We start from the raw sequence: 221,997 nt of genomic DNA on the forward strand, positions 1-221,997 counted from the left end.
TCCTCCGTCCCCTTACAGCTGGCCATTCTATCTTCACAGCCTGGCTTATGGTCCAGAAAATTTGACAATCCAAAAACAATCCTTTCCTGCCTTTCCTCCAGCGCATCCTAATACTGGCTCTTCGTAAAGCCATGATCCGCTCTGTCTGTTCAGGGGTAGTCCTGCTAAGCATCCAATGTGTGTTGCCAATTGTCTTCATTCTAAAAAAATTACCTGTTCCTTCCTCACAGCAAGAGCCAGAAACAGGTGTGCAAAGCCAATACGAAAAAGCTACCATACCATAATCGAAAATTTCACATGCATGTAAATATTTTGGATCCTCAGGCATAGGAATTCAAATTTAACATCATATATGTAGCCTTCATAAGTGACACATGATGTGAAAAGATCCAGCCTCTTCCGTCCCCTAACAGCTGACCATTCCATCTCCAGAGCCCGCCTAATGGTCCAAAAAATTTCACAATCCAAAAATAAGAATTAAAAAAGGGCTCTTTTTCCCTGGCATCAGGTAAAATATGACAAAAAAGGTCACATAACATGTGTATTCCATTTCTGAGCCACAAAATAGATGCTAGGAAAAAGAAATGTGCAGAGAAATGAGAAAAAAAGGTATCTGCCTACCTTTAAACCATCAGGTGGTCCGGAAGACCCGACAGTATAAAGTTCTTATATCCTCCAGCACGCCCTAATCCTCGCTCCACGATCCAATGGGTGAAGAAAAGCTCAGAAGCCATTCTGTCTATTCACGCTTAGTCCTACTAGGCATCTGTGTGTTGCCTGTTGTCTTCATTCTAACAGAAATGACCTGTTCCTTGCTCAAAGTGAGAGCCAGAAACAGGTGAGCAACACCAATACAAAAACCCAACCATTCCATAATTTAAAATTTCACATGAATGTAAATATTTTGGATCATCAGGCTTAGGACTTTCATTCTAACATCATATATGAAGCATTCATATCTGACACATGATGTTAAAAGATCCAGCCTCCTCCTTCCCCTTAAAGCTGGCCATTCCATCTCCAGAGCCCGCCTAAAGGTCCAAAAAATTTGACAATCCAAAAATAAGAATTAAAAAAAGGGTCTTCTTCCCTGGCATCAGGCAAAATGTTGTGACACAAAAAGGACACATGACATGTGTATTCCATTTCTGGGCCACAAAAGAGATGCCAGGAAAAAGAAATGTGCAGAGACATGAGAAATAAAAGGTTTCTGCCTACCTTTAAACCATCGGGTCGTCCAGGAAGCCCAAAAGTCTAAAGTGCGTATATCCTCCAGTGTGTCCTAATCCTCGCTCCACCACCAATGGGTGAAGAAAAGCTCACGATCCCTCCTGTCTTTTCACGTGTAGTCTTCTTAGGCATCCAACGTGTGTTGCCTATTGTCTTTATTGTAACAGAAATTACCTGTTCCTTGCTGAAAGTGAGAGCCAGAAACAGGTGAGCAACACCAATACAAAAACCCAACCATTCCATAATTTAAAATTTCACATGAATGTAAATATTTTGGATCATCAGGCTTAGGACTTTCAATCTAACATCATATATGAAGCCTTCATAGCTGACACATGATGTGAAAAGATCCAGCCTCCTCCTTCCCCTTAAAGCTGGCCATTCCATCTCCAGAGCCTGCCTAATGGTCCAAAAAATTTGACAATCCAAAAATAAGAATTAAAAAAGGGGTCTTCTTCCCTGGCATCAGGTAAAATGTTGTGACACAGAAAAGGACACATGACATGTGTATTCCATTTCTGGGCCACAAAAGAGATGCTAGGAAAAAGAAATGTGCAGAGACATGAGAAATAAAAGCTATCTGCCTACCTTTAAACCATTGGGTGGTCGGAAAGCCCAACAGTCTGAAGTGCGTATATCCTCCAGTGCGCCCTAATCCTCTCTCCACGATCCAATGGGTGAAGAAAAGCTCACGATCCCTCCTATTTTTTGACGCGTAGTCCTCTTACGCATCCAACATGTGTTGACTATTGTCTTTATACTAACAAAAATGACCTGTTCCGTGATCAAAGTGAGAGCCAGAAACAGGTGTGCAACACCAATACAAAAACCCAACCATTCCATAATTTAAAATTTCACATGCATGTAAATATTTTGGATCATCCGGCTTAGGATTTTCAATCTAACATCATATATAAAGCCTTTATAGCTGACACATGATATGAAAAGATCCAGCCTCCTCCTTCCCCTTAAAGCTGGCCATTCCATCTCCAGAGCCCGCCTAATGGTCCAAAAAATTTGACAATCCAAAAATAAGAATTAAAAAAGGGGTCTTCTTCCCTGGCATCAGGTAAAATGTTGTGACACAAAAAAGGACACATGACATGTGTATTCCATTTCTGGGCCACAAAAGAGATGCTAGGAAAAAGAAATGTGCAGAGACATGAGAAATAAAAGCTATCTGCCTACCTTTAAACCATCGGGTCGTCCGGAAGGCCCAATTGTCTGAAGTGCGTATATCCTCCAGTGCGCCCTAATCCTCTCTCCACGATCCAATGGGTGAAGAAAAGCTCACAATCCCTCCTGTTTTTTCATGCATAGTCCTCTTAGGCATCCAACGTGTGTTGCCTATTGTCTTTATTCTAACAGAAATGACCTGTTCCGTGCTCAAAGTGAGAGCCAGAAACAGGTGAGCAACACCAATACAAAAACCCAACCATTCCATAATTTAAAATTTCACATGAATGTAAATATTTTGGATCATCAGGCTTAGGACTTTCAATCTAACATAATATATGAAGCCTTCATAGCTGACACATGATGTGAAAAGATCCAGCCTCCTCCTTCCCCTTAAAGCTGGCCATTCCATCTCCAGAGCCTGCCTAATGGTCCAAAAAATTTGACAATCCAAAAATAAGAATTAAAAAAGGAGTCTTCTTCCCTGGCATCAGGTAAAATGTTGTGACACAAAAAAGGACACAGGACATGTGTATTCCATTTCTGGGCCACAAAAGAGATGCTAGGAAAAAGAAATGTGCAGAGACATGAGAAATAAAAGATATCTGCCTACCTTTAAACCATCGGGTTGTCCGGAAGGCCCAATTGTCTGAAGTGCGTATATCCTCCAGTGCGCCCTAATCCTCGCTCCACGATCCAATGGGTGAAGAAAAGCTCATGATCCCTCCTGTCTTTTCACGCGTAGTCCTCTTAGGCATCCAAAGTGTGTTGCCTATTGTCTTTATTCTAACAGAAATTACCTGTTCCGTGCTCAAAGTGAGAGCCAGAAACAGGTGAGCAACACCAATACAAAAACCCAAACATTCCATAATTTAAAATTTCACATGCATGTAAATATTTTGGATCATCCGGCTTAGGACTTTCAATCTAGCATCATATATGAAGCCTTCATAGCTGACACATGATGTGAAAAGATCCAGCCTCCTCCTTCCCCTTAAAGCTGGCCATTCCATCTCCAGAGCCCGCCTAATGGTCCAAAAAATTTGACAATCCAAAAATAAGAATTAAAAAAGGGGTCTTCTTCCCTGGCATCAGGTAAAATGTTGTGACACAAAAAGGACACATGACATGTGTATTCCATTTCTGGGCCACAAAAGAGATGCCAGGAAAAAGAAATGTGCAGAGACATGAGAAATAAAAGGTATCTGCCTACCTTTAAACCATTGGGTGGTAGGAAAGCCCAACAGTCTGAAGTGCGTATATCCTCCAGTGCGCCCTAATCCTCGCTCCACCACCAATGGGTGAAGAAAAGCTCACGATCCCTCCTGTCTTTTCACGAGTAGTCCTCTTAGGCATCCAACGTGTATTGCCTATTGTCCTTATTGTAACAGAAATTACCTGTTCCTTGCTGAAAGTGAGAGCCAGAAACAGGTGTGCAACACCAATACAAAAACCCTACCATACCATAAATTAAAATTTCACATGAATGTAAATATTTTGGATCATCCGGCTTAGGACTTTCAATCTAACATCATATATGAAGCCTTCATAGCTGACACATGATGTGAAAAGATCCAGCCTCCTCCTTCCCCTTAAAGCTGGCCATTCCATCTCCAGAGCCTGCCTAATGGTCCAAAAAATTTGACAATCCAAAAATAAGAATTAAAAAAGGAGTCTTCTTCCCTGGCATCAGGTAAAATGTTGTGACACAAAAAAGGACACATGACATGTGTATTCCATTTCTGGGCCACAAAAGAGATGCTAGGAAAAAGAAATGTGCAGGGACATGAGAAATAAAAGGTATCTGCCTACCTTTAAAGCATCGGGTCGTCCGGAAGGCCCAATAGTCTGAAGTGCGTATATCCTCCAGTGCGCCCTAATCCTCGCTCCACGATCCAATGGGTGAAGAAAAGCTCATGATCCCTCCTATTTTTTGACGCGTAGTCCTCTTAGGCATCCAACATGTGTTGACTATTGTCTTTATACTAACAAAAATGACCTGTTCCGTGATCAAAGTGAGAACCAGAAACAGGTGTGCCACGCCAATACAAAAACCCAACCATTCCATAATTTAAAATTTCACATGCATGTAAATATTTTGGATCATCAGGCTTAGGACTTTCAATCTAACATCATATATGAAGCCTTCATAGCTGACACATGATGTGAAAAGATCCAGCCTCCTCCTTCCCCTTAAAGCTGGCCATTCCATCTCCAGAGCCTGCCTAATGGTCCAAAAAATTTGACAATCCAAAAATAAGAATTAAAAAAGGGGTCTTCTTCCCTGGCATCAGGTAAAATGTTGTGACACAGAAAAGGACACATGACATGTGTATTCCATTTCTGGGCCACAAAAGAGATGCTAGGAAAAAGAAATGTGCAGAGACATGAGAAATAAAAGCTATCTGCCTACCTTTAAACCATTGGGTGGTAGGAAAGCCCAACAGTCTGAAGTGCGTATATCCTCCAGTGCGCCCTAATCCTCGCTCCACCACCAATGGGTGAAGAAAAGCTCACGATCCCTCCTGTCTTTTCACGAGTAGTCCTCTTAGGCATCCAACGTGTATTGCCTATTGTCCTTATTGTAACAGAAATTACCTGTTCCTTGCTGAAAGTGAGAGCCAGAAACAGGTGTGCAACACCAATACAAAAACCCTACCATACCATAAATTAAAATTTCACATGAATGTAAATATTTTGGATCATCCGGCTTAGGACTTTCAATCTAACATCATATATGAAGCCTTCATAGCTGACACATGATGTGAAAAGATCCAGCCTCCTCCTTCCCCTTAAAGCTGGCCATTCCATCTCCAGAGCCTGCCTAATGGTCCAAAAAATTTGACAATCCAAAAATAAGAATTAAAAAAGGAGTCTTCTTCCCTGGCATCAGGTAAAATGTTGTGACACAAAAAAGGACACATGACATGTGTATTCCATTTCTGGGCCACAAAAGAGATGCTAGGAAAAAGAAATGTGCAGGGACATGAGAAATAAAAGGTATCTGCCTACCTTTAAAGCATCGGGTCGTCCGGAAGGCCCAATAGTCTGAAGTGCGTATATCCTCCAGTGCGCCCTAATCCTCGCTCCACGATCCAATGGGTGAAGAAAAGCTCATGATCCCTCCTATTTTTTGACGCGTAGTCCTCTTAGGCATCCAACATGTGTTGACTATTGTCTTTATACTAACAAAAATGACCTGTTCCGTGATCAAAGTGAGAACCAGAAACAGGTGTGCCACGCCAATACAAAAACCCAACCATTCCATAATTTAAAATTTCACATGCATGTAAATATTTTGGATCATCCGGCTTAGGACTTTCAATCTAACATCATATATGAAGCCTTCATAGCTGCCACATGATGTGAAAAGATCCAGCCTCCTCCTTCCCCTTAAAGCTGGCCATTCCATCTCCAGAGCCCGCCTAATGGTCCAAAAAATTTGACAATCCAAAAATAAGAATTAAAAAAGGGGTCTTCTACCCTGGCATCAGGTAAAATGTTGTGACACAAAAAGGACACATGACATGTGTATTCCATTTCTGGGCCACAAAAGAGATGCTAGGAAAAAGAAATGTGCAGAGACATGAGAAATAAAAGCTATCTGCCTACCTTTAAACCATCGGGTCGTCCGGAAGGCCCAATTGTCTGAAGTGCGTATATCCTCCAGTGCGCCCTAATCCTCGCTCCACGATCCAATGGGTGAAGAAAAGCTCACGATCCCTCCTGTTTTTTGACGTGTAGTCCTCTTAGGCATCCAACATGTGTTGACTATTGTCTTTATACTAACAAAAATGACCTGTTCTGTGCTCAAAGTGAGAGCCAGAAACAGGTGTGCAACACCAATACAAAAACCCAACCATTCCATAATTTAAAATTTCACATGAATGTAAATATTTTGGATCATCAGGCTTAGGACTTTCAATCTAACATCATATATGAAGCCTTCATAGCTGACTGATGATGTTAAAAGATCCAGCCTCCTCCTTCCCCTTAAAGCTGGCCATTCCATCTCCAGAGCCCGCCTAATGGTCCAAAAAATTTGACAATCCAAAAATAAGAATTAAAAAAGGGGTCTTCTTCCCTGGCATCAGGTAAAATGTTGTGACACAAAAAGGACACATGACATGTGTATTCCATTTCTGGGCCACAAAAGAGATGCTAGGAAAAAGAAATGTGCAGAGACATGAGAAATAAAAGGTTTCTGCCTACCTTTAAACCATCGGGTCGTCCGGGAAGCCCAATAGTCTAAAGTGCGTATATCCTCCAGTGCGCCCTAATCCTTGCTCCACGATCCAAAGGGTGAAGAAAAGCTCACGATCCATCCTGTCTTTTCACGCGTAGTCCTCTTAGGCATCCAACGTGTGTTGCCTATTGTCTTTATTGTAACAGAAATTACCTGTTCCTTGCTGAAAGTGAGAGCCAGAAACAGGTGTGCCACGCCAATACAAAAACCCTACCATACCATAAATTAAAATTTCACATGCATGTAAATATTTTGGATCATCAGGCTTAGGACTTTCAATCTAACATCATATATGTAGCCTTCATAGCTGACACATGATGTGAAAAGATCCAGCCTCCTCCTTCCCCTTAAAGCTGGCCATTCCATCTCCAGAGCCCGCCTAATGGTCCAAAAAATTTGACAATCCAAAAATAAGAATTAAAAAAGGGGTCTTCTTCCCTGGCATCAGGTAAAATGTTGTGACACATAAAGGACACATGACATGTGTATTCCATTTCTGGACCACAAAAGAGATGCCAGGAAAAAGAAATGTGTAGAGACATGAGAAATAAAAGCTATCTGCCTACCTTTAAACCATTGGGTGGTCGGAAAGCCCAACAGTCTGAAGTGCGTGTATCCTCCAGTGCGCCCTAATCCTCGCTCCAACCACCAATGGTTGAAGAAAAGCTCACGATCCAGCCTGTCTTTTCACGAGTAGTCCTCTTAGGCATCCAACGTGTATTGCCTATTGTCTTTATTTTAACAGAATTTACCAGTTCCTTGCTGAAAGTGAGAGCCAGAAACAGGTGTGCCACGCCAGTACAAAAACCCTACCATACCATAAATTAAAATTTCACATGAATGTAAATATTTTGGATCATCAGGCTTAGGACTTTCAATCTAACATCATATATGAAGCCTTCATAGCTGACACATGATGTTAAAAGATCCAGCCTCCTCCGTCCCCTTAAAGCTGGCCATTCCATCTCCAGAGCCCGCCTAATGGTCCAAAAAATTTGACAATCCAAAAATAAGAATAAAAAAAGGGGTCTTCTTCCCTGGCATCAGGTAAAATGTTGTGACACAAAAAGGACACATGACATGTGTATTCCATTTCTGGCCCACAAAAGAGATGCCAGGAAAAAGAAATGTGCAGAGACATGAGAAATAAAAGGTATCTGCCTACCTTTAAACCATTGGGTGGTCCGGAAGGCCCAACAGTTTGAAGTGCGTATATCCTCCAGTGCGCCCTAATCCTCGCTCCACGATCCAATGGGTGAAGAAAACCTCACGATCCCTCCTGTCTTTTCACGCGTAGTCCTCTTAGGCATCCAACGTGTGTTGCCTATTGTCTTTATTCTAACAGAAATTACCTGTTCCTTGCTCAATGTCAGAGCCAGCAACAGGTGTGCAACACCAATACAAAAACCCTATCATACCATAATTTAAAATTTCACATGCATGTAAATATTTTGGATCATCAGGCTTAGGACTTTCAATCTAACATCATATATGTAGCCTTCATAGCTGACACATGATGTGAAAAGATCCAGCCTCCTCCTTCCCCTTAAAGCTGGCCATTCCATCTCCAGAGCCCGCCTAATGGTCCAAAAAATTTGACAATCCAAAAATAAGAATTAAAAAAGGGGTCTTCTTCCCTGGCATCAGGTAAAATGATGTGACACAAAGATGGACACATGACATGTGTATTCCATTTCTGGGCCACAAAAGAGATGCCAGGAAAAAGAAATGTGCAGAGACATGAGAAATAAAAGGTATCTGCCTACCTTTAAACCATCGGGTCGTCCGGAAGGCCCAATAGTCTGAAGTGCGTATATCCTCCAGTGCGCCCTAATCCTCGCTCCACGATCCAATGGGTGAAGAAAAGCTCACGATTCCTCCTGTCTTTTCACATGTAGTCTTCCAAGGCATCCAACGTGTGTTGCCTATTGTCTTTATTCTAACAGAAATGACCTGTTCCTTGCTCAAAGTGAGAGCCAGAAACAGGTGTGCAACACCAATACAAAAACCCTTCCATACCAGAATTTGAATTTTCACATGCATGTAAATATTTTGGATCATCAGGCTTAGGACTTTCAATCTAACATCATATATGAAGCCTTCATTGCTGACACATGATGTTAAAAGATCCAGCCTCCTCCTTCCCCTTAAAGCTGACCATTCCATCTCCAGAGCATGCCTAATGGTCCAAAAAATTGACAATCCAAAAATAAGAATGAAAAAAGGGGTCTTCTTCCCTGGCATCAGGTAAAATTGTGGGACGCAAAGAAGGACACATGACATGTGTATTCCATTTTTTGGGCCACAAAAGAGATGCTAGGAAAAAGAAATGTGCAGAGACATGAGAAATAAAAGCTATCTGCCTACCTTTAAACCATCGGGTCGTCCGGAAGGCCCAATAGTCTGAAGTGCGTATATCCTCCAGTGCACCCTAATCCTCGCTCCACCACCAATGGGTGAAGAAAAGCTCAGGATCCCGCCTGTTTTATCACGCGTACTCCTCTTAGGCATCCAATGTGTATTGCCTATTGTCTTTATTCTAACAGAAATGACCAGTTCCTTGCTCAAAGTGAGAGCCAGAAACAGGTGTGGAACACCAATACAAAAACCCTACCATTCCATAATTTGAATTTTCACATGCATGTAAAAATTTTGGATCATCAGGCTTAGGACTTTCAATCTAACATCATATATGTAACCTTCATAGCTGACACATGATGTTAAAAGATCCAGCCTCCTCCTTCCCCTTAAAGCTGGCCATTCAATCTCCAGAGCCCGCTAATGGTCCAAAAAATTTAACAATCCAAAAATAAGAATTAAAAAAGGGGTCTTCTTTCCTGGCATCAAGTAAAATGCTGTGACACAGAAAAGGACACATGACATGTGTATTCCATTTCTGGGCCACAAAAGAGATGCTGGGAAAAAGAAATGTACAGAGACATGAGAAATAAAAAGTATCCGCCTACCTTTAAACCATCGGGTGATCCGGAAGGTTTAATATTTTGAAATGTGTATATCCTCCAGTGCGCCCTAATCCTTGTTCCACGATCCAATGGGTGACGAAAAGCTACGATCCCTCCTGTCTTTTCACGCGTAGTCCTCTTAGGCTTCCAACGTGTGTTGCCTATTGTCTTTATTCTAACAGAAATGACCTGTTCCTTGCTCAAAGTGAGAGCCAGAAACAGGTGTGCAACACCAATACAAAAACCCTACCAAACCATAATTTAAAATTTCACATGCATGTAAATATTTTGGATCATCCGGCTTAGGACTCTCAATCTAACATCATATATGTAGCCTTCATAGCTGACTGATGATGTTAAAAGATCCAGCCTCCTCCTTCCCCTTAAAGCTGGCCATTCCATCTCCAGAGCCCGCCTAATCATCCAAAAAATTTGACAATCCAAAAATAAGAATTAAAAAAGGCTTCTTCTTCTCTGGCATCAGGTAAAATGTTGTGACACAAAAAAGGACACATGACATGTGTATTCCATTTCTGGGCCACAAAAGAGATGCTAGGAAAAAGAAATGTACAGAGACATGAGAAATAAAAGGTATCTGCTTACCTTTAAACCATCGGTTCATCCGGAAGGCCCAATATTTTGAAATGCGTATATCCTCCAGTGCTCCCTAATACACGTTCAACAATCCAATGGGTGAGGAAAAGCTCACGATCCCTCCTGTCTTTTCACACGTAGTCCTCCTAGGCATCCAACGTGTGTTGCCTATTGTCTTTATTCTAACAGAGATTACCTGTTCCTTGCTCAAAGTGAGAGCCAGAAACAGGTGTGAAATGCCAGTACAAAAACCCTACCAAACCATAATTTAAAATTTCACATGCATGTAAATATTTTGGATCATCAGGCTAAGGACTTTCAATCTAACATAATATATGAAGCCTTCATAGCGGACACATGATGTGAAAAGATCCAGCCTCCTCCATCCCCTTAAAGCTGGCCATTCCATCTCCAGAGCCCGCCTAATGGTCCAAAAAATTTGACAATCCAAAAATAAGAATTAAAAAAGGGGTCTTCTTCCCTGGCATCAGGTAAAATGTTGTGACACAAAAAAGGACAAATGACATGTGTATTCCATTTCTGGGCCACAAAAGAGATGCTAGGAAAAAGAAAAGTAGAGACATGAGAAATAAAAAGTTTCTGCCTTCCTTTAAACCATCGGGTGGTCCGGAAGGCCCAATAGTCTGAAGTGCGTATATCCTCCAGTGCGCCCTAATCCTCGCTCTACGATCCAATGGGTGAAGAAAAGCTCACGATCCCTCCTGTCTTTTCACGTGTAGTCCTCTTAGGCATCCAACATGTGTTGCCTATTGTCTTTATTCTAACAGAAATGACCTGTTCCTTGCTCAAAGTGAGAGCCAGAAACAGGTGTGCAACACCAATACAAAAACCCTACCAAACCATAATTTAAAATTTCCCATGCATGTAAATATTTTGGATCATCAGGCTTAGTACTTTCAATCTAACATCATATATGAAGCCTTCATTGCTGACACATGATGTGAAAAGTTCCAGCCTCCTCCTTCCCCTAAAAGCTGGCCATTCCATTCCATCTCCAGAGCCTGCCTAAGGATCCAAAAAATTTCACAATCCAAAAATAAGAATTAAAAAAGGGGTCTTCTTCCCTGGCATCCCTGTCTTTTCACGCGTCGTCCTCCTAGACATCCAACGTCTGTTGCCTATTGTCTTTATTCCAACAGAAATTACTTGTTCCTTGCTCAAAGTGAGAGCCAGAAACAGGTGTGCAATGCCAATACAAAAACCCTAACATACCATAATTAGAAATTTCACATGCATGTAAATATTTTGGATCATAAGGCTTAGGACTTTTAAGCTAACATCATATATGAAGCCTTCATAGCTGACTGATGATGTTAAAAGATCCAGCTTCCTCCTTCCCCTTAAAGCTGGCCATTCCATCTCCAGAGCCCGCCTAATGGTCCAAAAAATTTGACAATCCAAATATAAGAATTATAAAGGGGTCTTCTTCCCTGGCATCAGGTAAAATGTTGTGACACAAAAAAAGGACACATGACATGTGTATTCCATTTCTGGGCCACAAAAGAGATGCTAGGAAAAAGAAAAGTAGAGACATGAGAAATAAAAAGTTTCTGCCTACCTTTAAACCATCGGGTGGTCCGGAAGGCCCAATAGTCTGAAGTGCGTATATCCTCCAGTGCGCCCTAATCCTCGCTCTACGATCCAATGGGTGAAGAAAAGCTCACGATCCCTCCTGTCTTTTCACGTGTAGTCCTCTTAGGCATCCAACATGTGTTGCCTATTGTCTTTATTCTAACAGAATTGACCTGTTCCTTGCTCAAATTGAGAGGCAGAAACAGGTGTGCCATGCCAATACAAAAACCCTACCATACCATAATTTTAAATTTCACATGCATGTAAATATTTTGGATCATCAGGCTTAGGACTTTCAATCTAACATCATATATGTAGCCTTCATAGCTGACTGATGATGTTAAAAGATCCAGCCTCCTCCTTCCCCTCAAAGCTGGCCATTCCATCTCCAGAGCCTGCCTAATGGTCCAAAAAATTTCACAATCCAAAAATAAGAATTAAAAAAGGGGTCTTCTGGGGGCGTGGCTGGACCCTGGAGCTAATGGCCGCACGCTAGAAGAGCTCTGCAATCCCGGTGCCCATTTCGCTAGGAAGGAGGGGAGCTACCCTGGCCCCCAAAGTTAAAAAAACCCCCAGAAGGGGAACGAAGACCCAAGGATCCCAGGATATCGCCCGGGCGGGCGAAACTTTACTCACCCGCTTCCTCCGCTCCACCGTCACTGTCGGCGCGGACCCGCGATCCAGCAGGAAAGCCGGTGGCCCGACGAAGACTCTGACACGGACCTCCGAGACGCTTCCCATGGCTCCCACACCAGCAGCGGGTAAGCGCGGTCCTCCGGCAACCGCCGCACCGCTCCCGCATGCCGGGCGCCACGATCCCGCCACGCTGCAGGCTGCGCCTGGACGCCATCTTGGCGCTCAGCCTAGCAAACAGCGAGGCTCCCCTGTGGCGCAGCAGCACCAAACTAAAGCAGCCTCCCCACAGACCCCAGACCAGGGACTTCAGCAGCGCCACAATGTAGGTGAGAATACTCACAGTGGCGCCTCACCTCAATCACAGCCCCCAGAGAAAGAGCCAAGCCCTATAGAAATGGGGCAGGAAGACAACGGAGGGCAGGGGCAACGTTCTAGGGGTCTCCCCCTAAGATCCCCCCAACTATCACAGCCAGGGGAATTTGTCCCTGGGGTCCCGTATATCCCCAGGTCACAACTACCTGAGGATGAGCTGAGTGCTACCCCCACCTTCACCTGCTATGCAGCGCCCTCCCCAGAGTGGGTACCATCACCTGAGCAATACAGTATGGACACTATAGCAGATAAGGGACCACCGACATCAGAATCATATTGGCGTGCCCATTTCCAGAACCTGCCTACTAAGGAGGACTTTAAGTCTTTAATCACTGAAGTCAAAGAGACTTTCAAATCTGAAATTTCAGAGGTTCGACGTGATATACAGTGTATGACGCAGAAAATTGATAACCTAGAAGCTGAGCAGGCAGACTCAAGGCGTCAGATATCGCAAACGCAACATGCCTTACATTCTCAATCTGTTACGCTACGAGAAATAGCCAGACACCTGGAAGACCTTGATAACAGAGGAAGACGTAACAATATTCGGGTGAGAGGCATATCTGAGGTGGAGGGTAAGGAAGAGGTTCGGGCTACACTACAAGCACTTTTCTCAACGCTACTTGGGGAGCCGGATACTCAGGTGAAGCTTGATAGAGCTAATAGAGCTTTGAAACCTAAGGCATCGGGAGGAAACCCACGGGACGTTATCTGTTGTGTGCATGACTTTGAGTTAAAAGAACGCCTCATGTCTGCTGCGAGGAAAAACAAGAATTTTAACTTCAATGGTGATGCTATACAGCTCTACCAGGATCTCTCTGGGATCACTCTGCAGAAGAGGCGGATATTACGACCGTTGCTAGATGTTCTACGTGAAAACGACACCGCTGGAACTTTCCTTTTGCCCTGTCTGCTACTAAGGATGGCATAACGGCAACGCTTTCTGTGATTGAGGAGCTACAGGAATTCTGTGAGATCTGGCACATCCCGACTCCACGACTGGACGATTTCGAAGGTTCTCCCCCTCCGTTGCGCCAGATGCAGAATAGGAGCCAACAGCAGCAAAAAAGGCGAAGACCACGAAGTAGAGCCCCATCCCAGGACTCATATGATTAGTGGAGAATGCCCGCCGGATGTATATCCTTTAAAGTTACTGTATTTGCTTGTTTGAAGGGAGTCTTATGTGTGCACGTATTCAGGGTTTCCTTCCCCTCTTTCGTAAACTAGATTGTAATGTGCACTATGGTACCGGGGTTAAGTTCTTGATAGTTTGTGGTATATCAATAGTACTCTACCTTGTGTAGTATTAAATTGGAAGTAATTTTCATTTTCTGTTTTAAAAAGAGGTTCCATTGCCACGTTATCCCTACTAGGTGGGTCTTTTCTGAATCCTGCCCTCTGACCCTGGCCTAGGGTTTCTACAGGAGGTGGTGAATTCAGGTCAGCCGACTATACTCCCCCACTTGAGGGGTAGACCGGCTGGACAGACCCGCACTAGGGTCAGGAGGTTTCCCCTTTCCCTGGTTATAGTATTAGGATTTTATCCTTGTTTTCTTCTTACTTTCTTGATTTTTCTTTTTACCTGTTGACTGTTTACCTTTATTGACTGTTTGTCTTGTTGTGTGCGAGTCTTGTCCCCCCCCCCTTTTTGTCATACTCCTTGTCCTTTATCCCTACTGTTCCTGTCGCCTTTGGGTCACATACGTTCCCTCCTCCCCACACCAGAGCTTGGTCGCAAAAACTGCATACAGTTCTCCCCCTCTCACCTCCCCCCCCCCCCCAGATTAGAAGCTACTTGGGCGCGCATCACGCAGGAGCGCACAGCACATCCTACCCAAGGTTATCAGTTAGTTAGCTCATCATGGTTCAGCTCCTAACATTGAACGTGAAGGGGCTTAATTCAGCTTGTAAGCGGTGACTTATGCTTAACGAACTGAAGAGAAGTAGGGCGGATGTGGTGTTTTTGCAGGAGACACATTATGACGCTACTGGGAATTTTAATTTTGCTAGACACCTTTATCCGGTTTCTTTCATGGCATCCACGGATAATAAGAAAGCGGGTGTGGCGATCCTGTTCTCAACCTCGTGCCCCATTGTGCCTGACTCTGTGACGTCAGACCCCATGGGTCGCTTTCTCCTTGTTCAAGGTAAAATGTTCGGCTCACCTGTACTCTTATGCAACATCTACGCCCCTAACACTTCCCAGGTTCGCTTTGTCACTAAAGTCCTGAATAAATTAACTAAATTTCCACCAGCACCCTTACTGATTGGAGGGGACTTCAATGTTATTTTCTCAGAAAACATGGACCGGCTAGCAATTGGCTCTAACCCCACCACTAGATCACAGAACACTATTTCAGCGGCTTTTCGTAGAGTCATAAGGAGATTTGCTTTGTACGACTTATGGAGAGTGGGTAACCCGGGTGACCGCTCGTTTACTTTTTACTCTGCCCCACATGGCACCCATACCCGTATTGACTACTGGTTTGGAGACATACAATTTTTGCAAATGGTGGGGGACATATCATGGTCAGACCCTGCACCAGTTTTTTTGAAGCTTAGAGAGGGCCCCTCTACAACTAGGGTATGTCACTGGCGCCTGAATGAATCCCTGCTTAAAAAGCCCCTGATCAAGGAAGAGCTGAATGGGGCATTAAAGGAATATTTTCAGCTAAACGCGGACTCCATTCCCTCTATCCCTATAATGTGGGAGGCGCATAAGGCGGTCTTTCGAGGTCATTGCATAGAGCAGGGAACTAGATTAAAAAGGAATAGGACCCACTTGGAAAAGGAATTGAGAAAGGAGATAGGTAAGCAAGAGGCAGCTTTGTTAGCTAAGCCAACTAGGAGGAGACTCCAACAGCTAATTGAGACTAGGGAACAGTTGCGAGAGGTCCAAACCCAAACGGTAGAGAAGCTATTAGTGTTTACTAGGCAAAGATATTACGAGCAGGCGAACAAACACCATTCCCTTCTAGCGAAACAACTGAGAGAGAAGAGGGACCATCAAACCCCCCATATTATACGGGATTCTGGGGGAAACATGCTTCATGACCCAAGGGAAATCGCCTCACGCTTCCAAGATTTCTACTCCAAATTGTATTCTCTACCAAACACCCTACCTTTGGATGAGGATCTTAGAAAAACATTGCTGGTAGATTTTTTGAACTCCTGCTCACTTCCCGGACTCCCTTCAGAAGCTATTGAGTCACTTAGCTCAGAATTAATGCTGGAAGAGATAGAGGAAGTGATAAAAGGGATGCCTACTGGGAAATCCCCGGGCCCAGATGGGCTAACATATCTATACTATCAAACCTTCTCCCCTGTGTTGTTGCCCTACATGACAAAAGTGTTTAATGCGTTCTTGCAAGGTGAACCTATGCCTACCACTTTTACTCATTCTTACATCACTCTTATCCCCAAGCCCGGGAAAGATGCAACTGATTGTGCCAACTATCGGCCGATTGCACTTTTGAATGCGGATTTAAAGATATTTACAAAACTGTTGGCCAACGGCCTGATCCAGTGGATCCCTCAGGTAATCCATAAGGACCAGGTGGGCTTTGTATCAGGTCGACAAGGTGGCGACAACACAAGGAGAACAATTGATCTTATAGACGTAGTTAACAAACAAAGTGACCAGGCCCTGATCCTCAGTTTAGATGCGGAAAAGGCGTTTGACCGCCTCAGCTGGCCTTTCATGTTTCAGGTGTTAGAACATATAGGAATAAAGGGTCCCTTTCTCCAGGCTTTGAGGGGGTTATATTCAAACCCCACAGCTGAAATCAAGCTCCCACATGCGTCTTCCCCACCTCTGCGGATAAGGAACGGTACGCGCCAGGGCTGCCCACTCTCTCCTCTCCTGTTTATACTTTGCATTGAACCTTTGGCCTCCATCATCCGGCAGGACCCTAATATTCGGGGTATTATGGTTAGAGATAAGGAATTTAAATTGTATTTATTCGCAGATGATATCCTACTCACTCTAACTCAGCCCCTAATCTCTTTACCCAATCTACAGGTGCGGTTACAACAGTATGGCCGCCTTTCTGGATACAAGGTGAACACTTCAAAGACTGAGGCCCTGCCTCTTAACCTTCCACAACCACTGGTAGACCAACTAAAAGCCACCTTCAAATACAACTGGAAAGCCGATGCCATTAAGTATCTAGGGATACTCCTAACCCCCTCATACAATACACTGTATGGGCAGAACTTCCCTAGTAGCTTTCGGGAAATAAGGACTCTACTCGATAACTGGAATAGTCTCCCCCTCTCCCTTTTTGGACGGATAGCAGCGGTTAAAATGACCATCCTGCCTAAGCTGCTATACCTTTTTGAAACGCTACCAGTGCCGGTGCCGTTGGGTGCTTTGAAGTCCCTACAAGCATCCATACTACATTTTATTTGGGCAAAAAAGAGGCACAGGATCTCTAAGACGGTCTTAATCTCCCACAAATCTAAGGGTGGACTTTCGGTGCCAGATATAACCAGGTACTACTGGGCAACTCATTTACGGCGTATTCCAGCATGGTCCACCTTGCTGGCATTTTCTAAGTGGATGGAGATAGAGAAGCTATGGTTGGCCCCTTTTCACCCTAACTCCTATCTCTGGCCTAAAGAGGCGCCCGCGTTGCCCAACCCTCAATTAGGCCCAATTTCTTTCACAATAAAAGTATGGTTCCCACTGGTATCTAAATGTTCTCCTATGCAATCTTTCTTACACACCCCATATATGCAGCTGGCTGGAGTTGGACAGGAAATCAAGCCCTGGCATGAAAAGGGATTATTTAGGTTTGCAGATATCGTAGACTACCGGGATAGGAAAATTTTGCCCTTTGCCACTTTACAAGATAAATTTCACCTCCCGCATACGGCCAATCTCCACTATATCCGCATTAGACACTTCTTACAATCCCTGGATAGTACTGAAACGGTCTCTATGCCCACCATGTTTGAGCATATATGTAAAACCGCTACCCACACTTCTGGCCTTATTTCAGATATCTATATGATACTATTGCACCCAAGCTCAGATGAGCCTATCGCACACCCGTACATGGCTAAGTGGGAGAGCATAGTGGGGGGACCAATAACACAGGATACATGGCAATTGATCTGGCATAGGGCGGCGAAAACCTCCTTATGTGCTACACATAAGGAGAATCAGTACAAGCTGATGTTGCAGTGGTATCATACCCCGTCCTTGTTGCAAAGGTTATTTCCAGAGACGCCGGACTTATGCTGGCGATGTGGCTCAGCTGGGGGAACCCTTCAACACATCTTTTGGACATGTCCACTTGTGTAGCCCTTTTGGCAGGAGGTGAAGGCTCTCCTCCGGGAGGTCGTAGCGGTGGATATTCCACTCTCTCCACTGTTTTATCTATTGAATATCTCTCCTCAGCCCATGGCTACTAAACTGAGCCTACACATCCTCACAGCTGCGAGGTGCTTGATAGCGCAATTCTGGAAAAGGCAAGCCCCCCCTTCCCGAATGGACCTTCTCTCTAGGGTAAGGGAAACCCGCAGTATGGAATATTTGACTGCCTCCTTGAACAATCGTATCCCATTATTTGATAAAACCTGAGAACGATGGGATCGCGTCTGGATAGAAGAACGGGCAGGAGAGGGAGAATGATGTGGTTACCCCCTTTTGTTTTTTACCTAAGTGTTAATTGTTGTCATGGTGAGTACGTTTGGGCGTCTTTTGTCTGTACCCCCCCCCACTCCCCTAGACCGAGTAGGCGTACTGTTGATGCCTCCCTTGTTTATTGTTTTAATATTATGTATACATCATACTGTCAGGCCTGGCCTCCTGGTATGCTAATGGAAAGTTTAATCTGTTAATACCCTACGGGGCAAACCTTGACTTACAGTTGTATTATTCCTGTAAAATTTTACTGCATAATATGTACCTGACATTTTCCTGTTATGTCTTTTTTGAAAAATAATAAAGGTAAAATGTTGTGACACAAAAAAGGACACATGACATGTGTATTCCATTTCTGGGCCACAAGAGAGATGATAGGAAAAAGAAATGTACAGAGACATAAGAAATAAAAGGTATCTGCCTACCTTTGAACCATCGGGTGGTCCGGAAGGCCCAATAGTCTGAAGTGCGTATATCCTCCAGTGCGGTGAAGATGGGTGAAGAAAAGCTCACGATCCCTCCTGTCTTTTCACGTGTAGTCCTCTTAGGCATCCAACATGTGTTGCCTATTGTCTTTATTCTAACAGAATTGACCTGTTCCTTGCTGAAAGTGAGAGCCAGAAACAGGTGTGCAACACCAATACAAAAACCCTACCAAACCATAATTTAAAATTTCCCATGCATGTAAATATTTTGGATCATCAGGCTTAGGACTTTCAATCTAACATCATATATGAAGCCTTCATAGCTGACACATGATGATGTTAAAAGATCCAGCCTCCTCCTTCCCCTAAAAGCTGGCCATTCCATCTCCAGAGCCCGCCTAATGGTCCAAAAAATTTGACAATCCAAAAATAAGAATTAAAAAAGGGGTCTTCTTCCCTGGCATCAGGTAAAATGTTGTGACACAAAAAAGGACACATGACATGTGTATTCCATTTATGGGCCACAAAAGAGATGCTAGGAAAGAGAAATGTACAGAGACATGAGAAATAAAAGGTATCTGCCTACCTTTAAACCATCGGGTGGTCCGGAAGTCCCAATAGTCTGAAGTGCGTATATCCTCCACTGCGCCCTAATCCTCGTTCCACGATCCAATGGGTGAAGAAAAGCTCAGATCCCTCCTGTCTTTTCACGCGTACTCCTTCTAGGCATCCAACGTGTGTTGTCTATTGTCTTTATTCTAACAGAGATTACCTGTTCCTTGCTCAAAGTGAGAGCCAGAAAAAGGTGTGCCACGCCATTACAAAAACCCTACCATGCCAGAATTTAAAATTTCCCATACATGTAAATATTTTGGATCATCAGGCTTAGGACTTTCAATCTAACATCATATATGAAGCCTTCATAGTTGACACATGATGTTAAAAGATCCAGCCTCCTCCTTCCCCTTAAAGCTGGCCATTCCATCTCCAGAGCCCGCCTAATGGTCCAAAAAATTTGACAATCCAAAAATAAGAATTAAAAAAGGGGTCTTCTTCCCTGGCATCCCTGTCTTTTCACGCGTAGTCCTCTTAGGCATCCAACATGTGTTGCCTATTTTCTTTGTTCTAACAGAAATGACCTGTTCTTTGCTCAAATTTAAAGCCAGAAACAGGTGTGCCACGCCAATACAAAAACCCTACCATACCAGAATTTTAAATTTCACATGCATGTACATTTTTTGGATCATCAGGCTTAGGACTTTCAATCTAACATCATATATGTAGCCTTCATAGCTGACTGATGATGTTAAAAGATCCAGCCTCCTCCGTCCCCTTAAAGCTGGCCATTCCATCTCCAGAGCCCGCCTAATGGTCCAAAAAATTTGATAACCCAAAAGTAAGAATTATAAAGGGGTCTTCTTCTCTGGCATCAGGTAAAATGTTGTGACACAAAAAGGACACTTGACATGTGTATTCCATTTCTGGGCCACAAAAGAGATGCTAGGAATAAAAAAAATGTGCAGAGACATGAGAAATAAAAGGTATCTGCCTACCTTTTAACCATTAGGTGGTCCAGAAGGCCCAATAGTCTGAAGTGCGTATGTCCTCCAGTGCGCCCTAATCCTCGCTCCACGATCCAATGGGTGAAGAAAAGCTCACGATCCCTCCTGTCTTTTCACGCGTAGTCCTCCTAGGCATCCAACGTGTGTTGCCTATTGTCTTTATTCTTACAGAAATTACCTGTTCCTTGCTCAAATTGAGAGCCAGAAACAGGTGTGCCACGCCAATACAAAAACCCTACCATACCAGAATTTTAAATTTCACATGCATGTAAATATTTTGGATCATCAGGCTTAGGACTTTCAATCTAACATCATATATGAAGCCTTCATAGCTGACTGATGATGTTAAAAGATCTAGCCTTCTCCTTCCCCTTAAAGCTGGCCATTTCATCTCCAGAGCCCGCCTAATGGTCCAAAAAATTTGACAATCCAAAAAAAAAGAATAAAAAAAGGGGTCTTCTTCCCTGACATCAGGTAAAATGTTTTGACACAAAAAAGGACACATGACATGTGTATTCCATTTCTGGGCCACAAATGAGATGCTAGGAAAAAGAAATGTGCAGAGACATGAGAAATAAAAGGTATCTGCCTACCTTTTAACCATTAGGTGGTCCAGAAGGCCCAATAATCTGAGGTGCGTATATCCTCCAGTGCGCCCTAATCCTCGCTCCACGATCCAATGGGTGAAGAAAAACTCAGATCCCTCCTGTTTTTCCGCACGTAGTCCTCCTAGGCATCCAACGTGTGTTGCCTATTGTCTTTATTTTAACAGAATTGACCTGTTCCTTGCTCAAAGTGAGAGCCAGAAACAGGTGTGCAACACCAATACAAAAACCCTACCATTCCATAATTTTAAATTTCACATGCATGTAAATATTTTGGATCATCAGGCTTAGGACTTTCAATCTAACATCATATATGAAGCCTTTATAGCTGACACATGATGATGTTAAAAGATCCAGCCTCCTCCTTCCCCTTAAAGCTGGTCATTCCATCTCCAGAGCCTGCCTAATGGTCCAAAAAATTTGACAATCCAAAAATAAAAATTAAAAAAGGGATCTTCTTCTCTGGCATCAGGTAAAATGTTGTGACACAAAAAAGGACACATGACATGTGTATTCCATTTCTGGGCCACAAATTAGATGCTAGGGAAAAGAAATGTTCAGAGACATGAGGAATAAAAGGTTTCTGTCTACCTTTAAACCATTGGGTGGTCCAGAAGGCCCAACAGCCTGAAATGTGTATATCCTCCAGTGCACCCTAATCCTCGTTCTACGATCCAATGGGTGAAGAAAAGCTCATGATCCCTCCTGTCTTTTCACGCGTAGTCCTCCTAGGCATCCAACGTGTGTTGCCTATTTTCATTACTCTAACTGAATTTACCTGTTCCTTGCTCAAATTGAGAGGCAGAAACAGGTGTGCCACGCCAATACAAAAACCCTACCATACCAGAATTTAAAATTTCCCATGCAAGTAAGTATTTTGGATCATCAGGCTTAGGACTTTCAATCTAACATCATATATGTAGCCTTCATAGCTGACTGATGATGTTAAAAGATTCAGCCTCCTCCGTCCCCTTAAATCTGGCCATTCCATCTCCAGAGCCCGCCTAATGGTCCAAAAAATTTGACAATCCGAAAATAAGAATTAAAAAAGGCGTCCTCTTCTCTGGCATCAGGTAAAATGTTGTGACACAAAAAAGGACACATGACATGTGTATTCCATTTCTGGGCCACAAAAGAGATGCTAGGAAAAAGAAATGTGCAGAGACATGAGAAACAAAAGGTATCTGCCTACCTTTAAACCATCGGGTGGTCCGGAAAACCCTATAGTCTGAAGTGCGTATATCCTCCAGTGCACCCTAATCCTCGTTCCACGATCCAATAGGTGAAGAAAAGCTCACAATCCCTCCTGTCTTTCCACGCGTAATCCTCTTAGGCATCCAAAGTGTGTTGTCTATTGTCTTTATTCTAACAGAAATGACCTGTTCCTTGCTCAAAGTGAGAGCCAGAAACAGGTGTGCAACACCAATACAAAAACCCTACCATACCATAATTGAAAAGTTCATATGCACATAAAAATTTTGGATCATCAGGCTTAGGACTTTCAATCTAACATCATATATGTAACCTTCATAGCTGACACATGATGTTAAAAGATCCAGCCTCCTCCTTCCCCTTAAAGCTGGCCATTCCATCTCCAGAGCCCGCTAATGGTCCAAAAAATTTAACAATCCAAAAATAAGAATTATAAAAAGGGGTCTTCTTTCCTGGCATCAAGTAAAATGCTGTGACACAGAAAAGGACACATGACATGTGTATTCCATTTCTGGGCCACAAAAGAGATGCTGGGAAAAAGAAATGTACAGAGACATGAGAAATAAAAGGTATCTGCCTACCTTTAAACCATCGGGTGATCCGGAAGGTTTAATATTTTGAAATGTGTATATCCTCCAGTGCGCCCTAATCCTTGTTCCACGATCCAATGGGTGACGAAAAGCTACGATCCCTCCTGTCTTTTCACGCGTAGTCCTCTTAGTCTTCCAACGTGTGTTGCCTATTGTCTTTATTCTAACAGAAATGACCTGTTCCTTGCTCAAAGTGAGAGCCAGAAACAGGTGTGCAACACCAATACAAAAACCCTACCAAAACATAATTTAAAATTTCACATGCATGTAAATATTTTGGATCATCCGGCTTAGGACTCTCAATCTAACATCATATATGTAGCCTTCATAGCTGACTGATGATGTTAAAAGATCCAGCCTCCTCCGTCCCCTTAAAGCTGGCCATTCCATCTCCAGAGCCCGCCTAATGGTCCAAAAAATTTGACAATCCGAAAATAAGAATTAAAAAAAGGGTCTTCTTCCCTGGCATCAGGTAAAATGTTGTGACACAAAAAAGGACACATGACATGTGTATTCCATTTCTGGGCCACAAAGGAGATGCTAGGAAAAAGAAATGTGCAGAGACATGAGAAACAAAAGGTATCTGACTAACTTTAAACCATAGTGTGGTCCGGAAGGCCCGATAGTCTGAAGTGTGTATATACTCCAGTGCGCCCTAATCCTCGTTCCACGATCCAATGGGTGACGAAAAGCTCATGATCCCTCCTGTCTTTTCACGTGCAGTCATCTTAGGCATCCAACGTGTGTTGCCTATTGTCTTTATTCTAACAGAAATGACCTGTTCCTTGCTCAAAGTGAGAGCCAGAAACAGGTGTGCAACACCAATACAAAAACCCTACCATACCATAATTTAAATTTTCCATGCATGTAAATATTTTGGATCAATCGGCTTAGGACTTTCAATCTAACATCATATATGTAGCCTTCATAGCTGACTGATGATGTTAAAAAATCCAGCCTCCGTCCCCTTAAAGCTGGCCATTCCATCTCCAGAGCCCGCCTAATGGTCCAAAAAATTTGACAATCCGAAAATAAGAATTAAAAAAGGCGTCTTCTTCCCTGGCATCAGGTAAAATGTTGTGACACAAAAAAGGACACATGACATGTGTATTCCATTTCTGGGCCACAAAAGAGATGCTAGGAAAAAGAAATATACAGAGACATGAGAAATAAAAGGTATCTGCTTACCTTTAAACCATCAGGTGATCCGGAAGGCCCAATATTTTGAAATGCGTATATCCTCCAGTGCGCCCTAATCCTCGTTCCACGATCCAATGGGAAAGGAAAAGCTCATGATCCCTCCTGTTTTTTCTTGTGTAGTCATCTTAGGCATCCAACGTGTGTTGCCTATTGTCTTTATTCTAACAGAAATGACCAGTTCCTTGCTCAAAGTGAGAGCCAGAAACAGGTGTGCAACACCAATACAAAAACCCTACCATACCATATTTTAAATTTTCCATGCATGTAAATATTTTGGATCAATCGGCTTAGGACTTTCAATCTAACATCATATATGTAGCCTTCATAGCTGACTGATGATGTTAAAAAATCCAGCCTCTCCGTCCCCTTAAAGCTGGCCATTCCATCTCCAGAGCCCGCCTAATGGTCCAAAAAATTTGACAATCCAAAAATAAGAATTAAAAAAAGCGTCTTCTTCCCTGGCATCAGGTAAAATGTTGTGACACAAAAAAGGACACATAACATGTGTATTTCATTTCTGGGCCACAAAAGAGATGCTAGGAAAAAGAAATGTACAGAGACATGAGAAATAAAAGGTTTCTGCCTACCTTTAAACCATCAGGTGATCCGGAAGGTCCAATATTTTGAAATGCGTATATCCTCCAGTGCTCCCTAATCCACGTTCAACAATCCAATGGGTGACGAAAAGCTCACGATCCCTTCTGTCTTTTCACACGTAGTCCTCCTAGGCATCCAACCTGTGTTGCCTATTGTCTTTATTCTAACAGAAGTGACCTGTTCCTTGCTTAAAGTGAGAGCCAGAAACAGGTGTGAAATGCCAGTACAAAAACCCAACCATTCCATAATTTAAAATTTCACATGCATGTAAATATTTTGGATCATCCGGCTTAGGACTTTCAATCTAACATCATATATGTAGCCTTCATAGCTGACTGATGATGTTAAAAGATCCAGCCTCCTCCGTCCCCTTAAAGCTGGCCATTCCATCTCCATAGCCCGCCTAATGGTCCAAAAAATTTGACAATCCAAAAATAAGAATTAAAAAAGGTGTTTTCTTCCCTGGCATCAGGTAAAATGTTGTGACACAAAAAAGGACACATGACATGTGTATTTCATTTCTGGGCCACAAAAGAGATGATAGGAAAAAGAAATGTGCAGAAACATGAGAAACAAAAGGTATCTGACTAACTTTAAACCATCGTGTGGTCCGGAAGGCCCGATTGTCTGAAGTGTGTATATCCTCCACTCCAGTGTGCCCTAATCCTCACTCCACGATCCAATGGGTGAAGAAAAGCTCACGATCGCTCCTGTCTTTTCAAGCGTAGTCCTCATAGACATCCGTGTGTTGCCTATTGTCTTTATTCTAACAGAAATCACCTGTTCCTTGCTGAAACTGAGAGCCAGAAACAGGTGTGCCACACCAATACAAAGACCATCCCAAACCATAATTAAAAATTTCACATGCATGTAAATATTTTGGATCATCAGGCTTAGGACTTTCAATCTAACATCATATATGAAGTCTTCATAGCTGACACATGATGTGAAAAGATCCAGCCTCCTCCTTCTCCTTAAAGCTGGCCATTCCATCTCCAGAGCCCGCCTAATGGTCCAAAAAATTTGACAATCCGAAAATAAGAACTACAAAAGGCGTCTTCTTCCCTGGCATCAGGTAAAATGTTTTGACACAAAAAAGGACACATGACATGTGTATTCCATTTCTGGGCCACAAAAGAGATGCGAGGGAAAAGAAATCTGCAGAGACATGAGAAATAAAAGGTATCTGCCTACCTTTAAACCATCGGGTGGTCCGGAAGGCCCAATAGACTGAAATGCGTATATCCTCCAGTGCGCCCTAATCCTCGTTCCACGATCCAATGGGTGAAGAAAAGCTCACGATCCCTCCTGTCTTTTCACGCGTAGTCCTGTTAGGCACCCAATGTGTGTTGCCTATTTTCTTTATTCTGACAGAAATTACCTGTTCCTTGCTCAAAGTGAGAGCCAGAAACAGGTGTGCCACGCCAATACAAAAACCCTACCATACCATAATTTAAAATTTCATATGCATGTAAATATTTTGGATCATCAGGCTTAGGACTTTCAATCTAACATCGTATATGTAGCCTTCATAGCTGACACATGATGTGAAAAGATCCAGCCTCCTCCTTCTCCTTAAAGCTGGCCATTCAATCTCAAGAGCACGCCTAATGGTCCAAAAAATTTGACAATTCAAAAATAAGATTTAAAAATAGGGGTCTTCTTCTCTGGCATCAGGTAAATTGTTGTGACACAAAAAAGGACACATGACATGTGTATTCCATTTCTGGGCCACAAAAGAGATGCTAGGAAAAAGAAATGTGCAGGGACATGAGAAACAAAAGGTATCTGACTAACTTTAAACCATCGTGTGGTCCGGAAGGCCCGATAGTCTGAAGTTCGTATATCCTCCTGTGCGCCCTAATCCTCGATCCACGATCCAATGGGTGAAGAAAAGCTCACGATCCCTCCTGTCTTTTCACATGTAGTCCTCTTAGGCATCGAACGTGTGTTGCCTATTTTCTTTATTCTGACAGAAATTACCTGTTCCTTGCTCAAAGTGAGAGCCAGAAACAGGTGTGCAACACCAATACAAAAACCCTACCAAACCATAATTTAAAATTTCACATGCATGTAAATATTCTGGATCATCAGGCTAAGGACTTTCAATCTAAAATCATATATGTAGCCTTCATAGCTGACTGATGATGTTAAAAGATCCAGCCTCCTCCGTCCCCTTAAAGCTGGCCATTCCATCTCCAGAGCCCGCCTAATGGTCCAAAAAATTTCACAATCCAAAAATAAGAATTAAAAAAGGGGTCTTCTTCTCTGGCATCAGGCAAAATTTTGTGACACAAAAAAGCACACATGACATGTGTATTCCATTTCTGGGCCACAAAAGAGATGCTAGGAAAAAGAAATGTGCAGAGACATGAGAAACAAAAGGTATCTGCCTACCTTTAAACCATCGGATGATCCGGAAGGCCCAATATTTTGAAATGCGTATATCCTCCAGTGCTCCCTAATCCTGGCTCCACGGTCCAATGGGTGACAAAAAGCTCACGATCTCTCCTGTCTTTTCACGCGTAGTCCTCCTAGGCATCTAACGTGTGTTGCCTATTGTCTTTATACTAACAGAAATTACCTGTTCTTTGCTCAAAGTGAGAGCCAGAAACAGGTGTGCAACACCAATACAAAAACCCTACCATACCATAATTTAAAATTTCACATGCATGTATTTATTTTGGATCATCAGGCTTAGGACTTTCAATCTAACATCATATGTGTAGCCTTCATAGCTGACACATGATGTTAAAAGATCCAGCCTCCTCCGTCCCCTTAAAGCTGGCCATTCCATCTCCAGAGCCTGCCTAATGGTTCAAAAAATTTCACAATCCAAAAATAAGAATTAAAAAAGGGGTCTTCTTCTCTGGCATCAGGTAAAATGTTGTGACACAAAAAAGGACACATGACATGTGTATTCCTTTTCTGGGCCACAAAAGAGATGCTAGGAAAAAGAAATGTAGAGACATGAGAAATAAACGTTATCTGCCCACCTTTAAACCATCGGGTGGTCCGGAAGGCCCAATATTCTGAAATGCGTATATCCTCCAGTCCGCCCTAATCCTCGTTCCACGAACCGATGGGTGACGAAAAGCTCACGATCCCTTCTGTCTTTCCACGCGTAGTCCTCTTAGGCATCCAATGTGTGTTGCCTATTGTCTTTATTCTAACAGAAATTACCTGTTCCTTGCTCAAAGTGAGAGCCAGAAACAGGTGTGCAAAACCAATACAAAAACCCTACCATTCCATAATTTAAAATTTCACATGCATGTAAATATTTTGGATCATCAGGCTTAGGACTTTCAATCTAACATCATATATGTAGCCTTCATAGCTGACTGATGATGTTAAAAGATCCAGCCTCCTCCGTCCCCTTAAAGCTGGCCATTCCATCTCCAGAGCCCGCCTAATGGTCCAAAATATTTGACAATCCGAAAATAAGAATTAAAAAAGGGGTCTTCTTCCCTGGCATCAGGTAAAATGTTGTGACACAAAAAGGACACATGACATGTGTATTCCATTTCTGGGCCACAAAAGAGATGCTAGGAAAATGAAATGTGCAGAGACATGAGAAATCAAAGCTATCTGCCTACCTTTAAACCATATTATGCTCCAGACGGTGTGACATTCTTACCAGAAATTACCTTTTCATTGGTTACAATGATAGCAAGAAACTGATGTGCAACGTTAATACGAAAATCACACATTACTACAATATTATTTTTAATGTTATAAATTTAACATTATGTTCGTTAGCTTGCAAGCTCTCATTTTGCCGTTTTTCCGCCATTTTTACTCAATTTTCAAGTACGCCTTGGCTGCACCTTTGTATGTATCATTGTTTCCCAGATGTTCCGTGTGACTTTTCACTTAGGTTTCAATTTTTAGCGCCATTATTGTGACTTTTTTGGCGCAAATCTGCATCTGGTCCAGGGCAGGTGCAAAGGAAGTTTTTTTTCATGGACCCTATTTTAACCTGTAAATTGGAATTATTTCACATGCTTTATATGTTTAAAATTTTGCACAGTAACCTCTTTTGTCAACATTTTGAAATTTTTGCATTTACATTTTTTTTTTAGTTTTGGTTTGGTTTTAGTTTGGTTTGGTTTTAGTATTGGTTACTTCGAAGTGTGAGTTCACACATAGCGGTTTAATTGCGTTTTTAATGCATTTTGAAACAGCTGAGGAGAGGTGATTTTTATAATTACATTTCTGTTAACATTTGCGTTTACAAAACGAAATATAAACGCCATGTTAATACATGTGTTAACATTGCGCTTACTATGAATTTTGCAAATTCAAATGTTAACAGTAATGTTATTAGGAAAATACCCTATCCTCAGCTGTTGTAATAGGTTTCAAAATGCATAAAAATGCAACATGTTAAATCCCAAATTAACAGTAGTGTCCACTCCTGTATATAACCCCCTCACATGGCTTGTGTCCACTCCTGTATATAACCCCCTCACATGGCTTGTATCCTCTCCTGTATATAATCCCCTCACGTGGCTTGTATCCTCTCCTGCATATAACCTCCTCACATGGCTTGTGTCCACTCCTGTATATAACCCCCTCACATGGCTTGTGTCCACTCCTGTATATAACCCCCTCACATGGCTTGTGTCCACTCCTGTATATAACCCCCTCACATGGCTTGTGTCCACTCCTGTATATAACCCCCTCACATGGCTTGTGTCCTCTCCTGTATATAACCTCCTCACATGGCTTGTGTCCTCTCCTGTATATAACCCCTCACATGGCTTGTATCCTCTCCTGTATATAACCCCCTCACATGGCTGGTATCCTCTCCTGTATATAACCCCCTCACATGGCTTGTATCCTCTCCTGTATATAACCCCCTCACATGGATTGTATCCTCTCCTGTATATAACCCCCTCACATGGCTTGTATCTTCTCCTGTATATAACCCCCTCACATGGCTTGTATCCTCTCCTGTATATAACCCCCTCACATGGCTGGTATCCTCTCCTGTATATAACCCCCTCACATGGCTTGTATCCTCTCCTGTATATAACCTCCTTACATGACGTGTGTCCACTCCTGTATATAACCCCCTCACATGGCTTGTATCCTCTCCTGTATATAACCCCTCACATGGCTTGTGTCCTCTCCTGTATATAACCCCTCACATGGCCTGTGTCCTCTCCTGTATATAACCCCTCACATGGCTTGTATCCTCTCCTGTATACAACCCCCTCACATGGCTTGTATCCTCTCCTGTATATAACCCCCTCACATGGCTTGTATCCTCTCCTGTATATAACCCCCTCACATGGCTTGTATCCTCTCCTGTATATAACCCCTTCACATGGCTTGTGTCCACTCCTGTATATAACCCCTCACATGGCTTGTGTCCTCTCCTGTATATAACCCCTCACATGGCTTGTATCCTCTCCTGTATATAACCCCTCACATGGCTTGTATCCTCTCCTGTATATAACCCCCTCACATGGATTGTGTCCACTCCTGTATATAACCCCCTCACATGGCTTGTATCATCTCCTGTATATAACCCCCTCACATGGCTTGTGTCCTCTCCTGTATATAACCCCCTCACATGGCTTGTATCCTCCCCTGTATATAACCCCCTCACATGGCTTGTGTCCACTCCTGCATATAACCCCCTCACATGGCTTGTATCCTCTCCTGTATATAACCCCCTCACATGGCTTGTGTCCTCTCCTGTATATAACCCCCTCACATGGCTTGTGTCCTCTCCTGTATATAACCCCTCACATGGCTTGTATCATCTCCTGTATATAACCCCCTCACATGGCTTGTATCCTCTCCTGTATATAACCCCCTCACATGGCTTGTGTCCTCTCCTGTATATAACCCCCTCACATGGCTTGTGTCCTCTCCTGTATATAACCCCTCACATGGCTTGTATTCACTCCTGTATATAACCCCTCACATGGCTTGTGTCAACTCCTGTATATAACCCCCTCACATGGCTTGTGTCAACTCCTGTATATAACCCCCTCACATGGCTTGTATCCTCTCCAGTATATAACCCCTCACATGGCTTGTGTCCTCTCCTGTATATAATCCCTCACATGGCTTGTGTCTTCTCCTGTATATAACCCCCTCACATGGCTTGTGTCCACTCCTGTATAAAACCCCCTCACATGGCTTGTGTCTTCTCCTGTATATAACCCCCTCACATGGCTTGTGTCCACTCCTGTATATAACCCCCTCACATGGCTTGTATCCTCTCCTGTATATAACCCCCTCACATGGCTTGTGTCCTCTCCTGTATATAACCCCCTCACATGGCTTGTGTCCTCTCCTGTATATAACCCCTCACATGGCTTGTATCCACTTAGGTATATAACCCCCTCACATGGCTTGTGTCCACTCCTGTATATAACCTCCTCACATGGCTTGTATCCTCTCCTGTATATAACCCCCTCACATGGCTTGTGTCCTCTCCTGTATATAACCTCCTCACATGGCTTGTATCCTCACCTGTATATAACCCCCTCACATGGCTTGTGTCAACTCCTGTATATAACCCCCTCACATGGCTTGTATCCTCTCCTGTATATAACCTCCTCACATGGCTTGTATCCTCTCCTGTATATAACCTCCTCACATGGCTTGTATCCTCTCCTGTATATAACCCCCTCACATGGCTTGTGTCAACTCCTGTATATAACCCCCTCACATGGCTTGTATCCTCTCCTGTATATAACCCCCTCACATGGCTTGTATCCTCTCCTGTATATAACCTCCTTACATGACTTGTGTCCACTCCTGTATATAACCCCCTCACATGGCTTGTGTCCACTCCTGTATATAACCCCCTCACATGGCTTGTGTCCACTCCTGTATATAACCCCCTCACATGGCTTGTATCCTCTCCTGTACATAACCCCTCACATGGCTTGTGTCCTCTCCTGTATATAACCCCCTCACATGGCTTGTATCCTCTCCAGTATATAACCCATCACGTGGCTTGTGCCCACTACTGTATATAACCCCTCACATGGCTTGTATCCTCTCCTGTATATACCCCCTCACATGGCTTGTATCCTCTCCTGTATATAACCCCCTCACATGGCTTGTATCCTCTCCTGCATATAACCCCCTCACATTGCTTGTATCCTCTCCTGTATGTAACCCCCTCACATTGCTTGTATCCTCTCCTGTATATAACCCCCTCACATGGCTTGTGTCCACTCCTGTATATAACCCCATCACATGGCTTGTATCCTCTCCTGTATATAACCCCATCACATGGCTTGTATCCTCTCCTGTATATAACCCCTCACATGGCTTGTATCCACTCCTGCATATAACCCCCTCAAATGGCTTGTGTCAACTCCTGTATATAACCCCCTCACATGGCTTGTGTCTTCTCCTGTATATAACCCCCTCACATGGCTTGTGTCCTCTACTGTATAAAACCTCCTTACATGACTTGTGTCCACTCCTGCATATAGCCCCCTCACATGGATGTGTCCATGTGGATTTGAGACATTTTCAACAAAAAGTCTCAAAAGGAAGCCAAACTTTGCACCTGCCAGGATAGGAAAAACTGAACATGTACATGTTCATGATGTACATGTACTGGACAGGATCATACATAAGGTGCAAAAAAGAGTCGCCAAATGTCTCTTAAATTCACCTCAGAGAGACAAAACTATGATACATGTGCCCCATTGTGTCTCCAGACTGTGAATAGTACACATTGGGGCTAATTTACTAAGGGCTCCGCGGCCGCACTTTCGTCAGGTTTCCCGACTTTTTCCTTTTTGCGCCGAATTCCGGCAGGATTTTGGCCCACGTGATTGGATTTTGCCGGCTTTCACGAGACAGAAATCGGGGGCGTGGCCGTCGGAAAACCTGACGGATTCGGAAAAAACGCGGAATTTAAAAAACCAATTATGTCGCAAAATCAAGCACTTACATGCAAAGGGGAGAAGATGGTGAACTCCAGCGGACCTCGGCGCAGCAGCGACACCTGCAGGAAGTTGGACACACGACCTTAGTGAATTGCCGGGAAGACCCGAATGCTTGTCGGAGAACGCGCTGCTGGATTTACTGGTAAGTAAATCTGCCCCAAAATCTAAAGACTAGGGAGAAGAATAAACAATACTAGAACCAGCCAAAAGTAAAAATATAGAACCCCCTAAGCAAGAAAATAATTCAATAAATAAACCTAAAATCCGACAAAATATTAATGTAGAACAATAAGAAAATAAGAGTACCTGTCACCCTCGAAAACGGCACTAGGAGCTTCTTACTAAAGCAAGCAGCTCCTAGTTCACTGCTAGCTTTATCGGAAATCTCCATAACGCTAACAAACTGTACACTGGAAACGCCGGACCGTTCTCAAAGCAGTCCGGCGTATTCATGAAGGGGTGGTTCGAGGCGCTACCTCTTCCCCGGACTGCCCCGCCCTCTCCATAGGCCAGAGGTGACTGTCGGTGACAGAGCAGAGGTGACTGCCGGTGACAGAGCGGTCCGGCGTTTCCAGTGTACAGCACAGCGGAGGTTTCAGATAACACTAGCATTCTAACACTGCTTCATTTGTTTTAGCACTAGGAGCTGCTTACTTTAGTAAACAGCTCCTAGTGCCGTTTTTGAGGGTGACAGGTTCTTTTTAACCCCTTCCCGACATTGGAAGTATTACATCACGGGCGGCAAGGCTGCCGAACAGTGCCGATGCCAGCAGCTGTGGGTGTCGGTTGTATACTATAGCCGACACCCGGCGCTAACATCCATGATCAGATGACTGCAGCAGGTAAGGGTCTTTTGCAAAAGAACGGATACCCCCCCCCCCTTGCGGCGCTTACCAGGGGGTCTAAAGCTACAATCGCAGCCGTGGGATCTGCCAGTGTCCCGGGGCTACGCAATCTTGTCCGGGAGCTGGGTTCTGCCTCCTCGCAGGACCGCGCTGTAACACACTGAGCACGCGCAGCATAACACATAATCTGTATTAGGCTATATTCACACGAACGTATGGGGGACGTATATACGGCCGACGTATATACGGCCGATATACGTCCCCCATACACTCCTATGGGCGCACGGCACCCTACGGGAGCGGTACGGTGCAGCACACGTGCGGCACCGTACCGTTCCGTACCCGGGAAAAAGATAGGACCTGTCCTATCTTTTCCCGTAATATGGGGCCGTGCGCCATAGGTTGCTATGGAGAGGGGCGGGGGTGAGCTGCGCTCACCTCCTCCTCCTCTCCCCGTACACTGCCGTTGCCCGCTACGGTACGGTACGGGCGGGCAACGGCAGTGTGAATATAGCCTTACACTGTGTTATAGGAATAAGAGCTTGAACATGTGATCAAAGCATGGCTTGTTCAAGACAACCAGTAAAAGTAAAAAAAAAAGTTTAAAACACTCAATAAACACATTTTGTAATAAAAAGAATTCATTAAAGGGAACATGTCACACTTGCGTTTTGCACGCACGTTTTCTGCGCATGCTTTTGACGCGCAGAACTTGCATTGCACTCTGACCTATTGTAACCAATGGGTCTTTTCAGACTTGTTTTTTTTTTCACGCACACACGCGCATTTTTTTAACGTGCGTTTAAATCTCGACATGCTCTACTTTTGCAAGTCACGCGCATGAAAAATGCACCATACAAGTCTATGGAGACACATCTAAAACGCATTGCTCTCTGAGACACTTGCAAGTGCAATGCAAATGCAATGCGTTTTTCACGCATCAATTGCCATAGAAAAGATAGACCTCAGTCCTGAGTCCATTTCACGCGCATTTTCTGCGTGTGAAAAAAGCATTGAAATTGCATTGAAAATGCGACTGAAAAACTGAGACACTGAACAAACTCTGACTGAAAACTGATTGCACTCTGATGCTAAATGTGCGTTTTTCACTGACCAAACCCTGATTGCACCCTGATCAGACTCTGATGTGATCTGCAACGCAAGTGTGGAAGGGGCCTAAGTTATAACACACAATTATATCGTAACGCAAATGCTTAGAAAAAGCAGAAAGGCAGATTTGCACTGCAGGTGTCATTGGCTTTTACAGTATGTCTTTAGTGAAAATGAAGTCCCTGGTGACAAGTTCCCTTTAAATAAAGTTAAAGGACACCTGTCATCAGCTCTCTGCCACTAGTCCTGTCACCTCTACCTGTTGGAGCAGCTCACAAGGATCCATTCCCAGCCTTTATGTAGTTATTTCATACATTATTCATTGTAAAATCATCTATTCTTTATCATGTAAATGAGGCTGGTCACATGGTCAGAGGCAGTGATGTCACCCCTGTTACCCCTCCCCTCCCCCTGCTCATGTCTGTGTAATGTATAGTAAAGCATGGCTAGTGTGAGTGCTGCATCTGCTGACATGCTGCATCCTCCTAATATACAGGTGAGAGACACAGACATCAGCTACACATGAATCTGACATGTTCTGCTGTAACATGGCTGCCTGGACCTGCTGTATCTCTCCTAAACACACACACACATGCACACACAGGCTGCAGGGAGCGCCAGCACCAGGAAGCACATCATTATACAGCCTCACACCATTATACAGGCTGTCAGTCATGCACTGGGGGTGTGGCTGTGCCTCCCACTCATGAATAGAGTGGACAGCTTGAATATGCTAATGCTTCATTGGACATTTCACAGGTCATTTGCATACAGCTTTAGGACCTCATTGCTTAGGTTTACAGGCATGTAGAGGGAGATGAAGGGATAGAGGCAATGCTCTCTAATGACAGTTTATGAAAATATATTTAGTTTAGGGGGGTTATTTTGCATGACGGGTTCTCTTTAAAGTCCCCTAGGCACCAAGATTCCCTATACCAGTGATGGCGAACCTTTTAGAGGCCGAGTGCCCAAAATGCAACCCAAACCCTTCTGACTTGAAGTGAAGTGCCAACACAAAAATTTAACTAGAATAACAAGGTTTTAATTGAGAAAACGAGCCATAGAGAGACGCCCCCCCCATATACGTAATATAGTATAAAATGCATACAGCTTGTCGTCATGTAGTATAAAATGCATAAAGCTTGTCGCCATGTAGTATAAAATGCATAAAGCTTGTCGCCATGTAGTATAAAATGCATACAGAATGCCGCCAAGTAGTATAAAATGCATACAGAATGTCGCCATGTAGTATAAAATGCATACAGAATGCCGCCAAGTAGTATAAAATGCATACAGAATGTCGCCATGTAGTATAAAATGCATACAGAATGCCGCCAAGTAGTATAAAATGCATACAGAATGTCGCCATGTAGTATAAAATGCATACAGAATGTCGCCATGTTGTATAAAATGCATACAGAATTTGCCATGTAGTATAAAATGCATACAGAATGCCGCCAAGTAGTATAAAATGCATACAGAATTTGCCATGTAGTATAAAATGCATACAGAATTTGCCATGTAGTATAAAATGCATACAGAATTTGCCATGTAGTATAAAATGCATACAGAATGCCGCCATGTATGATAAAATGCATACAGCTTATCGCCATGTAGTATAAAATACATACAGAATATATATATATATATATATATATATATATATATATATATATATATATATACACATATAAACACCTACATATACACATCACATACATATACACCCACATATGCACATCACATACATATACACATCACATACATACATATACACATACATATACTCATTACATACATATACATATTAATATACTCATTACATACATATACATATTACATACATATACACATACATATACTCATTACATACATATACACATACATATACTCATTACATACATATACATATTACATACATATACACAGATAAACTTACTTTATTTTCTTTTTTCTACAGGAAGGTTCTCCAGGAATGCATGCAGGTTACACTGTATGCATTCTCCACTCCCACCTGGAGCGGAGGAGAGGGGGGCTACGGAGCGGAGGAGAGGGGGCTACGGAGCGGAGGAGAGGGGGGCCACGGAGCGAAGGAGAGGGGGGCCACGGAGCGGAGGAGAGGGGGGCCACGGAGCGGAGGAGAGGGGGGCCACGGAGCGGAGGAGAGGGGGGCTACGGAACGGGACAGAGGGAGCAAAGCAGTGCGGAGCGGACCGGGACAGAGTAGAGCGGACAGGGAGGGAGCAGAGCAGAGCGGAGCGGCCCGGGATAATTAATGCGCATGCGCGGTTTCTATGGGAGCGACTGAAACTTTCAGCGCTTCCCAAGTTACCGCGCATGCGCAAAAACACTGCGGTTCTGTCTATGGAGCGGCGCGTAGTTCCGCCGCTCGCATAGACCAAATTTTTACGGGCAGAGGCTTACTGGCGACGGTACGCGTGCCAACAGAAACGGCTTCGCGTGCCGTCTGTGGCACGCGTGCCATAGGTTCGCCATCGCTGCCCTATACATACCTAATAAAGCACACAAAACACAAAATCATGATAAAATCCCACATATTTGGTATCGCCGCGTCTGTAACAATCTGAACAATAAATCAGTAACATTATTGGACCCGCTCTGTGAACGCCGTAAAAACAAAACCCGAAAAACTTGTAAAAAATGTACATTTTTCAAAAAATCCCTTCAGAAAAATGTTCCAAAAAGTGATCAAAAAAGTTATGTGGTACCACTGAAAAGGACAACTCAACACGTAAAAAATAAGCCCTAAACCATCTCAGTCAACCAAAAAATATAAAAGTTATGTCTCCAAAAAGATGGCGATACAAAAATAAATGAGATTTTCTCTAAATTAGTTTTACTTCAGTAAAATTATAATAAATAAATACAAAACAATATAAATGAGGTATCACCGTAACCGTAGTGATCCATAGAATAAAGATAATGGGGGTCATTTACTAAGGGCCCGATTCGTATTTTCCCGACGTGTTACCCGAATATTTCCGATTTGCGCCGATTTCCCCTGAATTGCCCCGGGATTTTGGCTTGTGGCGCATCGGCACCGGTATGCACGCGACGGAAATCGGGGGGCGTGGCCGAACGAAAACCCGACGGATTCGGAAAAACCGCCGCATTTAAAAAAGGAAATTGTGTTGCGGAGCTTGTACTCACCTTCATCCAGGATAGGATCGTGAACTTCAGTGCATTTCAGGGAACTTCAGCGCAGCAGCGCCACCTGGTGGACGTCGGAGGAACTACCTTGATGAATCCCGGCCGGGCCCGAATCCAGCGCAGAGAACGCGCCGCTGGATCGCGAACGGACCGGGTAAGTAAATCTGCCCCATTGGGGTCCAGCCGGGATTTAATAAGGTAGTTCCTCTGCTGTCCACCAGGTGGCGCTGCTGTGCTGAAAAGCATCTGAACGCCCCGGAGCTCATCGAGGCCGGCTGGGTGAAGGTAAGCGCGTCCCGAGCGCCACATTTTCCGTTTTTAAATGTGGCGGTTTTTCCGAATACGTCGGGTTTTCGTTCGGCCACGCCCCCCGATTTCCGTCGCGCGCATGTCGGCGCCGATGCGCCACAATCCGATTGCGTGCGCCAAAATCCCGGGGCAATTCAGGTACAATCCGCGCAGATCGGAAATATTTGGGTAACACGTCGGGAAACCGCGAATCGGGCCCTTAGTAAATGACCCCCAATATGTTAGTTTTATGGTATGGTGTGCAGCCCCCAAAAAAAAAAAGATGGAAACCAAAATTGATGATTTTCTTTCACTTTATACATTTAAGAGTTAATAAAATCTTATCAATAAGCTAATGACCAACTAATATGAAGTATTTGTAAAGTGCATTTCATGTCGCTGAAAATAAGCCCTTATTTGTCCAAATTGCCCAAAAAATTAAGATTGTATAGCCAATAAAAAGTGACAATGCATAATCTGCTCTGAACGGTGCTGCTTCCCTTCGATGCCCTGGCGTGTGCCCATACAGCAGGTTACCACCACATATGGGGGATTGTTATACGCGGGAGGGATTGGGTATCAAAGTTTGTGGAGCGATTTGGTATTTTATCCACTGAGAGTTTGTACATTTTTTTAAAAACAATTTCATTTAATCAAAAAAATTAAAATTTCAAAATTGCATACAATTTTTTTTTATCCCTTGTAAAACAATTAAAGGGTTAGCAAACTTCATAAAGGGGTGTCATTTCTATAATGGTGTAATTTATGGGGTTTTGTTTTTATTTAGGCCTCTTAAAGTGACTTGAAACCTGAGCAGGTCCCTCAATAGCAGGATTTAGCGTTTTTTATGAAAATGTGAAAAATTGCACCTAAAGTTCAAAGCCTCATAACATCCTACAAAAATAAGAGTATGCATAAAAAACCACGGAGGTGGTTAATGTTAGTTGTCAAGTTGTGGAAAAAGTAGAACATTTAGAATTTCAAAAAATCGAGAATTTTTCTGAATTTTTAATAATAATTCTTTATTTATATAGCGCACACAGATTACGCAGCGCTGCACAAAGCATGTCAAATTGGTCCCTGTCCCCATGGGGCTCACAATCTAAACAACCTAACAGTATGTTTTTGGAGGAAACTGGAGTACCCGGAGGAAACCCACGCAAACACGGAGAGAACATACAAACTCTTTGCAGATGTTGACCTGGGTGGGATTTGAACCCAGGACCCCAGTGCTGCAAGGCAGAAGTGCTACTCACTCAGCCACCATGCTGCCCCAAATATCTGTTTTTTACATAAATAAATGCAAAACATAACACTAATTTTTTTCAACTAACATGAAGTACAAAGTGTCACAAGAAAACGATTTCAAAATCACTTGGATATGTTAAAGCGTTGCAAAGTTATAACCACTTATGTGACACAGGGCAGATTTGAAAAAATGGGCCGTGTCAGGAAGGTGAAAAGTGGCTTTGGCGTTAAGGGGTTAAGACCCACAGTAGAGGACAAATAAGAACACATATCTAACACAGTATTGCACAGGCGACAAAATGGGATACAGACTCTATACACAATTACATATATGAAAAGTCACACACTATAACAATATTAGCACAATAATGCAAGACCAGATCCTAAAAAAGATTACATACCTAACACCAGAATGTAAAAAAAAAATTTCAGATCACATAATAACCAAGAATATGCACCCGGATTAAACAATAAATTAGTTATTGTCTTGTCTGACACAAGACAATAACTAATATTGCATGGCAGAGAAACCTAAAGAAAATAGCTCTCTGACCCCAACATAACTGTCTCCAGGCTAAGCAACCAAATATAAAGCTCACTTCAGACCATATAATATACAACACAACAGATTCCAGACCAGACACAGAAAAGCAAAATACACCAATACCAGACAACAAAAAAGAACAGACCCAGGAACATATGGAACATTACTGAAGATACTAACCTCAAACTAAAGGTCAAGTAAGATGACCATACCACAAAATAGAAAATAATGCAAGGCCCATCAGACTGAGTATAATATGAATTTAAAGGGGTACTCCAGGGAGAAGATTCAAATGGGTTATTAAAATATAAACTATTATTATTAATTTGTTGTGTCCATTGATTTTCTGCCAGTGGAGCAGACACAGGACTGAAGATGACATTTGGTTACCTGTACATATCACATATATATCATATATGTCCTGCACCTGCCTGGGGTATGTTTAAACCACATTTGAGTAAATGCAACATTGTATTTACATAGTGTTAACATTGCAATAATTTTATCGGTGCTTGCATAAACACAATGGGGCTCATTTACTAATAGTCAGACTTTGCACCGTTTTCAGGGCTAAAACGGCTTGCAAATGTATTTAAGAAGTGTGCACACTAGGATTGTGGAACACGCGACACTTTTTGTTGCGTAGCTGCGCTGCCTGCCATGCAACACAAATTAGCGGGCATGCTGTCGGACTGATATGGACTTAGAGCGGGATTTAACTTTCGAATTGTGACGCAAGCCCAAGCACTTAGATACACCACTAAAAAGATGGTGAACTCCAGCGGACCTGAGCGGGGAAGCGGCACATGCAGGATATCAGGCGCACGATTTTAGTGAATCGCCACACGGTGCATTATATACAGACAATGCACTTATGGTGAACTCCGGTGACCTGGTAAGTAAATGTGCCCCACTGTAAACACACTTTATTTACAGCACATGTCCGTAAATGGTTGTATCCAAGGACAACTATTTTGTTTCTAAGAGATACAATGGTGACATTTATAGGAAATTATTGAAGAAATGTCTATATATGGCAATGTGATTAGGTTTTTGAAGGAAAGCATTTTTTGATGTCCAAACCACGAGTGGAGAAAAAATAATAGGAGGAGCAGCATCAGCATTATATGTTCTCAGGGTGCTGTCACACGTCGCGTTTACTGCATGCGTTTAAAAACGCATTGCTACAGCTGAAGGGGTATTTCCCTAATTAAACAGCTGTTAACGCTTGCGTTTACAAAACGCAAGCGTTAACGCATTGTTAACGCATGCGTTAACATCGCGGTTAACGCATGCGGTTGTTAACGCATGCGTTAACCGCGATGTTAACTCATGCGTTTTTTAAACGCAAGCGTTAACAGCTGTTTAATTAGGGAAATACCCCTTCAGCTGTAGCAATGTGTTTTTAAACGCATGCAGTAAACGCGACGTGTAACAGCACCCTCACCCAATAGGATCCACACCTGCTACAAAACTGCATATGAAAACCACAATGTGCGAATGAAACCTTACAGTGATGTTATGTGTTTGGAAACACTTATGTTTCTCACTTAACTTACCAGAGCTGAATCCCTAACAAAATGTAGGAAAATTAATGAATTCTTGTGTATATCACAATGCTAATGATGCAGGTGTAGCCTGGCCTAGGCCACTTTAACTCCAGGTATAGTCTGGGCTGGGGGTAAACTCTTACACCATTGGGGACAAGGACTGATCTGGGAAGCTCTGTGCAGTGCTGCGGAATCTGCGTGCGCTATATATATATATATATGTAGAAATTATTGATTACCGTATTTTTCGGATTATAAGGCGCACTAAAAATCCTGTGATTTTCTCAGAAATCAAAGGTGCGCCTTATAGTCCAGTGCGCCTTATATATGAACCGTACTTACAGACAACAGCTGCCATGGACTGTGCACAGGTCTGTCACCTGCTGGTCATTCATCCTTATAATCAGGTGCGCCTTATATATGAACTCAGACGTTTTAGCAGGCATTTATTGATGGTGCGCCTTATACTTCGGTGCGCCTTATAGTCCGAAAAATACTGTGTTGTCAAAAACACAATTATATTGTAATACAAATACATAGAAAATGCAGAAAGACATCTTTGCAGGTTCCCTTTAAGTAAATAATATACAATGACAGAACAGCAAACATCACATCATTCTCTGACCAGACAAATAACAATGGACAATCCATACCATATAATATATTATACAATATCAAGCCAATGCCCCAGTGCAGAGGGCACAGCAAGTATTGGTGCGGAGGACTAACTTTTAGGTATGTCTGTTCAATGGTGGCCATCTTGAAAGCCACTATATTGGATCAACGGCAAGTTTTGTATTGGGAAGGTCATCGTGTAGCAGATCAACAAATACCAGAACTGGGTCAAATATTGATCAGATGTGGAGCCATTTAACATGTTGTCAATGGAGTCTAAAGGAAACTTGTCACCAGGGACCTCATTATCACTAAAGACAGGTTACAGAAGCCCATCACACCTGCAGTGCAAAAATGCCTCTCTCCCTTTTCTAAGCATTTGCATTACAATATAATTGTGTGTTATAATTTACTTGGCTTCCTTACAGCATTCTCTGTGTAGTCCCAGGGGTTTGGCTTTATTTCAAAAAACAACATGTGACTTGTGTGTGCTGCAGACTGTTCAGCTCTTAGCCCCCACCTTTCAACTCCTGTACAGGAAAAGAGCTCACAGTGAGGTGAGTTGATATGAGGGGAGGGAGCTGTACATGAGCAGAAAGATGGGGGCTGAGAGCTGATCATCACAGCATATATAGGAACACATAGATATTAACATACATGTAAGTACACAGATGAATGAGACATACTCACTTTTGTAGGTTTTTATTGAATGAAAAGGATACAGTCAGCATGCAGGGTTTATAGTAAATACCAGGTGAAGAGAGATGTTCGGCCTCATTCACATTACAGATTTTGTTCATATATAATGGGGGGGTCAGAAGGGCCCCAGTGCACGTTATTAATAGACTCCTATATACACTATAGACACCACTGTGACCAGCAGAGGGATATTTTGGCCTCTGCAATTTTTGTGAAACAACAGACTGCGCTCTTCTATCTCAGGGAGTACAGTGAAAATTAAAATTCCGTTCTTTAGCAGGGTAACAAGAATAGTGGACAATCACCTGTTTTATAGGTTCTCTGACCTTTATCTGGTCCATAGTTTGAATGTAACTAAGAGCGTAATGTGATCACAGCCTTAAAAAAGTGATGAGCAGCAGAAGTCCTGTAATACTTCCCCCCAGGAAAGGTGGTCCCAAGTGGGGGTCTCCTTATTTAGCAACAGGGGACAGGGGCTTCATAAAACATGTAAACCAATCAGAAAAAACAGCAGGCAATGCAAGCAGCTCAAATCAAAAATATAATTTTATTTAATGCAAATCAAAAACATCAAACAAAGAAACATAGAATAGATAGCATAATGCAGGGATGGTTACAGAAATGGCACACAAAAAGTTTTTCACATTTCATATGTTGACACTTTGTTTTATGTTTCTTTGTCTGATGTTTTTAATTTGTATTAAATAAAATTATATTATTATTATACATGTTGAGTCATGCACAGCATTACTTCCTAAGTTTTATTGGTTACATTTATTTGGATTAATGCCTATGTCTATTACACGGAATCACTGTTCTCCATAGTAAGAAATCACAATGCAGCTTTAATATTACCACTGAAGAGTAACAATGTGAGAAGGTGACTAGTTTCTAGGGCCGATAAAGGGACATTTTCAGGCAGATCATAAGAGGGAAGATTTAAAAACTAAAAGAGGGGGGGGGGGGGGAATTCTAAACGAACAAGGCTTTGTTGCCCAATAGCAAACGATGTCAGCTTACATGTAAAAAATGAATATAATTGTATGATTACATGAATTACACAAACTAAACATAATTCTGATGTAGCAGCTGGGGGGAAGCAGATAAAACCCTCAGGATGTCACAGCACAGCATATACAAGATCTTATTAACACCTCAATCCCCGGGATCCCTACACAACCGCTGGAGCAGCCATGAAACTGCTCCTAGCGGCCACTAGATGGCGCCTGCGCCATAAATATACAATCTTCATACCTGCAGTAAGAGTTCCCCAGATTTCTGGCTCTCCGGTCCTCTGTTCCAGGCTATAGCTCCTCCTCCTCGGTCTCTTCTCTTGTCTGTAGCTCCTCCACTAACTGCCAGGCACCTGCACATTCCGTTGGTGACGTCACAGTGCGCAGCGCGTGGGCGGGGCATGTACCTCAAGTCACGTGAGCTCCTTGGCGCGTGTGTATTGGCTGTCTGTAACAGTACACTAAATATTTGCAGGTTGTGTATAACACCATAGGATTGGATCATGTAAAATACTGTTTATGGTTTTTATATAACTCCACCCAAAAAATCAGCTGTATAAGGATAAGCTGTTGGGGAGCTACATGTTGATCTATAGGGGGACACTGGGTAATGTATGGTAATAACGTATGGTCTATGGGGGCACACTGCTGAGAGATGTATTAAACTATGGGGGTGGGGGTGGCTGCTTGATATTATATGGGACACACTGGGTACTATAATAACCGATGCATAATAATCTATAGGGGCACACTGAGTGCTATTTTAACCTATGGGGGCACATACTACAGTGGGGGAACAGTGGGTGCTGTAATAACTTAGGGGGCTGCATTATAATTTATGGGGGTACACTGTGGGTTATAATAACCTATGGTAAAGGGAATACATAATCATCTCTAGGGGAACACTAAGGGGCTTATTTACTAAGGGTCTACGGCCGCATTTTCATAGATTTTTCCGACGTTTTCGGATTTGCGCCGCTGGGACAGGTATTCAACTGGGGATTGTGTTGCACGCGATCGGATTTTGCCGCAGCTGCTCTGGCTTTCATGTGATTAAAGAATCTAATTGTGTCGCAAGATCAAGCACTTACATACGCCAGGAAGAAGAAAGTGAACTCTGTTGGACCTGAGCGAGGAAGCAACACATGCAGGTCGGACAATGGACTTTCGTGGAACTTCCTGGACCGGGTAAGTAAATGTGCCCCTGAGTGCTATTATAACCCATGGTGGGACTGCATGATAATATATGAGGGGGGCTACATATTCTTTTATATGAACATTATGCATTAAATAATAACCAACAGGTGCATAATCATCTATTGGGGGCACATTGGGAGATATGATAACCTATGAGTGTAGGGCTTCATAATAATCTATTTGAACACACTGAACCCTATAATAACCTATGGGTTGCTGTGTGATAATATATGGGGAACACTCGGTGCTATAATACCCTATGGAAAGGAGAGGACTACCTTATAATCTATCAGGGTATATTGGGTGCTTTAATAACATATGGGAAGGTGGACTGCAATCATCTATGGGGGCACAATGGACACTATAATAACTTATGAGGGGGCTGCATAATCATCTATTGGGGTACACTGGTTTCTGTAATAACCTATGGAAAAGAGAGGGCTTCTTAATAATTTATGGGAATAAATTGGGTTCTTTAATTATCTATTAGGGGGCTGCACATTAATCTCTGGGGCCACTCTATATGCTGTAATAACCTATGAGGGGGCTATATAAACATCTATGGGCAGGGGCGGACTGGGAATATAAAATGGCCCTGGAAAAAACTATAAAAGTGGCCCCATTTTATGGGCGGAGTCAAAACAAGTGGGTGTGGTCAGATAATGTGGGTGGGGTTACTACAGACAAATTGTTGGTAGATGGCCTTAATGCAAAACAAGAACATCTTTTGCTAGTAAGTGAATCTAATGCGCAAAGAATGTGACCTGTGGATCAGTAAATGATGCAAAAACACAACCCGATAAGCTTTAAATACCTTTCCCTGTGCCATACATGTACAATTCAAAGAAAGAATATATTGATACTGCCTCCTATGTTCAGGAATAATGCTACAAAAACACATTCAATCCTGTCTTCTATATACAAAATAAAACTACTACAATACCTTCTCCCATATACAAGCCAACTACTATAATACTGCCCCCTATGTACAAGAATATAACTACTATAATACTGCCCCCTATGTACAAGAATATAACTACTATAATACTGCCCCCTATGTACACGAATATAACTACTATAATACTGCACCTATGTACAAGAATATAACTACTATATTACTGCCCCCTATGTACAAGAATATAACTGCTATAATACTGCCCCCTATGTACAAGACTATAACTACTATAATACTGCCCCCTATGTACAAGAATATAACTACTATAATACTGCCCCCTATGTACAGGAATATAACTACTATAATACTGCCCCCTATGTACAAGAATATAACTACTATAATACTGCCCCCTATGTACAGGAATATAACTACTATAATACTGCCCCCTATGTACAAGAATATAACTACTATAATACTGCCCCCTGTGTACAAGAATATAACTACTATAATACTGCCCCCTATGTACAGGAATATAACTACTATAATACTGCCCCTATGTACAAGAATATAACTACTATAATACAGCCCCCTATGTACAGGAATATAACTACTATAATACTGCCCCCTATGTACAAGAATATAACTACTATAATACTGCCTCCTATGTACAGGAATATAACTACTATAATACTGCCCCGTATGTACAAGAATATAACTACTATAATACTGCCCCCTATGTACAAGAATATAACTACTATAATACTGCCCCCTATGTACAAGAATATAACTACTATAATACTGCCCCCTATGTACAAGAATATAACTACTATAATACTGTCCCCTATGTACAAGAATATAACTACTATAATACTGCCCCCTATGTAGAAGAATATAACTACTATAATACTGCCCCCAATGTACAAGAATGTAACTACTATAATACTGCCCCCTATGTACAGGAATATAACTACTATAATACTGCCCCTATGTACAGGAATATAACTACTATAATACTGCCCCCTATGTACAGGAATATAACTACTATAATACTGCCCCTATGTACAAGAATATAACTACTATAATACTGGACCCTATGTACAAGAATATAACTGCTATAATACTGCCCCCTATGTACAAGGATATAACTACTATAATACTGGACCCTATGTACAAGAATATAACTACTATAATACTGCCCCCTATGTACAAGAATATAACTACTATAACACTGCCCCTATGTACAAGAATATAACTACTATAATACTGGCCCTATGTACAAGAATATAACTACTATAATACTGCCCCCTATGTACAAGAATATAACTACTATAATACTGCCCCCTATGTACAGGAATATAACTACTATAACACTGCCCCTATGTACAAGAATATAACTACTATAATACAGCCCCCTATGTACAAGGATATAACTACTATAATACTGGACCCTATGTACAAGAATATAACTGCTATAACACTGCCCCTTATGTACAGGAATATAACTACTATAATACTGCCCCCTATGTACAAGGATATAACTACTATAATACAGCCCCCTATGTACAAGGATATAACTACTATAATACTGCCCCCTATGTACAAGAATATAACTACTATAATACTGCCCCCTATGTACAAGAATATAACTACTATAATACTGCCCCCTATGTACAAAAATATAACTACTATAATACTGCCCCCTATGTACAGGAATATAACTACTATAATACTACATATATACACAGAAGCGAACATGAAAAAAAAATCAGTATTTATCATATACAGCTACAGAAAACACATGAGATCCTCACCTATTGCATCCAGTGACATCAGGTGACGTCTCCCCGGATTGTGCTCGTTCCTCTTCTCCATTAGTTCCACCATCTCCTTGTCTCTTCCTCCAGGTACACAGCTTTCCTGCAGAGTTTACCACACAGACGTCTTATGTTCTGCACTTCCCATTGTCCCTTAACTGTCCCTTCTTCTGCTACCACCAATACTGTGCCCCAAATACTGTAATAGAGCCCCCTGAAATATTAGCACCACACAAATAGTGCCCCATAATGTAACATACTGTAATGGTAAGGATATTTTATTTCTTCTTTCTCTCCTTTAACCCCCCAGTATGGATAGAGCTCCTACTATGACCCTGATGTAATAATAATGGCCCCAGCCTACCCAAGACATAGAATTTATGCCCCCAGCCTACCCCAGACATAGAATTTATGCCCCCAGCCTACCCCAGACATAGAATTTATGCCCCCAGCCTACCCCAGACATAGAATTTATGCCCCCAGCCTACCCCAGACATTGAATTTATGCCCCCAGCCTATCCCAGACATCAAATTAATTGCCCCAGCCTACCGCAGAAATAGAATTAATGCCCCCTGCCTGCCCCAGACATAGAATAATGCCCCCCCAAGACATATAATAATGCCCCTAGCCAGCCCCAGATAAAGAATAATCCCCCCCCACCCCAGACATATAATAATGCCCCCTGCCAGCCCCAGATAAAGAATAATCCCCCCCCCCACCCCAGACATATAATAATGCCCCCTGCCAGCCCCAGATATAGAATAATCCCCCCCCGCCATATAATAATGCCCCTTGCCAGCCCCAGATATAGAATAATGCCCCCCCCCCGCCCCAGACATGTAATAATGCCCCCTGCCAGCCCCAGATATAGAATAATCCCCCCGCCATATAATAATGCTCCTTGCCAGCCCCAGATATAGAATAATCCCCCCCGCCATATAATAATGCCCCCTGCCAGCCCCAGATATAGAATAATCCCCCCCGCCATATAATAATGCCCCCTGCCAGCCCCAGATATAGAATAATGCCCCCTCCCCGCCCCAGACATATAATAATGCCCCCTGCCAGCCCCAAATATAGAATAATCCCCCCGCCATATAATAATGCCCCTTGCCAGCCCCAGATATACAATAATTCCCCCCCCCCCCCCCGCCATATAATAATGCCCCCTGCCTGCCCCGGATATAGAATAATGCCACCCCCGCCCCAGACATATAATAATGCCCCCTGCCAGCCCCAGATATAGAATAAACCCCCCCCCAACCATATAATAATGCCCCTTGCCAGCCCCAGATATACAATAATCCCCCCCCCGCCCGAGACATATAATAATGCCCCCTGCCTGCCCCAGATATAGAATAATCCCCCCCTTCCCCAGACATATAATAATAATAATTCCCCCCCTGCCAGCCCCAGATATAGAATAATCCCCCCCCCCGCCCCAGACATATAATAATGCCCCCTGCCAGCCCCAGATATACAATAATCCCCCCCCCCGCCCCAGACATATAATAATCCCCCCCCTGCCCCAGACATATAATAATAATAATAATCCCCCCCGCCCCAGACATATAATTATTGCCCCCTGCCCCAGATAGATAGAACAATGCAATCCCCCGCCCCAGGCATAACTAATGCTACCCATTCTATAATTAAAAAAAAAACAAAACAAACATAATACTCACCTCTGGCGCAGGTTTCTTCCGGTCTCCGGTCTTCTGTAGCTTGGTATAGAGGCGCGGGATAGTGACGTCACTGATCCGCGCCTCTTACACCAAGCCGCGGAGCTACGGAGGGCCGGAAAGCTGACAGCTGGTAAGTCAGCGCTCCTCCATGCTACACAGGTCGCGCACTGACGTCAGTTGCGCGACCTGTGTAGCTGCCTGTATACACAGACGCAGAAGCAGCGGTGCTGCGCTGCGTCTGTGTACTAATCAATAGTACCTGCATCGTATGATCGTACGATGCAGGTACTATACATTACATCAAAAATTGTAAGGAGGGAGTGCGGGCGGCTCGGATCAGCGCCGGACCGGCCCAGGACCGACCGGCCCACCGGGAAAATTCCCGGTGGGTACAATGGCCAGTCCGCCCCTGTCTATGGGGCACACTGGACGCTATAATAATGTGTAGTAAGATTTGATATGGTACTGTATCTATGTAGTTAGCTCTAATATGGTTCTGTATGTGTAGTTTCATAGGAGATAAGGTTGGAAATAGACACACGTCCATGAAGTCCAACCTATAGGTCAGTATGTAATAAGGTTGGTTCTGGTACTATACTTTGTGAAGTAAGCTTTGATCTGGTACTGAATCTGTGTATTTTACGATTAAATGTATCTATGTAGTAAAGTTGGTTCTGATACTGTTTATTTGAATTAAAGGAACTCTACCATCAAATTCAAGCATGATAAAGCAGGGACACTAACTCATAGATCCAGGCACATGGCTGTGGTAATGATATGATGCTAATGATCCTGAAGGGCTTTGGTGGGTGTTAGTAGAGCTTCTCACTGCTGTATCTTATTGATGGATCGTTTGTGATCGAACCAGCTTAGGAGTTGGCTCTTTCATGTGAATAACGGGTGTTGGCCATCCTCAGTGAGCCGATAGCTCACTTAACCCCACATCTAATTGGTGCACCACATCCCCTTTAACCCAATAAAATAGGGTTAAAAATGGTGAGAAATCGGGGGACTGGCTGGACTGACCCTCCCTATTATACATTTAATATGGAGCTGTTCATGAGCCAGAAGAGTCGACTCTTCTTAGTGAGTGAAGCTTTTAATGATCCGGCTCACTAAGAAGAGCCAGACTTCACATCACTACTGTATTTACACAGGCTGTTAAAATGTACAGTATGGCAGTATATGGGGATTTTCCTCCTCATTCATTACAATGTGCTAATAGCACATTGTAATGAATGGGTTAAAACGAGACAGCTTCGGGTCTTCGGAAGACCCAAGGCTGTCATGACGACTGACCGCCGCTCCCCGATGACGTCACGCATTGCCGGCGGCGATCGGCGGGAAAAAACTAGCACCGATCGCGGGTGTTACCGGTAAACATTTGCTGCAATACGCAACAAAGACTTACCGGCTATGGAGAGGGCTTGGCCAGTGAGCCCTCTCCATGCACCGGGACCCGGCTTGCACCTAAGTATATTTAAATATTGCCATATTTTTACACGACTCCCGTAGGCGCTAGGTAGGTAATCAGGCTGTGCCCACCTACTACTGGAAAACCAGCGCCCTCCCCCGCATTGTGGTCACAAGACGAGACCTGCTTCATCCTGCACAACCTTCTGTAATAGAAGCCGAGGAAATCGAAACCGAAAGTAAAAACAGCTAAGGACGTCCCCTCACACCCGGGGGAAGAGGCGGCAGCTGCAGCACGGAGGAGACCGACACAGACATGTCCTCCACCGCAGACACCGCCATGTCCCCGCCCGACACCTGCGCCTTCTGCAAAATGTCCGGAGAAATTGCCAACGTCGCCGGGGTCCTGGAGAGGTCGCCGGACGGGAGAGTGGTGGCGCACAAGAACTGCATGGTGAGAACAGGGCGCTAGCCGCGGGCAGATCATGGAGGGGCAGCTGGTCCTGTCCATCATCTGCCCTGTGTAGGGGGCGCTCACAGCACGGAGGGGGCTGCAGGGAGCTCGGCTTCTGCTATGGAAAGTCTGGTTGAATCGTTATAGCTGTCAGGTTATAGGGTGTGACGTATCATATATCACTGCGTGTAGCTGCACAGTGCTCCTAACTGGTGTGTGTGGCTCCTAACTGGTGTGTGTGGCTCCATCATCTAATCATCATATAGCTGCATCATCTAATCATCATATAGCTCTGTCATCTAATCATCATATAGCTCCGTCATCTAATCATCATATAGCTCCGTCATCTAATCATCATATAGCTCCGTCATCTAATCATCATATAGCTCCGTCATCTAATCATCATATAGCACTATTATGTGAGCAGTATATAGCTCCATCATCTGAGCATGATAATGTTCTGATATGTCATCCAGCATCCTATGGTTCTGTATTCTGGGCATCCTATGGTTCTGTTATCTGAGCCCTGTATGGCTTTATCATCTGTGCACTATAAGTTTCTGTTGAGCACTGTGTGACTAGATCATCTAAGCGCCATATACATATGTTATTGAATACTGTATGGCTTTAAATCTGAGCACCACATGGTTCTGTTACTGAGTTCGGTGTGGCTCTATCATCTGAGTACTATATGGTTCTGTTACTGAGTACTGTGTGGCTCTATCATCTGAGTACTATATGGTTCTGTTGCTGAGTTCAGTGTGGCTCTATCATCTGAGTACTATATGGTTCTGTTACTGAGTACTGTGTGGCTCTATCATCTGAGTACTATATGGTTCTGTTGCTGAGTACTGTGTGGCACTTTATGGTTCATTTAATGACTGCTTTGTGGCTCTATTATCTTGTCTATTATTGAGTACTGTGTAGCTCTATCATTTCAGTACTGTATGGTTCTGTTACTGAGTACTGTGTGGCTCTGTCATCTGAACACTGTATGGTACTGGGTGGCTCTATCAACACTATTATCAGTGAGACTTCACCTCTGTGGCATACATCTATTATGAGTGAGACTTCCCCTCTATAGCACACATCTACTATCAGTGAGACTCCCCCCCCCCCCTCTGTGGTATACATCTATTATCAGTGAGACTTCCCCTCTGTGGCACACATCTATTATCAGTGAGATTTCCCCCCTCTGTGGCACACATCTATTATCAGTGAGATTTCCCCCCTCTGTGGCACACATCTATTATCAGTGAGACTTCCCCTCTGTAGCACACATCTATTATCAGTGAGACTTCCCCTGTGTGGCACACATCTATTATCAGTGAGACTTCCCCTGTGTGGCACACATCTATTATCAGTGAGACTTCCCCTCTGTGGCACACATCTATTATGAGTGAGACTTTCCCTCTGTAGCACACATCTATTATCAGTGAGACTTCCCCTGTGTGGCATACATCTATTATCAGTGAGACTTTCCCTCTGTGGCACACATCTATTATCAGTCAGACTTTCCCTCTGTGGCACACATCTATTATCAGTCAGACTTCTCCTCTGTGGCACACATCTATTATCAGTCAGACTTCCCCTCTGTAGCACACATCTATTATCAGTGAGATTTCCCCCCTCTGTGGCACACATCTATTATCAGTGAGACTTTCCCTCTGTGGCACACATCTATTATCAGTGAGACTTTCCCTCTGTGGCATACATCTATTATCAGTGAGACTTCCCCTGTGTGGCATACATCTATTATCAGTGAGACTTCCCCTCTGTCGCACACAACTATTATCAGTGAGATTTCCCCCCTCTGTGGCACACATCTATTATCAGTGAGATTTCCCCCCTCTGTGGCACACATCTATTATCAGTGAGATTTCCCCCCTCTGTGGCACACATCTATTATCAGTGAGACTTTCCCTCTGTAGCACACATCTTTTATCAGTGAGACTTTCCCTCTGTGGTACACATCTATTATCAGTGAGACTTTCCCTCTCTGTGGCACACATCTATTTTCAGTGAGACTTCCCCTCTGTGGCACACATCTATTATCAGTGAGACTTCCCCTCTGTCGCACACATCTATTATCAGTGAGACTTCCCCTCTGTCGCACACATCTATTATCAGTGAGACTTCCCCTCTGTCGCACACATCTATTATCAGTGAGACTTTCCCTCTGTCGCACACATCTATTATCAGTGAGACTTTCCCTCTGTGGCACACATCTATTATCAGTGAGATTTCCCCCCTCTGTGGCACACATCTATTATCAGTGAGACTTTCCCTCTGTGGCACACATCTATTATCAGTGAGACTTTCCCTATGTGGCACACATCTATTATCAGTGAGACTTCCCCTCTGTAGCACACATCTATTATCAGTGAGATTTTCCCCCTCTGTGGCACACATCTATTATCAGTGAGACTTCCCCTCTGTGGCATACATCTATTATCAGTGAGACTTTCCCTCTGTGGCACACATCTATTATCAGTGAGACTTTCCCTCTGTAGCACACATCTTTTATCAGTGAGACTTTCCCTCTGTGGTACACATCTATTATCAGTGAGACTTTCCCTCTCTGTGGCACACATCTATTTTCAGTGAGACTTCCCCTCTGTGGCACACATCTATTATCAGTGAGACTTCCCCTCTGTCGCACACATCTATTATCAGTGAGACTTCCCCTCTGTCGCACACATCTATTATCAGTGAGACTTCCCCTCTGTCGCACACATCTATTATCAGTGAGACTTTCCCTCTGTCGCACACATCTATTATCAGTGAGACTTTCCCTCTGTGGCACACATCTATTATCAGTGAGATTTCCCCCCTCTGTGGCACACATCTATTATCAGTGAGACTTTCCCTCTGTGGCACACATCTATTATCAGTGAGACTTTCCCTATGTGGCACACATCTATTATCAGTGAGACTTCCCCTCTGTAGCACACATCTATTATCAGTGAGATTTTCCCCCTCTGTGGCACACATCTATTATCAGTGAGACTTCCCCTCTGTGGCATACATCTATTATCAGTGAGACTTTCCCTCTGTGGCACACATCTATTATCAGTGAGACTTCCCCTCTGTGGCACACATCTATTATCAGTGAGACTTCCCCTCTGTAGCACACATCTATTATCAGTGAGATTTCCCCCCTCTGTGGCACACATCTATTATCAGTGAGACTTTCCCTCTGTGGCATACATCTATTATCAGTGAGACTTTTCCTCTGTGGCATACATCTATTATCAGTGAGACTTTCCCTCTGTGGCACACATCTATTATCAGTGAGACTTCCCCTCTGTGGCACACATCTATTATCAGTGAGACTTCCCCTCTGTAGCACACATCTATTATCAGTGAGATTTCCCCCCTCTGTGGCACACATCTATTATCAGTGAGACTTTCCCTCTGTGGCATACATCTATTATCAGTGAGACTTTTCCTCTGTGGCACACATCTATTATCAGTGAGATTCCCCCCCCTCTGTAGCACACATCTATTATCAGTGAGATTTCCCCCCTCTGTGGCACACATCTATTATCAGTGAGACTTTCCCTCTGTGGCATACATCTATTATCAGTGAGACTTTTCCTCTGTGGCACACATCTATTATCAGTGAGATTCCCCCCCCTCTGTGGCACACATCTATTATCAGTGAGACTTTCTCTCTGTGGCATACATCTATTATCAGTGAGACTTTTCCTCTGTGGCACACATCTATTATCAGTGAGATTTCCCCCCTCTGTGGCACACATCTATTATCAGTGAGATTTCCCCCCTCTGTGGCACACATCTATTATCAGTGAGACTTTCCCTCTCTGTGGCACACATCTATTATCAGTGAGACTTCCCCTCTGTGGCACACCTCTATTATCAGTGAGACTTCCCCTCTGTGGCACACATCTATTATCAGTGAGACTTTCCCTCTGTGGCACACATCTATTATCAGTGAGATTTCCCCCCTCTGTGGCACACATCTATTATCAGTGAGACTTTCCCTCTGCGGCACACATCTATTACCAGTGAGATTTCCCCCCTCTGTGGCACACATCTATTATCAGTGAGACTTCCCCTCTGTAGCACACATCTATTATCAGTGAGATTTCCCCCCTCTGTGGCACACATCTATTATCAGTGAGACTTCCCCTCTGTAGCACACATCTATTATCAGTGAGATTTCCCCCCTCTGTGGCACACATCTATTATCAGTGAGACTTTCCCTCTGTGGCATACATCTATTATCAGTGAGACTTTTCCTCTGTGGCACACATCTATTATCAGTGAGACTTCCCCTCTGTGGCACACATCTATTATCAGTGAGACTTCCCCTCTGTAGCACACATCTATTATCAGTGAGATTTCCCCCCTCTGTGGCACACATCTATTATCAGTGAGACTTTCCCTCTGTGGCATACATCTATTATCAGTGAGACTTTCCCTCTGTGGCATACATCTATTATCAGTGAGACTTTTCCTCTGTGGCACACATCTATTATCAGTGAGACTTCCCCTCTGTAGCACACATCTATTATCAGTGAGATTTCCCCCCTCTGTGGCACACATCTATTATCAGTGAGACTTTCCCTCTGTGGCATACATCTATTATCAGTGAGACTTTTCCTCTGTGGCATACATCTATTATCAGTGAGACTTTTCCTCTGTGGCACACATCTATTATCAGTGAGATTTCCCCCCTCTGTGGCACACATCTATTATCAGTGAGACTTTCCCTCTCTGTGGCACACATCTATTATCAGTGAGACTTTCCCTCTGTAGCACACATCTATTATCAGTGAGATTTCCCCCCTCTGTGGCACACATCTATTATCAGTGAGATTTCCCCCCTCTGTGGCACACATCTATTATCAGTGAGATTTCCCCCCTCTGTGGCACACATCTATTATCAGTGAGACTTCCCCTCTGTAGCACACATCTATTATCAGTGAGATTTCCCCCCTCTGTGGCACACATCTATTATCAGTGAGACTTCCCCTCTGTAGCACACATCTATTATCAGTGAGATTTCCCCCCTCTGTGGCACACATCTATTATCAGTGAGACTTTCCCTCTGTGGCATACATCTATTATCAGTGAGACTTTTCCTCTGTGGCACACATCTATTATCAGTGAGACTTCCCCTCTGTGGCACACATCTATTATCAGTGAGACTTCCCCTCTGTAGCACACATCTATTATCAGTGAGATTTCCCCCCTCTGTGGCACACATCTATTATCAGTGAGACTTTCCCTCTGTGGCATACATCTATTATCAGTGAGACTTTTCCTCTGTGGCACACATCTATTATCAGTGAGACTTCCCCTCTGTAGCACACATCTATTATCAGTGAGATTTCCCCCCTCTGTGGCACACATCTATTATCAGTGAGACTTTCCCTCTGTGGCATACATCTATTATCAGTGAGACTTTTCCTCTGTGGCATACATCTATTATCAGTGAGACTTTTCCTCTGTGGCACACATCTATTATCAGTGAGATTTCCCCCCTCTGTGGCACACATCTATTATCAGTGAGACTTTCCCTCTCTGTGGCACACATCTATTATCAGTGAGACTTTCCCTCTCTGTGGCACACATCTATTATCAGTGAGACTTCCCCTCTGTGGCACACCTCTATTATCAGTGAGACTTCCCCTCTGTGGCACACATCTATTATCAGTGAGACTTCCCCTCTGTGGCACACATCTATTATCAGTGAGACTTTCCCTCTGTGGCACACATCTATTATCAGTGAGACTTTCCCTCTCTGTGGGCACTTCTATTATCAGGACTGTGGAGTCGTAGTTGTGATAAAATGACCCGACTTCCTCTCCGAAACATATAATAAATTATCGAAATTCTGACATTTCCTTTAATTGTCTGTTCTATTCCTGATCAAAGGATTTAGGCCAGGGGTGAACAAAGTTTATTGGTCCAAGGGCCATACTGTCATACTGCTCAACTTTAAAGGGGCCGCATCGGTAACCAGCACTCTACGTACACCAACAACTACAATGCAGCACAAAATGCAGACCCCAGAGTAGATAATAATAGTACTGGAGACCCCCAATAAAATAATAAATAAAATAATTCCTCTCCTTTTATGACTCTTCTTCTCCTCCCTGAACCACCCTGCAGTTTCTTCTCCCCTTTATGTGCCGCTCTCATCTTTGTCCTGCTCTTGTTGTATGCAGCATCAGGACCCGAAGCAGTGCTGCACCAGGTGCGGCAGAAGACCTGGGGATAGTACAGCTACAGTACTTGCCACTTCTGGGTCCTCTCCTGCGGGTGCTCTGCTCTGGGTCCTGATGCATACAACCAGTGTCAGGAGTCAGGACGCAGAACGTAGAGCAACTGGAGAGGACCCAGGAGCAGTGAGGACTCGCCGAGACACCAATGAACGCTTCCATCAGTTATGTTACCTCAGCTATAGAAGTGCTCATTGGAGACAATGTGCACCCTTTTCTAGGGAGTTAGTTGAGACGAATGTGTGCTGCACTTTATGTACATGCTCAGGAGTGAAGCTGTGCTATAGATTAGAGGAATAAGGTACCGGGAAGGAAATCCTGCATTTATCTCAGCACTGTTAGAGCAACCAGGAATACAGCACTGAGGAGTCTGAGTCGGTGACCATATTGATGGAGCTGGAGTTAGAGTCGAAGATCGGAAAATTGAGGAGTCGGAGTTAGAGGTTTAGCTTACTGAATCCACAGCCCTGTCTATTATCGGTGAAACTTTCCCCTTCTGTGGCACATTCCCCCTCTGTTGCACACATATGTGATCATTAACACTTTCCTTTTCTATATCATACATTTATCATCAGTGACACTTACCTGATCTGTGTGATCCATATTAATTGACAAAATATTTTAAGTTCAATAGCGGCTTTATTAAAACAAATGGTAACATCGGGTATAAGTACAATAGCACATTAGGATGCTTACATTGATGACAAAATATTTTTTTATCTGTGGTACTTAGGGTGTAAGGGGAAACTGATTTACTATGTCCTGTTTGCCTCAGTAGTAAATTATAGCTCTGTCTTTAATAGCCTGTTCTATCTTGACCCCCCCTTCCAATAAAGATATTATAAAACCACATTAGGAGTGATTTTGGTATTTTTGATTGACCTGTGTTACAAAAAGGCTGCATTTACCCAAACATGTACCCGCCCGGCTATGGCCATACATATTTCCCCCACACGTTTATGTAAATTCAGCCTAAGTGGAAATTATGTAATAAAAATTTTTACTAACGTAACATTTTTTCTTTCTTTAGCTGTATTCCCCAAAGGTCATAATGAAAGACCCTCGAGAATGTGGAAAGTTTAGGTACGATATTGAATCCGTGGTATCGGAAATAAAGAGAGGAAAAGAACTGGTAAGATTATTTTAATGCAATAATAACCTCTACAAATAATAAATATTGCAGGGATGTATGACTGTATACCTTTTATCCAAGGCATCTTGTAATTACAGGACATTGGTGACTCAGTAGATAGCCTCAGGGTGTAATAATAGTGTGCAGGCCTAGGCTCTGTTAAATTAACGCAAAACACCGGCGGCTCGTTCCCGATCACAGGCGTAGAAACGCCGATGCGATCGGGCCAAGGCCCGCCCCGGTGGGCGCGACTTTGTCTGCGTGTGCGTTTGCAAGCGCAGACAAAGCGCCCTGTGTGGCGCCGGCCTAAGGCCCCTTCCACACTTGCGTTGCAGATAACGTCAGAGTTTGATCAGGGTGCGAACAGGGTTTGGTCAGTGAAAAACACGCATTTTGCATCAGAGTGCAATCAGTTTTCAGTCAGAGTTCGTTCAGTGTCTCAGTTATTCACGCGCGTTTTCAATGCAATTTCAATGCGTTTTTCACACACAGATAATGCGCGTGAAATGGACTCAGGACTGAGCTCTATCTTTTCTATGGCAATTGCTGCGTGAAAAACGTGTCTCATTGTGTAATGCGTTTTTGATGCATCTCCATAGACTTGTATGGTGCGTTTTTCACGCAAAAGTAGAGCATGTCGAGATTTAAACGCGCGTTTAAAAAAACGTGCGTGTGTGCGTGAAAAAAAATGAGAGTCTGAAAAAGCCCATTGATTACAATTGGTCAGAGTGCAATGCAAGTTCTGCACGTCAAAAGCACGCGCAGAAAACGAGCGTGAAAAACGCAAATGTGGAAGGGGCCTAAGAGTAGTGACACACTTAGCAGCACCACTTTACAACTTTGTGTGTAGAACAGCATTTGGGGACACTGCGATACCTAACATTTTTGTTATCATATCTTTTTATTTGTGGGTTTGATTTGATTTTTACTAGGGGGTCTAATCACTTATAGCAGTAGTACTGTATGGGCAATTTGCTGCAGGTCTGTATAAGTCGGCAGACCATTGCAGAAACAGCTGAATGACAGTATGATTGCTATATTCTATTCCATCGTTGTGAAACATGGTTGTTAGCTGTGGGTGCTTGCTGCATTATGCAGCAAACACCCACCCTGTATGGAGAGGACTCAGCAGGCTGCAGTGATATATGATTTTGATCTTACTTGTTCCATAATTCTTGACAATTGTTTCTTTTCAGCCATGTAACCGTTGTAGAAAACGAGGAGCAACTGTCGGCTGTGATGTCAAAGAATGCAGGAGAACTTATCACTTTCCATGTGTGCAAGAAGCCAGGGGCTCTGTTAATCGAAGTAGATTTGTGTAATTCATATTTCTTTGTTTCAACTGCATGCCCGTATTTTTATAAAATGGTGACTGAAATCACTATTAAGGGGGTTGTCCAACTGGGCTGGGGAGGTAAATTTGAAAAAAATAAAGGTGTACTCACCTCCTCCGTCGTTTCCGGGATCCTGCGCCACCGTCTCGCTGCATGGGCATTCCTTAACTAGGTGGACTGTTGCAGGGCATTTCATTACTAGGGGGCTGCATGGGGCATTTCATTACTAGGGGGCTGCATGGGGCATTTCATTACTAGGGGGCTTCATGGGGCATTTCATTACCAGGGGATGTTGCATGTCATTGCTGAGGGTGGCTTTATGGGGTATGCCATTGCTGGGATCTCCATTGCATTACATTACTCAGGGAGGCTGTGACAAATGCATTTCCTACAATAGTCAATACGTTATTTGTGGTAAAATTAGGTACCTCTGCTTATACTCGGGTTGGCTTATACATGAGTATATACGGTAATTCTAAAAATAAGTTTAAAAAATAAAAAATCAGCCGCCCCTTAAAAAAACCAGTAAAACCAGACACATTTTGTAGTTCCATACCCATACCAACCCTAGCTAAAAACTATAGTAGTATTTATCACATACAACTCAAAACTTTTTTTAAAAAATGATGGCCAAATTGATATTTTTGAACATCTATCACACAAAAAATAATATTAAACCTGATCAAAAAGTACTACAGGTTATTATGCAAAAAAAAAGGCTTCACACGGTGACAATGACAAAACATTTCAAAAGTTATGGTGCTTGGAAGGTGATGATGGAAAAGTTTTTTTCCCAAAAAGGTTTTCACCATGTAAAGGAAGGTCATTAAATAACAAAAACCCTATACATTTGGCATCACTGTATTGTGCTAAAAAGCTCTTATGTTATTTAGTTTTCCACAATAAATGTTTATTAGAAAAAAGAAATGTCAGCTTTATACTCAAGTATAAGCCGACCCGAATATAAGACAAGGTACCTAATTTTACCACAAAAAACTGTGAAAACCTTTTGACTCAAGTATAAGCCTAGGATGGGAAATGCATTGGTCACAACCTCACCCCAGCGTATAGCCAGCCCTCTGCCCCCAGTATGTACACTCACCGGCCACTTTATTAGGTACACCATGCTAGTAACGGGTTGGACCCCCTTTTGCCTTCAGAACTGCCTCAATTCTTCGTGGCATAGATTCAACAAGGTGCTGGAAGCTCCTCAGAGATTTTGGTCCATATTGACATGATGGCATCACACAGTTGCTGCAGATTTGTCGGCTGCACATCCATGATGCGAATCTCCCGTTCCACCACATCCCAAAGATGCTCTATTGGATTGAGATCTGGTGACTGTGGAGGCCATTTGAGTACAGTGAACTCATTGTCATGTTCAAGAAACCAGTCTGAGATGATTCCAGCTCTATGACATGGCGCATTATCCTGCTGAAAGTAGCCATCAGATGTTGGGTTCATTGTGGTCATAAAGGGATGGACATAGTCAGCAACAATACTCAGGTAGGCTGTGGCGTTGCAACGATGCTCAATTGGTACCAAGGGGCCCAAAGAGTGCCAAGAAAATATTCCCCACACCATGACACCACCACCACCAGCCTGAACCGTTGATACAAGGCAGGATGGATCCATGCTTTCATATTGTTGCCGCCAAATTCTGACCCTACCATCCGAATGTCGCAGCAGAAAACGAGACTCATCAGACCAGGCAACGTTTTTCCAATCTTCTATTGTCCAATTTCGATGAGCTTGTGCAAATTGTAGCCTCAGTTTCCTGTTGTTAGCTGAAAGGAGTGGCACCCGGTGTGGTCTTCTGCTGCTGTAGCCCATCTGCCTCAAAGTTCGACGTACTGTGCGTTCAGAGATGCTCTTCTGCCTACCTTGGTTGTAACGGGTGGCGATTTGAGTCACTGTTGCCTTTCTATCAGCTCGAACCAGTCTGCCCATTCTCCTCTGACCTCTGGCATCAACAAGGCATTTCCGCCCACAGAACTGCCGCTCACTGGATGTTTTTTTTTTTTCGGACCATTCTCTGTAAATCCTAGAGATGGTTGTGCGTGAAAATCCCAGTAGATCAGCAGTTTCTGAAATACTCAGACCAGCCCTTCTGGCACCAACAACCATGCCACGTTCAAAGGCACTCAAATCACCTTTCTTCCCCATACTGATGCTCGGTTTGAACTGCAGGCGATTGTCTTGACCATGTCTACATGCCTAAATGCACTGAGTTGCCGCCATGTGATTGGCTGATTAGAAATAAAGTGTTAACGAGCAGTTGGACAGGTGTACCTAATAAAGTGGCCGGTGAGTGTAGTTAGCCAGCCTCCTGCCCCCAACATATAGTTAGCCAGCCCCTGACACAGTATATAGCCGGCCAGCCCATGCCCCCTAGTATATTGCCAGCCCATGCCCCCAGTATATTGCCAACCTGATGCCCCCTAGTATATAGAAAGCCCATGCCCCCAGTATATTGCTAACCCATGCTCCTTAGTAAGAAGAGGCCGGAGGAGAGCAGCGGAAAGGTGAGTTTTGACTTTATTATTTTTTTACCTGAGTATTAGTCATGTTTGAGTTTTTCAGCACATCTTTTTATACTGAAAACTCGGCTTAAACTCAAGTATTTGCGGTTCATTCTTTTAAAATATACTTCACAGAAACAGTTAATAAAAGTTCATTAGTATGAAATATCAAAACTAAATTTCGTCACGAAAAAAAACAAGACCTCATACAGCTGTGGTACAATAAAGAAATACAAATAAAAGTTATAATAAAGTAAAATGTTGTGCACCACTGTAGAAGATTGAGTTGATTTTGTTGAAAATAGACAGTGTTCACAGTGTCGTTTTGGCCACATAGGGCCTTTGTCAGACACACTGTAGATTGGGCTGAAAGTGTGTGGAACGTTCTGCAGAATATTGCGGACTACACGTGTGTATGGCTTTGAACGTGGCCGAAAAGTCACCGTGAAAACTGTCTATTTGCAATAAGATCAACTGCATCTTCTACAGTGGTGCATGAGCTGTTACTTTATTATACATTCGGGGGTAGGATCCCTAGGTCTGATGCACACCCCCACGAGTGGCAGTGCGAACTGTCTATATTTAAAAAAAAAAAAAAAAGTTATAGTTTGTAGAAGGCGTTGATAGAAAGAACAGAAAAATAGCCTGGGCATTAACCTGGAAAATAAGTGGTTAGAGTACATTAGTTCTAACTCGGACTCTACATCTTTTTTTTTTACAGTGTATTTTGTTTTGAACATAACAACAACAATGCAAATGGTAAGTGTAATGTTACAGTTTCTCTTCTTTTGTATTATTGCCATTTCTGTATAGTCTATTCACACTACTGTATATAAAATGTGTACATTCAGTACATATGAAAAGCACATATTAAAACTCAACCTTTTATTAGTGATACTTAAAATATACTTGCTTATACTTAAAGGGGTATTCCCACAAAGACAAGTTTCTTATATGTACTCAGGATAACCAAATAACACATTCTCTAATTCACTGTTATTAACAAAAATGCAGCATTTCACAGATACTGTATGTCTAACTTGTCTCTATCAGTCCCAGTGTACGCAATTATATATTAGAAATTGTAGAGTAGAAAAAAAGTTGTCACTCACTATTGGAGGCTTTAAAACATCTTATTTTTTATTTCATATTGTTTAAAAAGTAGACATGTAGACAGGGAGAGGAAGGACCCCAGGAGACCAAAGGGAGTGAGAGGGACGAGTCGTTTCGCACTGTCTTAGCGCTTCATCTTGCCAACATCACTAGGGGAATGAAATGTGAGAATTTTCTTTCGTGGGAAAACCCCTTTAAACGTATAATGACGTATATCTCTGTGTAGAGGACTCCCTCTATGGGGGAGAATTTACCTGCCGGCGTATGATGCAAGCCTCCCCCCCCCCCCCTGTTGCAGTGGTAACATCAAAAGACTTAGACCTGGTGTAGTTTTTACGTAAAAACCTAAATGGGGTGGAGGTGGAGTACTAGCAAGAATAATCGTAATTTCTTGCAGTGTGCAAGAAATTGTGATTATTTTAGTTCTTCTACGCCAGAAAACTGCTGTACAAGCACTAATAAATCTCCCCGTATGTATCATAAGATTAACCCTAGAACACTATGACCCTAGTGAACCCAGGGGTTGTTGTTTTTGGGACTAATCTGACTGGGCGGTCCGATTAGGATTAGGCAATCCGATTCAGATGAAGTAATTTCGGAAACATAAGGTGGCTCTGGTCTCTTGGTGTATTTGCATACGGCTGCCCCGGCAGACATATCTACGCCAGGTCCTGTCTGTCATAGAATTTCAATTTAACCTGCAAACTACCAGGCCTCAATGTTCACAGGTTTAGGCTAGTGCTCCGGCCTAATTAGCTGTTTGCCATGCCCCTCCATGCCCACTTGGCGTGGAGATGAAGTTTAGGTGGAAATAATCACTATTACTGGTGATTTACTAGTGATTGTGATTATTTTAAGGCATACAAGCCCTAAAAAATGCTCTCCCTTGTTTTTATCCTAAAATATCTCATTTGGTCATCACATCATTCTCCTATCCTAAACCCATATGATTTCTCCTATGTCTTGTTAGTAACATTATATGTGATAGGGAAAAGTCATATATTTGCTGCATTATGTGATTATGAAGAACCTTCAATACTTGCTGGGTGTTTATAGTAGATAAGGTGATGAGTGAGATGTGCACGCCATGTCTTTTTTCAGATGGCTACACCTGAATTCTTGTCTTACTTACTATTTTTTATTATCTGTTTTGTTATATCTGGTGAGAGCTGAACATTGTTTTATGTTCACATTTTTACAGGCCCAAAGAAAGGTCAGGTAAGTACTTCAATTTTACTATTACATTTTAAAAATTAACAAAGGGATTATAGCTTTTACAAAGAATGGGTGCTCATAAAAAAAAAAGGATTTTAAAATTATGGAAATGAACTTAAGGGAATCTGGGTTCCGTCAGGCTCATTTGCATAATCTGTAAGCCTTTTTTTCTTAAAAACAAGAAAATCATGCTGATGAGCCTGGAGGGGAGAGTCACTTCAGGTGCTCCTGTCCACAGTTACATAGCACTTGTAACTCTGCTTCTGGAGTGATTTTAAAAATGAGAATATCAGTTTTAAAACTCAGTGATTAGAGCAAATGGGGGACATTTATCATACGCTAGTGCTCGTGCGCCACTGCTGCATATTTGCAGTGGCATACATCAAGAAGCGGAAGCCTCTTGATGTATCGGGGCAGGAGACTTTGCCGCGTTTATTCTATGCTTCCGCGCGGCCGGCCACGCCCCATCCTTCACGCCCCACTGGCATGAAGGTGGCGGAGAGGGCTAAATAGTCGCAAGTGCTAGCAATAAGCTAGCTTTTGCGATTATTTCAGGGCCTCTGCGCCACTGACATCCTGATAAATATGCCCCAATATCTCCAGCTCTCCAAACCATTCTTATCTTGTGCTATAGAGCCCAAGAAAGCAGTGTCTGAAGTGACCCTGCGCCCTACAGATTCTCAGACTGACTCATTTGCATATAACTCTGGAGACAATTTTTTGTAGGTTAAAGGGTTTTATCCCACGCTATCAAGTTATCACATGTCCATAACTTTCTATCACTAAAACTACACTGAAAAGACATACTATACGTTAAAAAAAATTAATTTCGTTTAATCCAAATATAAATATTCTTTTTTCCCTTTGTTAGAAGAGCAGAAAGAGAAAAAGGTGTCAGAAACCATCTGATAATCTAAGGTAAAATTCTATATTAGTTAAAGGAAATCTACCACTCCCTTCCTGATTAACTTTTATCTACCTTATCAGGTTTTCCATTTTCAGTGCTTGTTTTCTGCAGGACAAAGTCTACTTTTGAGTTGCACCATTCAATATTCCATGCAATGTACTAGGAAGCTGGGAAAACATCCAGTTTTATTATTATTAGTTTTATTATTGGTTATTGTGGGCTTTCACTGTGCACTTCACATCCCCTTTATTCTTTCGGTCGGTACCATCTCTGATATATAAAATGTATTTAGTCACAGTGCACTCACATGGTAGCTAATAGTCACAGTGCACCCGCAACCCCACTGCCCCCCATTATGTATGTGCATGACTGTGAAGCCACCATGTCACCATAAGACATAACCATGTCTGCCAGCTCCACATGCAAGGGAAGAGAAGAAGACTGCTTTCGGGAGTGTGAAAAGGTGAGTATCGAGTTATTCTAGCCTCTATGCTTCTCTCCCAAATAGTGCACCATAGAGGCTGGGAGATGGGACACCCGTGCCCTTGGGTTAAAGTACCCTAAGGGGCATTAAATAAAGGAAAAAATGTTTCATGTGTAAAAGCTCTATCAAAATCTAACGTAGTAACGGGAAATAGTGTCCAAATGTCCAAATCGACTAAACAATATAAAATGATAGCAATACCACTCACTATGTAAGCGACTTCATTCACGTCCGTGTGTGGAGGCGCCAAAGGAGCATCGCAGCCACATTGTTAATCGGTAGACAATGGTAATCCAGCACAGCAATGCAATATGTACTCTTAAAATACTTCTGTATTGTATTCTTTTTAAACAATACAAGCAGCAATGGGGGTAAGCACTTATCAGTGAGGCAACATGCTTGTGTTTCGGCACTAAACCTTCATCATTGGCCCTGATGTCTGAATTGACACTTTTCCATAATTTTGCAACACTAAAAAATTTTAATAAAAAGTGATCAAAAGGTTGTACAGTCATGGGTTATAGGAGCCAGAAAATGGCTGCTCTAAAACGATGACGTTTTTTAAAAAAAAAAAAAAAATCTACTAAAAGATGAGAAAACCTATATAAATTTGGTATCTCTATGATTGTAACGACCAAAAGAATAAAGCCATTAAAACAGTGTGCCAAAAAAATGCTGCATATGTGTTTTTTTGTACCAGATTCCCAGCACTCCTAGTATACCTGGTGTGTCTATGTACTCCATGGATGGCCTCTCACCTAAAGGGGTATTGCAGTCATCTGGTAACAGCAAGTTATCACTGATTCACAGGATAGGGAGAGGGGCTTATATAAAATAACCATGAGGGGGCTGTTTGCTATGATATACTAGAGAACAGGAGACTTTTAGTTTTTGAATTCTTAAAGTTAATTCCTTTAAACATCTATTGTGTTACAGGAAGAAAATAAAGAAGCAAAACTGTAATAATGGTGAGATGTGGTTTAATGTATTATTTCTTTAAAAACAATTACCACAATGTACAACAACAGGAGAGATTACGTGCACATGAGCGTGTGATCACCCTGGCCGGAACCTGGGCATTGCAGTGGAGTGCAGAAAAGGAGAGATGAGTGATCCTTATCCATCCCCTCTCCATAGAAAGCCGATGCAAATCTAGCCAAAAATAGGACGTTTCATATATTTTCTGCTGCCCGGTGCAGCCAGATCCCGACCCCTAATACCATTATGTCCATGAGGACTAAAGGATTGTACCCATGACAGATTTCCGGACAGAAAATCTGTAGCAAAATCCCTTTCCCAGTGTAATTATTGGGAGGTTACAATGTCTTTTTTCTGTTTTATGCAAAAAGAAGCAATATGCCCTATATTCCAGGATGGAATTCAAGATATACTGCTAAAAATCTTTCTTGCAATGTCTGTAAAAGTATTTACTCTTTCAAATACCAGTTCAAATACTGCTGTGTGAATGTAACTCTATTGTAGTCAGCACGTTTGCTCCCAGTGTTAAAGGGGTTTTACAGGAATAAAAAAAAAAAACGGGACCGGGAATATTAAAACAATGAACCACTTATATTCACCTCTCTCAGTGCTCCATCATTCCCAGGCTTCTGTGTGTGTGCCTGCTACAGGCTAAAACTTAACTACAGCGGTAGCAGCCATAGAGACTGCTATGGGGCCCACATTGTTAGGGTGCCCCAGCATTTGACCTATCGCACTAAAGATTGGAGCATGTGCACCATTATATACATATTTTGCTACACTTTGTACACGTTGTATATATAACACTGCACATCTCTAATTCCTGATGCCTTCTTACCCTGGTCAGCAGCTACTGGGCTGCATGAAATTATATCTGTGACCTCTATGCTAGGCGACCTCTATACAGCCTGCTATGGGACCCTGTCTCTCCAAAATGTGCCCTTGAGCAGTGGTGTGGCTGTGGTCTGGATGGCACTGCCGGCCACTGTATACATGAAAAGACCCAGAAGTGATGGGCGGTGCTGCGGGTGAATGTGAGCATCAGAGGATGTGAGAATAAGGTGTAATATCATGTATTATTACTCTACAAGGGCCAAATAAGCCCCACACTCTAACTTCACATTATCATCAAATCTGGAATCATGTCACGATACCACTATGAAATAATACCTTCACACCATGACCACCTATAGTAGGTTTACTCATTAGCTTCAAATAGTGACAAATAGCAGCATTGTAAGGGTGTGTTCACACATTCAGTTTTTCAGATGCAGTTTTTGATGTCCAAACCTGGAATGGTGTAAAAGTAGGAGGAGCAGCACCTTTCAATTATTTTTCTCAACCCATTATCATCCACACCTGCTTTTGGCTTCAAAAACTGCATCTCAAAAACTGAACATGTGTACACATCCTGAGGGCGCGGTCACATGGTGCGTTTTGGTTGCGTTTTCATTGCGTTTTGAAACGCATTGCAACAGCAGAGATGAGGTGATTTGCCTAATTGCATTACTGTTAACATTTGTGTTTACAGTTATGTTAACACATGTGTTAACAAGGTGTTTGCGGTGTGCTAACTTTGTTAACACACGCGTTAATGTTGCATTTACACTGCGTTTTGTAAATGTAAATATTAATAGTAATGTAATTAGGCTAATCACCTCATCTCAGCTGTTGTAATGTGTTTCAAAACGCACTGAACACGCAACCAAAACGCACCGTGTGACTGGGACCTAAGGGTAGCAAACAAACATCCTAAAGAACTTGAGCTTTTTATGTGCACCTCTTTAAGATAACATTATTTATATGTAATATTTTTCAGGTGTTTTGCAGAATGTGCAAAATAATGAACAACCAGAAAGCAGCTTCATTATACCTAGTAATTCCACTGTGGACATAGAAGACAGAGAGGTGAGTTCTTTTCTGAAAGGCCTTTTTTCTAAATGACCCTCATACACCTTTAAATATTAACCCCTTCCCGCTCAGCGGCGGATAAAGCCGCCACTGAGATCATACTGGATCGGAGCCGAAACAGCATCAGCAAACACGGTGTGCTGGCTGTAACTAATAGCCGGCACCCCAGTGTAACACCCGCGATCGGAGTGGGCTCCGATCGCAGGTGTGTAACCTGTTAAATGCCGCGGTCAGCGCGACCGCGGCATCTAACATGCCACTAGGGGGTCTTTCCCCCACGATCGCCCACCCCCCCCCGAACCGTTTTCGGGTGGCGCCGATCACTGCTATGGCATCTCTGGGGTCCGATCGGGACCCCAGAGATACCTTCAGGCATTGCCAGTAAGATGGCGTCTGAGACAGTGCTAATAACCTGCAATACATCAGTATTGCAGAGTATAAGCATGAACAAGCAATCAGATGATTGCTTCTTCTTGTCCCATGCTGGAAACAGTGAAAAAGTTACAAAAAAAATGTTATTCAATAAAAAATAAAGTAATAAATCAATAAAAATGCCCATAAGCCCCATACCATATAAAGAGATATATAACCCCCCCAAAAAAAGTCTAAATCATAACAAAAACCCCACATATACAAAAAATGCAATAAAAAGTGATCAAAAAAACATATGTACTCCAGAATAATATTGGTGCAAAGTACAACATGTCCCGCAAAAAAACAAGCCATCAACCAGCTCTGTTCCTAAATTTTCAACAATAGGTGATACCAACCCCAAAATGGCAACACTGGAAAAAGCATCTCATTCTGCAAAAAAAAAATGCCATCACATGGCCCCAATAACGGAAAAGCGGAAATTTTATAGCCTACAAAAGGGGCCAATGAGGAAACTAAAATCCTGGCAGCTGCACGGTGCTCCTTCCCTTCTGCGCCTCGCTGTGCACCCATAAAACAAGTCACGGCCACATGTGGGGGGTCCCTGTAATCGGGAGAAATTGCAGAACAAATTGTATGGTGGGTTTTCTCTTTTTATCTTTTGGAAATGTGTACATTTTAGGGCTAAACGAAGGTATAAGCGGCACAATTTGACCATTCTAAATTTCACCTCCATTTTGATTTCATTACTATGAAGATCTCAAGGGGTTAACAATCTTCCTAAAAGCTGTTTCTGATAGTTTGAGGGGTGCAGATTTGAAAATGGGTTTGATATATGGGGGGTTTTGATGCCAAATATGTAAAATTTCATTCAAAATTGTATTTATCCCCAAAATGGTCAATTCTGAAAATCCGGAAAATCGCTATTCGATTTGTAAGCCACGTGACGTCAAAATAAATTATCCAGACATTTCAAAAATGATGAAAATGTAAAGTAGACATATGGGAAATGTGATTCAGCAATTTATTAAGGTGGTAAATCTATCTGCCTGAAAACGCGGTGATTTTGAATTTCGAAAATGGCAAATTTTTCAAAAAATTCATCATTTTTTCTTTTCTTTTTGTAAATAAACGCAAAACTTATCGTCCAACATTTACCACTTAAATGAAGTACAACATGTGAGGAAAAAACTATCTCAGAATCGTTTTGATAAGTAACAGTGTTCAAAAGTTATAACCATATAAAGAGACACAGGTCAGAATCCAAAAAATCAGGCTGAGCCTTAAGCTACAAAATGACTGCGTCCTTAAGGGGTTAATATAGGTAAGGATGGATCCCGACTTAAGGACACTTGACTCGCAGACGACCCCTAGTGAATCCTATTTTCACAGAAACGAAAAATAATTTTTGCCTGTAGCTACAATTATAAAATATACCTGTTCCAACTTAGATACAAATTCAACTTAAAGGAGTATTCCCGTCTGAGCAAACCTAAGGAACCTATCTTGTACGTGACTGGGGATTGCCTGTATATAACTCCCTCTATCTCACAGAGCAGGTGCAATTTTTTCCATTATAGCTGATGTCTGTGTAGTCTCCACCATAATAACTGATGCAAAATCTAATGAAATAAATGCAGATTTATTACCCTTTGCCCAGGATCAGATGCAAAACGAAGGCAAAGAGGAAACATCTGTTAAATATCCACTGCAGAATTACAGAAACCTGCAGCTCTGTCCACTGACATTGCAAAAGACCAATGCAAAAATGGCTGTGTCTCTTTACAGAGTATATGTGTCATAAATGGCATGTTTTTCCTTCATAGGTTGCTCAGCCGTCTACCTCTTGGCAATGGTAAGTTTTTGCATTTTCTATGTGCATAACGTGTAGGATAACTGTGCACAGAGCGTGACCCCCTCAGTAATACAGTAATAGCTACATCATTCATATCTGCTTTTATTTATGGAAATTGGAAAAACAAAATGCTATAATATTGTTGTATTTTTTTACATGCAGCATGAGATCAGGCTCAGTTTCAGAAGAAAGTGATTCTCTACTGAGTCCAAGGGAGAATACAGTGTTTTCCCTCGGTGAGTACTCCATTGGTGAGAGATTCTATGGGGAACATTTATGAAGGATTGTACAAGCTTTGAAATAGTCACAGTTCCTGGCCAGTGGCCAGGAATTGCCATTATTATCACCCTAACGCCACCTCCAGACTAAGTTGTGGTGCACTATGTGAATTCTGTTATAATGTTGATTGTCTACTAATACTAGGCACCCATGAAGGATGCCCCTTTCCTATACACCTCTATGTCATAGCTTTGAAGCCATTGGCAGACAAACTTTGGTGCCCACCTGGTGTTCGAGGGTTTACACTGGGGGGTGGGGTTATTCTTAGTTTGTACAGTGATGACACCCTGCTCTACCTGGAGGACTCAGGACCTTTCCTGACTGTGGTACTAGAGGTGATCACAGACTTTATTCAGGCCTCAGGTTTAAGTGGGCCAAATTGAACATTCTCCCTATTGCCCTTCTTGCCCCTACTGCTGAGGCTGGATGTCAACCTCTCATTGTGACCTCAGAGATTACCTATTATGGAGTGCTCCCCTTGCTGGGCCTCGTTCTTCAGCAAACACGGAGAGAACATACAAACTCTTTGCAGATGTTGACCCCGGGACTTGAACCCAGGACCTCAGCGCTGCAAGGCTGTAGTGCTAGTTAATGGTAATCATCTTTTATTTGTTATTCATGACCTCTTTCCCAACACACTTGTATCTGATTATTTAAAGGAAATCTACCATTAAATTTTTTGATGGTAGATTAAATTTAATAATTCTGTTTTAAGATTACATTATTTACACATAATATTTTTCAGGTGTTTTGCAGAATGAGCAAACAAATGAACAACCAGAAACCATCCTCTTTATACCTATTCACTCCACTGTGGAAATAGAAGACAGTGAGGTCAGTTCATTTCTAAATGACCTCTTCCATTAACACATATATAACATAACAGAACAGATACACCTGGAAATATAGACATGCAACTCTCACTGCCAGAGCAGGTGCAAATCTTTCTGCTATACCTGTGTAGTCTCCACCATAATAACTGATGCCAAAACTAATGAAATAACTGAGACAGGGACTGGCCGGACTGGAAATATGGAACCAGAACTTGGGGCATTAAAAACAGACAACTTCTTTAGTTTGGAGTCACACAATTTTTTTTGTCAAAGGTGAAAGTTTCTTTGTAACAAGTTAGCCAACGGTTAGATTTTATGCACTAAAAAGGTTGATTGCAAGCTTTCAAGACTGTTAGGTCTCTTCGTCATAACACAATGGCCCACATTTATTAAAAACAGTGCAAACTGCACCAGCTGGAGTTTGCCTGTGGAGTGTGCACAGGGGGTTAATACTCAATGATGTCAAAGCACAGGGGGTTAATACACAATGATGTCACAGCACAGGGGGTTAATACATAGACTGATATCACAGCACATGTGGGTAAATGCACACACTGATGTCACAGCACAGGGGGTCAATACACACAGTGATGTCACAGCATAGGGGGTTAATACCCAATGATGTCACAGCATAGGTGGTTAATACACAGACTGTCACAGCACAAGGGGTTAATGCACACACTGACGTCACAGCATAGCGGGTTACTACATACATATTGTCACAACACACGGGTTAATACACTTACTGATATATTCACCATTACATGGTGTCCTCAGGTGGTATAGGGGCTGAACACCCCCTGAGGATGCCATATAATGGCGAAACATGTTGGGGGGGCTTTTCAGGTGTGTTAGATTTTAACTAAGCTGTGTAATAGAGTTTTAACTAGCAAGATTTCTAATCTAGCCGCAGCGTCCGCTAGACTTGCGACATAAGTATCAATAGAGTGAACTGTAGAGTAGACTGTGTGTGTTCTGCAATAATAGATATGGGATTCAACCATTATATTGTTACTGTACAATATAATATATCAGAGTAAAAATCGCACAGAAATCTGTAGCCAAAAAGTGAAAATCAACAATTGATAACAAAATACCACTACTCTTACCGTTTTTTATAATCTCACCTGTTGCATATAATCTCACCTATTGGGGCATATTTATCATATGCCAGAGCAATGCAACTTGTGGTGAATATAATAATGAATTTAGGCCTGGCCTAAGAGGTGGTCTATGAAATTTCTGATCTTTAATGTAGTACACTCACTGATGGCACAGCACAGGGGGTTAATACACACACACACTGATGTCACAGCAAAGGGGGTTAAAACACTCGCTGATGACACTACCTTCCTGACTCCATGTGTCAGCTCCTCGCCATCACTCTTGCGGAGGGGCAGAGTGATCAGAGTAAACATACCAAGCATTGATTGCTTTGGCTGGCAGGTAATTCAACCAACCAGTGCTAAGTATTCAGATAAGGAGGAAGATGTGTAGGGACTATCACACAGCACGGCAGCCTATGTGCAGATGCAAATCTCTCATAGATACAGACAGGGAGTCCCTGACTGCCAGCAAATCACTGCCGCAGCGCAATGCACTTGTGCCTCCATGCTGGTGGGGGCCCACTTATGAAAAAAGTGGTGGGGGCCCCAGGGCACGTGCCAATGGAGCACACCCTGTAATCCAGCCCTATGCAGAGTGTACCCATTGCCTTAGGTATACTGCAAGATTACATAAACCTGCAGCTCTGTTCACTGACATTGCAAAAGACCAATGCAAAAACTGTCTCTCTACAGAGTATATACGTCATAAATAACTTTTTTTTTATAGGAGGCTCAGCTGTCTACGTCTCCTCAATGGTAAGTTTTTGCAGGTTCTATGTGTATAATGTGTAGGGTGGCTGTGAGCATACTGTAGCCTAGGGACGCGGCAGCTTTTATACTTCTGTCTAGGAAGCTGCGATAAGATGTTTCAGTATTTGTGCCTGCTTATGTGAACTGTAAAAATGCTTTAATATTATGGATCTCTATTATATAGTTTTTATTTATTTATTATTTTTTAATTCCAGCATGAGACCAGACTCAAGTTCAGAAGAAAGTGATTCTTTACTGAGTCCAAGAGTGAAGACAAATTTTTCCCCTAGTGAGTACTCCACTGGTGATAGATCCAGGCACGCAGGCCAGTTTTGTGGCATCCAAGCCTCAAAACAATCGCATTTCCTTACACACAACCAGAATTTGTGATTATTTTCACCTTAACACCACCTATATGTCGATAAGGTATCGGGGTATTCCTTCCCTGCACACTAGCTATAGCGTCCTTTCCAAGCACAGGTTGGTAGCCCAATTCTATGTCAGAATTACCACACCCTAGATCTCAATTAATAGTATATTCCAGTTGTAATTCTTTATTCATTACGGTATAAAACATCTATCAAAATAAACACTGTCCGTTATCCTTATTTTCAGTTTATTTCCCTGCTTTGTTTTTTTTATCCTATTCATATGAGGGCCTGTTTTTGTGAGACAAATTATAATTCCCAATGGCACCATTTAATATAACACACACTGTACTAGGAAGATGGAAAACAATCAGGACAGAATGAAATTATTTTTCTTTTTGCGCTTTTTTCAGATTCCTGAACGGAATATTAAATGGTGCCACTAGAAAATACATGTTTTCACACAGAAAACAAGCCCCAAATGAAAACCAAAATTAAAAGATAAAAACACAGCTTTTGAACGGAGGTGATTAGGTCTGATTCTTGACTTTCACCATTCATTTCATGCTTGTTTTGCAAAGTGTAAGTTAAATTTTATATCCACACAAATTCCAAGACAAGCCTATAAAACATGAAAAATAAATGGCCAAATTTTTCAAGGAAGGAGAGCAATGGTCCTAGTTAGGTAAGCTTTGGGCCAGTTGCCCACAAGTGAGTTTATTCTGACAAACTCGCTCCGTGTGGTGCTGGATAGACCAGACCAGACCTAGAATCCCTAAATAAAACCTAGTATGTAGTTCTAGGTGTGGTCTGGTAAATCAGCCACGCGCAAGGTTTTTTTTTAGAACAAACACACTTGTGGGCAACTGGCCTTAGACATGCACTATGTGATATGGAAATAGAAATATATATGCTATGGATATTTAGAAAGATGACAAATTATTTGGAGAGATCTCACCAGCAGCAATTGAGTTAAAGGTGTTACCCGAGACCCTATGAAAAATGGATATGTGGCTGGAGCTGCTTAAACAAATATAGTTGTACTTACCTCTGCTGTCCCACGCCACTGTTTTCTGTACTGTGAACAGCTTCCGACCGCCCTAGGTGGTGTGGGATAATAGGAGGTACTGCGGAGGTAAGTACTAGTTTATTTTTTTTTAGTAGCCCCTCCCCCCCTTGGCCACATATATATTGTTCAGAGGGTCTCGGAACCTTCAATTCCCTTCAAAATGTGACTGGACTGCAATATTTTTGCTTGTGGCAAACACAAGGACATTACTTAATGCCTCACTAATGTGCATAGTAAGCCGGACTATTGAAGACCGGCAAACTCTGCATGCACCAATTTTTTCTAGTGCACTTAGTTTAACTGACGCAGCCAGTTTTACAAACTTAGCCCAAAATGTATGACCTTCTTACAATCACCTACATTTTCTAAAAATATTTTTATTTCAGGGTCACAGCAGAATCTAGATATAGAAATAAATGCAGCCGAGAAGAACGAAAATGTAAGTTTGATGTAAATAGCTTATGTGCACAGAACTGATAGTGCCGATAAAAAGGTGGAGGAGGGGAGCAGCATGAGGAGAGAGACAGAAAGTTTTGTAGAATCACAAACTGGGATGGAGGGACTGATAGGGAGCAGGGGAGATCTTGTACCTCACTAAGACTAAGGAGACATCTGTATCCAGTGTCGGACTGGCCCACCAGAGTACCAGAGGATCTTCCGCTGGGCCCTGGCTCAACCCAATACTGAACCCCAGAGGTCCATCAGAAAACATCACAATTTGGAGGCTGCTAGAGTTTATTTCCTGGGCGATTATGAAGAGTAGGCCCCCAAATTGATTTTCTCCGGTGGGCCTAAGTAAACCCAGTCCGACACTATCTGTATCCTAAAACTTGAACACATCCAGCTCTGGTTCATGCACAGAGTGCTCTGTCACATGACCTCCTCCTCTGTGAGCAGGGAGCTGCAGCCCCTCCCCTCCCAGGAGTCCATAGAGTTTGTTTATACTACGTACTCCAGGGCTTGTCAGCACAGGCAAAGCAAGCAGCTGCTGCAGCATTGAGGTAATCTGAGGGGGATAGCAAATAAACTTCTGAATTTAGCTAACAAATTTAGGTAGGCAAAGTTGTTTTACATGTAATGATTATTTTTTGTTTTATTAAAAAAAATAAGTTTTTGTTTTGTTTATGTTTTTTCATGCTTTCAGCAATACAAATTTGTGAGGACTTGTTTATTTGATACTTAGGTTGACATATTCATTGGTACCTATTCTTGTTTACGTGCAGCTGAAATGTTTCTAGGAACTGTCTAGGGACATGTCATGACCTACCTAATGGCAGCCTTGGAGAAAATTATTATGCTTGTATAATGTCTTAGGGCATACAAGATCCTGATGCGGTTGAATGTTGGAGCATTGTTTACAATGGCACATACAATGGCTTGACATTCTGCCACGTTTGGACCTTTTGTTTAGCCATGTCTTCAAGAGAAATCAGCAGCAAAATTTAATTTGCTGGTATACATATATAAAGGACCTGACCATATCAATAGTTATTGAACCAAAAATAAGACCTTCTCTTATTCCTTATAGCTCTTAAATCTCACCCGCTTGTGTCTTACAGGATCAAATGATCACAGAAGATGCAAATGACAGTGACGTCACTGAAAACTCCACAGACAGTTCTGATACAGATAGCACTCTCGATGGACAGACTGACGATATGCCGGTCAATGCACTAGATCGATCTAATGAAGAAAATCCTTTCCCAAGAGAACAACCTCTTAGTTCTCAAGATAACAAAATTTTGACGAATACTTCCAAAAGCCCAGCTCCCATAGACATTTTGGCTTCTAGACTTGGTATGAAAGCTCAGGCTCAGTTCTCAGAAAGTAATACAAGAAACCGATCATGTATGAGGACACCAGATACATCTTCACACTCAAGCAATGGCAAACCTATCCCTGAGACACAATCATCTGAAGTATCTAATGGTGTGATGCATTTTGTGTCGCCTGATACTGAGAATACGTTTAATGACATTAGTTCACCCAGTCATCTAATTCAATCTAGTAATACTAAAGCAAAGCTGGCCTCAGATCTTCATATTGTACCAGTAGCTGAGGACTTTGGATCTCAAGAAACTTCAGAAGTGGGTCCTGCAGGGTCTCCTGTGACAGAATATGAAGTGACTTCCTACACTCCGACTACCCAGGAGAAAGATGGGAACAGGGAAGAAGCGTATACTAGTGTCAGTGACAGGACTTCCCTGGAGATAATGCAGGATAGCACGTCAAAATCTCATTGCTATAATAGAGAAATCCTTGCAGTGGCAGGTACCAGTGGTGTCAAAACATTTCAAAATGAGAAAGGAGGGGAGAACAAAAGAAGTATTTCTAAAGAGGAGAACAAAAGAAGTATTTCTACTATTGTCAGCCCTCAACAGATAACAGCTATCTCAAGAAAACTTGTTAGAGGTATGTGACTTTCGTTTTACATACCCAAAATATGATCATCCAGTGGAGCAAGGCTCTGACATGTGAAAGTGAGCCCTCACAAAGTAATTCCTCAAAATAGCAAATCCATTTTGAGGTTATTGGATTGATGGTGGGCTCTCAGAATCATCCTCCTACAATCCACAATCTGTATTGGTCCATTCTGAGATAAGGTGTCAAATGGGAAGTTAGTCAATGAGGCAATAAAGTACCCACTTCTCAATACAATGGGGTAGATGTAGTAATGTGTCAGTCTTTAAACCTCTGCAGAATAGAACAAGTCTGCGCATGTGCAGTTCTTTTTATTCACTTTATCAGCAAGAACTTTCATAGAAGTAATGTAGGTGGAGAAATACATGTATGCGCATTTAAGATCATTTTTAATATTGTGTGGGGAGAAGTGTTGTAAACATTTTAATACACTTTATTAAGAAATTCTGCTTAGTTTTTAAAGAAACGGGCTGCAATATTACAGCAACACTCCAGCAGTGTAGTTTGTATCGAAGGGGGTTGATATGAGCTCACATCTAATCACCCTGTGTTTGTTTACACAGCTCTGAGCTGTGAGGATTAACTTCTTCACTTTCAGCTAAATATTTGAAAATGTTGTATCATGATACTCCTCCAGATATCATATAATGAGGGGCCCTGTGTGGGAGGCTGCTGCAGGGTGAAATGGGGGAGGGCTGCTGGGCATTTCATTAGTGGGGGAGGGCTGCTGGGCATTTCATTAGTGGGGGAGGGCTGCTGGGCATTTCATTAGTGGGGGAGGGCTGCTGGGCATTTCATTAAAGAGGGGAGGCTTCTGGGCATTTCATAAGTGATGGGAGGCTTCTGGGCATTTTATAAGTGAGGGGAGGTTATGACCAATGCATTTCCCATCCTAGGCTTATACTCGAGTCAATATGCTTTCTCAGTTTTTTGTGGTGAAATTAGGTGCCTCAGCTTATATTCATGTCGGCTTATAATCAAGTATACACTGTACTTATTTTTCCTATTTGTTCTGTTGCAGGGGATCTTTTTAATCAGTTTAAGGCAATTGTCCCACAGGTAAGAGTTACACTGTTAAATGGCTGTTCTCAAACTTTGAAACTTTCAAAGTTTAGATGTCGTGGTCTTTTTCTCAAGACCCCCATTGATGAGCGCAGTGAAGACTTTTAGATCAGGGGCGTTACTACAGCGGTAGCAGCTGCTTTGGGGCTGCAATGTCAGGGGGCCCCATCATCTGACCTGACACACTAAAGAATGGAGGATGTACCCCATGATATACATAACATGTGTGATGTTATATATGCTGTATATGCTATATATGTGTGTGTATATGTGATGTGTATGTACTGTATGTGTATATACTGTATGTGTGTATATATGTTGTATGTCTGTATATGGCATTGGATGTGTATATACTGTATGTGTGTATATATGCTGTATGTCTGTATATGGCATTGGATGTGTGTGTATATGTGATGTGTATATACTGTATGTGTGTATATATGCTGTATGTCTGTATATGGCATTGTATGTGTGTGTATATGTGATGTGTATATACTGTATGTGTGTATATATGTTGTATGTCTGTATATGGCATTGTATGTGTGTGTATATGAGATGTGTATATGCTCTGTTTGTGTTCATATATGTGTTTAAGAGTGTATTAATGTGTGTGTGTGTGTGTATGAGTAAAGAACTGTATGTGTAGTATGTATATGAGAAAGGGCCCCCATTCAGGTGTTTGCTATGTGTCCCTGCCTCTCCTAGTTACGCCCCTGATTTACATGACAGGTGTAGAAATGGTGCCACAAAACACTATTAAGCTGATGATTGTAGGTACAGTCTCATTGATCAGTAAAGTGATTTTTAGCTGAAGAAAATACATTTGCATAGAAAGGGATTCTTTTCTGTAACAGCAGTTAATGGTTGTACATAATACAATTTAAGTGGTCTGGATGACATTATGGGGACCAGTCTCTTGGGATAGGAGTGAATTCTAAAAAATGTTACTCGCCTTGTTGTGACTGCTTGTTCTCGTGTTGTGCTGCATGACCACGCTATATAACTGCAAAGCTCCTTTACGGGAGACTGCAAAATGAATATTGAAACTTGAAATTATGTAAAATATCTTTGACCACTCCTTCTTCTGTAGTAATAATATACTCTTATCTAATGTCAGTCACTTGCATCCATGCTCTGTAACTTTTGCTTTTTCTTTCTTTACATTCTACTAATATCAGTGTTTTATCAATTAGATACAAAGTGCTATAAATTCTCCAAAAGGATACAAAGCCAAGGAGGCAGAACATAGCAGAGATGGTAAATAATTTTAGTCAAATCCAAAAGTAGAGATCCCAACACTTTATTTAAAAGTACAGGCGGTCCCCTACTTAAGAACACCTGACTTACACACAACTCCTTGTTACATACGGACCTCTGGTAATTGGTAATATATTGTATTTAGCCCTGCCAAATGTCTCAAAAATTCACCACGGAGAGACAAAACTATGATATATGTCCCCCAATAAATCCAAACATCTAGTTGAAACTAAATAATAAATAAAACGTGATGTTCATATTGAAACCAATCTTTATTATAAGGCAAGGGAATTAAAAACATTTAAAACACTGCTTAACAATAATGTGCCTCCTCCCCCCACCACCATGTGCCCCAGGTCTGGTTACAAAATGAAAACTAAATATGAGCAGGAAATAATTGAGGAATAGTCAAATGAAACAAAGCAGCAAGTATAGCAATGGTAAATGTATATAAAGAGTAACATGCCCATATAGCCCTGTTACAATGGTACCACAAGAAAAACAGACATAGGCCCAGATATGTTAAACTGGCCCAGTTTTGTGTCTGACTTGAATGTATGAAATGTTTGCACCAGTTATCTGTCACGGCTACACTGTGCCCCAAACTTTAGAAAAATTTGCCCTTAAAGAGGCGTATTTTGCTTAAAGTTTGCAACACATTTATTACAACGACTCGACAGAATTGTGTTGACGCTGTATATAAAAGGTGCACCAAATAAATGGCGCACACTTCCCGAGCAGTACAGGGGGCGGCTGATAATTGAAGATACTATTCAGCAATGTGGCACACCCTGCACATTTATTCACTTTTTATAAATCTGGGCCATATAGTTAATAATTACATCAGTGGACATAAAGGAGAGCCAAACAAGGGGGAGGGCAACAATCTAGTCAGGAGAATCTAGTCAATATAGGGAGAAAAATTTAGTCAGGAAAGCTGATGGGACATCATATCTTTGTGTATATGAGGTAAGCTGCTGTGACATATCAGTTTCTCTATGAGGTAAGCTGCTGTGATATCATATCAGCTCTTCTATGAGGTAAGCTGCTGTGATATCATATCAGTTTCTCTATGAGGTAAGCTGCTGTGTCATCATATCAGTTTCTCTATGAGGTAAGCTGCTGTGATATCATATCAGTTTCTCTATGAGGTAAGCTGCTGTGTCATCATATCAGTTTCTCTATGAGGTAAGCTGCTGTGTCATCATATCAGTTTCTCTATGAGGTAAGCTGCTGTGTCATCATATCAGTTTCTCTATGAGGTAAGCTGCTGTGTCATCATATCAGTTTCTCTATGAGGTAAGCTGCTGTGATATCATATCAGTTTCTCTATGAGGTAAGCTGCTGTGACATCCTATTAGTTTTTCTCTGAGGTAAGCTGCTGTGATATCATGTCAGCTCTTCTATGAGGTAAGCTGCTATGACATATCAGTTTCTCTATATATGTCAGTTCTTCTATGAGGTGAGCTCTTGTGATATCATATCAGCTCTTCTATGAGGTAAGCTGCTGTGATATATCAGCTCTTCTATGAGGTAAGCTGCTGTGACATCATATCAGTTTCTCTAGGAGGTAAGCTGCTATGACATATCAGTTTCTCTATGAGGTAAGCTGCTGTGATATCATATCAGCTCTTCTATGAGGTAAGCTGCTGTGATATCATATCAGTTTCTCTATGAGGTAAGCTGCTATGACATATCAGTTTCTCTATGAGGTAAGCTGCTGTGACATCATATCAGTTTCTCTATGAGGTAAGCTGTTGTGACATCACAAGTGACTTTCAATCAGATAAGCCACTACTGTGATATTATTAAAAATGGGATCTGTAAGGAAACTTGTGAAACCTGTTATGTAAACTTTACTGATATGTCAAGTGAGTTTCAGTCAGATAAATACTGAGACATTGCAACTTTCCAGGGCCGCATTAAGGTTGGTGGGGGCCCCTGGGCACAAAATCTGGTGGGGCCCCCATTGAATGGAGTCTAGACAGGGTAGAGCAATCGCTATATACTGCCCCCCAGTAATTACTATATACAGCCCCTAGCAATCACTATATACAACCCCCCAGCAATCACTTTATACAGCCCCCCGGTAATCACTATGTACAGCTCCCCAGCAATCACTATGTGCAGCTCCCCAGCATTCACTATACACAGCCTCCCCAGAAATCACTATACACAGCCTCCCCAGAAATCACTGTATACAGCCCCTCCCAGCAATCACTTTATACAGCTCCCCCAGAAATCACTGTATACAGCACCAAGTAATCACTATAAACAGCACCCTAACAATAACTATATACAGCCCCCCAGCAATCAGTATATATAGCTCCCCCAGTAATCACTATATACAGCCCCCTAACAATAACTATATACAGCCCCCAGTAATCACTATATACAGCCCCAGCATTAACTATATACAGTCCCCCCCAAAATTACCTATATAGTCTCCCTATAACAACTATATACAAACTCCTATAATAACTATATACAGTCCCCCTATTATAGCTATATATACCTCCCCCCATAATAACTATATACAACCCCCCTATAAAACCTATATACAGTCCAGGGTAAAAAAATAAAATTGTACTTCACCTTCCTCCATTCACACGACGTGCCCCCCCCCCCTGTAATCCAGCCCTGCAACTTTCACAAGTGAGTATCAGACAGGAAAACTGCTCTGACATCACAATATTTTACATATTTTTGATACCCCTGCTGTTACCTGCTGACTTATATATGATGACACAACAACGCACCTTCCTGAAATGATTTGTTGATGGCATTGTAGTTTACCTGACCGAAAAATTTTTGTGACGTTGCAACTGAACATCTGACAGAAACACAGTAGTGAGGTCACAAATATCTGACAAATCCAATTTTGATGTGACATCAATTTACCTGACTGAAACTCGCTGTTTTTTTGTGATTGACTTGCTGGCTATTACACACATTTTCGAGTTAGAATTTTCTGTACAACTTGTGACCTGTCATAAGATTTTGCCCCTGTCTTCTCTCTGTTTATTGTCTTAAAGGGCTTGTCTAATATCAGACCGTCTGAACAGTAGGCCAAGCACCATACAATAGTCGTGCAGCTTTACATCTCAGTTATCATTAATAACAATAATAGTCTTTATTTCTATAGAGCCATTATATTCCATAGCGCTTTAGGGGACATATACAAATATAATAAGACATTACAGAGTACAAACAGTCATATGGAACAATAGGAGTGAGGGCCCTGATCACAAGAGCTTACAGACTATGAGGATGAGGGGCTGACACAAGAGGTATAAGCTTGTATAGTGGTCCAGCCATTCTTTATAAAGAAACACTATAAAGTAATTTAATAAATAAAAATTCTCAACCACCATCTTATATACAAATATACAAAGTCCAAGGTGAAAGTGACTGCGGGGAAGCCTGGAGCTTGTTATATATGTATATTATTCACTTTTATATATCCTCAAATGTTTTCTTGTAAGAAGCTACGGCTTATGATTTTGTTCACAATTTTCCATTTTTACACTTAAATTTCTGACAGATGATCCCATCCAAAAAATGGATCTGATGTGCAAGGAGAAAAGCAAGTCTCCTACCTCAAAGAGACAGCTATGCCATGAGCCCTTAACAACCACAAACCTCCAGCAGTAAGTATCGCCTAGTATTCTTTCTGCAAAATAATTATGTTTCCCCATCACCCCTCCATGACAATGCCCCTGTCAACGCACAACAAAATAATATTTTCTGTATAATGCTGAATCACAGAAGGGCATAATTGTGATCCTGGCACCTTCCTGGATGACCGGCTGCTGGTAGGTCTATCCTTATTAGCGCTTCCCTGTTCATTCAGATGCTTCTTATGAGCAGATGTGTGTAGCTCTACTAGCCTCTTAGGTCTTATCCATCAATATTATCTTCCATAGCTTTATTTTTATAATAATGGAGATAGATTATTTGGTAAAAGAGAAATCAGGACCAACATCTATAGTTTGGTTTCCTTCTTTTTAAAGCTATTGAAGAGACTTGAGATGCATTAGGTTAGTTGCATAAACTTAGTAGCTTAGTTAAAGCCACCACAAGCATAAAGTAGCAATCAGAATTTCACCTACGACATACGCTGCGGTTGAGAACAAAAAGTCATCAAAAGATTGTACAGGTCCCAAAGTATAAAAAAAAAGTAACAGGTATCTGAATATGAAGATATCCATGAAAACGTCAGCAGGGTTTGCAAGAAATGACACCTTACACAGGTCCATACACCAAAGTATAAAAATTCACAGGTGTCTAAATATCAAGATACAAAGACATTTTTTGAAGATTTTTTTTAAAGGCATTACCGGTAAATCATTAAAAACAATCTAAATATGGTTTCTCCATGATTGTTCGGACTAAAAGAAGAAAGGGGATGCGTAATTTGGTCCACAAAGTAAAAGCTGCAAAAACTAAGCCATTCGATAATAACCAACTAAGTTTGTACTACATACAGCATACAATATCAATATCCAACAGGTTAACACACCCATTAAATATTTAGTTGACATTAAAAAGTGCATTACCGGTCAGTTTCCAAAAAATCTTCTTTTTACCTTTAGGACTGAAGAAAACTTATCTGAACAACCAGAGATCCCTGAGGATTTAGATGAACACAGAGATGAGGAACTGCAGGAAGAGGCAGCGCCGCCAGGATCGGTACAGTGTGATTGGGCACCAGGGCACCAGTCTGGGCCTTCACCGCTGCACACAGCACATCACAGTCCCTTCTGCAGGAGTAAAAGTCTGTCAGGCTCTCAATATGGAGGAGCGGGAGAGCTGGATGATATTGATGCATTCGGCCGTGTAGTTGCAGGCCAGTGTCGGCTCCTGCCACAGGACAGACGAGCCAAATTCATGTCATACGTCTTCGCTTCTGCAGACTTATTTCGTTCACCCCCAGCCCTGCCTGAACTAGACATTTTAATAGCTAACCTCCGGCACTTATTGGAGAGATCTCAGCAGGCGACGTCCTACAGTGGTTGTGACTCATCGGTTTAATACACTTGTAATATTTTTTTAACAATGTTTTTAATATTATTTCATTATTGTAAAGAAAAAAAAAACAGGTTCCCTACTATTTTTATTTTCCTTTTTCTTTCTGGATACACGACTGGAATAGTGTAATCGAGCCATGTGACTCAGCGGTTAGTAAAAATCCAGGGGGCATATATAAACCAGCATCAGATCAATGTTCCCAATGAGTGTCGGTATCCACTAGTGCAATAAATATCCCACTCTTGGGCCTCCTGCACACATCTATTTCAATGGGTTCACACACGGCCCATACTGTAGTGATTATTGGACCCAATAAAGTTTGGGTAACAGTTGTTAACTTGTTAAATACCGTCAGCGGCATTTAAACCCCAACTGTGTGTGGGTGGTGCCATTTAAATCGTCAGTGCTCGTGATTTAATGGTGGCATTTAATACCCGCAATCAGTGCGGGACACGGACCCAAACTTCTGACTGGAACTCATCATGAACCCGAACTTTATAGTTTGGAACCGATAAACACTATACTCCGTCTATACTCGGTCTATTGAAAAGCCTACATTGTAGTAGATGGGTATATATATTACGGTAAAATAAATGATTCCTCTTATAACATTACTACTCTGCAACTTGTATACTCTTTTATTAAAGAAACTGTATGGGATAAGTTATAGTTTTGGCACATATAATGTATTAACTTTATTGTGGGTGGTTATAAATATTGGCCCAGATTTATCAAAAGTGAGGCAAAATGCAGTGTGCCTTACTAATCTGCAGATAATTGAATACAGGTGCACAGTTATCTGGGGCGCACTGCTTTGGAAATGTGCACCATCTATTTTTAGGTGCACCTTTAACCCCTTAACGACTTATTACACCTTTCGGACGCGACCCACTTTTTCAAATCTGACATGTGTCACTATAAGTGGTTATAACTTTGGAACCCTATAACATATTCCGGGGATTTTGAGAGCATTTCCTTGTGATACATTACATTTCAGTTCATGTTAGTTGTTTGATATGTTTTGGGTTCACTTAAGAAAAAAAATGGATATTTTGCGAAAATTCTGGATATTCAAAACTCTACTTTTCCGACATATAATCATAATAGCAAAATAATTTGATAACTAACATTTACCGAATATCCCAATATCTCCCAAGTATAACAATACCCCATATGTGGTGGTAACCTGCTGTATGTGCACACGCCAGGGCATTGAAGAGAAGGTGCGCCATTCAGAGCAGATTTGGATTGTCACTTTTTAACAGCTATACAATCTTTATATTTTTTGGGCAATTTGGACTTATAAGGGCTTATTTATCTGCAAGATTAGATGCACTTTACAAATACTTCATTTTAGTGGGTTGTTTGATGTTTATTGATGAGATTTTATCAATTTTAAAATGTATGGAGGAAAAGAAAATCATCAATTCTGGTTTCTCATTTTTTTAATGCTTTTTTTGGCTTTTTCTTGTACCATCATAATAATGTTATCTTTTATTCTATCGATCACTATCATTATGGTGATACCTTATTTATATAGTTTTTTATATATTTTTACAATTTCACTGAAGAAAAACTAATACGTACAAGATCGGTTCTTTATTTTTGTTCTTAAGTTGAATTTGTATGCAAGACAGAACAGATATATTTTATAATTGTAGCTCCAGACAAATTTTTTTTTTTGTTCCACTGACAATTGTATTTTCTAAATTTTTGGGTAAGGATTATCAATAAAACTTCATCACAGACACCTTACACCTGATCTTTGCAGCCTTGGACTAAAGTAACATCCAGAGAGCTTCACCAGAGGTCACAGTGGGCAGAGATGTCCGTCTGTAACTTGGGGTTGTCTGTAGGTCGGGTGTCCTTAGGTAGGGGATCATCTGTATAGAGACAGTTTAATATGTTTTAGTATCACCTCTTTTCTATTTTTTTTGCTAGTTGAGGGCTTATTTTTAAGTGAAGTGGTGTTCTTTTCAGTTTTACCATTTTGGCGGACATAACTTTTTTTGGTCACTTTTGTGCGGATTGTACTTTATTAGATGTGTTTAGGGGATTTATGTATTTACAGTATTTATTTATTTTTATTGAAGAACAAGGTATTAATTGTTTTAAAACTTTTCTTTTTTTACACCTTGGCTAAAACAAGAGACCCTCTGATTGCCTGTTCATGCTCTCATTGAGCTAAAAAATGTATAACAATGTGCTATGTGTCCATGCACAGGGCACTCTTTGGACCCCGAGGCTTCCATTGGAGGATCAGACCCCCCTTTCGTCGCATTCATGCGTGACCGTGGCGTGTAAGGGATTAACACCCACGATCAGAAGACTCCTCAGTCGTGGCTGTTACAGGCGGATGGCAGCTGTAATATAAGTTGACAGCTTCTGGCACTGGCTCCGCTTAGGACATAGTAATACAGTATGAGTCGGTAAGGGGTTAATATACAGTGTGTGACACAATTCTGTTGAGTCGCCTTAAATGTGTGACACAAACTCTGACTTGGCACTAACACGTCCCTTTAGGCGCTCATTTTTCTGTCTTGTCGGACACAGAGCAGCCGCAACACAAAACTGGCGCAGATACTATAAATACCTGTGCGAGCCGTTTGCAGTTTTTCTAGTACAACGTCAGACAGAAATAAAGTTTAATAAAGCTAAGACAATCCCCCTTGAACAGCCGTTCGAGGGGGAATACTGCTGTGTGGGGTGTGTGAAAATTGCTCATCTGGAAGCCCAGATTCTGGATCTAAATGAGCAAGTTTCAAGGCTGCGGGCAATTGATAATATGGAACGAAGTTTGCTGCTCCTGGAGCACAAACTCTCTGGGGAAGATGGGTGTGGGGAGGGAAGTATGGAGGTGCAGAGTGAGGGGGCAGCTAGTTGGGTAACATGTAGAAGGCGGGGTAGAGGGAAGAGTTGTAGAGAGTCTAGTCCTGATCTGGTGCACCCCAATAAGTTTGCCAGGCTGGAGGATGAGGGGGATATCAGCTCTGGGGTAGCAATGCTGCAGAAAGATGTGGCCGCTAGCAACCAGGGGAATGTGTGCTCCAGTAAGAAGGGTAATGGGAGCAGAGGCAAGGTCAGACAGGTGCTGGTAGTGGGAGATTCGATTATTAGGGGAACACACAGGGCAATCTGTCACAAAGACCGTGCATACCGAACAGTGTGTTGTTTGCCGGGTGCTCGGGTTCGGCATGTTGCGGATCGGGTTGATGGATTACTGGGAGGGGCTGGTGAGGAACCAGCGGTCATGGTCCACATTGGCACTAATGACAAAGTAACAGGTAGGTGGAAGGTCCTTAAAAATGATTTCAGAGATTTAGGCCATAAGCTCAGGGCAAGGACCTCAAAGGTAATTTTCTCCGAAATACTGCCTGTACCACGTGCCACACCAGAAAGGCAGCGGGAGATCAGGGAGGTAAATAAGTGGCTCAAAAGTTGGTGTAGAAAGGAGGGGTTTGGGTTCATGGATAACTGGGCTGACTTTTCTGTGGGCTACAGGCTCTACAGTAGGGATGGGCTGCACCTCAATGGGGAGGGGGCCGCTGTTTTAGGGGAAAAAATGGCTAGAAGGTTGGAGGAGTGTTTAAACTAGAGACCTGGGGGGAGGGCAACTACACTTGTGCAGGGCAAATAGACGGTGTACATAGAGAGCTGGGAAGAGCCATAGTCCATGGGGGAGGAAGGGGGGCTGGAATGAGATTGGGGAATAAGGACAAAAGGAATACGGACAGGGAAAACCATATAAAGTGTATGTACACAAATGCCAGAAGCCTCACAAACAAAATGGAGGAACTGGAACTCTTGATGTTGGAACGGAAATATGATATAGTGGGTATCAGCGAGACATGGCTGGACAGTAGCTATGACTGGGCTGTTACTATAGATGGTTATAGTCTTTTTAGAAAGGATCGTATAAATAAAAAAGGGGGAGGGGTTTGTTTATATGTGAATTCTTGCCTCAAGCCCGTCTTGCGAGATGACATCAGTAACGCAAATGTGGAGTCCCTATGGGTGGAGATAAGAGGAGGGAAAAATAAAAATAAAATATTACTAGGGGTTTGTTATAAGGCTCCAAATATAATGGAGGCAGCAGAGGAAATGCTGATAAGTGAAATGGATGCGGCTTCAAAGCATGGTGAAGTACTTATCATGGGGGACTTCAATTACCCAGATATTGACTGGGGGGCAGAAACCTGCAGGTCCTTCAAAGGTAGCAGGTTCTTGTCAACAACAAAAGACAATTACCTGTCGCAACTAGTCCTGGAGCCAACAAGAGGGGGGGCAGTGCTGGACCTTATCCTTACCAACAGACCTGATAGGGTATCAAAACTACAGGTTGGGGGGAACCTGGGATATAGTGATCATAATATCATTGATTTTGTATTACGCTTTACTAAGCACGTTAGTGAAGGGGCAACCAACACTCTAAACTTCAGGAGGGCAAATTTTCATCAACTAAGGGAAGACCTAAAAGGCATAGACTGGGATAATGCTCTCAAAGACAAAAGCCCCCCCCAAAAATGGGACTTTTTCTCATATATTCTGAAAAAGTCCTGTGAGAAACACATACCTTGTGGGAAAAAGCATAAAAGGAACAAGAAAAACCCTATGTGGCTAACTAGTCTTGTAAGGAAAGCAATAAGCGAGAAAGATAAAGCGTTTAAGGTGCTAAAACGTGAAGGTAGCGATGAGGCATTACAGGATTATAGAGAGAAAAATAAATCCTGTAAAAAACAGATAAAGGCCGCAAAAATAGAGACTGAAAGAAATATTGCCAGGGAGAGCAAAAATAATCCCAAATTATTTTTCAAGTATATAAATGATAAGAAACTAAAAACAGAGAGTGTGGGTCCCCTTAGAAATAACATGGGGGTCATGGTGGAAGGAGATGAGGAAAGGGCCAATCTACTGAATGTCGCCTTCTCAACTGTCTTTACCCAGGAAAATCCCCTGGTGGAAGACACAATGAGGAATAATGTAAATTCTTTTTATAATGTCAACAGTTTAACCCAGGAAGAGGTACGGCGCCGCCTCGCAACCACTAAGATAGATAAATCACCTGGGCCAGATGGCATACACCCCCGGGTTCTGCATGAATTATGTACGGTGATAGACAGACCGTTATTTTTAATATTTGAAGATTCACTGAGGACTGGTTATGTTCCACAGGAATGGCGCATGGCAAATGTGGTACCAATATACAAAAAAGGATCAAATAGCGATCCTGGAAACTACAGACCCGTAAGTCTAACTGCTGTGGTGGGGAAAATATTTGAGGGGTTTATTAGAGATGCTATCCTGGAGTATCTCACTGTGCACAACCTTATAACCCAGCGTCAGCATGGGTTTATGAGAGATCGGTCCTGTCAGACTAATCTGATTGGTTTCTACGAGGTGGTAAGTTCAAGACTGGATCTGGGGGACGCTGTGGATGTTGTATATCTGGACTTTTCAAAGGCATTTGACACCGTGCCACATAAAAGGTTGGTATATAAAATGAGACTGCTGGGAATAGGAGAAAATCTGTGTATCTGGGTAAGTAATTGGCTTAGTGATAGAAAACAGAGGGTGGTCATTAATGGCACATTCTCAGATTGGGTTGATGTTACCAGTGGAGTGCCACAGGGGTCAGTATTGGGGCCACTTCTTTTTAATATTTTTATTAATGACCTTGTAGTGGGTTTACACATTCAAGTTTCAATATTTGCAGATGATACTAAGCTGTGTAAAGTAATAAATACTGAGGTCGATAGTTTAGCATTACAGAGGGATTTGTGGAAGCTTGAGGGATGGGCAGAGAAATGGTTGATGAGGTTTAATGTAGATAAATGTAAAGTTATGCACTTGGGCCATGGAAACAAAAAGTATAATTATGTTCTAAACGGTCAATTACTTAGTAAAACTGAAGCTGAAAAGGACTTGGGCGTATTGGTGGATGGTAAACTTAATTTTAGTGACCAGAGCCAGGCGGCTGCTGCTAAAGCAAATAAAATAATGGGATGTATCAAGAGAGGAATAGATTCTCATGATAAAGACATAGTTCTGCCCTTATACAAATCCCTAGTCAGACCACACATGGAATATTGTGTACAGTTTTGGGCACCAGTATATAAAAAGGATATAGTAGAGCTGGAACGGGTGCAGAGGAGAGCAACCAGGATTATAAGGGGAATGGGGGGACTAGAATACAATGACAGATTACAAAATTTGGGATTATTCAGTTTAGAAAAAAGACGACTGAGGGGAGACCTCATTACAATGTACAAATACCTGAACGGACAGTACAAGGATCTCTCCAAAGATCTTTTTATACCTAGGCCTGTGACCAGGACAAGGGGGCATCCTCTACGCCTAGAGGAGAGGCTTTTCTACCATCACCATAGACAAAGGTTCTTTACTGTAAGAGCAGTGAGACTATGGAACTCTCTGCCACAGGAGGTTGTTATGGCCGACTCTATGTACATGTTCAAGAGAGGCCTGGATGACTTTCTGGAGAGAAAAAATATCACGGGTTATGGGGATAAAACATTTATTTAATTCTTGAAGGTTGGACTTGATGGACTTGCGTCTCCTTCCAGCCTTATATACTATGATACTATGATACTATGATACTATGATTAACTTTAATGTTGGGGGTTGTAAATACAGCAGATCTTAATATAAGTGATGTTTCTTTTGCCATGCGGTTTATTGTATAGTACCCCTACCTTTATTTTGTAGGTCCGTGTGATTAAAATTATACCAGAATTATATTACCTTTTATAAATTTTAGTACTGTTGCACAATAAAGGCACTTTGAGAAACACAATGCTGATATTTTCTACATGTGATATGTTTCTAGGTGCCACCATTCAGAACATATAAATGTTTGCAGTGGCCTACTATCTATGTGACCTCTATAAACATGCTATCTGCAAGGGGTATATACAATTAGTGTTTATAGCTGTAAGGCCGTAGTGAATGGGTTAAACACAATTATTGCATATATTTTCTACCTATAGTTAAGCCATTGATCATTGAAGTTGGTTTAAAACCTGGACATTTTATGCTACTTTGTACTATGTAATTTTGGACTATCTGGCTTAGTACTACAAATTTAACATTGAGTGTGTAGCCATCATAGCTTGCACACATGGGGGCTTATTTACTAAGGGTCCGCAGACGCACTTTCAGCGGACTTTCCGAAGTTTTTGGGTTTTGCACGGCTGTGAAAAATATTTAACGGGATTATGTTGCACGTGATCGGATTGTGGCACAGATGCACTGGCTTTCATGCGACAGAATTCGGGGGGTAGTCCCTCGGACGATCCAACTGATTCGGACTGAGTGCGGGATATAACTTTCAGATTGTGCCGCAAGATCAAGCACTTACATGCACTAGATTTTAGTGAATCTCGGCTGAGTGCATGATCTTAGGACGGGTAAGTAAATGTGCCCCATGCTGTTAAAAGACAAAGCCCCCTCTATCCCCTTAGAGCTGGCCATTCCATCTCCAGAACCTGTCTGATGTTGCAGAAAATACGACAACCCTTAATTAAAATTAAAAACAGTTGGCTCAGAAAAGGACACATGACATGTGTCTTCCAGTTCTGGGCCCCATGAGAGGAAAAAGCTATGAGTGTAGGCAAGGGAGAAAAATGTATCTGCCTAACATTTAACCATCTGATGGCCTGGAATGCTGTTGAGTCTGATAATATATTTATGTATGTATATAAAAATGATCCTATTGGGGGCTACATAATCCTTTACACACAGGGTTCTACAATAACCTACGAAAGGGGCTGCTTAATCATCTAAGGGGGGCACACTGGTGACTTTAAATACCTGGTGGGGGCTCCAAAGTTATCTATGGGGGAACACTAGGTGCAATAGTAACCTATGGTGTGGGCTACATAATCATTCAATAAAACCATACTAGAGACTAAGATGATATTAAAGATAGGTATGTAACAATAAAAAGTTCATTCAGTTACATAGTGTAAGCTATATATGTATACAAATACCGGATACTTTAAGGGCAATAAGGACAAGAAATAGGTGGCCAGCCCCTGACAGGAGCTTGGTGTCCGGTGTATGAGCGCCGTCTGCTTTTAGAAACACACTGTGGGGGGCTGGAATACAGCGTGTTTCTAAAAGTAGTGAGGATATACCTATACTGGTCAATGGCCACACATGTAGTGCTTGTATCATTGTTCCAGGGTCCCATAGGCCTGGATTACTACTTATTATTTGATACTGGAAACTTAGATTATTTGCTGTACCTTCATATAAGAAGTATAAGTTATCTTTGCTACTTTGTATTCAGTAGATAATGATTTTGTAAAGATGCATAGAAGTACCTCTAAGTCATGTGACATAGCTTTGATACAGTAACGGTATCCATTCTGTTAGGGTTATTTATCATTGGTGTTGCTGGGCTCTTTTTGTCGTAAAAAAGTTGCATTGAGGTTTTTGGGAGTTTTCACTGCTAAAAAGTCTCACAGGGAGATTTCCGCCACTTCATTAACCTGGCGTAAACATAGAACTACTGCTAGTGCAACGGGGTGCAAAGCCAGATTCGTGGTCTCATAGTTACTCCCAGCCCCTGCTGGTGTAAGTGCTGGAACTTTTTATGCATTGAAACTTTTCTGGGACTTTAAAAAAAAAATCCCACATACCAATTAGAGCAAATGAACATTTATTAAGGCCCCATGTCAGGTCCCCCTTTCTTACATGACCTCAGGTATTCTAGTAGTTTCCATAAGTTGCTGAGTGAGTTTAAAGCAATCACACCAAAATTTAAGTATGGTATAGAAATCTTCCTTTGCAGGATGTGGTACCGACCAAAGGAAGGAAGTAGTTCTGTGCTTTATTACCAATACATAACATTATATACAAACTACTTTTGGGAGGGGGACTTCACGGTTAGTAAGGAGACTACATAGATGATTGGTTGTCTCATCATCACATTGTCATCACAAAGTCTCGTAGCACTGTAGCATCATAGTCCGTATACGGCTGTGATAGGTTCCGATCCTGCTCAGTGGATCTATGATGTTGGTAGCAGAACTTCTTTGTAATTTCCAGGAACTGGCTGTGAACAAGATATCCATCTTCCTGAAATGTTTGATTATTGTCATTAAATATATTTTCATAATTTGTTTGATAACATTGATACTTCATTATATTCTCTGGATTCTTTCCAGTGTTTCATAAAGACCGCACAGCCGAAGCGTCACAGGTACTTTGATATTTGCCATGTTTAATAAAATAATCAGCAATATGAGGGGTATTTATTATACTGTGCAGATACTGGGGTGGGTACCATAGTTCTACAGCACCCTAATTAGAGTTATATCAATGTGGGATCTGGTACTATATACTGTATATACTTGAGTATAAGCCTAGACCCCTAATTTTAACACTAAAAGGTGGAAAAACTATTTACTCGAGTATAAGCCAAGGGTGGGAAATGCATTGGTCACAGCCCCCCCCCCCCCCAGTATATAGCCTGTCAGCCCCTGTAGTATATAGCCTGTCAGCCCCTGTAGTATATAGCCTGCCAGCCCCCTGTAGTATATAGTCTGCCAGCCCCCTGTAGTATATAGCCTGCCAGCCCCTGTAGTATATAGTCTGCCAGCCCCCTGTAGTATATAGCCTGCCAGGCCCCTGTAGTATAAAGCCTGCCAGGCCCCTGTAGTATAAAGCCTGCCAGCCCCCTGTAGTATAAAGCCTGCCCCCCGTAGCATATAGCCTGGCAGCCCCCTGTAGTATATAGCCTGGCAGTCCCCTGTAGTATATAGCCTGGCAGCCCCCTGTAGTATATAGCCTGGCAGCCCCCTCCAGTAGATGGCCTGGCAGCCCCCTCCAGTAGATGGCCTTGGCAGCCCCTGCCCCCAATATAATGCCTGTAGGAAAAAAAAAAGTGTACTCACCCTCCGACGCCCCCCGGCAGGTCCTCTTCAATACACTGCGGATCCAGCATTGGCTCCGTGTCACCGCGACATCCATCACTGGTACCATGACGGCGTACATATAAGAATATTAGCGAGCGGCCGACGTCACAATGCCTGCGATGGATGGATGCCAGAGCATCGCTGTATAGAAGAAGACCTGCTAGGGGGGTTGGAGTCGGAAGGTGAGTCCACTTTTTTTCTTGACTATAAGCCAAGTTAGGGTTTTTTAGCACTTTTTTATGCTGAAAAACTCAGCTTCTAGTCAAGTATCTATGGTAGGTGTGGTAATCTTTTGTGTTTTTATGTAACAAGTTTAGAATTGGAACTAATCAGAATCATAATTTTTTTTCTCTCATTTTGGCCCTTTTTTGTGGAAGTTATTGGAGCAGTTAACAGATTTGTCTCTATTTTGCAACTTTTTTGGGTGCAAGCAAAAGTCTGCGCCTTATCTGACACTGAATGCGACATTAAAAAAATACTTTAGCAGAGTTTTAAAAGGTAAAGTTTCATCATCTTTCCATTAAAATAGCCTCAAGTAAGTACTTTATCATTTTCTATAAGACGCCATATTTTTAAATAGGGTTAGTGTCAATCTTAATGTGCAAGCTCCATTTCCTATACATTATAATAAAAAAGGCAAAGCCTGAATTTTTTTAAGCCAAGGTACCTATTTTTGTCACAAAAAACTGAGAAATCGTATTGACTCACGTATAAGCATAGGGTGAGAAATGCAGCAACTACTCTCTAATAAAATTTCCAGTAGAAGCCTCCCCTTATCAATAAAAGGTCCAGCAGAGCCTTCCTTTAAAAAATGTCTAGCAGAGCCCTCCTTTAAGGAAATATCCAGCGGAGCCCTCCTATAAGGAAATGTCCAGCAGAGCCCTCCTATAAGGAAATGTCCAGCAGAGCCCTCCTATAAGGAAATGTCCAGCAGAGCCCTCCTATAAGGAAATGTCCAGCAGAGCCCTCCTATAAGGAAATGTCCAGCAAGTACTAAACCTAGTACTCACCTCTGGCGCTCACCCCTGGGGACAGAGTCGGAGGTGAGTACTACAAAAATTGTGCTGAAAAACTTGGCTTATACTCCAGTATATACGGTACTTTTTTGGGCAAAAATTAAGTTAGAACTATTCTATTACAACTTTTCTCAATCTAACTTCCTTTTTGGTCCCAAATGAGATCTACTCCATAGGGGAATAATTTGCGACAATTTAGGTGCAAAATTAGGGGAAAATGAATTGGCGATACGACAATTCAAAACGCATTTATTAAGGCAAAAGAACAACTAACATAAAATACAAGACAAGAAAAGGAACATACTACAGGAAACTGAGAGACACTAAGGGTACATTCACACGCGGTATGCCGTGCGGGCATACCGCCGTGTGCTGGAGAGGAGGAGGAGGTGGCCCCTCCTCCCTCCATAGAGAATAGCGGCACACGGCCGCACACACGCCGAAAGATAGAGCATGCTCTATCTTTTTGCGGTATGCTGCCCGGATCAGTATCGTACCTACTGTATGTACCCAAATTTGCAGCCGCATGTACGTCCCCGCAGACGGCCATGTGAATGAGCCCCCTTATATTTACAGTATATTGTAAGCTTAATTCAGGTACTATATCTATGTAATTGAGTGGTTCTGGTACTGGATCCATTTACTAAGTCTGAATCCGATGCTGTACTTATGATGTTCGCTTGGCTCTTAAAATTTATTTAGTTATATCTGTTCTGTATCTATGTAGTCTGCTTGGTTTTGGAACTGGATCTATGTATTAATTTTGTAACTACATGAAACTGCTTCAACTCTCTCTTTACTAACCCATCCTGTGTTCTCCTCCTGTCTGTTATTCACCAAACACCAGATACCAGGCTTCTCTGCAGTCTCATTGGACCTTGAACCTTGTATATAAGATGGAGGCTGATGGCTGGGCCAAGCGGCAATATTTTTATCTGTTAAATTATTTTTATTCCGTTCCCTTATAAAGAATGGCTGGACCGTTATACAATCTCTAATGCTCTTCTATATGTTTGGGAACTGTCCAAACGTACAACCCCTCTAGGGAACTTTTCTATATTGCCACCCCCCAAACTCTTCTGATTTGTGTGCTTGACTCAGTATCTGGTTATCCAGAAATTCATGTACCAAAGTAGGAAAATGAAGGATGCCACCCTTCCCAGATATAGGGAAATATTAACCATGAATACAGTTATCTATATGGAGAAGTAGGTTTGACTCATGGCTCCTGGTCACCATAGTTATTGCCCTTTCCCATCCTGATAATATCAGCCTACGGCCGCCCCAGGGTTTATCTGTCTGTATGTGGTCAGTTGCAGCATTGTACCCAAAATCTTCCCCGCACCCCTGGTGGCAATCAATACAACAGTAAAAGTAAGGAGGTTATTATTATCTTTTTTTTTTTACTGGATAACACTAAGCCATGTTGTTAGTACTTGGCGAAATCTATTAGAAAACACACAATTTAATTTAAAATAAAGGACACACAATTTTTAAAATAAGGCTAGCCAAGCACCTCCTTCCTCCATCGGAATCTAATGTATTCACGCCCCTTCTGTTTTCATCCCCCCATGTAGGCTGGCCGCAGGCACCCAGCTGTGCCAGCAAGGTAGCTACCCCGCATGAATGAGATTAGCAGATAGCCGGTTGACGCCACCGGTTGTCTGCTGTGCCTACGGCCAGCCTACATGGTGGGATGAAAACAGAAGGGGCGTGAAGAAATTAGAATCCGAGGGAGCCAGGAGGCACTTGGCTAGCTTAGATGTGAGTGCCTATGGCTCATTTGCATAAATTTTATACGTTGAAATTTCCTTATAGAAGATGGCCTAGAGCATGCCAGCAGGAGCCCCCATCACCCCTAAGGTAACGAGCATCTGTTTGGGGATAGTCTACCAGGCATAAGTATGGTGGTAAATGCCCTTTAATGATGTGTGAATCATTACTACGTCACTCGACGGCTGTGGGTGTTTGGAGAAGGCTCACAGGGTAAGCTCTCTCCATAGCGTTGAGCATTTGCTGCATATTGCAGCAAACACCCACCAGTAACACCCGCAGGTGTTAACCCTTTAATCTCCACCGGCAAATACTGTCATACTGTAGTTCCTCTTTAAATCTAGCCCTATTACCTATTCCCGCCCTATTACCCATTAAAAATCTCCTCTGAAGTAGGATGAAATGAGAAGAGTAATGTATTGCCTCAGATGATTCAAGTTTAGTGATTGAAGGGGTTAGAGGCTTTTGGTGTCATATTAAAGAAATAAATCAAATCTATCCAATTTCATCTGCGAGTTAAATAATCGTAGATACAGAATTAAAAAGGTAGTAATCGGATATTTATCTGCCTGAGGTGAACTGAAAGATTAGATGATTATCAATAGCACCAAATTACTTGTTGCTATTGAATTAAAAATAGGGTCTTTTGAAGTGACACTGCTCCATGCAGCCTCTAAACTTGACACATCTTAAGCAAAATATGACTCTTCTCTGCTCATTTTCACGCTGGAAGAGATTAATTTATAGGTAAACGAGTGTGATTTCCCATAAAAGAGGGAACTCTAGAAAAAAAATTTCATACACTACCTGAGGGGAACACCAGTTTAATGGAGTGAAAACTGGTGACAGTGGCTTCACCTTTATGACTACAAGAAGGAAAGTTACATACTGCCCGTCTCTTGCACAGATCAATGTTCATATTTACATAAAGCAGTTACTGACTCCACTTATACATTAAAATGATAACATAGGGCATGTCCAGAGGTCGCACTAACATTTTTACATAAGGGTACTAATACTCCTCTTACTATTTTTGGGGAGTATTTTTAGCCGAGGAGTGGTGTCAATTTTTTATGTAATACAAATATATAACTCCTAGCTGTATATAATGTTAACAGACGCTATTTATACATGAAAATCATTTTCACCGCACACTCACTGCACACAGCACTTACACTCACTACACACAGCACACTCACTGCACACACACCGCACACTCACTACACACAGCACAGTCACTGCACGCACACTTACTACTGACTGCACACTAGCTGCACACCACACGCACACAGCACACTCACTGCACACAGCATACACACCGCACGCACACTCACTATACTCACTACAAACACAGGACACTCCCTATACTCTCCGTGCTGGGCTATCTATCTACTGGGGTGCAGTGTGTGCTGGGCTACGTATCTACTGGAGGTGGGGCAGTGCGTTGCTGGCTAGCTATATACTGGGGGGGGGGCAGTGTGTGCTAGGCTATCTCCTGGAGGTAGGGCAGTGCGTGGCAGGCTAGCTATATTCCCGGGGGCTGGGCTACCTGTCTACTGGGGGGGGGGGGGGTAGCTGGAGGGCGGGGGGGTAGCTTGTGCTGGGCTACCTATCTCCTGGATGGGGGCGCTGTATGTGATGAGCTACCTATCTCCTGGAAGGGGGGAGGCAGTGTGTGCGGGGCTACCTATCTACTGGAGGCAGTGTGTGCTGGGCAGAGGTCGCATTAATGCCTCACCACGCGTCATAGACGCGTGATGAGGCGCAATTACCCCCTGTGGGGAATTGCTCTGGTAAATGACTGGTAGCAGTGCAGGAAGCAGTGACACACGCAGGTTTAAAAGTCCAACTTAAGTGTTTATTTACACTTGCAAAACAGAATACAAATTCAGCCTTGGCTTAGGCACATGCAAAAACATTACAAAAGTAATTCCTGCCCGGCTAGGCGCTGTCTAATACATTTTGAGGACCCTAGCTATCCGCGTACCAGGCTGCTTGGCACACGCTCTTGGCCAGCAGCAAGACAGGAGACCCTCAGTTACCTTTGCTGTGAGAATGCAATCTCGCTTTCAGCTCTCCAGGTAGGGCCTCTCCTACTGCTTCTGGCCTGTAGATTAAATCAGGCCCTAACGAGGCCTGAGACCCGCACCTGTGGGCAATTCACAAACCCAGGACCGAAGCCCGGGTGGAGTAGGAGTCCCACTACCAGCCTACCCCTACTCCATAATAAGCAGGCCCAGTACGGACATTACAAATGTGTCTGTGTTAGCTAGGCCAACACAGACAAAACAGACTATTCCTGCTTATCATGTCTGCATTAACCCTTGGGTTACTGCAGACAAACCCAGGGCTTTTACCACCAGCATTTCATCTGCCTGTAGGACAGATAGCGGTTTTCCCACACAATACCTCTTACTTTCTCACATACCCTCCCCCTCAGTTCAGACCCACGGGGGCGAACTCCTGACATTAAACAATGGGTTCGGGACAAGGCATCCGCATTGCCCTGTAGTTTCCCGGCTCTGTGCTCCACCGTAAAGCTGAAATTTTGGAGGGACAAGAACCACCTAGTGACCCTGGCATTCTTCTCCTTAGTTCTACTCATCCACGTGAGAGGAGAGTGGTCAGTTATGAGACGGAACTGTCGTCCCAGCAAGTAGTACCGTAGGGACTCTAATGCCCACTTTATCGCCAGACATTCCTTCTCTACGATACTGTAATTTTTCTCTGCTGGCGTGAGCTTCCTGCTCAGGTAGGTAATGGGGTGTTCTTCTCCATTCACCTCCTGAGACAGGACAGCTCCCAGTCCTACATCTGACGCATCCGTCTGCACAATAAACTCTCTCTTGAAGTTTGGCGTAATGAGGACGGGGGATCCACACAATGCAGACTTCAATGCCTGAAAAGCCCCTTCTACTCGTTCATTCCATTGCACCATGACAGGCCTTTTACCCTTCAGCAGGTCTGTCAAGGGAGCGGACATGGTGGCAAAGTTCGGTATAAACCGTCTGTAGTACCCGACAATGCCCAGGAACGCCCTGACTTGCTTTGTGCTCACTGGTTGAGGCCAACCCTGTATAGCGTCAATCTTGTTGACCTGAGGTTTAATTATACCTCGACCGATCACATACCCCAAATAGTGTGTCTCCTCCATTCCCAGCGCACACTTCTTGGGGTTTGCAGTCAGGCCCGCTACCCTTAGCGAGTTCACTACGGCCTGTACCTTGGCCAAGTGACTCTCCCAGTCTTGGCTGTAGATGATAATATCATCTAGATAGGCGGAGGCGTATCTCCTATGTGGCTTTAACACTATGTCCATTAACCGTTGAAAGGTAGCGGGGGCCCCATGAAGCCCAAACGGTAACACAACATAGTGAAAAAGGCCCTCAGGGGTAACAAAGGCTGTCTTTTCTTTAGCCCTATCTGTCAGGGGTACCTGCCAATATCCTTTAGTTAGATCCAGGGTGGTGAAGTACCGAGCACCCCCTAGTCTCTCAATAAGCTCGTCCACCCGGGGCATGGGATAGGCATCAAACTTAGACACCTCATTCAATTTTCTAAAATCGTTGCAAAATCGCAACGTCCCATCCGGTTTGGGAATTAGAACAATTGGACTGGCCCACTCACTTTTGGACTCCTCAATAACCCCTAGCTTCAGCATCTTCTGAACTTCTTCTGATATGGCTTGTCTACGAGCTTCAGGGACTCGGTACGGCCTTAATCTTACCTTTACCCCTGGCTCAGTGACAATATCATGTTTAATTACAGATGTGTAGCCTGGCAACTCTGAGAACACATCTGTATTTCTTGCTACAAACTCTCGAGCCTCTCGCTGTTGCTCTTTGGTAAGGGTATCGGCTATTCGCAGTTCTGCCTCCGGCACAGGCTTATCTGCAGCCTGTGAGGGTAGCGCAGGAGGTGGACTAGCCAGAACCATCTCTGTATGCAGACTCTCTCTGTCTTTCCAGGCCTTCAACAGATTTACATGATAAGTCTGCTCGGGTTTTCTCCGTCCGGGCTGACGTATCCTGTAGTTCACCTCTCCTATTTTCTCTATAACCTCATACGGTCCTTGCCATTTAGCGAGAAACTTACTTTCTACAGTGGGGACTAGCACCAACACACGATCACCGGGACTAAAGCTCCTTACTTTTGCTGACCTGTTATAAACCCGGCTTTGAGTTCTTTGTGCCTCCTCCATATGCTCTTTGACAATGGGCATGACGGCTGCCACCCTGTCCTGCATATCTGCGATATGGTCTATTACACTTTTGTGGGGGGTGGGCTCTTGTTCCCATGTCTCCTTGGCTATGTCCAGGAGACCCCTGGGATGTCTGCCATACACTAACTCAAACGGTGAGAACCCAGTAGAGGCTTGTGGGACCTCTCGGATGGCGAACATTAAATATGGCAATAGTACATCCCAGTCCTTCCCATCCTTGTTTACCACCTTTTTTAGCATACTCTTTAAAGTTTTGTTGAACCGTTCTACCAATCCATCAGTCTGAGGATGGTACACAGAGGTGCGTAACTGTTTAATATTAAAGAGCCGACATAGCTCCTTGGTGACTTTTGACATAAAAGGAGTCCCCTGATCTGTGAGGATCTCCTTGGGAAGTCCCACCCGGCAGAACATGGCAAACAACTCTTTAGCAATTAGTTTCGCAGAGGTGTGCCGCAGTGGGATGGCCTCAGGATATCGGGTAGCATAGTCCATGACTACCAGGATATGCTGATGCCCCCGAGCAGATTTAACTAAAGGACCGACCAAATCCATGGCGACCCTTTCAAAGGGTACCTCAATAATGGGCAGAGGTACCAACGGACTTCGAAAGTGTACCATGGGAGCATGCAATTGACAATCAGGGCAAGTTTCACAATACCTTTTTACCCTATCATATACTCCTGGCCAGTAAAAACGCTGCAAGATGCGTTCCAGAGTTTTTGTGGTACCTAGGTGCCCTCCCATCACATGCTTATGTGCAAGGTCTAACACCATCTGACGATATGGCTGAGGTACCATTAACTGCTCCCGGGTTTCACCGTGGACCTTATCAATGCGGTACAATAACTCCTGATTTACCACCACACGAGGGAACAACTTATCCGCACCTGGGTGCTGAGGTACGCCATTAATTTCTACCACATTTTCTCTGGCGCGGACCAGAGTGGGGTCCTGGAGTTGGGCAGTACCAAAGTTGTCACGGGATACCTCCAAATCAGACAACTGCGGTCCTGTCACTACCTCCTCAGTTTCGCCTGCCATAACATCTAGGGGAAACATTACACTTCCATCTTCTGTGGCGGTCACCCCTACGGCAGGAACTCCAGAGTCTGGGTCATCAGGCTCGGCTTCAGAGATCTGACCAGACAACACAGGAGAACAACCCCCCAACTCTTGGTTTCCCCGCCATAGAGTCCAGAACATGGGGAAGTCCCGTCCCAAGATAAGGTCATGGGGCAAGTTCTTGACAACCGCTGCCTCATGTAGTGTCTCTCCACAAGAGGTCTGGAAGTTAATAACTGTGGTGGGGTAGTCCTTTACGTCCCCATGGATGCACAGGACTCCAATTGTGCGCCCTGTGACCGCCTTGGGGTCTGTGAGGGACCCATTAATCAAGGTCACCCGACTGCCTGAGTCCAGCAGGGCCAACGCTGGATGCCCTGCCACAGTCACCCGGCACAGGTGGCGCTCATCAGCAGAGTCGGGGCTAGTAGCTGTGTAGACAGGGGCAGCATAGAGAGAAACCCTTCTGGCGGAACTGCAGTCCATGGGCTCTGAGGAATTGGGGCAATGGGCTGCAATATGACCTGGCTCATGGCATGTCCAACAGGTGGGAGCCTCCCCCCTCCTCCTCCCCTGGGGTACTTCCCGGACATTGGGCGTTGTCCTGCCCCGGGAATTTGTGGGTGACAAGACCTTCCGTGCCTTAAGGCCTGTCTTGGTATAATGGGCTTTCTTTGTTAGGGCCTGAGTGGCACAAAACCTCTCCACCAACCCCACCAGCGCATCGGCATCAGACGGGTCCCCGTGTCCCACCCATTGTTGGATCTCACCCGGCAAGGCCCTCAGGAAATGGTCCAAAACAACCTTCTCGACCATCTGGGCTGGGGTGGATGTCTCCGGCTGGAGCCACTTGCGGACCAAGTGAACAAGTTGGTGCATCTGCCCCCTCGGTGGTAGCGCCTCCTGGTATCTCCAGCTATTCACTCTTTGAGCGCGTAGATGCTGATCCACTCCTAGTCGGGCCAAGATCTCTGCCTTTACCTTGGAGAAGTCCCGGGCATCCTCCTCGCTCAGGTCATAGTATGCCTGCTGGGGATCAGCGACGAGGAAGGGGGCCAACACCTCTGCCCAGTGCTGCTGTGGCAACCTCTCTCGGGTGGCCACCCTCTCAAAGCCTGTCAGATAGGCCTCCACATCATCCTCGGCGGTCATCTTGGTTATAGCTTTGCGGACCTCTTTCCTGGCGTCCTTCACCGTCATTGCTGGGACAGTCCTTTGCTGAGCAGCGGTCAGGGCTGTTACCTGCTGGAGCAGCAATCTGTTTGTCTCTTGCTGCTGCACGTTGGACTGGACAAGCTGCTTGATTAACTCCTCCATGGCCGTGGCTTGCAGCTTCAGTGCTGTCCAGGACATGCACTAGTGTATACTTCACTGCACTTTGCCCGCTCCAATCCACCATGTGTGGGGAATTGCTCTGGTAAATGACTGGTAGCAGTGCAGGAAGCAGTGACACACGCAGGTTTAAAAGTCCAACTTAAGTGTTTATTTACACTTGCAAAACAGAATACAAATTCAGCCTTGGCTTAGGCACATGCAAAAACATTACAAAAGTAATTCCTGCCCGGCTAGGCACTGTCTAATACATTTGACGGACCCTAGCTATCCGGGTACCAGGCTGCCTGGCACACGCTCTTGGCCAGCAGCAAGACAGGAGACCCTCAGTTACCTTTGCTGTGAGAATGCAATCTCGCTTTCAGCTCTCCAGGTAGGGCCTCTCCTACTGCTTCTGGCCTGTAGATTAAATCAGGCCCTAACGAGGCCTGAGACCCGCACCTGTGGGCAATTCACAAACCCAGGACCGAAGCCCGGGTGGAGTAGGAGTCCCACTACCAGCCTACCCCTACTCCATAATAAGCAGGCCCAGTACGGACATTACAAATGTGTCTGTGTTAGCTAGGCCAACACAGACAAAACAGACTATTCCTGCTTATCATGTCTGCATTAACCCTTGGGTTACTGCAGACAAACCCAGGGCTTTTACCACCAGCATTTCATCTGCCTGTAGGACAGATAGCGGTTTTCCCACACAATACCTCTTACTTTCTCACACCCCCAAAATAATTGCCATGCGTAAAAGAACGCATGCCAATTATTCCCTGTAGCGCGCAGGCTGAGCGGCCCGGCGCGCGCTGCGAAAGAGGGAAATGTTAGTAGCGGGATTGCAGCGCGCCCCGGGCCGCTCAGTGTTCTGTGTCAGCAGCGCTCCGGAGAGACCCGGAGTGGGAGCGCAGGCCTCGGGAGACACGTGGACAGTGGGGCTGCGGCTCCTCGGCTGTAGGATCCCGGCAGGACCGGAGACCAGTGCCAGGTGAGTGCGAGGCCCACCTGTGGAGTGCACTGCGCTCACTGCACTCTGTGTAGTGAGTGTGCTCTGTGTGTGTGTGTGTAGTGAGTGTGCCCTGTGTGTGTGTGTAGTGAGTGTGCCCTGTGTGCGTAGTGAGCATGCCCTGTGTGTGTGTGCGTGTGTGTAGTGAGCGTGCTGCTGTGTGTGTGCGTTTGTGTAGTGAGCGTGCTGCTGTGTGTGTGCGTGTGTGTAGTGAGCGTGCTGCTGTGTGTGTGTAGTGAGCGTGCTGCTGTGTGTGTGTAGTGAGCGTGCGGCTGTGTGTGTGTAGTGAGCGTGCTGCTGTGTGTGTGCGCGTGTAGTGAGCGTGCTGCTGTGTGTGTGCGTGTGTGTAGTGAGCGTGCTGCTCTGTGTGTGCATGTAGTGAGCGTGCTGCTCTGTGTGTGTGTGTAGTGAGCGTGCTGCTCTGTGTGTGTGTGTAGTGAGCGTGCTGCTCTGTGTGTGTGTAGTGAGCGTGCTGCTCTGTGTGTGTGTGTAGTGCGCGTGCTGCTCTGTGTGTGTGTGTAGTGAGCGTGCTGCTCTGTGTGTGTGTGTAGTGAGCGTGCTGCTCTGTGTGTGTGTAGTGAGCGTGCTGCTCTGTGTAGTGAGCGTGCTGCTGTGTGTGTGTAGTGAGCGTGCTGCTGTGCGTGTGTAGTGAGCGTGCTGCTGTGCGTGTGTAGTGAGAGTGCTGCTGTGTGTAGTGATCGTGCTGCTCTCTGTGTGCGTGTGTAGTGAGCGTGCTGCTCTGTGTGTGCGTGTGTAGTGAGCGTGCTGCTCTGTGTGTGCGTGTGTAGTGAGCGTGCTGCTCTGTGTGTAGTGAGCGTGCTGCTCTGTGTGTGCGTGTGTAGTGAGCGTGCTGCTCTTTGTGTGCGTGTGTAGTGAGCGTGCTGCTGTGTGTAGTGAGCGTGCTGCTGTGTGTAGTGAGCGTGCTGCTGTGTGTAGTGAGCGTGCTGCTGTGTGAAGTGAGCGTGCTGCTGTGTGAAGTGAGCGTGCTGCTGTGTGTAGTGAGCGTGCTGCTGTGTGTAGTGAGCGTGCTGCTGTGTGTGTGCGTGTGTAGTGAGAGTGCTGCTGTGTGTAGTGATCGTGCTGCTCTCTGTGTGCGTGTGTAGTGAGCGTGCTGCTCTGTGTGTGCGTGTGTAGTGAGCGTGCTGCTCTGTGTGTGCGTGTGTAGTGAGCGTGCTGCTCTGTGTGTAGTGAGCGTGCTGCTCTGTGTGTGCGTGTGTAGTGAGCGTGCTGCTCTTTGTGTGCGTGTGTAGTGAGCGTGCTGCTGTGTGTAGTGAGCGTGCTGCTGTGTGTAGTGAGCGTGCTGCTGTGTGTAGTGAGCGTGCTGCTGTGTGAAGTGAGCGTGCTGCTGTGTGAAGTGAGCGTGCTGCTGTGTGTAGTGAGCGTGCTGCTGTGTGTAGTGAGCGTGCTGCTCTGTGTAGTGAGCGTGCTGCTGTGTGTAGTGAGCGTGCTGCTCTGTGTAGTGAGCGTGCTGCTCTGTGTAGTGAGCGTGCTGCTCTGTGTGTGCGTGTGTAGTGAGCGTGCTGCTCTGTGTGTGCGTGTGTAGTGAGCGTGCTGCTGTGTGTAGTGAGCGTGCTGCTGTGTGTAGTGAGCGTGCTGCTGTGTGAAGTGAGCGTGCTGCTGTGTGAAGTGAGCGTGCTGCTGTGTGTAGCGAGCGTGCTGCTGTGTGTAGCGAGCGTGCTGCTGTGTGTAGCGAGCGTGCTGCTGTGTGTAGCGAGCGTGCTGCTGTGTGTAGCGAGCGTGCTGCTGTGTGTAGCGAGCGTGCTGCTGTGTGTAGCGAGCGTGCTGCTGTGTGTAGCGAGCGTGCTGCTGTGTGTAGCGAGCGTGCTGCTCTGTGTAGCGAGCGTGCTGCTCTGTGTAGCGAGCATGCTGCTCTGTGTAGCGAGCGTGCTGCTCTGTGTAGTGAGCGTGCTGCTCTGTGTAGTGAGCGTGCTGCTCTGTGTGTGCGTGTGTAGTGAGCGTGCTGCTCTGTGTGTGCGTGTGTAGTGAGCGTGCTGCTCTGTGTGTGCGTGTGTAGTGAGCGTGCTGCTCTGTGTGTGCGTGTGTAGTGAGCGTGCTGCTCTGTGTATGTGTGTGTGTAGTGAGCGCGCGGTGAAGATGATTTTCATGTATAAATAGCGTCTGTTAACATTATATACAGCTAGAAGTTTTATATTTTTATTACAAAAAATTTAATACTCCTCCTCGGCTAAAAATACTCCCCAAAAATAGGAGGAGTATTATTACCCTTCTGTAAAAATCTTAGTGCGACCTCTGGTGCTGGGCTATCTATCTAATGGAAAGGGGCAGTGTGTGCCGGGTAACCTATCTACTGGAGGGAGGGCAGGGTGTGTCAGGTTACCTATCCACTGGAGGGGGGGAAGTGTGTTCTGGGCTACCTATGTTCTGAGGCGGTCAGTGTGTTCTGGGCTACCTATCTACTAACGGCAGTGTGTTCTAGGCTATCTATCTACTGGCAGCAGAGTGTGCTGGGCTACCTATCTACTGGAGGGGGGCAGTGTGTGGTGGGCTACCTATCTACTGGAGGGGGGCAGTGTGTGCTGGGCTACCTATCTACTGGAGGGGGGCAGTGTGTGCTGGGCTACCTATCTACTAAGTGCAGTGTGTTCTAGGCTACCTATCTACTGGCAGCAGTGTGTTCTGGGCTTTGGGGGCAGAAATCTTGTTAATCAGGGGCCCCAAAATTCCGCCCTGATTGCATCTAAATCTGCTCCTTAACCGTAACCTAGTGAGAGGGTCTGAAAGGCAGGGGCTGGGTTGGCACACAGGACCCTGTACCCACCTACCGCAGGGTAAAGCAGTGATTCCCCTGTCCGCCCAGTCCTATGGCTGCCGGGAGGGATCACAGGACGTGACATGTTTCAACATTAAGTAATAGAAACCGAGGGAAACGAAATCGAAACTAGACGCATCCACATCCAGCTCCGGGCGGAGAGTCCTCAGCCCCCCCCCCCCTCCTCAGCACAGAGAGGAGTCCTCAGCCCCCCGCACAGAGGGGAGTCCTCAGCCCCCCGCACAGAGGGGACTCCGCAGCCCCCCAGCACAGAGAGAAGTCCCCGCAATGTCCCTGCCGGACACCTGCGCCTTCTGCAAAACCTCTGAGGAAAATTATTATATCGGGAACCTGCAGAGGTCGCCGGACGGGAGAGTGGTGGCGCACAGGAACTGCATGGTGAGAACAGGGCGCTACCCGGGGTCCTGTATATCGTCTGCCTTCTGTAGGGGGCGCTCACAGCACCAGGGGACTGGGCTTGTGCTCTGGAAAGTCTGGCTATAGCTGTCAGGTTATATGATGTGGCCCTGCATGCAGCCAGTCCCCCAGTGCCCTGTGTGGTCCTACCGGAGTATGATATGGTACTGTCATCCTAAGACTCGTGTCACTCTATCATCACGGTACTGTGTGCTCTATCATCGAAGGATTATATGGGTCTGTCATCTGAGCCCTGTGTGGCTCTATCATCTGTGCTCTGTAAGGTTCTATCATTGAGTACTGTGTGGCTCTATTATCTCAGTACTTTATGGTTCTGTTACTGAGTACTGTGTGGCTCTATTATCTCAGTACTTTATGGTTCGGTTACTGAGTACTGTTTGGCTCTATCATCCGAGTACTATATGGTTCTGTTACTGAGTAATGTGTGGCTCTATCATCTGAGTACTATATGGTTCTGTTACTGAGTACTGTTTGGCTCTATCATCTGAGCATTGTATGGTTCTCTTGTCTAAGCTTTAATTATTCTACATTGTGAGCAAAATTAGTCACCATTCAGAGGTTAAGCGGGCCATGGCTTATTACTTACATGTATTTACAGTGTCAGAGCATTGTATGTATATTCCTTATAGAATGTTTTAATCCATTAGGATATGCTTTCACCCGGAAGTTCTAAATGTAATTGTTATCTCGTATGCATTGGATAGGAGACACATTCTGACTCATAGGAGTACAGAATGTGTTTAACCATACAATATTGCTTTATTGATCCCCTTGGGGGAGGGGGATTCTTTTGTACATAGTAATAATAATAATAATATAATTTATATGGCTCCATCATATTCCGTAGCGCTTTACAGATTCTGGGAAACATATACAAATAAAATAAGACATTACAAAGCGACAGTCTGCTCGCAAGAGCTTATCTTCTTTGTGAATGAGGGCATGACATAAGAGCTTACAGTCAATGAGGATGAGGGGGCGACACAAGAGCTTACAGTCTATGAGGATGAGGGGATGACATAAGAGCTTACAGTCAATGAGGATGAGGGTGTGACTCAAGAGCTTACAGTCTATGAGGATGAGGGGGTGACACAAAAGCTTACAGTCTATGAGGATGAGGGGGTGACACAAGAGCTTACAGTCAATGAGGATGAGGGGGTGACACAAAAGCTTACAGTCTATGAGGATGAGGGGGTGACACAAAAGCTTACAGTCTATGAGGATGAAGGGGTGACACAAGAGCTTACAGTCTATGAGGATGAGGGGGTGACACAAGAGCTTACAGTCTATGAGGATGAGAGGGTGACACAAGAGCTTACAGTCTATGAGGATGAGAGGGTGACACAAGAGCTTACAGTCTATGAGGATGAGGGGGTGACACAAGAGCTTACAGTCTATGAGGATGAGGGGGAGACACAAGAGCTTACAGTCTATGAGGATGAGGGGGTGACACAAGAGCTTACAGTCTATGAGGATGAGGGGGAGACACAAGAGCTTACAGTCTATGAGGATGAAGGAGGTGACACAAGAGCTTACATTCTATGAGGATGAGGGGGTGACACAAGAGCTTACAGTCTATGTGGATGAGGGGGTGACACAAGAGCTTACAGTCTATGTGGATGAGGGGGTGACACAAGAGCTTACAGTCTATGTGGATGAGGGGGTGACACAAGAGGAATAAGAGCTTGTATAATGGTCCAGCTATTTTTATAAGGGAATGGAATAAAAATAATTTGATAAATAAATACATGGGGGTCATTTACTAAGGGCCCAATTCGCGTTTTCCCGACGTGTTACCCGAATATTTCCGATTTGCGCCGATTGTACCTGAATTGCCCCGGGATTTTGGCGCACGCGATCGGATTGTGGCGCATCGGCGCCGGCATGCACGCTACGGAAATCGGGGGTGTGGCCGAACGAAAACCCCTATGTATTCGGAAAAACCGCCGCATTTAAAAACGGAATATGTGTCGCTCGGGATGCGCTTACCTGCACTCAGCCGGCCTCTGTGAATTCCGGCGCGTTCAGATGCTTTTCAGCGCAGCAGCGCCATCTGGATCACGAATGGATCGGGTAAGTAAATCTGCCCGATAGTGTTCCGGCAATTGATACACACAGTTAGAGATAGACTTTAATGTTACAATTACGTACAAACTCTCATTCTTACATGTTGCTTAGTGTAGCACTACATATTTCTGCATTAATGCAGCTTTCTACAAAAATTGGGCAATCCCTTACATTTTTATTTTTTTAAGTACCTATGTTCAAGGGCATCTGTGCGCCAGACATAACCCTAATGCTGCCATCCTCCTCTATAACAGTAAGGCTCTTTGTGCGGTGTCGCAGCTGCTCTGATCTGTCCTTTCGTCATGCCCTTCACCTGTCTATGCTAACCCTGCCATGAACAAATAATGGTAAAAGACTTGTTTGTTCAACTTTCCCTGCCTAACACTGACTCTATCCCTTCCTAATTTGTCTCTATGGCCCGTCACTCCGACCCCTAATATCAGAATCAGAATAACTCCCTGCATCAACAGGAACTATTAACACTATATGATATGATATTATTGCTCTCCAGAAAGGCATCCAGGTCTCTATTGAACGTGTACGCCATTACAACCTCCTGCGGCAGAGAGTTCCATAGTCTCGCTGCTATGGCGATGGTAGAACCGCGTCCCGTCCTACAGGATGCCCATTGTCCTGGCCACAGGACATAAAATTGTCTTTGGAGAACTTATGTAGCAAACATGGTGCAGGTCCCTTATCTATGTAACAATGTTATTTCTATGTAGAAATCCTGGTTTTGGTAACATACTGTATCTATACAGTAAGCTTAGTTCTGGTTCTGTATCTATGTGTAAATCTCACAAATCGCCCTGTCAGGTTCCCTTTAAAAGACATCTACCATTAGGATCAGTGATTGTAAGCCACGCACACTTACATGCTGGTGTGTGCCCCCTCTGGCAGAATCTGCTCTTCTTTTAGCTTATTATGCCGTTTTTTTTTACAAAAAAAGGCTTTTACAATTATGCAAATTAGTGTGAGAGGCTCTGGGCTCCATAGGTGTTAATGGAGCCTGGAGCCCCTAAAGCTCATTTGCATTAAAAGCCTTTTTGTTATTAAAAATAGGAGTATAAAAAGCTTAAAGAAGAGTGGATCCTGCCACAGGGGGCACACACCAGTATATAAGTGTTTAACCCCTTAAGGACGCAGCCTTTTTTCACTCATTTCCCGGGGCAATTCCCCACTCTCTCCCCGGGGCAATTCTGCGCAAAACAGAAATCGTCGGGAAACCCTCCGAAAATGTGTCCGACAGACCCTTAGTAAATGAGCCCCAATGTCTATGAAAAGAAAATAATGGTGTCGCCATCTTCTGACCCTAATAACTTTTTCATACTTTGTGTATGGAGTTGTGTGAGGAGTAATTTTTTGCAAGATGAGCCGACATTTTTATTTCTACCATTTTGAGGACTATGTGACCTTTTGATCACTTCTTATAAATTTTTGTATGTTATGTAAAATGATGTAAAAGTCATGTTTCGGAAATTTGGACGGTATTTTCCGTTACGTGGTTTACCCCCAGCACTAACCGTTTTTATAACTTACTAGATCGGGCATTTTGGGATGCGGCGATACCTATCATGATTGTGATTGTTACTGTTTATTTAGATTTATAATAGTTCTAGGGAAAGAAGGGTGATTTGAACTTTTAATATTTTATTATATATATATATATATTTTAACTTTAAATTTTTTTTAATTTTTTTTGCTATTTCTTAGACTCTCTAGGGTACTTTAACCCTAGATGGTCAGATCGTTCCTACCATATACTGCAATACTACAGTATTGCAGTATATGGCGTTTTTACAGAGGATTCATTACAATGAGCCACTTTATAAATGAGCCACGACTATCTATTATATCTTTGTATTACAGAAAATTTAATACTCCTCCTTGGCTAAAATACTCCTCAAAAATCTGTGACACTTCCCCCCTCTGTCGCACACATTTGTGATCATTGACAAAACAAAGGTGTCCTTGCCTGAGTCAGTGTTAATTAAGTCACTTTTAGTCCCTCCCCCCATAAAAATATTATGGGACCACATTAGAAAGGATTTTGATATTTTTATTTAATCTGTGTTACAAGTAAGCAGAATATACTTGAGTATAGGCCAACCCGAGTATAAGCCGAGACCCCTAATTTTGACACAAAAAAATGGGAAAACCTATTGACTTAATATAATATTGACTATACTTCTAGTATATAGCCTATTTTTTGTGTGTCTTATACTCCAGTATATACGGTATGTGATTAAATGTTGATTAAGTTCCCTTTATTTTTCCTTTCATTAGCTGTATTGCCCTCCGCTTATATCTCGAGGCTCTCAAGAAGAGACGGAAGGATTTGAATGTGATATTGAACTTGTGTTAGAGGAGATAGAGAGAGGGAAAAAGCTGGTAAGACCATTTACTTTATGCAATGATAACCTCTACAAATATATCAGAGTGTAGATGCATAATGCCATAAAATGTCTACATGCCCTTAGATCCAAGCATCTTGGATTCACACAACATTGGTGTCTTAATAGAGTAATAGGGTGTAATATTAGTGTGCACACAGGCTTTGGTTACCTGCACCCGACGTGTACAGCGTATATATGGTATGCAAACAACATTCCTGTGGATTTTTATCTACATCTCGTGTGTCATCCGTGGGTGAGCTTTGTTCACACAGCGATGGATTGAAAATGATGGACAAGGCGCAAACCCAAGCAGGAACCGGACCTGCTCTAACTTTTGCGTCTTGGGCAGTCGGCTTATACTCAGAGTCGTGAAATACACAGCCGTGTGTGTGTATGAGCCCATAGAAGAGAATTTAGCCGTGTCTTAGCTGTAGAAAAATCATGTAGCCTATGTCCTAAATTCTACGTTATGTGCAGGTAGCCTTAGGGTGTCGTCGCATGTACCGCTTTATACACTAAGAAGAAAAGAAGTGTGCTATTCCGGACCCAAAACTGATTTTCAATACAATTCAATCTTTATTAAATAATTCATGAAATACACAACTGCTAGTTTAAAATCAATTAAAAATATCAATAAGGACACAGGACAGAGTGGGTGCATCACCCTACTCCATCCACCACCCCTTGCCACAAGTGTATGGACGATAGGATAAGATGAAAAAGTGCCAAAGTATACAATATCTAAATAGCAAATAGGTTTCTGTGGCTAGGATAGGCAAGAAGGTGCAAACAATGCATAAAATATGTACATCCAGATAGCATATATATATATAAAGGTACGAACCATATAATGTAACCTGCCAAAAAACGATCAAATACTTACAAACCTATAAGGCATAACACATGAATACACATGTAGAAAGTGCAAGTGCCATATAATGGCTCCCTAAACAGTGACGATATGCGTGGGGAGCCTCCCACCCCTACCATTGTTCTGTGTATGCTGTGCATTGTGGCTTAGGTTTGTGGATGGGAACACCTGGGCGTTTGGCCAGGCCCAGGTCTACACGGTTTTGTCTATACTCCATTATTATATGGCACTTGCACTTTCTGCATGTGTATTCATGTGTTATGCCTTATAGGTTTGTAAGTATTTGATCGTTTTTTGGCAGGTTACATTATATGGTTCGTACCTTTATATATATATATATATATGCTATCTGGATGTACATATTTTATGCATTGTTTGCACCTTCTTGGCTATCCTAGCCACAGAAACCTATTTGTTATTTAGATATTGTATACTTTGGCACTTTTTCATCTTATCCTATCGTCCATACACTTGTGGTAAGGGGTGGTGGATGGAGTAGGGTGATGCACCCACTCTGTCCTGTGTCCTTATTGATATTTTTAATTGATTTTAAACTAGCAGTTGTGTATTTCATGAATTATTTAATAAAGATTGAATTGTATTGAAAATCAGTTTTGGGTCCGGAATAGCACACTTCTTTTCTTCTTAGTGTATATTGTCTCTTGTTGGTGTGCGGACCAGTCTATACTACAGCTGTGCACGCCCCATTCCGTTCTTTGTGGCGCATGTACCGCTTTGAAACGCATGCGATCGGTAACCAGTACCCGGTTGCTGGTAACTGTTTGTATGCGTTTCCACAGAAATGTATATGCGATCAGACTGTGGCACACCCCTATGCTCTGTGATTCTGCTTCTAATCAGAATCAAAGTGGTACGTGTGACTGCACCCTATGGCTCTGTTCACATCTGTGTGCACCACATGCCAATAATTCTTATGAACGCTTGTTCCTGAAGATAAGACGCCCTATAGAGTAGTGGAGTGCTTAAAGAGAACCTGTCACCAGGGACCTCATTTTCACTAAAGAAGGTTGCAGAAGCCTTTTACACCTGCAGTGCAAATATGTCTTCTGCCTTCTCTGTACATTTGCATTACAATATAATTGTGTTTTATAACTTATCTTGCACCTTGACAGAGTCCTCTGTGTAGTCCCAGGGGTTGGTCTTTGGTTTGGATGCATTTTAAAAAACAACATGTGACTTATCTGTGCTGCAGACTGTTCAGCTCTCAGCCCCCACCTTTGTGCTCCTATACAGCTCCTCCCTCCTACTCCATCACAGAGCTTACAGCCTGGTGAGATGACATCAGTGGAGAGGGAGGAGCTGTACAGGAGCACAAAGGTGGGGGCTGAGAGCTTAACAGTCAGTAGCACAGACAAGTCACATGTTGTTTTTTTAAAATGCATCCAAACCAAAGCCCAACCCCTGGGACTACATAGAGGATTCTGTCAGGAAGCCAGGTAAGTAATAACACAATTATATTGTAATGCAAATGCTATTACTTACCTGGCTTCCTGACAGAATCCTCTGTGTTGTCCCAGGGGTTGGTCTTTGGTTTGGATGCATTTCAAAAAACAACATGTGACTTGTCTGTGCTGCAGACTTCTCAGACCCCACCTTTGTGGTCCTGTACAGCTTTTCCCTCTCCACTGATGTCATCTCACCAGGCTGTTAGCTCTGTGATGGAGTAGGAGGGAGGAGCTGTACAGAAGCACAAAAGTGGGGGCTGAGAGCTGAGCAGTCTGTAGCACAGACAAGTCACATGTTGTTTTTTGAAATGCATCCAAACCAAAGCCCAACCCCTGGGACTACACAGAGGACTCTGTCAGGGTGCAAGGTAGCTTATAAAACACAACTATATTGTAATGCAAATGTACAGAGAAGGCAGAAGACATATTTGAAATGCAGCTGTAATGGGCTTCTTTAACCTGTCGCAAGTTGCAGCAAGATGTTGCATTTAAAAGTGAGGAATTACTGGAAACATTCTCCAGCCATTGTTGTCATTTAAGGAATTTTGGTCATATGAGGTAAGTCAATTCATAAAAGTTTTTTTGGTTCGTAAAAATGTCTGCACTGTCTGATTTTGTTCCTTACAAAATTGTATGATTTTGCTCTTACTTATTCTACAATACTTCACAATTGTTTTTCTTTTCAGCGATGTTTCTTTAACCGTTGTAGAAAACGAGGAGCAACTGTCGGCTGTGATGTCGAAGAATGCAGGAGAACTTATCACTTTCCATGTGTGGAAAAAGCCAAGGGCTCTCTTAATCAAGAACGTTTTATGTAATTTCCACTTCCCTGTTTTACCTGCATACCCATACTTTTACAAATCAATGGGTGTGGTGCCTTAATTAGGTTGTCCTCTGTCAGCAAATTGTGTAATGAAAAATTATACAATTTTCCAATATACTTTCTGTATCAATTCCTTGAGGTTTTTTAGATCTCTGCTTGCTGTCAATGTACAGGAGGGTTTATTGTTTACTTCATGTGGATATAAATCTGTCCCTGGTCATGTGGAGCCCTACACCTGTTGGACATCAAATGATCAGGGATATAAAAAGTCGTGCACCTGTGTGACATCACATGACCACAGGAAGTAAACAATGAAGCTTCCTATAGAAAGACAGCAAGGAGAGATCTATACATCCACGAGGAAAGTATATTGGGAAATTGTATAACTTTTCATTACACAAACAATATCAATTATTTATTGAGGAAAAATTTATTTTAAAGTGTATTTTGCAAAAACCCATTGCTGCATGTCTCTGGTACTTCCAGTCTTGTACACCAAGTCCATTTAAAAGTACTTGGGGGTCACAAGACTCTTCACTGAATAACCATTGACCTCCTTGGACCACAGGACGTCATTTGTGATGTAAGAGGAGTGGTCTATATAATCAGTATTTTCATTCTTTAAAGGACACCTGTCATCAGGTCTGTGTCACTTGTCCTGTCATCTCTACCTGTTGGAGCAGCTCACAAGGATCCCATCCCAGCCTTTATCTAGTTATTTCATACATTATTCATTGTAAAATCATCTATTCTTTATTATGTAAATGAGGCTGGTCACATGGTCAGAGGCAGTGATGTCACCCCTGTTACCCCTCCCCTCTCCTCCCCCTGCTCATGTCTGTGTGTAATGTATAGTAAAGCATTGCTAGTGTGTGTGCTGCATCTGCTGACATGCTGCATCCTCCTAATATACAGGTGAGAGGCACAGACATCAGCTACACATGAATATGACATGTTCTGCTGTAACATGGCTGCCTGGAGCTGTTGTATCTCTCCTATACACACACACACAGACTGCAGGGGCCGCCAGCACCAGGGAAGCACATCATTATACAGCCTCACATCATTATACAGGCTGTCAGTCATGCACTGGGGGTGTGGCTGTGCCTCCCACTCATGAATAGAGTGGACAGCTTGAATATGCTAATGCTTCATTGGACATTTCACAGGTCATTTGCATACAGCTTTAGGACCTCATTGCTTAGGTTTACAGGCCTGTAGAGGGACAATGAAGGGATAGAGGCAATGCTCTCTAATGGCAGTGTATGAAAATATATTTAGTTTAGGGGGGTTATTTTGCATGACGGGTTCTCTTTAAAGTGAATTAGTTCTAAATTACACTCTACATCTGTTTTGTAGAGTATTTTGTTTTGAACATAAAAGAAACCAAGCAAATGGTAAGTGTTATGTTGCAGTCTTTATTCTTTTGTAGTATTGACATTTGTGTATACTATATGTGTAAGAGTTTATTCACACTGTTTAAAATGTGTGCATTCAGCACATATGTTAGGAAAGAAAAATCCATACTCTGAGCATAACCCCCTGATGTATGGCAGATTAATACATGAGTTGTAAGTTACCAGGCAATAATTAAAAAAAAAAGAAGAGGCCCCTTTTTGGCATTCATCAGGTCTATTGGGAGTCTGTGCAGTCCATCAATTGTAGTTCCTTGAAAACCATTGTAAATATGTAAGGCTACATTCACACGACCGTATGGGGGACGTATATATGGCCGACGTATATACGGCCGATATACGTCCCCCATAGACGGCAATGGGCGCACGGCACCCTTCGGGAGCGGTACGGTGCAGCACACGTGCGACACCGTACCGCTCCGTACCCCAGAAAAAGATAGGACATGTCCTATTTTTCTCCGTAGTACGGCGCCGTGCGCCATAACTTCCTATGGAGCGGGGCGAGGGTGATCTGCGCTCATCTCCTCCTCCTCTCCCCGTGCACTGCCGTTGCCCGCTACGGTACGGTATGGGCGGGCAACGGCAGTGTGAATGTAGCCTAATTGTTCATAATTGTTGTGATATGGATTGTTGATATAAACAGGTGTTGATATTAAAAAGAAATATGAATCTGCCGTATATTTAATGCAATTGACATGTACATAGATTTTAGATCCTTGTGCTACACAAATGGCAATTTATGCATGCTACTAAACTACACTTGAATTGTACTAATGCTATTCTTTATCATTTATTACCTGTTTTGTTATATTTGGTGAACATTTTGTTGTGTTCTTATTTTTACAGACCCAGAGAAAAGTCAGGTAAAGTACTTACAATCTCACTGCAGTTCAACCTTTAAATAAGAAGATTATAGCTTTTACACATGTGTGCACATTATTAATTTCCTTAAAAATTAAAGGGGTTGCCATGAGCTAATATTAATGACCTGTCCACACAATGGACCATCAATATCAGTTGGCTCCATCACCGAAGATCTGCTCAGCTGGCCATTTAAGCTGTTTTTGTGCCCACAGGGTTTAGTATTCCAAAACTACATACTGTTAGTCCCCAAAAGGCGGTCCCTAGCATCTGAAGATCAGGGCTGCCATCGTGGGGGGGGTCTAGTGGGACTGTGCTCAAGCCCCCCCCCTGTTTTCCTTTCAAAAGGTGGGCCCCACTAAACCCCCCATTCCCGAGCCCTATATGAGAGGGGAAAAAAATCTGTACTCACCTTCCGGCTTCATCTTCTGTTCTTCCGGCCCGGTCACATCAGTATGACGCGGCGGTGTTGCCACCTCGTGACGTCATATTGTATGCGCCGCGCAGGCCCTTTCTTTATGATGCCCCGCTGCCGCGACACCGAAGCGTCTTAGTGGGCCAGTAGAGCAGAAGACGGAACCGCTAGGAGAAGATGGAACAGCGGGGCCGGGGAGAAGAAGCCAAAAGGTCAGTACATTAAAGGGGGGCAACTGGGGTGGACATTTAATTAAAGTGGGCATCTGGGTGGACATTTCATTAAAGGGGGCATCTGGCAGGACATTTCATTAAAGGTGGCATCTAGGGTGGACATTCATTAAAGGGGGGCATCTGCTGTGAACTGGGGGGGTGATTGTGGACCGGTGGGGCTATCTATATACTGAGGGGACATGTGCGGGGGCTATCTATATACTGAGGGGGCACGTGCAATGGCTATCTATATACTGAGTGCAGTCGAGTAGGGTCCTGTCTAGCTTGTCATGGCTCAAAAATGTTCTGGTAAAAAAAGAAAATTGTGTATAATGTTATGTATCAATATGGGAATGGACAACGAGGGGGTCAGGGGCCCCAAAATTCCTAGTGGTGGCCCTGGTGAGGATAATGCTTTGTGCCCATATCCACATTTTTAAAGCTCACCAAACCACATTTCTGATGAATTCTTATCATGTGCAAGAAAGCAGTGTCTGAAGTAATCTCAAACTTATTTTAGGCAAATTGTGACTTTAGGCAAATTGTGTGGCTCGTGCACCAGCGTATGATAGCCCCGCCGCTGCAAGTTCGCAGCCCGATACATCAAGAGGCTTCTGCCGCAAGTGCTGGCGTGAAGGTGGCGGATCGGGGCAAATAATCGCAAAAGCTAGCAATAAGCTAGCATTTGCGATTATTTCAGGGCCTCGGCGCCACTGGCGTTGCACAGAGGTCCTGATAAATATGCCCCAAAGTGACTATACTTATTTGTATGTGACTTGTTTCTAGATTAAAAGGTTTATCCCATTTATGAAGTTAATCAGTAAACAAGAATGATCAGCTCTCCAGAGAAATGGAATCCCATTCTTATTAATGTAGGAGCAGCAGGACAAGAGTGATCCTGCTGCTACATTCACTGACTCTAGGAGCGCTGTGCTCGGCTTTGTCCACCATTCCCATAAAATTTAATGAGGTCAGTTCATTTCTAAATTTATCACATAACGGATACACCTGTAAATATAAATATATAGCTTTCACAGAACATCTTTCTGTTATACTTGATCCATGGTGCAAAAACGAATGAAATTACGGAGACAGGAACTAGCCGTACTGGATAAAGGGGACCAGAACATGGGCATGAATTAAAAACCACTCTTTTAAGTTAAATTCACACTACAGGCAGTCCCCGGGTTACGTACAAGATAGGGACTGGGGGTTTGTTCTTAAGTTGAATTTGTATGTAAGTCGAAACTGTATATTTTATAATTGAAGTTCTAGACATTTTTTTTTTTTTTGCCCCGGTGACAATTGGAGTTTCAAAATTTTTGCTGTAATTGGACCAAGGATTATCAATAAAGCTTCATTACAGGCACCTTACAGCTGATCATTGCAGTCTGGGACTATAGTAAAGCATCCAGAGAGCTTCACCAGGGGTCATAGGGGGCAGAGGGGTCCGTCTGTAACTATGGGTTGTCTGTAAGTCGGGTGTCCTTAAGTAGGGGACCGCCTGTATTTTTTGTAAAAAGGTAAAGGATACTTTGTACTGTGTTCTTGTACTTTGTACTGAGTGCCATGGGTTAGAAAGATAAAAATTGAAAGTCCTCAGTTGGTGATGCATTTTATTGGCTAACGAAAAAGGTTTCTAACAATTGCAAGCTTTAAAGACTATTCAGGTCTCTTTATCAGACATGGATATCAGACATTGGGGGTCATTTACTAAGGGCCAGAATTGCGCACGAATTCCGCCAGGATTTTGGCGCAAGCGGTCGGATTTCGGCGCTGGGTTGCATGCGACGGAAATCGGGGGGCGTGGCCGTCAAAGAACCCGACGGATTCGGAAAAACCGCAGATTTTTTTTTTAAAGTGTCGCTTGACACGCGCTTACCTGCACCAAATAATAGAAGGTGAACTCCGACGGACTTCAGCGGACCTCGGCGCAGGAGCGACACCTACTGGATATCGGCGCACGGACCTTAGTGAATCCCAGCCGGACCCGAATCAGCGGCGGAGAACCCGCCGATGGATCGCGACTGGACCGGCTAAGTAAATCTGCCCCATTGTGTTACGCTGTGCCTGATGAAGAGACATGTGTAGTCTCGAAAATTAGCCAGTTAAAGGTATCAACAACTGAGGACTCCTGATTTCTATCTTTTTAAAAAAAAAAAAAAAAAATTGTAGCAGTTATTGCTGCAGCTTTAAAATCTCTTTTCCAAGAAATGTTATAAAACAAAGGAAAAAAAAAAAAGTAAAACACCACTATTTACTGACATTACAAAAAAGACCAATGCACCAACTGTTCTCTATGTGGGTCTCTAATACATTCCATGTTTTTCCTTCATAGGATGCTCAGCCGCCTACATCTGGGCAATGGTAAGTTGGCCAGGTTCTTTTAAAAAGCTAAATACAACAATAATGTTATTATTATTGTATTTTGTATTACTATTGTATAATTATTGTATTATTATATCATTCTTTTTTGCTTCCAGCCTGAGACCAGACTCCGGTTCAGAAGAAAGTGATTCCAGCATGAGACCAGACTCCGGTTCAGAAGAAAGTGATTCCAGCATGAGACCAGACTCCGGTTCAGAAGAAAGTGATTCCAGCATGAGACCAGACTCCGGTTCAGAAGAAAGTGATTCCAGCATGAGACCAGACTCCGGTTCAGAAGAAAGTGATTCCAGCATGAGACCAGACTCCGGTTCAGAAGAAAGTGATTCCAGCATGAGACCAGACTCAGGTTCAGAAGAAAGTGATTCTTTACTGAGTCCAAGAATGATTAGAGTTTTCTCCCTCAGTGAGTACTCAATGGTGATGGATTCTGTGTTTTTGGTGAAACTGATTTACTGATTGGTCAGTCCTTGTCTTTAATCACTCTATGACTGAATGCTGAGAGCAGTGTAGGGAGAGGGTGTGCCTCACATGTACATTCTCACTCCCAGTGTGGACGGGAAGTGTCTAGCAACTGCCATCTGAGGGATCACTGACAGAGGCTGATAGCAGGGGGAAGGCTGCTGAACAGCAGTGAAAGGAGCAAGTTCGGGTAACTAATTCAGTTGAGGAAGGGCTTAAAATTGCATGCCCTACAACATATCAAAAGTTTCTGAAATTACGGTTACTCTTTAACTCTTTAACATTTGGAAAGAGAAAGATCTGGACCACACATTATACATTGATGTATTGCAGTATGACTTACAAGAACAAAGCTCATGTAAAAAAAACAACTGACCATTGATTGCATTGACTTATATAATTTGCATGTGTGAATTTTATCTGATTTAATTGGTTTGTTGTAGCTGTGACACTCTATAGACTTGGGAATATGTTACATATTATGCAAAAAAAAATGCTCATACTATAATAATAATCTACATTATACATTTCTTTATAAAGGCGGATTCCCAAAAACAAAAAAGAAGTACAGTTCAAATAGGAAACCAAATTCACAGGTATGACTAGTTTTCCTAATATTTATATTTGAAGCATGAATGACCTTAAAGGGAACATGAAGGTCATTTTTGCTTGAAGACAGGTTCCAATAGCCTCTGGGGATAGTTCAAATGGCAAAAGTTGCCTTCTCCTCAATGCCTCCTCCTCTCTTATTGCCCCCCCCCCACCTTCAGCCTCTCTCAGCACCCTTCATCTGTTACATTCCAGCAAGGAATTGTCGTTTGAACTGGCCCATATTACAGCAGATGCTTATCGGTAACACTGGTGGTGCTAGCACTGATCGCCGGTGTTAACCCGTCCATTGGCACTGGTGAAGCTGCTTCTCTGTGATTTGCACATTGCAATAGATGATGTGCAAAAACCACATATACTGCCATAGAGTAGTATGGCAGTATATGGTTGAATCAATCAGAAAACCTAAGGTAAAAGTACCCTGGGTAGTCTGAAAAATAGGAAAAAGAATGCAAAAAAGTAAAAAATTTTAATTTTTTTTTTTTTTAAAAAACCCAAAAATTCTAATCGCCCCCCCTTTCCCTCGAACTGATATAAATAAATAAACAGTAAAAATCATAAACATGTTAGGTATCACCGCATCCCAAAATGTACGATCTGTAATCATACAACAACGGTTATTCCTGCCGTTTTAACCCCGTAACATAAAATATCGCACAAAGTCGCAAATCCCACTTTTTTGACATTTTGAAAAATATAAAAAATTCAATAAACAGTGATTAAAAAGTCGTACAGTCTTAAAAATGGTAGCATTGAAAGCATCATCAAAAGTTGAAAAAAATGAAACAACACACAGCTCCATAACAAGTATGAAAAAGTTTTTAGTGCCAGAACATGACAAAATGGAGAATTTTTTATTTTGTATTGGAGGTTTTAATTTTTGTACGTTATTAAACCTATATAAATGTGGTATTCCTGTGACCGTATCTACACAAAGAATAAAGTAGACATGTCATTTGGGGCACTCAGTAAAAGCCGTAAAATAGAAGCCCACAAGAAAACAGTGCAAATGCTTTTTTTCACCAATTTCACTGCATTTGGAATGTTTTTACCGATTCTCAGTACACGGCATGGAATATTAAATACTGTCACTATGAAGTGCAATTTGTTACGCCAAAAACAAGCCCTCATACAGCTCCATGCTTGGCAAAAATAAAAAAGATAGGGATTTTTAAAGGTGGGGAATGAAAAATCAAAATGCAAAAAGGGCCTGGTCGTTAAGGGGTTAAGTTAGTAAATGTATTTTTCACATTGTAAGGGCTCATTCACATGGCCATCCTCCTCCTCTCCAGCACACGGCGGGATGCCCGCACGGCGGGCATTCCGCGTGTGAATGAACCCTAAGGCTACATTCACACACATGTATGGGGGACATATATATGGCCGATGTATGTACGGCCGATATACGTCCCCCATACACTTCTATGGGCTCACGGCCTTGTACGGGAGCGGTACGGTGCTGCACACGTGCGGCACCATACCGCTCCTTAGCCCGGCAAAAGATAGGACATGTCCTATCTTTTCCCGTGATACGGCGCTGTGCGCTGTATCTTCCTATGGAGAGGGAGAATCGTGTGAATGTAGCCTTACACTTTCAATATAATATGTACCCAGCTCCCAGTTCCCATGGTGCCTTCCCAACACTAACGATTTTGGCACCGGAGTTGGAAGTACTGGACTTTAGCCAATTTGAGGCCTCCTCAGACCACAGGACGTCACTTGCGACATCAGAGGAAGTGACTGCCTATTGTCTGGGGTGAGAAGGGACTTGTTGAAAAGGGGTCCTGTGACATTCTGGCCCCTCCAGCCAGGGGCAGGCGTTTAAAAGTACCAAAAGTACCAGCGCCACATGGGAACTGAAACTTACAATGTGCATTGTGGGTTTTTTTGCCACTCAAGTCCAAGCCTGTAATGGGCGGGTGAACCTAGGATTGTGGGTAAGGATTGTGGGTAAGTGTCTTATTGCTGGGCTCAAACTGCTGGGACCTTCAGTGATTATAAGAACAAGAGCTTGTTGCTTCATTGGGACTTCTGGGATCACTTTGTCCCACAACTCTAAAAAAGGTGAATGGAGTGAAGGTTGGACACACGGAACAGCACTCCATTCACATAGGGCACTTTGGGGACCACCGGGGCCCTGTTTGTTGTTTGCTAGGATTCCTGGCAGATTAGCACCCAGCGATCAGACACGTATCTGATACAGTTAGGTTTGGATAAGCCATTCTAATTGTCGGTTGGCATGACTCAAGTAAACAAAACATCTCCCATTAATGGTTTCGGACCATTCCATCCAAAACTAGTGGGTGCATTAAAATTTTATTTATGTATAGTCATTGCCACTTGAGAAATTGCATCAACAGGAGAAATTAACTTTTTTTTTTTAATGGCAGCTAAATGAGGTTCTGGGCACTTTGTCATCACAGGATAAGAAAGTGTTATCACAAATGTATTCTGAACTTGGAGGTAAGAGGAGACATTTTCACAAAACTTTGAATTTTCTGGTATGGATCATTAGTTACATATAACTAGTTTTTGGGTTATTCTAAAAATGACTAGTGTCAATGAATAATAGTTAATGTATATGTTACATATACCCCTGCAATAAGCATTGCTGTCTATGGCATAACTTTCATAGTACCCGCCAATAAAAATAAACTATATTCCTTGTAAAGAGGCTCAAATACGATGCTCAAAGGTACTCTTTGCGACAAATTATATTTCCTTATGGCACCATGTGATATTCAATAAAATAATAATTGTACTAGGAAGCTGGAAAATAGTCAGAAGAGGATGTAATTGAAAAATTGTAGTTTTACCATTTTTATAGGTTTAAAGATGTTGAAAAAAATGTTTTTTATATTTTTTAGAAAAATCTATTTTCTGACAACTTTTATACCCTTCCGCTGCAAGGCCTTTTTGCACAGTTTTTCAAATTCCATTTTATTACAGCTTCCTGAGCAGAATATTAAGTGGTTCCAGTAAGACGTACAATGTGTCCAGCAGAAAATCCCAATATGCAAAATGAAGATTTTTGGAAGGCAGGATGAGAGGCCTAACTATATATCATTCACACATCATTCCACGGTGCAGGTTTTAAAGAAAATCTACCACCAGGATGAAGGATTGTGAACCAAGCACACTGACATACTGGTGTGTGTCCCGTATGGTCGTATCCCCTCTTCTTTTAGCTTCTTATGACCTTGTTTTTACCCAAAAAAAGCTTAGCAAATTATGCAAATGAGCCTGAGAGGCTCCATGCTCTATTAACAGCTATGGAGTCCAGTGCCACTTAGGATCATTTGCATAATTTTTAAAGCCTTATTTTTTAAACAAGGGAATAAGAAGCTTAAAGAAGAGCGGATCCTGTAAGGGGGCACACACCAACATGTAAGTGTTTTTGGTCTAAAGGAATTCTACAACCAGGGTGAAGAATTGTAAATACTTGATGTTTGATTTTCACCATCCATTTCATGCTTGCAATGCATGGTGTACGTTCCATGCAAGTCAATACAGATCCCAGGACTAGCCATAGTATCAAGTAACACATACAAAAGGAAAGAAATGGTGCTACTTAGGTCTTGTGAGCTTTAGGCATTATGCAAATAGAAATGTTTATCCTGTGGATATTTAAAAATGTTACTAATAATTTGAAGTGAGGAATTGCTTTAAAGGGGATGACCAGGAATGAAAAATAAATTATGTATGGCTAGGGGGACTGTAAAAATTCTAAACTGGTTATACACACCCATCGCTGCTGGTTTCTTTTTGTATATAGAGACTTAAAGGGGTTTTCCCACGAACAAAAGTTAGGCCGTGCTCATTGATCTCGGAACGACGAGAGTCCAGCACTGAGACCCCCACTGATCAACAAGTTAGGCCCTATCCCGTGGCTTGGGCCTAACTTTTGTTCGTGGGAAAATCCCTCTGGATGTTCACTTTTAATTTAATTAATTTCCCATATATATACATTTCTTCAATTGCATGATGTAAAAATGTTTCTGTGTAAAGATTTTCCCATAAATGTAGTCAAGTTGTCCCTTAGAAACATAGGACAGCTTTCCTTGGATACAACCACCACTGCTGGAAAGATTGTACAAAGAAACAGATTGGGAGTTACTGCATGTCCCAAAGCCATCCTGTGGTAACAAATTCTGAATCCGTGTGGTCGGGTGCCTTAACAGTTTCTCCTGGGCCACTGCTGGAAGAGTGCAGTGGTGGTCGTATCTAAAAACAGTTATCTTGTTTCTAACAACAACATTTATGTTAAGAAATGTATATATATATATATATATATATATATATATATGGCAGATGAATTAAATTAAATGTGAATGCCCAGTTGAGAATACCCCTTTAAACTCTCACCATAGAAGGCACAAGGCAAGGTCACCGCATCACCTGCAGCCAGTATACAAACAGTGATGGGCGGCACTATGGCTGAACTGGAGCTTCTAGAGAGGTTAGTATAAGAGGCTTAATATTTTTACAGCCCTTAAAAAAATAAACTTATTCCTGGACAACCCTTTTAATTCTGATGAGAAATTTTGCTGTACTGTAAAATGTTGAAATTGTGACTTGCATCACATAAAATATCTCATCTTTTTTCGATGTAAAAATATTTTTATTCCAGGGTCACAGCAGAATGTAGATATTGAAATGGATACAGACGCGGAAATTGAAAATGTAAGTTTTAAGGTCGGGAAAAAAGACCTATAATATTTATCGTCTGATAATCATAACCTAAACAATAAAGATAATGAAGATAATGAGGATTCTACATCTGCCTTCTCTAACTTTTTCTCAACCCCACACTGTTTCGAAGCAATCAGTTCCTGGGCAAGAACTGAATGAGATGTGGCTGTGGTTGCAGCTTCTGGCCACTACTTGGGATACAAATCCCTGAATGTTCAACTGCTTCGAGCTCTGTTTATGATGGCCTAAACAGCTGATCATTGTGGGGTCCGGGATTTGCCCTCCCCCACAAACAGACTTTTTATGGCCTGGAATAGAGCTTTAATTATAATTTCCTGAATAACCAATTGGGATCTATTTTTAGTTATTTATTATAACCAATCGAAATGTATTGGTATTTTACAAGTTTTGCAAAAAATATTTTTTTTAATTAAAAAACGTTTCGTTTTCATGTTGTTTCTAATATAACTTAAACACAAGGTGCTTGATCACTAGTATATACTGCAATATATAAAGTATATAATGCATATGTTCTTTTTATAACTGCAACTAAAATATTTCTAGGCAATTGATAAGGACATTGCTCTGGCATGACCCACCTAAAGGCAACCACGAAGGTCATAATTATACTTGTATGTGACTGTTGTGTGTTAAGATCAGTACATGATGTATGATACATATAGTTGACATTCAACAATGTTAGGACCTTATATGCAGTCAGAAGTAAGGAGTGATAACTAAATAGAGGCGTTTAGATATGGAGACGGTAGGCCATATTTCTGACTCCAGCTCCATCAAAATTGTCACCGACTCAACAACTCCTCAGTTTTCCTGGTGACTCTTAACAATACTGAGAAAAATGTGGGTATTCCTTCTCAGTCACTTATTCCTCTCATCTCTATCAGTTTCAGTACTGAGCATGTACACACATTCATTTCAACTATAAGCCTAGAAGAGGATGCACATCCCATGGTAAGAGGCCATAAGCGGCCTTTTAAGCGTTGAGTTGCATCCCACACCCTGCTAATAGTCAGAGTCCAATGAGCTTTTACATAACCCATGTAACATAACTGATGGAAGCGTTCATTGGTTTTAGAAGACCAGGTAGCCGTGAGTGCAGCTGAGAAGTCCTCATTACTCCCGGGTCCTCTCCTGCGCTCCACTCTGTGTCCTGATACGGGTTGTATGTGTCAGGGTAAGGACATAGAGCAGAGCATCCCAGGGGAGCAGGGAGGATGCAGGAGCGGTAAGTACTTCTTCTTCTGGGTCCTTTACAAGTCCTTGCACAGTTCTGTTTCAGGTCTTGAGGGTGGCACATTCAACCAGTGCAGGACACAGAGCAGAGCGGTGCATGAAGGAGAGAAGAAGCTGCAGTGTGGTGCAGTGAGCAGAAGAGGAGCCAGGAAAAAAGAGGATTTTTTTTTTCTATTTCGGGTTCTACATTATTTGTCTGGTCTGGGTGCTGGTTGCTAGTGTGGCCCCTTAAATTTGAGCAGTATGACAATATGGGCCTTTCACCAATTAAATCATTTTTGTAAATTATTATGTTTGTGGAGTCTGAGTCGGTCCATTTTTTCATGACTCCCCAGCCCTGGTTCAGACTGGGGACCTGCAGCTCCTAATAGACATTTACCTGGTACACATGTGTGCATGGCATGAGCATATCGATAATTATTGAACCAAATGTTCCTTATATGTGTCTTCCAGGGTCAAATAATTACAGACAATGAAAATGACAGTGATGTCACTGAAAACTCCACAGACAGAACTCTTGATGGATTGCCTGACACTATTCCGGTCAATGCCCTAGATCACTCCACTGAAGAAAATCCTTTCCCAGGAGAACAACCTAATAACAACATTTCAGATATTATCTCAAAAACTCCAAAATGCATAGACATTTTGGCTTCCAGACTCAGTATGAAAGCTCAGGCTCAGTTCTCAGAAAGTAATACAAGAGACCGATCATGTATGAGGACACCAGATACATCTTCATGCTCAAGCAACGGAATGCATATCCATGAGACCTCTAAACTATCTAATGGTGTGATGCATTCTGTGACACCTGATACTGAGAACATAAGAGGGGCAAATCTGTTAGGTTTGTCTAAAGGCATTAGGCCACCCAGTCAGCTTATACAATCTAATAATACTAAAGAAAAGTTGGACTCAGAACCAAAAAGCTGTACAGATGTTCATAAATCTATTGGATGTTCTTTAGATCTTCATAATGTAACAATAGTTGAGGACCTTGGAACTCAAGGAACTTCAGAAGTGGGTCCTGCAGGGTGTCCTGTGACAGAATATGAAGTGACTTCCTACACTCCACTTATCCAGGAAAAAGAAGGGAACAGAGAAGAAGCGTATACTAGTGTCAGTGACTGGACTGCACTGTCGATAATGGATGATAGCCCAGAATCCCATTGCTATAATGGAGGAACCTTTCCCGTGGCAAGTACCTCTGATGATAAAACATTGCTGAATGTCAATAGAGGGGAGAACAAAAGAAACATTCCGAATTTTCTCAGCCCTCAACAGATAACGGATATCTCAAAGAAACTTGTTAGAGGTATGTGACTTTCTTTTTACATGCCAAAAAATATTATCATCTACTCTGACACACAAAAGTGAGCCCACAAAAAGTGGTTCCTCTAAAAGTTGATTGGAGCCATCGGTTCGCAACAGGAGCTATGTAGTATGGGATATTATGGATTAGATGACACATCCTACAAGGACTTGATAGATGGTGGACCCTCAGCAACAGCACTCCAAAATGTACAATCTGTATTGGTCCATACTGATAAGGTCTCAAATGGGAAGTTGGTGATAGTCAATAAAGCTGTATAGTACCCACTTCTAGATATAGTTACTCTATACTGATACATATATAGCACATTGACTTGTTCATATATGTGTCAGTGTCTGGTCCTTGTACAGCTTGTCTCTAGGGGATGCTGTGTTTTGTACAAATACTATAGACCGAATGATAACACCTCTCCATATGTGATGTTTAAGAAAAAACGAAGAACTTGACCTCTACAACCCCTACTTTCTGTTTAACAATGGATGCCAGGGGTTAGGCCTCCGCTCGTGGAATATTAATGGCTTATCCAAAGGATTCAGACACAAAAGTCTAATATACTCTGGTCTTTCAGTTTAGAACCTGCACCTATATAGAGAAGTAGGTGCACGTGCACACATCTCTATGCTAACTTCAATAGGTGTCATAGTCGTGCAGGTTTATTCTCTAACTTTCCATAGAAGTAATGTGTAGACACCTCTGCCTTTACTGAAGCCCTAAAACAAATATGACTCCAAGTGTGACCCACATCTATTGGACATTTATATAACCTGGTGTAAATATAGAGCTAAATGACCATAGAGGCTGGCATTTCATATACAGTAGTATCATATTGATCATATGAATGAATATGTTAATGCCTATGACAACAAATACATTTTGAGAATATTTTGTATTATTTTTTAAGAAAATTTGTTTTTAGTACACAAGGTCTTTTTTATTAGAGTTTTTAGTATTTTAAAACTACATATTCTTTCTAATTTGTTTTGTTGCAGGGGATCTTTGTAAACAGTTTAAGACTATTGTCCCAAAAGTAAGTTTGAAACTGTTTAAATGGATTTTCCAAAGCTTTGACATTGTTCATCATGAAATTCATTTCAAGGTTTAGATGGAGAGCTCTGCTTCCTATGAGGTTCCCAGTATAACAGAGTCTGCAAAATGAATATTACATCTTGAAATATTCATCATGTAAAATAAGTCTGACCACCAGTAATTGTATACTCCTATCTAATGTTGATCACTTGAATCTGTGCTCTATAAGGTTTTCTTTCCTTTATGTTTTTTATTATTTTATTTTGTACTTTAGATACAAAGTGCAATAAATTCTCCAAGAGGATACACCGCCAAGGAGGCAGAAGAGACCAGAGACGGTAAATCATTTTTGTCAAATCGAAATTAGAAATCCCATAACTTTCTTTAAAAGTAATGATATAGCAGTATTATACTAGTAGCAGTATAAACATCCACCCTGTCTCCCTACAAAAGCAAAATAAAATTACAACTGAAATGCAAAATAGTAGTTCAGTTCTGTGTGTCCGTGCCTTATGGCCAATTCACAAAGTTTATTGCCCACTTTTCTGTGGCTTCAAATCATTTATTAAATGTAAATGTTTATTACGCGACACCCACATGTGAATATATCTTTATATTGCAGTTTTTTTTATAATTTATAGATCAGGCCTACTCTGAAAGATCACCAAACCCTCATACAATGAATCAACCAGTAAGTGAAAGTGAATGGACTTGTTCAACTGTTCTTGTTAAAAGAAAGTAGTAACCGTATTATACATATATACCGTAGTATTGAAGACAGACCAGTAGGTGACACATGTATCATTGCGTATGTTCACCTTGCGTTTTCTGTAGTGTATCTTCGGACATGGAGCCTACTCTAAACGTCCAAATTTTGCCTTCCATTCATTTCAATGTAAAATTAAGTCTACAATATTAGCAAGCAAATTAACTTACCTTCTCATTTTATATTATAGGCTGAGAATTACTTCCATAGCCCTTTGAACAATCAAGGAAGTTCAGGTATTTCTTGTTGAAAAGTGTTGTCTTGCATATTGTCTTCACTAAAGAGTTTTGATGTCAGTGCAATTACCTGACTAAAAACCTACCTGTGGGAAGCATGGTGGCTTAGTGGTTAGCATTACAGCCTTGCAGCGCTGGGGACCTGGGTAAAGTCCCAGGGTCAACATCTGCAAAGAGTTTGTACTCTCTGTGTGTTTGCGTGGGTTTCCTCCCACACTCCAAAACATACTGGTAGGTTGATTAGATTGTGAGCCCCACTGGGGCCAGGGACCGATTTGGCAAACTTTGTGTAGTGCTGCGTAATCTGTTTGTGCTATGTAAATAAATAATAATTATTATTACCTGTTATATAGTATGTCACACAATAATTTACCTCAGAGATATGTTGTCACCTTTGCTCAACTGACTGAAAAACACTTTTGTCACAATTTCTGAAAAAGTTGTAATATCAGAGCAGCTACTGACAGAAATAAACTTGTCACACCAAGTTACCAGACAGAAACACAGCTATGATATCAAGGAAAAATGTTCAAAAAAGCCGGAGCACATTATGATATAAAATTCAAATAGTTTATTGAATATCCATTAAAAATTGTCGCACTAGGCACGTGCTGACAAGGTGCAGGTAAACGACCTACGCGTTTCAGCTTAAAACAAAGCCTTAATCATGGTCTAACTACGTCAAGCGGTTTCACCCACAGACAAGCCAATAAATCTCCTTTTTTTTCTTTCTACAGCTATGATATCATTTGTGGTTTTAAATCAGAAAAGCTGCTGTGACGTCATAGCTGTGTTTCTGTGAGGTAAGCTGCTGTGACTTCATAGCTGTGTTTCTGTGAGGTAAGCTGCTGTGACGTCATAGCTGTGTTTCTGTGAGGTAAGCTGCTGTGACTTCATAGCTGTGTTTCTGTGAGGTAAGCTGCTGTGACGTCATAGCTGTGTTTCTGTGAGGTAAACTGCTGTGACGCCATAGCTGTGTTTTTGTGAGGTAAGCTGCTGTGATATCATAGCTGTGTTTCTGTGAGGTAAGCTGCTGTGACATCATAGCTGTGTTTCTGTGAGGTAAGCTGCTGTGACGTCATAGCTGTGTTTCTGTGAGGTAAGCTGCTGTGACGTCATAGCTGTGTTTCTGTGAGGTAAGCTGCTGTGACGTCATAGCTGTGTTTCTGTGAGGTAAGCTGCTGTGACGTCATAGCTGTGTTTCTGTGAGGTAAGCTGCTGTGACGTCATAGCTGTGTTTCTGTGAGGTAAGCTGCTGTGACGTCATAGCTGTGTTTCTGTGAGGTAAGCTGCTGTGACGTCATAGCTGTGTTTCTGTGAGGTAAGCTGCTGTGACGTCATAGCTGTGTTTCTGTGAGGTAAGCTGCTGTGACGTCATAGCTGTGTTTCTGTGAGGTAAGCTGCTGTGACGTCATAGCTGTGTTTCTGTGAGGTAAGCTGCTGTGACGTCATAGCTGTGTTTCTGTGAGGTAAGCTGCTGTGACGTCATAGCTGTGTTTCTGTGAGGTAAGCTGCTGTGACGTCATAGCTGTGTTTCTGTGAGGTAAGCTGCTGTGACGCCATAGCTGTGTTTTTGTGAGGTAAGCTGCTGTGACGTCATAGCTGTGTTTCTGTGAGGTAAGCTGCTGTGACGTCATAGCTGTGTTTCTATGAGGTAAGCTGCTGTGACATCATAGCTGTGTGTCTGTTTTTTACTGTTTCGTTGGTTCCCTTGACGGATAATACACACACTGGATTTTCGAACAACTTGATGTGTAATAATATAGATTTAGCCTCTGGTCTCTTTGAAGACCCTGTAGGTTAGAACCTAAATATTTGTGCTGGACCACAACAGAAGCACAATCACATACGTCTCTTTGTAATGTATTAAAGGGCTTGTCCAGGCTATTTTTTGATGGTTTATCATCAGGAAAGACCATTATCATCTGGTCATTTGTCCAAGCACCATACAATGGTTGTGCAGCATTACATTTACTCAGCTCTCATTCACTTCAATAAATCCTCCTCAAAAATCACCTGTTGAAAAAAATTGGCTTTAAAAGGACCTGTCACCCTTAAAATCGGCAGCTCCTAGTGCTACTACAGTCCCAGCAGTTTTACACTGCTAGCGTTATTGGAAACCTCCGATAGCGCTAGCAGACACTACAGTGCTGAACACTAAAAACGCCGGACCGCTCTCAAAGCAGTGTGGCGTATTCATGAGGGGACCAGATTAGCCGATGGAGTGAGTGCGGTGGTCTGGGGAAGTTGCAGCGCCTCGGACTGCCCCCTCATGAATACACTGGACCGCTTTGAGAGTGGTCCGGCGTTTCTAGTGTTCAGCGCAGCAGTGTCTGCTAGCGTTATCAGAGGTTTTCGATAATGCTAGCAGTGTAACACTGCTGGGACTGTTGTAGCACTAGGAGCTGCTTACTTTTTTACTCCTATTGCCGTTTTTAAGGGTGACAGGTCCTCTTTAAGACTTGTTTTAATTTTCCACAATTGTATTTAAACAGATGATCCCATCCAAAATATGGTTCTGATGTGCCATAAGAAAAGCATAACTATTACCTCAAACAGACAGCTATGCTATGAGACCTTAACAACCACAAACCTCCAGCAGTAAGTATCACCTCGTATTCTTTCAGCATGTAACAATATAATTACACCATGTGCCAACTTATAATGCACATTTTATTTACACGATTTTTCTTTTTGTATCATGGAAGAAAGTGGTCAGTCAGAAAGTCTGTATACTTTGCCAAGGCCATTTTCACACCTTCAGGAACCCTACCATCCACTACTCCATCCATTTGGACCATCTAGGGTTGCACGACACTCATCCGTTAACAACACTTTTTGAAAATTAGTCTTTATGTACGTGTGGGCCCACAACATCAGTTTCTGCTTGTGCGCACTGGCTAGGGGTGGCCGAAGAGTAGGCATACAACATCTTAAAGCATCCTTGAGGTTTGCGGGACTCCAGAGGCACCAGCAGCTTCAAATATGTGTTTGCTGGTTTGTAATGGCATTTTAACAGCTTCTCTCTAAATCCAATTAACTTGCCTGGCAGAAACCTTCCTCATTCTACCTTTATCTACACAAACCCATCTGTGCTCTGAATCGGCCACAAATTTCTTCACAGTATGATGATCAAGCTTAAAGTGTAACCGTCATTCTGAGCAAAAAAAACCCTTAAAAACATAATTCTGCTCCAGGTATCCCTGGGAATCATTCCTCAAAGTATTTTGCCTCTCGGTCCTCATTTAGTGCCTTTTTGGCCCATAGCAATCTATCTAAGTAAAATTTCAGCACAACACATGAGGGGACAGCATGAAGACTTGGAGAGTCTCTCCTGCCACTTCCTGCTGTGGAGTGTGAGGTGAGGGAGGGGGGGATTGTGATTGATGTGCAGTTTGTGTCTGTGTGGTTTATTTGTTTATACACAAGTGTAGGGAAAGCTGAGGGAGAGATAAGAGTGTAGGTGTTTTGTTTCTACATTAGTTAGCACATGACCGTGCTGGAGCAGTAAGACATGAGGTAAGTCAGCTGTGAGGAGAGGACAGGTGGGTGTGCCTCTCCCTCCGTAGTCAGCTCCTCTGTGAAGACGGAATGTGCCTAGCAACAGCCATATGAGAGATCACTGACATCTAGGGGAAGTCTGCAGAATACAAGAGGAAGGAGCAACCCCTCGATGACAGTGCCCCTGGAGAGACTGACTTTAGTAGGAACAAAGAATGAGGAACAAAGGGGAAACAAATGTGCCAGTGGCACATTGTAATGCATCAAGTGTAAAAACGCCATATACTGCAATACAGTAATTTTTCAGTATATGGTAGGGACGACCAGACTGTTTAGGGTTAAAGTACCTTAGATCGTCTAAAAAAATTAAAAAAAAAGTTTAAGAAAAAAACCCCTAAATATTCAAATCACCCTCTTTACCTAGAACTGATATAAACCTAAATAAACAGTAAAAATCCAAAACATGTTTGGTATGGCCACATTACAAAATGCCCAATCAAATATAAAAATGGTTATTCCCGGCAGGGAACCACATAAATGAAAATAGCGCTCAAGTGTTCGCAATGCCACTTTTATGCCATTTTACATCACATACAAAATGTAATAAAAAGTGATCAAAAAGGTCGTACAGTCTTCAATATAGTAGCAATGAAAACGTCAGCTCATCTTAAATAAAAAAAATGACACTTTACACAGCTCCGTACACCGAAGTATGAAAAAGTTATTCGCATCAGAAGATGGCGAAACATTTTTTGCCTACATTTTCAAAAATGAAAACCACGTGTATTAAAACACAATAAAACCTATATAAATATGGTATCACCGTGATCGTAAACAAAGAATAAAGTAGACATACCATTTGGAGCGCACAGAGAAAGTCGTAAAATCTGAGCCCACGCAAATGTGTTTTTTTGCCAATTTTACCACATTTGGTATTTTTTTTCCACCTTCCCAGTACACGGCATAGAATAATAAATAAAGCCACGAAGAAGTAAAATTTGTTACGCTGAAAATAAGCCCTCGAACAGTTCTGTAAAAGGAAAAGAAAAATAAAAAGTTTTGAAGGTGGGGAGCAAAAAATGAACCAAAAACACTGTAATGTGAAGGGGTTAGGGGTTTAGTATGGATTGTGTCAGTACAGACCTTCTAGCTTTTATGATAAATGAATGCCCCTTATGACATCATGGGTTAGGGGCGGGCGATTGGTATCAATAGCCAATAGATATTTACTTGACATATTGCAGATTAAAAAAAATTACATTACACGTCAGTTTCTATAAATTTTTCTTTTTACCTTTAGGACTGAAGAAAACTTATCTGAACAACCAGAGATCCCTGAGGATTTAGATGAACACAGAGACGAGGAACTGCAGGAAGAGGCAGCGCCGCCAGGATCGGTACAGTGTGATTGGGCACCAGGACACCAGTCTGGGCCTTCATCGCTGCACACACCACATCACAGTCCCTTCTGCAGGAGTAAAAGTCTGTCAGGCTCTCAATATGGAGGAGCGGGAGGCCTGGATGATATTGATGCATTCGGCCGTGTAGTTGCAGGCCAGTATCGGCTCCTGCCACAGGACAGACAAGCCAAATTCATGTCATACGTCCTCGCTACGGCAGACTTATTCCGTTCACCCCCAGCCCTGCCTGAACTAGACATTTTAATAGCTAACCTCCGGCAATTATTGGAGAGATCTCAGCAGGTGACGTCCTACAGTGGTTGTGACTCATCGGTTTAATACACTTGTAACAATTTTTTTAAATGTATTTTTGTAACAACACAAAAAACTATTTTTTAAATTGGATTTTAGAAAATAAGCATAGGTGACTGGAAGTGTAAATCAAAACATTTATCTAAGCAGTTAGTTAAAAACGTGTGGGCTATGTGGGAACTAGCTTGGTAGAAGCGGTAAAATTAGTCCAGAATCGCAGTCAGAGACAGTGACACAAGTGCTTTGGCTATAAACACGGCTTTGCCTGGCTTTAATAGCAGAAAAAATACAAAATAAAACAAAGCCTTAACTTCAGGCTAAAATAAACACCTGTTCGGCTGAACTCTAACTAACACAGAGTCTTCCCTGACTACTCGGGTGGCGTACTACCAGCCACCTGAAACAAAACAAAACGTGGGTTTTACCTCACGTGATACACACAGTCCGTATTAGGCTCGCAGGCCTCAGTGCAGGAGAATAGAGACAGGTTCTGCCTCTCCACATGTTTTTCCCCCCTCGTGAAGCACAGAGTGCAATCCTTTTAAAGCTCTAGTTGGAGCTGAGCTCCAACACCTGGGTTTCCTGAAGCAACCAGGAAAACCAGTGCTGGACAGGAAGGGAATGACCAGCCCCACTACCAGCCTGCCAGTCATTCCAAAAATCCAGGCCCGAAAATAGGATTTACCAGATCCTTTAGCAAGCTATGTCTTGCTAAGGACATCAAGTCTTCCTGGATCTTCTACATCTCACTCAGCTTTCCCTGGGTGAGATGTACACCTCCTGTCCCCTAGAAGACATATGAGAGAAATCTAGGGGAAATATAGCGATTTCCCTCCACCTTACCAGTCACTATCTCACATACCCTCCCCCTTTGTTCGAACCTGTCGGGGCGGACACACTTAGCCACCAAGCAATGAGTTCTGGACAGAGCATCTGCATTTCCCTGCAGTTTGCCTGACCTGTGCTCAACTGAAAACCTAAAGTTTTGTAAAGTGAGAAACCATCTTGTGACCCTTGCATTTCTCTCTTTAGCCTGGCTCATCCACGTAAGAGGGGAATGATCTGTCACCAACCTGAAGTGTCGACCCAATAAGTAATACCGCAGGGATTCCAAGGCCCATTTGATTGCCAAACACTCACGTTCAACAATGCTATAACTTCTCTCTGCCGGTGTAAGCTTCCTGCTTAGATACGTTACCGGGTGCTCTTCTCCCCTAACCTCCTGTGAAAGGACTGCACCTAACCCTACATCAGAGGCGTCCGTTTGCACGACAAACATTTTTTTAAAGTCAGGAGTTATTAGGACTGGCTGTCTACAAAGGGCAGATTTTAATTCCTGAAATGATCTTTCAGCCTCTGGGTTCCACTTGACCATGACCGACTTACTCCCCCTGGTAAGGTCGGTTAAGGGTGCTGCAATACTTGCAAAGTTTAGTATGAATCTGCGGTAATAACCCAGAATTCCCAGAAAAGCTCTTACCTGTTTTTTGTTTAAGGGTCGGGGCCAGTTTTGGATAGCCTCTACTTTATTTACTTGGGGTTTTATCACACCTCTACCAATGACATAGCCCAAGTAACGTGCCTCCTCAAGACCCAGAGCACACTTTTTAGGGTTTGCCGTTAACCCTGCAGCCCTAAGAGAATCCAGTATCGCCTGGACTTTTGCCAAGTGACTTTCCCAGTCCTCACTAAAAATGATAATATCGTCAAGATAAGCCGAGGCATATCTACGATGTGGCTTAAGGACAACGTCCATTAACCTTTGAAAAGTTGCTGGGGCCCCATGCAACCCAAAAGGCAAACAAACATACTGGAAAAGACCCTCTGGGGTGACAAATGCAGTTTTCTCCTTTGCCCTGTCAGTAAGCGGTACCTGCCAGTACCCTTTGGTTAGGTCAAGGGTGGAAAAATATCTAGCATGACCAAGTCTCTCGATTAGTTCGTCCACCCTTGGCATTGGATAGGCATCAAACTTTGATACCTCATTTAATTTTCTGAAGTCATTACAGAAACGCAGCGTACCATCTGGTTTAGGAATCAGGACAATGGGGCTTGACCACTCACTATTTGATTCCTCAACAACCCCTAGGTCCAACATCTTTTTGACTTCTTCCGAAATGGCCTGTCTACGAGCTTCAGGTACTCTGTACGGTTTTAGGTGAACTCGTACCTGTGGCTCGGTGACAATGTCATGTTTTATCAGCGAGGTACGGCCTGGCGTCTCTGAGAACACATCAGCGTTTCGCAAGATGAACTCTCTAGTTTCCTGCGTCTGAGCCTTGGACAGGGACTCGGATATACGAACCTCGGGTATGCTGTTACCATGAGAGTTTACCTCTACTGCAAGGACCTGCGGAGTAACTTCACAAGGAAAACTTACAGCTGACAAATTTTCTCTGTCCTTCCAGGGTTTTAGTAAATTTACATGGTACAACTGTTCTGGCTTCCTCTTCCCTGGCTGATATACTTTGTAGTTCACCTCTCCTACCTTCTCCAAAACTTCATACGGCCCTTGCCACTTAGCCAGGAACTTACTCTCTATGGTTGGTACCAAAACTAAAACGCGATCACCAGGGTTAAAAGTTCTGACCTTAGCCGACCTGTTATATACCCGCCTTTGAGCCTCTTGAGCCTGCTCTAGGTGAGCTTTAACTATAGGCATTATTGCACCGATCCTGTCTTGCATGAGACTAATGTGCTCTATTACACTTCTGTAGGGTGTATGTTCCTGTTCCCAGGTTTCCTTGGCAATGTCAAGGAGGCCGCGGGGGTGCCTACCATACACCAGCTCAAATGGGGAAAACCCAGTGGAGGATTGCGGTACTTCACGAACTGCAAACATTAGATAGGGTAACAGGCAATCCCAATCCTTACCGTCCTTACAAACCACCCTTTTTAACATGCCCTTCAGGGTCTTGTTGAATCTCTCAACCAGGCCATCCGTCTGCGGATGATATACAGATGTACGCAAGTGTTTAATTTTCAAGAGCCTACACAATTCTTTAGTTACCTTAGACATGAAGGGGGTTCCCTGGTCTGTAAGGATCTCTTTAGGGATACCTGTACGGGAGAACATGTGAAATAGTTCCTTGGCTATTAGCTTAGAGGAAGTATTTCTTAGTGGCACAGCCTCGGGATAACGTGTGGCATAGTCTACAACAACAAGGATATACTGATGTCCTCTAGCTGATTTTACCAGGGGACCAACCAGATCCATTGCCACTCTTTCAAATGGTACCTCTATAATGGGTAAGGGTACCAAAGGACTCCTGAAATGTGACACTGGAGCGGTTAGTTGACACTCTGGACAGGTCTCACAATACCTTTGTACTTCAACAACAACCCCTGGCCAGAAGAAGCGCTGCAAAATACGTTCACGGGTTTTTTCACATCCCAAATGTCCGCCTAGCACGTGCTTGTGGGCCAGATCCAGCACCACCCTGCGGAATGGTTGGGGTACTACCAGCTGTTCAACAATTTCCCCACGTACATTGTCTACCCGATATAGCAGTTCCCGATCAATCGCCATGTGGGGAAATACCTTCTCAGCCCCTGGGTATTGTGGCACACCATTTATTACCTTCACATTTTCCCTGGCTTTTAACAATGTGGGATCTCTTAGCTGAGCGGTCCCAAAATTATCCCGGGACACCTCCAACTCAGGCATATCAGGAGCTTCCTCCTGTTCCTCAGTATCACCAGCTAGTACCGCTAGGGGAAAATTCTCGGTTTCATTATTGGTCACCCCTACCGCTGGAACCTCACTGTCAGGGTCAAAGGGTTCAGGGCTAACCACGGAACTTACATTGTCAACTGATACATTTTTATGTCGCCACAAGTCCCAGAAAAGGGGAAAGTCTCTTCCCAATATCACACTGTGCATTAGTGACTTGACCACAGCCACATTGTGGGAAGCTGCACCACAGGGAGTTTCAAACATGACCACGGCTGTAGGGTAATATCTGGTCTCTCCATGAATGCAAAGTACCCCAACAGTTTGTCCGCTGCACAATCCAGGGTCTACCAGAGAGCCATGTACCAGGGTCACTAAGCTCCCAGAGTCCAGCAGTGCATTCACAGAGCAGCCTCCTATTTTCACAGCACACATTTGAGGCTCTGCCTTAGTCTCTGCAGAGTAAACAGGTCTTGCAAACAGAGATACGGGTCCTGCGGTGTTGCAGTCCATGGGCTCGGTCGTGAGGGGACAAGTCGCAATCACATGTCCGGGTTCTCGGCAGCGCCAACAACGTATGCTGCCCCCGTCACCATTTTGAGACCCTTGTCTGGTTCTTAAGGGCTCACTAGACCTACTTGACCCAGCTGCTTGTTCCCGCTCTGAGCCACCTCCCCTGTAGACATTTCTCACCCCTTTAACAGTAGGTACAGTCTTACCAGTTGACCTGGATAACTTGCTGTCCCTGGGGTTGGCACGTCCGGGAGATGTTTGGAGTAGCTCCTCTGTTGCACTGTATCCTTCTACGAGACTCACGAGTTCATCAGCCGTCGTAGGTCCTCCTTGTCCGACCCAGCGCTGGATCCTAGAAGGAAGGGATCTGATGAATTTGTCCAGGACCACCTTCTCTATTATCTGGCCTGGTGTGGCTTCCTCCGGCTGCAGCCACTTCTTTGCAAGGTGTATGAGATCATGCATCTGTGACCTTGGTGGCAGTGTCTCAGAGAAAGTCCAACTGTGCACACGCCCTGCACGCACATGCATGTTCACTCCAAGTCGGGCAAGGATCTCACCTTTAAGCTTTATGTAGTTCTTAGCGTCCTGCTCACTCAAGTCATAGTAAGCTTTTTGTGGCTCACCTGTCAGCAAAGGTGCTACCACATCTGCCCACTGGTCGGCTGGCAGCTTTTCACGCTCTGCCACTCTCTCAAAGACCATAAGGTACGCTTCCACGTCATCTGTGGCGGTCATCTTTTTTAGAGAGGCATGTACTGAGGCCCTTAGAGAAGTAGACCATCCTTGGGTCCCGTGCACACCAGAGGTTGTTCTACTGGACGACAGTGTCTCACCAAGCAAGGCCATTTTCTCCACCAGGAGGCGATTCATCTCGTCTTGCTTGGCCTGGGCTTGTTGCTGCCTTTCCTCAGCCTGGGCAAAAGCTCGCTGTTGCTGCATAATCATTTGCTGCTGCTGTAGGATGGCTTGTCCAAACTGCTTAACAAAGTCCTCCATCATACCGGACGCTCTCGCAGCTTTAATCCAGGAGAGGAAAAAAAAAATACGTGTATGTCTCTTTAAGGCTGCGTTACTATGCCCGCATCCTCCGCCATATGTGGGAACTAGCTTGGTAGAAGCGGTAAAATTAGTCCAGAATCGCAGTCAGAGACAGTGACACAAGTGCTTTGGCTATAAACACGGCTTTGCCTGGCTTTAATAGCAGAAAAAATACAAAATAAAACAAAGCCTTAACTTCAGGCTAAAATAAACACCTGTTCGGCTGAACTCTAACTAACACAGAGTCTTCCCTGACTACTCGGGTGGCGTACTACCAGCCACCTGAAACAAAACAAAACGTGGGTTTTACCTCACGTGATACACACAGTCCGTATTAGGCTCGCAGGCCTCAGTGCAGGAGAATAGAGACAGGTTCTGCCTCTCCACATGTTTTTCCCCCCTCGTGAAGCACAGAGTGCAATCCTTTTAAAGCTCTAGTTGGAGCTGAGCTCCAACACCTGGGTTTCCTGAAGCAACCAGGAAAACCAGTGCTGGACAGGAAGGGAATGACCAGCCCCACTACCAGCCTGCCAGTCATTCCAAAAATCCAGGCCCGAAAATAGGATTTACCAGATCCTTTAGCAAGCTATGTCTTGCTAAGGACATCAAGTCTTCCTGGATCTTCTACATCTCACTCAGCTTTCCCTGGGTGAGATGTACACCTCCTGTCCCCTAGAAGACATATGAGAGAAATCTAGGGGAAATATAGCGATTTCCCTCCACCTTACCAGTCACTATCTCACAGCATATATAAACCGACATCAATGAGGTGGGGGGGGGGGACTAACTTTTCTGTCTATGTGGGGCGATGTTTTGGCACAGTTGTGGTGCAGTTGCAGTTTTGCATTATCCTGTGTTCATTTGGCGCAATGGAAAGTCACTTTGACATAAACCCTGCTTGCGACAAGTGAACAAATTAACTCCTTAACAATGATGTACATGTACGTCATAATGCCGTTAAGGATGTATGAAGAGGGCTCACGGCTTCAGACATGGCGGGTGTTGTGTGCATTATGCAGCCATAACCTGCAATCAGTGCTGGCACTCATCACAGAATTGACCATTTACCTGCTGCGGGCAATGCCACCGATGGCATTTCATCCGGGAGCAACAATCCATTCCCATAGCAGCCTGTAGTTCTGTAATTCTGTAGTATTGCACTATATGGCAGGACTGATCAGATCCCCTAGGGCAGTGGTGGCGAACCTATGGCACGGGTGCCAGAGGTGGCACTCAGAGCCATTTCTGTGGGCACTCAGGTTATCACCCTAGGACAGAGTTCCCCAGACAGGAACAAATCCCCCAAATCTTCCTGCAGTCCCTGGCAACTTATGAGATGCTACTCTCAGCGCTATTTTATAGCAACACTCCATTGGCTGTTTGGAGCTGCGGTAAAAGTAAGAAGGTGTGGAAGGGGCTGCATCATCTTTGGTGGTCATCCTGCTGGATCCTTCATTCTAACTCTGGAGTGAAGCTACAAATGATAGTCTGAATTTTCCCTCCTTCTTTCAACTGTATTGGTGGCCTTAGGAGCTAATACGATTGAAATATGTGGAAGAACAGGTAGCAATAAGTTACTGCTTAAAATTCCATGTTGGCACTTCACGGTAAATAAGTGGATTTTAGTTGTAGCATGGGCACTCAGTCTCTAAAAGGTTCGCCATCACTGCCCTAGGGTTAAAGTACCCTTGGGGAGCCTAAAAAGTATTACCAAAAAAATAAAAAACACAGAAAAATTTTAATCCCCCACTTAAATCCCCAGAACTGATAAACAAAATCATAAACATGATAAAACAAAATGTACCTGCGCCAAACACTCTAACAAGTGATAAAAAATGTGGTATTTTGGGGTCTAGATGGTAATTTGCTATTAAATATAAGTGGATACCTGGTGATGGTGGAAACCGGACCTCCTGGTCTGAAGTGGATACAGTCCCTTTTCGTGCTGGAATACAGAAATATGGTATGGCGCAGGTACATTTTGTTTTATCTTGTTTTTAGTAGCTTCACTAGTTGGATCTATAATCAAGTTGGGGTGCAGGTCACCACCTTTGTTACCAGCGACTTCAGCCTATTGTCCAGTGTTTGCGCTGACTCATTTCTGTTATAAAATCATAAACATGTTAGGTATCACTGCATCCCAAAAGTCCTGATCTATCAACAGATAAAACTTATTTAGAATCGGAAAATGGCACCCGAATTTTTTGCTATTTTGCAACACTTGAAAATTTAGAAAAAAAGTGAGAAAAGGGTTAAACAGTGCCCAAAATGGTTGCAATGAAAACATCCTCACATCTTATGATAGTATTTATAAATATAAGATCCAGGTCTTGGCAGGGCAATTGCTCATGGACATGACCCTTCATCTACGACCATTTTATGGTCTGGCTGATGAGGTAAAATACAGATGGCTTAAATATACATATCAAGAAAGAAGAGCAGAACTTAATAGATGTATATTGGTAAATTACCTCATATCCTGCCCCCCCACACACTTTACACATTACAAAACACATGAGGTAAAGTGGACAACCCCTTTAACTCTCCTGTACACATCCCCATGTATTTCACGAATATGGATTCCAGGGCCCTACGTGAGTCAGAGCAGGTCCTGTTACTGGCGAGTTTGCAGCTCTTTGCCTGTAAATTGCCATGTGAGCGGACATCGCATGGTCTGTTGACCACAGGTCCATTGTTTGCAGCTTGTGAAAAGCACTTTGTAGTAGATAGACCCATCTCATAAAATAAAGTACTACGCTGCACTTTTTTCGTAAAAGAAACCACATAAGGGCTTGATTTTTTTTTTTTTTGTGACAAGTTATATTTTTCAGCACATATAATGTCTTAACTAAAAGACGTCCTGCCAGGTTGATTTGGTTCCCTAAACCACTACAGGTCCTTACGGACCTGTAGTTTAGGGTCCCAAATTGACCTTTAAGTCTTTACGGCACCGTAATACGGGGAAAGATAGGACATGTCCTATCTTTTCCCCTGGTTTGGTGCCAAACCCATTGCCGTCTATGTGGGCCATATGTACGGCCATACATATGTGTGTGTCCCCGACGGTGCTGTGCATGGGGCCTAAGGTTGTAAATACAGCACATTTTATTCTAGATGTGGCATACTGTATAGTACCTAATACTTTTATTTTGTATGTCCGTGTGATACCATTTTATATAGATTTTTAATACTTTTGCACAATAAAGGCACTTTGATTAAAAAAAATATTTCTTTTTTGTCCACCACCAGATGTGTTCGAAAGTAGGTTTGCTTGTGAAAGAAATCCGATAAATCTTAATCCTCCCCCTTTTACACTGTTATAGCTGCTTTAGCTGCTCAGCTAAATCTGGGCGGGCACTAGCTGAGCAGACATTTCCTGATTCCTATGAGCTATGCTCATGCACAAGATGCTGTGTGCTGACAATGTGCTCAGATTCAGGGTACATGTTTATCTACCGTATATACTCGAGTATAAGCCGAGACCCCTAATTTTACCACAAAAACTGGGAAAACCTATTGACTCAAGTAAAGAATGTCAGTGTGCGGCTGATGTCACGATGCCTGCGACGGACCGTGCGCTGACATAGAGCTGCAGAGGACCTGCTGAGGGGCGTTGAAAGGTGAGTACACTTTTTTTCTTGACTTGAGTACAAGCCGAGTTGGGGTTTTTCAGCACAGTTTTTACGCGAGTGTATACAGAAGCTTCTGAACATTCTACTAGTAGCTGACATACAAAAAAATTAGAGAAATCTTGAGCTGGAAAGAAAATTGTTAATAACACAGCTCTGCTATTTCACATTACCCCACACACAGGACCCTCCCCTTTGGATTAAGATGCTTATAACTTGCACCTAAATGGAAGGGGGGCTGCTGTGCTGGGGGAGAAGATCCTAGCAGGGGTGGTGGAGTATTTAAACTAGGATCGGGGGAGGAGGAAAAGGAAGACACAAAAAGGGTAGACAGGTTAGAGAGGGGTAGGTTATGTTGGTGGGTGGTGAGGTGGGCGGTGTATGTGACACTAAGGTAGTGGATAAGGAGATCCACAAGTTACAAAACAGTAGTGAGGCAATATGTGCCAGTAAAATTACTTTAAAGAGAACCCGTCATGCAAAATAACCCCCCTAATCTAAATATATAAAGCTGTATGCAAATGACCTGTGAAATGTCCAATGATTCATTAGCATAGTCAAGCTGTCCAGCTTATTCATGAGTGGGAGGTACAGCCACACCCCCAGTGCTTGACTGACAGCCTGTATAATGGTGTAATGGCTCCTCCATGTGCTTCCTGGTACTGGCGCCCCCTGCAGCCTGTGTGTATGTGAAAGATACAACGGCTCCAGGATGCAGCCATGTTATAGCAGAATATGTCAGGTACTTGTGTAGCTGATGTCTCTGTCTCTGTGTATTAGGAGGATGCAGCATGTCAGCAGATACACAAACTATGCATTACTATACATTACACACAGGGGGGGGGAGGAGAGGGGAGGGGTAACAGGGGTGACATCACTGCCTCTGACCATGTGACCAGCCTCATTTACATAATAAAGAAATGATGATTTTATAATGATTAATGTATGAAATAACTAGATAAAGGCTGGGATGGATCTAGTGACAGAGACCTGATGACAGGTGTCCTTTAAATCAGATAAATAACTGTGGAAAATTAAAGTGCGTGTTCTGAGGAAATAGAGGGTCACCTATATAAACAGATGGAGCAGGTCGCACAGGAGGGGACCATAGTGATAATGGGAGACTTTAACTTTCCAAATATAAATTGGGGTCAGGGCTCTTCTCCATCTGTGAAGGGGAGACATTTTATGAACATTCTTCAGGATAATTTTATGGTGCAGCTTGTAGAAGATCCCACAAGAGGTGACGCATTGTTGGACCTTGTGATTTCTAACAAACTGTAATAAGCAAAAACAGGTGGGAAAATCAAAAACTTTGAATTTTAAGCGGGCTAATTTCCAGAAATTCAGGGCTGCAATACAGGATATAGACTGGCATTAGATTCTGTCAAATGATGATACTAATGTTAAATGGGATAAATTAAAATCTCAATCCTGGGTCATTATACTTCTAAATTTATTCCAATAGGTAACAAGTATAGACGGGCTAGATTACACCCAGGAAAGACAGGTGGCTAAAGATAGCAAAACAAATCCCAAGAAATGTTTTAAGTATATCAATGCAAAAAAAAAAAAAAAAAATAAGTCAGAGCAGGTTGGACCCCTTTATTCTGAAAATGGGGCATCAGTGACTGGAGACCAAGAGAAGGCGGAGATACTTAATAGGTTTTTTTTAGCTCCGTTTATACGATAGAAGAAAGAACTTCTGATGTGGGTGGTGCCAGTGCGGGTTATGCTGTAATATACTAGACTGGATCATGTCTACATTCAGCCAATCTAAGCTCAATAAAATCAATGTGTACAAAGCTCCTGGACCAGATGGGTTACACCCCAGAGTTCTTAAAGAACTCAGTTCTGTTATTGCTGTACCGCTGTCTAAAATCTTTAGGGATTCCGTAATGTCTGGTGTGGTACCAAGTGACTGGCGCAAGGCAAATGTGGTGCCAATATATAAAAAGGGCTCTAGAACTTCGCCAGGCAATTACAGGCCTGTAACCTTAACTTCGATTGTGGGGAAAATACTGGAAGGGTTAGTAAAAGGCTATATACTGGAGTATGTATAAGTGACAGCCAGCATGGATTTACTAAGAATAGAAGTTGTCAAACTAACCTTATCTGCTTCTATGAAGAGGTGAGCAGATGCCTGGATGGAGGAGCTGTTGTGGATATTGTGTTCTTGGACTTTGCAAAGGCATTTGACACTGTCTCACAAAGACGCCTGATGGGTAAAATAAGGTCTATTGTTTGGCAGGAATCATTTGCAATTGGATTGAGAACTGGCTGAAGGATCGTATCCAGAGAGTTGTGGTCAATGATTCCTACTCGGAATGGTCACCAGTTATGAGTGGTGTACCCCAGGGTTCTGTGCTTGGCCCACTACTATTTAATATATTTATTAATGATAGAGGTTGGAATTAATAGCAGTGTCTATTTTTGCAGATGACACAAGCTGTGTAGTGTAATACAGTCCATGGAGGATGTTCATAGGCTGCAGGGTGACTTGGACAAACTGAATGTTTGATCATTCACTTGGCAAATGAGGTTCAATGTGGATAAATGTAAGGTTATGCACCTGGGAGATAATAATCCAAAGGAAAAATGTCCTTGGGGGAGGAAATCTGGGAGAGTCCCTTGTTGAGAAGGACCTGGAGGTACTAGTACAGTGATGATGAACCTTTTAGAGGCCGAGTGCCCAAACTGCAACCCAAAACCCTGCTTATTTATTGCAAGGTGCCAATCAAAAATTAAAGCAGTAACTTATTGCTCACTGTTCAACAACTTTCAATCATATTGACCTCCTGAGGACAGCAACACAGTAGAAAGATGGAAAATTTTCATCATTTTAGCTTCTTTCCAGTTTCCCTCTGTACACAGAGAATTGTGGGGCCAGTAGGAGGTCCTCCAAAAATAATTCAACCCTGTCTAATTCTCCCTCTTCCTACAGTCCCAAGTAGCGAAGGAAGTGTCAAAATATGACTGAAAGCAGCATCTTTTAAGTTGCTTGGAACTGGAGGAAGATTCTTTGAGTCTTGTCTAGTGTGCTGGGGCAATGGCCCAGGTGCCCACAGAAAGGGCTCTGAGTGCCGCCTCTGGCACCAGTGCCATAGGTTCGCCACCACTTTACTAGTAGATCATGAATTGATTAACAACATGCAGTGTCAATTAGCTGCCTATAAAGCCAGGAGAATCTTGTCATGTATTAAAAGTGGCATGGACTCTCGTGATAGGGATGTAATATTACCACTATACAAGTCATTGGTTCGGCCTCACCTGGAATATGCTGTCCAGTTCTGGGCACCGGTCCATAAAAAGGAGGCCCTGGCGCTTGAGAGGGTTCAACGTAGAACCACAAAATGAGGGGTATTAAAGATTAAAATAACTTTATTTAGTCTGGAAAAGAGACTACTACAAGGAAATATGAATAATTTATATAAATATATGAATGGTCAAAAAAAAAAAAAAAAAGTGGTAAGTTGTTACAGATTAACTCAAATGACGAGGGGGCACCGTTCTCCAGGCTGGGGAAATCAAGGTTTAATAACCAGAGGCGACAGGGTTTTTTTTTTTTTTTTTACTATGAGTCAATCTGTGGAATAGCCTTCCTCAGGCGCTGGTCACAGCAGGGACAGCAGAGAGCTTCAAGAAGGGTCTAGATGCCTTTTTACACCTAAATAACATGGATGGTAATGTTATATAGAATTGTTTCCCCTAAATACCTTCCTCATCCAATCCCTTAACTGGTCAAACTTGATGGACATTCATCTTTTTCAACCGTATAAACTATGGTCTTGTTTGTAGAGCTGCTCTGTTTCATGCTGCTGGAGGGGAAGTGGCTATGGCTCTGCAGTCTCCCCCTTCCCCCAGCAGTACATGAGAGGAATCTGATCATAGTCCAGACCAAGTTTATGGTTGAGGCCATAGGCAACAAGTTATAAAAAGCAAGTCAGAAACACCAGGATGAGATGACCAGCACTCTAGGCTTTTAATTATTCTTGATTGATGCCTCTTCTGTCTATGCTTGAGGGGGAGGTGAATTCACACCTCTGGCATGATAGATACTTCTCTCACATGTTCGAGAGGGAGGTGACATCACACGAGAGGCGGGAATAATTAACAGCTCAGTGCACCAAACATTGTGTCCTGGCACACAGGCCGGCTTTTTATAACTTTTTTCACAGCGTTGCTGGCCTGACAAGATTGAAGACCAGCACCCCGATCAAGGAGAAGAGTGCTATGGGCAAGAATGAGTAGTTTAATTTTACCTACTAATGGTAGATCATTTCAGAATTGTATTTATGTGGGAACACCCCAATAAGGGATAAGCTGTTCTTATGTAGATTTTCTGCTCATAAGATAAAAAAATGTACTATTATCAGATCACAGCTTTCCTGATAAGTGAAGTCTTGTGTACAAGATCCAAGGGTTAATGTGTGTACATTACAGATCTTGTAATAAATCATTAAAAAGTTTGATTTGTGAATGTGGGGAATGAAAAATAACAAACTCAAAGGGCCTCAGAGGGAAGGGGTTTTAACAGAGTCTTAGTCTATACGTGTGCATTGTTGGTCCATCTGCAAAGAGTGACAGCTTTTCACTAATCTGCCCTTGTGAGATCCTCTCTACAGGAATAACGTGTCATAAGTCACACAATCATTTATAATTGTAAAAGTATTTCACTCTAGAGGGAATACATAATACACAGTCATTACACAAATAGATATAATTTATTGTACAACACAGCGGGGAGAGGCTGGCAGCAACCCCCAGGCACATTTTAAAGAAAGTTTTAATGTTAGCATAAGGGAAGGTAGTGCAGGAGGTAACGATCAACATATGGTGAGGGGAACATGGCTAAAATTGTGCAAAGTTACTAAAAACGACAATTTCTGGTCAGTATGGTCAAAAAAAAATTATGAATTCTGTTTTAAATCAGCAATATTTTTTTTCCACTTTGAAATTATGGACCAATTTTTTTTTTCTAATGTTATATAAATGAAGCTTTCCCATAGAGGTTTAAGATCCACCATGTAGTCTAGACATTGAAGTAAAGTGCTGAATATTAGACTGAAGCTAAAATACTGTCAGAACAATCTTACTTATAAGTAAATGTTCTCTACATGCGCCGTCTAGGCTACACCATTCCGGAGGTGCTTGGAATGAAATTAAAAATGCCTTCATACATTTCTACATAGAAGAATAGAGGAAGCCGTTAAAACAACCTAAAATGCAAGTTTTAGTCTGTTCCATTATTTAAATAGTTATACATATTCTTATTACTTTTGATAGGTTTTATCATAATGCCCCAAAGAATAGAAAAATATACAAAATTTGCCCCACAGAACCGCTGAGGTCAATTCTTAAACCCCCCGCATTGTCCAGCTTTCACCATGAATTCTTTAAGCAGCATGCCATCCACTTGCCAAAATGCCATGGTCTGCGTCACTCCTGTGAGGTGGTTTACGCAAAATCTAAAGCAGAAATCTTCTAGTTCCTGAAAGGAAAAGCCAAAAAAAATATATTATTTTTTTCTTAATTTTCCTTTAGCTCCAAAAGATAATAGTTTGGTTTCCCTGACTACATACATTTGTCATCTATTTGGCGGTTATCCATTTATTTTCAGGGGCTTGTATTTTGAGGAAGGAGTTGTATTTTATGTGAAGATGTATACATAAGAAAATTCCACCTCTAAATACACTAAAATGGTATTGGAAAAAAGATTTTTAGGCCAGCAAATGATTGTTGGGTGTCAACACCTGGCCCCTGCACAATGAGCTGTTATGTGTCACGTCAGCAAAGGCCAGAGACAGAAGCTGTAGTATGGCGAAGTGAGGGGTTGGAGGGACTAGGAGTCAATCTCCAACCCCACAAATGCATGTATAGTAGGTTTGTGCAGCAATACTGTATTTCACAGCAGATGAGGGGGTCATTGATAAGCTCCCCCTATTTACAAATATCAACCCACTAGTGCCATGGCAATGACATGGGGAGATCACTCCACCTGCCTTACCAGTCATTTCCATCAATAATGCAGATAGCCCAAGTTAGGCATCACTTATTTCTATGCTCACTCAGAGTTCTGCCATAAGGGACCCGTCTCGACTATAATTCTTCACCTTTGCCTGCATGAGGTGTAAATACAAAAGGGCAGCAAACTGGGCAAGGTTAGCAGTCCATTGCTGGGTGAACGGGAGCAGTAAAGTGTGCGACATGCTGTGTAAGCCTCCGACAGTCATGAGCTAGCTCCCATTTGTGGCTAGGTCATGTGCATGAGGCCTTCTATCAGTGTCAGGTTCCGAAGATGTGACCAACGTAGATTACAGTTTGGAGTTTCGTCATATGCAGTGCAGATTTCTGGACATATCCTGTAGACCTAACAAGGCTCGGCCACCTACATGAATACAGGACATTTACAATCTGCTACTTGGCACAAAAATTAACTCAATTAACTTTGACCCCACCATCTCCTACTTTCCAAGGCCATCTGTCCAACTGGAATATTGGGAGCCAAAAAAAAAAAAAATCCTTAATCTTAGTAGTAAAACTGATTAACCGATGCAATAGAGCACAAAACAAAAACCTAATGACACAACAATACAAAATTGATAGATTACCTTTGCCTCATACCGGACAGCAGCACAGTGTAATAGAAAGGCATTTTCTATGGTTATACCACTTTTGATGATGAGCTGACAGACCGTCTTTAGTCTATTTTCACAGTAGGATGTGGCAAGATCCAGGAGCCCTGATGTAAAGAACAAAAAGTTATAGGATACAACAAATCCTGGTAAAAGGAAAAAAAACCACCACAAGAATTCATAGCCATTAATATAGCCAATTTCTTACAGGGACTTCCCTAGGAGAAAGCAACACACCGCTTAAGCGAGCATTTCCTAGTGGGACGTCCTAATGCCATTCTGGCCTCCTAGAAACCCCATCATGCATGAACTGACTTTTGTTCTTGCCAGTTGCTAAAAATTTATCATTCTAGTAAATATCCTTGAGCTACCAAAATCTATTTCCCTCCCATTGTAAAAGTCACCTTTTTGTTTGTGTCCTGGGTGGGGATCCCTCATTAGGATTCAAGAATCCCAGGAGAAGAACCTCTGATCAAAGCAAAGATTCTCCATTTTTTGCTGAGGCAACTAAACATGCCCAAGTAAAGGTTAGTAAGGGCTCATAACACACAACAAGAATATCAGGTGTATATTAAGCATAGCAAATATTTGTGCCCATTCTTACCAATAGCATCTTCTGGTGGCAGGTCCACAGTATCTGTATACAAGTACTGTAAGAAGGCATGATATACTGGATAGGAAAACTGGTCAATTTCTATGACTTCCTTGGAGTTTTCATTCCAGTGAGACTGGAACATCATGCGGAAGTGTTCACATCTGTCAACAGAGTAGCACAGGTTACAGATACATTACACTGGTAAAGTTGTGCATTAGTCCCCAACTACTTTAAAGGTTTAGGACCAACAGGTCACCCATATTATAATTGCCTTGGAATGGTGGAGGGGTAGGCAGACAATGAATGCATGGTCCCTCCATCAGTCTATAGCCGCAGGTCACATGACCGCCAGGCAGGACTCCTCAAATGGTTTCCCGATGGCACCAGGCATTACTGTCTGCACCCCCCCCCCCCTCACCACAATCACTGCCATATCAGTGGTGTGACATCCATAGCTCCTACAACCACTGCTAAGGGATTGTCATGATGGAGGGGTGTGTAGACCATAAAGACTGCACAGGCCGCTCCATCTGTCAAAAACCAGCAGGACACTGGATTACAGAAGGGCAAGTACACTCTGTGACCCTATTGGGGGTTTTAGAATTGCCCTGATAAAGTTTGTATGAGTGGCCAACCCCTTTAATATATCCAGAAGATTTCTATGTTGTTCACAATTCATGTGGTTGGGACAAGGGCCCTTATCACAATTCCGATTTCTATAAAACAAGTAACATTTGTCTACACCAGTTATTACAAGGGAGTAAATCTATTAGAAAAAAAAATAAATCAGCACTTGATGTACTTTTGGATTTGTTTTTTGAGGGACCGATTTTTTTGGTCTCAGGAGATAAATATCTGACAGATTAATACGTGACCATACATTGCTCTGCAATATATATAAACCGTAACATTACCTTATTTTTAAGACCGCTTTGTGGACATAAATATCTTTTCCCTCCACTCGGAATCTCAAGTCTGATGTTTCTTCACGATCAAACTCCCTCTTCAGCGACTCAGCCACAGTTAGGAAGTTTTTAGGTTCTTAATAAAAAACAATAACCAATGATACCACGTGTTCTACATCCTCTGTAGTGACGGAGTGTAGCCATGTATGACCTACCTATAGAGAGCTGGCGCCACATGACCGGCGGGTTCGAAAAACAAGCAAACACATCGTCTGTACAAGTAAAGTTAGTGAGATGAGGAGAGAGGATAATCTGGCCTCGGCAAAGGCCCCACATATACACCTGTCCGCGCTGTGACTTGGCAGCGGAGGTATGAGATGAGTGGCAGGATGCAATCTCCACGATTCTGCAGAAATACAAGACAATATTGGACTGACAAGACTCTGGCTACATAAATTATGGGCACTTGTTGACACCACAATATTATGGTGTCACATTTTTACATTAATTGTTTAGAAGTGTTCATTGACCAGATAAGAGATACAGAAGAGTAATAGAACAGGTTTTTCCCCTACTTAAGGATACCAGACTTACAAATGACCCCTAGTTACAGACTGATCCCTCTACCCACTGTGATTTCTGGTGAAGCTCTCTAGATGCTTTACTATAGTCCCAGGATGCAATGATCAGCTGTAAGGTGCCTAATAAAGTTTTATTGATAATCGTTGGTCCAATTACAGCTAAAAAAAATAAATAAAAAAAAATTTGAAACTCCAATTGTCGCTGGGGCAAAAAATGTTTTGTCTGTAACTGCAATTATAAAAAAAAATGTGCAAATTCAACTTAAGAACAAACCTATGGAACCCATCTTGTATGTAACCCAGGGACTGCCTGTATTGCTTCCGAACAGTAGTAAGCTTGGTGGGGAGTTTGGGTGGCCATGGACAGCCTCAGAATGGGCTCCCACTATGTTAACCCCTACGGGACTCAGCCTCTTTTGGCCTTAAGGATGCGGCCCCATTCTTCAAATCTGACCTGTGTCACTATAAGTGGTTATAGTTTTGGAACGCTAAATTTGGATGATATCTTTTGTGTTTAGTTATGAGAAAAAAACTAAATTTGGCAAAAATTTTGAAAAATTCTTTATTTTCAACGTTCTAAATTCTCTACTTTTGATGCAGATAGTCATAGCTGCCAAATAAATTCGTAACTTACATTTCCCAAATGTCTGCTTTATGTTGGATGGTTTTTTAAGATTCCACATATTTTACTAGAATGTTATGAGGCTCAGAATGTAGGTATCATTTTTCACATTTTTTGTAAAATCACCAAAACCTGTATTTAGATGGACCTGCTCAACTTCTAATTGACACTGAGAGGCCTAAATAATAGCGAGACTCGTAAATTACCCCATTGTGGAAACTACACACCTCAACGTATGAAAAACCACTTTTAAGAAGTTTGTTAACCCTTTACGTGCTTTATAGGGGTTAAAACAAAATGGAGGTGCAGTCTGCAAATTGTAATATTTTTTCACAATACACTCATTTTGGGTGGAAAATTAAACATTTACAATGGATTAAATGAATAAAGGCTCCACAAAGTTTGTTACCCAATTTCTCCCGAGTACACGGATACTCTATATGTGGTGGTAACCTGCTGTATGGGCGCACGGCCGGGCATAGAAGGGAAGGAGGCGCCATCCAGATCAGATTTGCTATGTCACATTGTACAGGCTATAATTTTCTTCTTTTTTTTAATGTGGACCTATAGGGGCTTATTTCTTTTGCCACATGAGATGCACTTTTCTGGTACCTAATTTGGGGGAATCTATAGGCTAATTGGTGAGATTTTATTAACTCTTTGTTGGTGGAGGAAATGAAAATCATCACTTTTCAGGAAGATTTTTATGGGTTTTTTTTGGCTGTTTACCATACCATAAAAATAGTATATTATTTTTATTCTATGGGTCGACACGATTACAAAAAGACCTCATTTATATAGATTTTTTATTTTTTCCCCATTTTTACTGCATAAAAAGTAATTTGGCAAAAATGTTGTTAATTTTCGCATTAACCGTCTTTCATATGCATAACTTTTTTATTTTTCGCCTCACAAATCTGTTTAAGGGCTTTTTTTTGCGAGAAGGATTGTTCTTTTTAGTGGTCTTATTTTAGAGTGCATAACTTTTTTTAAATCCCTTTTTAGAGCATTTTTATAGGGTATTAATTGAAAATGATCTTTTTTTCTGGAGCTTTTTTTTGTTTTGTTTTTTACGGGGTTCACTTTGCGGATCTAATAATGATTTTGTTTTATTATGCAGATTGTTACGGACGCAGGGATACCAAATATGTGGGGGTTTTGTGTATTTTATTCAATTGTACTGAATAAAAACCAATTTGGAGAAAATCTTGTTCATTTTAGCATCATCATCTTTTCATATGCATAACTTTTTTATTTTTCGGCTGACAAATCTGGTTAGGGGCTTATTTTTTGTGAGAAGAGTTGTTCTTTTTAGTGGGCTTATTTTGGAGTGCATAACATTTTTTAAATTACTTTTAGAGCATTTTTTATAGGGTATTAATTAAAAAATTTTTTCGGAACGTTTTTGCGTTTTTTTTCCTACGGCTTGTACCGTGCGGGTCCAGTAACGATTCTGTTTTATTATAGAGATTGTTACGGACGCGGCAATACCAAATATGCGGGTTTTTTTGTGTTTGTGTTTTTTATACTTTATTAAGTGTTTTTATGGGAAAGTGACATTTTAGGGGCTTATATTTTTATGTATTTATTTTTTATTTATTATAATGTGTAGTGTTAAGTGTTTTTGCATATTTTTACTTATACATACTTGAACTTGCACCAGTGATGCTCTGATCACTGGTTTAAGTTCAATACACTGCTCTGCAATACTATTTTATTGTAGAGCAGTGTTATCTGTCTGGCAGGCGCATGCTCAGACAGATTACAGTCAGACCCGGAAGGGGTCTGACTGCCAGGGAGACCGGGCAGCTCCGGGGCACATGCCAGTCCTCGGAGCTGCCCAGAAGTGGATCGGATCCCCCGGTAAGCGGCACGGGGGATCCGATCCACAGCGCAAACACCCTTACACGCCGCGGTCATGTTTGAGCGCGGCGTGTAAGGGGTTAACACCCGCGATCGGAGCCGGCTCCGATCGCGGGTGTTAGCGCAGGCTGTCAGCTGTACTAGACAGCTGACAGCCGCTGCTTCTGGTACCGGCTCCGTTCGTGAGCCGGTGCCAGAAGAAGGACGTTATAGAACGTCCCCGTGCGCTAAGCATCTAGCCCCGGGGACGTACTATAACGTCCTGGTGCGCCTAGGGGTTAAACTATCCGGATTCTATAGTTCTGAGCCATGACATACAGGATGGCAAGTGAACACTCAGTTTTCTATATCCTCAGAGCCCTGTAGACAGACCTCACTCTTACGAAAGAAACTTGTGGGCAATGAGAGGGGCGTTTATGACAACATTTTTACTCTAATACTGTACCTTTCATGGGTTTCAACTTTAATTGGAGACAGCTGGTTACTTTTGTTCCCGATACCCAGTTGTCCATTGGAGTTTGCTCCCCAGGAGTACAGATAACCTTGATCTGTCAGCGCCATGGTATGGCTGTATCCACATACAATCTACAAACAATAAGGACGCAAAGTTGAAACATCTTCCACACCTTTAGCTTATTTAGTGCTCTACTCAGGCACAGCAATTAATGGGATATTTATGAGGGGACCAATAACCCGTTATGTCAAGACAATTACACCATGACTTTTCAACAACTACTAGGGGTTGGACAAAACGCTTGTGATTTCCAAAGGTATCCAGAAATTGCATGATGTGCTGGAAACATATTACCATATAAAAATGCTAGACTTGCATCCATTTACATTCCCGGACAACCCCTATAAAAGGGTTTGTATAAACTAATTGGTAATCCCTATCCCGTGGCTAGAGGATAACAATCTGATCAGCTCCTAGGACACCCCCTCCCCCATAATAAGCAAAAGGGGCTCCAGTGTGCATACTGTAAGTTTATAATGTGTACCGGGGGTCAATTTGAAAAAGACTTCTGGAAAATCCTCTTAAACTTCCTTTAATACTCTTAAAATGACAACCTCACCTGGACTATACAGACAGGCTGAACAAACACCACTTTACAGGGAATTAGTTGGTTTCCAGTGCCGCCAACTCCAAGCTGTCCAGTACCATTATATCCCCAGCCAAAAACCTAGAAGAAGGGAAAAAATAAATAAAAAAACATTTCCAAACAGATCTGAAACCATTTCAGGTGACATTCAGATGACCGGAATGGAGGCTGTGACCTGGCCACAATAGAAGCACCCCCTACTTCTGTCTGGATAGTCACATACTAATATCTGTGGACCTGTTTATGTAGTGTGGCCATAGAGGAATTTCTTCACTGCCACTATAATAGTGGCCACCACACCATCTCCACCTTCCATCCCACAGTCCCAATTGCAGTGTTTGGCCACTTGACTATTGTTCCTGTATGGTTGTAAGAAACTCGACTCTTGGGCCACAGCATGAGGAAGGGGAGGCTGGCAGTAGACCCATGTGCGAAAACTAGAGGGACAAACCATGAAGTGACTGCAGGGCTGAAATGGCTCCGTATTCTCAGGATTGACAAGGGTCTCATGCCAACTCCTACTGATCAGATACAAGTATTAAGTAACCCTTCCACTTTCAAAGATTTGGTCTGGAATATATGTATTAGATATGTAGCTTTCACACATGTCTCCTCACCTGTCCATAGTCTGTGATTGCCATAGAACATGTAGGTCCTGCTGCAATAGAAACGATGACTTTGTTGTGTAATGGGGTGGACACTCTTCGAGGAACTGGCTGGTTTGTTGTGGTTCCAGAACCAATCTGTCCGCAGTTATTGTATCCCCACGTATACACCTAAGCAGTAAAGAGAAATTTAGACGATCATGAATGTAGAGGCACAACAGGTCATTCAAAAACAAACCCGTATGCAGTGACTGCAACATAAAAATCAGGGATTTTGGAAACTATAGTGGGACAATAACTTCTACAAAACAAGAGCTAAAAGCAGTGAATATTGGTTCAGTCTATAACACTTGCCCATTGGTTTCTCCAATTTGCCCAACATCCATTGTATGTGGTCAGGATTTTGTCAACCATTACCTCTCCATCAGTTGTTAGAACCATCGAGTGATGGGAGCCACAAGCAACTTGCGTCACCCTCTTTTTCATTGCATCAACAGAGATCCGAACAGGTATTGTGCCTTGGACTGTGTTCCCATTCCCAAGTTGGTTGTAGCCATTGTGCCCCCAGGCGTACAGCTTTCCATCTGCAGAAAACATCGGAACTACTATTAGGTACACTGGCCTCCGCAGACTTTTAGGAGAGGGCCATGGTATTATTCAATGCCCTGTCTCCCTCTCCCAAGGGGATTTTTCCTGCTCTGAGCTTTGTGTCTTGCCTGGTGAGTCCTTTGATTAGCTAGTGTATTAGCCAGTGTCAGTGCAGACAGCAATGAAGATGGTTTGGCCTTCACTATATGTGCATGCGTACCCGACAAAATTCCCATCAAATAGGCGATGTGGCGATCCGTCGGTGTCCACGCTATTTGCACTGTGGAGAAGAAAGTGCTGACCGTGCAAATTTCACTTGCTGCATTCAGAGACTACAGGAAAAGGGAGGTTTTTTTGTTTGCATAAAAAAAAAAAGTGACAAGAGTCTCTGGGGCATGGTTTCAGCAAACATACTGGCAGGGAGCCAGGCAAAACAAGAAAAAAAAAATTACAAAGTTTTAATTTTTAGAAACTGTCAGGGATATGATGGTCAATGTGAATGGTGACATACGAAGAAAAGGGCCTCTGATGAAAGGTTCCTTTAATATATTAAAGGTTTTCTTATTGTTAATTTTTTGAGCTTAAAGAACCTATCAAAAATTGGCCTAATAAACCACTTGACAGGCAGCTGAACAGCTTCTAGATAGTGTTTCTTTCATGGTCCTGTGTGGTGGCATCCTGAAAATGTACTTTGAAGAGAGATGTAAATTGGTTGTATAAAGTCAGGGAGGCGGAGAATTCAACACTGAAGTCAAGCTCTCTTCCTCAGAAAGCCCCTTCAGGAGATCTGGTCAATGATGTCCCTGGAGGCAGGACCACAAAGTACAGTGAAGTTGGGCACATGATGTCAATAACATAAGAGGAGGTGTTTAGAGCCAGGGAGAGAGACTTTGGTGTTAAACTCTCTGCCTCGATAACTTTATTGATTTTCTGGATGATGCCACCAACCTGGGCTATGAAAGAAACAAGAGTTAAAAGCTGTTCAGCTGCTTGTCAACATACTGGTAATCGTTTATTAGAGAACCTGTCATCAGAAATTGACCTATCATAAAAGGCCATATGGAAAGCAAAAAGAAAAAAAAATCCGCACACTAACAATTTGAGTCTGACAAAACCAGAGAACAGAAGCAGATGGGTAAATATGGGAAATGTGTAATATAATAGACAAACTGACTATATAGAACGAACAGTAGTTGAGGGGATTTTTTTGGGGGGTAGGGTGGGCGCCAAAAGATGCAAATGTTTAAAGGAGTTGCAGGTTATCCAACCACAGGATTGTGGATAACTTTAAAGTTCATAGTCCTTATACTGGGATGTTGACAGATCATGAGTGGAAGTCCACTGCACCCCCAAAATGAACAGGTCCCAATATGTGGGCAATTTTATTCATCTCTATGGAACTCATTGAAGTATCCAAGTACTAGTCTCCACTGGGTCCGACAGTAAAATAGACTGTCAATGAAACAGCAGTTCTTGTCCAACCTGCTGCTCCATTCATTTGGGTTACACTGGATTCCCAATTCTCATGATCTGTGGGGTCTCACGCCCCATCAGCAAGTTATTGCCAGTCCTGTGGCTAAGATATAACTTGTTATGGCTGGTTAACCCATAACTTCTAATTAGGCAAGATAATAGATATAATATTTGACTATTGCATACCATCAGTACAGACCAGAACATGAGGGCCGCTCCCATAACTAATGCCAGTAATTTTTTTGCCACAGAGGGCGTCCAGTCTTCTAGGCGTCATAGAGCTTTGATTATCTCCAGTGCCGAGACAGTTACTACAGTTCTGCCCAAATGCATAGACCTGAAATAAGATTAAGTACAGTTATAAAATACAGAACCATTGTAGTCCAGTAACCCAATATGTTTAAGCTATCCTGAGATTACACTATCCAACATCTCCAGATCACTTGAAATAGAGAACATAACCACAGAATACATAACAGAAAATGTACCAAAAATCAAGCATAATAAACCAGGGACACTTCCTCAGACCCAGGCACCATGATTGTGGTAAGCCTATATTTGTTATCCATGGCCTCCTTCCTTTAAAATAATTAGGCTAGTGAACCTGAAGGGTTATGGGGATATTACCAGGGCTGCAGAGTTACAGGCTGTTACAATGAGTACATGATGTCTCCCCCCTACACAAGCTAGCAGCAGGATGTGTAAGAGGGGAGACTTTCTCTGCTCAGCCCAACAGCCTATGAAGCTACAGCTTCACCCCCAGAGCCCTTTTGGATCATTAGCATAAATATTTAAATTAAAAGTTGATTTAAAGGGGATCTACCACCAGGATGAAGAACTGTATGTAATAAGCCTAAGGAGCTTCAGGCTCCATAGGTGTTAATGGAGCCCCTCAGGCTCATTTGCATACAGTCTTATCCTGGTGGCAGATGTCCATAGAAGTAGGAAAGAGGCCATGCATAAATAAGACAAATTACCCCATTTACCGTGCCTGCATCCATCAGTACGTGTCCTTGGATTATCATTTTTAATGCAAGGATATCTTTTAAATATTTCAGTGTAGGAAATACAAATTATTCATTTATCTAGTCTATCTTAATGCCTATTATTTCACTTGCTTTATGCCAGCAAATGTAACAATTTGGCACTTCCATTACAACTCTGTGCCTGTTAGCCGCAGACTTGTGCTAAAAAAAGTTTGGCCAATTGTACTTTTTAAATCAAATAAATAAAAATCCCCCATAATCCTAATTTGCAAAAAAAAAAAAAAAAAAGTTTTGTATGACATGTCCAAAAACACCCAAGAGCCTCTGCAGTCATCAAGGACAGATTTAATGCATTTACAAGGCATTAGCGAGACTGACAGTCTGGAATTGCAGCAAAGTTATTAAGCTCTCCCAATTATTGGAGGGGTTTTATTACATACTATACAAGTCTGTTATGTAACATCAGAGCAATAAACCAGGTCTAGATTTTAGAAACATAATGAGTGTCTAAGGTTTTTACAAATATCCATTATCCCAGGGCATGTTATCCATTAGAAGGGATAAGTCTAGGGGAGTATAACAACTCAACATTATAATAACCTCTCTACCACCACGGTTCAACGAGGCGTCTCCCTCCAGCACAAAGAGGAGAGTATAGCAAGTTTGTTATTTTAATACACTCTTGGAAGCTATGCAAAAACAGTCTCTGCAAATTTCCTTTAACCCCTTTGTAACAGAGCCATTTGTGCCTGAATGACCAGGTCAATCTTTGACATCCTGCTCCTGCACTTCTATACATGATATTATCTTTGGAAAAGCTTTACGTACCATTTTCACTTTGTTTTTCTCATGGCATGTGAGACTAACTTGATAGGATAGTTACTACATTTTTTCTTAAATATTTGCCAATTGATGACAAATAAGAAAAGAAAACTTTTTTTTAATTAGTAGTAACTTTCCAAAATGCGTTATAAAATTGATAGCATCATTCCATCAGCCTTTCCCAGGGTCAGCTACAGATGCAGAGGGTGCATGTACTTCTGCAACAATGAAAAGTGAAAGTCTCAAGCAGCTTCTTCTATATTGTGCCTTCGGCTGACCTTCTGGAGGAGGAACACTTTGAATACCTACATCTCCTGAACCCTTGCACCTAGAAACACAATTGTGTCATATTAAACAGGAGAGTCTCCCCTTTAATAGGATATGGATTGTGTATGGATGCTCAACAGAACCAGAGATATCCACTCTTAAAGTTACAATCGGTTATAGAAAGAAAGCTGTACATAAACTTTAGTAGAACTTTAATGGTGACCATCTCTGGTTCCAGAGGTCGCACTAACATTTTTCCAGAAGGGTAAAAATACTCCTCTCACCATTTTTGAGGAGTATTTTTACCCGAGGAGGAGTATGAAGATTTCGGTAATACACAGCTCACACTACACTCACACTCACCCGGCCTTAAGTCCCGTCGGGATCACATAAATGCAGGCAGCTGCGGGCAGGTAGGGAGATGCAGCAGGACAGGGAGCAGCAGCCCCGCTGTCCACAGGTATCCCGGGGCCTGCGCTCTCGCTCCGGAGCGCTGCTGACACAGATCACTGTGTCACGTGTCCCGCTGAGCGGCCCGGCGCGCGCTGTGATCGCGCTACAGACACTTACCTCTTTTGCAGCGCGCGCCGGGACGCTCAGCCTGCGCGCTACAGGGAATAATTGCCAAGCGTAACTTTACGCATGGCAATTATTTTGGGGGGTAATGGCGCCTCATCACGCGTCTATGACGCGTGGTGAGGCGTTAATGCGACCTCTGTCTGGTTCATTCAATATTAAATAAACATTAAAGGGGAAAATATTCTGTTTATAATATCAGAAAAATTGTGTTTCTAGGTGCCAGGGTTCAGAAGATCTAGCTGCTTGGAGTTTGTTAATGCCACAACATTTGTAAACATTCCTTTCTGCCCAGGCATGTGCAAATAGAACGTATATAGCCTGAGGGCGCGTTCACACGTTCATAACGCGATGCTAGCGCACAGTGGGCGGGGCTCGGGCCGATCGCATATGCGTTTGCCGGGAAACGCATGCGATTAATAACTCCGCCCCCTGTGCGCTAGCGTTGCATTATGAACGCGGCGCTAGCGGAACGTGTGAACGCGCCCTAAAGGATGACTATCTGAAGCGCATCTCATGTGTGCTCAGGTTTTTTTTATGGAGATTACATTGAGCCATTCATTTGTATAGGCAGAAATTTTGTAAAAGACCAAATTTCAGTAGACAAAAAACTGTAAAAGAACATTTTGCCCCATTTTCTGACAATATAAGCCCAAATCAATGGATGCCAAAGCTGTAATACACAAGAGACCAGAAACTACTTACCTCATCATCATCAGTGGTGTAGATGACTTCATTTGCACATGTTCCAAACACACACGCTTGTCTGATGGACTCCACCTCCTGGGGTGATAGCAAGGTGAATGATGGCCACTTACCGAAATCTACCATTTTCCCAATTGGTTTCTCATAAGTTGTAGCCACCGCGTATAGCTGCAAGGCAAAATATATATATCAATCAGGATCTGCATTATACGATTAGTCAAAGCACAATGCCTGAAGGCCTTAAAAGGTACAAAACAGACAACCATGGTCAGTCCATGATGTCTGACCATGCACAGGCCAGATTTCATTTTCCAAAAGGCAGAACTAGAGATAACGGTAGTTAAAGACTGAACTGGGAATGTGACCTACAGATAAATATGCAGTTCCTGCTATTTATTTTAACTGTCTCCGGTCCTGTAGTTCACAAGCCTTCTGTGATCTGAAAGAAAAGATTGTAATGCTTAAAGGGGTATTCCCACATTAACCCCTTACTGACACGTGGCGTAGTAGCACATCACTAGTCGGCTGTGGGTGATTAGAGGGCTCACGGGCTGAGCCATCTCCATAGCTGGTAAGGGTTTGCTGCATATTGCTTACTAGCAACACCCGTGAGAGTGGGCGCCACTATTTGAGCTCAGATAGTCGTTCCCAGTGACAGCATCAGGGGGGCAGTGTTCCGTTGCTATGAGAGCATCAAGTCACACATTGTAATACATGATGTGTAAAATCCCCATATACTGCCATACTGTAGACATACTGCCATTTAGACAGCCTACGGTTAAAGTGCCCTAGGGAGTCTGAAAAATAGTTAAAAAAAATAAATAAACCTAAAATAACCCCCATTGCCTAGAACTGATCTAATCATAAACGTCACGTCCCAAAATGTCTAATTAAATAATTCCTTTATTTATATAGTGCACAGATTATATAGAGCTTTCCAAATCAACCAAAATATAATAACAGTTATTCCTGGTATTTAACCCTTAAGGGATAATAGCGCCCAAAGGCAAAAATGCCATTTTTAAATATAAAAAGTGATCAAAAGGCACTAAAACTTGTAGCATTTAAAAAGTCAAAAAAAAAAAAAAAAAAAAGCTGCGTGCCCTGAAGTATGAAAAAGTTATTTGCGCCAGAAGATGGCAAAATGAAGAATTTTTTTTGTTTTCAGGAGGAAGTTTTGTAAATGTAGGAAATCATAAACCCTATATAAATTTGGTATACCGACCCAAAGAATGAATTAGACATGTCATTTCAGAAAAGCTGTGAAATTCATGCCCACAAGAAAACGGTGCGTTTCACTACATTTGAAATCCCCCCCCCCCCCCCCCACTTCCCAGTACACGGCATGGAATATTAAATACTGTCACTAAGAGGTGAAAACATCCCTCACACATCTCTGTATGTGGAAAAATAGAGTGTAATAGATTTGAAGGTGGGCAGTGAAAAATTAAAGTTCAAAAACCAAAAAGAGGGCCTGGTCGTTAAGGTGTTAAATATACCCAGAACGACAAAATAACACATTCTCTAATTCACTGTTAACAAAAATGCAGTATTTCACAGATATAATTTCAACCTGTATCAGTTCTGGTGTATACAATTTCTGTTGCCCCAAGGTCCAACCATAAATAATCTGATTTTTATGGTTGGGTAGGACAGATGATTCTTTTCATGAATAGCTTCTCCTGTCTGCTCGATGTAGTGTGATCTCTGTCCCTTCCCCTCCATTACACAACAAGCTCACACAGACACTTCCTGCAGCAAGATAAGACCTTTATAGCAGGAGAAGGAGGCATGTAGCAGAGCTGACTGTGTTATAGTGAAGTTAGCAGAGTGCCATTGAATTTTAGATCCATCTCATCTCAGTCTGTGTCAGATACTAGTACTATGTTTAAAAGGTAAATTAAAGTGTATATAAACCTTGTACCCTGATAATCTAACCACATTGTCAGCACATAGCATCTCACAGCACACTAGGATCATAAAGTGTCCGCTTAGTGATTTATAGGAGCTAAAACAACAATAAAGCTGAGTAAAATTGTAAATTAAAGGGTTATAAGTTAGCTTTGTTGTGTAAACATCACTAGGAGGTTGAAACGTGAAAACTTTATTTCATGAGAAAACCCTTTTTAATGAAAATCTACCATCAAAATCCCTCCTGGTAAACCAGAACCCCCCCATGTATTACCAGGAAGTAGGGCTGCACTACCTGGATGCGGCTCTATCTGCGCTCCTCAGGGGCCCTTTAAGGTCTGGGGGCCCGGAGCCTCTGCTCCCCCCGGCAGCTCCACCTCTGCACCAAGCGCACCGGCCCTTACCGAAGACTTGTGTGCGTCTTCCTGCTTATCAGGGCGCGGGCATGACGGCCTCTTGCAGCTTCTCCTGCCCCGGCTCGGGTGATGGCAGCGCACCCCCGGTAAGGAAGGCAATAACCCGGAGTATCTGTGGGGCGGGATAAATGCCATATCACGTGATGCTGCGTCAGAGCGCAGGAATTGAGAGGTTTTATACCGCGAGCTAATTGGTTCTCCAGAGATTATCCATTGGAGAGACGTAGAGACAGCCCCGCCCCTTGCTATATAATGTGTGAGAGGAAGCGGCTGATAACTTTGTGCAGTGATGTCCTCCCTGGAGCTGGTGCTGACTCCTGTATCCCCCCCACTGTTAGATCTGCTGCTCCTTCTAGTCGTGGCCGCGCGGGTCCTGACTGATGGACATTGGGGTTGCCCGCAGCTGCACTCGGGACGCGGCGCGGAGGAAGAGCTGGTCCAGCGCCGGGTAACGCAGGAGCTGGTGCCCGGGCTGTTCACTAGGCGGGAAGGTGAACATGACCCGAACTCCCATCTTCTGCTAAGTCAGCTGCTGCCTCCCCCTCCCTGTATATATGTATATACTGTGTGTGTGTGTACTATATGCATACTGTATATATGTGCATGCTCTGGAAGTGTGCGCGAGCACTGTGTATATGTGCATGCTCTGGAAGTGTGTGCGAGCACTGTGTATATGTGCATGCTCTGGAAGTGTGTGCGAGCACTGTGTATATGTGCATGCTCTGGAAGTGTGTGTGTGCGCGAGCACTGTGTATATGTGCATGCTCTGGAAGTGTGTGTGCGCGAGCACTGTGTATATGTGCATGCTCTGGAAGTGTGTGTGTGCGCGAGCACTGTGTATATGTGCATGCTCTGGAAGTGTGTGTGTGCGCGAGCACTGTGTATATGTGCATGCTCTGGAAGTGTGTGTGTGTGCGCGAGCACTGTGTATATGTGCATGCTCTGGAAGTGTGTGTGTGTGTGTGTGTGTGTGTGTGCGCGCGAGCACTGTGTATATGTGCATGCTCTGGAAGTGTGCGCGAGCACTGTGTATATGTGCATGCTCTGGAAGTGTGCGCGAGCACTGTGTATATGTGCATGCTCTGGAAGTGTGCGCGAGCACTGTGTATATGTGCATGCTCTGGAAGTGTGCGCGAGCACTGTGTATATGTGCATGCTCTGGAAGTGTGCGCGAGCACTGTGTATATGTGCATGCTCTGGAAGTGTGCGCGAGCACTGTGTATATGTGCATGCTCTGGAAGTGTGCGCGAGCACTGTGTATATGTGCATGCTCTGGAAGTGTGCGCGAGCACTGTGTATATGTGCATGCTCTGGAAGTGTGCGCGAGCACTGTGTATATGTGCATGCTCTGGAAGTGTGCGCGAGCACTGTGTATATGTGCATGCTCTGGAAGTGTGCGCGAGCACTGTGTATATGTGCATGCTCTGGAAGTGTGCGCGAGCACTGTGTATATGTGCATGCTCTGGAAGTGTGCGCGAGCACTGTGTATATGTGCATGCTCTGGAAGTGTGCGCGAGCACTGTGTATATGTGCATGCTCTGGAAGTGTGCGCGAGCACTGTGTATATGTGCATGCTCTGGAAGTGTGCGCGAGCACTGTGTATATGTGCATGCTCTGGAAGTGTGCGCGAGCACTGTGTATATGTGCATGCTCTGGAAGTGTGCGCGAGCACTGTGTATATGTGCATGCTCTGGAAGTGTGCGCGAGCACTGTGTATATGTGCATGCTCTGGAAGTGTGCGCGAGCACTGTGTATATGTGCATGCTCTGGAAGTGTGCGCGAGCACTGTGTATATGTGCATGCTCTGGAAGTGTGCGCGAGCACTGTGTATATGTGCATGCTCTGGAAGTGTGCGCGAGCACTGTGTATATGTGCATGCTCTGGAAGTGTGCGCGAGCACTGTGTATATGTGCATGCTCTGGAAGTGTGCGCGAGCACTGTGTATATGTGCATGCTCTGGAAGTGTGCGCGAGCACTGTGTATATGTGCATGCTCTGGAAGTGTGCGCGAGCACTGTGTATATGTGCATGCTCTGGAAGTGTGCGCGAGCACTGTGTATATGTGCATGCTCTGGAAGTGTGCGCGAGCACTGTGTATATGTGCATGCTCTGGAAGTGTGCGCGAGCACTGTGTATATGTGCATGCTCTGGAAGTGTGCGCGAGCACTGTGTATATGTGCATGCTCTGGAAGTGTGCGCGAGCACTGTGTATATGTGCATGCTCTGGAAGTGTGCGCGAGCACTGTGTATATGTGCATGCTCTGGAAGTGTGCGCGAGCACTGTGTATATGTGCATGCTCTGGAAGTGTGCGCGAGCACTGTGTATATGTGCATGCTCTGGAAGTGTGCGCGAGCACTGTGTATATGTGCATGCTCTGGAAGTGTGCGCGAGCACTGTGTATATGTGCATGCTCTGGAAGTGTGCGCGAGCACTGTGTATATGTGCATGCTCTGGAAGTGTGCGCGAGCACTGTGTATATGTGCATGCTCTGGAAGTGTGCGCGAGCACTGTGTATATGTGCATGCTCTGGAAGTGTGCGCGAGCACTGTGTATATGTGCATGCTCTGGAAGTGTGCGCGAGCACTGTGTATATGTGCATGCTCTGGAAGTGTGCGCGAGCACTGTGTATATGTGCATGCTCTGGAAGTGTGCGCGAGCACTGTGTATATGTGCATGCTCTGGAAGTGTGCGCGAGCACTGTGTATATGTGCATGCTCTGGAAGTGTGCGCGAGCACTGTGTATATGTGCATGCTCTGGAAGTGTGCGCGAGCACTGTGTATATGTGCATGCTCTGGAAGTGTGCGCGAGCACTGTGTATATGTGCATGCTCTGGAAGTGTGCGCGAGCACTGTGTATATGTGCATGCTCTGGAAGTGTGCGCGAGCACTGTGTATATGTGCATGCTCTGGAAGTGTGCGCGAGCACTGTGTATATGTGCATGCTCTGGAAGTGTGCGCGAGCACTGTGTATATGTGCATGCTCTGGAAGTGTGCGCGAGCACTGTGTATATGTGCATGCTCTGGAAGTGTGCGCGAGCACTGTGTATATGTGCATGCTCTGGAAGTGTGCGCGAGCACTGTGTATATGTGCATGCTCTGGAAGTGTGCGCGAGCACTGTGTATATGTGCATGCTCTGGAAGTGTGCGCGAGCACTGTGTATATGTGCATGCTCTGGAAGTGTGCGCGAGCACTGTGTATATGTGCATGCTCTGGAAGTGTGCGCGAGCACTGTGTATATGTGCATGCTCTGGAAGTGTGCGCGAGCACTGTGTATATGTGCATGCTCTGGAAGTGTGCGCGAGCACTGTGTATATGTGCATGCTCTGGAAGTGTGCGCGAGCACTGTGTATATGTGCATGCTCTGGAAGTGTGCGCGAGCACTGTGTATATGTGCATGCTCTGGAAGTGTGCGCGAGCACTGTGTATATGTGCATGCTCTGGAAGTGTGCGCGAGCACTGTGTATATGTGCATGCTCTGGAAGTGTGCGCGAGCACTGTGTATATGTGCATGCTCTGGAAGTGTGCGCGAGCACTGTGTATATGTGCATGCTCTGGAAGTGTGCGCGAGCACTGTGTATATGTGCATGCTCTGGAAGTGTGCGCGAGCACTGTGTATATGTGCATGCTCTGGAAGTGTGCGCGAGCACTGTGTATATGTGCATGCTCTGGAAGTGTGCGCGAGCACTGTGTATATGTGCATGCTCTGGAAGTGTGCGCGAGCACTGTGTATATGTGCATGCTCTGGAAGTGTGCGCGAGCACTGTGTATATGTGCATGCTCTGGAAGTGTGCGCGAGCACTGTGTATATGTGCATGCTCTGGAAGTGTGCGCGAGCACTGTGTATATGTGCATGCTCTGGAAGTGTGCGCGAGCACTGTGTATATGTGCATGCTCTGGAAGTGTGCGCGAGCACTGTGTATATGTGCATGCTCTGGAAGTGTGCGCGAGCACTGTGTATATGTGCATGCTCTGGAAGTGTGCGCGAGCACTGTGTATATGTGCATGCTCTGGAAGTGTGCGCGAGCACTGTGTATATGTGCATGCTCTGGAAGTGTGCGCGAGCACTGTGTATATGTGCATGCTCTGGAAGTGTGCGCGAGCACTGTGTATATGTGCATGCTCTGGAAGTGTGCGCGAGCACTGTGTATATGTGCATGCTCTGGAAGTGTGCGCGAGCACTGTGTATATGTGCATGCTCTGGAAGTGTGCGCGAGCACTGTGTATATGTGCATGCTCTGGAAGTGTGCGCGAGCACTGTGTATATGTGCATGCTCTGGAAGTGTGCGCGAGCACTGTGTATATGTGCATGCTCTGGAAGTGTGCGCGAGCACTGTGTATATGTGCATGCTCTGGAAGTGTGCGCGAGCACTGTGTATATGTGCATGCTCTGGAAGTGTGCGCGAGCACTGTGTATATGTGCATGCTCTGGAAGTGTGCGCGAGCACTGTGTATATGTGCATGCTCTGGAAGTGTGCGCGAGCACTGTGTATATGTGCATGCTCTGGAAGTGTGCGCGAGCACTGTGTATATGTGCATGCTCTGGAAGTGTGCGCGAGCACTGTGTATATGTGCATGCTCTGGAAGTGTGCGCGAGCACTGTGTATATGTGCATGCTCTGGAAGTGTGCGCGAGCACTGTGTATATGTGCATGCTCTGGAAGTGTGCGCGAGCACTGTGTATATGTGCATGCTCTGGAAGTGCGCGCGAGCACTGTGTATATGTGCATGCTCTGGAAGTGCGCGCGAGCACTGTGTATATGTGCATGCTCTGGAAGTGCGCGCGAGCACTGTGTATATGTGCATGCTCTGGAAGTGCGCGCGAGCACTGTGTATATGTGCATGCTCTGGAAGTGCGCGCGAGCACTGTGTATATGTGCATGCTCTGGAAGTGCGCGCGAGCACTGTGTATATGTGCATGCTCTGGAAGTGCGCGCGAGCACTGTGTATATGTGCATGCTCTGGAAGTGCGCGCGAGCACTGTGTATATGTGCATGCTCTGGAAGTGCGCGCGAGCACTGTGTATATGTGCATGCTCTGGAAGTGCGCGCGAGCACTGTGTATATGTGCATGCTCTGGAAGTGCGCGCGAGCACTGTGTATATGTGCATGCTCTGGAAGTGCGCGCGAGCACTGTGTATATGTGCATGCTCTGGAAGTGCGCGCGAGCACTGTGTATATGTGCATGCTCTGGAAGTGCGCGCGAGCACTGTGTATATGTGCATGCTCTGGAAGTGCGCGCGAGCACTGTGTATATGTGCATGCTCTGGAAGTGCGCGCGAGCACTGTGTATATGTGCATGCTCTGGAAGTGCGCGCGAGCACTGTGTATATGTGCATGCTCTGGAAGTGCGCGCGAGCACTGTGTATATGTGCATGCTCTGGAAGTGTGTATGTGTGTGTGCGCGCACTGTATATATGTGCATGCTCTGGAAGTGTGTGCGCGCGAGCACTGTGTATATGTGCATGCTCTGGAAGTGTGTGCGAGCACTGTGTATATGTGCATGCTCTGGAAGTGTGTGTGTATGTGTGTGTGTGCGCGCACTGTATATATGTGCATGCTCTGGAAGTGTGTGCACGCGAGCACTGTATATATGTGCATGCTATGGAAGTGTGTGTGTGTGTGTGTGTGTGTGTGTGTGTGTGTGTGTGTGTGTGTGTGTGTGTGTGTGTGCGCGCGCACACTGTATATATGTGCATGCTCTGGAAGCGTGTGCACGCGAGCACTGTATATATGTGCATGCTCTGGAAGTGTATGTGCGTGAGCACTGTATATATGTGCATGCTCTGGAAGCGTGTGCGCGCGCGAGCACTGTATATATGTGCATGCTCTGGAAGCGTGTGCGCGCGCGAGCACTGTATATATGTGCATGCTCTGGAAGCGTGTGCGCGCGCGAGCACTGTATATATGTGCATGCTCTGGAAGCGTGTGCGCGCGCGAGCACTGTATATATGTGCATGCTCTGGAAGCGTGTGCGCGCGCGAGCACTGTATATATGTGCATGCTCTGGAAGCGTGTGCGCGCGCGAGCACTGTATATATGTGCATGCTCTGGAAGCGTGTGCGCGCGCGAGCACTGTATATATGTGCATGCTCTGGAAGCGTGTGCGCGCGCGAGCACTGTATATATGTGCATGCTCTGGAAGCGTGTGCGCGCGCGAGCACTGTATATATGTGCATGCTCTGGAAGCGTGTGCGCGCGCGAGCACTGTATATATGTGCATGCTCTGGAAGCGTGTGCGCGCGCGCGTGCGCGAGAGTACTGTATATATGTGCATGCTCTGGAAGTGTGTGTGCGCACGCGAGTACTGTATATATGTGCAGGCTCTGGAAGCGTGTGTGTGCGCACGCGAGCACTGTATATATGTGCAGGCTCTGGAAGCGTGTGTGTGCGCACGCGAGCACTGTATATATGTGCATGCTCTGGAAGCGTGTGCGCGCGAGTACTGTATATATGTGCATGCTCTGGAAGCGTGTGCGCGCGTCAGGGCCGCATCTGCAATGAGGAATGAAAATTCCGCCTCAGGCGGCAGATGCGGAGCCCTGAAAGAAGCGGCGAAAACAGCTGTGGGTGATTCGGGCGCTCGTCCGAATCACCCACTAGCTGTACGGACTGCCACTGGCAGTCTGTAATACAAACATATCTCGACCGCGAGAGCGGTCTCAAGCATGATCGCGCGGTACAGGGCAGCAGCGCAGACCTGTTTGTCTGCGTTGCTCTATGGTATTGGAGGTTGCAGGCAACGTGACGTCATCAGACGCCGCCTGCGTCCTCCGGTGCCATAGAGCTGCAGAGTGTATTCTTTTTAAAAAAATTTTTTTTTTTCTTTTGGTCTCTTCTGGGGTTATGTAAGCCCAGAAGAGACGAGGCGGCACCGGAAGGAGGCTCCGCCCCCCTATCTTTTAAAAAGAGCCTGGGCTGCAGGTGGATGGTGCTCTTTACACTCTTTCAGTATGGCAGAAAGACGTGATGCTCCTGAGCCCTTGAGGACCCCGACTCCGGTAATTCAGGGTGGTGAGTGTTTTTATGATGTAATTTTTTCTGTTCCCTTAAACTGATAAGTTTTTTATAAAAATTTTTAGGGAGAAGAGGTCCCCAAAAAAGCTACCAAAAAGACCCATCACAGGGATTGTAAAATATGTAACCGTAAATTACCTACAAACTATGAAAAAAGTACCTGCTCCACATGTATTGCAAAGATTGTAGCAGAAGAGTTTTCTTCCTGGCTGGAATCTCTGTGATCTGTCATTAGAGAGGAGGTACAGGTGTCAGTTAGGGATATTATCGATCAGAGATCTATCCCTATAGAAAATGACCTCCCGGGACCTTCCTCAGCAAATCCTGTGGAAATATTATCAGAGGAAGATGGAGAAAAAGGGGATGCCTCTTCAGTCTCAGAAGAGGAATTATCAGGGTGTCCTTTATTCTTAGTGGAAGATACAGAAGGACTGTTAAGAATGGTCAGATCCTCTATGGATATAGAGGAGAAGAAACTCCATAAATCAATCCAAGATATGTTTGAGGGATTAACGGAAAGAAAAAGACGTACCTTTCCAATTCATAATACCATACAATCCCTGATCTCCAGATCTCCCGATAAAAAGTCATATATCCCTAGGGCTATCAAGAGAAAGTACCCCTTTGATGAAGATGCTACATCCTCTTGGGGCCCACCACCAAAGGTAGATGCTTCCATTATTAAGATCTCCCGGGGCACCTCCTTACCCTTTGAGGATATTAATGCTTTAAAGACCCCATGGATAGAAAGGCAGAAGGTTTTTTCAAGAAATCATGGGAGTATGCAACCACTTCCTTCAGACCAGCAGTAGCAGCAACTTGCGTGGCCCGCTCAGTCTTGTTGTGGTTGGACCAGCTGGGAGGTGACATCCAGAATAAAGTTCCTAGAGAATCCCTAAAAGCCTCTATAGCGGGTATTCAGAAAGGGGCGGCTCTTCTAGCAGATGCCTTGGTGGATGTATTAAGACTTTCTGCTAGATCCGCAGCATTATCTAACTCAGCCAGAAGGGCGTTGTGGTTAAAAAACTGGTCGGGGGACATAGCCTCTAGGGGTAAATTATGCGGCATCCTTTGTGACGGTAATTTTTTGTTTGGTCCCATCCTGGACGATTTATTGGAAAAAGCAGGAGACGAGGGAAAAAAGGTTTTCCAGCTACCTCCGCTCCAAATAGACCCAGATCCTTTCGGTCCTTTCGTAAATCAAGGTACCAAAGGAGAGATAGAGAGAATAGACCAGGTCCATCCAGACCCCCTCAGCCAAGTAAGGGCTATTTGTTTGGCCAACAATATTCGCAGTCCAGGCAACCCACCTCCCGGCCACAATGACGCGAGGCCCCAGGTAGGGGGAAGATTATCCCACTTCCTCCCTGCCTGGAGTCACATTTCAAACAGCCAGTGGATTCTCAGTTCCATATCTCAAGGGATAACATTGGACTTCAAGAATTTACTCCTCGAGAATTCAAGATAACGAAAGTTCCATTGGGAGAGAAAGGCAACATGATGATGTCAGAAATAACTGAGTTACTCTCTAAAAAGGTACTGTGCCCAGTCCCAATAGAGGAAGAACGACTAGGGTTCTACTCAACTTTTTTGGGTTAAAAAAAACCAAATGGTGCCTTGAGAACTATTTTGAACCCAGCTTCAAAATGGAAACGCTAAAATCAACGGTAAATCTGTTATATCCAGGTTGTTTTATGGCGTCAATCGACCTTACAGACGCCTATTACCACGTACCGATTCACCCGGATTATCAGAAATACCTTTGCGGTTCAGTTAGATCAAAGGATAAGACATTTTCAGTACAGAGCCCTCCCCTTTGGTATCGCCATAGCTCCAAGGGTTTTTACAAAAATTATTTCAGAGATGGCAGCCTTCTTAAGGTTAGATCCGGGACTTTTTATACCTTACCTAGACGATTTCCTTTTAGTGGGGCCCTCAGAAGAAGCAGTAAGAAACCAAGTAACCAGAGTTCAAGAAATTCTAGAATTTCTGGGATGGTTAATAAATATAGAAAAATCAGAAATAGTCCCATCTCAACAGAAGCTCTTCCTGGGGGTTCTTCTAGACTCAAATTGCCAAAGATCCTTTCTTCCCCAAGAAAAACAGGAAAGGATAAGGGAAGGTATAACAAAAATAAGAAGGTCCTCACGTACAACCATCAGAAGGGGTATGTCCCTCCTGGGGAGTCTAGTGGCCACCATTCCTGCAGTCCCCTGGGCTCAGTTTCACATAAGAATTTTACAGAATTTTCTTCTTCAGGTTTGGGACAAAAATCCTACTTCCTTAGACAAAGAAATAGGAATGCCGGGGTTAGTATTAGAATCCCTAAACTGGTGGTTAGATCAAAGAAACCTAGAGATGGGTCTCCCCTGGGTTTCAAATCCGAAAAAATTATCACAACGGATGCAAGCCCGTGGGGTTGGGGTGCACATGTAGGGGGAAAAATATTTCAGGGCCAGTGGAGCACTCAAACAATTTTTTGTTCAAATGGCAAAGAACTACTGGCCATTTTGAAAGGATTAGAAGCAGCTCTGCCTTTTCTGAAAAACAAAAATATTAAAAAAATCAGACAATACTACGGCAGTAGCCTACATAAACAAGCAAGGGGGGACAAGGGGTCCACACCTCATGCAAATAGCCTCTCAGATTTTCCAGTTAGCAGAGTCACACCTGGTATCTCTCAACGCAGTATACATAAGAGGAGTAGAGAATACCCAAGCAGACTTCTTAAGTCGCAGTATCGTCCACCAGGGGGAATGGATCCTCAATGGGGAGATCTTCAGCATAATAACCAAAAGGTGGGGCCTCCCGGAAATAGACCTTTTTGCCAACAGGGAAAATCGAAGGGTGAGACATTTTTTCTCTCTAGACTGCAGGAATCATCCGTTGGCAGTGGATGCCTTCTCCCAAAATTGGGGACACCATCATCTGCCATACGCTTTTCCCCCCATGATCCTAATTCCCAGAACTTTGGGGAAGATAAAACGGGAAAAAGCAAGGGTCATTTTCATCGCCCCTTTTTGGCCTCGCCGTGCTTGGTTTTCAAGTCTGCGGGACATGTCAATAGCGGACCCATGGGTTCTACCAGAGAGACTTATTATACTCCTGAAAAAGGTAATTGAGAGACTTACCACCTACTACAAATATGAAGAAATATTATCTATTGATGAGATATTGCATATAAAACGATTTGGAGAAAAATGGGCCCCACTATTGGAGATAAAGAGCGTGTAGGTTTATCCCAGGATTAATACTGTGTCAATAATAGACTAGATTCTGCTAAACTAAATATTCCATTCCACTAAAATATTGAGGAACTTCTTGTGTAAACTAATGGGGATCTGACATCTTTATGTCATTTTCTTGTTTATTTGTCCCCTTTTTTTTTCTTTCTCTTTGCTTTTTTCTCTTTTTTTGGTTTTGTTGCTTCGTTCCTACAGTTTTTTGTTGTCTATGTATTATACGGCTGTTGATTTTGTTAACTGTTACTTGTGGAAAACTAATAAAAATGTAAAAAAAAGAAATAGTAGAGTGTTACTCCTCTTGTAAAGATATTATGGGTAATGCAGCTTTTTTTTAGTCATTTAGTAGGATTTTTATTTAGAAACAATATGTGCTCAGGACCTGTTTATCAATATTCAGGTAATACTATGGATGTAGAGATGAATCTAGAGTCATATCAGCCATTTTTCCATCTTTCTAAAAAAGTTGCAATATTGATGTAGTGCCCCATGATTTCTACACTCCTGATCCACTGAAACTAGTATTTAGTAAAGACTGAGGGCTCTTTTGAGGTGCTGCAGTTTTGTATACTGACAGCAGATGGCACCATAGCACTGGTACTGTTAGGCCCCTTCCACACTTGCGTTGCAGATCACGCCAGAGTTTGGTCAGTGAAAAACTTACATTTTGCATCAGAGTTCAATCAGTTTTCAAACAGGGTTTGTTCAGTGTCTCAGTTTTTCAGGCGCGTTTTCAATGACTTTCAATGCGTTTCTCATGCACAGATAATGGGCGTATAAAGGACTGAGGTCTATCTTTTCTATGGCAATTAATGCGTGAAAAACACATTGCACTTGTATGTGTCGGATTGCAATGTTGCAATGCATTTTTGATGCGTCTCAATAGACTTGTATGGTGCGTTTTTGACGCGCGTGACTTGCAAAAGTAGAGCATGCTGAGATTTAAACGCGTTAATAAAATGTCAAAAAATATAAGTCTAAAAAGCCCATTGATTACAATGGGTCAGAGTGCAATGCAAGTTCTGAGCGTGAAAAGCAGGCGCAGAACATGCGCATTACAGAGTTAATCATCTTTTTAGTGGTGCATCTTAGGGCTAGGGCTTGCAACACAATTTAAAAGTTAAATACAGCGCTCGGTCTGAATCAGTAGGATCGTCACACGGCAAACACCCCCCCATAATATGGTCACATGGAGGCCTGCGCAGCTGCGCCACAAAAGGGTCATGTGCGACACAATAGCGGTGCAGACACTACTTAAATACCCGTGCAAGCCATTTTAGCGTCGAAAAAGGTGAACAGTCCATCAAAAGTGCAGTGTGCGACTTTTGTAAATAAGCCCCAGTATGTTTTTTGGAATGTAGTGTATTGTCTACTTTGGGATTTAATACAGCATTTGATATAAGGACTTGAGAGGGAAGTTCCTGTTCTATTTCTTTTCTATTGTGGTGTAGCCGTAGCCCCCGGTGCTCGGCCAGGCTACCCCACGCCCCACTAACCTCTGAAGATAGTTTACATACCCAAAAGAGAAATAGAGAAAAGACAGTGTAGGGCTTATGAGGATCAAAGGAATCTATGGTTTCTTTTAAAGAATTTTTTTTTTTTTATTGTGGGCTCCAGGGTATATGATATATACAGTATACACGCTATACTAGACTCGCTCTGGTGCAGTGTGCCATGGCCAGTCACCCTGCCTAAACCTGTAATTACCTGGCGTCAGGCTGACAGTGCACAGTCCTCTGGCGGCTGCCTGCAGGCTGTACCACGTGCGTGTATTACCTACAGGGTGCTACCGCTGAGCCTCTGTATACAAACAGAAGCCGGTATAGTAACACATGATGCCGTGCTGCACAGGAGTGTCAAGTAAATTTTTTTTTAGTTTTACACCTGGAAACATTGTAAAAAATATATACAGGCGGTCCCCTACTTAAGAACACTCGACTTGCATACGACCCCTAGTTACAAACGGAGCACTGGATATTGGTAATTTATTGTGCTTTAGTCCTAGGCTACAATGATCAGCTGTAACAGTTATCACAGGTGTCTGTAATGAAGCTTTAGTGTTAATTCTGGTTCTTATGACAATCCAACATTTTTAAAATCCAATTGTCACAGAGACCAAAAAAGTTCTGGCTGGGATTACAATGATAAAATATACAGTTCCGACTTACATATGCAACATCCCCCACCGGGGCCTAGCCCTTGAGGTGAGGCCTGGAGTCAGCCGGGGCCCGCGGTACCGGAGTGGCTGGCGGTTGCGGCCTAAGCACGCTATTGTCACGGTGCTTGGTACGGGGTAACCGGAGGGCTGTCCTACAGCCTGGCAGGTCTCCAGCAGGGTGGTGTTGGCAAGAAATGATGAGGGAGCGGCTGCTATAGCGGATCTCCCTGGGGCAACCCCTTAATGTCCCGAGTGTGAGTCTCTGGGTGATGGACAGGGTGCCGGTGATGAAGGCAGCCGTATTAGCAGGGACCAGACGGAGACAGAAGTTGAAGAAAACAACTTACAGTTCTTTATTTTAACCGCAGGAACCGCAGCAAACGTGCCTTTAACAGGTAGGTAGGGTACCGAGATGTGAGTTGGAGGGAGCCTCAGGAGATAGTTCACCAGCCTGGAAGTAGAGGGCAGGCTGGGAGGCAGCTGTGTCCTGGTAGGAAGCTTCAGCTTGTCCTGTAGGGCTTCAGGTATCACCTTCAAAGGTAAAATGATACCCCTTTTCCTCACTACACTAACTCTAGTCTAATGCTCCACTCTTCAGAGGCAGGGGCTAGGCTCTTCCTGCTCTGGTATGGGCTAGACAGAGATTACTCACTCACTCACTGATTCTCCTACAACAGAATCTCTCTGAAAAGATCTCTGGAAAGACCCAGAACATTCCTGGCCAGGGAGTTTTATTACCTTCCTTTGGTCAGGTGGTGGCTGCTCCTCCAATCACATCTCAGCTTACAGAGCACAGGATGTAACACATATCATTGGACAACAGCATCTTGCATCATACAAAATACTTAACCTCTGCCTTGCCAGGCAGGATTCACCACTGCAATATCCCTATGTCCTATCAGAACCATGTTGTGTAATGGGATTACATGCAGGTGGGACGTATTCGCAAACCCTACCTCGCCATTGCATCGGCGAGGGTGTTGCACATACAAATTCAACTTAAGAACAAACCTACAGACCCTATCTTGTATGTAACCCGGGGACTGCCTGTATACAGGAAGTCCCTGGGTTATGTACAAGATAGGGTCCAGAGGTTTGTTCTTAAGTTGAATTTGTATGCAAGTCGAAACTGTATATTTTATCATTGTAGATCTCAACAAAAAAAGTTTTGTCCCATTGACAATTGGAATTTAAACATTTGCTGTAATGGGACCAATGATTATCAATAAAGCTTCATTACAGACACCTTACAGCTGATTATTGCAGTCTGGGACTATAGTAAGCATCCAGGGAGCTTCCCCAGAGGTCAGAGGGGTCTGTCTGTAACTATGGGTTGTCTGTAAGTCGGAAGTCTTTAAATAGGGGACCGCTTGTATATAACCCTAACATTTTCTGTCTTCTGGCTGGAAGATGTAGGACAATGGCCACAATGATGAGGAAGCATGTCATAGTCCTGCGTGACTCATATTGCCATATTGGCAGCTGTGAAGCACCCCTACATACTATGGCTGTTATTGGCCAAGGACACACCCGAACTCAGGACCCAAACTTAAGGTTTGCATCCACTCTTCCCAGTAACTTTCTTCACTGGAAGTCACAGCTTGGGCTGCGTTCACATGACATTTACATTGTAAAAGCTCCGAGGTGTACACTGAGCATACCCATTGACATACTGTATACTGGCAGATAGAGGCATAGTTGTTGCCTCTTTCTTCTCAGTATACAGTGAACCCTGTGAAAAGCTCCCTCCTACTGAGCAACATAATCCGCTCATCAGAGGCAATAGAAGCCTATGGGGAGTGGAAACCTCGGATACGTCGCTCAGCAGGAAGGAGGACGCTGTTGATGTCACTGTCCATACAAAGCCATAGCATAGTAGCTTATTTTACTAAGGCTTCATGCACACTGCAATGTGCTTATCAATTTCGGCCAGATTTGGTACTTACGGCACACCTTGGCAGTGTGCATGTAGCCTATAACTTGGTGAGGTCACAACTGAATTCCCTGACTGAACTGGCTTATAATTGTAGATGAGCGATCCAAACTTCCCGTTTGGTTTCAGATGTGCCTGGCGAGATCCGGACATATTGTCAGATTGCCTGCCGAACAGCTAATCTGGCATATTAACACCTATAGCAACAAGCCATGGCTTTGATTGGCCAAAGGTGTTCCCTTGGCCAATCACAGCCATGGATTGTAGCTGGGGGGCGTTACTTTTCTGGATTGGGTATTCAGCAGCCAATCCAGCAATGTGCCTGGGTTGGAAGCCAATCGGGAAGTTCAGGACTGTTCTTGATGTTATAGGAACATGTTTTTGATTTTACTGCAGCTTTTTTGCCTAAAATACACTTGTGATGTAACCATAGCTCACCTGACTGAAGCCTACTTCTACTTTCTGATGTCACAGGATCTTACTTAAAGGACACCTGTCATCAGGTCTGTGTCACTTGTCCTGTCACTACTACCTGTTGGAGCAGCTCACAAGGATCCCATCCCAGCCTTTATCTAGTCAATTCATACATTAATCATTATAAAATCATCTTTTCTTTATTATGTAAATGAGACTGGTCACATGGTCAGAGGCAGTGATGTCACCCCTGTTACCCCTCCCCTCTCCTCCCCCTGCTCATGTCTGTGTGTAATGTATAGTAAAGCATTGCTAGTGTCTGTGCTTTATCTGCTGGCATGCTGCATCCTCCTAATACACATGTGAGACACAGACATCAGCTACACAAGTACCTGACATGTTCTGCTATAGCATGGCTGCCTGGAGCTGTTGTATCTCTCATATACACACACGTGCTGCAGGGGGCGCCAGCACCAGGAAGCACATCATTATACAGCCTCACATCATTATACATTATATAACCCTATAAAGCAACGCAAGTCAGAATACAAAAAATAGGGCTGAGCCTTAAAGGGAACCTGTCACCACATTTGCACATATACAGCCAGTGACAGGTTCCCCTAGAGCTCTATTCACTGACTGACACCCTTCTTTTAGCTAAAAATTGTTTTGCTTACATCTATATATCTATCTATATCTATTTACATCTATCCTTTTATCTATTATTACCTGGCATCAAAGAGGGCGTGTCCTGCTCATCCGTCCCCTCCCATCTAATACTTCCCATGACTTATGCCTCCTTACTGGTCACAGTTCATGTCATGTGACCAAAGTGACATCATCTCAGGTACTTTAGCCTCTTAATAATTAAACAAAAACCTGTACCCCATGTATGTATCTGACCACATGAATTGACAGCACCCATCATGGACTTCTGCTCCTCCCCATCCTCCATGGAGGATGCTGTGACTTCATGTAATCAAATACATGGTGTACAGTTTGCTATTATTAGAAGGCTAAAGGACCTGTGATGATCTCACTGGTCACATGTCATGAATGTAACTCAAGGCACTGTGTAAAAAATGTACACAATATTTCCCATCTGTACAGTTAACTTTTAATAATTATGCTAATTACCCTGAAGGGCTCTAGGGGAGCTACCAGAGTCCATCTGTTCTCTGGCTTCGCAGGCGGTTTATACTGTGAAGGAGCAATATCCCTTCCTGCTGTGTGAGATTACAGCAGGGAAGGGGGAAGTGCAGAGGGAGGAGGGGGAGCACAGAGAGTGTGGGGGGGGGGGCAGTGTGAAGCCAGAAAACAGAGGGCCCCCCAGAACTGTGGCTCTTTACCATAATTGTAAAAGTTGATTTTAAAAGGAAGGAGGCCATGGATAACAAAGATAAGAAGATAACCAGAGTCAAGGTGTCTGGGTCTATGAGTCAGTGCTTGTGGTAGATTTCCTTTAAGTAAAACACTGTTGTGATGTCACAGTAGCACATGAAACAAATTACAGTAAATCACCTAGGGCAAAACAACAATAGGTTAAACCAGGGCTGCTTTCTCCTGTATACGGGAGATTTGATAGTAGTACCCCCCCTGTCCGTGATAACACATGTATAATGAGCGACCATAAATTCATCCATTGCATTACATTTCTGAATACTTTATTAGAATTTAAGAACTTTTCAATATAGCACATGTTTAGTTTGAAAAGAGAGGGAGGGTTTTAGTGGTTTATTACTTACTCACAATGTATTAGTTCGGACAATCATTGACACTTAAAGGGGTCGTCTAGAATCAGACACAAGGCTCTGGTCTTTGTTATACACAGCTCTGCTCTATCAGACATTTCACAGGTACATTATTATTGGGCATGCGGAATACAGTATATATGTATATAGTCATACGTGATCACTGTCTATATAATGAGTGTACAGGACTAGCGCCAGACAGCTGTGTTTACCTTGGTGAGGTGGGAGCATGTGACGCTATGACACTCTGTGTTGTGCTGCACTTTGAGTGCTTTAGGATTATCACATGCCTGAGCTGTATACTATATACCAGAGCTCGAGTCCTCCAATGACTTATTATATTATATATTAATCAGTCATACATGTGCAGTGTTTAGGAGTAACTCAGGGTGACAAACCTGGTGAAAACAGCTCTGCCGTTTGTCTGGATAAAGTTCACCAGTCATAAGGCAGAAGGGAGGCAAAATACACTAAGGTGCGCTGCCCTCTTCACAAACACATACGTTATACTGGAACCTGACACTATGCTACCCATACATTTTATATTGATTCATGACTTACATTTTTCTTTAACTCATTAGTGACCAATTTTTATACTTGTCGCTTTCCAAGAGCTATGCCCTTTTTTTTTATTTTTCCTGTAATGCAGCTGAATGAGGGCTTGTATTTGTTGGGCAAGTTGTAGTTTTCAATGGTTCAAACATCACATACAGGTATCACATTGATTAACTCTTTTAAAGACGGATAAGAAAAATAATAATATTCTTATATTCTTTTTTTTTACCTATGAATATAGCACTTTTCATCTTGAGGTCTAAATAATATTATAAGTATATTTGTGTATTGAAAATAGTTTGCATTGGTTCATAGACCCAGATTTTATCCTGAATTATTCAAGGTCTTTCTTTTGTGAAAGTAAATTTGGTGAGCCCTCAAAAGGTTAAACCTCTGGCAACAAAAGTGCAGTACCCACACACTCCTTCAAGACCACCACTGCCTTGCTAAAGAAACTGATGTTATTAACGGTGCTGGACTGGCCAAGACCTAACCCCAAATTGACCATTTTTGGGACCTCTATAAAACACAAGTAGGAGGAGCAAAAGGTCTCTTTCATCCATCAGCTGGCAGAGAATTCCTGTGGCTGTAACCTCTGAAGCTCTGTGTCCATGAGAGTTAAGGGGTATTTCTTCAAATTATATTACCTGTTGAAGATAATGGGGCACATTTACTAAAAGCTGTTTAGTTTTCCTGTGTATAGCGCAGAGGATGCCAGATTCATGATTTCTGGTGCACGTTCTTCATGAATCTGGTGCTCCCCTTTTTTTTTTTTTTTGCGCTCACTTCTGTCAGACTTTGCATGATAAATGTGGCGCCCGTTCCCATTTCAATTATGAAATTTGTGTCGTGTGAAGAATAGTTTAGCCACAACACATACACTGACGCGAGCACTTTTCACTGAAAAGGACGTATAAAGTCTGACACAAACCTGACGGAAGAACCTTAGTAAAGATGGGCTAATGTCCCATTAATGTAGTGACGTTGTCCCTTAGAAACAACATATCCCTTGGATACAACCACCCCGGCACTCAGCAGCAGCGGTGCCCAGACTGATCACCTGGATTCAGCAATCACTACTACGGGACGGATATGGGACATGCAGTAACCTCCGGTTATTTCATATGCAAAAACTATTTGTTTCTTTGTGCGATCACTCCAGCAGAGAACAATCTCATTTTTATGGGACAACATGGCTACATTTATTGTAAATGTTCCTCACAAATGCACATTCAGTTGAAGAGATGTGTGTGTATATAATATTTATTTATGGTAGATGAATTAAATTAAATTTCAATGCCCAGAGATGCGATTGGGACATGATGGTGTCCACACAAAATATTGCCACTTTGGGTCCAATTTGGTAATTTTCACTTAGGGATGAAGTCACTTTTGTTGCGAGTGGTTAGTGGTTGGGTGCTGAGTTATTTTGAGGGCACTACACATTTAGGCTATATTCACACTGCCGCATGGGGGACATATATACAGCCGATATACATCCCCCATAGACGGCAATGGGCGCACGGCGCCTTACGGGAGCAGGAAGGTTCAGCACACGTGCAGCACCGCACCGCTCTGTGCCCCGTGAAAAGATAGGACATGTCCTATCTTTTCCCATATTACGGCGCCGTGAGCCATATGTTCCTATGGAGAGGGGAGAGGGTGAGCAGCGCTCACCTCCTCCTCCTCTTCCCGCACACCGCCGTGTGCCTGCCGGCAGTGTCAATCCAGCCTTATATTAAAAAGCACGCTTGACAAAGATTCATGGTGAATCGAAACGTTGCACTTTTTTCTATGCCTGTGTGAATAAAGGTTTAACCTTTTTTCATCAGATTGGATGCTGTGGCCCTTCTCTCCCCTTTTTGTCTTGGACTATGGATCCTGCACACTAGGACCCTGGGCTGCGTGCATCAAACAAACCGCTTTTGGTAAATAGATTGGTTGCCGTCTCTTTTCTTTTTTTTTTTCAGCCTTATACTGTTATAGAAGCTGTAATCTAACTGCAAAAGTGTAATATCTTCAGTATTGTTCCATGAAAAGATATATCAAAATATTTTCAAAACTGAGGGTTGGACTCCTTTGTGAGATACTTTTTGTGATCAAGACTATTAAATAATGATCAGTTGGCTGGGCACTTCTCTCTATTTATCTTAAAAGTGGGCAGCACTGTGGCTTAGTGGTTAGCATTACAGCCTTGCAGCGCTGGGGACCTGGGTTCAACATCTGCAAAGATTTTGCATGTTCTCTGTGTTTGCGTGCATTTCCTCCGGTTTCCTCCCACACTCCAAACATACTGGTAGGTTAATTAGATTGTGAGCCGCATTGGAGACAGGGACTGATTTGACAAACTCTGTGTGCGCTATGTAAACTATGAATTTCTATAAAGTAGAAATTAGCTCTGTATATAATAATGCAGAATTATTGGAACTGGATGTCACATAAAGCTTAGTGAGTAATGTAAATGTATGGATCATCACTCACCTCACCTTGTGAGCATGTGCACAGTCTATGACTATAGCCTATAAAGGATTTGCTGTTTCAGTGGAATAATAATAGTGTGATGTCACCTGCAGGAGGGAGGGAGCCCCAGCTTCTTTTGTATCCACACCTTATTATAAAGGGATGTGGAAAGACTTCATTTGAATAGAGAATTGCCTTTCCGAACAATGAGAGATTCATGATATTACATCATGGATTTTGGAGCATTTAGGGATCAAAGCTAAAGTTAAACAAGACATAGAAGAAAGAATCGACAATAAAATGTAACAAAAAGAAGCAAGAAGAATAATAAGCAAAGTCAGCAGATGGGGAGTGCACCCACTGGCTTCCAAACAGGTTTTGTTATGGGAAAAACAGGGCCATCAGGTCTAAAGATTGTTGTTTCTTCTCCTTGGATTTTCTTGGGTAGAGTACAGGTCCCAATTCTGATATATAAATTAGATATGTCTTTAAAGGGAACTTGTCATCAGATTTTACCCCATTGAACATACTATTCTCCTCAGGCAGGGCATTACATTGTGACCGGTGCAAAAAATAAATGAACCCAACAGTCCTGTATATAGTAGCCTAAGGCTATATACAGGACTGTTGGGTTCATTTATTTTTTGCACCGGTCACTTTATGTATGCACATATTGCCTGTTGCAATTTGATGTTATGCAGCTGTATTTAGTACTTCCCTCATTGTCCTGCATCACACATTTGTCGTTTTGACTTGGTCGGCTTGGGGCTGGGGAGCCCAGGACACACTGGTCCTGGGAGGTCAAGTACACCTTGCATGGTGCACTTTTTAAGTGTTTTTATTATGTGGTTTTGTTGTTACTGTGTTTATGTATTAATAAAGTTTTTTTTGATATTACCTTAGTCCATCATACGTATCCTCTCTTTTGTTCTTTTGTTGGTTACATGCTCTCCTAGGATACGTGGACTTATTTGTAATCTTTATACATTGGTAGTGCCTGTCCTATTCTTTGTTTGGTCATATTAAAGATAAGAATTTCATCTTTCAGAATGCCTCAAGCTCGTGGTTCTGTGAACCAAACGACAGGGGATATAAGTAGTTAAACATAATCAAAATTGTGGTCAGCAGATAAAACTTTTTTTTTTTACTGTCGGTGTCTCTGTTTCTATAGGTGCAATAGAACCCAAAATAGGGACATCTGAAGTGACATCTCCTGTGAGACATAAATCACGCGGGCACCCGTGTCCCGCTGTGCTGCTCACACCCCGGTCCTCCCCTTTGTCACGGGTGTCCCCGCGATCCATGTTGCGGATCGCGGGTGCACCTGTGCTCCGCTGTGCTGCCTTGCTCCCCTCGCCTGTACTCACCTCTCCAGGCTCCTGGCTCTGCTCGGGTCCTGGCGTGTGGTCCGCACGCCTCCTTCCTTCCAGGCCGCGCATTCCCGCTGCTAGGGCGCACACGCTCGACTCTTCAAGAATTTAAAGGGCCAGCATCCTCCTTATTGGCGCTGGCATTCGCGCTCTCGGCTATATAGCTTGGCGACTCCCAGCATCCCCTGCCGGATCTTCAGGTCATTCTACTGCAGAGAAAGCCTTCATGAGCGTTTCCAGACACCTCCGAGTTTCCGTGTTGCTCTGGTGTTCCCGTGTTGCTCTGGTGTTCCCGTGTTGCTCTGGTGTTCCCGTGTTGCTCTGGTGTTCCCGTGTTGCTCTGGTGTTCCCGTGGTCCTGTACTCCTGTGGCGGTCCTGTACTACTGTGGCGGTCCGGTATCCAACCGGTCTTCCGAGGTCCTGCCAGCCTGTGGTCCCATAGACTGTGACACCCAGCAGCCTCAAAACGTGACTAATCTCAAGGAAATATGCCCCTTCTCTTCTTATATTCACATGGCTGAAGAAGATTTTTTGTTTGTAAAAGGGCTAAATTTCACATAATTCTAGTAAGGACATTTCATACTATACTTGAGGGGGCTGGTGATTTAATGGGGTAAAATCTGGTCACAGGTTCCCCTTTAACGGTACAATTATCAATATAAGAAAATTAATTTTCTCTAGATCTATTCACTAACACCGCTATATTTTGATAGACGTTATACCAGTTCTTGTCCATGTAAATACCTTTCAACATTTGACAAGAAATGTGTCAAAATGCAATTATAACTAAACAAAAAGATAATTCAGCGTGACCGCGGCTCCTCATCCACCCTGACTGACAAAGCAAACAGGGACATTCTCATCACCTCCCACCCAGAGACTGTTTGACTTTCCAAGTCATTGTTGTTTCATTTGAAAAACCTGTTTGGAGAAGTCTGACACACGAGGCTCTAATGCAGTGACACAATATGTAAATGTTCTAGCCCGTGACACCATGTTATTGGATGAGGAGGAGACGGCAGTTCCGGAGTAAGGCTGAATCGCCTCGTCCTACAGTTATAGGACTTCTGCTTTGTGGTGAAATGCAAATTCTCAGCTCTGAAGTGAGACTGGAAGGAATAATGAGAAAACACAAGATAATCCTACTTTACTAGTAACGGGCACTGGATATATGGTGAGCTATCATCTATATAGTATATATATATATGGGTCTAGTGTTACTGTATGTAGTCCTTGTGTTTATTTTAGATCCAGTTTAGTTAGACTTTTTCACTACTAATATCTGACGTTCTAGGATCTTACACCAGGTTTCACAACATGTGATGACAAGCCTCAACGCCTAATAATAATAATAATTCTTTATTTATATAGCACACACAGATCTTGCCAAAGCAGTCCCTGTCCCCAATGGGGCTCACAATCTAATCAACCAACCAGTATGTTTTGGAGTGTGGGAGGAAACCGGAGGACACGGAGGAAACCCACGCAAACACAGAGACGCCTTTAGTTATTATGACTTTGCTAACTTTAAATATTCAAATTTGGAAACAACATCTACCCCCCCGGGGTATGAACAATGTATCTTATTTTTATCACATGTAAGTCACTTGACTACCACAATCCTCGTTCACAAGGGCCATTATTGTTGTGAGTAGTTATAGGTTGTTACTCAGGTCGTAAGGATTTTAATAGTGAAACTTTGACCAATGTTCTTAAGGAATTTGCTTACTAAAACTCTACGCAATCATCATAAAAGCCTCTCCCTGTTCTCTTTTATCTCTTACTATGTTATTGGTATTATTTGTGTTTCTTATATGTTGATAAACATTTGTTCGCTTTAGATGACACTTTTTTTTTCTAAGGAAGGTCCATTTGTCTCCTATTAGGTGGTGTCCAGCAGCAGGGGCCTCCAAGAATCAGCTGTAATTTAGAGGGTAACCAGGTAGCTAATTTGCAAATACCCTGCAGCACCACCACGGGGGAAATAAAGGATTTCACTGTTCCTTTTAAGTTCAGTAGAACTTTATGTACTGTAGGTGCTGGTTCCTCCAGAGCAAGAACTTCTCTTTGTAATTGCTTTTCACTATAAGAGAAGTGGTCCTAGGGAACTATCCATTTATTAAAACTTTTAATATGGCATTTGATTGACACTTTTGGTTTCCTAAGCCATGCTTAAAGGGGTTGTACACAAGTGATATAGTTTGTATAATAAAAGGTTATACAATTTTCCAATATACATTCTGTATCAATATCTAGATCTCTGCTTACAGTCATTCATCAGGAACTTCATTGATTACTTCCTGTGGATAGAAATTTGTCCCTGGTCATGTGATATCACACAGGTGCACGGCTCATTATATCACAGCTCTCATTACTCTCTTTGATATATAACGGGTCGTGCACCTATATAAATGACCAGGGACCTGGGTTTGTCCTAGAGAAGTAAACAATGAAGCTTCCGGTTGAAAAACGGTAAGTAGAGATCTAGAAAACGGTGAGGAATTGATATCGAAAGTATATTACAGAATTATATAACCTTTCATTAAAGGGAGTCTGTCATCACAAAGGGCATTTTTAAATAATGACATGTTGCAAAAGGGCATAAAATGCCCAATCTAAATCATGTTTTGGTTAGTCCTTTAATTGTTTTACTTCTTTACAATCCTTTGGTTTATTTTACCTGACTCCCTGCCAGAATCCTGCGCTGAGTTCTGGGGGAAAGGGGGTGGACACTTCAAATCTAAATGGTCGTCTGGTCCATTGGATCCCTCCTCACTCCCCCTCCCATATCCTCTATCTCCTCCTCCCTCCCCGTGCAGACGAGTGTTTATATTTGAAGTGCCCTGCCCCCAGGACTCAGCACAGTATTCTGGTAGGGAGATGAGATGAAGGATTGTAAAGAATTAAAACGTTTTAAGGGCTAGCCAAAACATTATTTATAGCAAGCATTGCATGCCCTTTTGGAACCTGTCATCACTGAAAAATTGCCTTTGTGATGACAGGTTCCCTTTAAACAACTAATATCAATTAATTGATGAAAGTGGGAAAACCCTTTAAAGTTTTTAGTCTTGACAAATGTAACTAATGCTTATTTGCACAATAATAAGCTGATCAGATATATTAAGAGAGGGTTAAAATATGCCTCAAGTGAGAGAAAAAGTGACGGATTATAGAATGTGATTGCTGAATGAAAAATGGATTGTGACTCCAGAGAAAAGTCACTTACCTCCAGGAATTAGAAGCCCTTACAAAGACCTGGTCAGCACTGGGGGCTTGTTTTACTGTACCAAATTTGTCAAGACCAAACTCCTAGCTCAGGTAGTGTAGAGGCAAAGTTGGCAAAAACAGAAGATATTATACAGGTTATATTGTTAATGCCAAATATGCGAACATGGCCAAAGCGAGTTGCCAAGTAAATCAATCAGTCCCACTTAAGTGATACATAAGAAAGGCAATAATTATTTAGTTTACAGCCTAATATAGCCCTAGGCCTATACACATACTGTGAAGGGATTGTATCATTGCAGTTACGTGTTACAAAAAGTTTTAGGGCTACACATTTCTTTATTTTTGACGACCCACTCCACTTACTGCTTCAGTCATTTTACTCCAGATTTAGTGAATCCAGATGTTCTAGACAGATCTATGAGTGTAACTTTCCGACAATTCACACATTCTGGTGCAGATTCTCAAGTTGCGACAAACTTAAATCTTGGAAAGTCACATATGCACTGCGGACATTAACCCCTCACGTGCCACTTTTATCTTGCACGGTGACCAACACTGTGTACCCCATCATAGATCCTGCTTCATTCTCTAGGTGTCCTCGGCTTTACCGACGCTGTGAGTCACACTGTTTGATTATCATATCATAGCCTTAAAGTGCTAGGGAGTACTAGGCTACACATGACAACATGCCAACTGATAAAGAATATTGTCATCATCCCACTCTACCTACAAAGGATTGACTCTGCCTAGATTAACTCTTTAAGATTCCTCTAACATCCTAATTTTTTTTGGTAATAAAATATCTACCTTTACAATCCTTTTTTTCCCCAATGTAACTATAATTATGCAATTTGAAATGTTAACTTAAAGGGGTTTTCCCACCAACCAAGTTAGGCCCTATCCTCACTTCCCGAGAGTAATGGAGCAAACGGCCACGCATGACCATTCTGCTCCATTCATTGCTATAGAGCTGCCTGAGATTGCTGAGCACTCGTGGAGTGACGAGGGGTCCGACAGAGGTACCTGAGACCCCATTGGACCCCTCATTCTTGTACTCCGTGGGGGTGTCACCACTGAGACCCCTACGGGTCAGCAAGTTAGGCCGCATCCTCTGGATAGGGCATAACTTGCTTCGTGGAAAAACCCCTTTAAATAATTCCATCATTTTGTGTATAACTTCTTTGTAGACCTGTGTGTCCTTATGGTTACAGACCCCAATAAAACCCCTGTGTAGTCATTTTCTGTAGTCATGCTGGCCGTACCCTTTTAATTGATGCCTGGTGGATTATCTACCCTGCTGAAAGCTCTCTGCCTGGTTCCCCATCTCTTCCAGCATCTGCCATTAAGAAAGGGTCAGGAAGCTCTCAAATACATTACATCATGGACTTATCCCACCAAAATTGGATATATATGCTCGACTTTAATCTCTTTCACCCAGGTTGTCTGTACAGAATTTACTCGGGGACAGATATCAAAGCGGTGGAATTTTTCCACATGGTTTGCAAAATAAAACAAAAAACGCTGCTTCTGGAATGTGGGTGCTGCAGGTCTGTGGAGCAAAAAATCTCCATTACAACATACATTAGGAGTTTGCAGACACTTTGCTTAAGGCCATATCTAAATGGGTTGCCTGCATGAGACCGCTCATTAACGAGGACCTGTCCCGGAAAATTGCCTCACCCTACCCCAGTAATCGCAGTGTTAAATCGCTAGCTTTATCGGAACGTTAGTAAACTACACAACCATAGCCTCGGAATGCCATACCAAGTTTACAGCGGTCCGGCGTATTCATGAGGGGATGGTCCAAGGAGGCAGTGACTGCAGCTTGAAGCCGTGCAGTCACCGCCGGCTTATGGTGTGTGAGGGGCGGTCCGGGGAAGCTAAAGAAAGGAGAGCACCTCAGATTGCTGCCTCATGAATACGCTGTACCGCTGTAAGCTTGGTCTGGCATTCGGACAGCTGTGTACTACAGTGTTTGCTAGCTTTAGCCAAATGTTCTGATAAAGCTAGCGATTTAACTGCTATTACTGGAATTGGGCTAGAAGCGATGCTTGGTCTGTAAATACTACATAGATTTACATCCTATCTGATTTTATAAAATACCATTTTTTGCATAATTGAATTAACTTTTTATTAACTTGTTTCAGCATTTCATGATGGGAGCACAAAACTCTAAACCCGTTCACAAGAAACAATCTCGGGTGGTTATGCTGGGTCTTGACTTTTCTGGAAAATCAACAATTCTCTATAAACTGAAAATGAATCAAACCGTAGAGACCTTTCCGACTGTTGGATTTAATGTGGAATCACTGGAAATAGCCAAGAATGTTTTTGTCACAGTATGGGATGTGGGAGGCCAAGACAAACTGCGATCAAACTGGAAGGAGTACCTAGAGGATACCGATGTCCTCATCTATGTGGTAGACAGTACGGAAAAAGTCAGGGTACAGGATGCTACGGCAGAGCTGCTGTCAATACTGAACAATGAAAATATGGCAGGAGTTCCATTCCTGGTTTTGGCAAACAAACAGGACTTACCTGAGGCCATGTCCACCTCTGAACTTGTAAATATTCTAAAACTAGAAAATTATGATGATCGAGCATGGGAAATACAAGGATGTAGTGCACATACTGGAGAAGGATTACCGGAGATGGTCAATGCAGTGTTGCGTCTACTAAGGAAGACACGGGACACATAATTTAATCATATAGGTTTTTGGTCCATAATCTACATTCAAAATTAACTATAGTGAAAATCTTCCAAAAATCATCTCCTGGATCACTTCTTTATACAGTATAGTTCAGATTTATCTTCTTTGAGAGGACCATACCTCTAGATAAACACTTTTACTTCCATCTTAGGTGACCATCTCAAAGAGATTTTCCTGTATATTGTTTACATGTTATCATGTTTCATTAAATTTTTTTATTAATATAAACACTTAACCACTATAAATTGTCTTTATGGAGGGGTAGCCTTTCAACGCACCATCTTTTAATGGAGTCACTAAGAAGAAGAATGCTGTGTTACTGTATGTGCAAACCAGTCCTGCTGACAAAATTTGGACATTGATTATGGCCTAATAAAGTTGGTTGCCACTCATGTGGTCTGGCCCTTTATGTGACATGTTGAGTTTATGTCATAATTTTGTTGCATCACTGAAAATAAGATTATTCTTCCTTTTCCGTGCTCTATTCATGTCTTCATTCATTTTCACTCCAGTATTTTCAAAAATGTAGCTAGACTTCAACACATTCCGATTTATGACTCCTTGTAAAGCTGTTTGTTCTATATTGTTCTGTGTATTTGGATGATGGCCTATTGCCTTATAGGCTTGGGACAGGATGTTTTAATAGTTCTTTACTGCTGCACTTCACTTCCTGGGTGTGTCCTGACCACTTCCTGGGTGGTCAGGAAGTTCTTGAGCAGTGGTGGCGAATCTATGGCACTGGTGTTGTCTCTGTGGATACCCAAGCCATTGCCCCTGAACAGAGTTCATCAGACAGGCAGTCCCAGGCAACTTAAGAGATGCTGCTCTCAAAACTATTTTAAATTTCCATCTCCTTGGCTGCTTGGAACTGCAGGAAGAGTGAGAAGGTTAGGGCATGGTTGATTATCTTTGGAGGTCCTCCTGCTAGACACACGATTGTTCTTAAGATACAATGATAGCATGAATTTGCCCTCCTCCTTTCAACTGTGTTGGTTTCCTCAGAAGGCCGATATCATTGAAAGTTGTGAAAGAACAGGGAGCGATAAGTTGCCGTTTAAATTGCTGTGTTGGCACTTTGCGATAAATAAGTGGCTTGGTTGTAGTTTGGGGATTCAGTGTCTATAAGGTCGCCATTACTAACTAGCAGTCACTTCTCAGTCAATCACAGATTGTATTGGCAAACAAATTACCTGTGTAACATAGCTCCTGTTACTCCTCCTGGAAATGTATGAATACATTTGCAGCTAAACATTACCATTATTATTAAGGTGTGCCATAAATGGTGTGATTATGTTGTTCTTAAGTAAGCTCTCCATACCGTGCATGATATAAAAGCTTAGGTGTGGGGATGACAGATCAGTTTTACCAGGCTGTAAAAATAAAACTGGGAGAGTAAAAAGTTAAAGCTTCTGTGTATTATGGATATTAGTCAGCGGTCATATATCTGAGTTATTCTGAACTAAACCCGCCAAGGAATGATTGCAGTCTCTTTCCAATTGCTGTTGCAAATTTCTGCAGGAAAAGATTGAGAGAAAAACTCTTATGCTTACCTATTGATGTAGATTTAAAGGACACCTGTCATCAGGTCTCTGCCACTAGTCCTGTCACTACTACCTGTTGGAGCAGCTCACAAGGATCCCATCCCAGCCTTTATCTAGTTATTTCATACATTAATCATTGTAAAATCATCTATTCTTTATCATGTAAATGAGGCTGGTCACATGGTCAGAGGTAGTGATGTCACCCCTGTTACCCCTCCCCTCTCCTCCGCCTGCTCATGTCTGTGTGTAATGTATAGTAAAGCATTGCTGGTGTCTGGCTTTATCTGCTGATATGCTGTATTCTGCTATACACATGTGAGAGGCACAGACATCAGTGTATAGGAGTAACAGCATGCTACAGGATGCAGTCACAAATGCTACAGCAGTGATGGCAAACCTTTTAGAGACTGAGTGCCCAAACTACAACAAAGACCCGCTTATTTATCGCAGAGTGCCAACATAGAAATTTAATGTGTGATTTATAATCCCTTCTCTGGCACAGTTTTCATTGATACCAGCACCTGAGGACACCAATAAAGCAGAAAATAGTCCCAGGTAGAGCTGTCACTTTAAAATAGCTCTGTGCACAGCAAGTCCTGGGCTGTCTGGGACTGCAGGAAGATACCTGTGGTGATGGCCTGAGTGCCCACAGAAAGGGCTCTGAGTGCCACCTCTGGCACCAGTGCCATAGGTTAGCCATCACTGTGCTACAGGATGCAGCCAAGTGTATAGGAGTATCTCATGCACACACAGGCTGCAGAAGGCACCAGGAAGCACACAGAGGAGTCAGCACCAGGATTGTCAAATCATTATACAGGCTGTCAGTCATGTGTATAGGAGTATCTCATACACACACATGCTGCAGGGGGCACCAGCCCCAGGAGTGTCACATCATTATACAGGCTGTCAGCCAGGGGTATTGGAGTATCTCATAACACAGGCAGCAGGGGGCGCTAGCATCAGGAAGAACATAGAGGAGTCAGCACCAGGAGTGTCACATTATTATACAGGCTGTCAGTAATGTGTATAGGAGTATCTCATGCAGATACAGGCTGCAGAAGGCGCAAGCACCAGGAAGCACACAGAGGAGTCAGCACCAGGAGTATCACACATTATACAGGCTGTCAGTCATGTGTATAGGAGTATCTCATAACACCGGCTGCAGGGGGCGCCAGCACCAGAAGTGTCACATCATTATACAGGCTGTGATTCATGTGTATAGGAGTATCTCATACACACACATGCTGCAGGGAGCGCCAGCACCAGGAGTGTTACATCGTTTTACAGGCTCTCAGTCATGGTTATAGGAGTATCTCATACACATACAGGTTGCAGGGGGCGCAAGCACCAGTAGGGTCACATAATTATACAGGCTGTCAGTCATGTGTATAGGAGTATCTCGTACACACACATTCGGGTTCATCCCCTAACATAGAGCTGGGCTGGATCACCAGATGATCCTCGGCCCAGGCTCTCACACAGAATAATAGACCCTCAGTATATAAATATATTATAATATATCAAGGATTTTAACATTTTCGTTCATACAATATACAGGTGGCCCGACTTACAGACGACCCCCTAGTTACAGAGGGACCTCTCTGCCCACTGTAACCCCTTTTTTTTTCCACATTCTTTCATTTTAAAGTTTTACATATCATTCAGAGTTACAATATGTCGATTAAAAAACTTTTACAAATCTTTTCCTATGTAACTCCTTTTCAATAACCATTACAATTTTAAATAAATCGGTACAATTATATACCCTCCGTCGGAACCCACCCTGGGCTAGGGATTCCAAACCCCCAAAAAAAAAGAATTCTGCCAGACTACCGTATCTGCCCTCTCAACTCATACCTTTCATTCCTTCCAAATCTGTGCTTCCCTACAGTCGATTCTTATACTGGATTCGTATATATACTGATTTTCTTCACTAGATTCCAACAGTGATTAATATCTAATTTTTTTTACTCCTTTCCCGTCTTTTATCAAAATCAGGCGGCCCAAAATTAGTAGCTTTAAAACCAAGCTTTTCCTCAAACGGAATTTCTAAGCCAGTATCGTTCTTAATATCAATGAATATTTTATACGGGGCAGAACCACAACATATGGGAAATATCTGCAGGCTCTTGTTTGCAGCGGGGGCAACACAAATCTCCATCCTAGTTTAAATAAAATATATGGTGAATAATACACTCTGTACAAAATATTTAATTGTATAAACCTAAAATTGTCATTTATTGATACTTCCTTATATATCTTATCCCAGTGTTTCTTCCCTAAACAGTTTTCTCACTTCATATGACTCGGGTGATGCACTCCTTAGTTAGTTTGATAAAGAATCCCCTTATAAGCCCTAGAAAGATTTTTTTCCATATTTAAAGTGATACAAATGTGATATTTTAATGTGAATAGTGAATTAAAATAAATCCTTTCTAATTTCAGCATTTACCGCGTTTCAATTGAATACACCTAAAAAAAAATCTGTGTTTTGTAAAGCTAATTCATGTTTCAACTTATCAAAATCTTTGATTTTAGCATCCTGAAACAATTGCGTAATATATCTCAATCTCTCAATCCTTTTTTCTTCCAAAAGCCCCCCTCATCCAAATTCCACCAAATGTGAGTTTCCCCAAAGAGGTGCAAATTCAGTTGCCCCATGAACCCCCAAAAAATCCTTGTATTTCAATCAAAACCATTTGCAACATTACCGCTGTTGGAGCCTGAATTGTCTCTTATTTTTTCTGACCGCTCTGACCTCTGGTGAAGCTCTCTGGATGTTACTTTACTCCCAGACTGCAATGATCAGCTGTAAGGTGTCTGTAATTAAGTTTTATTGATAATCTTTGTTCCCATGACAGCACAAAATTTGGAAAATACAACTTTCACCGGGACAAAAGAAAAATTTGTCTGGAGTTACTATTATAGAATATCTGTTTCTACTTAATTCTAATTAAGAACAAATCTAAAGACTCTTTCCTGTATGTTTCCCCCTCCCCGCCTGTACACACAGGAGCATTATAGCAGAACAGTCAACACTAGCACATCACTGCCCTAGAAGAACGATTTGGGGCTGCACCAATCTGATGGCAGTAAGGACACCATGGGGCATATTTACTTACCCGGCCGACGGAGTTCACCCGAAGTACATTGTCCGACGATAATGCAATGTGCCGCCATTCACAAAGATTGTGCACCTTATTTCCTACATCTGTCGCTTCCCCGCTCAGGTCCGCCGGAGTTCACCATCTTCTTCCCAGTGTATGTAAGTGCATTGGATGCAACACAATTTGAATATTAAATCCCGCACTTAGTCCGTATCAGTCGGATCGTCCAACGACCCTCCCCCTGATTTCTGTTGCATAAAAGCCGGTGCCGCTGCGCCAGAATCCGATCGTGTGCGACACAATCTCCTTCTAAATAGCTGTCCCAGCGGAAAGTGCGATTCACGGAACCCTTAGTAAATAAGCCCCTATATGTTTCAATACATGCTCAGCTCCTCCTGCTCTATCACATGCTGCCTCCAGATAAGAGACTATGTACAATCTGCTCAGGCCCTCCTGCTCTATCACATGTTGCCTGCAGATAACAGACTATGTACAATCTGCTCAGCTCGCCCTGCTCTATAACAAGCTGCCTGCAGACAAGAGACAATGTACAATCTGCTCAGCTCCTCCTGCTCTATCACATGCTGCCTGCAGATAAGAGGAAATGTACAATCTGCTCAGCTCTTCCTGCTCTATAATAGGCTCACTGGAGATAGGGCACTGTATATAATCTGCTCAGATTCTCTTGCTCTGTAAAATGCTACCTTCAGATAGGACGCTATGCACAATGTTCTCAGCCCCTCCTGCCCTATCATATTGCCTGCAAATAGGACATCATGAATCATCTGCTTAGCCGTCCCTGCTATATAACATGCTGCCGGCAGATTACATATCAGTTCACTGTAAAATGTGTAAATTAATATTGGATTTGAAGTTTATATGACGTTGGGGTTGTGTCATAGATTTGCTAAATTATGGTCTCCCTTAATTATATAAATGTCTGATTATGCGTAACACACACTACAAAAAGAAGGCCAAAAATAGAAGTCTTATAATTTCTGTAAGATTGAGTTTTGCCTCCACATTAGTCATAAAGGCTCGGCATTTTCCAGGCAATTAAAGAATGATCCAGACACAGCTTTATAATAATGGCTGCTGAGTATGAACTTAGTGTGAAATAAAGGTGAAGTCCCTCAGGTAATCACCTCACAAACACTGGAGGGTTAGATGGTGGTGAGATAATGGGGATCCTCCAGAGCAGAAAATACTAGAAAGTCCAGAATATCTCTGCCTCCGGTTCTAAAAACCTACATAACATCGAATTAGACTGGTAATTCCTTTTCCATGAGTCCACCATGACGGCCCCTGTAGGATGCTCTCTTGCATTCTGTAGGGACAGGAAATTGGTTCTTTAAAATGGCTAGAAACCGTCTTCTTCGACCCTAGGCCTAGACCCTAGAGATATCTGCCGGGTAACAATGCTCCACAAACCTTCTGACTTGCGTCCATTTGGATAGGATACTGGTTCTAGAGGACTCCTTTTTCCAAATTCCTGGAGATATTCCACCAGTTTACTGCTCTTTTTACTGAGGATGGAATCCTGATTTTTTTTTTTGTTGAGTTGAAAAGGACTCCCAGTACTTGACGTTCTAAGACTGTAGATGTCTGGTATGGTTCTGAGCTCGAGGAACACATTGGATGCAGGAAGTCATTTGTTCCAACAAACTCATTGCATTTCTTATGGATATAGAGATTTTCTGCTGGAATTCTCGGAAATTCTTCACCAATCTTTCTTTTTTCTGCTGTGGAAAAAAGGAACATAAAATGTTTGAGTTTAAGGCGACTCCTAGAAATTTTTTCACTGTAGAAGGGAGAAGATCTGAGTTTTGTATATTTACAATAGAGCTCAAACCCACCAGGATTTCCCTATGCTTCTTCATTTCTAAATCACATATGGAACCACCAAAATCTTTTCTTCTCTGATGGATTTTACTCCCTCCGTCATGATCTTGGAGAAGACCCTTTAGGCTGTTGAGACGCTAAATGGGAGGGAAGAGAATTGTAATTGAATAATAGAATAATGGAAAACGTATATAATTCTGGCATTTTGAGTGCATAGGCACAGTTTTTATGGAATCCATTTTGAATTTACGATATACTATCCAATGGTTTAGATATTTTAGGTTTATTATAAATCGGAAGGAGCCATTGTTTTTTTTTTACAAGAAAAATTGGTGAGTAATGACTAGAGATGAGCGAGCACTAAAATACTCGGGTACTCGTTATTCGAGACGAACTTTTCCCGATGCTCGAGTGCTCGTCTCGAATAACGAGCCCCATTGAAGTCAATGGGAGACTCGAGCATTTTTCAAGGGGACCAAGGCTCTGCACAGGGAAGCTTGGCCAAACACCTGGGAACCTCAGAAATGGATGGAAACACCACGGAAATGGACAGGAAACAGCAGGGGCAGCATGCATGGATGCCTCTAAGGCTGCTTAATCGCACCATTATGCCAAAATTATGGGCAACAGCATGGCCATGACAGAGTGACCGAATGAGGCTTGATAGCAACTAAAACATGCAATAATTGACCCTGACACTATAGGGGACGGCATGCAGAGGCAGCGGCAGCAGCGGCAGGCTAGAGAGTGTCATGGCGACATACCCTAAAAGGACTCAGGCTTCCCCAAAGGAGGTGAGCAAAAAGCGCTGGAATGATTTCCTATGTGAACAAAAGGTTGACGGTATATTTAGTCGATAACACAGCATGGTGGCGACATAGTGACCAAGTTCCATAACGTATCTGGTGAAACACCCGAAAAATGAGCCTGACACAGCTCTTTTGATAAGGGGACGACATGTGGAGGCAGCCATGGAGACGACTTCCATGATTAAGAGCGACAGTATGGGGCATTCATATTGCGCTGCTATGATTGCAACTTCAGGTCTCCAGCATGGCGGCAACAGATGGGCCGAGTTCCACTATGTATCTGGTGAAACACCTGAAAATTCTGCCTGACACAGCTCGTTTGATAAGGGGATGATGTGCTGCATATGCTCTCGTGCTCCAGCGTCTGGGGTATAGAGAGTTGAAATGAGACATTGGTGGACGCTGTGGAGGATCGTGGAGGCAAAATGGACAGGAAACAGCAGGGGCAGCATGCATGGATGCCTCTGAGGCTGCCTAATCTTGGGATGGAGCTGGCGGTCCACTGCCAGGTGAGCTTTCGCCTGTCCAAGCCCCTGTCTCTCGGCTCCTCCCCACCCAAAATGGGCCTAGGGGCCAGAAGCGTTTACTTTGAAAAAATTATAATTTTCAAAGCAGGCCGGGTCGTTTGAATATTTCACCTAGGAATAATGGAATAGCATAGTGGTTCTATTTTTAATTGTTTTTACGGAAATGGTTCCATGATTAAGAGCGACAGTATGGGGCATCCATGTTGTGCTGCTATGATTGCAACTTCAGGTCTCCAGCATGGCGGCGACAGATGGGCCGCGTTCCACTATGTATCTGGTGAAACACCTGAAAATTCTGCCTGACACAGCTCGTTTGATAAGGGGACGATGCATGGAGGCAGGGAACTAGTAGTAGATTAAAGGTGCTGCAGTTAAAACTATGTTAGTTGGATCTTGAGATGGAGCTGGCGCTCCGCAGCCAGGCGAGCTTTCGCCAATCCAAGCCCCTGTCTCTAGGCTACTCCCCAAACAGCACTTCTAAGAACCTTTTGTATAAGATCAAGTGTAGTAGCGTTCTTATAAGTTTAGGATATGGCGGGTGAGGGGAATGCAAACAGATGCGCAAGAAGTGCTGAAATAATATTGGTAAATGATAAAAGTTTGCCAGTATATTTTGTGGATTACACAGCAGGGTGGTGACAAAGTTAACAAGTTTGATGTGGAAGCCATGAAAACAACCCAAAATTCTGCCCGACACAGCTCGTTTGATAAGGGGACGATGTATGGAGGCAGTGAACTAGTAGTAGATTAAAGGTGCTGCAGTTAAAACTATGTTAGTTGGATCTTGAGATGGAGCTGGCGCTCCGCAGCCAGGCGAGCTTTCGCCAATCCAAGCCCGTCTCTAGGCTACTCCCCAAATAGCACTTCTAAGAACCTTTTGTATAAGATCAAGTGTAGTAGCGTTCTTATAAGTTTAGGATATGGCGGGTGAGGGGAATGTAAACAGATGCGCAAGAAGCGCTGAAATAATATTGGTAAATGATAAAAGTTTGCCAGTATATTTTGTGGATTACACAGCAGGGTGGCGACAAAGTTAACAAGTTTGATGTGGAAGCCATGAAAACAACACAAAATTCTGCCTGACACAGTTCGTTTGATAAGGAGACCATGTATGGAGGCAGCTATATGGACGACTTTTGGAGGCAGCTATGGCGATGACGTGTGGAGGTAGCAATGGAGACAACGTGTGGAGCCAGCTAAAAAGACGACATGTGGAGGCTGCTATGGAGACAATTTAATTTGGATAGTGCCTGTATGTGGCAGTCCAAAAAAGTTTTCAAACCAGAGGAGCAGGTAGGTGGTCCTCCAGAAAAATTTTATAAATTGAGTGCCTGTATGTGGCAGTCCAAAAAAGTTTTCAAACCAGAGGAGCAGGTAGGTGGTCCTCCAGAAAAATTAAATAAATTGAGTGCCTGTATGTGGCAGTCCAAAAAAGTTTTCAAACCAGAGGAGCAGGTAGGTGGTCCTCCAGAAAAATTTAATAAATTGAGTGCCTGTATGTGGCAGTCCAAAAAAGTTTTCAAACCAGAGGAGCAGGTAGGTGGTCCTCCAGAAAAATTAAATAAATTGAGTGCCTGTATGTGGCAGTCCAAAAAAGTTTTCAAACCAGAGGAGCAGGTAGGTGGTCCTCCAGAAAAATTAAATAGATTTAGTGCCTGTATGTGGCACTCCCAAAAATTGCTTAAAACAGAGGACCGGGTAGGTGGCCCTCCAGAAAAATTAAATACATAGAGTGCTATAGCTAGAGCCAGTTGGCCCTGGCAAAAAATAGCCAGTTTCCTATGCTTTAGTGTACAAAGAGGAGGAGAAGGAGGACAATGAGGAGGAGGAGTGCATACATTATTCAGGTTGAGCTTCTTTCATCTGGTGGAGAATGAAAATCCTGAGAAATCCAGGCTTTATTCATCTTGAGAAGCGTCAGCCTGTCAGTGCTGTCAGTCGACAGGCGTGTACGCTTATCGGTGATGATGCCACCAGCTGCACTGAAAACCCGCTCGGACAACACGCTAGCGGCAGGGCAGGCAAGAACCTCCAAGGCGTACAGCGCCAGTTCGAGGCCACATGTCCAGCTTTGAAACCCAGTAGTTGTAGGGAGCTGTGTGATCATTTAGGACGATGGTATGGTCAGCTACGTACTCCCTCACCATCTTTCTGTAAAGATCAGCCCTACTCTGCCGAGACTGGGGACAGGTGACAGTGTCTTGCTGGGGTGACATAAAGCTGGCAAAAGCCTTATAAAGTGTACCCTTGCCAGTGCTGGACAAGCTGCCTGCTCGCCTATTCTCCCTCGCTACTTGTCCCGCAGAACTACGCACTCTGCCGCTAGCGCTGTCAGAAGGGAAATACTGTTTCAGCTTGTGCACCAGGGCCTGCTGGTATTCATGCATTCTCACACTCCTTTCCTCTCCAGGGATGAGAGTGGAAAGATTTTGCTTGTACCGTGGGTCCAGGAGAGTGAATACCCAGTAATCGGTGCTGGAATAAATTCTTTGAACGCGAGGGTCACGGGATAGGCAGCCTAGCATGAAATCTGCCATATGCGCCAGAGTACCAACGCGCAAGAATTCACTCCCCTCACTGGCCTGACTGTCCATTTCCTCCTCCTCCAACTCCTCCAACTCCTCTTCTTCTGCCCATACACGCTGAACAGTGAAGGACTGAACAATGGTCCCCTCTTGTGTCTCGCCAACATTCTCCTCCTCTTCCTCCTCATCCTCCTCCACCTCCTCCAATATGCGCTGAGAAACAGACCTGAGGGTGCTTTGGCTATCAACAAGGGAATCTTCTTCCCCCGTCTCTTGTGACGAGCGCAAAGCTTCCGACTTCATGCTGATCAGAGAGTTTTTCAACAGGCCAAGCAGCGGGATGGTGAGGCTGATGATGGCGGCATCGCCACTGACCATCTGTGTTGACTCCTCAAAGTTACTCAGCACCTGACAGATATCAGACATCCACGTCCACTCCTCATTGTAGACTTGAGGAAGCTGACTGACCTGACTACCAGTTCTGGTGGAAGTTGACATCTGGCAGTCTACAATCGCTCTGCGCTGCTGGTAAACTCTGGATAACATGGTTAATGTTGAATTCCACCTCGTGGGCACGTCGCACAACAGTCGGTGAGCGGGCAGTTGGAGGCGGCGCTGCGCTGCCCTGAGAGTGGCAGCATCTGTGCTGGACTTCCTGAAATGCGCACAGATGCGGCGCACCTTCGTGAGCAAATCAGACAGATTGGGGTATGTCTTGAGGAAACGCTGAACTATCAGATTTAACACATGGGCCAGGCATGGCACATGTGTCAGTCTGCCGAGTTGCAGAGCCGCCACCAGGTTACGGCCGTTGTCACACACAACCATGCCTGGCTTCAGGTTCAGCGGTGCCAGACACAGATCAGTCTGCGCCGTGATGCCCCGTAATAGTTCTTGGGCGGTGTGCCTTTTATCGCCTAGGCTCAGCAGTTTGAGCACCGCCTGCTGTCGCTTAGCGACGGCACTGCTGCTGTGCCTAGAGCTAGCGACTGATGGCGCCATGCCCATGGATGGTAGTTCGGAGGAGGAGGTGGAGGAGGGGTGGGAGGAGGAGGAGGCATAGTAGGCCTGAAAGACCTGGACCGAGGTAGGCCCCGCAATCCTCGGCGTCGACAGTATATGACCAGCCGCAGGGTCAGACTCGGTCCCAGCCTCCACCAAGTTAACCCAATGTGCCGTCAGCGATATATAGTGGCCCTGCCCGGCAGCACTCGTCCACGTGTCCGTGGTCAGGTGGACCTTGTCAGAAACGGCGCTGGTCAGGGCACGGATGATGTTGTCTGACACGTGCTGGTGCAGGGCTGGGACGGCACATCGGGAAAAGTAGTGGCGGCTGGGGACCGAATATCGAGGGGCGGCCGCCGCCATGAGGTTGCGAAAGGCCTCGGTCTCTACTAGCCTATAGGGCAGCATCTCCAGGCTAAGCAATCTGGAGATGTGGACATTAAGGGCTTGGGCGTGCGGGTGGGTTGCACTATATTTCCTTTTCCGCTCCAGCGTCTGGGGTATGGAGAGCTGAACGCTGGTGGATGCTGTGGAGGATTGTGGAGGCGACGATGGGGTTTTTGTGCCAGGGTCCTGGGCAGGGGGCTGACTATCAGCTGACACAGGGGAAGGAGCAGTGGTGTGCACGGCCGGAGGTGAACGGGCTTGGTGCCATTGAGTGGGGTGTTTAGCATTCATATGCCTGCGCATACTGGTGGTAGTTAAGCTAGTAGTGGTGGAACCCCTGCTGATCCTGGTTTGGCAAAGGTTGCACACCATAGTCCGTCGGTCATCCGGTGTTTCCTTAAAGAACCTCCAGACTTCTGAAAATCTAGCCCTCGCCGCGGGAGCCCTCGCCACAGGAGCTTGATTTTGTGACACATTTGGCGCTGATGCACCAGCTCTGGCCCTGCCTCTCCGTCTGGCCCCACCACTGCCTCTTCCAACCTGTTCTGGTCGAGGACTCTCCTCCGTCTCAGAAGCACTGTGTTCACCCGGCCTCTCAACCCAGCTTGGGTCTGTCACCTCATCATCCTCCGATCCCTCAGTCTGCTCCCCCCTCGGACTTCCTGCCCTGACAACAACTTTACCACTGTCTGACAACCATGTCTCCTCATCGTCGGACACCTCTTTACACACTTCTTCCACTACGTCAAGAAGGTCATCATCACCCACAGACTGCGACTGGTGGAAAACCTGGGCATCGGAAAATTGCTCAGCAGCAACCGGACAAGTGGTTTGTGACTGTGGGAAGGGTCCAGAAAACAGTTCCTCAGAGTATGCCGGTTCAAATGCCAAATTTTCCTGGGAGGGGGCAGACTGGGGGGGAGGAGGCTGAGGTGCAGGAGCTGGAGGAGTGCCGATTTCGGTGACATGGGTGGACTGCGTGGAAGACTGACTGGTGGACAAATTGCTCGAAGCATTGTCGGCAATCCACGACATCACCTGTTCGCACTGTTCTGGCCTCAACAGTGCTCTACCACGAGTCCCAGTAACTTCAGACATGAACCTAGGGAGTGTAGCTCTGCGGCGTTCCCCTGCTCCCTCATCAGCAGGTGGTGTCTCACCCCGCCCAGGACCACGGCCTCTGACCCCTGCAGTAGTTGGACGCCCACGTCCCCGCCTTCGTCCTCTACCCCTAGCCCTCGGGTTAAACATTTTGAAAATGAAAGCTATAACTTTAATTTTTTTTTTACTTTTTTTTTGTGGTTTTTTTTTTTTTTGTGTTTTTTAGTTTTTAAAACCAAACGATGCTATCCTATTGCTATGGCTATTTTCTAGCCAAGTATGAAAGCACACTGCTATGCCAGATGAGATGACGCTGAGTTAGGAAAAAATAAACGTAAAATAAAAAGTAAATGGCAGACTGTGCCTAATTGAAATCCAACCCCTAATAAATTGTCCCACTTCGGTCTTTGCGATGGATATGTGCGTCACTAAGCGCTAAACACAACGGTCGCAAGTCTCACTGCAAATTCCTCACAATATGGTAGTAGATGCACTGCAGCAAGGACAGCCACCAGCAGCTCAACCAGAAATAAAATATATAACGCTATTGTAGGCCTAAGTAAGCCGTTTGGATTCTCCTATGGCTATTTTCTAGCCAAGTATGAAAGCACACTGCTATGCCAGATGAGATGACGCTGAGTTATGAAAAAATAAACGTAAAATAAAAAGGAAATGGCAGACTGTGCCTAATTGAAATCAAACCCCTAATAAATTTTCCCACTTTGGTGTTTGAGGTGGATATGTGTGTCACTAAGAGCTAAACACAACGGTAGCAAGTCCCCCTGCAAATTCCTCACAATATGGTACTAGCTGCAAATAAAAAAAAAAAAATGTATAACGTTATTGTAGCCCTAAGAAGGGCTGTTGGGTTCTTGTTGAATCACTCCTGCCTAACACTATTCTAATAGAACAGCCTAACGCTTTCCCTGACCAGCAGCAGCTCTCTCCCTAGCGGCATCCAGACACAGAATGATCCGAGCAGCGCAGGCAGGGGCTAGTCTATTCCAGGGTCACCTGATCTGGCCAGCCAACCACTGCTATCGACGTGTAAGGGTACCACGTCATGCTGGGTGGAGTGCAGAGTCTCCTGGCTTGTGATTGACAGGCTTGACTCTAAAAATCTCTGTGGATGAGGAGACATAAATTCCAGTCTGTAACCCTCAGATCACCCACTGATTTTTGTTTAGTTTTATCCATTTGGGAAAAAAATTTGCCAATCTTTCTCCTACCCTGGCATCACTGTTTTCTTTCAGGTTTATTTGAGGAGCCAAACAGGAAGGATTTACCTTTTTCATCCTTAGAATAGCTCTACTTTCCTTGTTTTCCTTTGTCTTCTTGGGACTCTTTAGGGTTCCGGAAGTCACAAAAAAATTGGATCTGGTTTCACTTCTAGGTTCTGGAAAACTTTTCTTCTTGTTTTAAAACTTTAGTAACAGGCGCATCCATTCAAAGTAATTCATTGAATACAACAGAATTGGTAGGGTCAAATAGCAATCTGTTCTTAAAGTACTTAGACACAGAAAAATGCTTTTCAGGATCCTTCCATTTAGTAGTTACTGATTCAGAATTTGAGTGAATAATGCAACATCCCCCACCGGGACCTAGCCTTTTTCTCTTGGGGCCTGGAGACAGCCGGGGCCCGCAGTACCTGAGTGGCTGGCGGTTGCGGCCTAGGCACGCCAGTGTCACGCTGCTTAGTATGGGGACCGGAGGGCTGCCCTACAGCCTGGCAGGTCTCCAGCAGGGTGGTGTTGGCAAGAAATGATGAGGGAGAGACGGTTATAGTGGTTCTCCCTGGGGCAACCCTTTGGGGTCTGGAGTATGAGTCCCTGAATAATGGATAGGGTGCCTGTGATGGTGACAGCTGTAGTAGCAGGGATCAGACAGAGGCAGACGTTGTACAAAGTAACTTACAGTTCTTTATTGGAACCAACAGGAACAGCGGATAACGTGCCAAATGAATCTTGACAATGGTAGAAGGCTGGGGATGCACTTGGAGAGGGAACCACTGGGATTGATCACCAGCCTGGATGCAAAGGCAGGCTGGGAGATAGCTGTGTCCTAGTAGGATGCTTCAGCTTGTCCTGGGTTACTTCAGATATCACCCTTGAAGGTAGGCTGATACCCCTTTACTGTCACTAACTCCTCAGGGCTCTACTGTCTGACTGTTCTGACTGACTAGACTCCCTGACTGGACTGGTCTGACTGACTCTTGTCAGTCTTCCTCTGACTGACTCCTGTCAGACTGGTCCTCCTCACTAGACTGCTTCTAGAACTTTCCTGACCTGAGGTTTTATTACTCCCACTGGTCAGGTGGTGGTTACTCCTCCAATTACATCCCAGCTTACAATACAATAGTAGAACAGATGTGATTGGCTGATGGAAAGACATCACATTAAACAATTAACTCCTGCCTTACCAGGCAGGATCTACCGCTGCAGTGTTCCCCATGTTGTGTAGTGACCTGCTGTGGGGTTGATCAGACTCCACACAGGATTCAAGCTACATATTGGGACATATTCGCAACAACCCCTCTGCCTTGCATTGGCAGGGGTGTTGCAATAACAATTTTTGCTTTTTTAGCTGGGGGTTCTCTGAGGGATTTCACTTCTTCACTAATAAACCCCTTTAATTCATCAACCATGGAGGATTTTTCATCTTTCATTATCTTTTTGATACACTCCTTACAATCTCTCTCTCTTTTTCTCCTAGGAGAATGTTCTCCTAATGAGAGAACACATAGAGGAGTGTAAAGGGTTAACCAGAAAAACCTTTAGGCCCCACTGGAAAAGAAAACTGTCCCTCATCTAAGTATCACAATGTACAAAGATGATACAGCTATGTAAGAAGGCAGGTACTCACAGGACCCGGGGGAAAGGGGGTTTCTATATTGTCAGCCAAAATTCTTGTAGAGAGCGTCCGGAAGAACACAGAAGAAGATCGAGACCACAGAGGTGACGGACAGTTTGAATATACTTACCCTCCTGTGGTCCTGGCGTTCAGTGCCCACCCAGGCCTTACGACCGGAGCACTCGGAGGTATTCAGGGCCTTGTTGAAGCGAAGGAATGCCTCCGAAAGGACTATGAGCCCACAGGACCATGGAGAAGCAAGGAAGGAACCGAGGCCCGATCACGGCTGGACAGGGAAACAAGGTACCCCAGAGGGTTACAAGGCTATGAGACGGGTCCCCCCCCCCCTCCATGAGGATGAGAGAGGTTCCCTCAAGACGGACCTGTGTAGGGACCTGATGTCCGTTTAGTTTCATACAATGATATGTATTAGTTGTTACGCATTTAACTAAAAGTCAAACAGTTTAGCAATGTTTGAACTTTTTTCATAATTTTTGGACTAATTCCTGTGGCTTGATGGGCATGGTATTTTGTAGTACATTCTCTCACTTTGGATAGCCTTGTGGTATTCATTATCGTGAGCAATTTATAATAGTAAATCAAACCTTTGGTGTGAGGAGCCCCCCAGTTTGTAGTCAGACTATTGTCAAATGACACTTTGGGGGGGATATTGTCGAAAGAAACTAAGTAATTGTTCAGCATATTTCCGGGTTTCATTTTGTAAAATATAATGCTACATTTCCCTGAATACATTACCAAGCATAGATAGGAATACCCTTTGTATTATTCACAGCTGTGGTATTATTTAATTCTATATTACTATATTTATATCCAACGTCACCTTTTACTGTTGGAGCTGTGACTATTAGTCATCTACCTGCAGCCTATGTCATCATGTGACAAGCCGCACTGGTTGTGCTATGGAGACATATACTACGGCCATCCAGTCCTATGAGATAACATCAGAATAGAGGGTTGTGGTATAAAGGAAACTCCAGTATGTAGTCCTGTGAAAAAGGAAGTACATGATGATTATGATGGAGTATCTATTATTCTCATTCAAAACACAGGACAGTAAACATTGGCCACATGCCATCCCTTTTTGCTACACATCACAATCTTATGGGGGATCATAATCTTGGTGGGGGTCCTAGCAGTCGGACCTTGATTGATCAACTACTTCTCCCCTATCCTGCGGATAGGATATAACTTCTAAACTTGGAATAACCCCTTTAAAGCAGTGTTCCCCAAACACCGGGCCATGGAACACTTGGCTGCGACCAAAAGCACTTAAAAAGAAAAACTGTATACAAGTTTTTTTCTCATACTTATTCTTCCAGCGCTCCTCTTCTCCCTGCGTCCCCCGGTTTCTTCTTCAACTTGCAGCTTCCCGGCAGACAGCCAGAGGCACTTCTATGTGCGCTGCCTGTGGACACACACTATGACGTGAAAGATTATGTCGTAGTGTGTACACACTGGCCGTCTGCCGGGAAGCCACAGGGCAGAGAACCTGGAACCGCAGGGAGAAGTGGAGCGTTGAAGGTATACACTTTTTTATTTTTAAGGGGGCTGGGCTTGGGGCCTTACTATGGTGGCCGGGCCGGGGACATACAGAAGGGAGGCCAGAGAAAAGGGGGCAGATTTGATTGGGGTCTGCAGGAAATGACTCTTTTTATGGTTTGGGGTTAAATATGGGGCAATGGCCTGAAGAAATGGTGTGGTGGGTATGGAAAGTATTCAGACCCCTTCAAATTTTTCACTCTTTGCTTCAGCCAATTGGTAAGATCAAAAAAGTTATTTGCTTATTAATGTACAGTCTGCTCCCCATCTTGACATCATGCTATGGGGGTTTTTTTCAGCTGCAGGGATAGGACAACTGTTTGTAATTGAAGGAAAGATGAATGTGGCCAAGTACAGAGATATCCTGGATGAAAAGACTGGGCCAAAGGTCCAACTTCCAACAAGACAATGACCCTAAGCACACAGATAAAATAACAAAGCAAAGGCTTCAGAACATCTCTGTGACCATTCCTGACCGGCCAGAGCCCGGACCTAAACCCAATTGAGCATCTCTGGAGAGACTTGAAAATGGCCTCCACCAACGTTCACCCCCCAACCTGAGGGATCTGCAAGGAGGGGATCTGCAAGGAAGAGGCAGAGGAGCCCCAAATCCAGATGTGAGAAACTTGTAGCATCATTCCCAAGAAGACTCCTGGCTGTACTAGCTCAAAGCTACCATATATTCCGGCGTATAAGACGACTTTTGAAGACAGAAAATTCTTCTGTCTTCTCTGGGGTCGTCTTATACGCCAGTAATCCCGACCGCCCACCGTGTATTCACGGCGGCGGTAGGATCACGCTGCATGGAGAGGGCTCACGGGCTGAGCCCTCTCCGTAGCCGGTAAGTCTTTGCTGCATATTGCAGCAAAGGCTTACCGGTAACACCTGCGATCGGTGCTAGCACCGATCACGGGTGTTTTCACAGCGAAGGCTGCCGGCAAAGCTGCCGGCAGCCTCAAAAAGATAGCGGCGCATGGGCGCATGGGCGCCTGCCGGGAAAGATCAATGGCGGCGCCCAGCAGAAGAAAGAAGACGCCGCGGAAGACTGAAGACGAGCCGCACGGACATCGGGGGAGCAGCGCAGCACATCGGGGCCACCGGAGGGTGAGTATATAAGTTGTTTTTTTTTTAATGCTGGGCTGGGCTGTATACTACTGGGGGCTGTGCTGTATACTACTGGGGGCTGTGCTGTATACTACTGGGGGCTGTGCTGTATACTACTGGGGGCTGTGCTGTATGCTACTGGGGGCTGTGCTGTATACTACTGGGGGCTGTGCTGTATACTACTGGGGGCTGTGCTGTATACTACTGGGGGCTGTGCTGTAATGGTAATGTTGTTGTTGTATGCCTTATGTTTATGAGCGACAGTTTTCCTGCTATATACCTGCATGTCATAAGAATTTAAATTAAAAAAAGGACCATGTTAAATTCAAATCTGTTTTTTTAAAAAATTTTTACCGGTGTTTTGCATGCGTTGGAAAAGGGGTAGTCTTATACGGCGAATATATCTTAAACTCTATATTTTAAACAGGAAAGTAGGGGGGTCGTCTTATACGCCGGAATATACGGTACTTATACTCAACACAGAACAAAGGGGCTGAATATTTATCACCATGTGATATTTCAGTTTTTCTTGTTTAATAAATGAGCAAAAATATCTACACTTCTGTTTTTTTTCTGATGGGGGCACAGTGAACATTACTGAGCAAAAAAAGAACTTTTTTGATCTTACCAATTGGCTGCAATGAAACAAAGAGTGAAACATTTAAAGGGGTCCGAAAACTTTCAGTACTCACTGTATCTATCAGTGGTTCAACTCGTTTTTAACCCAGAGCATATACCGTATTTTGCGGCTTATAAGCCGCACCGGACTATAAGGCGCACTAGTCCGATGCGCCTTATATATGTAATAATTACATATATAAGGCGCATCGGACTATAAGGCGCGGGGTCCGGGGCGTGGCGGAGGTCCGGGGGCGTGGCGGAGACCCGACGGGACACGACGCTGAGACGCGGGAACGCGGGGAAGGTGAGCGGGGAAGGTGCGGGGAAGGTGGAGGAGGGCAGCGGACCATACTTACATAGGTCCCCGCTACCGGAGACCGCAGATCTCCAGCGGGAACTGCAGACCACGCGGCAGAAGTTGTTCATGCCGCGTGGTCTGCAGTTCCCGCTGGAGATCTCCGGTCTCCGGTAGCGGGGACCTATGTAAGTATGGTCCGCTGCCCTGTGCCCAGCGCCATACATAGGGCGCACCGGACTATAAGGCGCACTTAGGATTTTTACGGAAATCCAAGGCTTTTAAGTGCGCCTTATAGTCCGGAAAATACGGTACATTGTTGTCATTTTGTTAAGGCAGCATTGTAATACACAAAGCATTTTAATTATGTAGAAAATGTATGTGCAGTGGCCAAGTCATTCTTTACAAAATGTCAGTGTGAAAAAATATTTGATAACACTGAGATATATGAGTCATCCAGGACACCGTCTTCACCCTACTTACATGGAGTATCCCAGCTGTTTTGACCAGCAGTCAGTGTTTGATATTGACCCTGAAGATGGTGTAACCATAACTTTGTGTCACGGGTGCTCCCGCGATCCCTGTCACGGATCGCGGGCGCATCCGTGCTCCTTCATGTGCCCCCGCTGCTGCCCGGTGTCTCTTACCTCTCCCGGCTCCTGCACTTCCTCGGGCTGCCGTACGCGCGCGTCCCCGCCTCCGGCCGAAAATTTAAAGGGCCAGCGCACCGCTAATTGGTGCACTGCCTGAACACCTCACCTTTAAGAATCTGCCCCTTCCTGTGTTCCTTGCCGGATCTTTGTGCCTCATAGCCTTAGAGAAAGCTTCCAAGCGAGTATTCCTGCGTTCCTGTGTATTCCTGCATTCCTGTGTATTCCTGTGTAATCCTGTGTGTTCCCGCTCCTGAGTCCTGTGTTACCTGAGTTCCTCCATGTTGCTGTGTTCCGTGTGCCTGTGTTCCCGTTCCCACCTGCCTGGACCTCCCGTTGCTGACCCCGGACTTGGACCTGACGTTGCATCTCTGCCGCCTGCCCTGACCCTGTGCCTGGACCTGTCTACGAGATTGTCATCCGCTAAGGTACCTCGACCTCGGCTGCCACCGTGGGCTAGTCACACCTGGGAACAACCTAGTGGTATCCTGCCGCAGCAAGTCCAACCCGCTTTGCGGCGGGCTCTGGTGAATACCAGGTGCCGCTGGGCTCCGGTTCCGGGTGTTGGCTAGTTACATCTCCCGCAGTGGTCCAGAGGATCCACTGATCCTAACAGTAAGATCCGGCCATGGATCCCGCCGAGGCTCCTTCTCCCAGTCAGCCTGACCTCGCCACCATCGTGATACACCAGTCCCGGCAGATTGCAGCACAGCGGAATCAGCTAGAGCAAGTCACCGCCATGCTACAACAACTACTTGCTACCCAACATCAGCAACAGTCTCCAGAAGCGGCCGCTGCGACTCCTGCTACCCCGGCTTATCTTCCTGCTGCTGAACCCAGGCTACGCCTCTCTTTGCCCGGCAAGTATGATGGAGATCCCAAGATGTGCAGGGGCTTCATAGAACTCATGCCGTCGCAATTTGCCACAGAGCGGTCCAAGGTGGCATTTGTCCTCAGCCTTCTTTCCGGGAAAGCCCTGGCCTGGGCTACTCCGCTTTGGGACAGAGATGACCCGGTTGTGTCTAGCCTCACTGCTTTTCTGTCAGAGTTCCGGTCAGTCTTCGAGGAACCAGCACGAGCCTCCTCTGCGGAGTCTGCATTGTTGAACTTGCGTCAGGGCAACTCATCGGTGGGAGAGTACGCAGTTCAATTCCGCACCCTAGCTTCTGAACTTGCTTGGAACGATGCAGCCCTCATCGCTACATTTAAGAAAGGGCTCTCTGCGCAGGTCAAGGACGCACTGGCAGCTCGGGATCTTCCATCTTCTCTGAGTGACCTCATCACCTTGGCCACTCGAATTGATGTTCGGTTTAAGGAGCGAGCTGAGGAACTACACTCCGAGTATCCCCAAGGCCGTGTTAGACGCATTCCTCGCCTGGCGCCAGTCTTCCAAAGGCCGCTCCAGGTCCCGCCTGAATCTTCTGTTGAGGAACCCATGCAGGTTGACCAAACCCGGCTCACTCTACAAGAGTGTTCCAGACGACGTCAGGAAAACTTGTGCATGTATTGTGCCAGCCCACAGCACTTCGTCGGGACTTGCCCTGTACGTCCCCAACGCCCGGGAAACGCCAGCACCTAGGCTTCTCAGGAGAAGCGTCCCTAGGTGTGAATAAAGCTTCTCCACGCTTGATTCTCCCTGTACTCCTCAGCATTGGCACCGGTACTCCGGTCCAGATTTCTGCTTTCCTGGATTCGGGCTCCACAGCGAACTTTGTAGATGCTGCACTGGTCGCCCTGCATCACTTCCCGGTGGTTCGTCTTGAGAAGCCCTTGTCCATTGCCTCAGTCAGTGGCCAGATTCTCTCCGTGCCTATCTGGTTTCGCACTGAACCCCTGCTCCTTCAAGTTGGTGCATTGCATAAAGAGAGACTCTCTTTTTTTGTGCTGCCACAGTGCACTTCCACTCTCCTGCTGGGTCTCCCCTGGTTGCAGCATCATGCCCCTGTTCTGGACTGGTCTTCTGGGGAGATTCTCCGTTGGGGTCCGGATTGCCCCTCACGCTGCATGACGGTTCCACATCCGCTTCCTGTCAGGACTGCTGCCTTGTCTCCCAAGCCTCTGGAGGGACTTCCAGCTCCGTACCGGGACTTTGCAGACGTGTTTTCTAAAAAACAAGCCGAGATCCTTCCTTCACATCGTCCCTATGATTGCCCCATTGATCTGCTGCCTGGATCTTCTTCACCACGGGGTCGGGTGTATCCGCTCTCGGTTCCTGAGACTGCCGCTATGTCGGAATATGTTAAGGAAAATCTGCAAAGAGGTTTCATCCGCAAATCCTCCTCGCCAGCTGGCGCTGGTTTCTTTTTTGTCACAAAAAAGGATGGCTCTCTCCGCCCCTGTATAGACTATCGCGGTCTTAACAAGGTCACCGTTAAGAACCGCTATCCTCTGCCGCTTATCACGGAGCTATTTGATCGTCTGCGGGGTGCAAGAATTTTTTCCAAATTTGATCTTCGTGGGGCCTACAACCTCATCCGCATCAGGAAGGGTGACGAGTGGAAGACCGCCTTTAACACCCGTGATGGGCATTTTGAATATCTAGTTATGCCCTTCGGACTTTGTAATGCACCAGCCGTTTTCCAGGAGTTTGTAAATGATATTTTCCGGGACTTATTGTACAGTTGTGTCGTGGTGTACCAGGACGACATCCTTGTGCATTCTGCCAATCTGGAGTCCCACCAGTCTCATGTACGGGAGGTTCTCAGCCGCCTCAGGACAAACCACCTCTATGCCAAGCTGGAGAAGTGCCACTTTCATCAGAGGAGCCTTCCATTCCTCGGCTACATAATTTCTGATAAGGGTTTGCAGATGGATCCTGCCAAGTTATCTGCGGTTCTTCAGTGGCCACGCCCAGTGGGACTGCGAGCTATACAAAGATTTCTGGGCTTTGCTAATTATTATAGGCAATTTATCCCACACTTCTCATCTTTGGTCGCGCCGATGGTGGCGCTTACGAAAAAGGGTGCTAATCCCCGTGTCTGGCCACCAGCAGCAGAAGAAGCCTTCACGAAATGAAAAACTGCTTTTTCCTCCGCTTCAGTCCTTACCCGACCGGATACTGAAAAGCCGTTCCTGGTGGAGGTTGATGCCTCCTCAGTGGGTGCTGGGGCAGTCCTTACCCAGAAGGGTCCCAGGGGACGAACACTCACTTGTGGTTTCTTCTCCAACCTTCTCCTCCGCGGAGAGAAATTATTCCATTGGAGATCGGGAGCTTCTAGCCATCAAGCTGGCTTTGGAAGAGTGGCGTCATCTGCTGGAGGGAGCCCGATTTCCAGTCAGCATTTTCACGGACCACAAAAACCTTCAGTACCTTCAGACGGCTCAGCGTTTGAATCCACGTCAAGCCCGGTGGTCCCTCTTCTTTTCTCGCTTTGACTTCCGAATCCATTTTTGCCCTGCAGAGAAAAACATGAAGGCTGACGCCTTGTCCCGTGCCTCTGATGTTATGGGGGAGGACTCTGCTCCGAGGCATATTGTTCCTCCAGAGAGACTTGTGCTTGCCGCGCCGGTGGACCTCCGGCAGCTGCCTCCCGGCAAGACTTATGTGCGACCTGGTCTCCGAAAGAGGATTCTGACCTGGGGACATTCTTCTCGTGTGGCTGGGCACCCTGGGGTGCAGCGCTCTGTGGCCTTAATTTCCCGATTCTACTGGTGGCCTGATTTGGTCAAGGACGTTCGGGATTTTGTGGGTTCCTGTGGCTCTTGTGCCCGCAACAAGCCTTCACGACTTAAACCTGCTGGTCTTCTGTTGCCGTTACCCGTGCCTACCAGCCCATGGTCTCATGTGGCTATGGACTTTGTTACGGATCTACCGCCATCTTCTGGCAACACCGTTATCTGGGTGGTGACTGACCGCTTTTCGAAGATGTCTCACTTTGTCCCTCTACCAGGTTTGCCTTCTGCTCCACGTATCGCCAGCCTCTTCTTCCAGCATATTTTCCGGCTTCATGGTCTCCCTCAGCACATCGTCTCGGATCGAGGAGTTCAGTTTGTGTCCAAATTCTGGAGATCTTTGTGCAACCAGCTGCAGGTGAACTTGGACTTCTCTTCTGCCTATCACCCACAGACTAACGGCCAAGTGGAGAGGGTGAATCAGACTTTAGGTTGCTATCTCTGCCATTTCGTCTGTGCCCGTCAGGACGACTGGGCATCTCTTCTACCATGGGCGGAGTTCTCTTACAATTCCCTGGACTCCACTTCTGCCGGTTTTGCTCCCTTTTTTTATTAACTATGGACTGCATCCTCGGCCTCCTCTTCCGTTACCTACGTCTGCAGATGTTCCTGCTGTGGAGGACCTGGTACGTGATCTGAAAGCCATCTGGGAGCAAGTCCACACCTCATTGCCCCGAGCTACAGCCCAGACCAAGCGTCAAGCAGACAAAAGACGCCGACCATTCCCTGTTTTAGCTCCTGGTGACAAGGCTGTCCGCCAAGTATGTTCGGCTGAAGATCCCGAGCTATAAATTGGGACCTCGGTTCTTGGGTCCATTTGAAATTCTCGGCCGCATCAACCCGGTGGCTTACAAGTTGCGTCTGCCTCCCAGCATGCGCATTCTTAATTCTTTCCACGTTTCTCTCCTTAAGCCAGTCATCTTCAACCGCTTCAACCGACAAATTACTCCTCCTCCGGTACCACAAGCTGATTCCACCGATGTCTTCGAGGTGAAAGAGATCCTGGATACTAAGACTGTGAGAGGTAGACGGTTGTTTCTGGTAGACTGGAAAGGATTTGGTCCTGAGGAGAGATCCTGGGAGCCAGAGGATAACATCCTGGACAAGAGCCTGCTCCAACGTTTTCTCAGGCCCAAGAAGAGAGGGAGGCCGAAGGGGGGGGGTAGTGTCGTGGGTGCTCCCGCGATCCCTGTCACGGATCGCAGGCGCATCCGTGCTCCTTCATGTGCCCCCGCTGCTGCCCGGTGTCTCTTACCTCTCCCGGCTCCTGCACTTCCTCGGTCCCCGCCTCCTAGGGCGCGCGCGCGGCTCCAGCCGAAAATTTAAAGGGCCAGCGCACCGCTAATTGGTGCACTGGGTGAACACCTCACCTTTAAGAATCTGCTCCTTCCTGTGTTCCTTGCCGGATCTTTGTGCCTCATAGCCTTAGAGAAAGCTTCCAAGCGAGTATTCCTGCGTTCCTGTGTATTCCTGTGTGTTCCCGCTCCTGAGTCCTGTGTTACCTGAGTTCCTCCGTGTTGCTGTGTTCCGTGTGCCTGTGTTCCCGTTCCCACCTGCCTGGACCTCCCGTTGCTGACCCCGGACTTGGACCTGACGTTGCATCTCTGCCGCCTGCCCTGACCCTGTGCCTGGACCTGTCTACGAGATTGTCATCCGCTAAGGTACCTCGACCTCGGCTGCCACCGTGGGCTAGTCACACCTGGGAACGACCTGGTGGTATCCTGCCGCAGCAAGTCCAACCCGCTTTGCGGCGGGCTCTGGTGAATACCAGGTGCCGCTGGGCTCTGGTTCCGGGTGTTGGCTAGTTGCATCTCCCGCGGTGGTCCAGAGGATCCACTGATCCTAACACTTTGTTCATGTTGTCAGTAGATACATTTATATTTGACCCTTTATGCTCCCTTTTTTCCAAATTAACAACCCTTTTTCTATCAATTCCTTCTACAAGCTATAATTTTTTTATTTTTCTGTCTCTATAGCAGTATGGGGTCTTGTTTTATTTTGGGACGTAATGTAGTTTTTAATAGAACCATTTTGGGTTTCATATATCCTGGTTAACTTTTATCAACCCTTTCTGTGCAGCATATTTCAAGAAAGAACACAAAGCTGATGTTGTTTATTGTTCGAACCTAAATAACATAAAAACATTTTTTCTCTTGGTCAATACGCATACATCGATAGTTTATAAAGCGATATAGTTTTTTTTCAATGACCTTCTTTTGCATAAAGAAATTCTTTTGGGGGGGAAAATATTTTGTGAAGCCACCTTTCAGGTGTCATAACATTTTTGGGGGCAAATGGTCAATTGTCACGTTTATAAAGTTTTTTGATCACGATTAATATAATTTTCTTGTGTGATAGATGATTAAAAAATGAAAATTTGGACATTGTTTTTTGTTTATTTTGTCTTACGGGATAAATATTATTATAGTTTTGAGGCTTGGGTTGGTATGGGTTTGCAGTTATAAAGTGTGTGCGATTTTACTTTTTTAAAGGGAAGGGTGATTTTTGTTTATTGGGGTTTTTTGCAATTTTTCTTCAGAATTTATTGGTTTCTTTTATAGAAAAAATATTTGCTTTTATTTTTTGTATTACTTTGTCTCTTAATTTCATTTGCAGGGTGCCGATGGGTGACAAAGGGTGCTAGCTCTCTCTACACCCGCTTAGACACTGTTTTTACTCTGCACCCGCCGTAAAAACGTGATTCGGGACCTTAGTAAATGACCCCATATGTCTTTCCATCTTCTTCTGATGCTGTGCCATAGGAAGGCTTTACATCAGAAGAAGTAGCCTAATGACTGCCGTGCATTGGTGTGTGTGATCTCTTCATAGAACACAGCACAGTCCATACAGAATAAATATCCAACTAGAAGCCTGTGACTCACATCAGAGGGGGGAGAGCTGAAAGTCCAGCTACAATCCTGGAATTTAAGTGCATTTCTCAAAGTCCCGCTGCTACTAAGATCATACACAAAGGTATGGTAACACAGGGCCAATACCTTACACTGTTAAATGTGGCTTTACACTGCTGGCCTTGCCTACGGGCATATAAAATCCGTAATGCAATTCCTCTCTATAGATGATTTACCAGTGAAACAGAGTTTAATGAGTGAAAAAACCTAGGAGTCAGCTGTGAGGCAATAGCCCAGACAAACCCACAGGTAAAGCAGAATTCCCGACACTCACCTAATCTCAGTCCGCTTTCTTAATTAAGATTAATAGCAAAGTGATACAGTACGCTGCTCCCATATAACTGTGCTATTATTCTTAATAAAGAAGGTTGACTGAGGTTACGTGAGTGTCTGGAATCCAAATTTACCTTTACATAGATCATCGACTGGTCTGTGAGCTCCGCACAGAGAGACATCCATCATCTGCCACCAAAGGGGTAAAACGGGAAGTGTCCACAATTATCTGTCTGATTGCTACAATAGGCAATGTACACATAGGAACTGGATCAGCACTGCTAGTATTCTGAAAAAAAAAGTAATCCCACTTGTAGACTGATTTTCTGTTTAATTAATATATATTATATATTCTTTTTATATATTTTTTTACAACCTTAAATTTGATATTTAATGTTATGTATAACAGTTGCCAGCAGGATCGGAGGAAGAGAATTGTAAGAGTTAATAACCCTTTAGAATTAATAGAATGCTAGAATAAGATCCCTCTAACTATACTGCCTCCTGGTGGCCAGTTCTGAGCACTCACTTCCATGGGGCGTATTATTGTGCATCCTACCATTGAGACAATTAAGGAGAAACATCAAACTTTAATCTAAAATGTCATTAATGTTTGATCTAAAATGTCACTTTTGCATAGTTTCTGTATTATAGCCTTTATGTCAGTCTGGACCCCTGCTACAGTCTGTAGGAATCATTACATAGTCGTTGCTATTTTTTTAATCTATATTTACAGTATTTGTTTCGTCTCTATGTGCCGGTTTGTAAGGGAAGAGCATGGGAGAGATACCCATACCCATAACTCGGGGGCTCTCACAAGTATCATAGAGCTCGATAGCAAAATACTCAATACTAGAATAACATGAATCAAGACAGGTGGAGGACAAAGTTGAACAGTTGTAGGTCCAAAAGTTGTGGTTCCTTTGACAGAGGCAGAGCCGGGCATACCTGGGCAAGTGCCGGGGCCCCATTGCTGCTGGGGGGCCCACATAAGGCTGTACATAAGCCATCTATGGGGGTGAGGGGGGCTTTATCTAATGAATCCATACAGTGTGAGGTATATAAAAAGGGAATATATTAGGGAACAGGTGACTGTTTTCGTTCCTGAATTTTGAATGCTGCGTTCACCGCAAAGGGGCGTACTGAGGCTCTGTCACCCAGGGGCCTACTGAGGCTCTGTCACCCAGGGGCCTACTGAAACTTGGAGCCGTCCGTGGACAGAGAGTCCAGTCCACAACCAAAGTATTCACCCTGCTTGGATGCTCCTTTAATACAGCTACCTTTGAACTCAATTTTCTATACACTATGTTCCCTCTAGTAGCAAGTTCAGGACGATACATCAAACTAGTGTCAAGTAGTAAAGTTCAGCAATGGCTCCCCCTTTCCGCACAGACCCTAAAGCAGCTGTGTAGTCTATTTAGATGGTAAGCATGTCACCACCACGTCAGTC

General features: G+C 43.6%; 3 protein-coding genes across 9 annotated transcripts; 2 read left to right on the plus strand and 1 right to left on the minus strand.

The window, feature by feature from the left end:
• Positions 1–50,796: 50,796 nt before the first annotated feature.
• Positions 50,797–137,471, plus strand: PHF11 (PHD finger protein 11). 4 transcript variants are annotated; one of them, XM_072134491.1, is made up of 23 exons: positions 50,797–51,124; positions 58,409–58,510; positions 59,707–59,828; positions 63,088–63,125; positions 64,681–64,697; positions 65,569–65,612; positions 67,022–67,053; positions 68,883–68,971; positions 71,173–71,201; positions 71,364–71,437; positions 72,226–72,314; positions 121,790–121,818; positions 121,935–122,242; positions 122,839–122,894; positions 125,298–125,370; positions 127,538–127,590; positions 129,307–130,168; positions 131,176–131,213; positions 131,487–131,550; positions 131,854–131,903; positions 132,169–132,214; positions 134,710–134,815; positions 137,016–137,471. In XM_072134491.1, the coding sequence occupies exons 1-23, from the start codon at positions 50,987–50,989 to the stop codon at positions 137,452–137,454; spliced, it is 2,898 nt and encodes a 965-aa protein (XP_071990592.1). In that variant the 5' UTR covers positions 50,797–50,986; the 3' UTR covers positions 137,455–137,471. The 4 variants fall into 4 exon arrangements, with proteins under 4 accessions (XP_071990592.1, XP_071990591.1, XP_071990594.1 ...); XM_072134490.1 differs by having other exon boundaries at positions 50,799–51,124; positions 65,566–65,612; XM_072134493.1 differs by lacking the exons at positions 121,790–121,818; positions 121,935–122,242; positions 122,839–122,894; ... (7 more) ...; positions 134,710–134,815; positions 137,016–137,471 and adding exons at positions 74,147–74,175; positions 74,385–74,458; positions 75,993–76,045; ... (3 more) ...; positions 83,891–83,996; positions 84,942–88,061 and having other exon boundaries at positions 50,848–51,124; positions 65,566–65,612.
• A 13,517-nt stretch (positions 137,472–150,988) lies between these two features.
• On the minus strand, positions 150,989–167,092 carry RCBTB1 (RCC1 and BTB domain containing protein 1). Of its 2 annotated transcripts, none has more exons than XM_072134494.1 (12): positions 166,922–167,092; positions 164,607–164,774; positions 161,437–161,587; positions 159,607–159,773; positions 159,202–159,360; positions 158,558–158,665; positions 157,930–158,069; positions 154,634–154,824; positions 154,428–154,554; positions 153,523–153,674; positions 152,895–153,025; positions 150,989–151,774 (listed from the first exon to the last, which is right to left on the minus strand). In XM_072134494.1, exons 1-12 carry the CDS (start codon positions 167,066–167,068, stop codon positions 151,634–151,636), a joined length of 1,782 nt encoding a protein of 593 aa, XP_071990595.1. In that variant the 5' UTR covers positions 167,069–167,092; the 3' UTR covers positions 150,989–151,633. The 2 variants fall into 2 exon arrangements, with proteins under 2 accessions (XP_071990595.1, XP_071990596.1); XM_072134495.1 differs by lacking the exon at positions 166,922–167,092 and adding an exon at positions 166,813–166,913.
• Positions 167,093–173,858: 6,766 nt separating this feature from the next.
• Positions 173,859–194,183, plus strand: ARL11 (ARF like GTPase 11). Of its 3 annotated transcripts, XM_072134497.1 has the most exons (3): positions 188,818–189,004; positions 189,717–189,772; positions 193,206–194,183. In XM_072134497.1, the coding sequence occupies exon 3, from the start codon at positions 193,212–193,214 to the stop codon at positions 193,755–193,757; it is 546 nt and encodes a 181-aa protein (XP_071990598.1). In that variant the 5' UTR covers positions 188,818–189,004; positions 189,717–189,772; positions 193,206–193,211; the 3' UTR covers positions 193,758–194,183. The 3 variants fall into 3 exon arrangements, with proteins under 3 accessions (XP_071990600.1, XP_071990598.1, XP_071990597.1); XM_072134499.1 differs by lacking the exons at positions 188,818–189,004; positions 189,717–189,772 and adding an exon at positions 173,859–173,943; XM_072134496.1 differs by lacking the exon at positions 189,717–189,772.
• The last annotated feature ends 27,814 nt before the right edge of the window (positions 194,184–221,997 follow it).

The sequence above is a fragment of the Engystomops pustulosus genome, chromosome 2 (genome assembly GCF_040894005.1).
Source record: "Engystomops pustulosus chromosome 2, aEngPut4.maternal, whole genome shotgun sequence".
Taxonomy (NCBI): Eukaryota; Metazoa; Chordata; class Amphibia; order Anura; family Leptodactylidae; genus Engystomops; species Engystomops pustulosus.

Excerpts from the sequence above, each read along its gene's own strand:
- PHF11 (XM_072134490.1), top strand. The coding sequence starts at position 50,987 with ATGTCCTCCACCGCAGACACCGCCATGTCCCCGCCCGACACCTGCGCC. Across the intron at positions 71,202-71,363 it reads CCGTCTACCTCTTGGCAATG|CATGAGATCAGGCTCAGTTT; the intron begins GTAAGTTTTTGC and ends TTTTACATGCAG. Across the intron at positions 122,895-125,297 it reads ATAGGAAACCAAATTCACAG|CTAAATGAGGTTCTGGGCAC; the intron begins GTATGACTAGTT and ends TTTTAATGGCAG.
- RCBTB1 (XM_072134494.1), bottom strand. The coding sequence starts at position 167,068 with ATGGCATTTATCCCGCCCCACAGATACTCCGGGTTATTGCCTTCCTTA. Across the intron at positions 159,774-161,436 it reads TGTTCTGGTCTGTACTGATG|ATGGAAAGCTGTACGCCTGG; the intron begins GTATGCAATAGT and ends TGTTTTCTGCAG. Across the intron at positions 158,666-159,201 it reads CAATCACAGACTATGGACAG|GTTTTTGGCTGGGGATATAA; the intron begins GTGAGGAGACAT and ends CCCTTCTTCTAG.